The following is a 288,358-nucleotide window of genomic DNA, read 5'->3' on the forward strand; positions in this document are numbered from 1 at the left end:
ACATACATACATTCAGGCAAAACACTAGACACATGTATTTGAATGCTTTGACCCATGGGGAGTGACACTCCAACAAGTGTGGCCTTGTTGGAGGAAGTGTGTCACTGTGGGGGCGGACTTTAAGGTCTCCTATGCTCAAGCTCCATCCAGTGTGGATCCAGTCCCCTTCTGCAGATCAGGATGTATCCTCAGCTCCTTCTCCAGCACCATGACTGCCTGTATGCTGCCATGCCTCCCACCATGACAATGATGGACTATGCTTCTGGGACTGTAAGCCAGCCTCCATTAAAGGTTGTCTTTATGAGAGTTGCCTTGGTCACGATGCCTCTTCATAGCAATAAAACCCTAAGACAGAAGTTGGTTCCAGGGACCGGCATGTTGCTGTAATAGGCCTGACCATGTTTTTGTTTGAAGGAATTGTGTATTTTGGAACTTTGGATTAGGAAAGCAGTGGAATGCTTGCAGTGTGGCCTTACCACTAGGAACATGGAAGACAGTGAAGCTGAGGGTTATTTGAACTGTTGTGGCCTGGCTCAAGAGGTAAAAAAGATTATGTCTGGAGTGTAAGAGATCCTGTAGGGTGTCTCTTAGTGCTACAGAGTGTCCTGTGATTAAACTCAATGGGAAATTATTATAGCCTAATCCAAGCACTTGGGGGACAGAGGCATGAAGATCTCTGAGTTCAAGGCCAGCCTGGTCTACAGAACAAGTTTGAGAACAGTCAAGCTTTGGCAGTTGAGGAAAACATTGAAAACAGAAAGCCGGTGAAGATAGAAATGAACAAGGGGACATGTTCTGGCCCAGCAAGCAGCAGAACTTAACAGCTTCAGCCACAATTCTGTCTTTAAAATCAAGGATGGAATTTCCCTCCGATACTAAGAAACGTTTCTGAGGCCAGGAATGTGCCAGGGGTGTCTCTGCGTGGAGGCCCAGAGAGGCCATCGTGTGAAGCTGTGAAGTTGAAGCCTAGATTACCTGGGAGACCCCAAGATGTTGGAGATGCCAGAGCTGTGGGATACCTGCCAAGGAAGGCTGCTAACCGGGCTGGCACTAGGCTGTGAGAAAGAAGTGTGTTGCAGCCAACGAAGCCGAAAGGAGCTGGAGATCTGAGAGCGCTTCGACATCAGACAGAAATGCAGAGTTGGCGGCTTCAGCCACACGATTCTGTCTTTAGAATGAAGGATGGAATTCCCCTCTGATTATAAGGAAAGTTTCTGAGGCCAGGAATGTGTCAGGGGTGTCTCTGCATGGAGGCCCAGAGAGGCCACTGTGTTAAAGGAGGCACTGGGTCTCCTTCCACATCTAAGGAAAGCCACAGGGGCCAGATATATGGCAGGGAGTTTGCCCAGCTGGTTTTTCGTTGCTTTGGCGCAGTATTTCCTCACCATGCTCCCTTCCCCACATTTCAGAATGTTAATTTACATCCTGTGCCATTGTGTGTTGGAAATATGTGATGTTTTTTTTTATTTTGATTTTATAGGAGATTACAGTTAAGAGATTGCATCAATCTCAGAAGAGACTTTGAACTTTGGATCTTTAAACATTGTTGAGACTGTGATAAACTCTGGGGACTGTTGAAGTTGGACTAGATGCATTTTGCATTATGTTATGGCTACAAGCCTATGGGGGCCAGGGAGTGGACTGAGGTGGTTTGACTAGGTATGGCCCCCATAGACTCATGTATCTGAATGCTTAACCCAGGGAGTGGCATTACTGGGAGGTGAGGCATTGTTGGAGTAGGTGTGACCTTGATGGAAGAAGTGTGTCACTGTGGGGTGGGGGGAGGGTTGAGGTCTGCTATGCTCAAGCTCTACCCAGTGTAGAATCCAGTCACTTTCTGTTGCCTGTGGACCAAGACGTAGAATTATCAGTTCCTTATCCAGCACCGTGTCTGCCCGTACTCTGCCATGTTTCCCACCATGATGATAATGGACTAAGCCTCTGAACCTGTAAGCCAGCCCCAATTAAATGTTGTCCTTCATAAGAGTTGCCTTGGTCATGGTGTCTGTTCTCAGCAGTGAAACCCTAAGACAGAGCTCAAACAGTTCCAAAACATCATTTCCTAAGTAACATTTTCTGTCTCTGCTCTCTGAAGTGTCCCTAAAAGCCTGTCACATAATCAGTGTGTTTTGGGATCCAGATAATTTCTAGGGCTAGGCTTTGGGGAATCACAGGCACTCAAGAAGAAGAACCACCTTTGTGGCAATTTCAGAGCGTCCATGCCTTTGCTGTTTTGGTGGATTGGTTAAAATACTTAGCATGCTTCCCATTTATCTAAGAGTTTAACCTGGGTAGAGACACCAGCTCGGTAAGGACCAGGGAAACTCCAGAACCTACACACTGTTCATGGCAGTTGTTCTAATTCGTTTACTGAGTCATAAAGATGCATGGTTACTATTATTGCTTGCCTCCTAAATGTCCCCCAAAGGCCTGTCTGTGGAAGACTTGGCTCCTAGGACATGCTTCTGTGGGGAGTAGTGGACCCTCGGGAAGGTGAGGTCTGTAGAGGAAGCTAAGTCACTGTGTCAGGCCCTTGGAGGTGATATGGAGCCGCCCCTGCCTGCTCTTCTATCTGCCTTCTGGCCATTCTGAGGTGACTGCTTCCTCTGCTCCGGGCTTCCCATTCACTATGCTCTTCAACTTTATCCCAGGCCCAAAAGTAATCGGCTCGAATGACCAGGGGCTAAGACTGAACTCATGAGGCAAAACCTTTTTTTCTTTTATTGTGTGCATCTCAGATATTGTATCACAGTACCAAAAGGATAACTAATGATCAACATTTAATTATTAAAGTGTGTAACAACACAATAAAATGGCTTGCATTAATTAGTTTTATAAGTAGACATTTTACTGGGCATGGAGATGGTGGTGCATGCCTCTAGAGATAGGACAGAGGATGCTATGGCTTTGAGGCCAGCCTTAGCTACATATGTAGTGAATACCAGGTCAGACTCCGGTACATAGCTACTGACTCAAAGAGTCAAAACATAAAATGTTAAGTAGAAAATTTAGATGCCCATTACCTCAGTGCTAGGCAGGAAGGAACTGAAAGTTCAAATCCAACCTGGGGATGACTGTTAATTTGCACGAACTGGAGTCATCTGGGAAGACTGAACACCAAGCGAGGATTCCCCCATCAGATTGGCCTGTGGGCCAGCCATTTCCTTGATTGATAATTGGCATGAAAGGGCCCAGTCTAGGGTGTGGATGGTGCCATTCCAGGCAAGTGTTCTTGGATTGTATAAGAAAGCAAGCTGAGCAACCTGTGGAGAGCAAGCCGCGAGTAGCCAGCGTTCTTCCATAGTCTCTGCTTCAGTTCCTGACCTGGGTTCCCTCAGTGATGGGTGATGAAGTGTAAGTGGAAAAAAATAACACCAAAACCCTTTCTTCCCCAAATTGCTTTAGGTCATGAATAGAAATGGGTACCAAGATCATGGACTATTCCTGGGACAGCTCTGACCATGAGGTTTTGGGGGAGGATTACAGAAGTATTTGGAACTTTGATCTGCAAAAGCCATTGAGTGTTCAAGACGTAATGGGCTGTTCTGTGGGAGCTTCGAGGATTAGTGAACTGAGAGAACTACAGTCAGCAGAGGCCTGGCTTGTGATGCTTCAGAGGGGAGCAAAAACTCAGGGCTGTTCAGATGATATTCTGAATTAAGAACATGTGGTTTCTGTTTTGCTAGAGTGGATGAATTAGCTGCCATTTACAAGACTCCGGGCCACTGAAGTGAATCTGTTGCCTCCCTGGGACACGTGAGGCTTGTTTGCTGGGGCCTGTGAAGTCAGTTGTGGTTAACAAGAGGCAGCAGCATTGAGGCGAAGTCTTCTGGGAAATACTTCTTCAGGGTGAGTGCGTGTGAGCGCGTACACACATACACACACACACACACAGTACTCCAGACTGACCAATGCTGCCTCACAAGATGATGACCAAACTTGGAACTGTATGTAAGGCACTCACATGGAATTGGTTTCAAACTCACAAAGGAATTGTGGGGAGCAGCTCAAGCTTGGCACCATGTGACAGGGTTGGAGTTCCTGACACCATTCGTAAAGGTGCAGCCTCAGTTGTGGAGTCTGAGGATGGAAGGGGACATGGAGAAAGGCTGAGCTTTGGTTCCGAGGACCAAGAGGTCCCATGACCTTCCAAAACAGTACCACCAGCTATGATCAAGTATTCGAATATGTGAGGCTGCAGATGAACAATTCACACCCAAACTGTAACATGCACACATGTACATATGAATGAATGTATGGTCTTTTAAGAGGGATAAGGACACAGTTTGCATCAGACTGGTACAGGGAGAAAGATACCCCATGGCTCCTGACCACCAGGCTCAGTTGCTTCTCAGAACTATGATCACTATATGGGTTTTCACTAAGGCATTAACTGCAGTTGTTCAGCAATGAAATGGTGAATCTTGGTGAAGTCTTAAAGACCTGGTCATAAGAATGGGTACGATTTAGGATTACAATGTTGGCATTTGCAGGAACTGAATGTCTGGGCGTGGATGACACAGGACTGCCACCACAGGGTGGATGACACAGGATTGTGTCTCTGTGGCCTTCCCCACCCTTCCTGTTTCTTAGAAATACCCTAACCATATCCACCATGGCCGGCCCCTAGAAACTCATCCTTAGCATAATTCATTCTTAGCACAAGTTCTAAGAACTAGCTGGGACTGGTGAGTTGGAGGGGATAGTATTGTGTCAAGAATTCCCAATATCTTGTTTCAATCCTTAAAACAATTTTTTGAAAGGTTCCATGTAGCCCAGGCTGTTTTATGACTTACCATGTAACCAGGCTGGCCTTGAACTTACTATCCTCTTTTCTCATTTCCCACATTCTGGGATGCCAAACATGTGCCTAGCATAGCATCTCTGAGGTACCATAGAATTCTACTCATTTTACACATTTGTACCAATTTTGCATTCTAAACAATATGATTACTATAAAAATTATTGTTTCTCTGTATCTCAATTTTCAAATTAAGTGGACCATAATCTTATTATATGACCATCTTCATTTTATAATATAGAAATCAATCAAACAGCATATATCAGAAGCTATCTAACAAGCCATGGTGGCACAAACCTTTCATTCTAGCTCTCAGAATGCAGAGACAGGCAGATCTTGGTGAGTTGAAGGCCAGCCTGGTCTACATGGTAAGACCTTGTGTCAAAACAACAACAAAAAGTAATCTAACTATATACTGAACACACAGTGGACTATCTAAACTTAGCTCTTCCCCTTGTTCCTAAGTTGAGAATCTAAAGTAAGCTATCTGCCTTCTTAGAACTAGATATGGTGACCACATAGTACTTTGTAACAAGAAAGAGAAGTGGGCTGCCTTCATTGATGAACTGTGACATCTTAAGTATGTGACTCAAAAGAAAACTTGAGAGATGGGACTCCCAGGAACACCTGATGTGCAAGACTTAGCTGTTGGCTTTAGTTTCTTGTTTATCCAATGGCACCTTCCACGCACACTGTGGTTTTATTTATACACGTGACAACCAGGGGCTGTGTTCCATCCCTGAATCTGTCCCAAAGAAACTGGGCAAATGTACCAATTACTCTTTCCTGCCAGTGACCCAATACTTGGCAACTGAATGGGAGAAGAGCTGATTTTTGGGTTTACAGTGTGAGGAAGGCATAGTGACAGAACTGTGGGACATCTGGTGACATAGTACTTGCAGTCAGGACGCAGAGAATGGAGGAAGGGAGCTGACTTCCTCCACTGAGGTCCCATCTCCTAGAAGCTCTACAGTCTTACAAAATAGCGCTCCCAGCTGGTGACCAAGTGTCCAAACACACGAGCCTATGGGGATACTTTACATCTAACCTACATTTAACATCGAGCGAGTTGGTGGATGCACAGTTTTAAAGCAGAAGTGAGGTGAGGGTTGGGGATGAAAGTGGGGGAGGGGCGACAACTGATTATGGCAGTCTGTGTTGAGCAGCCAATGAATGCAAGCAATAGAGAAGGCCGTGAGAGGACCACGTCTTTGGAGCAACTAGGATGAGGTTATAGGGGAGACGAAGGATGAGAAACACCTGGGAGTCCCTTCTAATTCTTGAGTCTCTCAGAGAGACAGATTGTCCCCTTCTTCTTAAAGCCTGCAGGGTGAACTCGGTGTAGCTCAGTGGGTAGAATGCTTGCCTGGCACGCACACAACCTTGAGTTTTATCCCTCGCACTGCATTTTTCAGCACTTGGGAGGCAGAGCCTGCAGAATCAGGAGTTCAGGGCCATCCTTGGCTATTGAATAAGTTTGAAGGTAACCTGGGCATATCAGACCCTATCTCAAAGTCATGAACAGGAGCTGCAGAGATGCTCAGTGATTGAAGGCATGCACTGCTCTCCAAGGGGACGTGAGTTATGTTTCCAGCACCCGCATGGGGTGTTCACAGTTGCCTATAACAGGAGCTCCAGAATATTCCACACCTGCTTCTGGCTTCTGTGGGTATTAGCTTCCATGTACACATATACATGAGTACACACACACACACACACACACACACACACACACACACACACTTTTTTTAATTTAAAAAAAACTTCAGAACGATGCGTTCTCAAGCTCGACCTCATATACTTTGAATGCATTTGAGCATCCCAGACACACATCTATGACATTAAAGGCAGGGAAATTAAAGACGAAAGGACACTCAACACTAAATGAACATCAAACAGGCATTGTGCTGGACACAGGAAAGATGCGGTCATGGCATCTGAATCTTTTGGTGACCTTGGAAAGACCAGAGATTTCCACAGCTGTCAAAGAAAGATGAGGGGCTAGCAAGACACTGGACGTTCATCCTAGTCCGCAAAGAGGTTCTCAGAAAGACATTTTCCCTTTCTTCCTAAAGACTGCAGGACAGAAAGTGGGGTATGGCTCAGTCTGTAGGGTGCTTGGACAGGGTGATGGATCCAGGAGGAAATCTTTCAGGGATGTGTCCCCTGTTGTGCATAGTTGTTCCTTGCTATCCACAGGGACTTGACTTCAGAGCATACACAGATCCCCAAATCCACAGATGCTCGAGTTTCTCATACAAAATGGTTCAGTATTTGCTTATAGCCTGCCCAGATCCTCTCCTAAGCTATTGATAAGAATGGCTAACAGAAAACAATGACTATTTGGTGTGGGCAGTTGTTATGCTGTATTATTTAGGACAATGACAAGAAGTGTGCTCCAGGGAGAGGAGAAAGTCTTTCTATTTTCTCCAAGGATTCTTTGTTCTTCTCTGGCTAAGTCTGCAAATTTGGGGCCTGTGCATCCCAGGCCCAATTCTATGCATAAAACCTCTTGTCTGCTCACCCCTCCCCCAACCCCGGATTGACTTTAGAATATTGACTTGGGGATATGGCATAGCAGTGCTTGTCTAGCATCCCCAAGCTCTGGTTCAGTCCTCGGCCCTATCAAAATATAAAAAACAGAAAGAGGAGAGAAAAGAAAAGAAACAAACTGGGCACAGGAGCACAAACCAGGAATCTAATCTAGTACTCAAAAGGTTGGGGCAAGATCTGAAATTGAGCTTGGCCTTGGCTATACAGCCAGGTTGGGGCTAGCCTGGGCTACACTGAGACTCTGTCTCAAAAGACCAGAAAAATCATTTAAAGGAAAGGATAAAGAGGGCTCTGTACTAAGGGGTTCGACACGATTAAGACTGTTAATTAGCCATGAAAACTCTTTACATACTGCATAATATATCTGAAGCTGAGCGTCTATGAGAAGCTACACAAAAGGGGATAAATTACAACGTAGTAAATGGAAGAACAACGTGAGCTGCCATCAGCGTCAGAAAGGAATGCAATCACAATGAATTAGTCATGAGCCACAGTAAAACGAAGGTCACGGGGCATTTGGATTTATGATTTTGACTGAAATGCACACCAGTAACGGCACTTTGTGGTGAGCCATCATCAAATCCAACCAGTTAGAGCCGAAGATGTCTAAATCCCAAGCAGAAGCGGAACCCAGCTGAGCCCATGATGTAAGATTAAACACGAAGTCACGGCCACCCCAAAGGCCCGAATGGAACAGAGACTGCTTTTCTTTAAGGAAGATATAAAAATTGTGTTGTCGCAGATGCATTTGCAGGACTCTAAAGACAGATTTCACAGAAATGAAGAGGAGGAGAAAAGCTGAGCTCTGCCTTGCATGCGCCCTTGAGGCTGGTCCCTCTAAGCCACACCAGTGAGCCAGAGTCCGAGAGCACAAAGCCCCTGCCTCTGTCACCAGCACCACCGCACCGCACCTCCATGCGGGGTGATTGTTCTTGGGAATAATCCACGTCTCTCAAGTTAGATCTTTCAGTCAGCATCAAGTCGTTTCCTGGCCTCCTTTTCATTTAATATTTTTTTTTCTTTTATGCGTATGCGTATGTTTCTGCCTACAATAAGCCAGAGAGAACATCGGACCCCTTGAAGCTTGAGTTACAGGTGGTTATGAGCGGTGCCCCCTGGATGCCCAGGACTGAACTCATGTCTTCTGGAAGAGCAACAAGTGCTCTTAGCTCTAGGCTCCTCCTTCTAGAGAACAGATCTCCTATCTGTGAGTGTGTGCATGCATGTGTGTGTGTGTGTGTGTGTGTGTGTGTGTGTGTGTGTGTGTGTGTGTGTGTGTGGGCACGTGCATTTGTGTGTCTGTGTATGTGCAGGTGCCCGTGGGGGCAAAAGGAGAGCTTCAAACCCCATGTGAACCTCCTGACGTGGTTATAGGAGTCTCTTGTGCACCTTTTAAGTAGCTTTTGGCTTCTGTGCAGTTTTAACTCTATCTAGACATCAACAAGACATGGAGCCTCCATGTTAGATTTCCCAGGAAAGTATGCATACTTTTTGAAGTTCTTTTTTATATTAGATTTTTTTAAATTTACATTTCAAATGTTATCCCCTTTCCCGTTTTCCCATCTATAAACCGCCTATCCCATCCCCCTCCCCCTGCTTCTATGAGGGGGCTCCCACACCCACCCACCTCCCTGCCTGACATTCCCCTACAGTGGGGCATCGAGCCTTGGCGGGACCAAGGGCTTCTCCTCCCATTGATGCTGAACAAGGCCATCCTCTGCTACATATGCAGCTGGAGCCATGGGTCTGTCCATGGTGGATGGTGGTTTAGTCCCTGGGAGCTCTGATTGGTTGGTATTGTTGTTCTTATGGAGTTGCAAACCCCTTCAGCTCCTTCAATCCTTTCTCTAACTCCTCCATTGGGGACCCCGTTCTCAGTTCAATGGTTGGCTGTGAGCATCTGCCTCTGTATTTGTCATGCTCTGGCAGACCTCTCAGGAGATGGCTATACTCAAGGCACATTACTGTAACCTGCAAATACTGACCAGGGATATAATCTGGAGGTCAGGAACTGAAGCCCTCGGATTTGAGTGACCAAGAAACTTTCCAGATCACAAAGAAGCTAAAGTAGCTTTGATGAGCTACCAAAGATTCAAACACTCACCTGAATTTAACTAAAAGGCTTTTGGGTGAAATGGGAGAAAAAAGAGAGGCAGTGTGAAAAGAAGAAAAAGCACCACGTGAAACAACCTAGAATTATCGGGAAGAAGCCTTCGGGTATGGAATTGTCTGGATAAGACGAGCGTGTGCGGTTGTCTTGATTGTCTTGGTCAAGGGCAGATGCAGCATTAGCCCCTGGTTTGGGGCCCTGCACGGCACGAGAGATAATCAAGTCCTAGAAATGCTTGCATTCGTGTCCCGCTCTTTCCTGACTGTGCCTGTGACTTTGCTCCTTCAGGTTCCTGCCTTGACTTCGTGGGGACAATGGACTGTGACCTGGAAGTAAATGGAATAAATTCTGTTCATTAAAATTGTTTTGTCCCCGGGGCTGGAGAGATGGCTCAGTGGTTAAGAGCACTGGTTGCTCTTCCAGAGGACCCAGGTTCAATTCCCAGCAACCACACGGAAGCTCACAATTGTCTGTAACTCCAGTTCTGGGGATCTGACACCCTCACACCAAAGCACATAAAATTAAATAAATAAAAAATTTTGTTTTGTCTGAATATTTTAATCACAGCAACTGAAGACCCTGTCTCAAAACAAAACACACCCCAAAAGGATGTTTCTTTATCTTCTTTGTCTTTCTACAATTTACTTATGGTGTGCCGAGAGAGAGAGAGAGAGAGAGAGAGAGAGAGAGAGAGAGAGAGAGAGAGAAAGAGAGAGAGAGAGAGTTTTCTGTATGTTCTTTTAGTATTCTATGAGATTTCTAGATCTGTATGGTTTTTTGTTTGTTTGTTTTTGTTTTGTTTTATTTTTTGTTTTTTCCAGACAGGGTTTCTCTGTGTAACCCTGGCTGTCATGGAACTCGCTCTGTAGACCAGGCTGGCCTTGAACCCAGAGCTCCACCTGCCTCTGCCTCCCAAATGCTCTGACTAAAGGCGTGCGCCCCCACAGCCTGGCTGGGTCTGTGGTTTTATAACTGACAACATTAATTTGAGAATTTCTCTGTCATAGTTACTCTGGGTGTTTCCTTTGGTTTATTCTCGGTGTGGCTCTCCTTAACATCTCTGCCAACATATCCAGAAGCCTGGAGGATTACTTCTTCCTCTGTCTGTGTCCTGTGGTCAAATGAGGCCTCGAAGGCAGGCTCCTTGTCCGTGCAGAGTCCTTCATCTCCCGCATGCTCTTCGGGCTTACATTCTCATTCCCCTGCTTGCACTGCTCTCGGGATCCTTCTGGGGTGTTCTGACCCCGATTCTGCTCTCTGGTTTTCTCCCAGTGAGTGCAGACCTCACAAGGTAAGGGCTCGTCCTTCTAGCTCAACTCCACCTCAGATACCAGATCAACTACCATAGAGGGAAGGGGTGCCTCTAACTCGCTCCTCGGCCTCAGTTATCTCCTAGAAGGGCTCACACAGAACCTGGAAGAGTGCTCTTTACTATTGCCTGGTTATTACTATAAGGAAGACAACTCAAAAATAGGCTAGCAGAAGAGATCTGTTTTGGTGGGCCTTGTAGTTGTTTCCTGCAAGCTGGGGTGCTGCGCTGGGTAATTGGGCAGAATGGCTAGAGGCAAAAGGGCTGAGTAATGGTTTGATAAAAACTCAATGATTTTGATTCTAATAAAATCATTTCTTTTAACAGATGTTTTATTTATGTATGTGTGCTCAGATGGGTGCGTCAGTGTCTACAGAGCACCTGAGGTCAGAAGATGATGTCAGATCCTTTGGAGCTGGGGTGACAGATATTTGTGAGTGACCTGTCATGAGTGCCCACAATTCTGGTCCGTGTGACTGGGCAGGAAGTGCTCTTAACCACTGAGCAATCTCTCCAGTCCCAAAGCCGCTTTTCTTAAAGACCGGCCTTGTTAAGAATTTATCCGATGTCTTAAAAATGACTGTTCTCTTCTCTGTCTTCCGGCAACACAGGAAGTGTTCTGAGGTGCCCTATGGGTGCGCCTTGATTTGGAGTCAGATTTGGCGGTTCAGGTTAGGAGGTAGAGACGGGGCATTCAGGAGTTAAAGATCGGCATGAGGTACACAGTGAATTTGAAGCCAGACTGGGATAAATAGGCCCTTGTATTAAGAACGTATCAATAAAGAACTTGGGTGAAGATCCTGCGAGTAAAACTCAATAGCATGGGAGGTGTTAACTCACAGCCAAGGCTCCCTGACCCTGAACCTTGATCACAGCAGATGTTTTCCCACAGCTGTGCTAGTGCCCCCCAGGTAGTCTGCTCTAGCAGCTGTGTTTTTTTGTATCTGTCTGTCCTTCTGGTTTGCCCTCTGACCCCTCTTCCCTAAGAGACCCAAGGAAAACATCTGAATGTTCGCTCTGCCCAGTTTATTCTATTTTCTTCTCTTTCGCTTTTCCTTGAGACAGGATCACATGTAGCCCAGGCTGGCCTTCAAGTCACTATGTAGCCAAGGATAACCTTGAACTTCTGACCTTTCTGCTGCTACCAAGTGCTAGGATTAAAGATGTGTATGCCACCAGTTTATAAGGCCAGGGGCTCGTGCATGCTAGGCAACAGCTTTACTAACAGAGCCCTGGGCCTGCTCCTACTCAGCTTTTTACTTGATGGTCGTTGAGTTTGGTTTTTGTTTGGCCATTGTTGTTTTCTTGATGCTTGGTGTCACATGCCCAGACTGTCATCACCTGTGTAGCCAAGGCTGACCTTGAACTCCTCAACCTCCTACCATTCCTCCCAAGTGCTGGGATGCTTTCCTGGTTTTGGCTTACTTGTTAAGTCTTAAGTCGTGTCTTCAAGCTCCTTACAAGCAGCCACTCTCAGTCCTTTCTTTACCTGTGCTATTGCTGTGAACCAGCATAGGAGCTCCGAGCTGCTTCCCCAGTGCCCAGGATACAGCCTGTGCCCACCAAAGATGGAGTAAATGTGGTGAATGGGTTTCCTTCCTTATCTTCATTCATCTGTGAAGCTAACAAAATAAAATTTCATCCAGTACAACTTAATATTATGTAATATGATATAAGCCTACCTATGTTTGAACTGGTAGTTGAAGACATTTAATAAAGTAAATTCATTTGGCGGAACTAGACTGCCCTGGGCTGGCGCCTTTAATCTTCATGATTTCACAGCACAGATACAAAATAAAATGTGTTCATTCGATAAACGACCAAAGGCTTTCATCTCAAAGACCCAAGACCCAATGTCTGGCCTTACTTGCTTTGCGTGTGCTGCATGTACCAAATACACTTTGATTGAACAGTGATGTTTGGGACCAGTGAGATGGCTCAGTGGGGTAAGGGAGTCTGCCAGAGTTTGATTCCCTGCAATCTACATGGTGGAAGGAAAGCGCTGGCTCCTAAAAGTTGTCCTCTGGCCAACTATGTATGTATGCAGGTACAGAGAAAGGGGGAGGGAGAGAGGGGAGGGGGGGAGAGGGAGATAGAGGGTGTGTGTTTAACCCCCCGAAAGAGACCAGTCCATTAGCCAGATTGATCTGAGTGGTCTTCAAAGACGGCGAAGTGAAGAGCAAGGTGGAGAGGGAGATGGAGAGGGAGGTGGAGAGGGAGGTGGAGAGCGAGGTGGTCAAGACTCCACTGTAGAGAAAAGTTGGAGCCCGGGCATGGCGGCAGAGGCTGTAGTATTAGCTGTTGGGAGGTGGAAGTAGGAAGATCAAAAGTTCAAGGCCAGACTTGGCTTATACAGCAAGTGTGAAGAAGCTAGTCTGGGTTATAAGAAAAGCGAAGGAGAAAAAAAAGAAAAGAAATGGTAAAAAGAAACAAAACAAAACAAAAAACCCCACAACCCACACCATCCTATTGTTATGCAAATTTATCCTCCCCACCCCCAGGGATGTGGTCTTATCTCTCTTGTTAGTTTCCAGTCTAGAATGCTCCATCTGGCGCTGTGTCCCTCCCCCATAACCTATCCACCAGCTCCCAGCAGCCCAGCATCCTGGCCTTCCCAACAGCACTCCTCCCCTGAGGAGTTGTGGGTGCTTGGCCCACTACACTGAATGCTGGAACTGGGCGACTGGGTCCAACCTTCTATTCTGAGGTGAAACACGAGGTAACTCAGACAGATCAAGTCAAGGAGTTGTGATGGCCACAAGACTACCCATGGGCACACCGGGGACACGGGGGTCTTGGTCCTCTGTTCATTTCCACTGCTCAGTTTAAGTTCTCTGCTAGTAACTCTATGGATTATTAAAGCTGACAACGGACTCAGCAAAGAGTCTGAATGATCTGCGGCGATGACCAGATGCTCTGTAATAAAACATCAATATAGCAAAGGCAGATGGCATTTAATAAGAGATCATATAAGTCTGTCTTGGAGCCATAGAAAACATTTTTTTTCCTAGGCTGCCTCATAATACGGAATTATCAGACACATTATAAAAGAGGAAATCAACTCCAAACCATGATGTGGGAAAATGTTTCTGGTTGTTGCAGATATCAGATAATAAAAGATTTTAAGTGTAATTTTGTCACAGATTTTTTTAACTCTAGCATGATTGTTGTTTAGAGCAGTTCACAAGAAATGGAAGAGTCCCTAATAAAAATGAAAAAAGGCTTTCAGATCCCTTTCTTTCTTGAAGTTCCCTGTAAAGCCACACTACAGCTTGCTTCCTACTGTTAGAGTGTACCCAGTGTCTATAATTCATGAAGACTTTTTGGTTGCTTCCTTGGCTAGTCTTTACTGTCTGCTGATTGGCTAATATGAAAACTTTTTGGGTTTGTTTGTTTATTTGGGAAGAGAGTCCTGCTAGAGAGCAGGTTGGCTTTGAACTCTTGATCCTTCTGACTGCCATGATCATAAGCATGTGCTATCATCCTAATTAAAATAATGTACTTTAATGTCAAGATGGGATACAAAAAATCCTTGACTGGACCACATGGGCTGCCTTAGGACTCACGATCAGAGAAGTGCAGAACTGACAAGCTGGACAAGGGCTGCAGCCTGTGGCCCCACCATTCAGAATCCCGAGGGAAGAAGACTGAGAGCTCAGAGCTAGCCTTGGCCATGTAGAGAAGTGGAGTCCAACTCGGGCACCACAGGAAGATTCAGTCTTAAAACTCAAAAAGTCAAACAGAAGCAATAGCCTCTTATAAATGGATGAATCTTTTTTAAAGATTTATTTATTTTATGTATATGAGTACTCTGTCTTCAGATACACCAGCAGAGGGCATCAGATCCCATTACAGATGAGCCACCAAGTGGTTGCTGGGAATTGAACCCAGGACCTCTGGAACAGCAGTCAGTGCTCTTAACTGCTGAGCCATCTCTCTAATCCCTGAATAGATTAAATCTTAATCAGCCAGTAAAAGGCTGAAGATTGACATCTATAGTCAGATGTTTGATTCATCTCCAATCTATCAGGCAGAAGTCTAAACTTCAAGTATGGACTCCAGCCTGGGCTCAAACCCTCCAGTCCCAGCCAGACTCCATCATTGCCTTCCATCAGTGCCTTTTGGTTGTTGCTCTGTTTTGTTCTTTTCAGACAGTGTCTCTACTTTAGTCCGTAAACCCTTAGAACTTGGTAGATAGTTCAGGCTGGCCTTGTGTTTGCATGGAGGTGCCCTTTTGCCTGTGTGTACGGGTATGTGTGGGTCAAAGGTTAACATGCAGTGTCTTCCCCCATCATGCCCCGCTTCATTTATTTGGGAGGATTCTCCTGAGGAACCTGGACCTTACTGCTTTGGCTCGTCTGCCTGCTGGTTTGCCCTACCTGCCTGTCTCCACCTCTAGAGTGCTGGGCTCAGCTAGCTGCTCTTCTGGTTTCTTGTTGGGGATGTGCACTCCAGTCCTTACATGTGCATGCCAAGTACTTTAGCCATGGGGTCATCTCCCCAGGTTTGTTTTTGAGGTAGGGTTTCATGTAGCCCAGGGTAGCCTCTAATTTAATATGGATGGCCTGGACTCTGTGGAACACTTGAGCACATTTATTCACAGGTGTTCCCTTCCGCCTGAAAATTCCAGGGTTGTTTTTCAGCTCTTGCTGCACGCTGACCTTGTAGCCATTGTAGGCGTGTTTGCACTGGGGACCTGGCTTTGTTCAAGTGCCCAGAAAGTCCTCAATGCTATTTTCAAAACTGAATGAAAATCCAGGGTGTGGATATTATAATAAATAGTTACTATTTATCAAGGTACAGTGAGTGCCCAGCAATGGAGCCCAGTGACCTGGGAAGTGAGTGTTATCTCTACAAATGGGGAAACTGAGGCTCATAGGAGTGGAGACAGCAAATACCGGCCAGGATGAGACTGAGACTTGTGCCACTTTGAAAGCCACAACACAGCCTCTCCTCAGCCTCTGGCACTGCCATTTGCTTTTGAAGACATGTAATGCCCCAAATGAACCTGGGAGCCCAGGAACCAGGTAACTTGCTGGGATGCTGGGAGTTGTAGTTCTTGGAAAAATAACAAAGCCTCATGGGAAAGTATGGTAGCCTATAGGTTTGTCCTTATAAGCCCCAATAACCCATGGCTTGAGGCAGCTCTCAGCGGGAAAATGCTTGGAAATGGTCCTGACCAAAGTCCATCATCTCCCGGTCAGTATTTCATATTTAATAAAGCTTGCTTTAAAAGTGGTCCAAGGGGGCTGGAGAGATGGCTCAGTGGTTAAGAGCACTGACTGCTCTTCCAGAGGTCCTGAGTTCAATTCCCAGCAACCACATGGTGGCTCACAACCATCTGTAATGGGATCTGATGCCCTCTTTGGGTGTGTCTGAAGACAGCTACAGTGTACTTACATATAAATAAATAAATCTTTAAAGGCCTGAAGTGCAGGTTTAAAAAAAAAAAAAAAGTGGTCCAAAATGGTGGAGTTGGTTTTCTCTGGTGACTCTCGGAATTAACAAGGCTTTTCTTGTCTCCAGTATGAGGAAGTTGGCCATTGAAGGTGGAGAGCAAAGCCACTTGAAATCGGAAGTTCCTGAGAGCCCACTTCCTACTGGCTGCCTAGATTCCCCAGAAAAACTAGGCTCACTGTGAACTTACAGTTCTTTGAGGAGAAAAAAAGAGAAGCGTGAAGAGTGATAGTAGAAAAAATGCTCCCCCTCTACCAACATCGAAGAAAAACAAAAACCAGACAACAAAAATCCAAGGCGTACAGGTGAAAGGTGTTCAGCTCCCACAAGTGTCACTTCCGCTGTCCACACTAACAGATGTCTGGCTGGTGTGTTTAAAGAGTAATCAGGATGGGTCAGATGCCAAGATAAACTTTTCTTGCCAACCTGCGTTTCCCATTGCAATTAGCCTTTTTAGGGACCCTACCACACGATAACTTTGTACACATTTCCCTGTCCCCCTCCAATTATAGCCCAGCTGGGAAGCTTTATCGGTAATAAATTGCTCTAGATGAAACCACCACACCCTGGCAAACCATAGCCACAGTGTCCTCTACATTCTCAGCTGTCCTTTAACCAGGTAGGCAGATAAGAAAAGATCATTTTGTAGAAAACGGTCTGTTCATACAAACTGAAGAAACATTATTTAACCGAAATCAGGCCATCTGTCTGGGCTGTCCCAGAAGGGCTCTCCCATGAAAACCAAGATGACCGAGGCTTCCTTGCCCTCTAAGGCATTTTGTAGCTGAGTTTCCTGCTGTGTTTTTGTTGGGTTCACAGACTAATAAGTAAATAAATAGTCTTTTTTTTAGGCAGAGACTCACTATGCAGCCCTGGCTGGAAGTCACTGTGTAGCCCAGACTGGCCTCTAATTCTCAGAGACCCGCCTGGCTCTTTCCATCTTCAATGCTAGAATTAAAGGAGTGTGGTGTGCCCGCACCCCATCTTTCCAGCCTTCTTGCAGTTTTTAGGGGCTGTAAGCCTGGTTGCTGGCCTCTGAAAATAATGAATGTGCCAGCCTCATATAAACTCTCGAGAGTACCAACAAGCTCTCCCTTGCTGGTCATTGCGGCTTAGCTAGGGTTCTATTTCTGCCGTGAGACACCATGACCAAAAACAGCAGGTAAGAGAGGAAAGGGTTTATTTATCTTACACTTCCACATTGCTGTTCATCACCAAAGGATTGAACTGAACTTGAAGGCAAGGGCTGATGCAGAGGCCATGGAGGAGTGTTACTGACCAGCTTGCTTGGGTCTTTACAACCTGCTAGAGTCCAACTGCACATAGTACTACTTCCATCAGATAATAGACCGATGACTCTGGCTTGTGTCAGGCCCAGACAAAACCAGCCAGAGCCTTCCTATGTCAGAGCCTTCCTTCACCAGCTCAGTTCCCAAAGAGCCTAGCCTCCCCCAGTCCTCCTCCTGCACCTGGAATCACCTCAGATGAGTCACCAAGCAAATCAGGCACCATCATGCACTGGATTCTTGATGCTTCGGGAGTTTATTTTGTGTCACCATACCATAGCCTACTTTTGCGAGTGGTTACTTTTGTTCGTCTACTATGCTACACACGGCAACCTGCAGTTTCCCACCACGGCCCTTCCATGCCTTCTGATTCTGCTAATCTTCTAGGAAAACTACAAAGCTTCGTGGACCTGGAGGACCAGGGCAACATTTCTCATGCTCACCCTTGCGTCCTCGGTAGCTTGCATACTGCTTGGCCTTAAAAGAGCTCAGGAGATACCACCCCAAAATACCCCTTCTTACCACAATAGTTACTTTTTGGCTAAAGGCAATCAAGTAGCAACAAAGAAACAGCTCTTGGGTTCTGCTTTCCTGACTGATGGAAGGGTAGGGATGCTCCCCGAGTGCTGACTCTTCTCGATTCACAAGCCTGAAGGAATGGCGCACAGGAGCCTGAAAGAAAAGCCCCGGTACTTGGTTTCCCCAAGCATATTTATCTCCCCCAGTTTGCTGTCTCTGAAACCTACCATGGCCTTCCTTAGTTCTTCTTTCTCTACAGATTTATTATTCTTTGTTGAAGACGTTATACCGGAGGCTGAGGAGATGGCTCAGTAGGTGAGAGTGCTTGCTGTTCAAGCCTGAGGTCCTGAGTTTGAATCCCAAGCACACACACAAAAACACACCTGTGGCTCTGTGTGAGAATAAACCCAGCATCAGGGAACAGAGATGAGCAGACCCCAGAAACTTGCTGCTCAGCCAGCCAGACAGCCAAAACATTGAGCTTCCGGCCCAGCGAGAGATTCTGACTCAAAATAACAAGGCAGGGAGTGATAGAGAAAGACACAATATGTCCTTGTCTTAGGGTTTTATTGCTGTGAACAGACACCGTGACCAAGGCAAGTCTTATAAAGGACAATATTTAATTGGGGCTGGATTACAGGTTCAGAGGTTCAGTCCATTATCATCAAGGTGGGAACATGGCAGCATCCAGGCAGGCATGGGGAAGGAGGAGCTGAGAGTTCTACGGCTTCACCTGAAGGCTGCTAGCAGAATATTGGCTCCCAGGCATCTAGGACCAAGAGTATTAAAGCCCACACCCACAAGGCCACACCTACTCCAACAAGGCCACGCCTCCCAACAGTGTCACTCCCTGGGCCAAGCACATACAAACCATCACAGTCTTCTTCTGGCTTCATGTTTCTCTGTGAATATGTGTACCTTCACATTTATGCACATGCATCATATCTATGGTACACACACATTTTTTATATTTAAATTTTATATTTAGTATGCTGCTCCCTAACGTGTGTGTGTGTGTGTGTGTGTGTGTGTGTGTGTGTGTGTGTGTGTTTTACCTCTTGTTAATCTGCTTTTTAATATAGGGATTCTGACTAGGGACTGAGATGGTAGAATGGATCTTTAGTTTCCCCTACAACCCGGGGCACATCCTTACTAAATGCTTGTGAACGCGATGCTGGATATAGACAACTTGAGTGCTGAGCACCATTCCTACTGATACCAACAGGACCGGGGAGTTTGCATAGCTCTGGGTTGCAGTACTCAGAATGTCCTATAAACCCAACATCTGCGGGACGTCTATTGGTTTTGTTATGTTTCTTCAGTGCTGATACTTCTTTGTACACGAACCAGAGACAAAACCAGGAATTTTCGGGACTGGAGAGATGGCTTAGTGGTTAAGAGCACCGACTGCTCTTCCAGAGGTCCTGAGTTCAAATCCCAGCAACCACATGGTGGCTCACAACCATCTGTAATGAGATCTGATGCCCTCTTCTGGTGTGTCTGAAGACAGCTACAGTGTACTCATATACATTGAATAAATAAATAAATAAATAAATAAATAAATAAATAAATAAATCTTAAAAAAAATACAGAAAGAAACATTATGGAAAGTCATTGCGGCTCCCCTAATGGAGAGGCAGAATGCAAGTCTTCTGATTGTACCCCCCAGAATTCATATACTGAAGATTAATTAGCATGTGATAGCATAAGCAAGTTGGGGGAGGCATCGATAGGGCACCATATCTAAGAGTGGTACTTTCTGCCATGTGACAATTCCCTGAGTTGTCACCATCTAAGAACCAGGAAATATTAACAGGCATGGAATCTCCAGTCCCTTGATTGTAGACTACTACTATGACATGAAAACAAACTTCTGTTGTTTATGAGCACACAGTCCATAATATATTGTTTAATCCCTGAGGGGATTAAATATTGGCAAAGCTATATTTCAGACCAGACCGTTAACCACCAGCAACTAAAGTCCTTGGAAGGACCCCGTTTAATGTCATATGGAACTGAAAGACTATGTAGCTGCTTGTCCCAAAGTCCCAGCCTGCAAAACTAAGGAAATGATGTTTCAAGCTATAAAGTTTGGGACTGTCTTGTGATGAAGCCATTGGTAATTGGGGGGGTAGAACAGCAAATACCCAGAGAATAGCAAAGTATTTAACAAGGTCTGTGACTTGAAAGAGTTTATGTGATGAATCTTCTGGGAGGCAAATACTTGTCAACAAAGGAAGCACCCAACAGTGGTGAGAACGTTCCCACGCCGCCCTTCCTAACGGAACACACTGAGGATGCTCTAAGATTCTGTGCAACCTACTCTTGCAGAGGGCCAGAGTTCGACTCCCGGGACCCATGTTCTGTATGCCCCAGCTAATCTCTCTGCCATCACTTCCTACTGTGTGTGTCTCACACCCCTTGGACCCCAAATTGGTTGAGTGTTAGATGGGTTTGTCTTTCACATAAAGTACTTGGAAGCACATCAGGAGATGACAGTACCTAGAAAGTGCCACCAGCCTATCAGCTGGTGTCTCCCTGGGGCAGTTGATGAATAGCCATTGCACAGGGTAGAAAGAATGAAAAATCCGAAGGCACCATTGCTTCAGAAACTCATGGAGTCTCAGTTTCAAGTGGTGACCTAGTTAGCGCACTGAAGCCCTCGGGGTGGGGTCTGCTTGAATGTGCTGCTCTGAGTCTGACTCTGCTCAAAAGGTTAATGCCCCGGGTTACAGGGCAATAAACTCTGGCAACAATCAAGTTGACACTTCTTACTCTACTAGGAGGCTAGAACAGAATTCCCTAGTCTGGGTAAGTTATAAAGAAAGGATTTTATTTCTTGCAGCTCTGGAGGCTGAGAGGTCTGTGGTCATATTGTGTTAGGTAACTCTCTTGCCCAGACATCCCAAGGCAGAAGGTAGAAGAGAAGGGATAGCTGGGGTGGAAGGGTGCCAAGCTCCTTTGATGAGAAGGTTTCCATGATGACCAACCCACTCCCTTGTCAACAATGTCCCCGAGGGCAGAGGCTTCAAGCAATAACCCTCTTATCAGCTCCCCTCTAAGCACTGTGCATGGACTTGGACTCTGGGGAACACATTTCAACTAGAGCATCAGCCAAAAACCCAACAGAATAGATCTCAAAACCTTTAACCAGGCTAAAATACTGACTTTTTTTTTCTTCCCTGCTGGCCTGGGTCTGCTTCTGCTCTCAGGGTATCCAGGCAACTGGGTGGGTAGGTTTATTTAGAGATGGTTTTCAGTGAAGCAGCTCTCCTTTACTGGGGGTAACAAGGGCTATAGAAACTTTAGGGAGTGAGTAGGGGTTTTTGAGATGAGTGTACATCATTGGCTGGGGCTGAGCTGCTGGGAACTCCTCGTTTGCATAAAGAGGTTCCAGGTGCTTGCTGGACAGGCCCTTACAGGGAGAGAGGAAGTTAAACCTGTAATCTGGCCACTAGGCTACCTCAAGGGTAGTGGAGGTGGGGTTTGGAAACCCTACGTGCACTGAGACATACAGGCCCTGGGCAGGAGAGAAAAGCAAACTCCTGCTGGTCTCGGATGAGATTCTAGAGGTTTGGATGAGACTTGATCTCACTCACACGGGCAAAGCACGGGACCAAGGACCAACTCTGGCAATTTCTATTTACTCCCTCATCCAACACCCACCTTCTAAGCCTTCCTCGTGCATATCAAGTACAAGTGAAGAGCTAGCTGAGCAGAACTGGGGCTTCAGGATGAGTATCACAAGGACCAGCTGTGAGGATGATCTTAAGCCCAGGTCAGAAAGCAATGGGCACCAAAACCAGTCCCCATCCCCTTACACGGCTTAAGTTGCTAGAAAAGAAATCTTGAAACGGGATAACTTATGAAGACCACCCCACAATCCTCATCTGCCCCGTTTGAGGAACAAAAAAGACAGTTCATTTCTTTAAAAGAAATATTTTTTATTATATACATGTGTGGGCACGTGTGCACTGGAAGGTGTTGTCAGTTCTTCCATTGTGTGGGTTCTGGGACCCCACTCAGGTGGTCAGACTTGGAGGCAGGCACCTTTGCATGCTGGCCACCTCATTTAATCCAAGCGTAATTTATTAAGTATCTACTATGCGGTAAGTTTCAACTGTGGAGCTGGACACAGTCAACAAAACAGAACAAAAGTTACTTTGCTCTGTGGGATGAAGACTGTGCATTATACATACAGTATAGTGCTGGCTGTTAGAGCAAAATCACAAAGCACAGAAGGAACTACAGAAGGTCCCTGTGGGCCCTAATAGTGTGGAGAGTTAGAAGAGGTCTGAGGTGAAGTGACCTAAGGAGATTCTGTAGCGGCCTGCCAGGCTCCTCCCTACTGGGGCAGCCACCAAATGCTCTACTTTTTGTGAGTGAAATCGCGGGATTGAGGGGGCAGAAGGAAGATTTTCTTTTTCTGCTTATTGCACGGGAAAGAACATCCTATAAAAATTGACTCAGAGGGTGCAACGCTCTGCTTCAATCCCCTCCCTCTTTTTATCAAGTGCCTGTAGATGAGAGGCTTGGTTCTGCCTTCAGAGAGAACTTACCCCTGTGATACTCAACAAGACCCAAGCCTCAAGCAAGTGCAAGGGTTTCCAAGGCCAAGGCAGGGGTTTCCTGGACGAACTGTAAAGCCACCTTACAGCTCACACCCTACTAGTGGCTGAACAGGCTCTGGAGAACGAGGGGTGTGGAGAAGGGAAGGTGGGTGGGATGAGGGATCTGTTGCCAGTAGGCCGTAAAATCATCCCCACCTTCCTCCTCTAGAGCCAGATAGAGAACCAGAGCCTGACCCTGGCGGTTGGCAACCTTCCTGGTGTCCCCGGAAGGAAGACAGGCTGTGTCTGATCAGAAGTAGCCTCTGGTGCTGCCTGGATCTCCTAGACCAGCTCCCTTGACTCTGCTGCCTGCCTCCCTGCCTCCCTGGTTCAGCCCCGCCCCCGGCGCCATCCCTCAGTTTGTGGACCGGCTGAGGCTTCCAGGGGCAGGACGGAGCAAAGGTCCAGGCCCTCCCTCTTCTTCTCTCTGGGTGACCCGGGATCGCGCGCGCGCGCTCGCGGGCGAAAGAGCGGAGCGTTCCGGACGGAGCGGCAGCGCGCGGGTAAGTGGCGGCGGGCGCGAGCTGCGGGCTCAGTTTGTGCTCTTCTCCCTTCCGCCCGCTTGGTGTTCCGGCCTGGGGCAAATTGTTGGTTCCCCTTTGCTCGGGGAGATTCCCTCGCATCTCCCGGAAACTGGCGATTAGGATAGTAACCCCCCTTTTTCTCCCCACCCTCCAGTAGGGGCAGCCGCTCCTTCTTACCCATAGTCCCATTCTCGCCCAGTCTCCATTCCATCCTTGTCCCCTCCTAGCGTGATCGCGGCCACGCCTTTGGTCCTGGGATGTAGCAAGTGCAGCTGGTGCTCTCTGGCACCCATATCTTACCATGTCCCCACCATATCTCATGCATCCATCCTTTGTCTTCTAATCTCTCTCTCTGGTGTCTGGAAGGATGCAGGCGTGTGCATATGCAGGAAGAAAGGTCAGAGACAGACACAGGCTGGTGGGGTGACTGACTGAACCTCCTCACCGAGATCCCTTTTGCCTCAACCTGGAATGGTTTGGGGAGGGTCTCTTCCCACCTGCATCCGTCAGGGAAAGACCACAGGCAGCTCCCAGGTTTTGCGGAGCCTGAACAAAACAGCCAGTCAATCACCCACTCACTGGAAGTCCGAATGGGGCTTGGAGGGAGGAGGCGGGAAGGAGGCTTAAGGGACACCTGAACCCAGGTGACAGTCAAACCCCAGCCGGAGTTAGGAGAGGAATGAAAAGATCTGAGCGGTTGGAAGAACAGCATCTAGATATACAATAAAAATGAATCCTCTTCAACATGCATCACCCACGAGTGCTTCTTACAAAGAAAGGCCGGACTCCTGATTGGATCCGAGAGAGAAAACTAACCCAGACAGCCTGCCCACATCCCTGGACTCCAGGATGGCCCGCTGGGCGAGGAAGCTGTCCATTGACCACAGGGTGTTCTTGTTCTTTTTGAACTCTGGGGACGTTGGAGCAGACTCCTCTTCATGTGTATGAATCTTCTCGGTTATTTTTGAGTCCAGGGAGGCTGGCCTGCCCTTGAACACTGTGATCCTCTGGCTTCTCCCATGGCCGAGGGGTGGGGTTACAGGAATGCTCAGCCAATCCCTATAACTGCGTTTACTTTTGAAAATTAACTAAAACATTTTCAAAAAGGTATTACCTTCCTGTGAGGGCTAGCCCGGTCTTGGATTTGTAATTCTGTTTCAGCCTTTCTAGCCCCAAGTACCCAGCTGTGCCACTGCACCCGTGCCCCTCTGATCCTAACCTCTGTTCCGTTCTCCACTTCTCTCCTAAAAGCCTTGGGTGCCTTCTTCCGTGTGCAGGTTCAGCTCAGGCCTATTCTCTGACCACCCTTTGTTCCTTTGACGCACTATTGGTAGAAAGACACATTTTCTAAGGCAATGGTTTTGTCTCTACTATAACTGAAATCAGCCTTTCCAGACACACTGCCGTTACCAAATGAATCATAGGCAGCCAAATGAAAGAAGAAAACATTGATTAGGGGTCAGCAGTGCAGGGTGGTCTGAAGCACCCGCTCTGGAGTCTAGATGATCTTCTTGGCTCAGTACAAATTCTGTTGGTGGACGTTCAAGGTCCCCAAGCCAAAGCTACGGGGATCTGGACCTGCTGCATTTTATCGCTCCTTGCAGCAAGGGGGACGGGGCCTGTCAGTGATTTCAGGGGAAGGTCTTTGCTCTGGAGTAGAGGCTGACTGTAGGTGGTAAACAATGCTTATTGCAACCCTTCACAGTTCATTGCTATGTGGAAAGCCTGTCAGAGTTAGGCTATAGCTGGGGTTGGTCAAGCAGCCGCAGTCACTGGCCAGGCTGGGAGAAAGGTGGTACTGGCCCCTTCGTGACTTGGAGAACATTAGTGCTTGGTCTCTGGTTGACCATGGTGACAGAATGGTCATGTTTTTGCCATGGTTTGTGACCACAGTGCCCTTAATTCATGGGGATGCCCTGTGTCCCTGCTCATGTTCAGCAGGGGAATTCGAGCCCAGCTCGAAGCAGCACCAGGCTGGCCTCCGATGAGTGTTTCTCAAGATCTTGGGAAAGTACTTAATGCTTTTGAACTTCAGTTTCCACATCTGCGATATGTTGAAAATGTTTGCTTCAGAGAGTTGTTATGGAGGGCAAATGAGGAAACACAAAAGCATCCTGTTCATCGCCCGGCAGAGAGCAGGAGCCCAGCAGGTGTTGGTCCTGTTCTTTAGTTGGTGTGTTTGGTGTTTGGTGGGCTCTCCCCTAGAGTCCAGGGCTGGTTGTGGCAAAGCCAGAGATTTGAAGAAGCTTTGCCTTTGGGAAGCAGAGACAGGAGGTTATGGAGTTCGGGGCTGGCCCCAAACTGTCAATAAAAAAGAAAATGAAGAGGGGGAGGGGGAAGAAGAGGAGGAAGAGGAGGAGGAGGAAGATGAATCTTAAGTAGGATGGGAGAAAAAATAGAGTGCCTCAAAATTCAGAGTCAAATGTGTCAGTGAGTAAATCATGCCCCATCACATGAGCGTGATGGTGGTCTCTCATGCAGCCTTCACTATAGCCGTTCCTTTTAAGATTCCCTGTTCTCAGGAGCCAGAGGCCCCAGGTCATCTCTGCTAAGTCTGGATGCTGCCTTGCGTTCTTCTTTTCCAAGGAGTCTGCCTCTGCCCTTAACCATGTTCACACAGATTGCTTATTCTCTCATCTGCTTTTCTGGGAAGCTGGCCAACCAGGCAGGTGAGTAAAGGTTTGCCAGTGTAACTCTTAGCATGGGTGAGCATGCAGGAGCTGTCCCAACTATGAAGCTCAGCGACTTTTCACATGCATGCTCCTGAGTCTACTGTCACGTGCTTCCAAGCTGGAGCATTATGGAAATTTGAATTTAAAATCTGACTTCTGGTTAGTTGAGACTTACCTGTCTTTCTGTGCATCGGGCAATGTGGGCTCTAGATCCTTGAATCAGGTTCTAGAGTCATGGTTCTCCACCTTCCTAATGCTGTGACCCTTTAATACAGTTCCTCATGTTGTATTGAACTCCAACTATAAAATTATTTAATTGCTACTTCATAACTGTAACTTTGCTACTGTTAGGAATTGTAATGCAAATATCTGATATGCAGAACATCTGCATGCAGCTCTCAAATGGGTTGAAACCCACAGGTTGAGAACCCCTGTTCTAGTGCTTTTGCTCCTGTACAACTGGGCATGCTAGGTCTTTGTCGGTTACCTGGGTGATTGAGAAAACGGTGGCAATGTGGTGCCTCCTAGTGTCAGGCAAACTTGATTGTGTTAAATATCTGTCTGTGTTTTGGCTGATCCCTCTGTTTATAGCGAAAGGTTCCAGGCTAGGCAGATGACACACATCTGTAATTGCAACATTTGGGAGGTCAAGACAGGAGGATGGTGAGTTTGAGGCCGGTCTGAACATATGGAGACCCTATTTCAAAATTGCTAAGAATAAAAATAAAACTTTCATGTCTAGGTGTGGTGGTTCATGCCGATAATGTCAGCCCTGGAGAGGCAGAGGCAAGAGTATTGTTGTGAGTTTGAGGCATGTTCCAAGCTGCCTTGGCTTCGGTGTGAGACCCTGTTTCACAAAACAAGCAGGCTGAAGAGATGGCTCCGTGGTTAAAAATGCTCTTCCAGAAGGGGTTTTCTTCCCAGGCCCACATCAGGTGACACAGTTGCCTGATGCTCCAGCCAGGTGAAGGCCCATGTAGACTCCGAGGACTCCTGTACTCACATGGCGAGATAACTTAGCAGACAAGAGCACTGGGTGTTCTTCCAAAGGCCTCGGGTTCAATTCCCGGTACCCACATAGCTGCTCACAGCCTTCTGTGACTACAGTTTTAGGGTACCCAAAGCCCTCTCCTGGCCTTTCTGGGTACACATGCTGCACAGTCAGACAGGTAGACAAGACACCCAAGACACCATATGGATAAACTAGCAACAACAACAACAACAACAACAACAAAAACCAATAAAAGGAGCTTTTCTTTTAAAAAAGAAGAGAGATGTTTCCTCCCCCCACCCCCGAAGGCTTGTAACAAAGTTACAGATGTTTGCTTTTATTTGTGTTGAGATTGTATCTCTAGTGAGATATTTTTACTGCAATTCAATGTCTCACCTATGAGACTGACAAAGATTGTAAAGTTTGAGGCCTGTCATTGCCAATACAGATAGTGTACATTTTAAGAGATACCTGTAAGGACAGATACATTGTTACTAAGACTGAAGAAGGCAAGAAGCTTTAGAGTAACAAATGTACTTACCCATTGGCCGGGAATCTCTTCTCTAGGGCTCTAGCCTCTAAATTCAGTTGCCCATCTATGAAAGAATATTTAGTGACATTTGTTCAATACAGTTTTTTTTTTTTTATAGTTTAGACTGGCCTGGAACTCACTGTTAGCCCAGGCTAGCCTCAAACTCATGACAATCCTCCAATATTAGCCTTCATAATTCTGGGATTACTGGATTTAACCACATCTGAATGGCAGTATTTTTTAAAATATCAGGAATTGAAAGAATAAATCAAGTGGTGAGCCATATACAACGTTGCCATTAGGCAGAAACACATCCAGGGAAGGAATAGTATGCAACTGTAAATAAGAAAGTACTCACGTGGCATAATCTATGGGTTATATCACTATATAAGAAAAGCAAGTGTGGGGTTGGGTGTACAGACTTTTAACTTGTTTATATAAGAAAACACAAAGATAATTATAGTAGAAGAGGCGTAACAGGCAACTAGAATGAGAGCATGGACAGGGATGGGTTTCATTTTTTGGAGTATAGATGTTGGTGCCATGTGAGTTATTCCCACATATAACAGAAAAGAAAGTTCTGGCCTTAATTTCTTCAGGAGACCACTTCACCTTCTTCTCTTCTTCTTCTTCTTCTTCTTCTTCCTCCTCCTTCCTCCTCCTCCTCTTCCTCCTCCTTCTTCTTTTATTTGATATATTTCTTTACTTACATTTCAAATGTTATTCCCTTTCGGTTTCCTGTCCATAAGCCCCATCCCCTCCCCTCTCCCATACAGGTATTCTCCCATCGATCCCCCTTACTGCGCCCCCCCCAATTCCTCCGTACTGGGGGTCCAACTGTGGCTGGACCAAGGACTTGCCCTTCCATTGGTGCCCCAACAAGGCTATTCTCTGCTACATATGTAGTTGGAGCCCTGGGTCAGTCCATGCATAGTCTTTCGGTAGCGGTTTAGTCCCTGGAAGCTCTGGTTGGTTGGCATTGTTGTTCTTATGAGGTTGCAAGCCCCTTCAGCTCTTTCAATCCTTTCTCTAATTCCCCCAAAGGGGGTCCTGTTCTCAGTTCAGTGGTTTGCTGCTAGCATTGACCTCTGTATTGGATGTGATCTCGATGTGAGGACACCATCTTCTTAAAGTCCTGTGATGGGCTAAGCCTGGGTGTAACAAGGATCCTCAGAGCTGTAGGTGTCCAGTAACTTCCTAAAGCAACTTACTCTATCAAGGGTCCAGGTTTGATGTTAGATGAAACGAAAAAAGGCCCCACTAAAAGTTCATCTGAAGCGCCCCTTCTTAAGCCACTGATCTCCCTGGGAGAGGTGATGGTGTTACCAAGGCTGCGTCTTCACAGCAGCTGGGCTCCCTTTGGTTTTTAACAGCAAGCCTGACAGTCACCTTCTTGGAAACCCTTTGGATGTGAAGACGAGTTTGCAAACTCCCAGTCAGCTTGTTTCAGAAAAGAATCTAGAAACTATAAAGTAGTGATGGCAACATCAAGGGCAAACTGAAGCAGACCATTCTGTCATCCACGTGACTTCCCATGCTGGAGGGGAAACTATTTTGTTCAAAGTTCTTTGTTTTTGACACAACAAATCCTGCACTTTGTCCCTCAGATAGCTGTGGCAGTCACCACCCTAGTCTCCTGAGCCCATCTCTTGGTTCCTGGCTATTTTGTCCCCCCCCACCTGCCTGGACCATCTGCAGGACTTCCTAGTGGGTCTCCCACCGATATCACTCGTCATCTAACCAGCCTTCTAGCGAATCCACAAGGCACGCATCTCCCCTTGAGGATACTTACACTGTCTAGAGCATCATAGGTTCCCATCCATCTGGTCTGTTTCTCTCCTACCCACTCCCTCCTTACATCTCTGTATTTGTTCATGTGCATCTGTGTGCACAGCTATGGAGTCGAGAAGCAAACTAGAAGGTGTCAGCTTCTTCCTTTCTCCGTGTGAGTCTTGGGATCGAACCCAGGTCATGAGACTTGGCAGCAAGCACCTTTACCGGCTGTCACATCCCTTTGCTTTTTAGAAGACCTAAGTGACTGTGCTGATCGCCTTTGCTCTCTGGTCACACCCTTCCATAGATTTAGCTCATCTGACGTTTCCACAGGGGTGCGTGACCTTCAGGCTCTGGTTCAGGAACCTTCTCAGCCTGTTCCTGTCATTTGCTCATCCTGGAACCCTGTATTGTAATGTTCAAGTCAGTCTCAAAGCTCGCTAAGCATCCTAAGTCTGTCAGTGAGGTGTCAGCAGAGCGCCAGCATAGGCACCAGAAGCCTTGCCTGATCTCCCTTACACCCGACCCCTGCTTCTGTAAATGCTTCTCTGCCACAAAAGCCCTAGCTGATTCTTCCCTGGGCTACAAAGTGCAGCCTGGATGCCATGGGCTTCACTAATACATGGGGGTGGGGGTGGGGGTGGGGCTGGCTTCTCTCCAAAGTGATGGATGACACTTTTTGCTATTCGTTCTCCATTATGATCTGCCAGTGGCTACCATAAAACTCTGTGTGTGTGTGTGTGTGTGTGTGTGTGTGTGTGTGTGTGTGTGTGAGAGAGAGAGAGAGAGAGAGAGAGAGAGAGAGAGTCTGATTGAGACAGCCTTACTCTCTAGCTAGCTTACTGTTCTAGAACTCACAACTATCTTCCTGGCTTGAGTCTTTGGATTACAGGCCTGAACCACCAAGCCCAGCATAAACCTATTTTTTAAGTGGTTTTTTAAGTGCTTCAACCCAGAAGCTTGTGTGCATGCAAGAATTCTTAATGAATGACTCAGCTGACAGCTTGGCCAGTGAGTAAGTGAGTGTTCCGCTGAAGGGAAGATCCTTAGTCACAGTGTTGGCAGCCTGACGCTTCCGAGAGGAACTTTGTTTTTCCTCCAATGTTTCTTTTTACTCTGAATATACAAGAACCGGCTGAAGCAGCTACTGCTTTGTAGTAACTGAGGAAAGGGGACTTTGGAGAAATAGGGAAGGCAGAGTGTCTGAAACCCCAGAGAAGATGAGTGGTGAAGTCTGTAAACCAGAGTAAAGTCCAAGACTCCTCCCTGTGCCTGAACTCTGAGAGTGCTGTGCTGCCACGTGATTGGCCAACTTCCAGGGCAAGAATGTCAACACTAGCTCTTGTCCATTCAACATTTTTTACTTGATCATAGATAGTCTTAAAGTGCCATTTCAGCCAGGCGTGGTGGCTCGCAATTATCATCTCAAAACTGTGGAGGCTGAGGCAGGAGGACTCTGAGTTTGAGGCTGGCCTAGACTGTCACGTACATGCTTAAAAATAAAGCCTAAATAAAAGAAGAAACAAAAAATAAGATCTCCACCAAATAAAAGTTTTATTTCAATGTGCCCTCTGGGCCATATTAAGTATGTGACTTGAAATTTGTGTATAGATGTATATATTTGACCATGTTCAATTAATGTGTTGTAAATTATAAGATTTTTGTGTTTATATTCAAGTATTTGATTTGTAAAAGTTTGTTTTTAGTGTTTTTTATGTTATATGTGGGTGTTTAGCCTGCCTTGCTATGCCTGGGCATCAGACATATGCAGTGCTTGCCAAGGCCAGAGGAGGGCGCCCGATCCCCTGGAACCAGAGCTTTGGACAGGTGTAAGCCTCCATGTGGGCGCTAGAAACAAACCAAGTGCTTTTAACCACTGAGCCAGTCTCCTCAGCTTCTAAGTTGTTTTAAAATAATTCTCTTGTTAATAAATATTGCAGATACTTGCTCAGGTTGCCATTTGTCTGTATATATAAATGTCCTTTTATCCTGTGATTTAAAAAAAAAAATATTTCTCTGTGCATTTCCTACCATTTTTATGGTTTTATTTCCTTCAAAGAAATTCTGATTTATTGCTAATTTTCTCCTGTGTTGGTGTGAGGAAAGAATAAGACCATCCCTTGGGGACGTTAGCCCACTCACTAGCCTATACTTTTCCCTCTAAATATTTCTATTTTCTTTTTATGCCTTCATGGGCTTCCTTTTTTCTTTCCAGCTAAAGTGTGACTATACTTTAATTCCTGGGTTAAAAATTCATAGCTAGCTACCACTCATTCCTGAGTAGGAAAGATCACACAATGTAGAGGACGTCTGCCTTTGACCTTTCACAGGCCTGCGGTGGTCCCTGGGTACCACTGAGGGGGTGGATGGTGTGGGAAGTGGAGGGAACCCTGAGCGAGTGGATGAGGTCCTGAGTGAATCTGTATTGTTGGCTTGGCACGAACACGTCAAGGACCCTGTTGTCTCAGCCTTACTGGAGGAGGAGCTGAGGCTCGGAGGGAAATGGCCAAGCCCTCCTCTGCCAAACACAGATGCTGACAGTGTGTGCAAAGGCCATCAACCACAGCTTCCTCCTCCCAGATGACAACAGCCAGAGATTGCTTCCCTACAGAACCCCCTGTCACGATTGGCTAAACCCGTTTTCTGGTTCAGCTGTGTCCCATAAGCCCGCCTCCTTACTCAGATGCACACAATAAAGCAGGCTCCTGGATTCAGATTCACAGGTGTAGAATAAACACTCTGAGTTTCCAAGCTGCCATTGCAGTAGGTGCTGCCACACCGTGATGATTATAGCCCATCTGATCCCAGATCTCCTTACACATGTCTGTGTGTCTGTCCTCCCTCATGCCTTCATGATCCAGGCAGGTTTCCAGGACCAAGCAGTGCTGGTCTTGACAACATGGACCACCTACCTTGGCCAACTCACCTCCTACTAGACGGTGTAACGTTTTCATACGTCCTACACACAGCTTCTGGTGTATTTAAATCACTTGTCCATTGTTCATGCAATTGGCCTTCTGCTTATTACAACATCGTTTTAAGGGGAGTCTGCACACGTTCAGTCCAGGTGCAATTATTTTTAATATCTCCAATCTGCTATCGATTGAATGTTGGAAGTCATTATGTCAGCAAATATCCTAAGGTCTCTGCCTTCCAGGTTCTTAGGAGGTTTGTATTCTTGGTTCTCACGGTTGGTTAAATCAAGGTTTTGACAAGTCCTAAGTAAACATGCCATCGGTACCCCTTGTGCCAGGATGTTTAATTATTAATGTAAGAATTCTCTTTCATGTTGTCTAATGATTGATAATGTTCAAGATGGTGGCCTCCCTTTTGATCTTTGAATGGCCACCATAAATAAAGCTCTCAGCCAGTGCTAGTTGACTTACTCCTGTAACACAAGTATTTGGGATGCAGAGGCAGGAAGATTGTTTAGAGTTTGGGGCCAGCCTGAGCTATGTAACAGTGGGTTCCTAGCCAGCATGGGCTAAGGAATAAGATCCTGTCAAAACAAAACAAATCAAATCAAAACAAAGCAAACTCTTCCAATAGTAAAAAAACAGACCATCCCTGTCTCATTTGTATTGTCATGTAGTGTAAGCAACAAATAATGTTGTTTGGAGACAGGATTCAGTTGGCCTGGAATCCACTATATAGACCAGGCTGGCCTTGGTTAACTCGCTCACCTCTGTTTCCTGGGTTACAGATGTGCACCATCAAGCATGGCTCGACAAATGCACTTTTACAGCCATAAGCCACTGGGATCTCAGGGTTGCTTGTTTCTGAAGTACGACCTAGCTGACCCCGCCTGAAACATGAACTCTTTCAGTGTCTCAGTTCAGTCTTTTCCTATATTCGATCTGATTTCATTGTCATTAAGTGGCCTCACATTCCTTGGTTGCTTAGAGAGGACATAATCTTTCATACCAACTGTAGTGGCCCCAGAAAAATATAATTTTAGGAAAAAAAAAAAAAGACAGAAAGTGACTCTGTATTTGACTCTACAGTAACCTTATTTTTTTTCAGGTAATCTCAACCCGTCAAAATGTTTGCCAAAGCGACTCGGAATTTCCTTAAAGAAGTTGATGCTGGAGGAGACCTGATTTCAGTCTCACACTTGAACGACTCTGACAAGCTGCAACTTCTAAGTCTGGTGACCAAAAAGAAGAGATACTGGTGCTGGCAGAGACCCAAGTACCAGTTCTTATCGGCCACCCTGGGAGATATTCTCACAGAAGGGCACTGTCTCAGTCCAGGTACATTTTCCTGTGAAGCACAGCGACTAATCCCAGGATAGAAAATGGCTCTTCTTAGGTATCTGGAGTGGAGGTGTGCCTTATACTGAATTTTTGTCTTTGGCTCTCTGGTATGAAGGGACATCCTTCCTTAATGAGTACAGTTATACACACCTGAAACGGGATGTCATACCTTAGTGTTTTAAAGTTTGGGTATAAAAGTTCATTGTGCCGATCATAAATGTTAGAGCTACTCGGCAGAAGTGGGATGGGTGGCTCCCTATACACAATTTGGTCTCAAATTGAGACTAAAACTGCTGCGCACTGATCATAGGTCAAGCAGAGTGTTGTTTCGTACCTAATGATGCTTTCTGAGGGGGAGCAGGGCAGTCTCCCAAGTTGGTCCAAAAGTGGCTCTAGAGGGCTTGCTAAAAAGATTGGCTTGGCATTTATGGTAGCAAATTTGTAGTGAGAATTCTGGAATTTTGGTTTCTTTAAAAAACATAGTGATATTATGAAAACATATTTCCATTTTAATCCCAGGTGTGGGAGATATGGGGCTGTTTTTTCAGCAGCTGATTATGGTTCACCTTGTACTCTAGCAGAGGCAAGGTTTTGAGCGCTGGAGGTGGTCTCTGTGATTGTGTGATGTCTGGAATTCTGGGAACTTGACAGAAGACATATAAATGCAGTGGTCTCTCAGGAGGGAAGTTGTAGTTTGTTAGTAGTTGTGTTAAAGGAAGAAACAGAAAGAAATTAGATTCAAGGAGATCTCTCTCTCTCTCTCTCTCTCTCTCTCTCTCCTTTCTCTTCTATTTAGTGATAGGGAGTGAAATGGGGGGGGGGATAAACAGTAAGAAAAAGAACCCACTGGGCTGCTTCTATTTTACTGTCTCTCTGTCTCTTTGTTTCTGTCTCTCTCATTGTGTGTGTGTGTGTGTGTGTGTGTGTGTGTGTGTGTGTGAGAGAGAGAGAGAGAGAGAGAGAGAGAGAGAGAGAGAGAGAGCGCACATGCACAGTAGGACCAGTGGAGGTCAGAGAACAATCTCGGATGTCAGTCTTCACTACCTTGTCTGAGACCTGCTCTCTAGCTGTTGTCCCACTGTGAGTGCCAGTCTCATGTGGTGTATGGTCCAAGAACTTCTGGGGACTCCTTCTCCTGTTCCGTCTCCCTGCAGGCACACCATGTCTAGCTTTATAGGTCCTGTGGATTTGATCTCAGGTCCTCCTGTTTGTGTGGTGAGTGTTTTTACCCACTGAGCCATCTCTTCAGCTCCATCTGGCTTCTAACCAGTTTGTACAGATATACACTAGAGAAATAAGAGGGGCTGATGGTGGGCTCGATGGCTGTCGTTTGTCGTTATCACATGGATTGTCTATGAGATCCTCATCTAGTCTGTGTCATATAATTTTTTGGTCAATGACAGGTCATGTATTTTGGGATTCTTCAAGATTACATTGGCTAGTGATGCCTGAACCATCTTGGTTTGGACAGGAGGACTCTGCGATGTCTCAGCAGTGACGAGGTCACCTAAGGATGCGTTTTTTGGCAATTTGACCCCATTGCTAAATAGCACATGGCTATGTCTAAAAAGCACACAAAGGGATGAAAGAAAAAGTCTTCATAATCAGCAAAAATATACCATCATATGCTAATATTCACTAATACATACATTACTCTTCAGTTTTAACTGCATCTAATGAAAACATTGTACGTGTGTGTGTGTGTGTGTGTGTGTGTGTGCGCGCGCACGCGTGCATGCATGCACATGTGACAGCTAGTCAACATTAGGTGTCTTTTATCATTCTCCACCATACTGTTTTGAGATGGGGGTCTCAGCAAACCTAGGTTATACCACCAGGCCTTTTCTATGTGTGTGCTGGGGATCCAAACTCAAGTCCCCATGCTTGTGCAGCAAGCACATGACCCATCTCCCCAACCCCACAGCTAAATATTTTTTTAAAAAATGGGTGTAGAAACAATCTGTATACGATTTTAATATACTCTGCATTTATTGTTTATTTAATATTATGTACGTTTCCCTCCATAGATTTAGATATTTTAAATTCTATTTCAGCAACACATACTGTGCATAATTTGATTAACTATTTTGATTAACCCTAAATTGATTAACTATTCCAATTTTGTGCTTAATAAGTAAGGCTGCAATGAGCACTTTTGTTTGTGATCCTTAACTTTATTTTTTAAAACAGTTGCATTAGCAGGCTTTCCCAGGCTTCCTGGGCTAGAGGTTGGAAACTTTCTGAAACTTGATACTCCTTGCTATCTTTCTGGAACACGGTGATGTGTGACAGTATCGATAGCTTATGATTATTGGATGAAACTATGTCTAATTCCTCCTTCCATAGTAAACGTCTAGCATTTTGTGATCATAATGTCTACCAAAGGGAAAGGAAGGAGAGTCGCTCACTTGGATCTGTAGTCTCCACACTTGCTTCCGGATGAAACTCCACCCCCTCCACCACATCCCCTATCAACACTGCCGTCAGCCAATCACTGGAGCTGCCACGGAGTCCCTCTGCATTAGCTGCTTTTCTCTTTTCTAGCACAAACTGCCCGACAGGAAGCAACTTAAGAATGAAATGATTTATTTTAGCTCACAGCTGTATGGAACACTAGGCGAGGAAGTCTCGGCTGCAGGAGCTTGAGACATTGCTGGCCACACTGTATCCACAGCCAGGAACCAGAAAGCTGCCGATTTGACTGTTTTTCTCCTTTTATTCAGTCCAGACCCTGTCCCATAAAATGTGCCACCACATTTAGGATGGGCTTTTCCACCTCAGTTGACCTAACTTAGACCACACCTCTTGGGCTGGCTTGAAAGCTAGTCTTCTCGGTGATTCTAGAACTTTCAAGTTGACAATACCCACCTTCACACTCCTATCTAGTAACTGGAATCTCTCTGTGGTGTTAAAATGATAACTTCGTGGTACCCAGATAAATCACACAGAGTTAAGTAGGACTAGCAATGTCACTTGCACCATAGGGATTCCCAAATAAGACCATCATCTGAGGTCAGCTCTCAGGTTGAATCCTGAGTCCTACTGGACTCATGGCTGGGAGGAGCAGATTCAAGAGGCTTCATTGTTGTTGCTCCCTCCAACCCCTGCTTGACTCAATCCCGGTGTGAGTATTGCCAAGGATAAGGGGGAAGGTGGAGATGGGATTATTGTTGGGTCACTGATAGCCCAATGCTCCCCTTTCCGAAGGCAGTGACTTGATTAAGAACCATGTATAACTGAGATTGTTTTTAGCAGGTGTGAGGGGACATTTTATGTATATAATCTTGATTTCTCCCTGTCAGCTGTGTGACCAGTTTTGGAGACTGTTATGTTTTGAATCTAAACATGTTACCCCATAGTCTAATGTTTCGTATGATTGGTCCCCAGTTTATGGTGCTATTCTGAGGGCAAGTGAACCCCTGGGAGAAGAGACTGACTGACAGAAGTAGTCACTAAGCAGGGGCCTCTGACGGTTGCACCTGGCCTCCAGTTCCTGTCACATATTCCCTGTTTCTGGTACTGAGTGAGCAGAAGGAAGTCTGTCAGACCCAGTGGCTTTGAGTCCCTTCTGAAGATTAGTCAGGAGCCTCAGAAGAGACGTGGATGAAGGACATAAGAAAACAGAGTATAACGTGTGATACCCACACAGGTCCCTAATGTATCCTTACCACATAATGGTTGAGGCTATGTTTTTCTAGTTGTATCTTGGCAGACTAAAATGAGGACAGTGGCCTGGGACATATATTTGTGGTAGAATATTTGACTCTATACGAAACCCTAGATTCAGTACTGAGTACCAAAGAGAGAAAAGAGAAAGTGAGGGAAAGACAGACAGAAAGACAAACCACCAGGGCTGGTAGTTCACGTGTGAACTCATCAGGTATTATTCTTAAGGGTTCAGAGCAGAGGGTGGATCCAGAAGGCATCCTGGTTGTCCTCGCCTGCATGTGGTCAGCTGGAGAGCAAGGGGAATAGCTTGATAGTAGAACATTTGACTGTCAGTGAGGAACCAGGCAATTTCCAGATGACTCGACTGACACTGGAATACTAGGTGGTGCTGCTGTGTTCCTTAGAGTCTGGAAATCCAGATGGAAAGTGGGGTGGTGTGTGTGTGCTTTGGGAGGAGACTGAGCGGGATGGGCGTGTTGGCTGACATCTGGCTAGAGGTCAGATATAATTATATTTGCTTGGAGATGTTAAGGAGGACCAGAGAATTGTTCTTCATGACTGGCAGTGGGAAGGAAGGATGCCAAGGACTGTCCAGGAAGATCTGCCATGCTAAGTGTCTCCCCCTGGGTTTTGTAGAAGCGATTGGGCATAGGTGTCTCCATCATCCTCCATAAGACAGACCCCTTCCAGCCCTCACCTCAGATGGCCGCCATCTTGGTTACTTTTGATCCTTGCAGTGATAAAATACCTGCAGGGGGGTTGGTTTGGCTTACACTTTGAGGGTACAGTTCAGGGTAGGAAAGGCCTGAAAGAGGGAGCTGGTCACATCGAGGCCCAGTCAGCTCACTATGTCCTGTTCTGGGACAGTAGCCCACAGAATGGTGCCTCTCTCATATTTAGCGGGTCTTTCCTGCCTCACTTAATCCAATCTAGAAACTCCCCCTCAGGCATGTCCGGAGATCTGTCTCCTGCCTGATTCTAGACCCTTTCAGGTTGACAGTCAATATTAACCATAACAGTGGCTAAAGAGGGGCTAAGCACCCCTAGACTCTGGCCAGTCCAGGACTGCACCCCATCAGTGTATAGGTGTGCAGACTGCATTTTACTACCCCAGCTGTCCACTTTCCAGTTGGATGCTGGTGTGGGTTTCCCAAGAGGCTTCTGGGAAGCTGGGCCACCCACAACAACTGAGGTAGCCTGCCTGCCTTCAGATTCATCTACTATTTTCTTCCCAGTGGTTGTGGAGTCAGACTTCGTGAAATACGAAAGCAAGTGTGAGAACCACAAGAGCGGGACTATCGGGACCGTCATGGGGAAGGTCAAGCTGAATGTTGGAGGCAAAGGCCTGGTGGAAAGTCAGTCTTCGTTTGGAACCCTGAGGAAGCAGGAGGTAGATGTGCAGCAACTCATTCAGGATGCTGTCGGGAGGTAAGGGAAATTCTGTTTTGTATGCTGGGCCTTTACACATCTTATGGCTAAAGATCGTTTGATTGGACCTCTGCCGAAAAGGCTGTCGGATGTAGAGTTTACTAAACAATGTGTATTGAGTGCAGTCGCCTTGAAACTTTGTCGGAGCACATGCTTTCTTTGTTTGTTTTAATTTCCATTAATTTATTTTGTTCACTTTACATTCCGATCACAGTCCCCCCACCATCTCCTTCCGATCTCCACCTCACACAACCCCTTCCCCCATCCCCTATCCTCCCTTCTCCCTTTTCCTCTGAGAAAGGGGAAGCCCTCACCCCCACCCCAGTATCAACCCACTCTGGCATATCAAGTCACTGGAGGACTAGGGGCATCCTCTATCAGTGAGGCCAGACAGGGGAGAGATATCTTCAGGCAGGTAACAGACTCAGGGATAGCCCCCACTCCAGTTGGGGGACCCACATAAAGACCAAGCTGCACGTCTGTTACATGCTGGATTGGGGCAGGTCCAGCCCATGCTTTGGAGTACATTCTTTATTCTAGAATTTACTGATTGTTTTTATCTGAGAGTGGAGACCTGGGAAGCAGCGCATATTTTAAGAAAGTACATGTCCTCTTTGATGGAATGATCTGATCAAATTCCAAGAGTAGAAAGGTTGTGTCCTGGTTGAAAATTTTAGTGTGTGTGTGTGTGTATCATGGCAGACACAGGGGTCAGGGAAAAGCTTGCTGGAGTCAGTTCTCTACCACGTGGTCCTCAGTAGTCTTGTCAGTCAGAGCAGTGATTTTTCCAGATGAGCCGTCTTGCCATCCCCTGATTTGTTTGTAAGGCTTCTGTTCCCTGTTGTTTGTTTTCATTACATTTGTTTGAGTCATTTCTCAAGTGTAGCCCAGGTTGTCCTCCTTCAGTCGCCTGAGTGCTAGGGTTATAGGTTTGTCACCACATCCTGTTCAAAGACTTAGCAATGGTTTCATTTGCTTTCTCTGGTGCTGGGGATTGAACCCACGACCTCACACATGGTGGGCGAGAGTTGACATACCACTAGCTCCATAATCTTTGAGTATTAATATCAGAAGCAGGAAACTCACAAGAAAACTTGTATCTTTGTATTTTTCTCATAAGAAAGCAAGAAAGAGAGGGGCCGTCTGGGAAAGAGCTGGTTTGCAACTTCAACGTCTTGAAGGAAATCCCTTGTTTATTCTTTTATCCCAGGACAACTCATCATTATTTCTGCCTTATGTAAATTCAGCATTCAATAAGTCATTCTACTGACTGAATAATGTTATATTCTCCACACTGAGGACTCTGCAGCCCAATTTCTAGTGAAAGAGATTCCAAATATCGAGTTACCTTAAACTTGCAGTGGATTGATGAGATTGGAGGCATGGGGCGGGGATGGGGCAAAATGCTGCAAAGAGGGATTTGGTTTTCAAGTGAGGCTGAAGAAGGCAATGGAGAAATTTGTCTTAGTAGAAAGACTTGAAGAAGGGAAAAACAACCAGGACCCTGCAGATGTATGTATGTATGTATGTATGTATGTATGTATGTATGTATGTATGTACATGATGCTTTGTACTGTGACCAGAATGGCTACCCCAGGGTGCCCTGGGGAAGTCAAAGGTGAGCCAGGGTACTCAGGACCTAGAGACCATAGAAAGACATGGTCTCTTACTCAGAGTAAGATGGGATATCTCTGAAGGTTCTAAGTAGGAATGTGACATGTTGACTTATTCTTTAGATGGATCCTCTTGACAACTGGGCTTGGTAGAGACTGGATAGGCATGAGCCAGGAGCAGCTAATGCAAGGATCCAAGTGCGATGATAGCTCAGTGTATCCATCCATATGTGTATTTTCATCTGTAATTTTTATCATGCTTTTCCACTGAAGACAGAAAATTCAAATGCAAATGTGTTGAGGGAAAATTCATTCATATTTAGTTATAAGGAGCTTGTGTAATCTAATGTTCTTAGGGCTGAGGATGTGGGTCAGTGGTGGAGCACTTGTCTAGCACAGGTAAGGCCCTGGGTTCAAGCCTGAGCAATGAACAAAGCAATAGTCAAAAGGTAGTAAGTCCTTGTTCTTAGAATCATGTGAACAATATGCTTATGGAACAAAACTGTGGTTTAAATTAGTAAAATAAATAAAATGCCATGAAAAACACGTCAGGATTGGTAGGCTATAAATTTAGATCTGGTTCTTCCTCCTAGTCCCATGCTCCCAGAAATAAGACTCAGACGAAAAATATATTTACAGATATCTTGGCTAGGCTCCTCTCTCACTAGATATAACTTAAAATGTTCCATTTATTCTAGCCTACAGTTTGCCATGTGGCTGGTTACCTATGTCCTTCTCCTCACATTTCCCAGCAAATCTCCTGCCTAGCTCTATCCCAGAATTCTTTCTCCTCCAGGATATCCTACCTCTATCTTCTGCCTAAGTCATAGGCCATGGGCTTTTTAATTGTATGTATCCATGTAATACATAAAATATTCTTTCTACAGTGGGCAGATTTAGTCCAGGCTGGACAACGTTAGACTTCAAAACTACGCCCCTGTAACTGCCCTGCTTAATGGACTTGAAAGAGCATGTATTTGACATTGCTATTGGCCAGAGAACTTGTGGGTCTCCTTGGTGGTGCTGGGGGTTGGGGCACAGACACCCTGTGACTGATCTTAGCTTCCTTCCTCTATTGCTTTTTGCAACAGGGGCACCTTTCTTCTCCCTGCAAGGGACACTGGGGCAGTATGTGTTTATCAGCAATCAGAATGTAACTGGGCAATGTTCATTTTCATTGCTAAATCTGGTGACACTGTTCATAGACGATGGAGGGCAGGAAGACTGGGAAGGTCCTGGGCCTCTTACTTTTTACCTGCCAGAAGCCCTCTTTGCTCTCTTACATTTTATCCATCCCTTTTCAGCTTCAGTGTGCAGTTTTGTCATTTCTATTTCAGGAACCAAGAGTTAGGCAATGCTCTGCAATCACATCTCCTGTGAGAGGATTTTAAAGGAAGTCTTCATGATTCAGGTGTAAAAGCTACTGTGAACAGGAAGCAGGGTGGGGGTGCTGGAGGGGGTAGGGAGAGGGCTACCTGTGAATAGCTGAGGGAGAAAAAGCTGTAAGTGAAACAGAAAGGGAGAAGGGGAGGAACATCAGGCACCTACTATGTGTCAGGCAGTAGGTATTTATTGCCTCATTCTCTCTGCACAGTTGACTGCTCTAGTCTTGAGGCAATCATGTGCAGCCCAGGAAAGTAGAATCATTTCTTCCCAGAGAGCTCAAGCTGGGCGCCGCAGCTGGCATTCAACTGATTTTCTTGGTTCCAAGTGTCCTTTTCTTTCTTCTAAATCTTGTTTGAATCGGTAGAAATAGAAGTGGTTTGGGTGTGATGTGGAGTACCTATGAGGGTGTTGGGTTTCGCATGGGATTGGACCCTGTTTTCAGCAGGTGCTTGAGAAGAAGGGTCAGGCTTGCTGCCTTGGGTATGCCTGGACAGGTTGAGGATCACCAGGGAAGACATTTCAACCATCAACTGCAGGTGTGATGGAGAAGAAATGGTCCTGGGAGTAGTAGCTGAGACATGAGGAACATGCTAAGGAATACATATCAGGATATAGCCAAGGTAGAATACATAATCAGCATGTGTGAGCCCATCTTTCTACCCCCAATACTGCAAAACAGAAAATAACAAGATATAATACCTGGAACCCCAGGAGGTGCCTTATCACAGAGTCCTCCTACTTGCTGTACTTTGCTGAGAGCTAGGAGTGAGCTACATGGGAAGGAAGGAGAGCTACTTTCCCAGCCTCAAGACAGATGCCAATCAAGCTAGCATTCCGTGACTTCATACTAGGGTAATAAATCCTTATCGTGTGATCTGCCTGCTTGTCTTTGGACTCCTGGAACATCATCAGTATTGATAAGGTGCTGTGGATGCAGCTGTGGCCTTGGGCTCAATAAGGAGTGATGCCTCAGTACTGCATTTCTCAAGAGCATATTTGGAGCCACCCATTTTTATTTCAGTTGTATAGATAAGCTATCATCTGTATACAAGTCTTGGAGGCTCTAAAAACCCCCAAGTATTAGAGCTGGTGTGTAGTTTGTGATGTAGTACACTTGCTGAGCTTGCTTAAGGCCCAAGGGTTGATATAGACAGCACCAGAAGAAAGAAAAAAAACTCCAAGTATTAACTATGATGTCTGAAAAATACATCCAGCTCTCAAACTCCATTTTCTTGTTCAAACTATACCCATATGTTTAAAAGATTCATTTGGAATCTAGGGAATCATGCTTATAGGTACTGAGAGCTGATTGCTTTTAAAGAGCCCTGGGTTTAGTTTAAAAATTCTTGATGGATACTATCCTAACCTTTATGACCTTGCCTCCAATTTCTTTAAATGGAGACTAACAAATGTACTGAGAATTTTCATAACAACTCAGATTTGTGTTTTAGTCTTTGTATCTAGTGTTATTCCATAATAACTCTCTATAAAGCTTTTACAATGTCTTCTGTCATTCAGCTGCCACTTGTCACTGTCTCAGTGTAACAGCTTTACCTCACACCACCTCAGCCAGCAAGCTCATTACTGCCTTAAACCTCCCAGAATCTGGAGAACCTTATTCTTATAAATAACTTGGATGGACTTAATAAGTCATGCCAGCCTCTGGCCTCAGTCTTTTGAGGCTCAACAGTCTTCGGGAGCTCCCTCTGAAATGTCTAGATGTGAGTGGACACACTCCAGATCTTTTCCTTTGAGGTTGAGCCTTACTTCTAGCTATGGTAGCATAGACAGTTTTGTTTATTTGTTTTGTCTTTTATTTCTTTGGCTAAGTGAGGTTTGAGTTAATTAAGACACATCCAACTTTTATTATTCATCTTATTTCTAAGCAAATTTTGATACAGCTGATTACAGTTGTCTAGGTGTACATGCAATTACACCTGCTCTTGACAAAGAACTCTCCATTAATTATATAAATTGATACATTGTGGACTGTTATTCAGAATGTTTTGAAATAATAGCAAATTAGCTGAGCTACAGATTTTGTACACATTAAAAACAATGGAACCCTGTTCTGGTGTTTGACCTTCCTAGAGGAGATAAGGGACTCTCAGGAGCACTGGTTCAATGTCCACACTTACTTGGCTTAGGTGTATATCAAAGAGGTCATGTCTTGCTTTACAAAAGGAACGTGTGTACAAAAATGGAAACATCTTTCTTTTCTACTGGGTTCATTTCACTGTGGCTCACAGAGCATGCCATGCATTTGTCCCATGAACTCCTCAGCTCACTCACACTCTTCCTTCATTCTCCTTTTTCTCTGCTTCTCCTTCAGGGGCAGCATGGTGTGATGAACTAGAGAAGGGCAGAGCTAGGGAAGGGCAGAGCTAAGGAGGACTCTGAGGTCTAGAATGAGTGTGGCCAGCAGAGACATCTTATGCTCTTTTTTTAGTGTTAGCAGCTATTTTTAGACCCATGGTTGGGTGATAAATTAGGTTTAATGTATTTCGTGTGTGTGTGTGTGTGTGTGTGTGTGTGTGTGTGTATGAGAGAGAGAGAGAGAGAGAGAGAGAGAGAGAGCACTAAGATTTTACTAGGTAGCCCCGTATGTAGCCCAGCTGCCTGCCTCCTAAGTGCTCAAGTTAAAGATGCGCACCTTCACATCTAGAAGATTTATTCTTTAAAATGAAAAAATAATCATGGAAATTATGGAATAATGGAAATTAAGGAATAAAGGAATATGTAATAAAGATAAGCCACTTATGGGTCTTAAGAGACCAAGTAAATCTTAGGAGCCAGTATTGAGTAACATCTTCTACAGCTTTTGATCAGATATTTTGATTGTCACCTAGACTGTTGTTTACCCTCTACAACCCAGTTGTAAGGCCCATTGCTAAATGCTTGCCTTATTCTATTTAACATGGTGAAGTGACCTAGTTCTCTTACTAATGCCATTGTGCTAGAGGACACTCAACAAAACATCTTTTCTTCCTTTTCCTTCCCATTCCCCTTTCATTTCCTCTCCTAGACAAGGTTTATTTGTGTAGCCCTGTTCTGGAACTTGCTTTGTAGACTAGGATGGGTTCAAACCCAGAGATCTCTTGGGATTAAAAGCATGTGTCCCATGCCCTACCTAAAACATCTTTACTCAGAACCAGTACCTAGGAGCCATCTTCTTCTGCTTCATTACCTTGAACTTCATTAGCAGAATGGACTTTGTGCTTTTGTGAGAATTAGATGAAAACACAAACAGAACCTGTGCAGCTGCTTCTTGCATATGGCAAGTTCCCTTAATCCCTTCACCATGGTGGTGAGTGGATTGTGGATTCACTTCTGAATGACACAATAGAGTCTGGCTACCAAGTCTGGGGAGAGCTAGATGCTGAGATGGGGGCAGGAGCTTAGAAGTCGGGAGAGGTGCTGGCCTCAGAGATGCTGATATGACATTTCTGACTCACCCTCTTGTATTTCTTGTTTCTCTGGGGGGAAGTGCCAGGTGATGAGCTGGTGTCCATAGTTGAATTGTCTTGGGTGGAGTCATGAGCTGGGATTCAGGTGGCAAGTGTGTGCTGCCCCCTCCCCCAGCTCCTGCCTGTGCTCTCCAGCATCTGGTATAGTGATAATACCTGCCTTTGTATTTCCTGTATTTTTCTCCAATCCCTCCACAGAGCTTCATGGTGAGCAGTATTCAGATGCTTTCACTAAAAGCTGAGATGGGGTGTGGTGCAGTTCCCTCCTCACCTTCTCTTTTACACCATTTCTCACCAGTTGCTTCACACTCTTGAGTATCGGTCTTGTGTGTTCTCATCATCCCAGCTTCCTGACCTTTTCTTTTACTCTCTCGTCTACCTATATCTGGTCCTTTCCATCTCTGGATCCACCATGGACAGCCCATCAGATCTTGTAACTAGCCTTACCAACTCATACTCCTGTGTATGCTCCCTCCCCAGGAAGTGGTCTACATTTCCTCTTGGCCAAACAGTTCAACATTTTCTCTGTAGCACCATTGTTCTCCATGTTCCCTTCAACCCTTGGTCCTGTTACCTGACTTCAGTTCCTCAGAGTCAAATACTAGGTGATCTTCCATCTGGTGGTCCTATCTGGTGGTCCTTCACTCTTCCTTCCACCCAGCCTTCTTTTCCTGTCATGCCCAGTCAGTTCCTAACTATTCTTCATATCCTATCCTAGACCCAATGCCCCCCTTACAGGCTACATCCTCACCCCCCTGTTGGGGTGCTGGACATGCTGAGAGCTCATATGCCCTGAGTTCCTCAATCTCCACATGTCCATTCTGGCATGCACCCCTTGCTCATGCGGGCTCTGGCAGCATGGTAAGCATTGCTCAGTTGAAAGAATATTTGGTTTATCTTCATTTTACATATGAAGACTTGTATTCAGAAACTAATTAGTTTGCCTGGACTCAGAATTTAAGGCCAGACCCACAAACCATATGATTTTTCCAGTTCAGCTGCTATGTGTAGAGCTTGAAAAGGAAGAAAACTCCCAAGGGGTGATTCAGGCATTCACCTCTTTGCTCAGCTTCATCCAGCTTCTCATCTCCTTGGCTTGCTGTTCTGCATCACCTGGTGGCAGTTAATTAATTACACAGCCTAAAAGGTTGAGCATCTGTAATTGCTTCGTCATTTTGCCCTTTCAGTCTCTCTGGGTTGTTCTGTGTGACGAAGATAAGATGCCAGAGAAGAATGTGTTAGGAGCAGGCACGGAATGTAAATGGGCGGGGGGCAGTCCAGTCACTTGGGGAATCATGCGCAGTGAGCATCATGCCACAGCTTTAATTCTTCTTGCAATTTACAAACATGGAGCCATCTTCATCTTCACAACTGAGAGAGAGGCAGAAAGACAGAGAGAGACAGAGAGACAGAGAGAGACAGAGACAGAGAGACAAAGAGAGGTTTTTACTATAGCCCTCCTTTTGTTAACTTTAGATGACATGGTCTAAGGTTTCCAATGTATGATAAAACAGCATAGCATCAACCCCCTGTTGACTCTCTTTTTGTCATGCACACATGTGTGCACACACGGACACACATACAGTAAAGCTTGATCTCTAAACCAGGCCTAGTAAAAGGTAAACTAATAGAGCAATATACTGCAACCATATAACAGTCTGTTAATAAGTACAGTAATTAAATGTGAGTCACTGTAAAGTTATGCGAATGGCTCTCTTAAGTGCTGCACCCATCCTTTTCAGGGTGATGTCCTTGATAACAGCCTGTGTCATCAGAGGAAGTGAGATGAACAGCTGAGGACTTATTTACCATGACCATAATTTTGTAGTTTGATACTGACAAGGTTGGCACTGTTTGTCCTTCACCGTTTCCAGGTGGCTTTGCCTTACGGTTGGTCTTAGCACATGCTCTTTGTTTTCCTTACTGAGAACTTCCACTTCCCCAGTGAAGGAAGCATGTGACAGCATCTTTTTGGTAGATCCAAACTGTCATCATAGGTCTCCTTGGGAGATCATTATTAATTAAAATGGAAGTTACTTGAACACAACCACTGGGGCATCAAAGTTGATTTGGTAACTGAGGTTGCCTCTGGGTGACTCTTGAGTAAGTAGCTTATACATGGTGGATACATTGTACAAAGGATGATTCATAGCCCTGCTGTGTCTGCAGAACTTAGTAGTTTTGGATTGTGGCTGACTTCAGGTAACTGAAACCATGGAAAGCAGCAAGGAGATGGCCATATGTTGGAAATGACTCTGTCAGGTCACAGTAGTTGAGGTGTCTAGAATTTTCTGTCCCTTGCTCCAGGTTGTTGTAGCTTGGGTCTAAGTTCCTACATTAAAGGTAGGTTCCCCGACTCTGGTGCTAGTAGGGAATGATGGGAGTTAGGTTTTTGGAAACATGTCCTCAGGGGCACTTCTGGGGACCTCAGTTCTTCCCTTTCTCACCTAGCGTTCTGGCTCCCAGGAGAGGACAGGATTCATCCACCACATATTGGTTCCATGTTTCACTATACCAGTGATGGAGACAAGTACCCATGGAGTGAAATGGTGTAAGTCCTGAGCCAAAACCCTACACTCCAGTCAGAATGTCCCTTTCTTCCCTCCTGCATAGAAGCTAATCTATTGTGTCTGTCACAGCAGACTGGCGGAAGGCTAACTGACACAAGGGCTTCTCCTGGATTCCAATGGGGACTATGATTGTGTCCTCAGTGCCCAGTGGGTGACTGCCTCAGGAGGAGCTGCTGCCAGTGTTCTGGGAGCTCTCACAGGGAGCAGAGCAGAAAGATAATTTGTTAAGGAGCAAATATGTATTAAGCTGTGCATAACCCAGTGGGGCCTCAGAAGGGAGAGGGAAGGTGAGGGCAGAGTTTCAGATTGAGCAACGCTGGGTTATTGAGCTGAGATCTTATTCTATCCCAATGACCTGGGTCCCTTGTGTCCTTGACCTCTGCTTAATTGTCTTGCTCTTCACTGCCCCCAGTGTACAGTCAGTTTTAGAATCTTTACTCCTGTGCCTAGGCAGTAGTAGATGTTGGATTAAGTAGGGTAGGTTCTCAACTTTACCCAAGATTTTGTGTGTATATGTGCTCAAATGTGTGTGTGTGTGTGTGTGTGTGTGTGTGTGTGTGTGTGTGTGTGTGTGTATGTATACTATGGGTATATGTATGTGTGTCCCTGGATGCTAGGAGAGATTGTCAGAACCCCTGAAGCTTGAATTTCAGGAAGCTGTGAGTGCCCAACATGGATGCTTGGAACAAAATTCAAATCCTTCGAAGGGGCAGTATGCTGAGCCAGCTCTCCAGCCCTTGAACCTCTATCTATCCCCACCCCCTTTCCAGCCCTTCGTGACTATGACTCTATTCTATTCTAATGAGGGTGACTTAGATTCACTACAAATGAATGAGAACATGTAGCATTTGTCTTTCTGGCTCAGGCTAATTTTACTTACTGTATTGTCTTCTCGTTAACACCTATGCTGGTGCAAATGACATGGTTTCATTCTTATTACCAAATACTATTCCACATCTTCTATTCATGGATATATCTCAGATGCTTTAAACACTCACCTGTTACAAGTGCTCTGGGCTGGCTTTGCTTTAGGTGTCATAAATACTACTGTCATAAGTGTGGAGGTGCAAGCATCTTTCCCCTTCCTTGGACAATAGCGTCATCTGTCTTGGACACCAGCAGAGCTGGAGGATGCTATAATAGCTTTATTTTTAGTTTCCCATAACGTCTGTAGTAAGTTATATCCCCTCAGCTGTGCATGAGCCCCTTCTCCATCTCAACCTTAGTGGCTATGGTTTGCCCAACAATGCCCACTTCACTAAGGGTAAGGATATCCCATGGTAGCTTTACTTGTGTTTCCCTGGATGAGAGAGACTGAGCATTTGTTCATAGGTTTGTTGACTTTCTCTCTGTTTGGCTCTACAGTCCATTTTTTAAGTTACATTGTTTTTGTGGTGTTCAGTTTTCTGAGTTATGTATTGTGGATGTGGCTCCCATTGGAAGAATAGCTGACAGACACTCTCCACACTCTAGGCTGCTTGTCTCCTTGGCTTTATAGATGCTTCTTCTTAAAATAAAGTTTTATTGGATATTTTGTTTATTTACATTTCAAATATTATCCCCCTTCCCAGCTTTCTCTCTGAAAACCTCCCATCCCATCCCCTTGCCCCTACCTCCAAAAGGGTTCTCCCCCCACCAAACTACTCTTGTCCCACCATCCTAGCATTCCCCTACACTGGGTCATTGAGCTTTCACAGGACCAAGGGCCTCCCCTCCCTTTGATGCCCAACAAGGCCATCCTCTGCTACATATGCAGCTGGAGCCATGGGCCCCTCCATGTGTACTCTTTGGTTGGTGGTTTAGTCCCTGGGAGCTCTGGAGAGGGGTCTGGTTGGTTGATATTGTTGATTTTCCTATGGGGTTGCAAACCCCTTCTGTTCCTTCAGTCCTTTCTCTAATCCTCCACTGGGCATCCCATTCTCAGTTCAATGGTTGAGGCATTTGCCTCTGTTTTTTGTTAGGCTCTGGCAGAGCCATCCAGGAGACAGCTATATCAGGCTCCTGTCAGCATGCACTTCTTGGCATTCACAATAGTGTCTGGGTTTGGTGGCTATATAGTGGAGTGGATCCCCTGGTGAGGCACTTTCTGGATGGCCTTTCCTTCAGTCTCTGCTCCACTCTGTCCCTGTATTTCCTTTAGACAGGAGTAATTAAAATTTTGAGAAGGGTGGGTGACCCCATTCCTCAACTGGGGACCATGCCTAATCTCTGGATATGGTCTCTACAGGTTCTCTCTCCCCTTTGTTGGGGATTCAGCTAATGTCATCCCCGTCGGGTCCTGGAAGCCTTTTGCTTTCCTGGCATCTGGGACTTTCTGGTGGCTAACTGTGTTTCCCATTCCTCATTGCTACACACCTCTGTTCAATTTCCTGACCCTCTGTACATCTCCCCTCTCTCCTCCCACATCTGAGCCTGCCCCTCTTTTTCCTCTCCCCCTCCTCTCTCCACTTAAGCCAGCACCATTTCTTGACTATGCTGTCTTTTTTCCCACTGGATGGTTTTAGCTTTTGTCAAAGATCAAGTAATTGTAGGTGTGGGTTTCATTTCTGAGTTTTCAATTCTATTCTATTGATCTACATTCCTCTTTCTGTACCAATACCATGCAGTTTTTTTTATCATTATTGCTCTGTAATATAGCTTGAGGTCAGGGATGGTGATTCTCCCAGAAGTTCTCTTATTGTTGAGAATAGTTTTCAGTATCCTGGATTTTTGTTGTTTCAAATGAATTTGAGAATTGCTCTTTCTATCTCTGTGAAGAATTGGGTTTGAATTTTAATGGGGATTGCATTGCATTGAATCTGTAGATTGCTTTTGGCAAGATGGACATTTTTACTAATTCTGCTGATTCATGAGCATGGGAGATCTTTCCATCTTCTGAGATCTTTTTCAATATCTTTCTACAGAGACCCGAAGCTCTTGTCATACAGATCTTTTACTTGCTTGGTTAGGTCACATCAAGAAATTTTATATTATTTGTAACTATTATGAAGGGTGTCATTTCCCTAATTTCTTTTTATCCTTTGAATAGAGGAAGAGTACTGATTTGTTTGACTTAATTTTATATCTAGCCACTTTGCTGAAGTTTATCAGCTAAAAGAGTTTTCTGGTGGAATTTTTGGGGTCACTTAAGTATACTATCATATCATCTGCAAATAGTGATATTTTAACTTCATTCTTTCCAATTTATATTCATTTGACCTTTCGTTGTCTGACTGCTTTGGCTAGAACTTCAAGTACTATGTTAAATAGATGGGGAGAGAGTGGGTAGCCTTGTCTAGTCCCTGATTTTAGTGGAATTGCTTCAAATTTCTCTCCATTTAGCTTGATGTTGGCTACCGGTTTGCTGTATACTGCTTTACTATATTTAGGTATGGGCCTTGAATTCCTGTTCTTTCCAAGACTTTTATCATGAAGGGCTGTTGAATTTTGTCAAATGCTTTTTTAGCGTCTAATGAGATAATCATGTGGTTTTCCCCCCTTTGAGTTTGTTTATACAGTGGATTATGTTGATGGATTTCCATATATTGAACCATCTCTGCATCCCTGGAATGAAGCCTACTTGATCATGGTGAATGATTGTTGTTATGTATTCTTGGATTTGGTTTGCGAGAATGTTATTGAGTATTTTTCATCAATATTCATAAGGGAAATTGGTCTGAAGTTCTCTTTCTTTGTTGGGTCTTTGTGTGGTTTTGGTATCAGAGTAACCGTGGCTTCATAGAATGAATTAGGTAGTGTTCCTTCTGTTTATATTTTGTAGAAAAATTTGAAGAGTATTGGAATTGGGTCTTCATTGAAGGTCTGATAGAGTTCTGCACTAAACTCATCTGGTCCTGGGCTTTTTTGGTTGGGAGACTTTTAATGACTGCATCTATTTCTTTAGGACTTCTGGGACCGTTTGGATGGTTTATCTGAACCTGATTTAACTTTGCTACCTGGTATCTGTCTAGAAAATTATATATCCAGATTTTTCAGTTCTGTTGAGTATAGGCTTTTGTAGTAGGATCTGATAATTTTTTTAATTTCTTTGGTTTCTGTTGTTATGTCTCCCTATTCATTTCTGATTTTGTTAATTTGGATACTGTCTCTGTGCCCTCTGGTTAGTCTGACTAAAGCTTTATCTATCTTGTTGATTTTCTCAAAGAACCAGTTTCTGGTTTTGTTGATTCTTTGTATAGTTCTCTTTGTTTCTATTTGGTTGATTTCAGCCCTGAGTTTGATTATTTCCTGCCATCTACTCCTCTTGGTTATATTTGTTTCTTTTTTTTCTAGAGCTTTTGGATGCGTTGTTTAGCTGCTAGTGTATGCTTTCTTCAATTTCTTTTGGAGGCACTCAGAGCTATGAGTTTTCCTCTTAGCACTGCTTTCATTGTGTCCCATAAGTTTGGGAATGTTGTACCTTCATTTTCATTAATATCTAAAATGTCTTTAATTTCTTTCTTTTTTTTCTTCTCTGACCCAATTATCATTGAGTAGAGAGTTGTTCATCTTCCATGTGAATGTGGGCTTTCTGTTGTTTTTGTTACTATTGAAGACTGTTGTGATCTGACAGGATGCATTAGATTATTTCAATCTTCTTGTATCTGTTGAGGCTTTTATTGTAACCAATTATATGGTCAGTTTTGGAGAAGGTACCATGAGGTGCTGAGAAGAAGGTATATTCTTTTGTTTAGGATGAAATGTTCTAAAGATATCTGTTAAATCCATTTAGTTCATAACTTCTGTTAGTTTCACTGTGTCTCTGTTTAGTTTTTCTTTCCATGATCTTTCCTTGGTAAGAATGGGGTGTTAAAATTCTCCCACTATTATTATGTGAAGTTCAATGTGCACTTTGAATTTTACTGAGGTTTCTTTTTTGATATTTTTTGTCAAAAATTGATTTTATTTGATATTAAGATGGCTACACCAGCTTGTTGTTTCTTCGGACCATTTGCTTGAAATATTTTTTCCAGCCTTTTACTCTGAGGTAGTGTCTGTCATTCTCATTGAGGTGTGTTTCCTGTATACAGCAAAATCCTGGGTCTTGTTTATATATCCTGTCTATTAGTCTATGTCTTTTAATTGGGGAATTGAGTCCATTGATGTTAAGAGATATTAAGGACCAGTGCTTGTTGCTTCCTGTGATTTTCATTGTTAGAAGTGGAATTAAGTTTGTGTGGGTCTCTTCTTTTGGGTTTGTTGAAAGAAGATTACTTTCTTGCTTTTTCTTGGGATTAGTTACCCTCCTTGTTTTGGAGTTTTCCATCTATTATCTTTTGTAGGGCTGGATTTGTGGAAAGATATTGTTTAAATTTGGTTTTGTCAAAGAATATCTTGGTTTTTTACCTTTTAAATGCTTCTTAGTCTGATAGAGACCCACATGTCTCCTTTTCCTTTTGTCTGGGCTTTTGGTGTCTTGTCTAAAACTAGCAATTGCCTTTACTGCTCAATATCTTGAGGGCTTCTCTGCCTTCTTGCTGTCATAATTTCAGGCTTATTATCAGGACTTAATCCATTTTCAGTTGACTTTGTAGGGAGAGAAGGGGATCGAATTTCTTTGGCATATATAAAACTAACCTGGCCACCAGCTTATCAATGACACTGTTTTCTCTCTATTTTACATGTTTGGCACCTTAGTTGAAAATCAGGTGGCTGTTTGATCATAGATTAATTTCTGTGCTCTCTGATCTATTCCATGGGCCTTTGTGTTGGGCTTTCAGCAAACACCATGCTGTTAGAATCGCGATGGCTTTACAGTTAGTGAGTTAGCCAGCTAGTTCCTGCATCTGTCCATCCTGGGTCTCATAGGCTAGGCTAGATGAAATGTATTATGTAGCTCAAGTGGGCCTTGAACTCACAGTCCTCCTGCCTCAGCTTCCCAAGTGATGGGTTTGTAGCTGAACACACCCAGCTTTGCAGTGTGTTTTGGATGGAGGTATTTTCTTCAAGATTGCTTTGATTATTCTTCAACTTATACAAACATCAGGTTTTTTCCAAAATTCCTATAAAGAAGGGTTTCACACATGCTGGCTTAGAACTCACTGTGTAACTCAGGCTGACCTTGAATTTGTGGCACTTTTTTCTGTCCTGGCTTCCCATGATTTGGGATTACAGGTGCGAACCATCACCCTTGGCTGGATGGGACAGCTTTCTTAATTTCTGTGACAGAATGCTCATTACTGTGGTATAAAAATGGTGCTAGCTTTTGTGTATTGGGTTTTCTGTCTTGTCACTTTACTGGAATTTGTTTGTAAGTTCTAACAGTTTTTCTTTTTTTTTTTGAAATTGATATTTTAGTTCAGCATACACAGTGATGGGCTTCATCTGGCAGCTGCTTGGCAGTTCGGTTTATCTCCACATAAAATCACACCATCTGCACAAGTGCCTAATTTAACCTGTCTTCACTTCCTCTCACTCAGCTGCTCCTGCTAAGACTTCAATGCTGAGTTAGATAGGAGCATGGCATGGACATCCCTGCCTTGCCCTGATCTCAGAGAAAGTGCAGGGAGCTTCTCCCTAGCTAGTGTGGCATGGCTATGGGCTTTCCGCCTATTGCTTTTACTGTCTTGAGGTGTGCTCTGTCTGTACCGTTTGTAGAAAGATTCTCTTTGCATAAGGGTTGTTGAAGTAGCTTTTGTAGGGACAGCTTTATTTCTTTTTAAGGTGACAAGTTCCATTGGATTGATGTTTTTGCATTGGCTGGAGTGCCTTTGTGATGTTGCTGGTTTTGACTGATGTCAGCATGCCTATGGGGGCTCTAGTAGTAGAGACTATAAGGATCCCGTTGTGTCTCTGTGGAGGACATGAGGTCTCATAAGAACATAAGGACACAAGGTCTTCAGGCTCCACAGAGCCAAGCCCTGATGGCACTTGGGACTCTGATGGCTGCTGCCATCTTGGAGGTATGAGATTGGATTTTCTCCAGAACTCCTAGAGTAAGTGCAGGTGGTTGACACCAATGGTGGTAATACCTGTAGCCATGACCCCTGTAGTTGACATAAGATTCTTAGGATAGACATGGGAAATGCTTCAGTCAGGGGCACTAGCAGTCACATGGTAGTGTGGGAACATCTTCAGCTCTACAGGGTGGGCCCTGGTGCTGCTGTATATATTGTATACATTGGTGAGTCTGCTATACTGGAAACTATGGTTTGAGGTTTGGGAACACAGAGGGGTCCTTCGTAAGGCCCAATGGGGCGACTACAGTTGGTGCTTGTGCTTGTGGCACTGGAAGCTATGTTCATGGAGTTTAGGGTCTAGATGCATTCTCCAGACCCCAGCAGTGGCAATGGGGCATGTAATACATAGTGGTGTAGCCATCAGCACTATTTGCCTCCAGAATTTTCCACCTCCTCCAAGGAGAACTTCGTAGCCATTGAGCAATTAGTTTTTCCTGATTCCTCCAGCCTTCCAGCCTCAGAACTCTAGTCTTCGCTATCATTGGGAATCTGTCTACTCTAGATCATCCCTAAATATGGAATCTTACAGCGTCTGTCCCTTTTGGTGGCTGATTTTTCTTAGAATGAGGGTTAAAGTTTTTTTCATGTTGTAGCATGTGTCAGAGCTGACTTCTCCCATGGTGACCAGACCCATGTTATGGATAAGCCACTATTTATCTCTATTTATATGTGTATCGTGGGTTGGTTAGTACCTTGGCCAGTTAGTTTGTCCACTTCAAGGTTGCTTCCAAGACCCTAGGAACCCAAAGTGTACCTAGGATGGACCACCTGCCCCTTTGTGGCCAGTGAGGGGTGCTGAGGCTGCAGGTGGCTAACCTCAGGTGTCTGAGAAGCACAGGATGAGCCTTTTCTTCCCAAGGTGACTGCAGCATTTCCTGCCCTCCCATAGCTATGGGAGGGTTATGCTATGTTAACTGGGATCTCCCAGGAACATAACTCATCATTGGATTAGACATCAATGTTTAGCTGGAACTGAGGCCTGACCTTGAAATTTTACATGGCTCAGGATGGGACCACAGGTTCCCCATCGTCTTAGCCGGATGGTCTGGGGCAGCCTATGTCAAATGGTTTCTGTCTCTGTGATAGAAACCCCACTGAGAAGTTATACATTCTTCCTGTAGTCTCATCAAGGTTCCACTCTGATCTCCTGCCACAGCCTGCACTTTAACCTGTGCCTCTCGCCTGTGAGAAGCCACTGTGCCTCTCATCAGAATGACCCTGTGCTTCAGAAGAGGGCAGATGTCCGCCATGCTGTCTGTCACCCTTCTACTCAACCCAGTCCCACCCAGAAGACTGGCGTGGGGAGCAGCTGTCCTGTAGCATGTCTTTCCATTGTTCTTCACTGAAACCAGTGTGAATGTTGGGAACTTTGTGATTGAGAGTATAATTCCTTGGCCCTCCTTCCAGTGTGAGCCTGTCCCTCGGCTGGTCTGTGTGGCCTCAGGAGCGCTTGGCAGAAGCCATTCTGGGTAACCTGCCTCTGCTCTCATCACTAGGAAATTAATGAAACCCACTGTTCCCTCTTCTGGCTGCAAGATAATATTCTGGTCCCTGCCCCAGTCTCCCTGGAGGCACAGGGTTATTCATGATGACTTTTCTTTTTCAGAACAGTTAATCTGGACAGCCTGGTGCTCCAGCAGGTGCTAGAGAGCAGGAACGAGGTCCTGTGCGTGCTGACGCAGAAGATCGTGACAACACAGAAGTGTGTGATTTCTGAGCACGTGCAGTCGGAGGAGACGTGCGGAGGCATGGTGGGGATCCAGACCAAGATTGTGCAGGTGCCACACCTCAGCATGGAGGACGTTTCTCACTGGCCCCTTTTCTAGTGTCTTCCTCAGTCAGAACTCTTCCTGTAGAGAGTTAGGGATGGGACGGACTCATGCTGGCTCTAGTAAACAAGACATCCCTGGATCATGTGACTAAGCTCTGAGCCATCTGGCCTCAGTCACTGCGAAGTGTGCTGTTGTGAGCAACCCTCCTTCCTGGAAAGTCAAGGCTTCTTCCTCTAGGAGCTGGTGGCTCCAGGCTTTATTCAGGTTTATTACAATGCACGTAAAGAGCTCTTCTGGTCTGGATCTCATCAGATCATGTCGGTTGTGTCTATTTCTTCGTCTGTGGCGATAGAACTCTCGTGGCCAGCGGGGCCTGGGCTCAGCACTGCCCTTTGTGGATGTAGAGCGCTGCCTTTAAGGACGTTGTTTAGTCAGGCACCAGTCAGGCCAGGAACAAGAAAATTTGTCTGTCTGTTTATGATTTACCGTCTTGTCCAGATTCCAAGCTGATCCAGGGATGTTCTAAAATGAGAGAAATAGGCAGTCATCTGCTTAAACTGCTTCCCCTCAGCTGGCCACAGGGCTTATAATCTTCTTGGTAGTTTCCTCTTGGTAGTTGGCACTGGCTTTTTCTAGAAGACTCAGGAGGGCTGTATTTGGAAGTGGCCTGCGTGAGGCATGGTGTAAGTCTACAGCCATGCCGGGTTGGCTGGTGAGTAGGCTCGACAGAGAGGGGAGAGGGGGCCTGATGGAGGTGGCTTCAGCTTGCCCTGTTGACACTTCTGCCCATGGTCACCCCCTGCTAAAGGTCTGGTCCTGTGAGTTGGAGCCCAGCTGCTACTGTTTCTTGATTCGAATACTTGGATAGGGGCAGATGGCTAAGCTGTGTTGTCTGTCTCCAGTGTTTGGCCAACAAATAGATCTCCAGCTTCCCGTCCCTGAGGTACTACAGGAAGGGCTCTTTCCTGCTTGACACCCCAGCCCTGACCAGCCATCTTCCTTCTGTCTGTTTCCCAGAGCCTTCCCCACGGCCTTATCTGTGCACAGAGCACCATCCATGGGTGTGTGAATGTCTCAATGAGGACTTCCCAGACAACCTTTAATCCTGTTGGGATTTTCCCTGAGATTTCAGAGTTGTTACTTGAACCGGGAGAAGTTTTATCTTATCTGCAGTCATATATCACTTAGCTGTGCTCCGAGTTCCACAGTACTTGGTGATTTTGTTAGTGGTGATGTCATAGTGGAGAGTTAATCACACAGGCCTGGATGTCTGCAGAGTCATGGTGTACCCGAGGGATGCCGAGAACCTGAGATGCATGAGGCTACTGCCAGCCTAACTCAGCACACTTCCTTCCTTCCTTCCTTCCTTCCTTCCTTCCTTCCTTCCTTCCTTCCTTCCTGCCTGCCTGCCTGCCTGCCTGCCTGCCTGCCTGCCTGCCTGCCTTTCCTACCTCCTTCCTGCCTGCCTGCCAGCCAGCCTGCCTTTCCTCCCTCCCTCTGTACCTCCCTCCCTCCTTCCTCTCTTACTTCCTTTAAAAACTGTTCTCTAAAATACTGTAAAATGTAATATTATAGATGTAGTCTAGTGTACATGAGCCCATGGCATAGTCACTTATAACAATCTGGTGTTCCATGCTGACAGTGACTGTAGGTACACAGGGGGCCTGTTTGCAGCATCACCACAGACATGAGTGATGCCTTCTGCAGTGACAGCAGAGTACACGTGATGGCACTAGGAGATAGGAATATTTTGGTTCCGTTAATCACAGTGCTGTGGGTTGTTGCCAAAGCATAGCTCTGGGGTACAGCTTCCTACTTCATGCTCTGGCACCTTAACCATGCCACCAGATCCCAGTGCCAGCTCTCTCCTCCTCCTTCCTTAGCTCTGTGGACATTTCCCAGCATTCTTAGGGGGCTAGACATAGAAGTGGCAGGAAGAAGCCAGAAGTGCCTGAGTATACAAGCAGGAACATGCTCTTGCCCACAGGTATCAGCAATGGAGGACGGGACGATCACCACGGACACCAATGTTATGCTGGAGATCCCTGCTGCCACCACCATTGCCTATGGCATCATGGAGCTGTATGTGAAAAAGGACGGCCAGTTTGGTGAGTCCTCATGAAGTATGCCCTGGTAGGAAGAGAGAGGACAGGGTAGCATAGGAATGTCAGAGTGTCTAGGATCTGATTTTGGGCAGTAGGAGGCACTGGGGAGTTGGGTGAGGGGAGCCAGGGGCTTCATGCACATCCTGCTCCTCAGGTGTCACTGAGCCACGGGAGGAACATGGGCTCTGTGCCATCCAGACCTCCTGTGCAGCTGTTGAGTCTTCCCCAGCTTAAGGCCCCATGGAGTGACTTTTTCTTGCCGTGATAAAGTACCACGACTAGACAACTAATAGAAGAAAGGATTTGTTTGGGCTTACAGACCTAGAGGGCTGGAAGGCCATCTTGTTGGGGAAGCAGCAGACAAGATGGCAGGAACAGGGTACTGAGATCTCACATCCTTGACTGGAAGCATGAAGCAGAGGGAACTGATAGTGGAGTAACTCTCGCAGCCCACTTCCAGTGACATCCCGTGGCAAGGCTACACCCTCTAAACCTCCCCACACAACACCACCAACTGAGGAACAAATGTTGAAGATACGGAGAACATTTTTCATGTAAGGCACCACAGGACACCTGCTCAGAAGTGAGTGAGAGTCCCTGGTGTGTCCTGGTGGGGTTAAGTTAGCTGAGATTAGGAACCACCCTGGACAGTGGAAGTCATCGACCACCCTGAGCTGTTAACATTATCCTCCTCGTGGTGAGCCCACCACCCCCAACATGAAACCCATATTGCAACTGGACCTTGCTCTGGGGATCATAAGTGCCATTGCTATTGGTAGAAGAAAATAAGGGTTGTCCTTTCTTACTTTCTGCTTACTCTAGATCGATGGTTCTCATCCTGTGGGGTAAGACCCCTTTAAGGGTTGAATGACCCTTTCACAGGGGTTGCCTAGGACCATCAGAAAGCACTGATATATACAAAATGATTCATAGCAGTAGCAAAATTACAGTTATGAAGTAGCAATGAAAATAGTTTTACAGTTGGGGGTCACCACAACAGGAGGAACTGTATTAAAGGGTCAGCATTAGGAAGGCTGAGAAGCACTGCTCTAAATGCTCAAGGCCCCTCCCTTCCTGTTCCCAATGAGATTGCTACCTCACTGCTTTGTGGGAGCAAGAATGGGTAAAGGTAGCATCACAAACTGTTGTTAACCTTTCTGGGTAGCATAATGGCTTTGTCCACTAAAAAAAAATAAAAGAAAGACATCTGTCTGTTGGAAGTTTCTTCTGAAGTGTCACAGATGAATAATCTGCTTGTGGTTTGCTTCCAAAATGGCATCAGGGAATGTATGTGGTGTGAGTGGGGAAAAGGAGGAAGGCCTGGGTGACAGTTGCTGAGACTGACAGATGAGCAGCTTGGTCCTTGTAACTGTGCACTCTTGGTAGTGTGACCTTTGCCCTAGAGAATAGGCTACATGTATGTCTGTTTGTCACTCTCTCATTTATCTTTCTTTAAAAAAAGATTTATTTATTATATTATGTATGTGAGTACACTGTTGCTGTCTTCAGACACACCAAAGAGGGCATTGGATCCCATTACAGATGGCTGTGAGCCACCATGTGGTTGCTGGGAATTGAACTCAGGACCTCTGGAAGAGCAGTCAGTGCTCTTAACCGCTGAGCCATCTCTCCAGCCTCCTCCCATCTCTCTTGATGGAGGGGTGAGGTGAGCTGGCCTCCTGTAAAACTGTATTGGCTCTCAGGAAGCCCATGCAACCTACCTCAGTGCTCGGTTGCAAAGGTGGGAACTAAGGCACATCCAAGGGTCTGAACAAGCATGGAACAAAACCCTGAGCCTCCCGCACTAGTTTGTCCATTGGCCAAAGAGAAGCCTGTATTTTGGGGCGTGGACATGATTTACTTAAGGAGACAGTAAGAGAAGATGTCAGTTTTAAGAAACTGATCAAGAATGCCAGGTAAGGGAAACCTGAGCTGCTAAGAGCACATGGGTGGTGACTATATCCTGGTTTGCAGCGTTTGCATTAGAGAGGGAGGGAGGAAGACAGAGAGAAAGAGTGAGAGAGAAGGGAGGGGGAGGGGGAATGGGGAGAGAGAGAGAGAGAGAGAGAGAGAGAGAGAGAGAGAGAGAGAGAGAGAGAGAGTCAGAGTCTTATGTGGCCCAGGATGGCATTGGACTGGCTATATTGATGAGGATGGCCTTGAACTAACCCCTTATCCCCCTACCTCTACCTCCAAATACTGGAGTCTCAGGTTTAGGCTACCACACCCAGAACCCTCTGTTACTTTCTTCTCTGCCTCCTTCTTTTCCTCCCTCCCTCCTTCCTCCTCCTTACCCTCTTCCTCTTCTATTTGCTTCCAAGCACACCTGAAGGGGATCGGATTGTTTCTAGTGCCTGCGTATGATAGGCAGTGTTCATGTCATATGTATAGCTCAGTCCAGCCGGGGCAGATGCTTCAGGGGCCTCTCAGGTAGGGTCGACTGAAGGTCACTCTGTTATTTTCACCTGCTTTCTTGAGGCTCCGTTGGTGAACACCATAAATATCCAAGAGCACAATAGTATGATAGACTACTAACTGTGGTTAACCACCATCAAACTAATTTACCCAGCCAGCACGTCACATAATTGGTGTTGGGGGAGGTGGAGGGGGGTGGCGCCTACATTGCAGTTATATTAGTTTTAGTTGAGAGCTTTATAAATGGTTACCCTTGTTTATTTGTGTTTGTGTGTTATGTGAGTGTGTGTGTATGTGAGTGTGTGTGTTATGTGAGTGTGTGTGTTATGTGAGTGTGTGTGTGTATGTGTGTGCGTGCGTGCACACACATGCATGCCATGGCCTGCTTGTGGAGGTCAGAGAACACCTTGTGAGAATCAGGTTTCACCTTCCACTTTGTGGGTCCTGGGTACCCAATTCACGCTCCTCATTAGTCTTGGTGGCAATCCCTTACTCACTGAGTCACTTTACTGTCCCATGTTTGTTGAGCATTCAATAACCTCACAGGCTAAAGTCCACAAGACCCTGGTAACACAGCCAAGTCTTCTTCCTCCTATCCAGCTGAGACTGTGTGTCCTGCCCCATCCTCACTCCATTTCTCAGCCACAGGGAACAGAATGGCTGCTTTGCATTCCTTCCGGGAGAGCAGCACCCTTCAGGGTTGGCGTGAGCAAGGGAGCTTGGTGTCTGCCTTTCTGTGTCTGACCTGTGCTCCCCACACAGTATCTCCTGGGTTCATCCATGTTGTCCTACGCGATGGGATTTTATTTATTCAGAGGCTGAGTCAGATTCCTTTATGTAAATGGACCATGTTTTCTTGATCTGCTCATCTGTTGTTGAGCATGTAGGTTGATTCTAAGTCAGTTATCACGCAGTATTGCTGCCGCTGCGGGGCTCTCTCAGTTTATTTTGCTGATGTTATTGGGTTTAGATTATTTTATTTTCTGTGTGTGCTTGGCCTGTGTGCATATATATGCACACCTGTGTGCCTGGCATCTCAGGATTGCAGAGGGAGCGTCAGAGTGAGGGATGGTTGAGAACAACCCACGTGGGTACTGGGGAGCCAAACCCAGGTCAGCTGAGCCAGCTCTCCAGTCCTGTCAGCCTGGTCTTGAAGGAGTGAATTCAGTCAAGGGACAGAACATTGGAGCAGATGCTCACTTAACAAAGCAACAGAAGAGCAGAGCAAAGCAACGCCCGCAGGGGTGAGAGTGGGTGTCCCTGGGTGGGGAGCCTGTCCAGGGGTGCTGGGGCGGGGTTAAACAAGTTTTTATGATTATTTATTGAGTGGCTTATTTATGAGGTCCAAAATCACAGTGGACCAGATCTTCCCCTCAAGGTATTTCTTCCCATAATTCCTACAAAAGGGGGAGGGGCTGGCAGGCTGACAAGCCGTAATGTTAGTAGTGATGCTGTGGTGACCTTGAGTCTTGAGGATGCTGAGCCTGATATGGATGGATGTCCTGTTGCCTCCCTTCTGCTAACATAGGAAGGACCTACTGACCTACTTCAGCTTCAACGATGTTTATGAACAAAGGACATTCCAGCTGTGGGGGTGGGGGTGAGGGACATGGCTACTAAGATATGGCCACATTATCCTAGGTGACCTCACGTCTAAGTCCTTGCCTGAGCTGGTCTGGGGTGGTTGGCACTAGGTGATGGCTCGTTAGAAGCTGTCTTTTTCTCAGTGTAGGCTGTTGGGGTTAGACACAGGGTATGGGAAAGGGCCACAGCACCTTTCAGGAGGGATGGGGTTGCTTGGTAGGATTCCTCCAGAGCCTGCTAAGACTTGCTTCCTGGTTTCTCTCAGAGCCCTGTCCTTTCTCTCCCTGGCCAGGCTGTATCTCATGCTCAGCTGCCATCCATTTCCTTCTCATTCCCAGGGCTCCCATCTCCATGGCTTAACCCTAGCATCTATGTTTAACCCACACACTTGTTTCTGTAACAGCATTAGCATTAGTTCCATTGATGATTCTCACAGTTGGGTATATTAGAGGACAGAACTTCCTCATAACTGAAACTTGGGGTCCTTTAGCCAGTGTGTTCCCATTTCCTCTACCTCGTAGGCCTTAACCATCACTGTTTTTCCCCAATTCTGTGAGATTTACTAATCTAGATTCTACAAATGGATGTGAGCACACAGTGTTGTCTTTCTGTTTCTGGGGTTTAATATTCTCTAGATCCACATATGGGTTTCTTTTTTCAAGAATGAGTAATATTCCATTATGTGCATGTAACTGCATTTTAAAATTCAATTCTGTGACTGTGTCATTTCTCAAAGGTCCTTTGCAAATGGGGCCCATGTGAGGATTTGGCTATGAACTCTGGGAGGATCCTTGGCTGGAGGCCAGGAAAAAGCTCTTTTCTGCCTAGCTGCCTACAGCTCATTTGAGGTAGCTGTTTTTCCCAGGGATGTCTTTTGCCTTTTATGCTTTCTGAATTCTGCTGTCTCCCTCAGCCCCCATCCCTGTCTTTGGTTCATTTCCCATGTCCTGGCCTTAGGGGCAGCCTCTGTCCTCTGTGGAGCGTCTACCTTTGCGTGTTGTGGCAGGGCCAATAACCACTAAATGGTTCTGCTTCTCTCCCTTCCTTCCCATCTGTACGTCCTGTCACTCTTCACATGGAACCCACAGGCCCTCCTAAGCTTGCTGTAGGGCAGGGCAATTCTGTCAGCCACTCTATGCCTCATCAGACCTTGTGTAAAAACCCTCAAGTGAGCAGACATGGTGACATGTGTCCGAAATCCCAGCACTTGTGAGGCTGAGGCAGGAGGATCTGGGGTTAGAGATTAGCCTGGGCTACACAGTAAAACTGTTAGATTTTCCTGTTGCTGTGGCAAAACATTGACCAAAGGCAGCTGAAGGAAGAGGTTAATTTGACTTACAGTTCCAGGGAGAGGAGTCCATCATGAAGGGGCAGAGGCATATCAGCAAGTGGCAGGCAAGCCAGCAGGAAGCGGAGATCACATAGGGTGACAGTGTCTCACAGGCTGTAACTCAGAGCCCTCCCCGAGTGACCTTCTTCCTCTAGCAGGACTGCACCTTCCAAACAGTGCCACTAAACTGGGGACCAAACGCTCAAATGCTTTGGGAGTTGTTTCCCATTCAAACCACCCGACTTGGTCTCAAAAACAGATGCAAAGAAGCGAAAGCCTTTTTGGATGTCTTCTACCACAGTCTGATGTAGGTAAAATGAGTCTGAGGTGTGAATGAGCTGTGCTAACCTGTGCCTGGCTTGGGCTTTTCTCCCCACTACAGAATTCTGCCTTCTTCAAGGGAAACATGGTGGCTTCGAGCAGGAGAGGAAAGTAGATTCTGTCTACTTGGACCCCCTGGCCTACAGAGAGTTTGCCTTTCTGGACATGCCAGATGGGGGTCAAGGGATCTCTTCGCAGGATGGGCCACTACGTGTTTTAAAACAAGGTATGGCCTGTGGTTATGGCTAGATAGAGAAGTGGACTCTCTCTCCCAAGTGGTGATCCCCTTGAACCTTCAAGATGCCCTTGGATCTTTGGCTGGGCCCCATCTTGGGTGCTGTGTTTTGGAGAATGGAGTCCCTAGGAGTCAAAGTGGGAAGCCAAAGGATTGCAGCGGTCAGGGGCCTGGCAGTTTTCTTTCCTTGTTTGGAACCTAACTGACTACTGAGAATGGCCAGTAATGTGCAGCGTTAGAGCCCTCAGGATCTGTTATCAGCTTTGATATATTCCAGGCTTCACTACACAGCAGACTGCTCTTTGTCAGCCTGGGAAAAACCATTGAGGTTTCCCACCCACGTGGCAGAGGGCTGCATCTCTGAACTGCCAATGGCAATTTGCCTTGCTCCTCTTAGCGTGTTCCTTTAGAGTTGGTTTGCTGTGCTGGGTGCAGGACAGCAGTGTGCAGTAGGAGCAATTGGGCTAGAAAAGGGGAAGAGTTTAGGAGAAACCAGGGATGCTGTGCCTTGTAAAGCAATTCCTCCCTGGGATTCCTCACTAACCAGAGGATGCTGCTCCTGGCTCAGTACTAGAGGACAGGGTGATGGAGACCCAGGGTTATGGTAGATCCATCCTGGGATAAGAGTTAACTCAACTTGGGGCCATGAAGCTAAGAGTGTGCTGCAGAAATGTGAGGCTACAGTTCTTTTTCTCACTGTGCTGAGCTGGGTCAGCCATCCTCGTTGGCTAGAGTTCCCTGGGCAGCTCAGGATGGTGGCAGGTGTAGCAGGAGGGGTGGGCTGGTCTTTGAGCCCTCAGATTCTAGGCTAACCAAGACAGCTTCTCTCTTCAGGCAAGGGCCGACGAAGACCGAACTGTATTCCCCAGGAGGTTTTGAAGATGTGGCTTGGTTCTGTGTCCAGCCTGTAGGGTGTTCAGCAATTGTTTCCTAGACCTCCATCAGCGAGGCTGTGCACTTAGTGTCAGTGCACAGCCCTTGGCAGGAAAGCACTATCCCAGTCCATCTTCTCTGGCTTAATTTACTAGGAACTTTTGACTGTCTTCAGGAAAAGCGAAGAGGATTATAGGGGACAGGCTCCCAGGGCCCCTTCAGAGGATGCGAGAGGAGGAGCGAAGTGTAAACCTGAGCTCATCTTGAACAGAAGGGAAAGGAGCAGGGAGGGAAGTGGAAGCGATGTTTGCCATGAATGCAGAGTGCTGGCCCTTTGAACATGCATTGGAAACAAGCATGCCAGATGCAGTGCATGTCTGGACAGCGCTGGGAAAGATGTGTTTGCAGAGCAGTGTGGCTCTTGCTTAGTGATTCAGCCTTGAGAATGCACTTTTATAGACAGAACGCCAAAGAAGAGCCCAAGTGGCTTCCAGGTCAAGCCTAGCACTGCACAGGTAGAAAGAAGGGTGAGGTCTGGGATGTCTAAGAGGGCTTCCCTGTCCTCCTTTCCTTTCCTGTAGGTTCCCTGGCTGTTCAGTATCACTTAGGGTGCCAAGGATATCCAAGGTCCATAGCCAGTTCTGAACATGGAGTCCTTTGGGAGGAACTGGTGACTGGGAGGCAGGTTGTGTGCTTGGCCTGACTGTATCTGCTCTGCCTTCACAGCAACCCTGCACCTAGAGAGGAGCTTCCGTCCCTTTGCAGTGTTGCCTGCCCAGCAGCAGATGGCGCTGTTCTGCATCCTGCAGAAAATCCTGTTTGATGAAGAACTCCTTAGGGCCCTGGAGCAAGTGGTAGGTGGGTAGGGGGGCTGTGGATTTGGGTTATTACCTTGTTGCTCTGAAATATGCACAGGCTAGAACCCTCAGATTAGGCTTTGGGATGATTTGGAATGAAGTCTCACCACTTCTCTTTAACTCCAAAACTTGAAGCTGCCGTCAGGCGGGAAGGAGTGTGTGACTTAGGACTATAAAGACGACCACAGGCTTGGTGCTTAAGCATATCAGCAATTAATCTCTTACAGACCTTGAGGGCAGCATCCAGAGTTGCCAGTGGCAGCAGGGATATACGCCTCTGGAAGCTCTGGGGAAGAATCCTTATTGCTTGCGGTTTCTGGTGGCTCCTGGCATTCCGTGACTGGTGGCTTTTCTCTGTAATGTCTTGGCTTGTGCACTGGGGTCTTCTCTAGACACAGAACTCATTAAGGATCACCATGGCTGGATATAGAGTTCCCTTACTTGAGACTCTCATCTTAATTACACCTGCACAGACTCATTCCAAATGAGGCTTCATTCTGAGACTGCAGGTGGGCATGTATTCAGCTCACAGGGAAGGGGCGTCTGGCAGAGCCTGTCAGCCTGTCCCATTCAGAACACAGACGAGGAGGTGTTTATCGCTCTGTTTTGCCAGATTTGAGGGCCATGCCAGCTGCTCACCCTTCATCAGCTCAGATTCTTTTTTTTATACTTAACAAGGCTGAGACTCTGACAATTTCCTTTTCATTGCGACTTTGTTTTTAGTTTCCCTTCTTAGAAAGAAGGTATACTGCTCACACGCTTTAGGTGTTCAGAAAAATATCCATATCATCTTCCCACTTGAAGTGAAATTGTGCTGGAGAGCCTAGCAACCAGAGACAGAAATGCAGTTGTGCAAAAGGTCTAGTTTGACTTCCGGAGGATGCAGGGCTTAACCCTAGGAAGAACACAAATGTTTCAGAACCCCATGACTTTCACTTCCTAAAATAGCTCCTTCCTAGAGGGAAATGTCAGGTTAGTTCCCTATGTAGAGAGTAGCGGCTGCCCTGTCAGATGTTGGCAAAGCGTCTGCCTGCTGGTGGGTGTCAGAGAGGACACAGGGTACCTAGGGTATGGAACTAGTCCAAGGGCTCAGAACTGGCTCATGGGCAGTGCCATCCCACCCCTCAGCACCTTGTCGTGATGGATAGAGCTACCTAGGGAAGGCTGGGGACGTACTATACTAAGCGTGCTTCTTTTAGAGTGTGAGAACCAGGAAGCGATGTTGCTTTTATGACCCCTTTGACAGTCTGATACATAGCCAATTGTTCCTGGTGGCTGGTAAAACTCAATATCCTGGCCTAGTCTGTCAGGTTCTGTGTGCCCAGCACTTCTTGCATGACTCTTCCCCTTTGCATGTGGAAGGACAGTAGTTGGGCATGGCTCATCTGTATCCTCAGGAGGAAATTTAGGCACATAGATAGCATCAACGTTTGGACAAGGGCTCAGTGCTTGCTCTACCCGGAGAGGGTAAAGTGCGTGGAGCGTGTTGGTAAGGTACAGGCTGGGCAGGGGCTCAGTTGGGCTGCACTTCAGTGAGTTCTGGCTTCATCACAGTCTTTCTTCTTCCCTTTCTGCGCTGTAGTGTGATGATATGGCTGGCGGCCTCTGGTCCTCACAGGCTATATTGGCAATGGAGGAGCTGACAGGCAGTCAGAAGCAGGACCTCACAGCCTTCCTGAAACTGGTGGGATACAGGGTACAGGGAGAGCATCCTGGCCCGCAGGATGAGGTCAGCAACCAGAAGCTCTTTGCAACGGCCTACTTCCTGGTCAGTGCACTAGCAGGTATGGAAACCAAAACAAAAAAGAGCAGGACAATGCCTGCCCGGGCTGGGAGATGGTGTTGGCTTCTATCTGCTTCTGGACAGAGAAACAGTGATGACTGAGGAAGGGTTGGGACAGTTCTCTCCTTTTCAGTCCAGAGGGTAAGATGTGGAAGGCCAATAAAGAATCCTGTCACTCTTGAGCCTCCACTTTAAGGGTGTGTCAGACTTATTCCAGGAGGACCACCTTCTGGTCCTCTCGCTGGAGGTCACTTTCAAAACACAGCCAGTGATCCACAGCAGGGTCCAGATGGTGCTGTGTGGCGTTCACTTTCCTTCGGCAGCTGTTTTTCCTGATCCTCTCCTTCCTCCTTGTACACATGTGGCCTACTTCATGGTACTCTCAGCCTTCATGTGCTGTGTGATGCACATGTCCAGGAGGTAGGCTATGGTTGGGCTTCTGCATGGGTCTTGAAACAGCTTCCCAGGGGAATGGATTTCGGTTACCATCAAGAGGACCTCAAGAGGACCTGTCACAGAGGCCTGGTGGTGCCCCATGTGAAGCAGCTGGAGCTACAGCTCATCTCTGGAGATCCAGCTTCCCTCCAACACAAGCTACTAGGCACTGGGTTCCTGATACAGTGGCTTTCTCCTAACTACAGAGATAAGGACCCAGGGAACCTAAAGTATTTAAAATGAATGAAGAATATTTCAGCTTGCTTTTCTGACAGATATGGTTTGTGTCTTGCTCTGAATCACAGCTAAAGGTTTTGAGTGGTTGAATGGAATTGGATACACCACATAGGCTCTGTGAAATTCTACCTAGAGACTGGGACCAGTGTTAACAGTGAGCATGCTTCAGTAAAGACTTGAGTGTCAGGCTGCAGGCCAGACTCCAATAGCGTGTGAGAAGCCTTCTCACATAGTCTATACTACTCAAACATTTCTATGAAGACTAGCCCATGGCTGACACGGACTACACCAGAGTCCCATTCTTCCCGACCTGGACACAGCTCTGCAGCTGAGCAGAGATGGCCCCACAAGAGGCTCTAACACAACACTTATTCCCATATGGAAGCTGGATGCAGAGAAAACTTTAGGTGTAGCCAGTGTCTACATCAGCCATGTGCTTTTCTTCTAAGCTGTGGTCTCATTACAGCAGCTGCAGCAGAAGATAGCTCATTTAAAGCTCTTTTTGGTAGTATCCTGGTGAGATCTGAACTCTTCCTTGGCCAACTCTTCCTAGATAGTGTGGTCTCCTAAGAGCTAGAGAAAGTGATGGAAGAGAAAGTGGTCCTTTTGGGCCTTGACAGTGCTACTTGGCTTTATCCTATTTAGCTGCCTCCAGCCCTGGTGTCTGCTCTCCTGGAGAGCTGCTCTCACCACAGAACCTCACTTGTAATTGAACAGTCTTTTCCTGACTCGCTGGGGAGACCTACGCTGTCTTAGGCAGCAGTGGAGGGCAGAGCATGCCTGGCCCATGACAAGCATCAGGGTGAGCTATCTTTGTCCTATGCTCACAATTCTGGGTAAGCAAGCATCTCTAGGGTTGAGGGATACAGGAGTATTGCATGAGGCAAGAGGCACTCTGGAAGGTGAAGGGGTGGAAATGTGAGTGTGATCGTGCTTGGCTGACGTGACGTGCCCTTCTCAGCACTGTGCTTTCTATTCTCATTTTCCTGTAGTAGGGTGAGGGCCTCCTTCGGAACACAGAAAACTCTGAACTTTGTTAGAGGCAGGTGCATGACCGCATTGGAAGGCTGTGTTGGGGTTCTCTAGTGTGATTACCCACAGGGCTGCCTCTTCCCCCATGTCCTGTTGTTCTCTCTGGGTCACAGCCTCAGTGACATAGCTTCACACTGGGAGATATTTAATAGAGGCTCGCCTGGCACTCACTTCCATTTCTCTGGCAGGGTGGGGAATTGGCAGGACACTTCGGTGTAGCTCCAGCCTCTCATGATGCTGCCCCTGTTTTGTCGTGTCAGTGATGCTCCAAGCACCACCACACACACATTTCCTCCCCTTCACCTTCCAGAGTGCCTCTTGCCTCATGCGATTACTCCTGCTTTCTTTTCCAAAGGGACTGGCAGCATGATGGGCCCCTTCATGTTTGTGCAGTGGCCTGACATGTGCCCCTAAATACTCTGTAGGAGCCCAAATGAACAGAACGAACAGGGTCTAGAGGTACCCCAGAGTATTTTATGTGTTATCATGCATGCCTATAAATCCCAGTACTGGGGAGAAGCAGAATAATGGCATATTCAAGGCTATTCTGGGTTAGCAAGGCTATGTCCCAGAAAACCAGAAACAAAGCATTCCAGCCTGGTTATGTGGAAGGGCTCTAACATCAGAGACTTTTGAGCTAAGCATCCTTTCCCAGAACCCATGCCCTTCTGACTAGCATGTTCAATGGCAGAGAACATCCTCTGGTGACTGGATTCCCAGAGATGTGACCACACCCTTGTATTTTTAGACAGTCTATATAGCTCTGGCTGAATTAGAATGCACAGAGATTGTTTCTGCCCCCCAAGTGCTGGGATTAAGAGGGTGCTACCACACCTGGCCTGACCACACATTTACTTTATCGAACTGGAGGTAGCAAGCTACTGAAACAGCATCACCTAGGTAGGCTGCAGTGCTCTTTCCTTATAACACAAGGGCTCACTGCATCGCTCAGGCTGGTCCTTCTGCCTAACCTCTCAGATGATGAGATTACAAGCATGCATCGCTGTGCCTGGCTTCCACAAACTTGTTTTTAACAGTGAAAATGACCAGAATGTATGTCTTTTACAGAAATGCCAGATAATGCCACAGTCTTCCTGGGGACTTGCTGCAAACTCCATGTTATTCCATCGCTGTGCCATTTGGTAAGGAACCTTTGGATGGGACAGTGGGGTGGAAAGGAATGGGGATGAGGGGTAGACGCTATCCAGCTAGTAAAAGATCTGGTTTCTCAGCTTGAGACAGTGCAAACAGGTGTCATCATTAACATGTGGGTGCTGTGGGAGGATGAGGTCCAAAGCAGTGTTTGCTCAAGAAACTGACTAGCAGAGTGGCTGGGTCTACAGGTTCTAAACCATGTGCTTTCCCCAGTTTGGAGACTTTCGGCCATAGCTAAACATGGCCGGGCCCGGCAATCTGTCGCTGATCACTGTAGTGGGAATGATTTGAAGCTGCTTTGTGTCACATTTGCCAGGAACCCACAGGGCTGCGTTGTCTGGAGGAGGTGTAGCTTCTTCCATTCTCCTAGAATATCAGTAGAGCTTGGCACTCTCTGGGAATGTCACTGCGAGAGTAAAAGTGACCAGTAATGAGTCAAGTTACAGAGAGGGCAGTTAGCAGAGGAACCGGTAACTAACCCACTGCCCAGCTACTGTCACACAAGGCATACCTGGGTCGCTTTATTTTAAGGTCTGGAATGAGACCAGGGTTCACTGCTAGCCCATAGAGCTATGCTAACCCTGCATGGACCACCTAGACAGGACCTACTTATGTTCTGTATGTCCATACAGGTTGTCCTGGATGTTGTTCTGTATGGAGGAGGTATAAGAGGCTAAGACCACTAGGTACTGATCACACAGCTGGCCAGATGCCATCCGCACTGACCATAGGCTGTGTCCTAGGGGACGCTCAATTGTTTGGAGGCATGCTAGCCTATCTGAGAGCAGCTGAGGGTGCTGGCTGCTAGTGCAGTTTGATTATAGAAATGATGTAATTGTCCTAATTTTATGCAGTGATGAGCGAAACAGCTCCGCTCTGTCCAGCAGCAGGGAGTGCTCAGCACTTCCGGTCTGAGTGTTTAGGGAGCAATCAAAGCTGTTCAGGAAGTGTAGGAAGAAGAAACTTGTGCTAAGGGAACGAGGCCTAATGAACTCACACTATAGTCAGCTCTGCTTCTGACCTTGGCTGTTGTTCATGACCAGGCAGGAACCAGACTTGGAGTTCCAAAATGGATGGACAGAGTCCTGCCTTTTCACTGGCTGCCTCCCTCCAGATACACTAGCCTGTCTTTGGAGGTTGCGCAACAAAGATAAATCATGTTTCTTTAAAAGATCTTCCTAGGTACCCTCAGGCAATCCAGGTAATGTCTGCAGACTGCCTGCTGTGCTCTTAAAAGAGCTGGGCTCCTGCAGGCACGATTCGAGTGACTGACTTAAAAGAGGACACCCAATCTACCCGCACTTCTGTTTGAAAGCTCAGGTAACTCTGAAGAGTCGTCCTGATGGGTTTTAGGTGAAGGGTCAGATAAACTAACCATTTAGTGTGAACTGGTAGAAAAATCAGTAGAAAAATCTAGAAAATATTCCAAGTCAGGAATTGCGAAGGCAAAGGTTCTGGAAACACAATTAACAAATGACAGTCCCTACACCCGAATTCCTTCAGATACTCAAGACATTCTAACATTGCTGTTTACATTAATAAGCAACACAACCAGAGGATGGCTGAACGGTGTGTGTGTGTGTGTGTGCCTGCCACAGAGCAGAGGGAAAAACCCTTTATTTTGCAGAACTCTGGAAATCAGGGAAAAAGTGACTGGAACTCTAAACAATGAGGGGAGCACGTGCTGTCTGTACCCTGCCCTTCACCACACCTGACACTGCTTTGGGGGAAAGAACAGAAAATGGCAGCAGACCTCCTCATCTTGAAAGCCTGCAACTGTAACTGTGGAAGCCAGAGTACTCATTCATAGCTTTATGTCTGCTCTAAAGAACTAGCTTGTGTATACAGGACTCTAAAGAGAGTGACAGCTGAGTTGGGCCTCCCATAATCAGCAGGACTCCTACCTTGTCAGAAACCTTGGGTCCTGTGCCCACATTAGGTGGAAGGCAGTGCAGTCAGAATTCTGGGAGCAGATCTCCCTCCTCACCTTACAGCCTTGAGGCTGTGGGGTTGTACCTGCACTCGAAAACCTCAGCCTCGCTTGCACCTGTCTACAATTCTAGGACTCCAGTGATCAATGAGTGACATCTGTACCCAGCCACACTGGGGACTAGGGAACTTTCCCTGTCTACAGTCCCAGCCCCACTAAGGCTTGAAGCTCAGATCATGGCTGCGATCTTCTGTTCCATGGCAAATGATGCCATAAGTCTCGGCCTCCCCACTGCTTACTCTTTGCATGACCTAGGTGTATTTCCACCTCGGCTTTGCAGCCTCAGACCATAGACATCAAAGGACAAGCCCACACACTACTCACATTAACCTAGTAGCACAAAGAGAAACTCTCCTGTGTGCCCTGCCCCTCCAAGCATGGAAACCAGAACTACTGAGATAACCCAAGGCACCTGTCTTCCACAGTCCATAGACTTTGGGTTAGGGCTGTTGGTACTAAGTTTGTGATTATCTTGTGGGTCCCAGGGAAGGTACTGTCTGGATCACATACCTCCACAAAAGTGGTTAAACCGCAGCTCCTTTAATTATTCCCATAGGACCAGGGAAGGGCTCATTCATGTTCCCATTCCTTAAATCTAATGGTTATCAGAAGTGTTTATCGGGCAAGACCTGGGGAGTGGGTCTGGTTCTATTCTGCGGCTCAGGAATTGTGGGTACTGGTGCTACAGACCCAAGCATCTCCTACAACTCTCGGTGTGATTATGCTTACCTGGACAGACCTAGGGACAACTCTTTCTGCACCTCATACCAGAGTCCTTAGCAGCTGAATACACTCTTGGAAGCCTATGCTTGCTGTAAAGCCCCACCTCAAGAAACTACTGTAGACAGGATAATTGATGTTCCCGTAGACCCTCGTGATAGGAACCAAGTGAGGTACCCCAGAGGGATGCTCTTTTGAGCTCATGTGTAACTAAAACTTGAGCATCTATCCAACTGACATTTAAACAAACAAAAATTCCTGTAGAAAATGCCTCAAAATACTGGATGTTATACAGATGTACAGGATCCACAGAACAAGCCAGCTCCAAAGAGAATAGCTGATCTCTAAAAATAATCCCTGAGAGGGAAGTCGGAAGAGTTCATAGTAATGATCCCCAGGAAACATAATGGGATCTAAGAGAACATAAACAAAACATTACAAAGGAGCAAGAAAAAGCTATCCAGGATATAAATGAGAAATTCAGAGTTAGAAATTGTAGTTAAAAATCAAAAACTCAAATTCTGGAGCTTACATATCTAGTCAAGGAAGTCCATTACACAAGGCTCTGACATAGGAGCAGCCCAAGGGCAGCAGAACTTAAGAATAATGTGTCCAGTTACCTCAGGAAGACAAGGGGCTGGTGTGGGGAATAGGGAAAAACTCCAAGTTAGCTGGGACAGAATTCTGTGAAGAAATATTTGTCCTGTGAGAATTCCAGATGGGGAAGGAGAGCATTTAAAGGCTAGTTCATGAAATAATGGCTGAAAACTTCTCAAATCTTCAAAGACCCATGGACATCTACACCAAGAAACTTAAACCTCCAACTAAACTAGTAAGTGGAGTGTGCCCTCACCAGACATAGTCAACTCATCAAAACTACAAATGAAGACTTGGAGAAAAGGGAAAGCAAACCAAGATCCCCAGGAATCCATGGGCAGGATGGATAGATGGCATGGTACACTCTACACACTGAAAGGAGTAACTGTCAACCAGGACACCTCAGCCTTTAAATGGGAAGAGGACAAAGATGGTCTCACACGAGCACTGGAGCAGCCCTTTAAGAATACTACTGGGAGCAGACAGCACACAGAGTATGTGAGCATATAAACCCACTAGCAATACGGAACACAGAGGCAAGGCGTAACACTCAGACCTCAGCCTGACAGGGCATTACCACACCACACCACAAAGTAAGTGATAGGTGAAGAAAAATTGTACAAAACAAGGAAAAAAGAGTGACCTAGTCTGTAAATGCATTAAATCCAACAACCAATAGACTGGCTGAATGAATTTTAAAGAAAAAGAAAACAAAAAAACAGTAAGAGCAAGCTGGCCATGGTAGAGAATACTTGTAATCCTAGAAATTGGTTAGTGGAAGCATCTTCAGCTACACAGAAAGCTTCAAGGGCAGGCTGGGCTGCATGAGACTCTGCCTTAAATAACAACCAATCAACCCACCTACTCAACTATATGCTGCCCACAGACTCAAGATATGCAGTTACTGATGTATGTGTATTAAAAGGACTGGGGGAAGAAAGCATCCAAATGGAAACCAAAAAGCAAGCTGAAAAGTGGACTTTGATGATGATGATGATGGTGGTGGTGGTGGTGGTAACACAGAGAGAATACGGCCACTATACACTCACAAACAGGTCAGTTCAGCAGCAGATGCAGAAGGGAGAGTATATACAGATCCAACATTGCCATTTTAACAGTCAAAACAACTACAGACATGAGAGCAGGGAGTGAAGACAGTTATAGTTAGGGACTTGCCTTTGTCCACTACAAGCAGCAACATTTAGACACAAAATTAAAGAACTGAGTTTCCATGTATCAGTTCCAGGTAGCTTAACCACCAGCAGCAAACTCTGTCTTACTAGAGCATGTGCCGATCACCTAGAGCATCCCAGGCTACAAGTCTCAGTGCTCCCCCCTCCCTTTTAAATCTAATGATTTTAAGAGTTGATTTAGTATAAAAAGGAATCAAGAAAAACTAGTTATCCACGTTCCATCCAAGACACCCTGAATCCTATCACATCAAGAATAAGAGAAGATGTAAGACTACATAGAGGCTGTGAATTAAAGTCACTGAAAGTGCTTGTGGTGCAAAGACACACATACTATCAAGAAAAGAAGACGGAACTGTCAGGCTCCACGGGGCTGCCAGATATGGATGCATAACTAAATAAGCAATTTTGAGGGACAAGTAAAATGTTCTTATTTTGTGGGTGAGCCTTGGGAAAAACTAGAAGGAAGTTTGTAGAAGTCTTTCTATTAATGCCTCACTAGGTCTTCATAACTGTCCCACCCTCTGAGCAAAGGCAGTCTGCTCACGTGCAGCACATCTTTGCACGGGTGGAGGGCAGGCACTCTTCGGGAGCCTCATTATCTGTGCACTAACCACATGCTGCATCACCCATCTATCTGTTCAGTGTTCGATTCCAAGCCTTCATTATTGTTCTGAAGTCTGCATCAGCGACTCTCCACACCCCCGACCTGATTCAAGGGAGAACTTTTCTGCTAGTTTTTCTTTACTTTTTTATGTGATGAGTGTGCTGGATGTCTGTCTGTCTGTCTGTCTGTCTGTCACATACCTGACTTCCTCAGTAGTCAGATCCTTTGGATTAGAAGCCACACGTGTGTAGTGAGAACCAAATCTGGTTATCTTCAACAAAGTCATCTTTCCAGCTCCATGGGCTGATTTCTGAATAAAAGTCTTAAAGTCAAAGACACTAATAACTGGATCTTTTTGAGCGCATATGTCCTGAATAAAACTTTTGTACTTCCACTTTCGCTCTAAATTAAATCAAAGGGCCAAAATACTTAAATTTCTAACTGAGAAAAGAAATCGATGTTCCTACACTGAAAACCTTCTTTTTCTTTTTATAGTTGTTTAGCCTGGAAGAGATTTTTTTTTCTGCCATAAAAACTTGAAAATGATGGAGGTGCTAGTTATTGCCATAATAATCCATGGTTATTACTTTATTGCTTCTATGGAGAGTGTAACTCATGCATAGTTGTTCTTTTAAAAAATACTCACTGGAAATCATCATTACTCCTGGAGACATACACTCTGGTACTTTCTCCTCTTGTAAAGGAATAACCATGCTCAGCTTTACTGCTTTGCTAAACCCACCTATCCACATATGCTCGCCCATCACTTTGCCACTGCAGCTACAGTGCTGCAAAACACATGCATTTAGCTCTGCGGCCCGAGTCAACAGAGACATAAAGTATGAAGGCCAATAATGAGATGGGAACAATAATGGAGATTTCCCATCTAGAGTTAGTCCAGGACTATGGTGGCTTTATACAAACAATGAACCAAGAACTAAGTCCAATGCTGCTTCCACTGTTTAGAAGTTAAAATGGAAGGAACGCCATCAAATGTATTTGTCTCAATACCCAGAGGAGAAACAAAAGATAACAGCAGACTCACATACGGAAATTCTCAATAAAATAGTACCAATTGAACTCAATAACATATCAAAATATAATACACCACACACGTGTGTTCTCAAGTAACCTTCAGACAAGGGCTTCATCTGGAAAATACTATAAACTCAAAAGGCCATACACCATAAAAACAATTTAAAAATGAGCTAAAAATCTGAACGGATACTTCTCAAAAGATAACACAAATGGCAAGCAAGTATGTGAAGAAATTCATCAACATGGAAACACAAATCAAAAGAGCAGTGAAGCAGCATGTCACTAGAAACACTAGAGAGGATGTAGGAAAGGGAGTCTTACACACTACTGGGTCTTACACACTACTAGTGAGCATGTGATGACTACAGCTAGTATAGAAAACAGAATGGAGAGGTCCTCAGGCACTAAAGACTGGTGAAACTGTTAAAAGCTCCTAGGTCTGTCTGGAGGAGAGGAAATGATTACGTCAAGAATGGATGTACACCCCAGTGTTTGCTGAGCCTATCCACAAAGCTAAAATGTGAAAACTACCCAGACGCTACTTAGTGGATGAGAGGCAAAGAGCATGCAAATAAGTGACCAGCACAGACCTGGGAGAAATGAAACCCTGCTATTTATTTGCAGCAACCTTGCTGGAACTGGAGTTCATTATTAAATGAAACGGGCTAGGAACAGGACAAATGCTCTCATGCAACTATGGAAATACTGAGCCAATCTCTTGGAAAAGGAGAGTAGAATTAATGAGCAGTGGAGGGTAGCTGAAGCTCAGAGGTGAGCTTCAAACCAGACAGGAGGGCCCCACCTCTGGGTCTTCTTTAACATAGTAGCTGACAACTAAACCACCCGTATTTCAAAACAACTAAGAGTGTAGAAAGCTCAACACAAAATGGTATGTGAAGACAAAAATTCTTGTTGCCATGATTTATTATTATAGATGCTATACACGCACTGAATTACCATAATGTACCCCCTAGACACGTACACGTTATATAGAGGCACATAAACCCTTACATGTGGTGGAGGAAAGGCGCATGCTGAGCTTTTTAACTCACCGGGCTAATGGATCTAGGTATAAATATGTGGATTCAGGAATACAGGCAAGGAAGAGAAAAATAGGCCTAAAGTCTTGACACGATAGAACAAACATGTATCTTCATATTACATCTAATGGCTTTCCTGTTCTAGAGAATTTCTTTAAAAGGTATGTAACGGGATTTTCTGGGACATTTTGAAATGAATTTGTTTGTCATTTCAGCTCCATGCTCTGTCTGATGACAGTGTGTGTGATTTTCAAGACCCCACCTTGGCTCCTCTGAGAGACACAGAGAGGTTTGGCATTGTGCAGCGTTTGTTTGCCTCCGCCGACATTGCCCTGGAGAGGATGCAGTTTTCTGCGAAAGCCACCATCCTGAAGGACTCCTGCATGTTCCCGCTAATTCTTCATATCACTCTTAGTGGGCTTTACAGTTTAAGCAAAGAGCATGAGGAACATCTTTGTCAGTCAGAAGTACATGCTACCGGCCAAGACTAGGTACTTCTTAGGATTAAGAAAATACTTTGGGATTTGGGGCCCACGCAGGTTAAGTCTGTCAGTGAATTCCAATGCACACCAGGAGTGGTATCTTTCTGTACTGTGGACAAGCACAGTACAGAAATGGGTTATTTTCACCAGAGGCCTACTGTGCCGACACCTGAGTTACTGAGGGAAGAACCACCTTTTACTTTATTTTCCACTCACTTGGGATATACAAAACCAAAAATCTCAGATTTTACATCAGTTCATCATAAGCTGTGAATGCACAGGGAAGCATGTCCTTTGAACATGCTGTACAATGCTGGGTGACTGGGAACTAGAAATGCTACTGGAGTATATAAAACAATTATAGTAAGAACACCTCATTTTACCCACCTCAACATGAGAATTTAAATCTATTCCTCATATTTGGCTTTGTTGTCCTTTGATGAACATACTATGTCTGGGGCAATTCCAGTGCATTCTGGGAATCTGTCACATGTTGCAATTGCTATCGAAGGCAATTCTGAACATGTGTAGTTGGGTGTTAAGTTTTGATGTCCTTCTGCTTCCCCAGACTTGAACAGTCTTCTCAAGTCTCCTGACTGCACTGAGAGCATGTTACTATTGATCAGACCCAATGCCCCTGGGCACAGCAAGCAGTGAGGTGAACGTTAGCTCCCACTTCATCCATGGGCACCTTCAGATTATAAGGAAGAGTTAACAAAGATAAAGTACGTCGTTTCTTTTAAACATGAGACTCAACCTTATGCAGCTCCCTATTACAGGGTTTATAAAGTTGCACACCAGCAACACTGCTCACGAACTAACCATAAATCAGGAAGAAAAATGCAACTTGTGTACTTGTGCTATATTGGTGGTACCTTATCTTGTGTCTATTTCTGACATCAGGCATGAAGAGCAAGCTATGAACAGAACATGTAATATGAATCTACAGGTGGAAAAACATGTGCATGAGGAAACGTGTCAAGATTCAGGAGACCCAGCAGTGACTCTGAATAATTCAGAGACTTTGAGATTGGTACAAAAGGCAAAACATGTTATGTCTCCACTTTTGCATTCTAGTTAGAATTTTGTATTATCCTTCTAATTAAGGAAAAAAGAACCCTGAAGATGGGACATATAAAAACCCGAGTATAAACGGGGCTGGGGAGACTGCTGAGGGGGTCTAAGTCTGTCGTGCAAGCGTGGAAACCTGCAGTGGGTCTCTGTGGAGAATGCCGAGCATCATGATCACCTGCACCACCAGCACGGCAAGGCAGACAGGGCGATGTCTGGGTTTGCTGGTTTACCAGAGCAGCCAACCAGAGAGCTTCAACTGCAGTCAGAAAGCCTGTCTGAGGGGTTGGGAATTTAGCTCAGTGGTAGAGCGCTTGCCTAGCAAGCGCAAGGCCCTGGGTTCGGTCCCAGCTCCAAAAAAAAAAAAAAAAAAAAAAAGCCTGTCTGAAAAAAAAAAAAAAAAAAAAACCCTGGAAAGCACAGAAGATACATGCCTCTAGCCTCTGTGTGCATATGTGGGCGCACACAAATCATAAAAGCAATACATTCTCCTGGATACATCAGAAAGACTCAAGTCTTTCTTTAGTAGCAAGTTCCTGAATGTGAGTTATGGAATGCTAAAACCCAGCACAGGAGGGTCACCAAGGGCTGCTGGAAAAGCTTCCTGTACACAGAGCCATGTTTCACCGAGTTCTCGCCGTCTTCCTGCAGGCCCAGTATAAAATGCAGCCAACAAGTCTGCTTGATGAAACACATGGCTTCTCTTTCCTGGACACGAGGGAAGTGGCTACAGGGTGACTCACGCTGTCTAATCAGTCTCTCTTTCTTGATTCTGTATTTTAATCTGCCCAATTCTGAAAACCTCCACTACAAAAGCCACCAATAATCCTCAGCTGACAGAAACAAAAGCATAGGGAACTCTTGCAGAAAAGTAGAGGCAGGTGAAAATTTATTTAGGTGGAAGAAAATTACATCAGGGACTTAACAAAATCATTTAAACCAATGTTAATGTAATACCCTGCAGTTTTCTCTCTTAGGTCTACCTATAAACAAAACACTTCAAATTTCTCAACAGCAAATATTTCTTTATATACACAAAAGTATTTTAACAGGAATGTGCGATTTCACAAACTAAACATTGCAATAATTTTAAGCTATATCTGGAAATATGTTCCAAGATTTATAGTGAGTTTCTGAAAGGTCAGCCCATAGAGGAGCGCAGGAGTGATTCTTCTCTTTGCAGAAACTCATCACACTGGGACTTTGAAAGTAGGGATGCTTAATCTTTACTTTTAAACCTTTTCATCAGAACGTTACTTAAGCAGCTTGGCCAGCTTTGACTTTTATAAGCATGCTGTCTTCTACTGAAAATTTCTTTCAGTCACTTCAGAGGGTAGAGTTAAAAAAAAAAAAAAAAAAAAGCATGTGTTTCTATCAGGTCCTAACCGGAGGAAAGGTATACATCAGTGATCTGGGTGGACGGGGGTTAAAACTTCCCACAGCAAGTCACTCAAATGCTCCTCGTGGGCTCTGACAATTCAAAGTAACTTGCAGAAATTTTGATCGTGCTGACTAATTTTATGTCAACTTGACATAGACATCTAAGGAGGGAACCCCAGTTAAGAAAATGCCTCTCTAAGATTGGGCAGTAGGCAAGCCTGTAGAACATCATCCTAATCACTGATTGATGGGGGAGGAGCCAGCCCTTATGGGCAGTTATCCCCAGGCTGGTGGTCCTGGTTTTAAAAAGAAAGTAGACTGAGCAAGCCATGTAATAATCTAGAGAGTAAACAGCACTCCTCCATGGCCCCTGCACCAGCTCTTGCCTCCAGGTTCCTGCTCTGTCTGAGTTTTTATCTGGGCTGATGATGAACTGTGGCGTGGAAATGTAAGTCAAATAAACTCCTTCATTACCAAGTTGCTTTGGTCATGGTGTTTCATCCCAGCAATAGCAACTTTAACTATTTGTAACTTTTGTAAGAAATCAGTGTTATGGAAGAAACGGGAACCAGTTCTTTTAGGATGACATACAGTGAAATTTGCATTTCATGTTCAAATGTGTATGAGTTGATGTAAGAGAACCATGAAATAACAACATTAATGTTATAAAGGATTTACTAATAAACTCATTTAGGTATTAAGTTACACAAAGTAGGACTTAGCTAAGGGAGCAATGCTTCCACAGAACTTGAAAATAAGCAGTGTGCTGACCAGGCTTGTCAGGAACAACAGGGAAAAGTCTGTTCCTCAAACACAACTGAAGTTTAAGACCATTAAGCCTTTCCCCATATCAGAATACTTGTCACTAAGGTGGCTCGAGGGTGTGGTACAGGGGACAGCCATCATATCGTCCTGACCTGCCATTAAGTTCCTGTCCTTTCATCAGGCAAAGCATAAGTCTACAAGGTGGGCAAGATGACCCTGGATAACAACCACCCAACAGATCAACACTGTCGTGTCTTTGCTGTATAAATCTCCCAGCTGCCCCTGGCTCTGAGGCCAGGACCTGAAGGAGAGTTAAGGACAGCAGCACAAATGGAATGTATAGGCCTAAGGCCTGTATACACTGGTAAAAATTTGTCTGAGGCTGCTTCCTCTTTGTGCATTAACAAGAACCATGCACATTATTATTAAAGATTTTTCCTCTGTTAATTTTCATGTGCTCAGAGTGATTTCTCCCTGGGAAGTCATGTTCCTTTTAGAACAGGACAGCATCAAACTAGTTCTGCCTGAAAGACTAGGGTATTTCTCACTTGGACTATGCTTACTAGCAGTGTTACCATTAACCAGCACTCTTACATAAGATGTAACCATGTCTTAATTGGTAATGGCTTCTGGCTTAATATAGCTGAGAGGGATTTTGTTTCTGAGGTGCTGGCGTGTGCTAGGGCCATGTGTACTGCAGGCTTACATAGTGCTCTACCTTAGCCCCTTAGGGAACAGTTGTAATGCTCTCTCTCTTGCTAGTTTTAAGTCTCCTCCAAGTTCTCAGGCAACCTTGACAAGTAGAGGAGGTAAGCCAGATTTGAGGTATGGTCTATCACATTTACATGAGTGAGCGCGCGCACGCGCACACACACGCACACGCACACACACCGCCTATTTGTAGTTCGCCTTTGGCTCAATTACAATAAAGACGACTATTTCTGACTTATGAAATGGAAGCTGGGACTACTGCTCAGTAATGGAGCATGCTCAGCATATGCAAAGCCCTGGGCTTTAAGCCCAAGAACATCTTTGCTCTGGTAGTAAGAATATTTATTTCAAGAGACCTAAAAAGCAGTAGTTTTATATATAAGAAATATTCAGCTTCCAAGTTATAAGAGGCATTTACCTTAACTACTGATGTGCTAATTCAGTTTATGTGGGTGATTAAAAAAAAGTATGAAAAAATGGCCATTCTAACCTGTGCCCCAAGGCTGCTTGTTATCCCAGCACAGCGTACTAGCCACAAGCCAGGAAGCAGTCAGAAAGAAGAAAAGGTATTTTCTAGACTTTAGGGTGCACTAATTGGACTTCACTGTATTTTTTTCTGATGACGATACAGGTGTGTATAAAGCCTCACACTATGGGTAAAATCCAGGTTGCAGTGTCAATTTTAGGCACAAGGATAAAAATAAAGGACAGCTTCAGAGTGTTAAGATCAGTGTACTCTGACGTAAGTATGCCAGAGGATTTCAACTGTCTTCCATTAGTGAATGGTGTGATTAGCAAGGGACTTGGAACAGGATTCTAATGGGACTCCTAGATTAGAACCACTGAAAAGCAGAGCAGACTGTCTGCCGACTGCAGCTACATCACAGAGCTCTCTTAAACCTGGGGATGGATTCCTGAACAGTTTACCATCTGCTATTTCCCCTCCCAATGAGGCGACTTTACAGGGACTGAAGCAGAAGCAACATCGGCTAAGAGAACACATTTAATAAGCAATCTCAGTCTTATTACCACAGCACAGCCAGTTTCTCCTTAGAGTTGACGCTGAAGACAAGCATTACCTTAGCCCTACTTAACATGTAGAAGGTAAAGGGAGATTAAATATTATCAAAATCATAGTCGGAAGTAGGCTCTTAGTCACCAGAAGCAGTACAAGTATTTTTACTTTTATCACACAGGACTATTTTTAAGACATTCTTGTAGTGTTTTGCCTAAGTGTTACAAGCCAATTGTGCTTATCTTAAAAAAGAGAGCATCATTCTCTCTTTTTTTCCCTCCAAAGACTAGGTTTCTCTGTATAACACCTCTGGTTATCCCAGAACTCAATCTGTAGACCAGGCTGGTCTTGAACTCAAAGAGATCCACCTGCCTCTGCTTCCCAAGTGCTGGGATTAAAGGCATGTGCCGACAACACCCAGCCATTCTTTCATTTTTTTAGTCCCCCAAGGATGTGTGACTTTTTGTGTTTTTCAACAGCCATTCCAGGATTCAAAGTAACAAGATGGAAATATGATAAATACTTTTAAAAGAATATAACTTTAAAAGCTAAAACAAAAACACAAGTTAAAATAACCTACCTTAAAAAACTAGAGAATGATCATCTTCCTCAGGTGTATCACGTACACTTACAAAAAGACCAATATGATGCTGAATTTTTCATCAAATGTATTCTTTAAAAAAATCTGTGTATATTCAGTTATATACAATAATTTCATTATTTAAAATACTAAATTTCTCCCAAGAATTCCAAATACATTATAGATGTAGTAAGAATTCTCACAGCAAATTCCTTGGAACAAGAGGAGGGCAGGCACTAGAGTCTTTTAGTCTAAGTCAGCACAATTTCACTGGAGCTTAAGTAAATATTTCTTGAAGCCTCCATGCAAAAGTCTGTTGTTGTTGGCTTTTTTTTTTTATAAAGAAAATAAATTCTAATAATAAATGACAATTTTCTGAACTTAGTTTTTCTAATAAATGAAATATTCAGAAATATTGTACGTCAGCTCCAAGATGGAGCCAAAGCTCCATTTAAGAGAACATATGGCCAGAATATCTACGAATTTGAAAGTAACTAAAGATCTTAGAACACTAACTCTAACATGTGGGTGAATATATCTAGCCTTATTATTCATCAATTTTGGAAGAATGTATTATACACATAGCTTTGTGTGTGTGTGTATGTGGATATATACATATACACGTTTTTACAAAGTAAATTATGTACAGAAAACTTCAGAACTGCCTTTTCCTTATTTAGTATAAAGATTAGTTACTATAGAGGTAGGACCCTCAACCCTGTAATTCTGTATAGTGGAGGACTGTTTCAAGCTTTTTACATTTCTAGTTTAACCATTTAAAATAATTATAACTAATTCTGTGGCCTTGACAATCAACCTCAATCACTGATCATGACACTTGATATATATAAAAATAAGTACTGTTCTGAAGTTTGGATCATTTCTTGTGTTGCTGGGATCTCACCGGTGTTAGGCGCACACTCCCCCAATTAGAGCCCTGGGCCCTTGTTTGTGAGACGGGGTCTTGTTACCCAGGCTGGACTCCAACTTGCACTCCTCCTATCAGCCTCCTGGGTGCTGGGATTACTAGGTCTGGCATAATCATCATTTTGGCCAGATTAGTGCCTGGCCATAATCAATGCCCTGCTACTGGTCTTTACTGCTATCTTGAGCTATTTTCTAAATAACTTTGAATAATCAGTTTGTCATTTTAAAGGAAGTGTTTTACAACTTATTATAAATTACTCTAGAATCTAAGGTTTAGTCCTATTTCAGGAAGCTATGGTTTGCAATTGTATCAAGTCAGACAAAACAAACACTTTTGCTGTATTTGACCCTGGATATTAACTAAAAACAGAAATGGAGACTGTGCAGTAAAAGCACTGTAATACTGAAGGTGAAAATTCTACTGTAGGGCATTAAATTCACTCCATTAACTATGGTTAAATGACTTGTTCAGAGACATCATTTCTATAGCAACTTGCACATTTGAAAATGAAATTATACATGTAACCATTAGTTATAAAGAAATAACAACACCCTGAATGCTGAATGTGGACACTAATCTTTTAGTATACTTAGGGATACACAACTTCCCAAAGCACACTCACGTGTGTGTATATTTTTTTAACCTATTTCCAATTATTGAACACCACTGTATGCCCTTTCATATCCAGTAAAGCTATTATAAATAAGTCTGTTATGTTAGGCCCTTCCAATGAGAGAAGTATACATTTCCTTGTTAACATTACCTAGGAAGACTCTTTGTGTGAGGCCTGATGACTTCTATGGACTCAGATGGGAATGTGAGTTTCAAATTTAGTGATTTTTCACTGAGAAACGTTTGTATTTTCATAATATTGGCATCTATATTATAGTGAACAAAACTATCCTATCTCCATTAGGAGAAATCTAATGTGGTTATGCTGATGAATCATGAGTACCATTTATAACAGAAACAATGTTAAGTTCAGAGATATGCATTATGCAATTTTATATTTAACATGAGAAAGGTTATGTATGTGTGTGTGTGTGTGTGTGTTTTGTGTGTGTGTGTGAATATATATTTTGGCTATGAAATTCTAGAATTAAAATTTAAAAGCCTGAAGATTACAAATTATTAATATGGTAACTTATGTTTTATTATGAAAGTAATTTAAAACAATGTATAATATTGCTTCTTACCATATATAAGTACCTTTGTATGCATATCTGTGTTTAGCAATATCAATCTTCATACAAATGGATACATAACTCTGATGAGGGGAAAGCCAAAATCAGAAGTCAGATGTCTAGAGCTTGTCACCAAAAACATCATCAGTATTTAGGCACCAAACCCTTTAAAGCATGAGTCTTCTGACTGAAAAGCTGGCAGCAATATACACTAAGGTTAACTAAGCTCAGTGATGCTCTGTCTCAGTATGTGTCAATGTTCATGGAAGAACATGTACCATTCAGGAATCCTAGAGGAGGGCATCAACCCAGGTGACCGTGGAAATCAGTATACAGTGTCAATGCAGCTAAAGGACTTGGTTCCTAATCTTAAAACAAAAAAGTGTACTTTTAACAGAAATCTAAAGAGTATAGGCCATTACTTAGTATCTATTACATAATGATGCTAGGTGTGTGTATGTATCAATAACTGGCAATTATTTCCAAATCTTGTAAACCGTTCGTTCAATGGATTTGGTTTTTGACAAAACAGAGACTACCCTAACAAATCACTTCCTGTTTCAGAAATCACATTTGATGATTGACAAACAGCTTGCAGCTTAGAGACATCTTTAAATATCACAAACATTTGCACAGGCATATTTTTGCTGACTATTCTTAATAAACCAAACTGAAGTAATAGGTTTGAAATTTTATATTTGAAAATAAGTAAATGTTCTCTAAGTTGAGTAAAGTTTTGCAGGATAAGGCACTCTCTGTGTGCATGACCAGGCTTCCACCTGAGCCTCCATAACTAATATTCGACATCAGTCGGCATCAGCACATCACTGTGACAAATGGAAAGAATAATCCCATAGAGAGTGCAAGCTATCGCTCTTCGCTGTGTTCACTGGGGGGTGAGGGGAGCTGATTTATCTGTACAGATGAGATGAACAGCCGCACTCTGGAGCAGAGGGGGCACTGAGCAGATCAGGATAGTGTGGACTAGCTAGAACACTGGGATTTAAATTCTGCTTCTGTAACGAGGTTCATGAAAAAGGTCAATAGCTACTGGTTTTTTCCCCTAATAAGAGAATAATTGACCCTTCACTAACCACTTATGAGAATGATAGCATTACAAAACTATTTCAAGTATTCATTATCACAGTGAAAATATGAGCTGTTGGAGAGAATGATCTGAAAATTCCTTTGATGAAAAGGTAAGGGTACTAAATCAAAACTTACAAATGCTTCAACGCATTTCTTTATGTGGTATATGAATAGAAAGGTTTTATCCATAAAAAGTTAGAAAAATTAAGAGAAATTATATATTAGTACACCTTCCCAACCACAATTATATAAAAATTCCGCCTAGTGCACTGTTACTTCAATCTACACAATAAAAATGCCCGGGTGCGGCCGGCAGGCGCCTGTCCCTCTGCGTGTGCTCTCCAGCAGAAGGTTTACTTGTTGAGTCACTGTTTTAAAGTTTTATTTAACTGTTAACCTCACTGAATCATCAGTACACCCAGCTAATGGGGACCCACTGTGGCTCCGTCCTCAGTTTCTCAATGGCAGTTTGTAGGTTCTCAAAGGCTTTGTCTAGATTGTCATTTACGATGATCAAATCAAAGTAGTGGTTGTATGCTCTCTGAATCCGGGCACTTTCATCCACTGTTTTCTTCAAGTCAGAGTCCTGTGAAGGTTTAAAAAAAAGAAGTTTGCATGGTAATAAATACTGATTTGTTCAGATCTAAAGTGAGTTAAGAAATAAGGAGGTTGGATATTTGTTGGAATTCAGATGCCAGTTCTTAGAATCTATCCTATGCCATGCTGAAGGAGGTATTACCAGACATCGGTCCCTGTTGCAATCTTTCCATCTACTTCCGTGGCTTATGAATATTCTGTGCATTCTGTTTTGCTGGCAATAGAGTGAAATGCCTAACACTACCAAGGCGAGACAGGTAGTTGATTTCCAGCTAACTTCTCTGTAATCCTTTTCATCAAAAGGGTGTTATTTGGCCCATATAAATCCTGGATCCCCACTTGTATTGGCTGTTCCACGTAAAGCCAATTTGCCCCCTGTCACTTACAAGGACAAAGAATCATAATAGTGTGATTTGAAGACTCTAAGCTGTGCCAATATCCACACCCATAGACTTCAGCCTTATTTCTATGAAATTGTTGTTTGTATCAAATCAGGTACTACTAAATGGTCTGGAACCACACAGGGAGTGGAGTGCCTAAGTGATGGATTTGCATGAGCCAGTAAGGCTTTCCATATATTCCCACGACACCTTCACATGTAATTCTACAAGTGTGAACTGGGATCCTACTAATGCTTGCCAAGTTTCTGAATCAGTAGATAGCAATAAAACAGAAAGGGCTCCTGCTTTTTGGTAGAAAAGACAGGAAGAACAAATATAATATTTACAATTTGTAGGTACTTTAGAATAGAACATACTTAGGTACAAACACTTTTAAAAGATTTACTTTAGACAGCGTGATTAAAAGACTCTGAGTAAATGACAGTTACATTTAGAAAGAAGGAAGCCAAGGCAGTCCCAGAATACACAGGATGTAGATGGGAAGACTACAATGCACACATTTCAGCACCGAATCTTTTCATTTTATAAAAGAAAATCGGCTCTGTTTTAAATTAAGGGACAATATTGTTTAAAATCCTAAACTTACATCTAGTAAGTCAATGTTCATTCTGTAGTACTTGTGCATACAGCAGTGACTTCCTAAGTATGATTAGATGGGAGTATGCGTACTCAAAAGAAAAGGGAAAACAAGAGGTGTTACCATGGAAAGAGCCCCTACCGTCAAAAGCTTGGTGGTGATTCCTGCGTCCACCACAGCCTTGTGCATGGCACGCAAAGTCTCTAGCTCTGGAGCAGCAATAAACACCACGTAAGGCATGAACTCGGAGGTCCGCAGCACCTTCAGTGCCTGTGCAAGAGTCAGTACAAAGCATTTACAGTGTCAGAACGCGGAGTATGCTGGTCACCAGTCTCATTAACTGAAGTCTGTGTGTCTCTTCACAAGGTTCAGTACATAATTTCCTGCCTGTGCTCCCTGTCCTAACTTCTCTAAAACACCAACCCATTTATTTTGTTGTAAAATCAAGTGTTGTTGCTCTTTTCTCCTTCTTAAGGAAGGTATGAAATTTAGTGATCCAGACACGCAATCTTGGTTGATTGTAGAATTCTTAGTGCTGCATAATCATCATACTACTAAATCCTACACCTACAAATAAAAAACAACTCCACAGAAAAGATGAAAAGATCTTAAGAAACATTAGTGAAATAGCTAAATTGACACACTGTAAATTGCCTTTTGAATACTTATGTTTATACCAATAGAAAAATGCTACTCTTGGCCTTAATCAGAGAAGTGTCTTTTCTGGTGAACAGTGGTGAATACGGATGGACTCATGGCTGTGCCAGGATTGAGAGTAAGTGACGGATGAACGGATAAATGCACAGCCTTAACCAGAAGATTTATATACCATCCCCTCTGAGACTTAGGGGACACTGCAGAAGAAAGGAACAGTTGTAAGGACCAGAGGACAGGAGGGCTACTTGATCTAGTAAATACTGCACTTCTGCAGGTTCAATCACATGGTTTTACCCAAGCCTTGGTTGTCTGATTGACATTTATTTATGTATCTAGCTATGGACTCATAATGAGCTGAAAAACAGCCACATTTCTACCTTGATAAAGCACACGTCTCACAGCCTACATACACAGACAAAAGCTCCTCAGGAAACTAAAAAGTAACAACTGCTGTGGAATCCATGCAACTTACTTGTGGATTGACGTCCAAAATGCAAGTCCGTCCGGTTTGGACAACCTCAAGAATGGAGCCGATCTTAGTTCCATATAGGTTTCCTTCATATTCCCCATGCTCCAGATACTTCCCAGCTTTAATATCTGCTTCCATCTCTGATCGGGACACAAATTTATATGCCTGCCCATCCTTTTCGTCTTCTCTTGGCTTCCGTGAAGTAACTGGAATGAAATAAGGTTGAAAACTCGCACAAGGCAATATGAAGTTGTAAAATGTAGACTGAATATACACAGGGACAGCTTGGCGCATTTCACTCAGCTCATGGTCTGTCTCCTGGTTTTGGAAATGAAGCTAAAGGTCACAGCCAAGTATGTTTGTTTATCCACTGTCCAAGTTTTCTTTTCCATCAAAACAGTAGTTATGGTACAAAACTTATAGCCCTTGCACCGGATGCTTGTTGATTTCTAATTTAGAGGATTGTTTTAACGGATGGTTCACAATATAAACTTCATATAAAAACTGTGGTTTTTAATTCATCTTGAGACTTTAAGCATGCTCATCTGAGGGCTCCATGCTGTCTTTTCCTTATGAATGGCAGTCTCCTTGAAGATTCTATTACAGCACTCCTCTCTGGCTAAACATCTCTTTTCTTTTGGCACTTTGAGATAGGGTTTCTCTGTGTAGCCGTGGCTTTCTTGGAACTCACTCTAGAGAACAGGCTGCCTCAAACTTAGAGATCCACTTGTCTGTCTCCTGAGCACTTGTATTAAAGGCTGGTGCCACCACTGTCTGGCCAACTAAATATTTTGTCATTGCTTACCCAGAGGTAAGCAAAGCTCACCCTTCTTAGTTGGACAGTAACTGTTTTCAGAAGTGCGATTCTACACACATAAGGACACCTAGTCTTTACTTTTCCTCAAGACCTAAACTTCCTTTTGGTTTCCTGCTTTCTGATAGTCCCAAATGTGAAATATTTGATTTTGTAAGCTCATTATGGTATATTAGCCTCTCTACTCTGACCTATGGTTTCTAAATCAGAGTGAATACTCAAATTCCCAATCCAGTGGTAAGTAACCCTTTTATGTGGTATTTAATCTATGAGTGCTTCCAGGCATTGTCATGCTGACAATGGTCTACCTGGGAAGGAAACACTCCCACCTTCACAACTTTGTAAAGGTGGAGTCTTCCAAAGTTAACAGTAGCTTTGAGGAGGAAAAGTCATTTTTGTAGTATTTCAAGGTAGCCTGGATCTAAGCTGACTGAACTCTACTTTAGTTAAACAAATAGACAGTATCTGAGCAAATCACCAAGCATGTCAAATTAAAATAAGTGATATACATTTAAAAAATTAACTTTTAAATTACGGGTAGCAAGCATAAGACACCAAGACAACTTTTGGAATAATAAAAAAAAAAAAAAAGAACTTTAAACTCAAGGTTAAAGTAAAGGTATAATGTATAATGAGACCATTATGTACAACATCATGTCCTCTGCTAATTTAATTTCAAGAATCCTCAAGATAGTTTGATGGATGCTATACTAAAAAAAAAAAAAAAAAAAAAAAACCAAAAAAACTCTGCCTGTTTGTGGAATTTCAAAGGTCATATGACAAAGCATCCAAGAGACTTGGTTCACTATTTGTAACTTAATTTAAAAGTCACATCTTCTGGTGAAGCCCTGCTTTGAAACCATCAATGTGATACTGGAATATTTAAATGCACATGTGCACACATCACATCCCAGTACATTCATAGAATCCCAGTCAATACAAGATGTATACAAGTGATTTTAACTATAACTCCACTCTCTACTGGACACACCGAAAAGGAGGGAGATAGAAAGTGAGAGAAGGAGGGAGACAGAGAGACACACAGATGGAGGGAGGGAGGGGGAGGGAGGGAGGGAGGAGGAGGGAGGGGAGAGGGGAGGGAAACCTGAAAGCCACTGCCACATAAGCTGCTTTTCATTTCAGAAGAGAGCAGACTGAGAACAACCACACTTATTCCTTATCACCAAACAAGTGAGATTTTCAGGCTGGTGAGATGATAGGTTTCAGTAGTAAAGAGTCAACAAGCACACAGTTCACATTTTAACAGAGCCCAAGGTCTGGACACTAAAAGCAAAGCAAAGCAGGGTACAGTTTACCATTTCCTGAGACACTTTTTTTCTGTAAAATACTTTAAAATGATAACAAATTACCACAATGCATCAACCTCCCGACAATGTGTACTACAAAAGTGTACAGAAACAATTATGCAATCCCACTCTTTCATCAAGAGGCCCTGTGACTGCCAAGTTCACTGCAGCCTTACTCAAAATACCCAAGGTAAGGACGCGTGTTCCACCAGCAATGAGCAGCAGATCTTAAAGAATATGGTACTTTAATAAATTTATATTCTTACATAAATAGAAGCTATTGCTCACATTAAAATTTTCATTATGGTAAAATATTCATAAAAGTTACTGTCTAGACATTTTAAAGTATACCTGCCACTCAATAGCATAATGTTTATCCAAATTGTTGTGCGACCAGTAAATCAGCATACTATCTATTTCCAGAGTTTTTCATCATCCCAGGCTTCAGCCCTTAAATAGCTCTTCCTCCCATTATAGTAATTCCCTCCTGATGCCATCGGAACAATTATGAAGTGGTACACTGTGGTTTTTAGGTTTCCCCCGGTGATTAATGATGTTAAGCATGTTTTCATGGACTTCCTTGTAATCTGAATGTCTACTCAAGTCCTCTGTCCACTTTTGAATTGGGCTTTTTGTCTACTTATAAGCTTATACAGAAACTTTGGTGACCTGGTGGGAAAGGCCATGATGGCGATTCGTTTATCATCAGATATTTATAGGCATCCTGTTACTGCAGAAACCTGTTTTAGGTAGTAGGTCAAAGAAGAACAAAATACACACAAGATGTTTTCTTGTAACATATACTCTAACAAGCAGACAGTAAGAATGGAAGAATCTTACTCCAAATGAAAAACAGAATTCAGGTGCTGTACTAACAACCACCAGGTAAGTGAAGACGCTATATTAAGTTGAATGGTTAGGTGGGGTTTCTGAGGTTTCCTTGAATGGACATTACCCTCAAACGTGTGAAAATACAAGAGGAGAGTATTTCAGGCAGGCAGCCAGCCAAGCACTGAAGGCATGAGTAATGACCTAGAGGGAAGACTAGGGTATCAAGCAGGGAGTGTAGGCAGAGTTGACCTTAACAAGGCAACTGTGGTTCTTAAGCATAAAATCAGCACTAGAAACTTTTAAATGCTTTCCTTGAGTGTGTAAACAGAACACTTAATGGAATTTTAACTGTACCCTCAGTGTTCTCTTGAATCCTAAACAGATGCTAGCATATTAAAGATGCAGTCTACCTTTTGCAGTTTACCAGAAGACAGTCCTGGTCCTGGGTCATCTACTAAACATGACTATCTTATGTATATCTAAAGAGCCAATGTTGTGAAACATAGGTTTAGGGAGGAATGTACTGTTTTCCTTTCCCACATAGTAAATTTATTTTCCCAGAAGAATGCTTAAATGAAGTGGCAACTTCTAATTCTTCGGAAATGATTGTTTGCTGGGGCACACAGGTGAAAGGATGTCTTGCTAAAACAAACCCAAGAAAGACTTTTCCTGAAGCAGACACAGGTGAAAGGATGTGGATAGAGCAGACACATGAAAGGACACCTGATGAAGGAGTGTGAATATGACCCCACAGACAGTGGAAGACAAGCACTGAGCCTTGGTTTGGTTTGCTCTGTCTCGCTATTCTTTGCTGTATGACACGCATGTGTTGGTTCGCCTTGCATCGCATTGTTGGGCTCAATTATGATAACTCCATCGAGACTCGCCAAAGAACTCCTCATCAGGTTCCTGTGGCAGCTTGCTGCTTCTGTGGCCTCATCTCAGTCTGGTTGGCAAGCCTGGCAGTTTCTTCAGGATTGAACTACATCTTCCTGGTGTCTGCTTGCCGAGAGGACTAGACCAAAGCTGTTGGTTTGTGCCTGGTGCATGTCTAGACAACTGGACTGCAGCTGCAGAGTCATATTTGGTGTTTGCTAGGGACTGAACTGCTGCCCAAGAAGATCATGGTCAGCTGCAAAGAACTATTGTTAAACAGGTCCACTTTCCCCACATACTCGTAACTTTTCTCTTCCACTACCTACGCTGGGTGGTAGGCTAGAGGTGAGGTTGAATCCTTACTAAAAGTGGTTGCAAAAAATGTATGCCTACACTTAAGGCCTATGGTAACATGCCATAGCAGTGGTTTGTGCTCCCACTGCTGGTAAAATAAACAATACTTTTCCTCTAGGTTAATGCATGCATGTAGACCCATGTTCAAAAGCAAGCCTGCCTCCCTGAACAGTTCTGAAGGTGCTCTGCACAGAAAGACAGTAAGAAAGAGATACATACATATCTGCCCCTCTGCATCTATGAATTCTGTATCTCTTGTCAGCTAACCATGGATGGGGAAATTCAGGAAAAACAAAATATCTGTACTGACTCTGAACAGATTTTTATCCCTTGACATTGCTCCTTAAGCAATATAGCCTAACAGCTATTTATAAACCACTCAACAGTAGATACAGGTATCATAAATAATTCAGGTGACTTAAACATCCACAGAAGGTTTTGCATGGGTTATATGCAAAATTCTATGGAATGTGAACTATTCCTGGATTTTAGTATTTTGGGGAGAGATGGGTATGAGTGTGGTTTCCTGGAACCAGTTGAGAAGTGATTATAGAAGTGATGGTATAAAAGCTTGGGCACAGTTCCAAGAGAATAATTAGAAACTCTAATGCCCTTCGCTAGGAAAATTTGTAATACGGAAATCTCCAATGATCATAAGCAAAGCAAAGAAAAGCAAAACAAGGCATTGACATTTGGACATTCAAGACGAACAACTCCAGCAAGCAAGATCTTACACAACACTACTCTTCTCTTTCCTCTTGGCATTCACTTCTTAGCCCAGCTCCTAAGAACCTTAGCAGCAGAGAAAGGACATAAGCCAAGTAATAAAAGAAGCCATACCCCACCTGTCCTAATGCAGCTACCGTGCTGTAGATCAAGGGGAGGGAGCTATGAGGAAGGGGAAACTGTGAACTACAATCAAGGCTTTAGTTTTGACAGGGACTAGCCTATCTTTGTTTGTAATGCCTAAAAATGAGATTTGTTTAACAAAATGACAAATTATGAAAACAAAAGTAACTATAAAGTTATCGACTCTTCTAGATGCCTGAAAAGCAAGGAAGGGAACGGGAACACAGAGCACCAGTGGCTTCATAAAAACCTAGTTCTTCCCCTCCTGAGCTCAATCATTCAGTAAAGCAGTTTTTACTAGCTGGCAGAAATAACACTAGGAAATAAATCTTATCTGTGTACTCAAACAAGGTGAGAGTAGACAGATATTCCTCCAAACTTAGGCAAAGCTTTTACATTGTTCAGTTAATGACAGAAGCTTAAATTACTAGACTGAAGCTTGCTGCAAACAGCGGCCATGTTTGAAAGTATCTCTCAACAGGTTGCTCATGTGCAAACTACAGATTTGCAGGGGGAAAACACTACCAAATGCTGTAGTCAATGACCAACATTAGTATCAATAATAGGACACAAAGAGAAGATGCAACTCTCCTGATGCATATTTGAAGGATATGAAACTGATTTACATATTTACAACAATGCAGACCTGAACTTAAAGAACAGTCAGGTAAATTCAAAGGAAGAGAATGGCAAAATAGATTGGAAAGACTGATTAACTATATGCTGTTTATGAAAGAAATCTTACACTTAAAGACATTGTATGCTGAAAGTAAAGGATGGAAGACATACATGTATGTAAGCAGTGAGTGAGAGACAGCTGACTCACATCAGACCAGACAAACGGAGACAAAAGTTATTGCTAGAAATGACAACAAAGGGTCAATTCATCCAGAGGATGCTTACAAACATATAAGCACCTAATAGCAGCAGAATCTCCTAATATATGAAACGAAACAGAAATGAAGTGTGTGTGTGTGTGTGTGTGTGTGTGTGAGACAGAGAGAGAGAGAGAGAGAGAGAGAGAGAGAGAGAGAGAGAGAGAGACAGAGAGAGAGAGAAAGAGAGAGAGAGAGAGACAGAGAGAGAGACAGAGACAGATAGGTGTGCGTCAAGGCTTCTGGTGATGGAGAAAACATGAGATTACAGAGGAAATGAAGTCCTGAGCAGCTACACAGAAGTCATCAATGCAGCAGCCCAGTCAACAAGAGGAGAATACATTTCCCCAAGTGTACAAAAACAAGGAACACGCTCCAAGACAGGTGATATCTGAGGCTATAAAAAAATTCCTAAGGAGTTAATGGGGTATATGTTCTCTGGACACAGTGAATGGAATTGTCATCATTAACAGGAAAATTTGGAAAAATAAAATGTGTGAAATCAAATAATATACTCCAAAATGGATCAGGTAAAAAAAAAAATCAAAAGTAAGATTAGCAAACACTCTGAGGTGAAGTGGAGCTGCTTCAGAGTGACCATTACTGACGGAGCTGCCAAGAGTCCTCCTGGAGTCTGGGGCCTGGGGTCTGGGTAGCATAGTCCTTGTCACTACTTTGATAGAGCACAGTTCAGCATCATACTTGTGGAGAACTCTGAAGCCTTAGAAAAGGACTATCAGCACTGTGGTAAGCTTCAAGAAGAAACACTGGATAGCTAACAGAAGCCTACTGATAACTTACATGGAAAGACTTAATAAAAGGCACAGGAGTATGTGGCAGAGAGAAGGCTTTGGACCAAAAAGATTGGTTTCTAGCTCATCCCAGTGACTATTTTCATATATGACTAGGAAGGAAGAAAGCTGCAAGCAGGCAGCGTGTAAGAAGCTGGCTTCAGCTTCAGCTAATTGATTCATGCTGCACAACTAACTGTCTTACTCTCAGATTACATGTTAAGCCTCTGTGGCCTCAGTGTGAAGAGAAAGAGTGTTTCATTACATTTTTCTATTTCTATTAAAAATGACTCTAAGATGAATGTAAACAAAAACATAGACCACAACAAAATTACAAGATATAAAAAGCATTATCTACTGAGAAATTTCTAACATAAATGTATCTGTCTGTTAAAAGGAAATCTCTAGTGGATAACCTAACTTTCTACCTAGGACAACTGGAGAAAAGATCACCGTAATCCCAAGGAGCAAGCAAACAGACAAACAAAAAGAAAATAAAATTAAATTTAAATTAATAAACTGTATAATAGTTTTTTCCAAAAAATTAATAAAATTATAAAAAATTCTGAAAAGAGCAAAATTGACAAGTATTTAGGAAGACTAAGAAAAAAATTACTGGGGTTGGGGATTTCGCTCAGTGGTAGAGCGCTTGCCTAGGAAGCGCAAGGCCCTGGGTTCGGTCCCCAGCTCCGAAAAAAAGAACCAAAAAAAGAAAAAATTACTAAATTCAGGAATGACAGAGGGGACTGTTACCAAGGAGCTGGTAGAACTCCTGCAACAACAGAAACACTTGCACACTATGTGAACTAAAACCAATTCAGAGTAACCAAACTGGGCGAAGAAAACGCCGCGTGGATTTCATCTGAGTGAAGATGTTAAGGAAAAGGTAAGTGTAAGTTTAGAAGGCGATAATTAAGGAAAAAGAGACAGATATGGAGTAGATGGATAAAGGGGTGGTGACTACTCTGGAGAGCTGTACAAATGGAAGCACATTAATGCCACCTGTTTTCTGAGAATAAATACTGTTACTGTTGAACCAGCTTCGTTAATATGACATAATTAACTTTTGAAAGGATTAAATAGTTCAAAGGTGAAAAAATCTATTAAAACCAAAATGAAAAAAAGAACTGGAAGTGCTAAACAGCGGGAAGACTGCTCCTGGACAAGTGAGGCAGCACTGTAAAATGGTTACAAACCGGAAGTAATACACAGAGTCAGTGTAACCCCACACAAATCCCAATGACACAATTCACAGAGAGACAGAAAAGACTCGAGATGGCCAAAATCATTCTAAGCAGAAAGAACCCAGCTGGAGGGAGCACAGAGTACTCAACTCTAAACTACAGTAGAGAGCTGATGTCACAAAGTCATTACGGTACTGGCATAACAGGCCAAATGACTATATACCACTGTCCCAGAAATAAACCCCCACAGCTGTGAACACCTAACTTTTGATAAAGGTGTTGAAACACACTCTGGAAAAAAGACAGTAGATGGTGCTTGTAAAAGAGTACCTCGCTGCAGAAGAATGAAAAATAATTCAAAGTAGACCAAGACCTTAACTTAAAACAAGAGATGGTGAAATTGCTAAGGAAAACAAAATGAACACACTCTGAGATATAGGCGTATTCTAGACTGTTCAGAAGGAAAAATCCTATAGTATAGTAAATAGATCTAGAAATCTAAAAATGGTTTAAATAATCTTTAAAAAAAAAAAAACCTTCATAACAAAGGAAACTGTCAGAAGAAAATGGGATAAAATCTTTGCCAGACATACTTCAGATTGTACATATAAAGGACTGAGAAATTAAATACCAAAAAATCCAACCCAAACTGCCAACCAATAAATGTAACAACAAGGTAGACAGTTCTCAAAAGAAGAAATACAAGTGATCAATACATATGAATACAAGTGTTCAATATTCTCAGTCATCAGAATAATGCAAATAGAACTATTTTGAGATTCTATGTCACCTAAGTCTGAGTGGCTCCCTCAAGAGCAGTGACAGCAAATGCTGGTGAGGATCTGGAGGAGAGGAAACCTCATTCACCGTTGGCGGTATGCAAACTGGTGCAATCACATGGCCATCCATGTGGCGGCCCTACAAGAAACTTCAAATGGGACAGGGAGATGCTTCAGCTGACAAGGTGCTTGTCAGACGAATTTGGATTCTCAGCACCCACAAAAGCTGGGCACAGGGCATGAGAGATGGCTCTGTGATTAAAGGACCTGGGTTCAATTCCCAGCACCATATCATATCATGGCTGAAAATCATCCAGGTGTGACTCTAGTTCTTGGAAATCTGATACCCTCTTCTCTTCTGGCTTCTGTACATAGTCATAGATGAAGGTAAATACCCATAAACAAACAAACAAACAAACAAACAGGTGGGACTTGTCTGGGAGGTGTGGTGGGGGACGGTGTGTTAACCAGCTAGATCCTTAGGGCTCCCTGGCCTTCAGATTATTTAAAACCATGAGCTCCAGGTGCAGTGAAAGACTGTCTCAAAACACAAGGGAAAAGCGCAATGGAGGAAGAGACGCACCGTGAACCTCTGGCCTCTGCATGTACATACACCTCAGGAGGACATATACCCAGCCACACCACCCTAAAACAGACCTAGCATGTGACCCAGTATACCATTCACAGGTGTGCACCCAAAGGGCTGTCTATCATCCATGCTTATTGCTGTAATATTCAAAATTACCAGGGAATGAAATCAAACTAGATGTCTAGCAACTGGTGAATGGGTAATGAAAAACGTATACACACATGCTAGATTATTATTTGGTTCTAAAGAAAAATGAAATTTCCAAGAAAATGGACAAGCTGGAAAGCTGGAAAAAGATAATAAATGGGGTAGCTCAAGCAATAAAGATAAGTACTGCATGTTCCTCATTTGCAGACCATGGTGGTGGTGGTGTGTGAGTATGCGTGTGCGCATGCTGTGTGTGTGTGTGTGTGTGTGTGCTGTGTGTGTGCGGTGTATGTGTGTGTGTGTGTGTGTGTGCTGTGTGTGTGTGTGAGTGTGCGTGTGCGCATGCTGTGTGTGTGTGTGTGTGTGTGTGCGCTTTCATGTTATCTGTGGGAATATGTGAGGACAGAGGTCATGAAACTAGAAAAGGAACATTGTTAAAAAAGCGACATGGAGAGGGAAGTGGGAGGGAAATGGACCACATACAGTAAGAGTATGGGAACAGAATGCTGGGGCAGAAGGAATGAGCACAGAGGAGGGACAGGGAAATGGAACAGTGGCAACCCAAACCAGACAGACATGAAAACACCGAAAGGAAGCCTGCTACTGAGTAAAAATAAAATATATTTAAAACTAAAATGAAGCTGGGGCCTGGAAATGGCTCGGCAGAGAACATCTTCCACAGGATCAGGGTTCGGTTCCCAGCACTTATATAAGGCAGCTCGCAACTAAGTTCACCTGGGGGTCCTAGGGGGTGTCCTATGCCTCTGGTCTCTGTGGCACCTACACTCACATGCACATACACAAAACATACACAACTATACCTAATTAAAAATAATAGAAAAAATCTCTTAAAAAACAGCCAAAATAAAACTAATATAAATAAAAACAAATACTAAGACCTTACACAGCACATTAAAATTAGCTTTGGGCCATGTGATTTTGTAGGCCTAAAGAGTCCAGAATCGTAAGGTGTATGGTTTGAAAATGAACTGCCCAACAGGTGGGGCTATACTGAAGGCTGGGGGAGTTTTAGGAACTGGCCCTTAAGAGAAAGTTGATGACTGAGGGAATGCTTAGCAAATTTATTCCTTATTCTGGACCCCTTATTCTCTGCTTCCTGTCTGCCATGAAGTGCAGAGCCTCCTGTTCCACCTGCTCCTGCTACCATATTGTTCCATCTTACCATGAGTTCAAATGCAAATAAATAAATAAATAAGAGTTACGAAGAAAATACCAAAGAGCCAAGCAAACACATGAATGAAAATAAATCCTTCTCTTCTCTGAAGAGAGAGGCCTATGAGGCCATTTCCTCAGGCTTCTCCAAGAGGTCAAATGTGCAGCAGGCATTGTAACATCATCAATTACCTGAACACTCTGCCTACTCCATTTTTGACACCACTAAGTGTTCTATATGAACATGCAAAAGCTAGAGGAAAATGACGATTACAAAGTGAAAAGTCAGAGCTGGAGCCTCCACAGGTCTCCTTCTCACCAGCATCATTTTATACATAGTCTCGGGTAAGTCTGACAAATGCTGTCTCCTGAAGAACCTGCTTTCAGAGTATCCGGCTTAGGATCCTGCAGGGCTGAGGGCTGTAATTTAAACCAGACCACCAAAATTCACAAAGCTGCTGTTGTACTGAGTGTTTGAGCATCTAGTAGGCTTTCTTCTTTTAAATATACTACACTGGCTGAAAAATACAAATAAATGGATAATAGTTACATAAAAACAAAACAAATGACTGTAATTTGCCACAACTCTTAAATGTATGCATTTGCTTTTAGCAGTTTGAAATGTAGAGTTTACAGACGAAACTACCACTAAGTATCAAGCAAGCAGCAACAACCCTTCGGACTCTCAGATCAGCTACTCTTCCATACGCATTAGCACAACCAAATCTTATCTGGAATTAGTGTTAACTAATAATAATCCTTTCTCCATATACCCATCCTCTTTCTGAGCAGCAAATAAAAACAGGAGACTTACATGGCACTGTTGTTCCAAATCTAGCAGGATTCAGTACTATGAACCTGTTTTTCAAACTCCTTCTGCCCACACCTTGAGCTCCGATCAACACTAATGTTTTCCGCTGGAAGGGTGGCATTTTTGCTACTTCCTCATAGATCTGAATTTCATGCCGATCAAACTCTAAATGTGAAAGTAACAGGACATTATATTCAATTATACTTTGTATACACAAAAACATTCCATGGCACTCTGTACGCTAATGGTCTTCTTGGCCTGATAGTTAACTACCACTGGAATTGTGCACGTCTGACATAGGCTTATTTTTACAAATTTGGTAGGGTACAGAAATTACTTTCTATCTTGATTTTAAATGCTTGCTCCCACCCGTTTGCCCTCAGATACTCATTTACCATGCTACAAAATCCCAGACATTAAAGCAGTGGTACTCAACTTTCCTAATGCTGTGAACCCGTTAATGTAGTTCCTCATATCACAGTGACTCTCAACCAGAAAGGTATTTTCATTGCTATTTCATAACTGTATTTTTGCTACTGATATGAATTATAATGTAAATCTCTGTTTTCCAATGTTCTTAGGTAACCTTTTTTACTGGCTGGTTTTGTGTGTCTACTTGACACAAGCTGGAGTTATCACAGAGAAAGGAGCCTCCCTTGAGGAAATGCCTCCAGGAGATCCAGCTGTAAGGCATTTTCTCATTTAGTGATCAAGGGTGGGAGGGCCCATTGTGGGTGGTGCCATCCCTGGGCTGGTAGACCTGAGTTCTATAAGAGAGCAAGCTGAGCAAGCCAGGGGAAGCAAGCCAGTAAGTAACATCCCTCCATGGCCTCTGCATCAGCTCCTGCTTCCTGACCTGCTTGAGTTCCAGTCCTGACTTCCTTTGGTGATGAACAGCAATGTGAATGTGTAAGCAGAATAAACCCTTTTCTCCCCAACTTGCTTCTTGGTCATGATGTTGGTGCAGGAACACAAACCCTGAGTAAGACACTTTTTAAAAGAGTCAATCGACCCACAAGTGGTCACAACCACACAGGTTGAAAATCATTGCATTAAAGGCTTCTTATTAGCAACTTATCAGTAGAAATAATGACCTTACAGTTTACATCAATCAAATCACAGTTTATGTGATTTACATGGAAAGGTGTATGTGAAGTACAGGGCACAGGCCACCTGCTGGGCTGCTGGACTGAACGGGCAGAGTGTGCCACCTCTAGCAACAGCACACTCACATCTACGAACCAAGATGCTGAAATGTATACATGATAGAAAACGCTGGCATTTTCAGTAGACTATAGTCTCAAAACTAGAAACCAAATCAAGTGAAAAGTTATAAAGCTTGCTAAAAATTTTAAGGATATATAATATATATATTAAATATATATATTAAAAACAGTGATTCTGAAACACACCACCTATCCTCAGTGCCTGACTCTATCTGCAGTAAGAACACTTCATCCTTACAGTATTATTTCAACAATTTCTTCTTAGTACAATTTCTTCATACCAAATTAAACCAGTATTGGAGAGTAAAAACACCATTTCTCCCTCCTGTATGATTTTTCTTTATACTGTGTTATTACTAGCATAGAGGTAGCTTGAAGTCAAGAAAAATAACCTGATAGTTTCTACATTTAGCTTCCTTCTTAAATGTTTTTATTATTCCAGGTCACATAAGGCCACTGTCCTGCAGACACACAATGTACTTTGAACACACCTTTCTGTGCCCAGCTACCCTTTCCCTCCACCCTTGCCTTCTTCTTTCTTCCTTCATGATTTCCCTTCTCCTTTAATTTCAACTTATACAACTGTATATGCTTTTGTTTATCTATACAAAGTCTAGGGTCCACAAGTGGGCAAAAACATGTTTGTGTTTTTAAGATGGGTTTAGTTTGTTAAACATAATGATCTCCAGTTGTATTTCTTTTTCTGCAAAAGAAATAAGTTCATTCTGTGGTGCATATATATATCCTATTTTATTTCTCCTAATGATGGTCACTTAGATTAATTACAGAATTCCTGAACTGTGGTGCAGTGACACTGACATGCAGCATTCCTGTGGTGTGCTCCTGGAGTCGGGAGAGTGGTGCAATGTGGGTAATCCTATTCTACTCTTAGGCTAATTTCTATGATGGCTGGACTAGTTTATTTCCTACTGTCAGGGCAAAAGCATTTCTTTTCATCCTGACAGAATATTATTTTTAATGGCGGTCATTCTGTTTGGGGTAAGATAGAATATCAAAGTAATTTTAATCTACATTTCTTTCATGGCTACTGAGGTTAAAGGTTTTTGATTTTTTTTTTTTGTTTTGTTTAAATTTGTAATGTACTCAATTAGTATGGCAGTGTTTTAATTTTTTTTTCCTTTCTAGTTCTGGGGATTGAACCCAGCACCTTATACATACTAGGCAATGGCTACACTGCCAGGCCTTTGACTTGATTTTTTAAAAACTTTTTTCAGCTTTTGAAGCATAAATGATAAAGAACTGTATGTTGACAATTTGATGTGTTTTTAACTGTAAAACGATCTTCTAATGAAGGTAATAAACACATCTATGACTTCTCATGATTGCCATTATGTTTTCTTTAAAAGACATTCCTTCCTTTAAGATGAAGATTTAGGGAGCGGCAGAAGGATTTAGAGTTTGACCCACTGGGTTAGATGCGTTACCTGGCCCAGTGCCATCTTCTCCAAGTGACCCTGACCTTATGGCAACCTTGTTCTCCTTCATCCTAACGCTAACATCTCCATGAAGGCACTCTGCCCTTCAGAAACATGGTTCTACGCCAGAGTCCTCCACATAAGGACTGTCTATAGCATTCTCCTCATTAGGACAAGCACAACTCCTAACAACTTCTTCTTGCTGCAAATTATATTCACAAACTGCAACTTAGATTTTCTCATGTATGCACATGCCAGACCCAGTAATTGGCACTAATATAAATTAAGTTCATTTTAAGTGACACATTCAGAGGTTAAAACACGTTAACTAATGATAAAGCTGTTTACTTAGATCTTCCAAAGGGATTGCAAATGTACCTGCATTCCTGGTTGTGAGGTACATCATCTTTTTCTTTTTCTTGTTGCTTATAGTTCCACAAAAGGGTCCTGGAGGATGACAAGGCTTAACTTAGATGATACAATGAGACATGACCTTAAACTGCCCAGTTACATTTTATGAGGAGGTAAAGAGAATTTACCCTTCCTAGGAAGGGATGAATTTGTCATTGAAATTTGATACACTACCAGTAGGTGGCAGAAAAGAATAAAAAATTACTTTAGAAAGGAAAAAGATGATGAGCAGGAAAAATTAATTCTCCATGTATTTCAAATAAATTCATTTGTGATTTCAGATAAAAAGAGGAAAAGAAGGTGAGCCCAGCCCCTCCCTGCCTGTTATTTGTGAGAAGCTCTTCACCTGAATTGTCCCAATCTCTGCGAACAAATGCCTTTCTTTTCTCTTCCAGGAACTGGCTTGGAATCAGACCAGCACTTCCTCCCTCTTTCACATGGCTAGCCTAGAATCAAATTAATGTATCAGTGACCAAAACTGGAGACAATATTTTAGTAAGTACAAATGCTGGTCAGTTAAAGTTAGTGTCCTATGGAAAACACTCTTTCAATCCATGGGAACAGTGTTAAAGCATTTAAACAAAGGAAGCCATTTATCTAAGACTCAGGTATGTCAACTGGTAATGACATGTTGAAACTCTCATTAACAATGTGCAGGCTCCTCAAATACTACAATGTTTTATTTAGAGAGAGAGAGGTGGGAGGGGTGAGTTCAGGAGCATCTTACCCGTTATCCTTTCTAAGCCATTTCTACTGACCTTCATCCTAGAGCGTTATTTCCTGAGTCTACATCAATAGAAAGAATTCCCAATACTGGGAATACAACGCATACATTTTAATTCATGCTAACAAGAATCTGAATATCCCAAGGTAATAAATAAATTTAAAATAGGTAAAACTTATATCTAGTACAAACACAGAAACCTTACAATCAAAGTAAGTAGTTAAAAAATACTTTATTCAGGTGTTTTTGGGTCTGTGTGTGCATACGAGGGGCTGGAGTTCAGGAGACTGAGCAGCCCAACATGAGTGCTGGCTATGTGGGTTCTGCACAAGAGCAGCAAGGGCTCTTAATAAGCTGAGCCATCTCTCTAGCGCCAGAACAAATGATATTTTTCAATGATAACGATTCATATCACAGTGTCTTTCTTCTTAGAACTGGAATAAAAAACCTGTTTATCAGTTTTTAATAATCCTGAAAACTGGAATTAAATGAGATTATCAAATTGAAGAAAGAGACTCAAATGACAGGAAAAGGATTAGAAAACTAAGAGAGAGCATTTACAGAAAGTAAAACAGAAAACCTGGAAGGTCCGTGATCAGCCATAGGAAGTTATCAGATATTTCGAAAGCCTCTAAGTGTTTCATCAGTGAAGACCTTGAGATCATGAGCTGTGTCACTCCTAGTCATCTCACCGTGAGGTACTAAATGATAAAAATGTCTTCATTTACACACTGTGCACACTGTGAAGAGGCCCTTATCCTTTAGATCACCTCTCTGTAGAAGTCGTTTAATCCATCACAGTTAACACCAGTTACCACTAACAGCTAGGTGTATGTTTGGCATTGGGTCTGGGACATTCTTCTTTTACCCTGTTCTCTAATGTGGCCAGAATCAGCTCTGAAAGTTGAAGAGATTCTAGTTTCCTTGTCATTCTTCAACTTTGAATACTGTATCAGCTCATGTAAAAGTCAAGAAACATTGATAAACACTGATCCCAAAGTTCTTCTTGCCCTACAACATACTTGAAGGCAGCTAACCACGGGAAAGAACTGCTCCACTAATCCTTAGAAAGGTGACAGTGCCACAGGCGGGTTATGCCTGCTTTTATTTACACTCACAAATTCTCTTTCAGTTTGGTCTTCTGTCCACAAAGCTGGCAGACATAAAGCAGGAACTGTTCATGCAAGAAAAATCACAGAATAAATGCTTCCCACACGTTTAGATGCTGGGCAGATCAAAGACTGAAAACAGAAAAGCATATGAGGAATTCTTTGAGAATCATACTAACCTGCCACCAATTTGGGTCTTCTCTATTTACAATCTGAAGAATTTCTCCTTTGGAAAACTTCAGTCCTGCTTCTTTGCAGGGTATCAGGTTATCATTGAATGGATTATAATCAAAATGACACTTGACAAACACCTAAAAACATAGCACAGTGAAAAAGACTATGTACATCACTAAGTACTGGATGTTGAAACCGAACCACTGTGTTTAATTGTAAATGACACTAAGTATTTCAGATAAGAAATTTATTCTTCTAAATAAAAAAATCAATTTATTAGAATATTAATATAATGATTTTTATATAGCAGAAAAATAAACATTTTGCTACATTAAAATTCTGTTCATTTTTAAAACTCCTGTTTCTTTTGTGATGTGAGGGTTTGAAACCCAGGGCTTTGCATGTGAGTAGGTGTGTGCTCTACCACTGAGTTATATTATCCACTCCCTTTAACAACTAATCTTAAGTCAGCAAGTGTATAATAATCACTGCATTCTACCCTTCTCCCCTCTCCAATCTTTTCACCTGATTTCCCAACAAACACTGTATAACTTTTAATTTAAATAAATGCCATTTTGCAGTTGAAATCCTGAGATAATGTATGCAGTTAGTTTGAGGCATATATTTCCAATGTATCAGGACTGACACTGTTCAGACACCTCGAAAGCAAATTAAACAATGGTTATCTTGAAGACCTAAAATATATCTGGCAACCTTAAAACATTAAAAACTCAACTTAACCTCTAGTAGTATATTTTAATCAGACAGTTACACTGGCTAAAACAAATAAGGATCTTGATCATCTTACTGTGATTTATATGTTTAAATTTAAATTAGCATTACATTACATATGAGACAAACACTAGAAATGTCTTAACTGTTTTCTAATTTAAATTCAAATATACACATTTCTCTTAAATTTGCTTTCCTAATAAAAGTATGCCAGTTAGACTGTTAAAGATCTCCAGTGCTTGCAACATATTGCTTATTTATTTTAATTTGAATTCTAATTAATCACTTTTAATATTTGATGGCAAGTTTAGATCAACTGTTTTCTTAAAATAGACATACTTCATACATATTTATAGAAATTCAAATTTTATCTTCTACAGAAAAGCCTTAGTATTAATCAGCAGATAAATTTTAATAAGCAGAAAAGCATTCAATTAGTCAAATTAACAATGTTATTTTTCTATGTCTATCATACTTCAACTAGAAACAAAACTTTCAAATAGTACAAGTACATATACTATATTATTAGCATGCTTAAAAAAACCACCCAGTGTGAAAGATGCATAGGAAGGTATTTTTAAACATTGGTTGCATGTGATCTTGATAGAAAGCCACAGACCATTTGCAACAACTTTGCAAAGTCTGAGAGTCAATGCTAAACAAACCAGGAAGCCACTTTTTCCCTGACACATAAATTTAGAAGCATCTAAAAAGCAAGCATGCACACAATATTAAGACTACTAAACTGTGACACGTGGCTAACTTGAGTTCAGCATGCAGCTCAAGGCTCGGGCAATGTACAACTCAAGATGATAAAGTTTAATCAAGGTAAATTTAGTTGGCTGCTAAGACAGAACAATGGGAATACCAGAGAATGTTTTCACATGATATCATACCTGACGGACGTGGGCTGGATGCCTCTCCATATTGACGTAACTCTAAAAATATATTTTTCAATTGCATAAATAAAGCCAGACTTTTACCTTATAACTTAAAACATAAGCTAGCTACTGGCTCATTTTATTACTTCATTCGTTAGTAAAGCAACTTTCTCCCTAACTAACTGTTCACAGGTTATAACACCTGTAAGTTAGAAATAACACAAGCAAAATGTCACAGGCGTTTGGCCTGAGACAGAGCAGAGATTGTGTGAGTAGTTATAAAACTAGCAGTATATTCCTTACTTCTGGAGAGAGGCCACCTACACAAGCGTGTTCGTCATTCTCGACTGTGGAAGAAAAATCTGTAAAACTACAAGTGAACTCCAAATTACCCTGTTTGGAGATACCAACATCCAACTCAAATATAAAAGGATTACGAAGAGGACTAGTTCTTTGGCTTATTAAACTAGTTTTGAAACATTACCCTCGTGCTCAAAAACTCAGATTAAACTTTGCTAAAATTGGTCTGAAAAATCAATTAGTGTAGTCTTTGACCTAGGAATTTTATAAAAATTTTAAAAGCATATGAGTTGACTTGCTGTATTTTATGAACTACACTACAAAATAGTTTATGAATGTCAACTGCTCAGTCTTAAGTTACTAAGCAGAATTTCTGTATTCTCACCATTAGAGAGAAACTGAATGGCCAATGATTTAAAATAGACAGTAGACAAAGGAAGTACAAATAGCTTTAAACATAGGTGTCCAAACTACTGAGTAGAAATGAAAATTAAAACACTACTAGAAAAACACCTTCTTCATACTAACTAACTAACTAACTAACTAACTAACTAACTAACTAACTAACTGACTGACTGACTGAAACCCAAATTTTTGACATTCTGCAGACAGGATACTGGCTAACAGTCCTAACCTAACAGGTTTGTGGAAGAAGGCTCTAAGCTCCTGGGAGGATAAGTTGGCAATAATTACCAAGATCACAAAGACACAAATCAAAAAACTGACTCTAGGATTCATATATAAATGAGAACATTGGAACCTCTGTCATTCTGGGTCTGAGTTAACTCAGTGAGGAGCCATATACTAAATGAACACAGTATCAAAATGGCTAATAAAGTCAAATATCTATCCCCATGGATTAATAGAGAAGTTTCTTTGTGCAGTGCACAGTGGTTAAAGGAGAAACACATAATAGGTCAAAATGTAAAGATTAAGTGTTTATAGAGTGTTCAGCAACAGATAGGACATCAGTGTTAAATCCCTTCCCTGCACGGCTCAGGGACCACCAAGGATGAGGGAGGCAGAAAGACTTTAGGAGATAGAGGTTAGGGAGCAGAGAACCTAACAGTGTTTTCTGGAAGCGGCAGGACTGCTGTACTCACAGCAGCTGTGTTAGCCTGTACAAGGCCTGCACAAGATCAAGGCAGTCAGCATTCCAGCATGGAGGGAGAGCCTCAGGAACCTTTATCTGAGCCTTTCACAGCTGAAGCTTGCTGCAAGAGGCAGAGTCCAGGCCCAACACTGAGTAAATGGGCAGCAAAAATGTACTCAGAGGACACAAAGTCAGGAGAGAGGGAGAGGCAGATCTGGGAGGAGTTAGGAGGATGAGTAGTAGGTGAACATAATGAAAAATACACTATATGCATATATGAAATCCTCAAAGAATAAAAACATATTAAAATCTGAAATCTAAGTAAGTATAATTCTGCTTATATGAAAATATGGGAACATAGACTAACAGTAACAGACCGAGAAGGGAAGTTGCCTGGTGAGGGAGAAAACACAAGAAACAAGAGGGAGAAGCACAAATAGTCTCACAGAACTCAGGAGTGGTGGCTTAGTTTATCTTGATTGTGTTAATGATATCACAGGTCCACTATGAATACCCATGTTTACAAAACTGCATACTTAAAAAATTACAACTTGTAATTCAATTTAAATCACACTTGAGTTACTCACATATATATGTGTGTGTGTGTGTATACATATATATATATATATATATATGCTGTATTTATTTAGTAAATTACGTAAAAAAGAACCATAGGCTTGCCACCCACAACATAAGCTCAAAACCTGGTCCTCCTGCTCTCACTTCATCCCAATCCATTATCCTGGCTTCCCCAACAAGATAACCTTTACTCTAGATCTTGTATTCAACTCCCTGCTTTGCCTTCTGGATATAGATTTAATTCTATTATATAAATTAAAACTATGTAGCCATTTAAAAAAAAAAAGTACCATACGATGCACACTAACATCTCAGGATTTACATGCTTGTTAGCGACTTTCCGACTATATGTGTAAGAATTTCTCTAGGAAACTACTGAGTTTTAGAACACACAAAGATCCAAGTCTAAGAGACATTAGTAAACGTCCCTCCCGCCAATGTGCTATGCCCACGCTACTTTTATCATCAATAAAGACGGCACATTGTAGATCTGTGTATGAATTTTGCTAACTGAATTGTTTAAGAGAGTATCGCACACTGATTTTTAGTGTTTTCAGATGTTTACTGACTGTTTTTCTTGATTTTGTATGGAATATGAAACACTGACACAATTTTAGGTATTTATGAATATTCAATTTTCTTCCATCCTGTTATAAGCTGATATAATATACATGCTTAGATCTCTTTCTGAGTTCTCTCTTCCACTTATCATGCTATCCATTCCTATGCAGATACTGTAATATGAAACCTGCACATTAATAATTGGGATGTTATGAGAGAATAAATAAAAGTTAAAAAAATAATAATTGTGATCCCAACCTTCAATTCAACGAGAACTAGAATCACCTAGGAGATAGGCCCCCTTGGTCTTGCAATTAGGGGATTATCTTGATTAGCTTAACTGAGGTGTGAAGACCCACCTACTGTGGATGGCACCATCTTCTGGGCTGAAGTCCTAGACTGTGAAAACAGAAGGAAGCTGGGGATAAGGAGTTACTGCTCTCTGCTTCCTGACTGAATTCAAGGTGCCCAGCTGCTCAGACAGCTGTTCCTTTTAACCCTCTGTTCTACGGTGGACTGGACCCTTGAACTGGGAACCAGAGTAACACTTTCCCACTTAAAGCTGCATAGCAACAGGGGGAGGAACAAAGATGCCACTACTCCTGCTTTTCTTCCTTGAGTGGCCTGGCCCTTCTTCTCATCAAGATGAAGAAAAACCTTGCAGTAATTTTCATTGACAAACCCCTGAGTCTGTAAGTCAATGTGAAGAAAATGGACATTTCCATAATATTATATTTACATAGAACATCTTCATAATTCTTTTGCGTGAAGGACTTGAAATAGTTTGTTAGATTTATTCCCAGGCATTAAGGCAACTCTATTGTAAATAATGTCTTATTTATGTTTTTAGTTGCTTGATATGAAAAAAACTCAATCTGATTAAGTACTCTATTATTTCTAGATTTGTAGCTCCCTGGGGTGGGTTCCATGATAGAAATCATGTTAATTATAAATTTATAGTTTCACTTCTTCCTCTGCAGCAATTCTATCTCTGTATTTTTGCTACACTGCGGCCACACTGCACTTACTGAAACCTCAAGGAAACCCTGGCAAGAGGTAATGCTAGTCAACACCTTTCTCTCCCTCAGTGTGTTTCTAACGTCACCAAGGCAGAGCTTTATTTACCTTTATTTATTATTATTATTATTATTATTATTATTATTATTATTTATTTATTTATTTCTCTCCCTCAGTGTGTTTCTAACTTCAGCAAGGCAGAGCTTTATTTGCCTTTATTTTAGACTTTACTTCTTGGCTTCTTTCGATTAACCAATAGCAAACAAATAACTGAACACAGGCAATCATTAACTGAACGCTTCAGTCCAAGAATCTTGACACTTACAGTATTAAGAATTTGTTTCATCCTATCCCAAATGAAAGTTTTCAAAGCAAACAAATCATTGCTATTTTGTTCCTGAAGTTGAGTCAGTTCAGTCTGCTTTATTGTTTGCAGTTCATCAAAATTCTGACGGAGCTCACCGTCTTCCTCCAGCAACACGCTGCGCTTTTCCACTGCATCTGCCAGGGCCCTGTAGTTGGTCACTGCCAAGCTGGGTCAAGATCCTGGGTGGCATTTCGGTCAGCTGCTGTCCCACTGTGGCTGGGAGTGCTGAAGTGTGTGTGTTGCCAGAAATGTCTGAATGTTAGTAGATTTCTATTCAGCAGTTTGCAAACATAAACTTTAGCACTAGACACTGCATACTCCTAATGTCTTATGGAAGTATTTGCTACAACAGAGCCAGCGGAAGGCGTTTCTCACCAGTGCACGACTGTGTATGAGTTTCTTTGGTTTATCATGGGCTTTTACTTCGGTGGAAATGAGACCCCGTAAGGGATTAGAGTTGGTTGTGATGAGGTGTTAGGTAGAATATAGCTCGAGTCCAGCTTCTGATATTGAAGTTGGCAGGTCCAAAAGAAACTCAGGACAAATGTCTATCCAGCCCTGGTGCCTACCGCATACCAAACCCATGCTGGACTCCAGGAGCACTCAGCAGCTGGAGCTCCTCTTGGCTCTGCTCACCCTGCTTCCCTACCCTATACTTCTCCAGCTCTTGGACTTCCTTCCCCAGCTTTTCATTTCCATGCAGCCCTGCCGACTCAGCCACACGCTCTCTCAGCCCCTGCTCTCTCGGCCCTCATGATGGCCCTGCACCCTGGTCCATTCTACTGGGCATGCTCTGTCTACTACTTTCTCTCCCTCTCTGGACTCTTCCAGATGCCTGTGGCTGTACGATCCCTCATCTCCACAACAAAAACCTTCGTCCTAACCATACTTCAGAGCAGCCATGCCCATGCTTTATACAGCAGTCAGACTTCCAACTCCTTTTCCCACTTTACTAGAACTTTAAAAAGATGGGGGGTGAGGGAGAAGAAAAACTATCAACTGTCTTCCAAAAGGTCCTCCCATTTCATGTTTCTGCAAGCAAGGATCTGTCTGTTTCTGTTGCTCTGCATCCTCACTTGGTTTTTCTGTTGGTTTTGGCCACTGAGGAGAGTGAAGCACTGCATCTTTTCAGTCTCCCTAGTGTACGTCACCTGGAGCATCTCTCCATTCACTTGTTTGCCAGGTTTGCTTTCCTTAGTCAGTGCCCACCCATCTCTCTTGGCCACATTTTAAGTCAAATCCATTCTTACCCTACAGCTGAGTTAAACTAGCCACATTTAGCGTCAGTCATTGTTCAGACGTGATTGTTCTGTAGAGATTTCCTTGAAGTATGGAGCTTTTCTCAGTCCCTTAGCACTGCCTTTCACAAGTAGGAACTTTTATTCATAATGGTATCAGTTATAGCTTGCATGGATTATGTCTTTGGTTTGTATTTAAAAGCAATACCATGCCTAAAATTATCTAGCTGTTGTTTGTTTTTTATTTTTTTATTTTTGTAAATCCCTAATCTCTACACTTTGATAAAACCTACTACAATGCCATCCTTTATTTTATTTAAGATATTATATAGTGTACATGTGTCCACTTTCACACAACTAAGAATACATTACAATAAATGGATGTTTCTTTAAGACAAATTCAAGTGAAGTCCCCACTCTTGGGAGAAGTTATTTGTAGTGGTTTGAGCAAGAATAACCCCCACAGGCTCATCTACTTATTCCATGCGGAGTTCCCCAGCTGACCTGTTTGGAAGGGGGTCTGGCCTTGTTGAAGGAGGCAGGTCACTGAGGGTAGCCTTTGAACCTTCAAAAGCCCATGCCAGTGTCCATCCACCCGACCACCTACCTATGTCTATCTCTGCCTATCTGTATTTCTATCTTCTCTTTTTCTCTCCCTCATTACCTCCCCCTCCGTCTCTGTCTGCTTGCCTCTGCCTGCCTGGAGATCAGGAATACAAAGGCTCAGCTCGGCTACCCCTCAGTACTGTCTGTGGAGCTGTGCCGTCTTTCATGATAATGAACAAACCCTCTGCAACTGTGAGCAAGCCCTCAATTAAATGCTTTGTTAAAAAGCAAAGACACGTGAATCTGCGCAAATTTAATCATACCTCTGTTATGGTTATTCAGCTACATATACGGATTTTCTTGGAAGAGACTAGCATACTTTCAATAAGTTCGCCTTGGGCAAACTTCATCAACTTGCATTTTTTTTTTTTTTTTTTTTACAGAAAATTAACTTTGATTTGCTATTATGTTGTTGGAACAAATAGTTAATACTTATTTTTCCTATAGTATTCTTGTGTCCAGGGCACACTGGCTTTAAAGATGAAGTGAAAGAGGACTGCTATCAGTCTGTCTGTATTATGATTTATAGTCCCCTTACTAAGGTGTGTTGAATTCATGGCCCACAGATGATGGATCCAATCATTGAGGCAGGTCCATAGAGAGGCACTAGCTTCATTAAGGGGTCAAATCCACTGAGGAATGTATACTGAACAGGCGATAGGAAGTAAGGTTTGCTTAGAAGTAACAGGTCACTGGGAAACATGTCTGCAGGATACACGTTGCCCTAGTCCTTTTCTAGTTCTGTTTTCAGCCCTACTATGGTGAACAACTTTGCCCTGCCCTGCTTTTCCAGTCATACTTTGCCACAACAGCCCAAAAATGTGGCTAAGTATCCCTAGACTGAAATTTCTAAAACCAAAAAATGGTTCCCTAAACCATTTTTCATAGGGACAAAAACTAGCATAGGCTTTATAAATAGAATTATTCATACCTTTCTGAAACCTAAATCATACATGACTTCCAAAGTAGCTAGAATTTCTAGCTTACCCAGTTTTTAAACTGTAAAATGCACATCACATGCCTCAAAGAAGAGCTGGGACTGCAAGCCAGTACCCCAAGTGTTTCTGGCAAAGAGGATCTACTGTCATGCTTTGAAAACCCACGACCCTGGCAGGAGAGCTTCTCCCTCTACTCTCACAGAGAGGTACAGAACTAAATAGGCTCCATGCACAGGAATCCATGGAAGACATATTCCAAGATAGACGAGGGTGTCTAAACTTAAGCAGGTACTCAGCTTTAACTATTGTACTTATCACACACTATGGTCATAATTTACTGCTTCAGGTCATTCAGTCAACTAGCATATTTCTTTTCCTTTATAATTTTGTGGAGAAAAGATCTGTTGTTACCACAGATCTCAGCAACTTCAGTATAGTAGTCTTTCTTTTCTTGCTAGATTGAGAGCTGTTACCATTACACCTATAGAAGTACCCATGGCTTCTGCATTGGTATATCTGAATTGCCAAGGCTTATGTTTTATGGCTGTGATGCACCCCAGGAGTTACCTGAATACAAGCTGATAGACCAGGATAGGTGTTCTGCTAACCGAGAAAGCTACCAGGGAATGGGCACCACATACAATACTCTGAACGAGGGGGTGATTCAGTTCTGGGTGGAACTAAAGCATGAAGAACAAGTTTCTCACCATGCACAGAATAATGCACACTTAGTATGAGTCATCGCAGTTCTCTTAGTATTTTTAGACTTTCCTTGACCATGGGTAACTGAGAATACAGAAGCAACCCAGTAGCTGGGGCTGAGATGGGGGTGGGCGCTAGTGCATTAGATGATGGAGCTCCGAGGTGAGAAAGTCAGTTCTAAGGGCAAATGCCCTTCCTTATTCACAGCATCTCTTAGATGCCCAAGATTTGTCCAGAACAGTCTTGGTTTATGCTTACCATTTCAACATAATCATTTTCTGTTCATTAAAAAAAAAATCCCAATTTGAGTACAGCTAGAGGCTTCCCACAATGGTGTCACTACTTTTTCACAGTCGGATGTACCAGAGACCATTGTGCAGGCCCAAATGACTACTTCTTTCCACTCCACACTCGAATCCTCTTCCCGAGTAAAGGCTAGATAAACCCCAAACCCCACTGCGGAATGGAGAATTTATGCCTGAACCAAAGCTAAATATCCATATAATGAAATAAACTATTCACACACACTCACACACCCTGCACATAGTATGATCATCATCGACTAGACAGGATTATAAATCACCATGGAAACACACCTCGGGGAGTATCTAGGAGGATGTTTTAAAAAGGTTTAATTGAGTAGAGCAGACCTACAGTAAACGTGAATGGCATTATCCCATGGGCTGGGGTCCTGGACTGAATCAAAAAGGGAAAGTGACCCGAGAACCAGCCTTCCCTCTAACTGCTTCCTGACTGGATACACTGTGACTAGCTGCCTATGCTCCTGCTGCCATGATCCTCTCAGCACCAGAACTGTCCTGACAAACTGTGAGCCAAAAGAACCCCTCTCTTCCCTCAGCTGCTTTCACCAGGCACTTTGTTACAGAACGAGAAAGTAACAAATACACACTGGTAACTTAATTACAAGACTTCTGCATGGGATCACAGAGGAAAACAACTCCCATTTATAATTAATAGCTAATAAAATTACAAATATTCTTCCAACATAATCAGGTTCAAACAGGTCTCATTTTGTCACAAATGGCAATACACAAATGCAGAGATGGCAGCAGGAGAAGAGGAGGGATAGTTTAAATGCTAATGTCTTTTCTTTTATCAATGATTGCTTTCTTTGGAAAGTTAGGTAATATGGTTAGTTTTAGTTGTCATAGCCACAGAGATGAAACCGAAACAGGTATCTGCCTTTACTTCATAGATGTACTCTATCTGAAGAGGAGAATCATGATTAAGTAGTGTGTCCTATCCTCTAAGGAACAGCTCAAAACCAGAATGCTCCCATCTCCATCTCTTCTTTTGGTGGGGAGGGGGGTCTCAGTATGTATCCCAGGCTAAAGTCCAAACTTGGGGTCCTTCTGTTTCAATCTCCCAAGAACTAGGATTATGTCAGGATCATTACATGAGACCAAAAGATCTGTATCATTAGCACATTTTTCTGTTCATTTATTCATTTTACCTAAAATATATGTGAAACATGCAAAAACTAAGTATCCAAGATCATCTTTAATCTAACATATATGACACTGTCTTAACATATCACAAAGCATTAATTAACCTGGAGGTAATCTAGACTACACCATCTCAAAGGTCCTAGCATAATGTTTGAAAAACAAGGGATGTCAAAAATGTTTTCAATAACAGTAAGTGTTTCAAAAGGCTTTATGATTATTTTGACACCTGCCTGTAGACTGCCCAAATACCAGGGTTCATAATGTTCAAAAACAAATGTCTTATTATTTCCTTTATAGTACTAAGATAGCATTATATAAAAATTCAAAATTTTCCAAGACAAACTCTCTTTAGCAAAATAGTAACAGTTAAGCACCTGTCGAGTAGAGTGACTAAACGATATTGTTACACCATCCAGGAAATCATCACTCACCTGCTGAGGAGCAATAGTATCTCTGTAACTTGGTAAGATTTTTAGGGTGACGCTTCCACTAATATTTTTCAATAATTCTTGTAATTCCTTTGGGTTGTTTCCAACCTCATGACCATTGACTTCCTTAATGATATCTCCCACATGAAGCAGACCTTGTCGATCTATCATTCCTCCATGAAGGATTCGGGCAATTACCAGATCATTATTTTCAACCCTGAAAGTTACACCCTATAGAAAATTGGGGGAAAAAATCCATAAAGATCAATGAATACAAACAATATTATTCTGAAACCAAGCTGGTGAATTCCGTCTCATGTTTTCCTGTCCAATCCTAGTAAAGTGCAATTGTGATATCAGAGACCAGCCATGCAGTCGGGTTCACCTCCAAATCTAGTTGTATTCCACAGACAGAGACAGCAGCACAGATTGCTGACTTGCCCCGCTTGCCTCATCACTCTTTTTAGGAACCGTAAATAAAAAGTTAACTTCACTACTTATACTTTGTACTTTTTAATACTTCAGTATAATTTACTTAAGTATATACTTTAAATTTTATAATTTAAATATATTTAAGTTCATTAAATTTATATACCTTAAACTTTAATAACATTTTTCTTGCTTTGGTGTAATCATTAGTAAGTGAACAGACAACTTCTAAAGAAATGAAACCGTTTTCCTGTTGCCCACTGGCCTATTTTTAGCTTCTAAGTCAGTTGAAGGTTTCCTTTTGATTATGTTTCCTAGGCTATGACTGACAGATCGTCTGCTGTGCACTTCTAGGAAGGCCAAGGAGACTGATAAAATGAGCACGGGTAGCTCCCCCAGTTCATCAGGAGCAGCCTAGGCAGCACTACAGTTCGGATCTAAGATAGCCATGATGTCTACTCACCAATGGCTCTCCAGCTCTTTTGTGAATACCGAGAATACGGATGGCGTCCACTGGCAATAACTGATTATTGAGAGAAGGAATATTCATTTCTGGGCTTGAAGGAGGCGATTCATAACACTTTGATGCCACAATATCATGGGCCTCCAGGAGTGACTGTAAGGAGTCAAAACAGCCTGTGGTTATTAGCTACTGATGGAACAAGTTGCTAAAAATAATTTATTAGTTCATTATCACTGTACAGCGCTAAAAGTTTCTAAGGACACAATATTAAATTCTCAACATGAACTAAGTTAAATACATACACAATATCATATTCAGGTTTTCAGATTTGAAGAGACTGGTAGAATTTAGTCACATATTTTTATTTTAAAGTGCCATGTTCACTGGAAACCAAACCCAGGTTTCCAAACCAAGTAGAGGGAGGTGACAAACTTCCTATCAGCAGGGGCAGCCATCTTCTTCAGTCTTTAACTAATCCCTATCTATAAGGTACAAAAAAATAGTGGAGCGATAAAGACTCTAATTTTTATTATGCTGATATATTAGTAATATACTTTGGACATGTATAAAAGAAATGCTAAAAATACCTAAGAGAAAATAAATATCAGCAACTTCTATCACTAGTAGGAATATTACCAGTTAAGGTTTTAGTCTATAAAAGATAAACTGAAGTAAGGAGAAAAGAACCAGAAATGGTTCCAGCTAGAACGTCCATTTTGCTTTCTATGTTTACTGTGTGTATGCTATTATAGATGACTCTGAGGTACTTGTCTAGGGATTTCATTTTTTTATAGTAAATGTTTTAGAAATTCTCTATCCTAAAGGAGTTCAGTTTTAACTCAATGCTTGCAATAACACTAAATTAAAAAGTCTCTGAGTAGCAGAACACAAGTTCACAGACGACAAATCAAAACAGAAGAGGATAGCAAGCATCGACACATTCAAGAAACAGATGATCTGGGTCCTAGCTTAATTGGCAATTTCTAATAATTTCATAAAATCATTTACAAGATACTGAAAAATCAATGTAGAAACAGCGTTAGGAAGATGGCAGAGAAGTGAAGTGCTTGACGCCAGCCTAAGTACTGTGTGAGACTCAGCACATCAAACGCTGGGTAGAGTGGTGCACGTCTGTAGTCCCAGCTCTGAGGAGTGGACACAAGAGGGTATCTCTGGCCCTTTGCTGGCAAACTGGTGATAAGCTGGTGGGAGGGAGGGAGGGAAGTAACTGAGGAAAACATGCATCAGGCGTTTTGACCATTAGACTTTGCATATATGCACACAGGTGAAACACACATGCAAGCATAAGTACGCATATAAAACAACTCAAAAAAGAAAAGAACTCAGAAATCTCTAGGAGAGGTTTTCCTTAAAATGCTGGAAGCTATTTAAAGCTCTAACCTGGGCTTCTATTTTGAGGCAGGGTTTTTTGCTCCTGTGACTACATGAAACACTATAAATATAATTTTATCTCTCTGGTCAAGAATTTTCAGGAGCTACAGATTTGTATACAAAAAGACTGCTCACCCCTGGCTAAAGTTAGCATAATTTAAATGCCAAAAGGAATAACTATTATAGAGAATTGAATCTCCACATTTAGAGAAAAATACACCAACCAATCAACCAACTAACCAGCCCCGGTGCATAAAGCTATTTAGTGAAAAAAAGGACTAAAAAGTTTGTTACCAACTGAAGATGATGTCTTGAACAACTCTTACTTTACAAACTGGTAAAGAGTAGTACTCATCATTTTGCTACCTTGTCCAGTAGGACATGTCACAGGGCAGAAGGACAGCTGAGGATAAACTCTGGGTTCAGAGGACATTGCCAGCTCACATATATGAAATGAGACAATTTGGAAAATGTTATTTTGCAATCTCTAATGGAAATATTGATTTAGGCACGAATTATTAATTAGATAGAGCAGTAGTTCTCAAGTTTCCTAATGCTGTGACCCTTTAATACAGCTCCTCATGTCGAGGTGAACCTCAATCATAAAATTATTTTTGTTGGTATTTCATAACTGTAATTTTGCTAGTGTTATGAATCATAATATAAATACTTTTTTTTCCTGGTGGTCCTAGAAGAACCCTGAAAGAGTCATTAAACCTCTAAAGGGATCAAGACCCAAAGGTTGAGAACCATTGGTCTAGCAGTAACCAGTTTTAAGAAAGTTAACACTAGTATAATGTTAGCCTGCTGTGGTGACACATGCTTATAATGCTCACACTCTGGAGGCTGAGGTAGGAGAGAAGAACAGTAAAAGAAGCCAGCTTGTAGTCAGACCTATGCCAACAAAGAAACAAGTAACACCTTCCCTCCATGCCCGGAAGAAAGCATCTGTATAACATTAAAATAACAATACACTAGGTTACCTCCTAGCAGACAGGATTTCAGAAAAAGGATAAGACTGTCACAGCCTGTAATCAAAGCACCAATTTCAGTACCAACCCTGGTAGGGAACCAGGCATTCTACATCCTCTGACACTCATTTTGCATCATCACTTAAGATGCATTCAAGTTCAAGGTAATGTGCTTGAGAAGAGTCGTTAATCCTTTAATTAGAACTTCTAAAGTAAATAACACATCAGAAAATCAACCAGATAAAACCAGGAAGTGGGACACTGAGCTTAGTCTCTTCAACAAAGCACCACATTCAGGATGGCGATGGGAATCCTACATGAACTGTTAATTTGCGTGTATAGTATCCAGACCCCAAGGTTTCCCAGCGCCCTCAAGATAAACGACAAATACTTCACACTGCTTTACATAAACTCAATTACTTAGCCTCTCATAAAGTGGTTTAAAAAAGCAAAGGAGTGTTACTATCTAATTTTGAGAACAAAGATTGCAGGAAAAACAGTGACACTTTTTCTGCTAACATGCATGGCAGGATGTATTTCTGGGGTTTCTATTCACTTGCTATTTTCCTATTATTTTCTCTACTACCACACACTCTTATTACAGATTTAAAGTAAAAATTCCCCATTGTTTCTGTTCAAAGTAAACTTTTTTACAGGCCAGTTGTTTTTTGAATCTATGAGTGAAGTATGCTATGTAACAGTTCCTTTCCCTAGACAAACCTTTCCTGTCATCTTTTCATCATGGCGAACATTGAATTTACCCTGATCCTGAGACAATTCTGACAATGTTCCATACTAGGCCAAGGGAGGAATGAGAGACAGTGACATCAATGAAGAAAAAGGGCCATCAAGATGGCTCAGAGGGTTAAAGGCTCCTGCCACAAACCCTGATGACCTGAGTTCAATCTCAGGGATCCAAAAGATAATAGGAGAGAACGAACTCCCACAGGTGTCTATGACCTCCATATATCTGCCATGGTGTATGCCCCTCACCCAATAATAAAGAAAAAAGACCAAACAAACAAACCAAGGCAGTGGCAGTGACACTATCAGAGTGAGGAGAATGTTTCCCAGGATGTGGTGTGATGGTAAGTCAGGGTTAACTGATGACAAAAAGGAAAAGCCAAGGTTATTTCTTTCTGTGGCAAATACTGTATATTTCTATGCTGTATATAGCCATGTATATGTGTTTACATTCCTTTGACCTCAGGATATTAGAACACTTAAGAACTTACAGACCTCTAAGACAGGCCCTAAACAGCACTGAATGACTTCCATGTGGAAGTTAGCTTCTCAAGAAGGCTGTGGAAGAGGGCATGGACAGGTTACCTGGAAGTGAGGCTCCTTGAGTATACCAACCAGTTCTGCCACATTTTCATCCACACTTATGAGAGGAGTGATATCTTCAAGAATTTCATTCACTAATTCCAAGTTATTGTCACTGACAGCTTCTAATTTTGAATCTTCAAGTCTCTCGTGAGCCTGAAAAGAGGGGATTAAATTAATATTGCCACTGTGTTTTGTTCTAGCCAATATTATACTGCTTTATAATTTCTTAGTTTTAAAGATATTATTTAGAGGGTAGGCAAGGTAATTCAGGTAAAAGTATTGGCTGCCAAGCCTGACAACCTTAAGTTTTATCACTGGGACCGACACAGCAGAAGAGAACTGATTCCTAAAAAGGTGTTCTCTGACCTCCACAAAAGCACTAGGACATGTCCACATGTACAAATATAAAAAAAAATTAGAGGTTTAATTTAATAAAGCCATTTTTAATATTTTAATTATAAGCAACAGACAAATTTTGTAAATATACCATAAAGTATGATGACTTTGGTCTCTAACACTGTGAAATACTCATCTTTATAATTATTGTTTTAAAAAATGAGTAGGACAGATGTTATGTAAAGATCATGTGATATCCTCTACTCACCAACTGGGTGTCTAATAGAGGCTGAACTCTGTATACTGTCATGTTTTAGTAAAGCAAATGATAAAGTAAGAAAAAGAATAAAAATATAATCATTATGCATGTTAATATTTTTAAATGATTTAAAAGAGGAAGTAAATCAGGTATATGTCTTTTAATCCCAGGCCTAAGAAACCTGGGAGGGCAGGTTGGACATTTGAAGCCAGAACCTGAGCTATAAAGAGGTTCCATCTTGAAAACAAGATTTAGACATACTGATGGACACACATACACACACACACACACACACACACACACACACACCCCAAACCAAAACAAAAGGAAATTGGAAATTATAGAAACTGTTTGAGAATCTAGGCTAGGGATACAGCACAGTGGTAATATCCTTTCTTAATGCATATTGGGTTTAATACCTAGCAATGAAAAATTAAATAAAACCTCAGTTCAGATGAGGCAGTTCTTGAGAAGGTCTGAGATTTCATACTTTGATTAGGAGGACAGCTCCGTCAATGTATGCACCTTAACAAAGCAAAACAAAGAAAAACCCAAAGCTGCTATTCTGTCTCAGACATTTTAGAATGCTGGCTGAGGAGTAGAGCAGAATTCTAATTCAAGCTCAGGAGTGTCACACAGCCTCCACCCTTGACATTTTCTTTCGGCAAATTGCTCACCAATTCTAATGACAGGGAAAGGGTGAAACCACATAGGACACAGATTACACTGATGTTTTGTAATTCATTTCTGTAAGTGCCAAACAGAAACCCCTATGTCCAGTGTCATACTGCTGTGATGTTTTTTATGCTGTATGTATCACCAAGCAGTGTTGATCCCTGAGAATCCAAATATAACATTTGTAACTTGTAAATCATCATTTTTTTTATATTTTTTTTCAAAGTGATTTACCAGAGTGATTTTTTTTTCCCCAAGAGAGGCAAGTAAATTCCCTTTCCCCTTTCTATGTTGCCCAGACTAACCTTGAACCTTGCCTCTGGCTCCTGAGTAGGCTTTGCTGGGTGTGATGGATCACACAAGTGTCCCCACTACTCAGGATCCAGAGGCAGAAAGACTTCAGAAGAAAACATTTTGAAAGCTATCAAATACTGATAAAGCAGCAAATTTGATTAAACATACAGGGGAAAGTCAAAAGACCTAGTGTGATTTAAATAGACAATGTTATTATAAAGACTAGAACACGTAACAATGTGCGACTGGGGATGGTTTCGGTTTTCTGAAGCTTCGGAGCCTCTGCTGACTGTTGCGTGAAGAAGCACTTTCTAGCTGCACAGCCGGGCCGTGTGTGCAGTACATGGCTTCCCAGGTGTCTGGTGCTGCGTGGCTTCAGAACTCCGCCTCAGCCCTCTGACTTGCATGGTTTTGTTCCTGGAAGAGCTGTAAAGATCCCCCAGGACACGGACGCCTGTTTTTACCACATTCAGGCACCAAGTCAACAGGTTCTAAGTGTTTGCCTGTGTATGTCACATGATTAACATATCTAAGGCTGTGTGTGTAGACTGCTTCAATTCAGGCCTTCAGTACTTGAATATTTATAATGTATCTCCCTTCCTCTTCCGCTTTACTACAAGTTAGGTGATGCTAAGTGAGAACAGGATAAATGTAACAGCAGACGGGGAGTGTCCCAGGAGCTGGAGGAACTGGAAGATAACCCAAAAGTCCCCTCATCTCAAAGACTAGATTTGTGGAGATAAAGAGTCTAGTATAAAGTACAGAAATTCTCGAGGTTTTAGTGAAATTATGGCTAGTCACTCTAATATGGTAAAGCAATTTCTAAAATATATTCAAGATCAATTTCACAGCCAGGGAAGGTGGCCTTTCTGTAATAGAAACACTTGAGAGGGGGAAGCAAGAGGACCAGGAGTCCAAGCCATTCTTAGCTAAACAGTGTTGAGTCTGACTTGAGCTGGAGACATGAGATTCCTCAAAAATCTTTAAAATATCAATTTTATTTCTCCTAGAACAGCAATACAGGCCCATTGTTATAACAGGGTTGTTAAGGTTCTGAGGCACTGTAAAAACTTGAGACCTCTAAATTACTTTAGCCTCAAAACTTATTCAGCAATTTTAAGAAGCTAAGTGCCAACTTGAACTTAATTCCTCAAACTCGCAGGGTCTCAGGAAACATTAAAAGCCAGTGAAGAGCAGGTGGTAGTGAAGCACACCCTGATGGATCTCTGAGTTTGAGGCCAGCCTGGTCTACACTGCAAACTCCAGGTAAGCAACAAGGGCCACAATAGCATATTGTGAATATGCTATTCTTTATTAAAAAAAGAAAAAGAAAAAAGAAAAATTAAGGGGGCAAATGAGTCACTTGTTTCATCAAATGAGTCTTTTCCTTTCAAAAAGGCAGTACTGAAAGGCAGGATAACTTAATAAAAATGAATCTCACCTGTCACAAGCAGGGAAGCACATGCTATGGCCAATGCTGGGCTGACAGCTGTGGCCTAGCATTCTTAACATGGCTAGCCATGATGTCACTAAACGCCTTCCTTGAGGATTTCTATTTTATATAAGAGTCATTATCTCCATACACCCAGTCTGTGATATGAAGGAATTCTGGGTGTGTTTGGGTCGTTCTATGGCTCCTTGTCACCATGTGCACCTCAGAAAAGTGAGCTGAGATTTTCTTCTACAACTTCAGACTAGTTTACTCAGGTACTGTCCTTGCATGCTTGCAGACTGGATTTTTCTAAATAATAGTTACTACTAAGAATAGCATTCTTAAGGTACCAGTGTTAGTCTCTGGGACCTTGCCTTTGCCATTAAAAAGCAATCTCATACATAAACTTTGATTTTATTTTCTTGAACAGGGCTAAGAATGTAGCCATTCCTTATTAAATATTTTGTAGAAAAGATACATAAATGGGAAATGAATTTAGCTGGGGTAAAAATTGTTTTTCTTTTATCTAAGGACCTAAACTCCCGAATAGCAGACAACTCTACGGAGACCCCGGCATAAGAACTTGAATGAGAGGAAACAGGCATGTAGAGCGTCCCACTCCTGTCCTCCTTTGCATGTATGACAACAAGTAAGAGCCCGGGGCCAAGCAAAACAGGAGCACAACAGCTAGAATGGAAATCCCAAAGAAGAAAAGCCTTTCAGAAATCACCTCACTCTCCAAATGGAGCTCAAATTTTATTAGGTAATTTACACCACAGAGCATCCCAGCACCACTGCTAAGGGAGTTCCAGAATTAGGGCCACAGAGATGCCCATCACCACAAAAAAAGTATTTGCCATTTTTGCAAGGTTGCTTTTTTGGTATTAGGGGTTGGGAAGTGGTAGAGCCTAGGAGGTGGGTCCTGAGTTGGGTCCCCAGCCCAAAAAAAAAAAAAAAAAAAAAAACTCAATGGTTTTAAAAAAAAAAAAAAACGTTGGTATTGAGGGGGAAACACATAAGTATCTTATATTAGAATTGGAAATTACTTTCGACATATGACACAAAATCAAGGAGCTTCAAGTCTCATGCAAAAATGTCTAATTTTATGTAACTAAACATTAAAGCACTTCTCATTAAGAATCAGCAATGTCAAGACACAAAATCTAGAGTCAAGACATAAGTCTTCTACTAGTAAAAGGTCAATTTTTCTTTATATAAAGACCTTTTACAAACTAACTGACCAACTAATTAAGAATATGAACAAAAAAATTCACAGGACGGGAAATTAAAACTTCTAAAGAAATGAAAAGATACAAAATTACAAGCATAAACTAAAACATGTACAAACTAAAACTATACAAAAATGTTCCTTTTCTTCTTAACACTCCTGGTAGCAGACCAAGCCAGTGAGCACAGAGAGAAAAGGCTTCTCACACGTGTATTTTCTAGTCACAACACACATGTGAACAAGTTGTAGGATTTCATCAACTCCTACAAAATTAAAGGATTTTTCTAAAAATTTGACCTAAAGATATATGAACATGTATGAAACACAGGGCTATACATAATAGCATAATTTAATAACACAAAGGCCATATAAAAAGTCTACCAGAAACCTGACCTAGAAAAACCCTATGGTATATTCACACAGAGGAACACAACACTAACTTTACCCAGAATGTAGGAGTTTTCAGGTTGTGATACAGAGTTATACACAACACAGACCCACAATTCTGTTGTATTTGTTGGTGAGACTAGATGCTGCCCACTGAGATCCAGCAAAGCGGTAGCACTCTTCCGCCCAGGGTACTGTACTGGGGTGCGCTAGCCAGTGCAGTAAGTCAAGGAATACAAGATATTCAGAATGGAGGAGGAATAAAAAAGAGCCAATGTCACATGTCATGGTCTGGCCTTGTCGGATGACATGTATCACTGTGTGTGAACTTTAAGATTTCAAAAGTTAATGCCATTCCCAGTTAGTGTTCTCCCTCTCCCTCCCTCCCCCCTCTCTCTCTGTCTCTGTCTTTCTCTCCCTCCCTCCCTCCTTCCCCCTCCCTACCCTCCTCTCCTCTCTCTGCCTCCTGTTTGTGGATCAGATGTAAGCTCTCAGGCTGCTCCAGTACCACATCTGCCTGCCTGCGACCATGTTCTCCGCCATGATGGCCATGGACTCACCCTCTGGAACTGTAAATACTGTAAATACAATACTCTCTCTTCTGTAAAGTTGCCTTGATCACGGTGTCTTCAAGGCAACAGGAAAGTAACTAAGAGACATGGGTAAGTCCCTTCTTCCCTTTCTTATCCCTTCCCCAAACCTACCACTATCAGGCATCCCACAAGCCCAGATCCAGGCTACTGCCCAGGAACCGTCACTGTTCCTGAGACACCTCTGCTGGGGAAGTCACGTCCTCCCTTTCTCATCTCCTGAACTTTCCTACCCCACCTGTAGCCATCTCTACATGAAGTCTTACTTCTAGGTCTGTGGCCTTTAAACCTGCTTTGAGACCTACCTCTGATTGAAGAGTTGCTCCTTTCCTCCCCAAGCCTTCCTTTGCCTGCTGCCATGTCTGCAGTCACAGGCCTAGCTCCAGTCCTGTGCTTTGGGAGTCATCTTTCCCTGGTCCAATTAAACAGCTATCCAAAGCTTAACTTGGCCAGGTTCAGGTCAGGCGTCTCCAGCACTGACCCAATTTAAGGACAGTGAGATTATCACACCAAACACACAACCAGAGAAACAAGTCCATATTCCCAGGTCAAATAAGAAATAAAAACAAACAAACAAACAACAACATGGTGACCACAATTAACACATTTCAAAAGTAACTTTACATATTATCTACCTGAAACTTAGTTTTAAAAACAAGGAACCACCTTAATGTGAACAGACAGAAAAAGAAATTATTCCAAGCAAATGGTAATCAAGTAGCAAGCAAGCATTGTCATCCTAATATCTGACAAAATAAGATTTCAAACTAAAACTAAGCAGGAGAAAAAAAGGGTACTGAATTCTAATCAAGCAATCATTACTTAAGAAAATATTACAGTGCCCAAATACATACAACAAACTGGCAATACTGGGTTTCAGAAAAGGCACACTAATGGAATTAGAGACGAGATTAACACAGGCCCAATAACTTTAGGTCATTTCAACACCACACTTTGTCCAGGAGATAGGCCTTTGAATAAAACATAAAGGGGAACCTTAAAATTAAATACCTTACATCAAATGAACCCAACAGCTATACAGGATGTTCCACCTAAAAGAATATACAATCTACTCAGGAGCACATGGAATCAATGAAATAGACAAACCTTAACACAGACAAGTGAAAATAATTCCACAGAACTTATCCAACCATTATGGAATAAAACTTGAGATTGACAGCAAACACAACTCCAGTCAGTAATACATAACCTGGCAGAGATGAAGTAACTCCTTACTGAGTGATGAATGGGTCATAGAGGAGAGCAAGAGAAAAATTCAAGCCAAGCCCAAACTTAGCATATTCTAAGAAATGATAAAAACTAAAGCAGAAATTTATGAAATAGAAATAAAGAAAAAGAATTCAAGAGCTGATTCCTAACTAACCAAAACAAAGGAAAAAATTATCTAAATTAAAAATTAGCAATTAATAGGGACTCATTACAACATTCAACCAAGACATAGATAATATTATAGAGGAATACTCATAAAAACCTGTACTTCATCAAGTTGAAAAATCTATTTTTAAAAACTGGAATTTCTTGATTTACCTAAAATACCAGGGTTAAACCAGAGAGGCCAAAAGACCTAGAACAGAACCTGTAACAAAGGATCGTCTCAATAGAATCAGAAAAGGTCTTTGAAAAAGTCCAAGAAGCTTTAATGATACAAAAGTCCTAGAGAGTAGGACTGGAGGAAACATGCCTCAACGTAATAAAATCTATGTATGACAAACCTTCAGCAAACGTTATTCCCACTCCTTTTCAATATATAGTGCCTGGGCAAAAAGGTAAGAGAAGAAAATTAAAGCATTACAAATATGAAAATAAGAAGCCAAATTATCCTATTTGCATATGAATCACTATACTTAACAAATCCAAAAAGTCTATCAGAAAACTTCTGGAAACAATTAACAATTTCAGCAATATGGCAGGGTAAAAGTAAACTTATTAAAACCAGTAGCTTTTCTACACCAAAACAAACATACTGAAGAGGAGATCATAAACGTACTCTATAGATACACTCCCACTTACAATCTCAGCAAAACCAATAAAATACCTAGGAATAAAGCCAATCAGGAAGGTTAAATGGCCTCTATAATGTGAACTTCAAATTGTTGTTGAAGAAAGACACTAGAAAATGGAAAGAGAACCCATGCTCATGGAATGGTAGAAATAATGTTGTGAAAATAACCATTCCACCAAAAGCCACTTACAGATTCCACGCCATACCAAACACTCCAAACGGTCTTCATGGAAGAAAAACAAACCAAAACAAAAAAACTTAACTAAAACTTGCATGAAATCAGAAAATACCCCATTCAGCCAAAGTAATCCTGAGCAACATGAATGCTGGAGGGATTGCTATTCCAGACTTTAAGATACAGTATAGAGTTACAGCCATAAAACTACATGGAACTGGCACATAAAGCCATGGGATAAAATAGAAAACCAACATGAGCTCTCATCACTACAGCCATCTGATATTTGACAATAGGGGCAAAAACCATGCAACAGAAAACAGTCTCTTCACAGAATGCTCCTGGGGAGCCAAGTGTCCACATGTAAAAGAAAGAAAGAAGAAACCCTATCTATCACCTCACAAAAAATTAGATCCAAGACCTCAATTTGACAGCAGCAGCAGCAGCAGCAGCAGCAGCAGCAGCAGCAGCAGCACAGCAGCAGCAGCAGCAAAGAATCAAGGAAACAAATAGCCCAATATAAATGGGCTAGGAATCTAAACAAAGTTCTCAATAAAAAAAATAAAAATGCCTAAGAAATATTTGTATTCATCATCCTTAGCAATTAGGGAAATGCAAAATAAAACAACTTTGAGATTTCATCTCTCTATAGTCAGAATGGCGAGGAACAACAAAAGAACTGACAAATCCTGAGAAGATTGTAGGAGTAACCCACACTCACTTCTGGTAGAATTGCCAATTGTTGCAGCCACTCTAAAAATCGGTATGGAGAAACCTCAAAAGACTACAAAGGAATCTACCATATTGGCCACCTCTAATAGCTTGGCATCTGCCCAAAGGACCCATCATCCTACTCCTGATCCTTGCCTGGTCATGTTGATTGCTGCCCTATTCATAACACCTTAATGTCCTTCAACAGAGGAACAGATAATGAAAATTTGGTACATACATATAATGGAATACTATTCAACACAAAGAAAAATAAAATCATAAAATTTGCTAAAAAGATCACACTGAGTGAAGTAACCTGTTGGGGGTTGGTCTTGTGAACCACATATTCAATAGTTGCTGACTTTGGTGCCCAGAGACCTGGTTACAGTCTGGACACTACTACTGTCTTGATTATTGAACCATCTTCTCTATCAGTGTTGTATAAAGAATGCACCGCGATTACCTCTGATTAGTTAATAAAGAGCTGATCTGCCTATGACTGGGCAGAGAAGACAGAACTTCTGATCCCAGGGCCAGGGTCCCAAGCAAAGAAAAATAGAAGGACCAAAAGAAAAGAGGTAGAGAGCCCACATGGGGAGAGACCATGAGGCAGAGGGTCCAGGAAGATCGTGATGAGCAGGTGACCATAAGATTGTGATGAAGCAAACATGGAGGCACATGGAGCGGAGCAAGCCAGGGAAAGACTCACTTGAAGGTTAGGACCTATTACACATACCTGTGATGCTGAGGGACGCTGGGAGATCCTGGCAGCCAGAATCCACTTTGCTGTGTAAACAGGCACCTCTGTAACCAGTTTGTCCTGCATTTCTTTAGACTTAGCCTTCATCTATTTTCACTACTTTCTCCCTGTCCTTGTCTGGGAGGAAAAGCACACACATATGAGAGCTGTGTGCATCTCACATCTCTGCTCTATATTTTGATTTGGCTTTCTATGAGTTTCATCTGGGATTTTTCTGTTCATTTATTTTCAAATTTGCCAATTCTCTCCTTCTGTATCTAGTCTTCTAATACTTATTTCCATCAAATGACATAATTTCAAATATTGTAGTTGAGAGTTAAAATGTCAATTAGATTTGCTTTTCTTTTCAATTTCTTACTTGTTACAAAGTACCAGATTGCTGTAACTTACCTACTTAGAAGTTCCCTTCTCACCTGGCAATTTCTTTTACCACTACTTTTGTATTTATTAAAAGTCTGCTAGAATGTTGGATATTATTGATTCTGGTTTTTCTCTTTTATGTACCTATACTGTGTGTAAAAGAGAGAAAAAGATGAGAGAGGGAGAGAGGGGGAGAAGGGGGGGGAAGACAGACAGACAGACTGACTCTGACCTACTATTTCATAAAGCAAGTGTAGAAACTACCTAAGGTATCAGTCCTGGCCTTTCACCTTATTTGAAACAGAGTCTCTCTGTTTTTTTTGCTGCTTCTTATGCCAGGACTGTAGGCCAACAGATTTTGAGAATTCAGGTCTTTATTGCCTATCTCTCTGGCACTGGGAACAAACACACACATGTGCCTCACATACTACACACACAGATACACATGCTACACACAGACATACATCCACCACACAGACACACTATAGACACATACATACCACATACCGCTCAGACACAGAAACAGACATACACGCACACACACACAGAGGCATATGCTCCCCACACAGACATATACCCACATAGAAATACACACAACCACACACATAGATAAACCACACACACATAGACACATACACACGCAGCACACAGATACAAACACACACACACACACACACACAGAGGGTGGGGGGCAGAGACATCAGGTTTCAGGTGGGTTCTGGGGATTTGAAGTCAGGTTCTCACACTAGCACAGCACTTTACCCTCTTGAGTTATCTGCCCAGTCTTTATTTTTAATCAAAGAGAGTACAGTTGCTCCTTATGTGTTCCAACGTAAACTAACCATTTCAACTGCTAAGAGTAGTGATCTGGTGATCCTCTGAAAGCCCATCATAGACCACACAAACCAACCCATTTTTCACTCACAGAAGTTGTTTAAATACACAAAAATATGATTACCCTACGTTAACATAAAGAGAGCAAGGAAGTTAAAAAACAAGGTTAGAATACTTGTACATCTGTCATAAACTAGCACATGCCAAAGACCTTTGGAAACTACAAGCATGCTGTAAAAGGTCTTAGATGTTATTAAAATGTCTAAATCTACCTAAAAGCCTTAAACATGAGATCAGGGGCAATAAAAAGTAGCAATCAGCAGTGTAAGATCAAGGAAAGAGTAAAAGGACTGCTGTTCCAACAGGAGTCCAAGGCACACCCTTTGTAGACAGGGCTTAAATAGCCCCTACTTACTTCAACAGGCCCTAACACAGGCTGTATCTCAACACAGTAAGGCATGGGGGAAGCTGGAATGTCGAAGGACATGCTCTCCTATGTCCATCAGAAGCCTTAAAACACAAAAAGAGTGAAAAAGGAAGCAAAAACAAACCAACCCACATAAAGTGAGACCAGCATTCTAGTAGAACAAAGGAAACAGGAGGAGGTGGTGGATCCATATAGGAGAGCGGCTGGGAACCATCAGAATGGCTCCCTGGAAGAAAAAAAAAAAAAAAAAAAAAAAAAAAAAAAAAAAACCACCTAAAGCAACTCTAAGCATGGGCCAGCAGGGGTGAAACAGGCTAAAAGACACTGAGCTTCCTCTATGTTCTAAGCAAATATCAAGAAATTGTAAGTGAAATAAAACAAAACCACAAATATATTGTAAAAAGGAGTTATTAAGTTTGCTCCAGAATTAAGAAAATAAGAAAATACATCTAAAATATCAGGGTTATGCAATATATATATATATATATATATTGGGACAAAAAGGCTAAGAGTCATTTGTCTCCACAGATAGAATAAAAAGGCAGTAAACCTTACCTTTGCATAATATGTGACAAGTGTCATTTGCTAACTATGCAGAAAGGTGTATCAACTAAATTCCAAAATGGTGACCACTAAAAAGATTTCCATAACAGCAGTTTTCAAAGTCCTTCGCCAATCTTATGAATAAACTAATATACCTTAGCAAGTGATTTCACAATGGGATTCTCCATAATCCCCTTGAGGAAAATTAGGTCTATTTCTTCTGCTCCTGTAGATGAGGGCAGCTCCGTAAGGTTTTCCAAAACTTGCTGCATTTCTGATGAGACAAAAACCAGATAAGAAACTAGTAAATACATAAATAAAGAAAAACTCAAATAGAAATCAGGCAATTACATTGCAATTAAAATATGCTAATAAATAGCTACTTCATGATGAGAATTTCCAGAGTGACTATACATTAGAGCAGTAGAGAAAAATCAATACTTTCCCTAAATAGTAGTAACAGCCACTTAAATGTAAAATAAGATGTTCAGATATGGGGAAATCATAAAATTATACTATATATTAAGGACAAATTTTGTAATGAGAATCACTAATATAAAAAAAGATGACAATAATTTTCAAGTTATTAAGAAGGGAATAAAACATAGAGATTCCAATAGGATTTAAGTTATAAAATTTACTAAAATAGAAAATGTAGAAAAAGAAAAGGTACTTTTTTTCCTCTCTTGCTCCTTGTTCTTTCCCTTTTCCCCTCTTCCCCCTTTGTCCCTTCTCTCCCCATTCCTCCTTCCCTCCACCTGCTCATGGACGACCTTTCCCCTCTCTCCTCTTCTCTCATTAAACCTTTCCACATGGGAAAAAAAAAAGTACATTTTAAAATATATGGGGTTTCCTGAGCTGTCAACCACAAAACACTAGAAAGTACATAGCACTATTACATAAAATATAAACATAAAAATATTTAAACTAAGTTCCTAAATGAAATTCAATACACAAAAAGATGACAGAACACAGTAGAGTGATTGCTTAACTTTACTCTGTGCTTATTCCTTTTAAGATCCTATTAGATACCAGCAAAGTATATGAGTTAAAAAGGAAGGGGAAGAGGAAGAGGAGGAGGAGCAAACAAATGGCTAGGGAAGCATGAGACTACATTAACACATATACACTTGGAAGTGGTAGAGGCAGAAACTTAGACAAAAGAATGAGCCAATTCCACCCTTCAATATTTCAGTAATCTATCCATTCTTTCCCTTCTACCTGCCAGAAAGTCCTAGCTATGGTCCTATCTTGACCACTGCAGCCTATCTCTAACTGTTAGACTCCTCTTAGAGTCACCAATCCCTGAGACAAGCCACTTAAGAGAGAAAATGGTTATTTGGCTCACGGTTTTGAAGTTTTCGTATCAGACTGATTGACCCATTGCTTTGGACCAGTAAAGGCTCACCATGGCAGAAGCCCATGGCAGGGAAGAGCTCTTTACTTCATAGCCAGGACAAGAGAGAAAGAGACCAAGGTACCAGAACTTTTGGGAACACACCCTCCTATAAATCTCCTACAAGGCCCTACTTCTTAAAGATTTTGCCACCTCCCAACAGCATCATGTGTTGGGAACTTAGGGGAGGGGCATTCCAGACCCAAACTATGCCAATGACCCCTAAAGAAGTAATCTAAATGTAAATTTTAAGGCTTGTAAGCCTCTTAATAATTGCTGGATTCACTCTACACCAACCTTTGTAGCTTTAACCACCCCCTTCCTTAACCTTGAGACAAATCCTCTCCTCTTTACCATCATTTATGTAAGACCACCTTGATCACCTTTGCACAGCAAATTCACACTCATCTTTCAGAAGCAGTCTCAACCTCACTGACTGCTCCAATTAGAATTAGTGTCTGTCTCTCTCTCTGATCAGTGTGTGTGTGTGTGTGTGTGTGTGTGTGTGTGTGTGTGTGTGTGTGTGTGTGTGTGTGTGTATGTACACAGTGCTTTATAATTTGGCCAAACACATATAATTCTGTGATTTTATTCAAAACAGTTTCCTGTCAAATTCTGAGAAATGCAGAAATCATACCTGTCTTTCTCCTAGCTGAATCCCAAAGAATTAGGATGCAGTTTGGTATAACAAAGAGTCTCAATAATGTATTTTCAGTCAAAAAATATAGCATTTCACTGTATCCTAACAACCATAGTTTTCAAACTATATATTTATTCCCATGAATTATTTTACAAGGTTATGACAGAAGTGGTGTGTTTACCTGTTTAAACTACTGAAGTAGAATAGTTTTTACAGTAATATTTTCTACTGATATACTTCTAAGTGTTCTAGAACACCATGTAAAACAACTTTAATAAAGTAAATGGCACTTAAACACCTATATTCTTTTCGAAGTATCATAGCAGAATGGTCTTACAGAACTGTTTCTACTCAGTTTTAGAACTATACATAATCAAGTAAACTATTCTAAGTATTCAATTAGGACTAGATTCCAACTTAATAGTTAAATTTCTTTTGTTTCCAATTTGATGCTATGTTCATAGCCATTTAATTTAACAAACTGAATTTCCCAAATGAAAATATGATACCTATGTATTAAATCAAGATGTTAAAATTATTTATTTATATTTTTAAGCATTAAATAACCACATACTTGATACTTGTTGACTAATTTATAAAGCCCATGAAATGCCATATAAAAATCTCAGTACTTATTTGGAAGTCATTTAGATAGTGCTTGTAATAGAGCAGCAAAATTCTTTTATGAAATACAATTCCAAAAATAACAAAAAGAACCCAATTGGGACATTTCCTTAGGATCAAATTTTGAAAAATTGTTGATCATTATCAGGGGTTAGGTAGGCCCAAAGGTCCTGCATGTGTAATAAAAGAATGCTGTGCTCTTGTCCCCTGCCAGGGTCATGCTTGGCAAGGCTAGCAATGATCTACCACCAGGGCTCCTGCGGGCCTAAGGTCAGGACCTTGGGCTTGACAGTTTCCAGGTTTGTGGTCAAAAGTTCCAGATGCTGAGGTGTGAAGTAAGTGCTTTGCTTACTACAGGGAATCCTGAGCTTCTTTAGACTCTCTCTGATGCTCTTTCCTGGCTCCCCTGTCTGAGGAATACATAAAGAGCTAACATACTAATAAACTTACTGCCTTGAATCATCAACTCTTGTAGCCCTCATGACCCCAGCCTTTGACTGCTTTTTTTTTTTTTCAATCCCCTGTCCTCCTACTCTTGAGTCCCAACATAAAACCAGAAACTGCTGGTCTAGCTCAGATCTTAAGAGCTATAGTCACAAAATATTGGTTAAGTCAATGAAAAGACAAACAACATTTTATAAAATGACAATATATTGTCAAGATCCTAGTTCTCGTGAGATTCTCATTTGATTATATTGAACCAAAGGAAAAAGGTAGACGTGTAAATATGCACAGTATATTGTCACCATCTACTTAAACCTTTGTAGAAGCCTATCATATGGTTAGATTAAAAACACAGCCATTCAACTTAGTAAGAAGCATGTGTGTGACATGCAGGAATTTAAGTGCACAGCATTCTGGAACAGCTCCAAGTCTCTTCTACTCAGCACTTTCACTTCTGAAAACCTGGGCACAGGACTCAGCCTTCCAAGCCTGTTTCTATCTGGTAAATATGGAGTGCCAGAAGGTTGCCACTGCTAAATGACATATGAGAGCAGTACCTTATGGTACTTGTAATCCCAATGCTAAGGAAGCAGAGGCAGGAGGCTCTCTGGGGCTGGCTAGCTAATCAGCCCAAGCTATTACACAAACTGCTACTGAGTCCACTAAAGATTCCATCACAGAAACACGAGGACGGGTCCTCGAAAGAGACTCCTGAACTCTGACATCTAAATATGCACACACACATGTTCCACACCCACAGGAAAAAAAAAATCAAAAGAAAAAAAAAACTAATCTGAAGCAAAGCAATTTATTTCCAAAGTTTCTGCAGCTTTAAAGACTATACTTTCTTAAAAAATTTAGCAGTGGGGTGAAAAAAAAATTGGTGATGCTGATGAAAAATTTGGAAAAAGCCCACTCCATTTTTTAGGAGACCTATCCAATAATCCCACTACAGACCAACCACCTTTTAATCCCACTAGAGACCAACCTTTTCACAGAGACTAGTAGTATAACTTCCTGGCACTTCTTTTTAAAGACGAAGTTTCATGGAGTCTAGAATGACCTTGAATTTTCTGATCTTTCTGCCTTCCCCTCAAGTTCTGGGATTACATACAAATGCCACCACCCCAACTTCAATCTTGTTCTTCGATACATTTCCAGGATATACTATGTATTCAGAAAGCTGTCCTCTCAAACAGAAACAAACAGATTTCATAAAATAAAATTTTAAATTAATATATTCCAACTAGACACAATGACACTTGTCAGTAATTTTAGCACTTGGAGGGCTAAAGAAATTAAGATCAAACTTCTGAGGTCAGCCTAGGCTACACAGACAATTCCAGGACTGCACTGGTTCAGAAACATCATTACCGACCCCCATCCCCCACCCCTGCCTACAACAAACAGCAGCATAATAAACGACGATGGAAGGTTCTGTTTTCAATGATTAGAAACATTAACATGTAACATCAAAAGCCCAAAATATAAAGACTGAATTTAAATTCAATTTAAATACCTTTCAGACCTTCTGTTATCTATAAGTATTTTGTTATTAAAGAAAACTGAATTTTTCCCTAAAGAGAGACAAAGACAAGGCAGCACACACAATCTTCCCCAATATAGATCTCATGGCAGCCACTGTGTTGCCTGGTCCTACTGAGCCCTTAAGCTGTTATGTTTAATCTCTCACTAATTTAGTTGTTTTGTGTAAAGGTCTTGAGATATTTTCATAGACTTCTTCCTGACTGTTATGTGCTTTGTGTTACTATGAAAAAGATTTCTTAAACTTAAGTTTTGACTAATTTTGGGTGCAACAATCTTAATTCTTCTACTGACATTTTGACTTAAGATTCAGCTGGATCATCTATGTGCACCAGAACATAATGGTTATCTTCTACCAGTGACGCCAATACGTACCTTTATGGAACAATTTTCAAGATTGACTTTCTTCTTAGGACACATGAATCATTTTCTTCCTTCTAACAGCTTAATAACTTTGTGTCCATTTAGGGAATTTTAAAAATTATATTAGCAAAAATTATTTTTCTTCTATAAATAAAATCTTGCATATCAACTGAGTTTGGAAACCTTTAGATATCGCCATCTCTAATTTTCATCATTTAACTATTTTAGTCAGATTTACCAACATGTTTAATTCAGTAATAGTTTTTTCTTATAGATATGGTTAATCATTAATTAATCTTTATATAAGAAAACATGGTAGTACATTAAATTAACTAGCAAAAAATAAGAATATTCACAATTAAGTGGATAAAGATTATTAAAAAACAAAAACAAACAAAAAATCCTCATGTCAGTTCAAGTAAGTTTTGCCAGCAGCAAGCAATAAGGCAGCTGTGGCCATGTGAGATTGCGGACGGACACTCCCTTTCAGGCACCTCTCTCTAAGAACACAAAGTCAATCTACTACCACAGCATCTATGCTTCTCTGTGTGCACCATATGTGCTTGAGGTACAGCATCACTGTATACTTCCCACAGGTCTTAAGTAGAACACATATACTTCATTTTTTAAAGATTTATGTGTTGTGTATGTATAAATGTCTTCCCATGTGGATAATTGTGCACCACGTAGGTGCCTGGTGCCTGCTGAGGTCAGAAGGCAGCATTGGATCCTTGGAATTGAGAGTTATGGATAATTCTAAGCCGCCATGTAGGTGCTGGGAACTCGTTCCTCTGCAAGAGCAACTGGTTCCCTGATACAACAGACACCTCATCAGCCCCATACTTCCTTTTTATAGAGCTGCTGCTGATTCCTGCGTGCATGAGGAAATACTTTAATATGAAGACTGTCTAACATACTATTTAACCAATTTCTATGAAACATTTACATTGTTTCCAACTATTTCTGCTGTTATGATTGTTATATGGTTTTATGAATATTCTATAAGTAAAATTTCTGGACATGGGATTTCTATATCAGAGACTATTTTTATCAGTATGGTTATAAACTAGTACTTTCAAAAAATAATACCAACTTACAATAAGCTTTTGCAGTCATTTATCTTGTAAAGTTCTCTAAATTTTAGGTGTACTACATATACAAAGTATATACTTTGATAGACTATAAGATTATTAAGAGGGTGAAAATATTCATCTTTTAGATAGAACAGGATGACCCCTTGATAACGCTTCCTGCCCGACCCCTTACATCTCTTTCCCCAGTGTACATAAGCTTCCACTGCTCTGCACTATTTACAAGTTTGCTTACTTTAAAATTCTGATATATTCCAGCACTCAACAATGAATAGTCACTAACTATAAGGAGTCAAAAGCCACCATATATCTAATAAGATCTATCTAGTGATTAAGTTTAGATCTTCTAGCCCCTCTCTGCCTAGCTGATCTACCTTGTATCCCACATGGTTTATTAAAGGGTTTATTCACTTGCTATTACTGTACATTTGATGTCATTTCCTTGTCTCTCCTGTAATTGTTTTATATGTCACTTGGTACACAGGTAGTATGTTACCTGGCATAAAAAGATGTCCCTTTTCATTTTCTCCTTCTTTGGGTGGGGAATGGGTTTGGGGAGGTGTCTTTGTTTTAAACAGCTGTAACCTGAAAATTGCTATCTACCCAAGGATGGTCTTCAACACTTGGTTCCTCAGTGTCTGTCTGAGTGCGGGGATCACAGCATGTGCACCACACCCAGCACCTCCTCTTTCATGCCTGATGCTTAGGAACGCCATGTTTTACTTTGCCAAGCATCAGTGTCTTATCCCTGCCCTTTGCCTCCACTTGCCTGTTTCCTTTGGTAGCTCTTTATCTTTAACTGTCCCAGGTAATTGTTTTAGATAAGCTCTGTTACATACAACATAATTTATGTAGTAACATTTTTGTTCTTATTTGATAGATTGAAAATATTTCTTTTAAAAAATTACTAATCCCATCCAGGTCTATAATTATTGTTGTTGTGTATTGTGATATTTATTATAATTCCTTCTGAGATCTATTTCTGCTTGTTTGTTAAAGCGGTTGTATTAAGGAGTTTCTACACATGCCCTTACTTTTCCTTCTTTAAACTATTTACTGTGTTTGTTACCAGGACCTTTAAATAACAACCATTAACACCTGTCTATACAACAAGCTCTTATTTTTCCCTGACTCTTCTCTCATTTTTGTAACTTTTCATGTTTGTTTTATACTTCTGCTGTGAATGTAAACTGTATGTCTGCCAAGTAAATAATGAAAGTAACACTGCTAAGCTTAGCATCATAGACATTACTAAGTTCTTCAAAATGTTCATAATACCATTCAGATCTAGACTACAAATCTGCTACCCACTGGCCAGTACAGGACTTGAGTAGTGACCCACCAGTATTTCAGTGCGCTGCATCTTATAAAGTATGTGTGTGATCGACTTTAAAGGATTCCTTCCAGATTTCCCTTTCTAAACCTCAAGCAAATAGGTAGAGCTTTATTCATTCCGCTGTGACATATATTTCCTACAACCAGACTAATGTTCAAGCAGTGATTGTTCAAGCAGTGAGACAGTCCTCTTGGGGAGTTTCTCCAAATGAGGATGAAAGATCCTTCTTTCCTGTGAAGTTTAAGCTTTAGGAATTGTACAGTCATGTCAACACCATTGCCAAGGGTTTCCTGAGGACTGGAGAACAAGCCATCACCAAAAGGTGGTGGAGCAGAGGGGGGTGAGAATGTGAAAAAGTGGGGGAGGAAAGAAAGATGGGAGGGATAGAAGCAGGGAAAGAAGGATACATGGAGAGAGCCTTGCACTGCTACTGAGGATTAGAATAAAAGCCATTTAGTTGCTTTGCAAAGCTATGACCAAAATCTCTGGGGAAAATAGTTTAAAGGGAAGGGTTAAGTTTATTCATAGTCTGAGTGCCCTTGGTTGCATGTGGCAGAAGAGCTATCTATCTCCTGTCTTCATGATGGACAGAAAATAAGAGACTGAAGGACTCAAGACCAGGTACCACCTTCAAAAGCAGGCCCCAGTGACCTACTTCCTCTAACTAAGTCCAACCTCCTAAAATTTATACTAAATTTTTATATACCACTACCCTTAGAGGAGCAAGCTTTCAAAAACATGAGCCTGAGGAAGACACTTCATATTCAAGTCACAGCACTGTATTCTTGGCTTTTCATCTCATAATGCAAAATGCATTTAGTTCATCACCAAGAGTCCCTCAACGTCTTGACAATTCAAACAATGTTAAGATGCTTGTGCAATGTCTCTTGATTAAGACAAACTCTGAACTGTGAGCTCCCATTACAAAAATGGAGACTGGGAATGATCAGACCCAAGACTAAAGTCAGCAGGCAGACACTCCCTGGGATCTATGTCCAGCATCACATATGAGTTCTAAGTGATGTGAGAGGCCTAGCCTCTATGGCTTTACTAGCTTATGGTCCACACTGCCTCTCTTCTGGTTGGTGCCACTTGTCATCCAAGGCTTTGCCAGAAGTTCCATGTTTCACATCTAAAACCTCTTGAGAACTCCACTGCAGCTTAAACATATCTCCACAACTTCACATAGCCCTCTCTGGGCTTCCTATAGGATTCCACTTTACCACAGTGTCCTACCCCCCAGGTCTTCCTTTAAGTCTGGATGGAAGCATCCAATAACGCTTTCTGTCTACACGACGTTAAACCAGCACCACATGAACAATGCCAAGGTCTGCTGCAGCCTGCACAGTAGCTGGGTGCCTCTGGACAGGTTTGCAATGCCTGGGCAGCCAAACGCACAAAAGCCTTCCATCAACTTTTTAAATGAGTTTGAAACCTTCACACCCTAATTGTCCAAGGGATAGGATCTGGCCAATTCCTGAGAGGTCACAAGGCTTTTTTTTTTTTTTTTTCACACATTGTTCAATTGTTTAACTTCCTTTTAAGCTAGTTGCTTAAGAAATGATGACTTCCTCAGACGAAACTTTACAATGGCTTTTCTGCCAAACCTGAAAGTTTTTCTGATCTTTGAACTGTGTTTCCTGCTTCAATTCTCACTGTTAAGGTCAACCAAAGAAGTCAGAAATCAACACACAACAGACCAGACTACTACTACTTTGTCCTGAAATTTCCTCCAAATTTTAATTAGTCTATCACTTTTAAATCCTACTTCAATCAAAGTCTTAGAACATGGATGAAATACAAAGTATTTGTTTCAGCAAGTAATATGAATGGGTTCTAGCCCAATTCTTGGTAGTGTTCCCATTACTGTAATCTTGTGAGGCAGCCTTTCTTATCTGTATTTTTATCTGCACTCTGCTTCTGAGCTCTACCCAGAATTGCCCACTATGTTCAGATTATGGCATTATAGGCTGCCTCTAAATTCTGACTTTCTCCCATAAAACAGCTCTAAAGGAATAAGACACTACACAGTGACACCGACAACTTCCCTGGTACTAGTTTCCTGTTAAAGTGACCTTGGGAAATTTAGCTGTGACTAAATAAATAAGGGACAGAACAGTCCTGAAAGGAATTACTGATTTGGTGTTACACAGTTTCAGAGGGTTCTGTTAGTTTGTTGGCTTCATTACTTTGGCCTTAAAGTAAGCGTGTATGTCTCATGGCAGAGAGAATAAGGAGACACTCAAAAGATTGAAGAACAGGCACAACCTTCAAAGACATGTCCTCCAATGACCTATATCCTCCAACCACACCCTACCTCCTAAGAAACCCAGCACCTCCCAGAACAGTGCCACCCGAGGAAGACCACTGCTTCAACACAGGGCCCTGTGAGGGACAGTTCTGATTAAAACCCTATCAATCACTGTTTTTCCAGTCAGAGCTTAAGCATTTTCTTCAGGCATTCCAATGTTGATTACCTGGCTTTGTCTTGAGCTGTTCTGAGTTCAGGGGAAGAAATATTAACCCCATCTCCACACAAAAGTGAACAGCTCAAGCCAGCACTGATTTAGTGCCTATCCTTCCTAGCTATCTGTCAGTCTGAGAGCAGCTGTGCCATGGATTCTGTCCTGGTTTTATAGGCTGCTCACTATGGGAAAGACAGGGTCCACTGTGCTCTGTTTATTTTACAGGAACCTTCCGTGAGTTCCTTAACCAAAACACTAGTGCTCCACCTCCTCAAATACTCTTTCTGGCCCTTTTTCCATCATTGGAATTTCTATCCCATGTCAAACTGGAATGTTAACACACTGCACCACAGGCTTCTGAAGCTCTCCCTCTTAGCCGTTTTTTCCTCTCTACAGGGATAAGGGCATTTTATTGATCCTCCTACTTATTCTGTCTCCTCACACTGACTATGAACCTAGTCAATGCACCTGCCATTTCACATACAGTACTTTTCCAATCTAAACTTCTCATCTGGTTCTCCTAGCCTCTCTTTGTTGAGTCTTTCAGTGTATTAAAACAGCCAGTTTAGTGCTCCTGTCAGACCTAACGGCATGTCTAGTTAATTTCTATTGGCTGTTTTATGGATATAACTTAGATTATTCTAGGTTATTGTCTGTTTGCACTAACCATGGCAGTTCTGCAAGAGCACCAAACCCTTAATATATTGCAGCAGCTGGGATTTAGTGTATCTGTCCAGTAATCTTGTCTTCCCCTGCAAAATCTAAACCTTTCAATTGGAAGGAGACTGGCAGGACATGTCTCAGTCTAGTTTAGGCTCCCTTGGGACTATGCAGAGGTCTCTGCAACTTAATGATCAGCTAATGATGTGGACAAAGGTTATACTCTCACACCTTGAGACTGCCTCTGTGTCTGTAGCTTTGGAAATCCATGTCCCTTAGCTTTCACTTCTGCCAAACCCTCTTGGGTCTCCCTGTGCAAAAAGCATACCTCAACTCTCTAGGATTTATCAGTTAAATTTCTGTTCACAAAATAAATATCTCTAACCAACCTTAAGCTAACAAAGCAATAGGTTTTCTTTGTATTTTCCAGCAATTCTGTGTTCCTCATAACCCCTTCCTAGCATGCATTAAGCCACCCCAACTTACAGGGAGCTGTATATCACATAACTCAAAAAACCTACAATAAGTGTTTCCCCAGCTTAAACTGCTATAACAAAGTACAGGAGCTCCTTCTCCATGGAGTGTACATTATAAGATGCCTAGCATATGCTCAAAACCAGACAGTACTAAGATCTGTAAGTTCTACAAATATACATCTATGATGAAGTGTAAACATTAGGCACAGGAACAGATTGAGAGTGATTAATAACACAACAACCATAACAATAAAATGTCACCTGTCATCCAACTATGCTATTATTTTTAGATGGCAGTTGATACCAAGTAACTGAAACCACAGAATATACAACTGCTAATAACACCATAGCCTTTTGTTTCCTACAGTTAGGGGGTAGAATGATGATGACACAAGGGTTCCAGAGTGGTTTAGTGGAGGCATTTTTTGAAGTCTGCTGACTTCTCACTGCTTTCATAGTATACAATGAGGCGGAGGGCTCTCTTGGGTCACCTTTACAAAGGCATTAATCCTATTCATGAAGCTCCATACCCACAGGGCTGATTTCCTCAAAATACCATGTTTGGGTCAGGACTTCAACATTTGAGTTGCAGAGTCATGATTACTAAATGAAACCACGATCCAAACTGAATCCAAATACTGAAATAGATTTCCTATTTCCCCAACTGTTTCAAATAAAAATACCTGAACAGACAAAAAGAATGGTTTTCCTTCCCTTGGTACAGCACTCCTCTTTAGTCATGGTTTTAGTTTGCTATAATCAACCATGCTGAAGATACCAAATGGAAAATCCTCAGGGAAAAAACTGCCTTCAAAGTAAAATTGACAATGTTTGCCTTGAGTACTGAATTCTTGCACCATTCTGTTCAGTTCTATCAGAGACTCAAAGTATTTGTTCACTGTACCCAACTATATATACTTCTCAGATGAATACAGGACACACACGCATGCGCACACGTGCACGCACGCACACGCGCACACACACACACACACACACACACACACACACACACACACACATTGTCAGGCTAAATATGTATGTGTTCAATCCTTCTTTAATGTAATAATGGTCCCAAATGGCAGGAAAAATGATAGAAGTACTAAAGAGAAGCTATGAAGTATTTCACATGAGAAAGTGATCATTTTCCAAAAGCAAAGCATTCGGTGACAAGGTGGTAAGATCTATGGTGAGAACAAAGAGCCACAAAGGGGGGGGACGGGGGGGAGAAGGAATATGTAATAGTTTTCTGAAAGTAATTACAAAAGTAACAATTACAATGCATGATAATGCAAAGGCATTAAATTTGTACATATAGACTTTAAAAGAAAAAAAAAAAAACAAAACGGTACACAAAGCGTTCTAGAACTTGAGGTCTGGGCACCTGCGAGGGGCTCAACATGAAACCAGATGGATAAGGGGCACTACTGTATCAGTTTCCTGAAGATTCTGTTTCCCTCCTTCCCGTTACATCTCCCAAAGGACAAGAGTTCACACTCTTACAGGTAATCATAAAGTATCTTATATAGCACAGATGATCAACCAGTTATTAGTGAATAGATGCATGATGCCATGAAAGATTATTAGTACTTACTATGCATTATTTCTCTTTTTTATTACTAGCTAGAAGTTCTACTTGAAAACACATTATTGGATAACCAACACATCAAAGCTAGAATACATTGTCTCTTTGGGATTAATCTGAATTCACAATAGTATCAGCATTTGCAAGAAGCTAGAGGGAACTCTTCAAAGATTCCTTTACCCAGAGTATAATAAGAGTTTTCCAGTAGGAACGCCTCAATTTTTTTGTGCTTGAATTGGACAAATTGTATCTAATTTTGTCCTAGCTTAAAATTCAGTAAAATTCATGCACTGCACTAGGTAGAAAAGCACAGTGATAGACAAATAGAAACCTGGGGACCTGACTCATGGGCATCTAAAGAAGATGGAGTTCTAGAGAGAAAGAGAAAACTCAAAATGGGTAGAGGAAACATGGGAGCTTGGGCATTTTCTAGAACTGAGAACTGTGAAGTTGCTGAAAAAACTGTAACGCTGAGCAGCATCTAGTAAAACAGACTCAAACTAATATACTTGGGAGATTCCTGGGCACTGGGACGAAACAGAGAGGGAGAAGAGGAGTACATGCCAAGCGACCACATCCACAGACAGGAGATGAAGAATGATCCCTTTAAAAATTTACAGCTGAAAAGTCTTGCCTTATCAAGTGTAAGGCAGTTATATAATTTTATGACTTGCTGATATAAAGTTTCACAAATTCAACCTACCCTAAGTGTTTCCTGAGATTAAAAAAGCCATACTGGCACTCTGAGCATGAAACAAAGAACAAGAGAAAGATACGTAATCCAGGCCCTAAAAGCTCAGCCCGGAAAGTAAGGGTAATAAATAATAAAGTCCAAGAAGGGACAACCAGGCCAGAGGACTTAAGTATGTACTGGCCAAGTAATAGGCTCAGGAGGGACATCTTTAAGAAAATAAAGTTGGCATGTTTAAATAAGTACCTTAAAAGTTGATGGAGAAAATTAGCAAGGATTTCAATGTTGAACAGTAGTTAAGTAGTGTATTTGGAAAACTAAACAAGTAATTATTAATGCCAAGAAAATGAAAACACAGGAAAGGAAAATGCTAACTATAGTTTATGAATACAGTTTATCAATATATATACTAATATGTATGTATGTATGTATGTATGTATGTATGTATATTTTAGTGTGTGACATATGCCAATAACTATCAATCTGAGCGAAAGTCCCAATGTAGTGATGCTACTAGGGTGGAAGTGTATATTGGGTATAAAAAATGATGAAGGGCAGAATGGAAAAGGGCAAAGCTGTCATCTGGCATAATGATTATAGAGTTTTTAAAGAGCCAGGCATCAGTAATGTAAAACACTCCATTTACCTGATATAGAAATAAAACCCAAAAGACTCTGCTTTAAAAAGAAAAGTTCAAACTCAGCAAAAATAAAGTAAATCATGTAATACACGATTTACATGTGTATTAACAGTTTTAAGTTAAACGCTAAAAACAACAACGATAACAAACCAAGTGCAGCTGTCTAATGTGTAAACAACAACCAGTTTACAATCCACTTCTGGAACTAAGACGTTGATCTCATGGTGGAGCCTAGAGGCAGAGGCTTATTTAGCAGGCCTGGGGGCCTTGGTTACATCCCAACACTGAAACAATAATGACGACAAAAAGCAACTTTTCTTTTTTTTAAAGAAAACCAAAAGACAAAGTTATCTTTATTTCCTATTTCATTAAATTAGTCTTTAGGTTTACAGCATAAAGTATATTTTGGTAAACATTCAACTAAAATGTAACATACAAAATATTTTTATAGCCCATGCCATAAAGAATATTTCCAACTTTTAAAAGATACAACATTCTCAAATTTGTAAACATAAAATGTAACACAAGTAGAAAATTTTCACTCCACTTTTTTCACTTAAGCCCTCATAAAACTATTTGTGCTTACAGCCACATTTATCTAGTGTCAATCTAAATCATTTACTTTAACTGACACACTAGCAATATCATCAAATAAGGAACTGTATCTCAGAAATCACTGGCCCACAGTCAAATGCAATTCAGAGTTGGGTATGATATTATGCTATACTAAAATGACAGATTTTATAAGATAGCAGAATCAGCCCATAAACTTAAGAACATCTTACTCTGGCCTCAATGTTCAGACTGTTGCTTACTTTTGCTTATACCACTCCCTAAAAACAGCATTGCAAAAGAGTAAACTATGAAGTACTCTATTAAACACCAGGAAACAAAGGATTTTCCCCAAAGTTCCCATGCTACTTAACCACCTCTGCTGAGCACAAATGCTCAGTAAGAACTATGGCCAGAATGCAGAGAATCCTTACATGAACATCACAACAGCGAAATATTAAAACAAACAAACATTTATTCTTGTCTCCAGGTCAAATCTCATATATAATAGCTTCATTAAATATTTAACAAGGTTTGGAAATGTAAGGAGTCAGAGTTCTTATGTTGGCAAAAACTCAGATTATATGAGATTCAAAATAGACAGATTCTTTTAAATTTTAATATCACATTTACCTGAAAGAGTCTTTAGTTCTAAGAACTTAAGCAATTTATAATCTGTTCAAAGCATCAAGAGAGCGCACTAACAACTCAACTGTAGAATATTTCCTTTCCTGTTGCACATTTCCCTATGCAGTCAACTGCATGTCCTTGCTGACCCTCATTTCTAGAAGTAACGAACTGTATGGGGGGTCATCCTTTCAAAAATACTTAGGACAACATAAAGTAAAAATATAATTTGTGACTTTCATAAATTTTAAAAACTTATAGTTTTTCAAATACTGCAGATGCTTCACAAGTTTTATTCTAAAGCGGGCATTCTGTTTTAACAAAGCTTCCTCCACAAACATGGGCTTATAAGACAGCGGCTTACGCTGAGTAGGTGACATGCCGATAGCCTGCATGCACACATCCAGTATCATGACCAAATCATGAGGCAATAGTCTTGCTCCCCTCTTCTTCCAGCAGCCTTCCCTCCCTTTAACTGTCTCCCTTGCTATTCCTATGCACAAGTGTTTCCATATTTTCAATCTACCCTGTAGATTGTAACTGTTGCTGCTCAATTTCACATTCCTGTTGTAAAAGATTTAAAGTGTGAAAAGAAAAAGGTGAAGGGAAAGAGGCTAACTCCGTTTCCCTGACATTTATCTCCACCTATGGAGTGTAGTGCTTCAGTACTCTTATCTATTTTCCTCAAATACAAGAAAGTACGCCCTTCTCACTTCACAAGGCTGCTTTCTGTGCAGTGATCATACCCACCGGCCCACTATGGGATTGCTTACTTCTCAGGTATAACTCCAGTATTTCCTCTTTGTTTTATACTTACTTCTACACGCATAAAAACTAGCATCTTCCTCAGCTACAAATAATTACTTTTTAAATTTTCTAATTTGAATCTCATTTCCTTTTAAATATTCTTCACCACCTTGCTCCAGCTTGCTGCAGCCTCTAGAGATGAATGAGCCTGCACTGGGCTCATCAGTTGTCTCTTCAGTTCTCCACTCTGCTACTCCTCTCTTCAAATTTCTTCAACGACACCAGGAACAACCTAATCAAACACTCTATTGAAAGCACAGGCTATCACTGCCTGTGCTGTGCTTGTCAACTTGACACGCCCTAGACATATTTGGCAAGAGGGAAACTTGACTGAGAAAATGCGTCTGTAAGATCAGCCTCTTGACAAGCCTGTGGGGCATTTTTGTGACTGGTAATTGATATAGTAGTGCCATTTGTGTGCAGTGCCATTCCTGGGCAGGTGGGCCTGAGCACACAGGATGAACAGGCTAGGATGAACAAAACAATCAAAAGCCTCAGAAGCACTGGCTTCCCCTGATCATAGATTGTAACCTATATGCCAGAAAAACCCTTCCCTCCCCAAGTTACTTGTGGTCATGATATTTTATCACAGTAGTAGAAACCTAATGAAGACACTGCTGCCAGTATCCCTAACAATTTCGTTCTTCTCAAGAAACCTTATTTACTTCTGGGGCTTCAAGTAGCATCAATCTGATGACTTCCAAGCCCCAGTTACAGGCAGCTCTCCGACTGCCTCTTAATGTATTCCACCTGGGAGTCACAAAGACTGTTTTTAATTTATCATTTTTAAAACTACTTACCCACCTTATCAAGCTGAGTCCTCCTACTTGGAGCCAACATTTCATGTATATTATGGTGTTACTATCTGTCCATTCTCTTTATAACTTGACTCTTGGGCTGGAGAGATGGCTCAGCGGTTATGATGATCTGCTCTTCTAGAGGACCCTGGCTCAATTCTCAGCACTCACCTGGCTGGTCACAACTGTCTCTAACTCCAGTCCCAGAGGATCTGACATGGCCTCCATGGGCACAGATATTCATGCAAGCAAAACATCCATGCACACAGGGAAAATAAATAGATCATAACACTCATTTTTCCTCTTTCTAAATGCCTCTACTGGTCTACTAGGCTATGATCCTTCCTCCATGTTGCCCATGTCCACTCTACGTTCAGAAGTATCTTTTTACGCTGACCCATGTGAAATACAGTTCTCGGAAAGAAAGTTAAACAAAGCTACATTAAAGCAAAACAAACAAAACAGAGCTCGACCAACCATCGTTGTTCCTAATGCAGTCAATCTCCTTTGATAAAGATTTGATCTGAGTTCTAACTAAGAAAACATCAAAACTTAGAATAAGAAAATATAAAGTATTACTATTAAATCAATCCTGTCTGAAAGTATTTTTATAAATCTAATGAGCAATAAAAAATTAAACATGGCTGCAGGATCAATGTCACACTTTATTAAATCTAAACATTTGAATCACTTAAAATGTGTATCTCATGACTCATGAGTCTTATCTGTAGACTGTTTCCAAACAGCATACAGTTTACATTTACTTAGAAAAATAAGTCGACTTCATGGAGATCCTGTGACAACTTTGTTTTGCAGTAATGAAGAGCAAACTCACAGCCTGGCATATACTAGCCAAGTGCTTCACCCAAGTTACATTATCCAGTTCAATTCAGTCAAAATAACAATGACTGCCGTCCCACTCGTCCACTTCTGTGGCACTGACTTTAGAGCCACTACCAACCAACTGTGCTGCAGTGATCACCTGACAAAGATCCCAATTTCAATTTAGTTATCAACAATGTTCTCTACAGCGTAGCTAGAACTGTCATTCCTGCTACTCTTTACTAAAACTGCCCACCTACAGACACGCCACACTCTGGCCCACACACAGCCTGCACAGCACCTGCTTGAACCTCTCTCTAAGTTCATTTCCTATAGCTCCTGGCCCCTTGTCCACTAACCTCCTCTCCTATAAATGTGCCCCATCCATTTTGTGTCTTTCACTTACTTACCATCTTTCCCACTTCCTACTATCCCATTTGAAATAACCTCCTAGAGTCCCCCTTTTTCCTTCCTTCCTTCCTTCCTTTCCCTTTTCTTTCTGTCTTTCTTAACACAGGGGTTCTTTGTGCAGCATTGACTGTCTTGCGATTTGCTCTGCAGACCAAACTGGCCTCGAATTCATAAAGACCCCCCTGGCTCTGCCTCGAACCCGAGAATTAATGGTGCACACCACCACCTACTGCCTAGCAATCCCATAAATCTTTATTTTCTTCAGTTACTTAGTGTACTTGTCACCTCCTCAGGAAATAAACCCAAATGCTCCCTCTACCCTAAGAGTACCCAACCCGTCCTTCTCATCACCACACTCACCCAGACCTACCTTTGCTCATGTCTATGTCAGCTCAGAGTCTCTCACTCATGGCCCTGTTCCCTCTGGCACTCAAGACACTGCCTTGATTCACAACTGGCCCTCAGGTACTTCTCAGTGTCTAATGTCTCTGAAAGCTGTATCTTCCAGGCTTTGCACTTGGTATTTCCCATCAAAGGTACCAAGGGCACTAAGTTTGCAAACCTCACCATGGTAGCACCTAAACCCGCTCTGTGCCACCTCTCTCCCCGTATTCCCTCTTACTTAATGCTAGCAAGTGGAACTAGTCAGACTCTCTTATGCTCTCCACCACAAAGATCTTCGAAATTCAGAATTCTGCATATTTCTCAATCACACCCCATTTCAATATTTCATATAAACTACTTTAGTTTATAACTTATTACCTCTCATATCAAAATCAAAAGCCAATTTACTTCGCCTATCCTGCGTCTTATTATTTTTGTGTTGCTGTGATACATACCCTGACAAAGCAACTCACAGGAGGTTAGCTCTGGCTCAGAGTTCAAGGGCACAGTCTACCAAGGCGGGAGGCCAAGGAGGAAGAAACAATGAATGCACACGGAGCTTCGGGGTTACTAAGCTCCCTTCCCTGCTTACAGAGTGTAAGATTCCAGTCAGGGAATGGTGCCACTCAGTGAGCAGGCCCTCCCACTTCAACTAATGAAAACAAAATACCCACAAGCATGCATCCTCAGAGGTCTCTCAGGTGACTCTAGGTCCTGTCAAGTGATAATTAACAGTAACTACCACATCTTGCTATGGGATGAGTATGGTTTCTCTCACCTGAAACTCATATTGGTGCTTAATCTCTATTGAGAGATAAGAGGAGAAAATGTAACCTGATAGGCTAGGGCTTTGGGGTGTATTAGGATGAAAATCTTAGAAAAAGTCGGGGGAAAAAAAGGATAGACATGTTTCCTGACCCCTACCAACATGAAGGCCACCCGCAGACGTGGCCATTAAAGCTTCCAAAACTATGAGCCAAATAACCTCTTTTCCTTAATTTATCCAGTCTGCAATACTGTGTTATTACTAACCTTAAAATGAGTAAGACAGTCTCTGCTATCACCCTTCAAAGGAGCTCTCCTGAACACAAATACACTCATCTCCTGCGAAGGCCTCTGATCACCATCGAGTACAAAATCCAATTTCTTTCTGTGGTTCAGCCCTATTCTTCCTTGTAGGGATTTACTCACGGTCTCCACTAAAGGATTCAAAGTTCACACATACCCACCTGGTTCAGAAACTGAGCAGAACAGTTACAGTAAAAGCCTTAGTAAACATCTGGAGGGATGTGCCCCTAATTAGGCTGCACGGAATTACCTTGAATAAAAACCCAGCCAAGCAAGAGCACACAGTTCAAAATGCATAAACACTCAAGGAAAAAGAGGAGTAGCTGAAACACAATAGAGAGGAAGGCCGCTGAGGATGAAAGCAGGCAACACTGAGCAATCTTGCACTGCAGACCTCAGCGGTGCACACAAGCTTGTCCCAAGATCTTCTCTGGGCCTCCCTTGAGAATGTGTAAATAAACTGGTTTTTCTCTATAGGACAGTCAGTCAATAGCTGCTGTGTAAAGTTGAAAACATGCATGCTTTCTAAGGTATACGGTTTATTTTTAAACGTAACAGTGCCACTCCTCTACTGAGAGGGCACTTGGAAATGTGCTGAAGCATTATGTCGTACCAAGGACCAATGTAGCATTAAGGGTGATGCTGCACCAAGGATCTGGCCAAAACTGTTAGTCTAGTCACTGACTGCTGGGAAACATCCGAGTGTACCAATTCTGAAACTGTAACAATGATTATGCAAAAAGACTAGGGAGAGAAACTTTATTTTATTTTTATGTAGCTCCTGCTGGCTTCAATGTCCATCTGCCTCTGCCTCTGGAATACTGGGATTAAAACTGTCATTTTGTTTAGCATGTGTCTTAGTTAACTGCTCTATTACTTTAAAGAGACACCATGACCAAGGCAACTTACAGAAAAAACATTTAATTGGGGGCATGCTTACAGTTCAGAGGATTGATCCATAACCATCATGGTGGGACCTTGTGGAAGGCAGACTTATAACTGGAGAAATAGCTGAGCTGAGCTAAGCTTTGCACCCTAATCTTTGCACCCTGCAGGAAGCAGGCAGGGAAAGACAGACTGGGTATCCAGCATGGGCTTCTGAAACCTCAAAGCCCACCTCCAGAAATGGATCCCTCACCTCCCCCAACGAGGTCATATCTACTCTAATAAGGCCATATCCTAATCCTTCTCAAACAGTCCCTTTCCATGGTCATTAAGCCATCCAAATATATAAACCTATGGGACCATTCTCATTCAAACCCACCACTTAATGTAACAATTTCTTTCAAATTTTCATTTAAAGTAAATGTTTTGTAAATAAGTAATGTGTTTGGGTTTGGTACCTTTTATCTCTGCGCTCAGGAGGCAGAGGCAGGCAAGTCTCTGTGAATTCAAGGCCAGTCTTATCTCCATGGTGAGTTCCCAGCAAGCCAGAACCACAAAGTAAGAATCTGTCTCAAAAATCCAAATAAATAAATAAGTAATGAGTCTAGGACTAGTTAAATCCCTTCCTCAAAATATGTTGGGTTGTTCAAAGCACCAGGGTCAGTGCAACACAATAGATCATCCTGAAAATTATTGGGCTCCTAAGAGCAGTGTCTTCAAATATTTTAGCTAAAATATCTCAAGCATTAAAACAGGTTTACAAGTGCTCAGGTGTACTTGTGTGGTAAAGTAGAGATGCTGCCCTTTTGAAGCAGCAGCTGTCACTTCAATGTTCCTCGCAGCTTAAGAAAGCCCTCCGGAAGTGTTAGGAGTCAAACAATAACCACCAGAGTTTGCAGTACAGAGTGCTGAACGGTCTGAGGAATAGCACTGAATAAATTAACAAAGGTCTCAGTTACTGACAGGCTTAGCAAGGAATCACATGGAATAGATTTGAGAGAAGGCCAAACTTGCCTGGATGAAAATGGAAGATAAAGATATAATCAATGCATATAAGAAGCAGACAGGAAATGGCTATTGAAAGAAAACACTCACTTAACTTGAGTACGAATGTATCTGAACAACAAATTCTGCATACACACTTGCAAGGACCAGCCTTGGGAGGCTTGGAAAGTGGTTCTGAAGGAGTGTTTGGGAACAAATGACTTTAGGTCAAATCTTGAGTCTAAGCCGGTGACCTACATTCTGCTGGAGACAGCTCTCCATCTCTGTTCTGCTTTCTCTGGAGATCACCAAGCTGCTCTCTCTCTAGACAGCTTTCTCATGCTATTCTCTGCCCGAACAATTCTCCAAGCAGTTCTTGCTATTCTAAATAAGTCTCTGTATAACTCAGCTCTTGCTGATCATAAGTCCAGTCTTTTATTTTACATATCAATCCAGTCATTTACTTCAGGTTTCCTTTTGATAATCCTATGAATCAGGATCCCATGACCTCAGACTCTTAATTCTTAGAAAACAGCAAGCACACATTTTCTTTTAACACTGCAAAAGAATTCAGAGATCTGCCTGTCTCTGTTAAGCACAGAGGTTCATAAACTAGCTGGATGGGACCCCCATTCTGAAATTACAATTTTTCTACCACACCTGGACCCAACCTTGCACTGTCCCAGGCTGACCCAGAACTCAGGAATCTATCTGTCTGTATGCCTTTGTAAGCATAAACAAAAAAACTTAGCTGGGTGGGATCTCCTGTGATCACCACTGCTTAAATCTCTGTATCTCCTTAGTATCTTTCTGACAAATTGGCTCACAGTAGAGCTGCTTTTGTTCCTTTAGATTTGTGAAGTCCCTCATAATTGCATCCTTATATTTTACATAGTTGAGAAATTATATATTTTGACCCCATGTTTTTAGAGTTCTTTCCCACAGCCTTAAGGGCTGTTCTGAAGGACCCAGCATTTACCATTTTGCCACAACTTCACCTCTTGGACTCGTGCTGTCTCTGATTATCATGGAGTCATTAACATTAAAAGTGAGGGCTTTCCTTGAAAGAGGAAAGTAAAATATGTGCATTATTACATAAACAAGCCTTATGTCCACACGCCTGCTGGGCCAGTCCCAGGGGCAGGAATGCAAACACACACTGAGCTAACAGGCATTAAAATACATTTGCTGTTCTTCTACACAATCAAGAAAAAGATGTCAGAGAGGAAGACTGCTGATTATTGTTAAAAACCCACTAATATCAAATACTGAAATACACGTCATTTCTATGGCTTTTAAATCTTGTTTTTAATATTCTGTGATCAATATTATCATATCATTACTACCATTAATATTTTATTTTGGTGGCATTCGGGGGAAAGACAAAGAGACTGAAATAGAGCCTCTTTCTGTAGCACAGGCTACCCTGGAATTCTCTATCTAGGCCAGGACAGCTTAAAACCTGCAATCCTCCTGCTTCTCCTTCTTAAGAGCGAGGATTATAATCCAACAAGATCAGCTTGGTACATTAATTTTCTAATTTTTGTAGATCTTCTATACCTTACACGACAGCTCACATATCACAATTCTGTCCTTTCACTGAGATTAGCAGTGTGTCATGCAGAGATAAATGAAATCTTACACACAACCTAAAGTAACTTTAAAAACAAGACCAGGGCTTATCTGAAGAGATAGACAAGTTCTTGGGGAGATCCCAAACCTGAAAACTCAAAGACAGACAGACAGACGGCATAGGAATCCTTGAAAAGTTCAAAAGTGTACCCTAAGCCATTTGGTTGTTATGGTGGGTTCACAACACTCCTAAATTTATTCCTTCCCTCGACTCTGACACCACTGCCTTTAGCCTCTTCAGTTCACCTTTAACTTGCAACTAGAAGCTTCCTTCTGACTGCAGCAAGGCTATCACACAATTCACTTGGAAATAGTTTAATGGTCTGCTACTGGAGAAAACCTCTGTGCTTCTGTCTTTGGGAATGTTTACATTTCTCTTCTGATAACCTAGCCTTTCCTCTATGCAACCCAATTCCTTCTTTAACATACAGAGCTGTTCTAATCTCCCTGATCTTTTCATCCTATCTGCACAACTGCACACCTCATTTCTAAATTCACTCATATTACCCAGGCCATGCAAGGCCTTTCCCCTCAGTTGTCAATTTCTAACCAATTTATGACCACCTCCTAATTGGGTGCAATCAGTTTTATAGTCTTCAAATTTAGCTCAAAATTAATGCAACCAAAAAGAGAGCAAGTTTCTACCCATAGGTAAATTTTCTTTTTTAAACCTTATTTTTAAATAATTAAAATTTAATTTACTAGGGCTGGATACATGGACGGACATCAGAGGACAACTTATCAGAATCAGTTCTTTCCTTCCACCTTGTGGGTCGGTCCCAGGGATCGTCCGGCTTAGAGGAAGGTGTTTTTACGAGCTGGCTGTTCTAGATTGACTTTCTGCTGCAGTGATAAAAAAACTGGCCAAAATTAATTTGAGGAAGAAGGATTTATTTCATTTTATAACTTCCAGGTCATAAGCTATCACCAAGGGAAGTTGAGGAAGAACTAACAGCAGGAAATGAAGCAGAGGCTGTGGAGGAATGATGATAGCCTGCTTGCTCTCCATGGCTTGCTCAGGTTACCCCTCCTACAATCCACACAGATCTATGTGCCCAGGAGCAGCACCTCTTCCCGCTCCTGTGGGCTGGGCCCTCCCACATCGATCACTAATCAAGAAAATGCCTCACGGACTTGACTACAGGTCAACTGATAGAAGCAGCCTTGCAAGTTAGGTTCCCTCTTCCTAGAGGATTCTAACTTCTGTCAAATTGACAGAAAAACAACCATACTGTCCCTGAATCATCTTACAACTTACTGTATCATTCCTGGTAACAATGCTACTTATTTGCTAAATTTCCCTAATATATATATTTTAGAAATTATAAGCAAACATTGTTCATGGAACAATGCTTGGCTGAACAAAATTTCGTCAAACTATATAATGGAATCTTGTATCATATATATTTGAAGTTTCCAGAATATTCATATTCAGATTTATTTTCAGTGAAAATTTCTACTGAAAAGTAACAGTATAAATCGACTCTTTTAGAAACATGTAAGAAAGGGAGGTGCAGATTTAGATAAAAGAAACAAAAACAGAGTGGGAATAGAAAACACTGGAGTGCACATCTTAGGAGATAACAGAAGCAAAGGTGACAGCAGACAGATGAGAAGGAAGGAAGGAAGGAGAGCTGAGCAAGAGGTTTGCTGCTGTCTTCTTACTGACACGGGCATGGGGCTGTGCGTGCGTGGAGCACAGCATGAACAACAGAAAAGGTTGTTATGAGCTCCCCCCCCAAAACATTCCAGTTGTTCTATCTGCAAGACAGTAGGCTGAGTCAGTAACTTTTAAGAGAAAATAAGAAAATTTCCACATAACTCAAAAGTTTCTCTCAAGTAAGCAGTAGCTAAGTGCTTAAACAATTAATTGTATATTATCTTGACTTTCCAAATTAAGTAGCATAAACTGTTGAAAATATGTTCTATTAATACTCTCATTGAGAGACCATTAAAATGTCCTAAGGACTTTCATGAGCTCATTCACAACTTCAGTCTCAACCTTGTTTACCCTACAAAGTCAAATCCCATCATTAAAAAAAAAAAAAAAAGAATCTGCTTTGAAATTTTCAAGAACTCAAAGCTGACGATCTGTGAAGGTATGCTAAAACTAGGCTGCCCCAAAAAGTTTAACCATCTTAAATGGTTTAATTTTTTTTCTTTTGTTCTCATTCCAAAAAAAGTACTGGTTTTAAAAAGAAAATAAAAACTACTTAAATATATTAGTATAAAAGTAAGGATGATTATTTACTTCCGAAACAGTATTCGATGCTTTAAATTTTACTCAATTACCCTAAGATCCTTAGACCAAAATGCCAGCTAAAATATTAAAAGATGAACAACTTTCCTTTTAAAAAAAAAGTTGAGGGGTTGGGGATTTAGCTCAGTGGTAGAGCGCTTGCCTAGCAAACGAAAGGCCTTGAGTTCGGTGCCCAGCTCTGAAAAAAAGAAAAAAAGAAAAAAGAAAAAAAAAAGTTGAAATGTCCACAAAATAATATGTGGACATTATAATAAATACATTTGAAGATGTATTTATTACATAATAAATTTATTTGAAGATGACCACGATCCTTTGAAATGGTACCTATTGTATGATAATGAACTACTAAGGATCTATTAGAAGTGTGTGTGTGTGTGTGTGTGTGTGTGTGTGTTTATCTTTATTCAAAACAAGATGCCACCTCATTAAATACTGCTTGTACTCTACAGACTTTTAGCAGAAAAATACAAGGGAAAAAGGAGACTGTGTCAGTGTTACAAAACCTTCAGGTTGGAAGGAACTCATCTCACCTATTCCACTTTCTCAGTCAATATTTGACTGATCTTTGTAAATACACTTAAGAGTCAGGTGAAAATAGACAGTAACTAGTCAACAGATCATAATTTAAAATAAAAATTACTTTCAAAGTATTTACTTAAATCTATATGGTAGGAAGAAAAAAAACTATGAATCAAGCAAAGGGAACTTAACTAAAATCTATCAGGTATCAGATTCTGTGCATACTGTACTATACAGTAAGAAAGAAGTCCCTGAATTATATTTACTGAACACCTAAAATGTTATAGTTTACTTATATTGACCAATTAAAATCATAGCCAGAATGGTAGTGCATACCTATAATCAAAGTGCTGAGGAAGGACGATCACAAAGTCAACACCAGTGTGGGGTTACAGAGGAAGATCCTTTCTCCAAACAAGCCTTTGAAAGGTCCTCACAGCAAACTCACTGATTAGAGCTTCGTAATGTGAACACTGTAAAAGAGCAGAAAAGCTGAGGCTGCTGCCCAGACAAACTCCCTTATCATGTTGAGAAAGAATATGGGAAAAAAAAGAAGGAAAAATAATATTTTAAATAATATTTTTATTAATTTTAAATTTAAAAGTTAAAAATTTTAGAGTCAGTTGTCAACTTGACACAAACTTAAAGTCACCTATGTAGAAGGCACCACAACTGAAGAATAGATTAGATTGCACTGTGGCCCTGGCTGTATGTCTTTTCTTAATAATTAATTGATGTAGGAAGGCCTGGCCCACCCATCTCTAGGCAGGGAGGTCCAGCCTAAGAACACAGTTGAGCAAGCCAAAGGGAACATGCTGTGTCAGCAGCTCTCCTCTGGTCTCTGCTTCCGGCTCCTGTGGGACTATGTTTGAAGATGGAATATAAACTATAAGCCTAAAACGAACCCTTTCCTTCCCAAATTGCTTTTGATCATATTGTTTATTATAGCCATACAAAGTCAACTAAGACAAGATTAAACCAAATTTCCTGAAACATCCAAGAATTTTCTAAAGTATGGTATCGGTCATAGTTGTCTCACTTGGTCAGAAGCTGTGAAAATAGGTGGTATCTGAAAACCAGATCTCAGACACACTACTTTATGTATATCCTATTGTATTTGATACAGACTGTGGTACCACAGGTAACAACAGTTCAATGGCTTGGAAAGACCCAAAGACACTAAAGGACCAAACAAAACAAGAGTAACTACTACAATCAAGGGTGGGCAAGTCAGGCAGATAGCTGTAGAGTCACCACCTCAGGATCACCTCCACTACCAAGCCAACTTCTCAGTGATAAAGTACCACAGGACTGAGGAGCCAGAACTCCTGGCAAAGACACATTCCTAAAATCAGTGCATTCACAAATCTGTTTTAAGTACTAACAGTTACTTATTTGTTAAGTTACTGGTGAATCAACGAAAATACACACACACACACACACACACACACACACACACACACACACACACACACACATGCACTCACCCCACTAAATAGCTGTGGCTAGACTAATTGTTTTATATAGCTTAGAAGCCTCAAACCTGTCATTCTCCTGCCTCTGCATCCTCAGTACTGAAATCCAGGTATTATGTGTCACCACATCCAATAGGTAGATGCCCTAAGACTAGAGTTTATCAACCCCAGTGCTGCTGACATTCTGAGTGACTGCTTCTTTCCAGGGCTGTCCAGGGTACTCTTTCTCTTAGAATCCAGTCACCAATAGCAACGCCTCTCACCTGTGACAATGAAATACTCCTGAGGATAGAGTGTCAGCAAAAGTATCCCTTGTTAAGAAAAACTACTTTACAGAATGAGAATGGGGTAGAAAGACATTTCTTAGCCATTCTCCTTTTTCTAACCCAAACTAAATACTCTTCTGAGAAGCTGAACAAAGGTCTCCCAAAGGAATCTGTCCTAACCTCTGGAAACTGAACACCACCTTACCAAGAAAAAATTTAAAGACTGTGAGCATGTTAAATAAGGATCTTTTGAGGGAAGATGAAAGTGGGGGACAGAAAAGGTACAGAAATGGGGAAGACAGTGCTGAGAGCTTTCAAAGGTGGCCTCCAGTGAGAGTCATGCAGCACACGCTAAGGAATGCACATGAGAAGCTGTGGAAGAAGCAACTAAACAACTCTTTAGATCCCCAACAGGCAGCCTGGGAATGTCCTGATCTGGGCCCAATACCATTGATTTCAGGCCTCTGGCTTTCAGAACTGCGAGAAATTTACTGATTTTTGTTTAAGTCAGTAAGTGTGGCAATCTGTTGCAACAGCAAGAAACACTAAGAGACTCTGGAAGGATTTTATTTAGATTTTTAAATGTAAATTAGTAAACAAAATCATGTACAGTGGACATTAGCATAGTTCCTGAACCCACCCTACTAAGCAAGTGTGGGAAGAAGATTCAAGGTTCCTAAGAATGAAAACACATAAACCATCAATCCTATAGTGAACGTTCCACAAGTTATGTGTTGCAATTTGTCTTGAATAAAAAGAAAAATAGTGGATGAGGTCAACCAATGACAGTTTCGGGAGGAAAGCAAGCCCAAACCCTTATTATTAGAGATTGAGAATCATGAACAAAGCAAGGGGGCAGTCAGACGCCTGTTGCAGTGTGGACCTGCCTAATGTGAGAAGGGCAGAGCAAGTGCCAATGTTAAGTAATCTAACCAACACAGAACCTCCAAAACCTCTCAATGATTCTGCAGTTAACAGAATATTCCGCAGGATGTATTAATTTATACTCAAGCTGTGAGTCTTAGGGGCTTTTATCAGTAAAAGCATGCCAGAGTTCAAATCCTTTACCATAGGGTAACGACAAAGGACAGGCACTTACAAGATCACACTGTACCAGTCACTCTACAGCAAAAGTACCTACCAAACCTGGCCAAGCAAGCACTCTTTAAACATTTAACTAAATGCACTTACATTGCCCAAAGCCAACACTCTTCCCAACATGAAGGCCCTCTGAAGTCTCCGGGGTCTGTAAGCCTGCCCTCCTCCCTTCTTTTCCTAAGCATACAGCCCATAACGAGTCACTCCTCTATGTTCTCAAGCTTCCTAAACAGTTTCTGCATCTCCAGCTGTCGCCCACCTTTAAGTAACATCTCTCCTACTCGGCTAAGATCTCTGTTGCCACAGAACAAGCAAGCACAGAAACCACGATTCACGCACAATGCAGTGAACATAAACTATTGTCTTCAAACTGTTCTGTGGTTCACTTTGTTTCTTGTTGGTGCCTTTGGTTTTATTTTGGTTTTGGTTTTTGAGATAGGGTTTCTCTGTTGCTGTCCTGGAACTCACTCTGTAGGCCAGGATGGCCTCAAACTCAGGGATCTGCCCGCCTCTGCCTCATTAAAGGTGTGTACCATCACCACCTAAGACGTCTTCAGTACATTTTCAAGTGACACAAAGTTTGTAAAAAATTTCTTCCAAAGGCACAAAATTACTTACTGGGTTTTTTGTTTGTTTGTTTGTTTTGTTTTTTTAATAAAGGTATTAAGTTTAGTTCCTTCACTCAGTCTTCCAGGCATCAGGATAAAAGATGATGATCTGACCAAGGGAGAAGGTACTTACTCATGACCCCCCTTTTTTTGAAGAACAGAACAGAAGGCCAGTTTCTGTAGCTTCGCGAGTGAAGCCAGAAAGCAGCGTGACAAGTCAGTGTTCAGATAAGTAAGTTGCACGTCTGCTCTTTAGCCTCGGTGTTGATTTGTGCATGTTCTAGCCTTTCCTTAATTCAATTTCCAGCAGTCACCTTAACAGTTTTTAGAATTTCAACTGCATCTACTTTTAGTATTTTTGTACTTTCATAACATGTGAGAAAACTTGATAAGCTCTGTCTTCTCTGTCTGTGAATCTAAGAGATGAAAATGGTGCATAATAAGATGGTTCGGCTTGGTCAGTTTTAAAGCAGGGTCTCACTGTACAGCTTTGGTCGCCTTAGCTTCCTGACAGGTGCACAGACGTGTGTTGCCACACCCAATACTCAGTTTTAATTTAAGTTTGTGTGAGTTTCAAAGTCTTAACATATGCATAAAATAATTTGGATTTCCTGTTCTCAGATTCTATCTATGACCTTTGCCTACACGGCGTTAATCTTTTGTTTGTTGGTTCGTACATATCCTTTACTATTAAGGAAACCTTTTGTCTTCAATAGAAATCCCCTTCATTATCATCATTTTTATTATTTCATGATATACTGATTCTTGCACACATATATCATTCTTAAACAAACTGTAAATTCTCTCATTAAGTGTAATTCTTTTGTATATTCCTAGTGGAATGCTTTTCAAATATTTAGAACTGAGTATCAAATTAATAGGTAAAGATAAAACTGCTTTGGAATGACTGAGCACAGATCCTATCACAGGGTGTCTGCTGGGACTGTACATGGTCACAGTAAGTACAACCAAGTTCTGGTGACGTAAGCTAGTCTGCTGGACAGGAGACAAAGGACATCAGTATTGACTGCTGTCTCTAGTGTCTGAGCAGGTACTGTAAACACACACAGGCACACACACAGGCACCCACACAGACACACACATACACACGCACAGGCACACACACAGGCACCCACACAGACACACACACACACACACACGCGCGCGCGCGCACACACACTGCTGGTGGGCACCTCCACTAGGGGGAACAGAAAGTGCTGCTCCACAGGCAGAGGAGAGCAACAAGAGGAGCCGCAGGAGGGATGCTGAGGAAACTGTCAAGGGCAGGGAGGTCTAAAAGAAAAGGCAGAGTATGACACGGTGAGTGAGAGTCAGGTCACAAGCAGAAGATAGCCAATAGTGGGGAAAACCTGAAAATAAGCTAAAAAGTAAAACAAAACAAAACCACAAAACAAACAACAGCCTACTCACTGCATTGTCCTCTATTTCAATTTTCATTCTGCCTTAAGCCTGGGATAACTTCACAGGGTAGGCCTTTTCAAATTACCATCCCCAAGTATTTAAAACAGTCCTCGAGTGTCAGGGAAAGCTAGCTACAAATGAACACTCTCCAGAATGTCTCTTCTGGTATGCTACTTAAGGTGGGGGTGGGGGAGTTGAGCAGTTAAAGCGCTTACTTCTCTTCTAGGACTGGAGTGCAGTTCTCAGCACCGATGCGGGGCACCTCACAACCACCTGTAAATACTTTCAATAGATCCAATGGCTTCTAACCTCTATGGGCAACACCTGTATGTGTTATACAGGCACACACTCAGACACATCCACACGAATACAAAATGAATAAATATTTTCTTAAAGGAAAGGAAAAATGAATTTCAGAACAAAAGCAAAAGGTCTTAAAGGAAAAAAAAGAAGCAATTCAGAAGATGGGAACTACTCCAAATTGTTAGTCATTATGTGAATGAATGTACCATGAAAAAGACTGGATAAAGGTCTCTGAGTTATTCTATCATAATTAAGGAAGGTTATAAAAGTTAACTTCTCTCTGACCTATTAAAAATGCATTTTACTTTGTTTAACTGCGTTCACTTTCTGAAATGGCCATAACGAGGTTAAATATTGTCAGAAAAGATAATGTATAAATCTGACTTTATTATACTAGATAAGAATAATCGTAACTTAATGGTCAAAGGGTATATATAGATTTTAAACAGAAAACCACCTTTTCTCTGCAGGAAAATGAATGCAGATTTAACTACAAGGGATGCTTGATATCTCTTCCTCTAAAAGCCTTTAAAAAGTTTGAACTAGTATACTTCATACAAGAGTGATGTTCTCCCCAGACCCTTCAACACAACTAATATCTGCGGACATTAAGCAAGTAATTAAAACTGCATTGCTTCTAAAATTAATGCCAGTAAAGTTGGGTCTCTGAAAACTATAAAGCACTCATGAATCTAAGGTTTGTTTCATGGTTAGTTAGCCCATGTAACTAACAGTAGTCCAAAAAGTACACTGTTAATAAGTCTGTGAGGGGAGGTACTCTGTGAGTGGAGTGGAGTGTGAGTTAAAGGAGAAGTCATCACACACACTGAGATCAAGACTCAGTTCTCAGTGCATCCTCCTTAGCTCACTCCAGCAGTTTGGCAAAGTGCCCAGGATGCTTAGCAGCCAGAACACGCAGAGCAGGGTCCTGTTGAGATGAACTGCAAAGGCTCCCCCAAGTGGTCACAAACAAATAACAGTCAAGTTTGGGATAATCACTGCCGCTCCAACCAAAAACACTCTGTAAAGTGACACCTATGATTAGAGAAAAATGTAATCAAATATTAGTGCGACACACGGAAGTAGAGAGATCTTCATGATTTAAGATTCCATGTTTATGAACATAGAACTATTTTGGAAGGGAAAAACTAACAGTAAAGCAAAACTACAGTAATATTTCTCTATAGATTTTTATGACGGTTACCTCAAATGAGTATTTTTCAAATCTGTTTGACCATCCCTAAATATCAGCATATCCTTTGTCAGTAACCTCATTTACTTGAAGGTAAGTTCTGATACCAGTTTAGTTACATATCAGAAGAAATACATTGAAAACGAGAAATATCAGGGATACTACCTACCCAACTTACAATTTACAAACGTTCCCTTTCAGTCATAGTAATCTGCACTGACTGTAAATGACATAAACTATACAAATAGGTTTTAGTGTCTTAATTGTCTGAGTCTTGGACTAGCTTGAACCTTATATTGTTTGCAACTCTCTCAGCAATGATTTGCTGATGTTACCCACTTTTGATAACGCTCAAATATCCAAAATGTGCAAAACATTTCATTAAAGAATCTGTTGTCTTCTGACAATCATCCATTACTCAGTGGTAAAGCCTACATAGGTATAGTAAATTATTCAAACAAGTAACACAATTTTGAAACATTATAAAACGCTACCCAGGGTCTCATGACTTTCTCTCTCTCTCTCTTTTTTTTTTTTTTTTTTTGTTTTTTTTTTTTTAATTTTATGTTTAAAGGAAAGGAGAGAGAAGCAGCCTGAGCAGCCTTCTGACACTATTTCAGGGGAAAAAAGCAAATTGCTCCATCAAATATTTAAAAATATATATATAAAACTCCAACAGTTTCCCTGAAGAGAAGGATTCTCTAATATATAGCTATCAAACTTAACTCGAACAGTTTAATATTTTTACCTCAAAACTCTGTGTGTGTGTGTATTTCAATATTCCAAGGTGCAAATGAGATTCACTGGAATAATTCAGAAGACACACACACACACACACACACACACACACACACACACACACACACACACACACACACACACCCCGGCTCCTTCCTACCTAGCCTGTAGTCTGTCTCCATAGGACAAGCTAGAGCAACTCAAAGTGTTACCATTTGTACATTATGTAACACTAATTTGGAATAAAAGAAACACAAGCCTTATAGAGCAAAGTATGTATTTAAATAATAATTTAATAATTTAAACATGTGAAAGCTTTAAGAAACAAATGACCTCAAAATGAAACAACCCCCAAAGTTATTTGTTTACAGAGCAATAAGGCCTCTAACCACAAAACTATAATCAGGCCTAGTAGTTTATCATAACTACACAGCCAATGTCTAGTGCCTTGTTTGACCAGTGTACCAAAACTATCTCAGTCTTGGTAAGGGTGAATTACCTCACCTAACACATGAGACGTAGGTAAGTTTCCAAAAAGGAAATAATGATCTGAAACACTACATGGGAAGAAATGGCTGCTAAATCATCTTCCAAGTGAAGACCAATTTAACGCACGCCGAATGCTGTCAGCTATATCACAAGGAACCCCATTCCGGAGGGCAAAAGTAAAATTCCAAGAATTCCCAGAGGCGTAGGGAAAGAGTAAACGCATGGCTAGCCTGCCCTTAACCGGCTGCTTTTTGAGTAATGCGGAGAATTTTCTGAGCCTTGCCTACAGCCTTGGAGTCTTCCTCACCCTCCTCCTCCCCATCTACACAAATACTCACCCCAGAAAAGGGGAGTTTAATGAATGTTATCTCGAGCAGCGATCCCAGGAACTGGTACCTTGAGAATAAACTGCCAATAAAGTGTTTAAAAAAAAAAAAAAGAGTCCCCCCGCAAGAAAAAATAACCAAATACACCCCAACCAATCCACAAGCTGTCACCGCGCTGTCTGATCTTCCATCTACTCCTCTCCGGCCTGCCGTCCGACCAAAATAGAAGGGAAAAGAAGGCAGGCACCTTTCTGCTTTCAGACAAATGTGTCCTGGCTCCGAGAGCACGCGCTGAGCGGCGACCGCCCCCGCAGAGGAGTGTGCTCGCCCACGGCCACTTTAGCCAAACAACTGGAACCTCGTGGCTCGGAAGTGGCAGCAGGAGTTGCAGCAAGCCGCCTCCCCGGAATCTCAGAGCCCCTAAAGGTGTCTGTCCCAGGCGCCAGCCGGCTCGCTCCTTCGCCCGCTCGCCCGCTCCGGTCCACGCCGAGGCGTCCGCAACGCAGAGGGAGGCGGCCGGCCCCGCCCGGAAGGGGCGGCCCGCGGGGGACGCGTGGGGCGAGGGGCGCGCGAGGGACACGCCGCGGCTCCCGCGCCCAGGTGGCAGGGGCGGGGCCCGCGTGGCGCCGCCAGGCTGGGTCGCCCGGGCCGGCCGTTACCGCACCGCGTGGGGCCGCCACTCACCGGCTCGCACCTCGGCCGCCTCCCGCCGCCGCTCCTCTCTTCAGCCGCGGGCGCCGCGCAGCCCCATCTACCGACTCAGGGGCTCGCGGTCGGGCGGGGCGCTCCGGCCGTCCCCGCCAGCCTCGCCTTCCGCCCGTCTCCGGGCGCCGCCGCTGCCCGCCGGCCCGCGCGGCCAGCCTCTCTCAGCCGCTCCGCTCCCGCCGCCGCCGCCGGGGCGCGCTCCTCCCGGCCTCGCGCGTGCGCCGGACGCGGTAGAGCGCGCGGACTCGTGCGCGCGGAGGTTCCCCCTCCCGCCCCCGCCCAGCCCGGCCCCGCCCCTCCGTTGTGGCTTGGCCGCCAGGTGCTGCCACCAGAGGGCCCCGCGGGCGGGTCCCTTAGGGTCGCCCTGGCTCAGCGCGTGTCCTCAGCGTTCTGTGGGAGAGGAGCGGGAACCGGCCGAGATCGGCTTATAGCACAAAGGAGACGCGAGACTCCAGGAGCCCGCGACCGCTGCTCTTACGCCCCTGACTCGGAGGTGGACTTGAAGGGGGACTGAATTTTCTCCCAAAGGCCCAACAGAAGGCTATGGTTCACACCCGACAAATGAAAGGACACTAGCTTCTTTCATAGTGCCAGGCTGGGGCGGGATCCTGAAGCGGGCTTAGCCAGACCCTCCCAAACATCTGGCCTTTCCAGACCTGGAAGGAGGTGGAGTACCGGTGCCTCCAGCCGCGACCCTACGTGGAGTGGGATGATTGCTGATGGGTGCCCTCTCAAAAAATGTCCTTTTGACAGGCGTGTAGCTTTAATTTTTTTTCAGTTAAAAGGAACCGAGCAGTGCAACTGAGCTGGCAGAACTACAGCAAGGCAGTGCGAGGGCTTCCAATCCCCTCCAAGATCTCTCTGCAAGCTATGGGCTCTCGAAGATGCTGTCATATTCTCCCTAAAATTGAAGCAAGTACGTGTTCTTTCAATGGAACAACGTGTCTCCTCAGTAGATGTAGAAAGTGCAAGTAAAACTTCTCTTGTGACCATCATCTGGTGGCTTTCTCTGTGTAGTCTCTCCTAGCTTCTGAGCATCTTACCCAGCTCCTCCACAGACTAGCGACAAGATTCAGAGATGGACTTCTGAGGTGTAATGCACTGCCTCCTCTGTGGATGTAGCAGGCATGGAAGGAGGAGGGGAACGCTGCTTCTATGTCTTAAGAGGGCCCCAGTGAGTTTTGTCTTTAGCGTCAACCAAGCATCAAAGATTAATTTGCTCTGCCGTGAGGATCATTAATTTTGCAAACCAACATGTAGGGGGACTTTGTAGAGTGTTAATTTAGAACCCTCTTTCCCGGAACAGCAAACCTGAGAAACGGAAATTGGAAGCAATTAAGAAAAGTGGAATGTGCAAAGGAGCACGGAGTAACTTTGGGTAGGTATTGTGGCCCCCTGTAGCCAAGCCTGCCTGGTGAAATGAGACCTAGTAGGTTCAGAGGCCAGTGGTGAAGTAAGGCATAGACAGAAGGGTAACATGGTTTGACCTCTCGTGGTAGTGTGGACTCTTCCGGGTGTTTGTTTGTTTGTTTTTCCTTTTCTAGATACTCGGTGGCTCCTTCCCACAGCACTCTACTGTAAACCTTTAGACAGTCGCCCTTCCAGTTCCCAATTCGCCACAGACTTTTCAAGCCAGTATTATAGCTGCTCTGTAGAGGGGCAGGGTGTGAATGCCGTTTCTGGATCTGTTGCTCCCTACATTGTACCTTTATTTTCGCCAAGGTCTAGTGGAAACCGTACTAGCCTACCACACTCTACTCGGTCCCTAGGAACAGGATGAAATCAGCTGAGGGAGTTTTGAGGAGGAAGTAGAGTCTCTACCTGTCAAGTCACAACACGTAGACCTCTAGGACCAGCCCTAGCCAACACTCTTGTCCCCTGTGTGTCTGCACCAGCATGTAAGAGCAGGAATAAGTATATTTCATGTACAGTTCCAAATCATTTCTCTAAACACTGACAGCAGTTATAGATGGAGGCTGATCACTGTGGTAGCTCATCTCAGGATCAGAGAAATGATTCTGCTTCAATAACTGTCTTCAGTCTCTTCTTTCCCGGGAGCTCTTGCCAGTGAAGTTTTCTGTCAGCGTCTATGTTTTATCAAACACTCCTGTACCAGTTATACTATGAACCAATACCTCTTGTTATAAATAATAACCCACCTTGTGACGTTCTGCCCTTCTTCTAAACTTTCAAAGTAGGACATGCCAGAGTCAATTGAAAATGATCTGACTTGAACATTGCTTGCCAGCTCACCTTTCTGAGAGACTGTCGTTCCTGAAACACCACTCATCCATTTCCCACACCTATGACAAAGCTTCATTCTAGAGGAGACAGTTATGACTGAAAATGACATTGAATCTTTCTCTTCAGTGTTCTCAATGGCCTGACTTTCCTCTTCCTTCAAGGTTAATCTCAACTTTAAAGTCTGAACGGATCATAATTTCACTAAAACCTAGCTATAACTCAACCAAAAAAATCAAAATTTTTTAAAATCCCAACATCTATGGTTAGCTTTTATTTTTCTCCCTCAAATATAAACATGTTGAGATTGGAAAGATAGCAGAGTGATTAAGAGCAATTCTTGCAATTTCATAGGATTGGATTCCCCAGCACCCACATGGCAGCTCACAATCATCTGTAACTCCGATTCCAGGGGATCTGGGACACTTTTCTGGTCACCAAGAGCACCAGGAATGCATATGATGTTCATACATAAAATGTAGGCATAATACCCATAAAATGCATAAAAATAAAAAGTTTTAAGCGTGTTAGTAAAGCTTTATATAATGATGTTGTCTCCTTTGACCAAATGTGCTATTACAGAAACCCAGAATTTTGCTAACAGCAAGAGCCCCCAAATGTTAGCAAAAAAAGAAGAAAAAAGTCACATCCTATTTGCTCATTTTCCAAGTGATCCATCACAAGAACTACAGCGTTCTTAGAGGATAGCTTTGTGAAAAATTGCAGCTGACAAGCATCACCCAGCCCAAGCAAGGCTCCCTCCAGAACAGTTTACTTCGATGCTTTTATCTCTGCACACAAAGCTAGGTCGGACACCCCACTTCCAGCCTTCTTGCTAACCTTTCTAATTCTGGCCTGTCCAATACCCACTTACAGTTTGCCCTACTCTCTGAGAAATTTATGCTGCATGCCATTTTGACTATCAGAATCACCCTAAGAACTTAGCAACAATGGGAAGACCAAACACGAAATACCACTGGTGCCTGGGTCCCTTCATAGACGTAGTGACCTAGGGTACAACCTGGGTAACGGTGTTTCAGGGTTCTCCAGGTAGTTAAACTGTGCAGCAGAGGAAGGAACTGTGGAAATGAGTCATCTTCCTGGGAATATTTACAGTCTTTCACGATACTGGGGTAGCTCCAAATTATCTCAAGTAATCAAATTAAAACACCTAATCCTGTGCTGTAAGACTCTTTGCCAACTGACTAGAATAGTCTCCTTTCAAAACAGCTTAAATTTATCTCCTTTCTAAAGCTTCCCCAGATTAGTCTCACCTGGCTGCCTGGAGATCTCCAGGTTCCCAAATCTCTGAGCATTCCAACAGCATTGGTTTACAAAGCCCTGGACCACAGTTGACTGTGAATAATATTGTTTTAACCTTGCTTTCTTAGATAGCTGTCAGGGACATTTCTTGTAATTTTAATCTCTCTGAAGTCTCACTGGCCAACAGACAATCCAAAATAAACAAATTTTGTTCTTAGCAGAATCTTCTCCCTAACTAGCTATCTAAAGAACACAATAGCCTTTAAAAAAAATAATAATAGCCATTACAATTAAAGTCATCAGCTTTAAGAACTAAAATGCTTGTTATTTTTCTTTCATACAAAAGAATGTATTATATATGCATGTATGTATTTATTCATATATGTGTGTCATTCGTATATTTTAGACACTGGAATTTGATTTCTCCGCCCACCTCTGTACTGAAACTACTCTTTGCCTCCTCACCATTGACAATTTCATCCATATACTTGTTTATTTACTCACACATTTATTGGTGGAAAGTGCTGGGAATAAAATATTAGCATCAGCAGCTCCTACCTGATGATGCAGAACCCTGTGCTATTAAAATCCCACATAACCGGTCTGTCAGACATCTTAACAGAAGACAGCGGTATTCTACGGGCACCAGGAGGGCTTTGCTTAGGTAGCATTCGTCCAGCTGACCTCTCTGCAGAGTTTAAGGGGTTGCTCCTACCCTGACTTTCTGAGCCTCTCTTTTCCTTCCTTCCCCGTCACTGATTCTGTATAACCAGTCAATCCTATGTTTCTGGCTGTCGTGTCTCTGAGAGCTTCAGGTATTATCTTCTCCCACTCCTTAAACGCACGCGTTCTACCGAGAGCAGAGAGGATTTCCGAGGGAAACAGTAGAATGGAAAGATTGGAAGACTGTGACGCTAGGGGCTGCTGCTTGTTTCCACTCCATATTGAGATTTGAGTATCTCCATCTGGATAAACCAATCACGGTTCCAATTAACACGACTAAAATAAATTTGCTACTTCTTACCACCCTCATTTATCCCCTTTCGGAGTGCCCTGCCCTGCATTTCCTTCGTAGCCTCCTACAGGCTCCCCTATCAGGCACACATTTAGGCTGCACCAGTCCTCCTAAAGCCCACATGCAAGCTATAGGAAAGGAGTCTTTTGTCCATCTCCTCTGGCTCCTAATTCTTCCCTGCCCCAAGGGCTGCTTTCCCTAAATTACCTATACACTCACCAAGGAGGTCAGTCATTTTATCCCTGTCCGTTTACTCCCTACGGGACCTCACACCTAAAGCCAGTTGTGATGGTCAAGGCTCCCCATCTGCATGTTTGTCACTCCAGCCGTGTAGCTCTGTATTTCCGGCCCGTGCATTCTGTAGGCATGCCTTCCTCTACCTCGGCTGGCCCAAATCCAGACTTTTACATCCGCCTCCCCCTCCTCTTCTTTGAAATCTTTTTGCATCACCATAAAGAGGGGAGGTAAGTGCCCTCCTTTGAGTTTCTGCAAAAACATGGTTGCCTCTGCTAGTCCCCCTTCTAGTCTGTTTTATAAAAGCATCAAATTATGTTTAAATATTTACCTTCACTTCCCCCCCTCTATTACCCAGACTCCAACCCTATCTTGCTTAAAGATAAGAGTCCAGGATGCTGTGCATGAGAAGGCCCTGCAGCGTTTGCCACAATGCTGATATGGTAGGTAAACATCTATTGGAACTAAGTTGTTAGGTGGTGGACAACAGATGAAGACTATTAAATGAACAGAGAAGTTGCTAGTTGCACTTGATACTTATTCCTGAATATGCAAGGCACCGTAGTAGAGCTCTTCCGAGGACAATCAGACTTAAGGTAGGGAGCCTAAGAAGGCTGCTTGAGTTTACCCTGCAACAGCATGGACATCTAGTTAACCCTTCCGGGTTCTCTTTTCAAGTGGGCTTTTATGTCCCACTACTCCCATTTATAACTGTATAAGGGGAACATAACTATCCTCAGGTATAAAGGAGATTTTTTAACTGACATGAAAATGGGAATTAAAAACCCCTATAAGCATCAACAGGCATGTGTATAGTGTTCTGACCTCATTGGAGAAACCTAGAGACCTGGAGCCCTGTAGGGCAGAGGAGGTCCTGAAGAGAAGTTGGACGTGGTAGACAAAAGAGTCTTAATAGTGACAAAGAGGCTAAGTTCAAGGTCACACCATGAAGGAAGCTGATGTGCTGCTCTTCCAGAGGCTCTGTGGGGCACTAAGGGTCTTGGAGAAGCACAGTAGATATTTAAAGCATTTGTCAAATAACTGACTGATGGTCGTCAGGATTAAATGATAGAAACAAAGGTGGAAGAGTGTGTGTGTGTGTGTGTGTGTGTGTGTGCGCGCGCGCGCGCACTCACGTGCACACGCACCCATGCAGTAGTGTTAGTAGGATATGGCCAGGACAAACTGTTTTGGCTGTTCAAAAGCCTGAAAGTTAATGGCCCACTATAAAGAGATGCGGCTACTATGGTAAGAAGCACAGGGTGATTAGTTCCTCTTTAAAATATCAAGGCTGTTTACAAATGAATCTGCCAGAGACTTCACACTCAGGCACAGTCTTCTGCTTCTCAGAGCTTCCTTCTGATTGGGGGTCACATGCCTGAATTACAAGCACTTAGGAAGCAGAGACAGGAAGACCTTTTAGGTTTTTCATCCAGCCTCAACTACCCAGGCACACTTGGATTACATGGTGAGAGCTCACCTCAGCAAAACAAAAAACAAAGCAACAGGTGGAATGCTGTGTTGACAGCTAGGTGTACTTCCTGTTTTACAGTGAGGAGGTGAAGAAATAGAAGTTAGGTTCACCTGCTGGGTTCTAGCCCCAGGCAGTGTGGAAGGTGGGGGGGGGACTTCCGCTCCATTTCACATTGCTTATGCAGAGTGCTCTGTAAATCTCAGGCCAACTCAACTGGGATGAATTATAGTACAAGTCACACGATGACAGGCTCTCTGTAACATGTTATTTAATTCAGCTTCATCATCATGATCTGCACACTTATCCTGTGCGTGTATTTTAAGGATGTAGAATCTGGGTAGAGTCACTTGGCTTTTGATGCTGCAACAGAAGTACATGATACCAAAGTGCAAATTTTTCTAAACTGTTCTTTTCAAAAATAAAAAAGAAAAGAAATGAATAATTTTAAATAACAATAAAAATAATTTTTGGGTTTTTTAAAATTGTAGTGTTGGGGACTGAGGCCAGGATCGTGAGTATATTGGGCTTTACCTCCCTGTGTGCTGTGTACCCTTCACCCTCAAATGTGTGCTTGCAGGCATATGCAAGGCAAGTGGTGGAGGCAGAGGAGAGCTTTGTGGAGTTGGTTCTCTCCCTCTACCTTCATGGAACTCAGACCGACTTCACAGCAAGCACTTTTGACTGCTGGACCATCTTGCTGCTCCCCTGAACCATAATTTTTCCAAGTTTCTGTTACTCAGTAGAATGTGGCCAGTGTTTACGGGACAGCCCATTCCCACACTAACATAGCAACCACCCAGTAACAGCCGAGACTGCCCTTCGGGCTTCTTTATCGTTGACAGTTCCTTCTGCCCACATCTGTCCACTCCTGGCTCCTCCCCCCTCCCCCCGGTGTCCATTCAAGGCCACTAACTAATATACACAGCAGACTGTCTTAGAATCCGTTGCCCAGAGAACCTGGCAGGTAGTGAGAAAAGCACCCCTTTTATTTCAACCTTCTCTCTGTCTTAGGGAGGAAACATAATTAAACATCATAGTACAATTGTCCTAGGGAGGCTTGTGGCTAGCTAGAGCTACTTAATCATTTGTTATATAATCTCTGTGTCTTTGTTTATGCATTATTCGAATGTCTCCTATATGAATAGATGTTCACTTGACTGGTCACTGAGGGATTCGATGAGGAACAAAAATTGCTGACTCAGAACAGGAAGCCTGTGTTAGCCCCTTGGCGCAGCCCTATCTAAGCGATTTTAGGTTAAGTCATTTATAAGCAGCTATTTCTTTTCTCACATTTCTGGAAGCTGGAAAGTTCAAGATAAGTCCGTCTACTCTTTGGATTGCTGTCTAGAAATGACTCTTCATAGATGACACCTTGTGATGTGTTTATAAAAAGATAAAGAGAGGAGGGGATATGTTTTGGTGGAGGTGTGGTCAGGTACAAGGGAAGGGGATGCCTCGGCAGGCCCATGCTGAGGCATCGCTTCCCCCTGAGGGACCAGCCACATGATGGTATAGTGTAGAATAGAGTTTATCCAGGGCATGGTGAGGGGAGTTGAGAGGGAAATAGAGGCAGAGAAAGGCAGAGAGAAATAATCAGAGAAATAGAGGAGTAAAGACTGGCCATGAGCACGTGGCGGGGGGGGGGGGGAGGTGAGGGGACAGTGCAGGAGCAAGAAGGCAAGGGCAAGAACAAGAAAGAGGAGTGGGCAAGCAGCCCCTTTTATAGTCAGGGATACCTGGCTGTTGCCAGGTAACTGTGGGGTGGAGCTTAGACAAAATGCTAACACCTCGTCACCTTGTCCTCATACAGAAGACCAAGGACTTCCAAGGTGACTAATCCCACTCACATGGACTCCATTCTCAGCTCCTAGTCACTCTTTGTTATGGACACACCTCCAAGCCACTTGTGAATAGGTATCCACAGGAACTTTGCAGGAACACAAACATTCAAATAGTCAAGAGCTTGAGGCACATAACAAAGAGCTGCGCTTCTTTTATTTAGCAGACATTAAGTTCTTTATTTTGAGACAGTTGTAGCCTGTCTCATCCTTTGGAGAAATATTTCTCATCGCTTGTTGCATAAGAGTCTGCCTGGGATGTTAATAAAAATATCCCTTTCCTTAAATTATCGGAGTGACCATTTGACCCATGTCTGGCCAACCAGAACACTGGATCCAGTCACAGAGATGTCAGTATGTTACCTAATCAAGAATGTTTTAGGTCTTTATGTCTGATAGAGAAAAGAGAAAGAGAGAAGAGAGAGGAAGGGGAGGGTGGTGAGGAGTGGTCTCTTATGAGTATGTTGCTCTTTTCTTGAACACTTGGAGAAATTCACAAACGTGCGCGTGCGCGCGCGCGCGCCCACACACACACACACACACACACACACACACACACACTCTCACACACTCAAGTCTTCTTTGGTGATTTTTCTGGTTTTATATAAAGTCACAGAATCCTTTTAAAATTAAACGAATTTGAGCTGAAGATTCAAGTCATTTCTCAGCAACCCCGACTAACCTAAGAGCTGTTGATTTGTTTGTGAGATGTTGCAATACAGCCAATATATAACCGCATGATATAGTTAGGTAAACAACCACAGGCACTGACATTTTAAAGATTAATATTTGTTTGATTCACTCCAATTTTTTAAATTAGGAAATAATGATTATAATTCATCTTACTCTAAGTCAATATACAACCCTAACATTGAATAGTTACTCAAGGAGTATTAAAATGTATAACTGTAATCATACACCAACTGTCTAATCAAATACATGCATTTATGACTACCATCATCAAACCATCGTAGCCTTTATAGGCAGTATAGCAGGGGAAGAAAAGAAGAGTTCAGAATCAGCAAGTTCTAGGTTCCACTCTGGAAACACTACTTGTAGCCTGCGAATGTTTTTCAATGGGAAAGATCTTTCCTTTCCTCATACTACCTTACATGATATTTTAAGGGTTACAGATTGATTCTGTAAGATATCTAGTACCACTGTTTTCTATAAGAAGTGGTTAGCTATTGACTGTGACTTTAATGTCTTCAAACACGTATTTTTAATGCTGGTTGTTAAATGCTTTAGCCTCTCTTGTAGTCCACCACCCACCAGAGGTACTGGAAAAGAAAGGATCCAGGGTGGGGAGAGTGGACCTGTTTAGGAAGGTTCTTTGGAGTAACTCTCATCTTTGTTATCTGGAAATTGGCAGTTCAGTTCACAGGTCAGCAGTGACAGCTGGATCTACTGGTACACATCAGCACATCAGCAATCCAGTTTGGTAGAATTGGTTTAGCAACAATGGTGAGATGCCCTAGCAGAGACAGTCAGGCTTCAGCCTCTGCATAAGTCAGTAGGGGGAACCAGGAGGAATGGCAGGAGAAGTTCTTGGCTGTGCCTCTCTCAGGGAAGAGAAGATTAGTGAAGATGAGAGACCCACAGTGTTGCACAGCAAGCTCTATAAGCAAGCCTAGCTCAGCCTACACTACTGTCCCTGGAATTCTATTTATACTCTCCAAATATCACGTGTCCTCCACAGGTCTTGCCTCAGCACATGTATCTGTCTCAGCTGACATCACTCTGCCAATCAGCCCAAGTTGATGAAGCAGCAAGAAACTATAGTACACCACCAGAAGCTTTTTGGTGTGTTGCTCCCAATGGAGTCCCAACAAATGCAGCCCAACTACGCAATGTAAGGCAGACCAATACATTCGTGTCTTAGCAAAGAGTCTTTCATCACATGTCCTTTCACGTGCTTGCTTTAGGAGAACATCCTCTTTCCTGTGTCTGCTTCAGCTAAACGTTCCTTCACAAGATGCCCTTATCCTTTCATCTCTGTCCACACTGCTTTGTGCGTTTGCCCCAGCAAAACACCATCCAACACAATGGACTTTCCGAAGAACCCTTAAGTTTCCACTTCAGTTGACTATCACTGTTTTCACAATAGCTATAGAAAAGCAAATGCTCATTCATTAGTTATCCTTAATTATGCTCTCAGTAAAGTTATCTTTCCTTCCAAAGAAGATCGAGTTTCATTTTATATGCTATTTTAAGCTCTGACCTAGAAATGCTCACCAGTGCAATAAGACAAGAAAGACATTCATAAGAGAAAGGCATTAGCTTTGATGGGAGAGAAGGCGTTTATTAGTAATCAGATTGTCGGACTGGAGAGATGGCTCAGCCATTAAAGGTTAGGCTCACAACCAAAAATATAAGAGTAATCAAATTGTCTCTCTGGATGAGTCAAGATGATCACCCCAAAAAGCTATTAGAACTAGAAGGGAAGACTCGAAAGCTAATTTTACATCTGATTGAAGTCCATACAATACAGTTTGGTTTCCATATATGTAATCCACATGAGTCTGTGTTGTAAAAAGTATGCCATTCACAATTAAAAGAATGTCCTCTATTAAACTGAAATGTAAAGCTAACATGAGCTGATAATACAGCATTAATGGAAGTATAGCCAGCTTATTTAAAAATCAAAAAACAAAAAGCTAGTGGACTGGAAAGATGGTTCAGCTAGTAAGGAACTTGTTGTGCAGGCAGGAGGACCCATGTCCAGACACCCAGCATCCAAGTAAAAAGCCTTGCATTACAATATGTACCTGTAATATGAGTACTTGGGAAACAGATACCGGAGTGTTTCTGGAGCATGCTGGCCCAGTTATTCGTGGGGGTAGTGGGGGGACCCATACCTGTGGGAGAACGGGCGAGAAAGAGGAGCGAGACCAAGCAGTGTCCTTGTCAAGATCTGTTTATTGAGAGGAATGTACAGCATTTAAAGCTCTGAAGCAGGAATTGAAGCAGGAACTGAAGCTTAGGGCGGGGGAGTACTGGGAAGTGCCCAAGGGCATAAGGTGAAGCTCTAAACTGCAAGATATTCTCCTTAGACAATGAGGCAACAGTCTTCCGGGAACCTGTTCTTTCCTTGAAAAGGTCAAGCCCTTCTTAGGAATCTGCTCAGGGCAGGGCTCTAGCTTTGCCTAGTGTGGCAGTCTGGCCCGGTCCCCAACACCCTGACTCAAAGAATATGTCGAACAATGATTGAGGAAGACACCTCTATTTTTTCAGGAGTATTCACACACACACATGCACATACAAATATGTATACATAGACATACAAAATAGCTAAGAAGTAGACTGTACATATGAAGGTTTGAGAATGCATGAATAGAGACAACTTGGTGTACTTGGTGAATGGTATCACAATGATTGGCAAAGCATTTTCAAATTGCAATCCCAAACATAAACTGGACATAGCATACGATCTCAACAGAAAATAAGCCCATGTTAGAAATTACAAATAATCCTGCATTGCACCAAGATGGAGGCTGGATATTATTGTAGTTGAGGTATGGAGACCTAGAATGGCAAATACTACAGATTCTTTCTCATATGCAGAGCTAGCATTTGATTTTTAATTATGTGCATTTATGGGTATGAGTGTGGGCATCGGCCATGAAACGAGAAAGGGGATCATAAGAGGGAGGAGGGAGACTCGAAGGACATGGGGGACAGAGAATAGCATACGCATGGCATGAAAGTGGAGTGGGGATTACTTGGGATGTAAGGGTCAAGAAGAGGTGCAAGATCTGGAGAAACCAGAATTATGTGTGTGAGTATGGATAAGAAGCTGTGAGAAAACCTATTTCTCTGTTTGCTAATAAGGCAAACAAATTGTTTTGAAGTCTAAAACTTGTGACTCCATGAAGTCTTTGGTATAAACAAAGATACCATAGGCAATTAGAAAATCAAACCACAAATTATAAGTAAAATGGAAATCTGTGACAGTGTTGAGTTATGTATCATGAGTATGTGGAAATCAGAATAAATAACTAAATATAGTTAATTTTTAAAGGGACAAATGTAAGCTTGCGGAGTCAATCATTGTTCAGTCAGGATTCACCCTTCGTACTTAACGGCTTACAGTGATTAGTGTCAACAATCAGGAAAGGATGCTTGAATTTAAATTTGAAACTTAAAACCGTCAGAAATCCTTTTATTTTTAAAAAGAGTTTATTTGAATGAAGTGATTTCCAAACTGTGGGAATTGTCCTGGTTTTAATTAAACTCCCTTGCACGGCACCTAGCAGGGCACTGCACACAGATGGGTGTCTAACGGTAATGGTGCACCCTACAGAACTGCTCGCACGGCATGTGAAATAGTTTATGATCATGGATTTCTTTATGACAGCAAACATGACTGATTAGATCAATATCATTTGCATATCATTACGAGTCTGATGTTTTCTATTCTCTTCTTACATCTTAATCACATCTTAGTATGCTAAGAGGATATTACTGAAATTATTGAAACTTTCTGGAGTTCCCTCTTTCGTGGGCTTCTACAGATGGACGAAGTAGTACGCTCTTGTGAGATGTTATGTGGCTAATTTGATGATACATTGCTTATGAAATATATGATTCTTTAATTCCAAGAATAAAATAGGCTGCTTGTTGATACAAGTCTTTTTTTTTTCTTTTTTCCATCTTTATTAACTTGAGTATTTCTTATTTACATTTCGATTGTTATTTCCCTTCCCGGTTTCCAGGCCAACATCCTCCTAACCCCTCCTCCTCCCCTTCTATATGGGTGTTCCCCTCCCCATCCTCCCTCTATTACTGCCCTCCCCCTGATACAAGTCTTTATTTCTGGTCTTTCCTGGTATGGCCAGCTATACCAGGTGGGGACTTACTAAACTCACCAACCAGTTCAACTAATGTTTCTTTAAAGTAACTAATACACATGTCAGATCGTACGCTGGGAACTAGAGTAATTAAGATAGATATGATTTTGATCTCAAGGAATTTGTAGTCTAGATGTGGAGTCAATGAAGCTAGCATGTTAGATTCAGACAGGCATTGCTCAAAGACAGTTCAGCAGCTGTCAGAGCAGATCAAGGAAGTAACAGGTTCATCCCAGCCCCAGGCAAGTATTTCCAACCCCTAATAAACCACTCGAATTTTATTTTTAGAATTGACTCTGCTCCAAGTACCAAGGTAGACACTTTGTAGATCTTGAGAAATACATAATTATCTCATTTATGAGTGAGGAAGCTGCCAGGGTGTTTAATGATAACTAAGTGTTGCATAATGGTTAAGACATGGACTTAAGGTCAGACAGCCTAGTGAATCTTGGCTGTACTGTGAATTTACTGGGTGAACAATTTCCTTTATACCCTCTGTTAGGGTTTAAATCTCGGCCTGTGCCCAGACAGAACACACCAAGGCAATATGGTTCCACGTGGAGAGGTTTAATGAGAGAAGAAGAGGAGAGGAGAGGAAAGGAGGCGGGCCATGGGCAAGTGGTCGGGAGGAGGGAGGGGGCAAGAACAGAGAAGAGCAAAGAGTAAGAGGGGTTAAGAGAGAGAGGGGTGGAGCAAGCCCCTTATATACTCAGGCATAGCTGGCTGTTGCTAGGCAACTGTGGGCGGAGCATACCTGGCTGTTCCCAGGTAGCTGTGGGGGTGGAGCTTAAACAGAATACCAACACCCTCAAGCATTAGGGTTTTCTACCTATAAAAACCGATATAAAAGCAGGCAAGTTGCTGCATGCATTTGCAACAGAAAAGGAGGTAAGTTCAATTATGTAAATCACTCAGAGGAAACTGCTTAGTGTCACAATGCCTAAGGCAGGACTTAGGAGAGTAGAAAAAGGTGTTGTTTGTTAGACAAGATTGGGGAATGGGAAGAAGGTCTGAGGAAGTCAGGAAGTCAGGAAGACTTGATACAGCGTGGTACAGAATGCAGGAATCAGCCTTACCAAGTGACTGTGTCCTGTGACCAGTGGAAAAGTGTAACCTTTTTAAAAATCAGATTTCTGATGTAGGAAGACTACTGTGGTAGTCAAGTAGATGTTTGTCTAGAGACCAGGCAACTTGTTAGGAGACATTTGTTAAAACAAAACAAAACAACTACCTGTTAGAGATATTTGTCAAAGCAAAACAAAAGAAAAAAAAAACAAACAAACAATCCTACAACAACAAAAACCACACCTGTTCGGACACATTTGGGAAGCAACCGATGTTTGTGGAGACAGGATGTGGAAGACTTCTATTGCCCGAGTCTGAGACAGAAAGGTCTCCTGCTTTAAGGAGAACTTAGGCTTGGAAATGCCAAGTTATTGATTCCAAGTTTGGTTAGCTAAGCAACAAATGGACGCCACGCACAGTCTGATACCAAGGCAAATGTGCCTTTCTCTCCACAGCATGCTGCATTTCTAGGAGACAAGCCAGTGCATTTCTCTCCACAACATGCTGCAGTTCTAGGAGACAAGCCAGTGCATTTCTCTCCACAACATGCTGCAGTTCTAGGAGACAAGCCAGGGGTGCTGGGATTGAGGCAACATCAATGATGATCAAAAGCCCAAAATAACATGTTCTCCTACGTTTGATGTCTGAGTGGAGAAGGGGTTCGGATGGCTCTGACAGAGAACAGTAGGGACGATCATAGAGGGACTTATGTGGAGTGGAACAAGGGACTTCAAAATGCCCTGGGGAAGAAAAGTGGTCTCCGGGCAGACAGGGCAGGCAGTGTGTCTTTGGAGCACTTCGCACTTAGTCAAAGATGAGGGGCTTAGGTGTCAGCTGCTCTCCTTCCTTGTTTGTAAAACAAATACAGGCCTTAGAAGTGAGATCCCGTTTGATACTTTAATAAAAACTGCTTCCTGGCTCAGGGCGGGAGTTTGCAATGTGTCTAACTATAGATTATCTGGAGTATGAATAACAAAGCTGGGAAGATTGGGTCCTCACTCAGCACTCAACCAGGCCCACAGCTGGCCACTGGCTTCAGGAGCAGCTCAGGTCCTGGAGACCTGGGTGACAGACGAGTAGTGCCTCAACAATGATGGCCTAGCTTTGGTGAGCTTGGAGTGCTCACAGCTAAGAAGGGGCAGGTATACCAGAGAATATCTGCAGGCTGTTTAGGCTTTCAAAACCCTATCAGGGCACACACACACACACACACACACACACACACACACACACACACACACACCTTTAATCTTAGCACTCCTAAGGCAGAAACGGATGACTGAGTTCCAGGCTAGCCTGGTTTCAGAGCAAGTTCAAGGACAGCCAGGGCCACACAGAGAAACCATAAAAACAAGCATAGCAAAAACTTGCGTCAAATTAGAGAAAGCCACTAAGTCAGAAAAAGATAAACTTCAGTTGACTGTCACATTAAAGACCTCCGGCATTGTCATCCACTGTGAAAATGAGCTGGAGCCTTGAACCTCACCTTGAAACTTGTTAGAAGGAAAAATTCTTGGGCTCTACCAGTGACAACTGGTTAGTAACCTGTTCCCGCCTGAGAAGGAAAATCTGGTAATAGCTATAAATCAAATTGCTTTCTACCCCCAGTCTCTGCTTCTCTGTCTTTGTCTGCCCTGCCCCATCTCTGCATACCACCCTGACCATCACAATCCCTTCTGAAAACTGCAGGGACACATTGCTTCTCTCAAACCTAGAGACTCTCAGAATGTGTCTGACAAGTTTTGTGACGTGTGCCTTCAGAGTTAGAATCAAAAGTCAGGAACTAATGGTAGAGGACTTTCAAAGCTCCAAACCAGAACAGGAATTATAAAATGAAATTATCGATAAATGTGGCTGGAGAAAATACAACCCTCAAGAAAAAAATAAAGTAACAAGTTACAGGATATGAAAAATCGCTGACTCAGACATGGCAGATAAAAAGTCACTCTTTGGGTTATCCTTTAACCTGTTCAAATAGGGAGGAGGAAAGATAAGCACAGGAATAGAAAAGTGGCCAAGGTACAGACACAAAAAGGCAACACAAGAAATGAACTCCAGACTCCAGTGAGTGGCTCCCCTCACAAGAGACTGCAAAGGCGTATTAAAACAAGAAATCAATTTGCACGTACAAATTGGCTTAAAATATCTAACAATAGGTGCCTGGTGCCGTTGGGTTATGGAAAAATAAACATCATATGCATCTGAAAATATTAGCTGGTATAAACACTTCTGGGGATGCAATTCAACAATGCTTCAAAAGTCTTATAATATGCATGCCCTGTGACCCAAAAAGATGAATATATGGATTTCAAAGTATTTCATCTGGAAGCAGTAACTAGAGATAGGCATAAGAATCTGCCTGTAAAAATATTCATCTTAGAACCCTCATAAGAATGAAAAATTAAAGCAACCTAAATCCCCAGGTTTATTAGATAACATACGTCACATCTCTCAAATAAATTATGATTCAGGTTTTAACATTTATGATGGAGATAAAATATAATAAAAATGTTTATAACATCCTATGACCATAAAAGTAACCTAATTAAAACTAGGTACTCTGATATCAAAGTCTTATGAAAATGTACATGTGTAATATGTGTGTGTGCGCATTGTATGTGTGTGTGTGTGTGTGTGTGTGTGTGTGTGTGTGTGTGCAAGAGTGAAAACCTGGAATGTCTTTGTAGGCAAAGATTTTTGCTATCTAGTTCATGGGTTAGCCCCAAAGTTTCCACACATGTGGCAGGATAATATTTGTATATATGATTGACAAGTTTTATGAAATTATTTTTTTCTTTATGTTTCTCTAGTTAAAAAAAGTCCTACCTAAGTTTGAATTCTACCTTTTTAGTCAGAGTAAGAGATTAATTCTGAATTTGAAAAAATGCTAATGAACAAAATTAACCGCTACAGATAGAACCTAAGGGTGAATTGTCAATATGGGGCTCATGAAATTGCAATACCAATTCAATCAAAGGAGTAGAAGCAGCACTTCAGGAAGTTAAGCAAGTTCACACATTATTCCAAAAACCCCGGCCTCACCTCCACAGCTATTTTGTGTCATCCTATGTGACAGCACAATGGTTTTAAAGGTTTTTCTACCTAAAAGAGAGCTCTCAAGGTGTCATTTCAAGTGCGAAATTTCTTTCAGGTTTATCCTTTAATATCTGTTGGAACGTTGCCTCTGCGTTTCACAATAAGACTTTAATTTCATATGAAATCCCTTGAGTTTGTTTACTCTTGAGTTACACTGAGTCTTTGGAAAGTGTTCCATTGTGTGGGCTCACTGTCACTCATCGAGGGCCTTTTGGAGCACGCTTAGTCACAGAGGAGACCAAGCAGGGAGAGTGCAGCCTGGGAAGAGTGAGTCCAATGGAGAATTAGCTCCAGTGAGTTCCGGAAGGGGAACGGGCTAATTGTCATCAATCTGACATCTGCTTGGCAGGTAGAGTCCTGAAATGAGAAAAGATCTTCTGGGGCAAGGGTTAGATTAGATACAATGTGTTGAGCATTGCCCCGTGTGCAGGATGCTCTCAATAAATGTTAGCTGGGATTGTCCACTGCATACCCAGTGTTCACACTCATTGCCACTATCACTTATATTATCAGGCAATGACTGTCACTCTGATTCAATGTAAATCAAGCCATATTCACACGTGACTTGACTTGTGCTCCTTCACTTTTACGAGAAAAAATTTTCTTAGGGACTGGCCACCTCTTTGTGAGCTGCATAATCAAATTTCATTACTTAAGAGATGGTGGTGATTTTCATCAAAATAATGTGTCCCACTGTCTCTAAAGGAGAAGATTTTAAGTTGCTTGGTTATACCTCACCGTAAAAATGAACTCACAGTTGGGGTCAGAGCACACATTAGAACTCCAAGAGGCGATACTTACCCTTCCTGTATTTATTATCCAGCACCACAAAAGGTAAACGTTACCAACGTGGGATCCACAAGTGGAAGCTGCTTGGGCTCCTCCCATGCCTCGGTTTCCTTTCTCTCTGTTTATTTTACTGAGCCACCTGACTGGCACTGGCCCAGGCTTTATACTCGGTGTTCTCCACCTGTGCCATCATGCTTCAAGTCGTGAACGCCAGTGCACGTCACCCTGAGTTGACTTTTAAAGCGGGGTTGTCAGCTATTCATCTTTCCGGGAGTTCTGAAGAAAAACGTAATATATGTTTCTCTAGCATAAATCCTCCAAGTGCTTGCCAAGTCCTGACCTCAGAGATATCCAGAAACACACAGTGAACGAGGGACTCTTGCTCAATGAAATATCTCGTTTATCCAGCGAATGTTTGTGTGTCAGGCACTGCTCTCTAGGCCGCCAACTCCAACTCACCCACACCTTGACCATAGCTGACATCTTCGTCTGAACAGGACCGACCTTCTGTGTGCATTCTGAGTAGGACTTGTATTTAGTACTCAGGATGTGTGTGAGCCAATATGGGAAGGGCTGATAAATGCCTTCTTGTCAATCAGATGAATATCCTGATATGATTTTGTTTTCAGGTTTGATTTTTTTTTTGTAAACAAGAAAAAATAATTTTTGGACTCATATCGTTCTGGGTTAGTTAGGGTTAGGGCCGGGTTATAGTTAGGCCTTGGGTTGAAGTAGGGTAACACTTTCTTCTGCTTCTCTATTGCCTCATGAGAAAATCATTTCTTTGTGACCCCATAATAAAAATTAGGTAAAGAACGAATAGAATAAAGTATCGTGGGATTTTAAACGTGTATGATGCAGCCAGCATCTCCTTATGATGCGGCACGCACCTCAGTGGGTGGTGAGCTGTGCTCTAACGATTTCACTCACTGGATTTTACTCTGGTCAGTCATATGTGAGGATGAGACACAGTGGCACTTAGCACAGCACATCGCAGGTGAGCGCAGCGTAGGACAGTGTCATGCCAAGTGCTTCTGTTCCTTACGACGTGGATTTTAAAAACACTCGACGTGTTTCTTTCCATTTTATCAGTGAAGGAAACCGAGGCACAGTAAAACACAGCCAAACTCACCGCATTTAATTTGCAGAGTTAAGTCTGAACCCTCTAGTTAGAAGAATGCTCAAAGCTCTGACTCTATGGTTAGGTGGTGTAGGATACATTGAGGGTTAAAATTCCCCACATGTAAAACCCAAACTCCGGTGTAACCTGTGTCAGTATGCTTCCTCCCAGAACCAAAGACTCTAGAAGTCGCAAAAATCTTTCACCTTCTACCAATTTAGAATCATTTGGGAAACCCTGGGGCATTAAATAGTTGGAAGAGGAAACTGCCCTTTATTATAATTTGTGAATTATCTGCTTGTCCTTCCCAGCCCCATGTTGCATTGCTCTGCCGTGGTCAATGAGAAACATGAGATAACGTACTGAGGTTAGGACCAAGCCAGTCGGGACGCCGTCCTAGCGTTCAGTCACTGCTTGGCTCACAGAGCTGCCTGCTCGGATGTAACAGCTTCCTAGGCAGTTCTGTGGATTCCAGCAAGGCTCTTAGGTTAGTACATGCCTAACCACCGTACATCTGTTTGCTGTGGATAGTAATGAGTGCCTTTCCAGCTGTGCAGTTTTCTACCTTCCGTCTTTGTTTCCCTGGGGCCTGAGCATTAACTTCCCCGATTTTTTTTTCTAAGCTGTTAAACCGAATCCAGAAATATAATTGTAGCATTTCAGGGGATCTGGCCTTCTTCATTTTCAGATTTTACGTTAAGCCCTGAAAATATATATGCATTTGAAAATACGTATGATTGCACATATACTCATATACCTCTCTCTCTCTCTCTCTCTCTCTCTCTCTCTCTCTCTCTCTCTCTCTCTCTCTCGGAATTTAATACCTGGGAAACTAGCTAAGATTATTTCCATCGGATGCACACACACTTTTTTTTCTTTTTATTGCTTTCATGTTTTTGTGTCCATAAAACACACACTTGCTTGCACACTTGAACCTACACAGCAACCTAGATTCAGAGAGACCTTGCTTTCCAGCTCATTCTCTTCCCTCTGCTCCCTCCTGCTCCGAGATGTAGTGAGTTGAATGTTTTCTAAATGTTTTTTAAAAGCACAGCACACACTCAGTGAAGCAGCGATCTCATGAGCATGCTGCATGGTGATTTCTCACATGCTAAGCATACCCATGGGCCCACCTGCAGGTGCACAGGTGGAAGCCCACCAGCGTTCAGGAGACTGATCCTGGGCCCTTCCGGTCTCTGCCACCCCAGAGGCCGCTGCTCTCCTGCGAACTGGCTTTGCCAGATGTTGGACCAGGAGTGGGCTAGCACAGCATGTCGTGCTTCTTATTCAACAATATTTTGACAAGCTCCCTCCAGGCTGTGTGCAGTAGGATATTGCTGCTCCTCCATCTGCTAGAGTATTGGATCAGACTGCCTATATACGGTACCACAATGTCACCGTTTTGTTGGTGGTGGATATTGGTGTCTAGTTCAGAGTTTCAATCCATCTAGTTTTTTTTCTTTAATATATTAAGTTAGCGTCTATTTAAAAAAATATTTTTTAAGTTAACACACAAAGAGATGGTATTTACAAATGTGTCATTGTACTTTGTTCTAACCATTCCCCACCCCCACTATGCTCTGTCCCCTCCATGTCACGCCATGCTGGTTCCATTGTCATACTTCCTTCTGCTTTTATGCTACCTGTATTCCATTGCTCCTTCTTTCCCCCATGTGCCCCTCCTTCAATCTGTCTTCATCTCTCATGATTACTCTCTTACTTTCATCACAGACACATATGTGCACGAGGACACACATACACACACACACACACACACATACACACATGTGCAGGAAGACACACATAATGCACAAGCATGCACAGATGTGCATGAGCACATACATACATGTACACACATATATTCCACATAAAGAGTAAACATGCAGTATTTGTCTTAGTGAGTTTGGCTTTTTCCACTTAACATCTCTTGTAAGACTATGATTATGTTTTATGAGAAGAGAAATAATTTGACGTCTTTCTTATTTGTATCTCTTTGATTTATTTTTATGTCTTTTTTTTTCTTTTTCTTTTTTTCGGAGCTGGGGACCGAACCCAGGGCCTTGCGCTTGCTAGGCAAGCACTCTACCACTGAGCTAAATCCCCAACCCCTATTTTTATTTCTTACTAAGATTTGAGCACTCCATTGAATAAGAATGGAGAAGGTGGGTGCCCTAGTCTTATTCCTGATTTTAGAGGAAGTGAGTTCAGTTTTCCCTGGTTTTATTGAATCATTACATGATCTGTATGATGTTTATGGACTTGTCATATGCGGCCTTCATTTTGTTGAAGAGTTGCTCCTTCTCTTCCTAGTTCCTTCTGAGTTTGTACGAGGAAGGGAAGCTGAGCTTTTCAAAGCCTTCTCTATGTCAGTTGCACTGCTCATGGAATTCTGTTGTTGGGTCTATTCATGTTGTGCTCTTTGACACGAGTGTCTAGTGGCTATATTGTGTAGACTAGGACTGCTGCGTCTAAAGGGTTTCAGACAGTGCCATTTCAGGAAGTAGTGGCTGGGATTAATGCCATCAGCAGTGGGAAGTGTTCTGTTCGCTCCTTTTATTTACAAACCCTTGATAATTCTATCCTTTTACTCCATTCTTATTTTGAGTATCTCCTTACATTTGTCTTGCTTTTCTCTTGTTTGTATCAGTCTTGGCCTAACATTTTCACTATTTATTCAAGCGAAATAAATATACCCATGGATACTCCTCTATCACGTAAAAGACAACCCTTTGTATACAGTTCTCTGCCTTGCACATCTGTTTGCTTGTTTGTTTGTTTAAATTTCAGCAACATATCCAAAGGCCTCTGGATAATTGGCATATCTTATTTCTTTTCATAGCTACCTAGTATCTACTACATGGATGTACTTTGCTTTTTCCATCATTTTCCCATCAATGGGCAACTTATATTATTTCCCAGCACTTTCTATTATAAATATGCTGTAATCAATAGAATTACGTGCAAATCCTTTCATATCTTTGTTACTGTGTCTTTGTATTCTTAGAACTGGTATTGGTAGGACCAAAATGAATGCATCTTTTAGTTGTACATTGATAAATTTCACTTTTCTTTCAATGAGATTATTTATTTTATATTCCTACAAATGATTTGTGATGCATGTGCTTATGTACTCTGTGCAATAAAAAGATATTTTAGAATATTACATAGCCAGGTGAGTAAGGCATTCTTTTTAAATGAAACATTAAATATTTTATTTTCTTTAATATAGCTTAATATATTACTTTAATATTCCTTATACATATATAAGCTTCATATATATATTCAAATATAACATGTATCTTTAAAAGTTTTAGTTGAGGGAGGTTAAGGAAAAAATAAATTATTCATAGGTTCATGTAACTGGGAAACCAAAGGTAAAGAGTGGTTTGCTAGCTTCAGGTGCAATAGGATCCAGGCTTGGTCTTCTGCCTCCCCCCTCCCTCCTCCCTCCTCCTCCCTCCCTCCTTCCTTGGGGGACTGGCTCAGTGTTCCACCTGTGGTAGGCAAATACTCTACCACTGGCTGCACCCAACCTCGGTATGATTCTATGCTCTTAGGCTTGCTGCCTGGATTTCATTGCCTTTACAAGCTGTAGTAGCAGGAGGCAGGGGGCTGTCCTTGGTTGTGGATATGTAGCTATCCCCACAGACACAGGACTCTTGCCCTGACTAAGGTGCTCAGAGAGAAAGCTTTGGATCATATATGTATATATATGTATATATATATATATGTATATATATGTATATCTATATATATATATTTTTTTTAACAGAAAACAGTCTTGTTTCAGGCACTGGAACCAGTGCTTCTCACTAGTCTCCAACTGCACACGTAGAGTATTTCCAGGTTTTATTGCATACTAACAGAATTATTAATATTATTATTTTACCGTTACACATCATTTATATTCTACATTTTAATGTATTTACTCTATGCTTATATATGCAAGATTACTAGGTGAAAGAGTATGAATGTTTTTATAGATGGAGTAAAACTCTTCCCAGTGTATTTTGTATTTCCCAGCAGTCATTGTCAACCCTGCTATTCTACCATACCATGAGGAATATTCTGAATTTTAATTTGATAAAGGTTATCTCACTGTTTCATGATTACTTTACATCTGTTCTGTGTATAATAAATATTCAACATATAGCTCGGCACTTGATGAGCATTTCATATTTTCCTATATCCTTTTTCTAAATATTTATACTGTCTCCTGTTTTACAAAGAAAAATTTTACAATAAATGAAGAATGCTAAGGGCAAAGATGTCTTCGGAATGTTTTCCCTCTCATACTCAGGCCTTACCCAGTACCCTGAGCAGTTAGGAGGAGGTTTGCAGTGTGGGAGAGAGCTGTCAGGTTTTTAGCTCTTCTATTCCTTAGGTCAACCGGCAAGGCAGGTCCCCATGTATTTCTTCCAACCAGAGTTTCTGGAAATGCCCCTGCTTTATCCACACAGTGACCCTCAGGGTCTTAGTTCAGGACCACCTGAGATCTAGTTGGAAATTCAAGTTCTCAGACCCAGGCTGGGATCTACCGCATCAGCATCTCTGGGTAGCAGATCTGGCAGTCTGCGGGTGTGTCTGTTTCATTGTAGCAGAGCATAAAAGTAAACCATAAAAGTTACCACCACAAATGCTTGCAAGTCTGTAATTCGCCTTAGGAAGCCTACCAAATGTATCTATGCTGTAACCTGTATCAGTACCGCCTTCCTTTCAAGGACCCAGTCAAATTCCCATATCTAGGTATTCCATTTTTACTTTATTCAGCCATCCCATTAATGTTGTGTGCTGGACTGCCTCCCCTAACAGTTTGCATTTCCCCAAACCTATCAGGTGATTCACATGAATGTTTAAGTTTCAGAATTTCTGGGTACAAGGGGTGAAGTATGGTGACTGGTTCTCATCTGGGAAGATCCAGCACTGTTGGTTAAGAATGATTTGAACAGTACTTGGCACATCAAGCTAACCCGAATGCTTCACAAGATGGGAGGAAGTAGAACACCTGCTTCCAGGGATCCCACACGGATGCAGGGTGGGGTACCACAATGCCAGATCAGAGGTAGGTAGTCATGTCTGAAATAAAAACTGTTCAAATAAGCAAGAATGCTGATAAAGTGCCTTTTTGCTGTGATGCTAGGCTAATCTGATCTTCAAAACTGGACTTGCATTAAAACCTTCTAAGTCAAAAGATGAAGAGGATAAAAGAGAAAGCAGAGGCAGCAAAGGGCAGATACCTTAAAATAACGTCAAGCTAAACAGAGCAGCCTGCATGATGCTCACCACAGACTCAGTGAGCTGGCCCTGGAGCTGACAGGTAGAGCTATTTTGAATGAGCTGGATTCTCTTTCAGTTACCAGGGGACATTTGAGGTTACATAAACTGCCATAACAAGGCACTCAAGTCTCATGGAACGGAGCGTTAACTGACAGCCTGAGGTGTCAGCCTCTGAGGACCTGAGGTGATGTGCAGCTTTGTGAAGGGGGCTTTGAGTTGGGGAGATTCAGTTTTCCCAAAGATCCCAAGCCATAGCATTCTGCTGGAGGCAAAAGGCAATGGTGACAGGCGATGATATGATAGGACTAGATATAAGGTTATTAATTCTTGCTAAAGAAATGAATGCACATATTTGACTTTAATGCATTTTATTTGGAAAGAGCAAATCACACAAATGATGGTATCTTGAGGCCTGATATGGGTATGTATTTAGAGACAGTAAATCTGAGCGAATAAATGTCATAGAAAATGAGTCACTTTCAATGCTATTTCTTTAGTACTTATCCTATGCAGGCCAAAGGAAAAGTACATAACAATGTCTCTATCAAAGGCCTGCCCTGTTGTATGCGAAGGAGATTATAAAAGATGATAATGGAAGTATTCTAATCTTAACGACAGCATAGCAGTAACCATATCCTAGCACAGCATATGACGCCTACTGGTCTGTGGTGATGCTGCAAGGGCCAAGCCCACTGTGCTGCCAGTTGCATTCGTATATAGGACACAGACTCACCTGCGGCATGCAATGCTTGGTAAGGATCACAAACGGTTATGCTACTGATTTTTAGTTATCCTATAATCTCCTTTAAAAAGTCATTACTCTAAGTGTGCTCTTCTGCTTGTGAGAGCGGCTTACTGTGAAACAGTGTGTTGGCTCCTGTCTGCTGCAGCCCCACACTACTGGTCCTTACTGCTTCTCTTCCTTGAAGCGTCTGCTTTAGTGTTTCAGTTAAGCGCTGTTCGGTCCACCGTGGCGCCAGGAGCAAGAAGTAGGCTGTGTCGCAGCATCTAAGCGTGGAGTAGCCAGTGCTATCCAGGTATGTGTAAGTATGCTTTGCCATGTTCACACCGTGAAATGCCCTAACACAATGTGTTCCGGTAGTTACATGACCCCAGGCTAGAAATGGGTCATCATCCTCTGCAGGGAGTGAATAAACAAATGAACAACGTTGTTGCCCTTTGTGTAGCATCTCTGGCGTAGCATCTCTAGTGTAGCATCTCTAGTGTAGCATCTCTAGTTCTCATACTAGGTTAGTACATGACCTAGATCAACTTATTTAGCCTCACCAGTTCTCAGTTTACCAATGTCGACAGCAGGGTGGATGTGAGACTCTGTTTTAGTAAGGGTTTTACTGCTGTGAACAGACACCATGACCAAGGCAACCCTTTTTTTTCCTCCATCTTTGTTAAATTGGGTATTTCTTATTAGCATTTCAATTGCTATTCCCTTTCCCGGTTTCCAGGTCAACATCCTCCTAACCCCTTTCCCTCCCCTTTGATATGGGTGTTCCCCTCCCCATCCTTTCCCCATTACCACCTTTCCCCCCCCAACAATCACGTTCACTGGGGGTTCAGTCTTAGCAGGACCAAGGCTTCCCCCTTCCACTGGTGCTCTTACTAGGCTATTCATTGCTACCCTATGCAGTTGGAGCCAGGGTCAGTCCATGTATAGTCTTTGGGTAGTGGCTTAGTCCCTGGAAGCTCTGGTTGGTTGGCATTGTTGTTCATATGGGGTCTCAAGCCCCCTACCAAGGCAACTCTTATAAGGACAACATTTAATTGGGGCTGGCTTACAGGTTCAGAGGGTCAGTCCATTATCAACATGGCAGCGTCCAGGCAGGCACGGAGCAAGAGGAGCTGAGAGTTCTACATCTCCATCTGAAGGCTGCTGGCAGAATAGTAGCATCCAGGCAGCTAGGACAAGAGTATTATAAGCCCACAGTGACACACCTACTCCAACAGGGCTACACCTCCTAGAAAGTGCCACTCCCTGTGCCAAGCATATACAAACCATCACAGACTTGAAGATAAACAACCCTTCAGTTTTCTGATTCTGTTTCTTATGTTTTATCAGGGGTGGGGGGAGAGACTCTCATCCATTCATTCAGCAGTATTTGAGAGAGCATGTGAAGCATTGGGCTACATACAATTTTCCCATAACTTATTGACCTCTTTCCTTTATCGTCGCTATAAAACAGCTCTGCTGAATGTCAAGAACAACAAAAATCTTCGTACCCGGATCACTATAAAACTCATCCCAAATGGCAAGCACTCTGCTTCCCCGCACAGCTCCCACCAGGAGTTAGCATCTCTCCTGCCTTCCTGGAACTTCCAAGGCCCAAGAGCTGGCAACCTAACATCTGTTCCGGCTGCTGCCCCATCTTGCTGCCCTCACGGTCTCCTGGCCTCTGTCTGCTTCACAGAGATCTCAAGGCCACAGATCAGCACTACCACGCAACAGTTTGGCTTTAAGAACGCAGTAGCGGAGGCATTTGGTTATTTAAAACTTTGAGTCGTCACAAACACATCCGTCCCACGTGACAGAGACTAGCAGATGTTGCCTGGCTTTCTGTTTTACCTTGGGATTTCATGGTGTCTGTTTTTTAAATTTCTAACTAAGTTTTAACTGCTTGTAGAATTCAAGCTTGTTTAATTAAGCTTTAAAATGTATTTAAACTTCAGATCAGCCTAGATAATTCAAAAATAGGCACAACCAGAGCAGACCTGCCAGGTCAGGTTTGAACTGGAATGGACTCCGTCCTGAGTGATCTGAGTGACCGTAAGTACAGGTCTGATGGTCTCTAAGTAAGCAATTTCAAATTCTTGACTTTTTCAGGGCTGTATTTATACAAGTAAGGCTATTACATTCTATTTCTGCCTCCCATCATTTTAAAATTAGCCCATTTCCTGGGTCTGAGGTCGGGAAGGAAAGAGGGCTTAAAAACTACAGATGGATGCCGACTCAGAGGCCACATACCTGGCCGAATTTTGATTACAGCAGCAGAATTACCCTGACACCCACAGTAAACTTACACCGAAAATTCGCCTTTAAGTACCTTGCTCGAGCATCCCACTACCTTCTGGGTTTAGGGGTTATTGTTCCACCACCTGAATATTATTGAACCCAGCACTTCTGACTCAGCCCCGTGGGTAAAATCAACCATGTGTTGTTTGTGACACCAAGTGATGTCTGCACACTACAGCATTAGGAGAGTAGATGGAAATGTGGCTACACGACTGTCTCCATCACTGGTCCTCCGAGGAGGTAATGGGGATGCTACTTATGAGAGCAGCCGATTGCCTGTGCACAGCAGCAATTCCTCTTTACGGAACATGTGTTCCGACAACGTCTCTTTTAATTTTTTTAATGTGGGAAGTAATTTTATCTTCTATACAATAAAGGTAACTGTATCAGACATTCAGGAATGCGTTCTGGAGCTGTGCTCCTTCCCTCTAGAGCCCAATTTGATGCATTCTTTCTGCCTTTCTTACCTCTTAAAGAAAGGCAGGCTCTGAAAGTCAGGGTCTAGTCCGTATCTGATTCTTTTTCTTTATTGTGGGTGCAGAGTCCTGCTGTCCTCTGATAGCTGAACAATCACCCCGACTTTCTGAAAACATGGCTGATTCCTCTCTATTGCTTCCACTCCTTTGTGCCTTCTCCACTGCTCATACTTTAGTCTACTAGTGACTCCCCTGCCTCAGGACTGTCCAGGTCTGATCCATGCTCCACACCCCAGCTTTCTCAGACCTGTAAAGTCTGACCAAACTACAAGTCTACCTGAAATCCAGAGTGGTTCCTGTCCTCATTAGGACACATCTTAAGGACCTTTCCCTCCTCTTCTTCCACCACCACCACCACCACCACTACCACCACTGCCACCACCACCTCCTCCTCCTCCTCCTCTTCCTCTTCATCATTGTCATCATCATCACCATCATCACCATCCATCACCATCATCACCACCACCACCACCACCACCATCACCACCACCACCATCACTTGACCTCTGCTTCCCACCTAATTTCATTTGCTCCTCTTCTCTCCTTTGGTTTTCCTGGAACCACAGTTCTGTCTTTCCTGGAGCACAATTCTCCGTAGAGAGAATCTCTTGCACTGTGTGGAAGAATCATCTGTCAACAAAAGTGCTGTTGCCCTATAACTTAGGTAGGAAATAGGGAGGTGAAAGTTTTGGTATAGAGAGGGATTATCAGGAAGAGACAAACTGGCACAGGGGGTGGGGAGGGGAAGAGGGGATTCCACCCCAGACACAGAGGAAGATGGTCACATGTCACTGAGGACCAGGTAACTAGCCATGTGGCAGAACAACAGGATGGTTAAGTTATGAGCTAGTCGGGGAATTTGGCCAAGAATTTGACTAAATGACATATTTAAGTCCCAGAGTCTTTATTTTAGGAGCTTGGGGCTAAGAGGAAAACCACAAGCTTACAGAAAACTCTACGCCTCTCCAGCTTCTTCACTTGATTGACGCAAACAAATCCTTCCCTTCTGATGGGGGGAGGCACCACTGATGTCATGGCCGACCAGGTATCTACTCCCAGTGACCTGTGCTGGAAAACACAATCTTCGATGTGCAATGGTCTCTCAATAAAGCTGGTGTGACAGAATGACTCCTCTCGTTCACTCATTCCCACTCTGACCAACGTTATTTGCATTGATGCTTGCTACCAGGTGACTGTTTATGTTAGCACTTTAGGCATCTTTCTCCATAATCTGAAAAAAATATATATGTATATATCATATTATATATATATGATGAGAATAGATCTGGATCCTGACATACACTTAGCTTTTGTATGGAGGCTCTCGTTTTCTGCTTTTCTCTGGATTATCAGGCAAACAAAGAGCCATATGAACTCGGTTTAACTCACACTGTGCTGTGTAATGGCTACATCAGGGCCGGCAATGGCTCAGGGGCAAAGGCACTTGCCACGGGAGTCTGGACACCTGAGTTTGTTTGATCTCCAGAATCTAGAAAGTGGATGGAGAAAACCAACTCCATAAACTTGTCCTCTGACCTCTACAGATGCACTGTGGCATAAGTCTCTAAACAATAAACAAATTTTAAAAACATTTCCATCAAATATTTGTTTATGCATTTACAGAAAGTATTTTTTCTTCCTCAGCAAATTTTACTATACTGTATTCACATGAGGAGGTTCATGGTTATGAATTGGTGTGCAAAGTGGAAAAGTCACTAGACCCAGGATTGTCAACGTCAGCTTTGAATTTGGAGCCTGTGCATTTGGAAAATAGATCTGCTAGTGTGCAAATCAGCTATGGCCAAGGGTTTTGTTTTTGAATTTCTCACTGGCTACACAGTGACCCACAGCTCAGCTAGAGCATTTTGTAACATGTGGCCATGCCTACAGGCATATTTGGTTGCTATTGGGAGGAAGTTGTATGTGACCACAGCATTTAACAGCTCATAAGAATTGGCCACAGATGCTGTTACCTCTCCTACAGTGCACACAGGTCAGCCTCCACCACAATGATCTGGCCCCAGGGTGTAACCTGAAATAAGAAGGGAGAATTTGCAATGCCCATGGGCAGTGGAAACTTAAGGGTTCTTTGGAGAGTCCACTGTGTTGGATGGTGTTTTGCCTGGGGAAACACGTGAAGGAACATTTCACTGAAGCAGACATAGGAGAGAGGATGTTCTGCTAAAGCAAGCACATGAAAGGACATGTGATGAAGGATTCTTTGCTAACAGCACACATGTATTGGTCTGCCTTACATCGAATTGTTGAGCTCAATTTGTCGGGATGTCCTAGAGAGAAACCCACCAAAAACTTCTGATGCTGCGCTGTGGTTTCTAGCTGCTTCCAAGGACTCGGGCTGATTGGATGCTCGTGCTGAGGTGAGATCCATGCTGAGGTAAAGCATGTGAAGGACACGTGATGTTTGGAGGGTATAAATAGGACTCCACGGAACGATGGAGAGAGCTTATTTCATTGATACAGGTAGCTGTGCAATGCTTGTGGGTCTATGTTTTCCTGAGAGAGGCACAGCCAGGAGCTTTTCCTGGTGTTTCTCCTGGTCCCTCCTGCTGACTCGAGCTGAAGCTGAATCCTGGCTATCTCTGCTAGCTTATGCCACCTCTAATGCTAACCCGACTCTACCAAACTGGACTGCTGTTGTATCCATGAAGTGTTTGCAAGTGGATCGAGCCGCGGCTGCCTGCTCACCTGTGAACTGCGCTGCCCATTTCCAGACAACACAGACAGGAGTTGCTCCAAAGTTGCTCCTTTCTAAACAGGTCTACTTCCCCTGTATCCTTTTTTTTCTACTACCTCTGCTGGGTGGCGGGTTACAAGGAAGGTTAAAGCATTTAGGAACCATCATTAAAAATAAAGTTTGAAAGAATTAAGGTTACACCCATGCTTACATTTTCTTCTTTGTCATATTTTTTCCTTTAGAGACTACTCCAGGCATTGTATGTAACCCTCAGAGGAAGGTCCTTCACTTTCTCAAGCCCACCAGATTCTTGCTTGCTCTGCTCTGCTACGGCTGAGTCTCACACAATATAATGTAGTCATGGGAAAGATGTCCACCATCTTTGCTGTATTGCGCAATTGCAGCATCAGAGTCCACCTGCACTCAGGTCTTCTTCAGAATGTGGACACCAGGAAGCAGGAATTACAAGGCCTACCCTCTAGCGTTAGTCCGCACACTGTATGGTTGTCTTGCTGCTAGGTATGGTGTTTCGTGCTGGGTCCAGCTGGTTAATCTAAGGCATGGTCATCCCTGTGGGAGAGACTGGGCAGCAGATGGAGTAGCCATTCTTTCTGATGGTCATTTACAGTCTTCATTGTGGTGATGGAAACATGCAGAGATGCTGAGCTAGCTCCGGCTTTCCAGTTCTTCTTTGGTTTTGTGTCCAGTTCTTTGCCTCAACTGCAGATCCATAGCTGTCCCTGGCCTTTCCCAGAAGCTGACTGAAGACTTGCACAGGCAGTAACTGCAAAGGCAAGAGTTGCTCACCTCCCTCCAGTCACGTCTTTCTGTGGCCAGCCATCTTGTTTTCTCAGATGAATCACTTAATCCCAATAGCATCTGTATACTTTCATTTCCTCTGATGTCGGTGTAAGGTCATTTTCCTCAAGGAAAATTTACTCCATCCTTAACTCTCAGGGGATTGTGGGTCCCTGACCCCAACCAATATAGATAACATTCCCCATGGGAATCAGAAGATTCACACAAATCCTGCCTGTGTGTTCTAGGTACAGACCAGTGAAAACCAGTTTTACAGAGAACTCACCAGAATGTGACACCTGAGTTTTGTTTACTGCTGTATTGGTTAGAAATCGTGGTTACACCCCATAAACATTATTTTCATAATTAATGAATTATATGTTTTGTTTTGGTACTATTATATGCATAGATGCTTGTCCTTGTACATTTTTGCATGTACATATGTGCCTTATATTTTATTCTAAATATAACATTCATGTGATTTTCCCCTTATTTTTAGCATTTAAATAACTTTGCTATCTACTGACAGAGCCGAATGCTTCCCTTCTCAGACTATCCTTTAGGGAAAGCAGAGTGTTAACTAATGGACTACTCCTGCCAGAGAAGTCCCTTTGTTTGTACTGGCATCCCTCTGATGAAAGTGATTTCTGACTTTGTACATCTCTCAGTCCCTGTGGTGCGAGCATCTGTCTTGGCTCTTTGTTCTCAGCTCTCCTCACATCAGATGTTCAGTATTTCCATCTCTAATGGACAATAAACCACTGGACCTATTATGCCTCAACACTTTTAAAATTTTTCATATAAATATACATTCCTTAAATCAGTTGATTTGTTAGAAGTTTAAAGGAATCAGGTCCTGTCCAAATTTAGTATTACCTTGGCTCCTTATACAGATTTTTCAAGTAACTAAGGGGTATCATGCCATGGAGACTCCAGGCACTAAAAGCGACAATGAGCCTCTTGCTGTGGTCTACCCTGCCTTTCCCAAAGGATGTTCTGAAGAGAAAATATTGTCCAGGGGTAAGGTCAACACCAAAGGTATTTTAAATACTAACAAGAGTAGCCAGGAAGAGAGCCTAACATTTGTGTTCAAATAAACGCATAGACTTTATAGAGACGAAAGGAATAAAGGAAGAACTAATGGGGCTTGATAATAGAGTGCTCAACCAGCTCATACCAGCCTCTGAGTTCCATCGCCAGCCCTACAAAAATCAATGCAACAAATAGAAAAAAATCCATCAGTGATAAAAGTGCATTTCTAGATCTTTACTGATATACATCCTGTGTAATAAGGAAACATTAGCATGGAATCCAAGGAGACAGAACATGTACAGGGCCTTCTTATAATGCGTATTCCATCTGGGGATGAAATTCCCTTTTGTCATTAATATTTTGTCCTAAAACAATAAAGTAAAAAGCAGACAAAGATGTATTTCTCCAAACTTTGCTACTGAGTTGTTACCTCTGACCAGCACAAGTCCGTGTTGGAAGGAGTAATCCCGGTCACGCTTTATCATTAGTACAACAGGATCTTGAGTGATAACAAGAAAGACCACTTTGCAAAGGGAGCTGTAACTCCTAGCACTCACTGCCCCTGCAAGATCAGAACAGAGCACGCAGGAGTACCTAGGTCCAAGGGAACCAGGGAAGGACTTACAGCTTCTCCTCTCCCACCCACCAGAACACAGAGGAAGTTGTAGAAACCAGGGGCCCATACACATAGCACCACACGGAGCCTGCTGGAACCAGGGCTATCCGAGAGTTCCACCTTTCAACTCAGCATAGCAGTGCCAGCAATTTGCCCCACAAATACCCTTTTACTTCTTATTCTCTAATCTCCAGTCCTGCATTTATGTCTTACAGTGGTCTTTCTTTTGTTTGTGTGTTTCTCAGGCAGACTTTAGGAGTGTGGCTAATGTGTCCATACCCAATTTACTATGAAGCATTCGTTACCACACTTTCCTTGCATATCACATATACCCTCCCTCTTACTCTTCTGTCTCCATTCTCTCATTCTTTCCACTTTTTAATTGTAACCTGCCATATTATACTACTTTTTATACAATATGTCAAGTTTTACTATAATTTTTTAAGGTTGAGATATAATTATATACTTTCCCCCTTTCTTTTCGTCTTTCAGACTCTGCCATGTACTCCCTACTTGCTCTCTCTCAAATTCATTGCCAACTTTTCTTTCCTTGTTGATATATATTAGTTGGGACTGGGCCCCACAACTCTGCATCCTGATTGGTTGTTGTTTTCTGCCATGATACCCAGCTGTTGCAAAGAGGAGTTTTCTTAATGAGGGGTGAAAAACTACGCTTATCTGTGTGTATACAATTAGATATTTAGAAGGTAGTTAGGGAGCATGCTGCTTTAGCAGAGTGGTTCTAGGTTCTCTATTCTAGATCTCAAGCTATATTACAGAGCTACAGTAATAAAAATAACACAGTACTGGCACAAACCATGACAGACATATAGGTCAATGGAACAAAACCGAAGATTTAAACATGAATGCATGCAACTTTAGCTACTTAATATTTGACAAAGGTGCAAAAACACAACGTGCAGAACGGGGACATTAGGCCATGTCTATCACCTTGCACGGTTTCTAAAGTCTGTGACCCTAACTATTCTAACTTCCCTTTCCGTCCACTTTACCCACCTCAGCAGTTTTCCTTTTTAAAGTTTTGATCTAATACTTAATCTTTATATTTATCCCCTAACTTCCCCTCCACTCCTAACCTTATTGTCTAAAATCTGCGTGTACTCCATACTGCCCTTGGTTGTTTATCCTTCAAAGGTTATTGAAACGAATGGGGCCACTGTTATTAATTTGCTAGTATGAAATTTCATAAAGGTAAACTTAGTAGCTGTGGTTATTTTCCTAGTTAATATTTAACTTAGGAAATAATACAAAGCCCATACCAGGCACCCTAAGATGTGGGAGGAATTACTTTTTGGACTACACACTCAACTCTGCCATATTCAAGTCTCACTTCAACATTAAAATACTTCAGCTGAAAGACTGTAGTGGCTTAAAAATAAAATAAAATAAAACAAGCAACACAATAATGTCAGATGTATAAATTCCAGGGCAGTGACCCAGGGAACACGAAAAACCAAGCAACACCATACCTCCTCTCCCGGGGTCTCAAATTATGAAACCTATAGCAATAGTGTCTTCTAAATGTGAGTGCTATGGTTACGTTTTTGTTTGTTTGGTGTGTGTGTGTGTGTGTGTGTGTGTGTGTGTGTGTGTGTGTGTGTGTAAATTTGGCTCAAGCTACTATAAAGTATTTACTATAAAGCATTCATTACCCCACTTTGCATGGCACATATACCCTTCCTCTTACTCTTATGTCTCCATTCTCTCATTCTCTCCACTCTTTTTAATTGTAACCTGCCATATTATACTACTTTTTATACAATATTTGAGAAGAGGGAACCTCAAAGGAGAAAATAGGCAAGCCTGTGGGACACTTTCTTACTTAGTGATTGATGTGGGAGGGTTTAGTCCACTGTGGGTGGTGCCATTCCTTAGCAGGTGGTCCTGGGGTATATAAGGAAGCAGGCAGAACAAGCAGCACTCATAAGCCAGTAAACAGCGCTCTTCCATGGTCTCTGTATTAGTTTCTGCTCCTAGGTTCCTAACTTGAGTTCCTGCCCTGATTTCTTTGGATGATGGACTACAAGCTATAAAATGACATGAACCCAAGCTGTGTTTAGTCATGGTGTTTTATCACAGTCAAACCATAAGTATTACAGTGAGTTAGAGGAAATCCCAGACAGAGAACACAAATTAGTAATAGGTATATTCAAAGGCACAAACAAAAGCTGAAATGCATAAGGAAAGTGATGGATGATATGACAAAGGAATTTAATAAAGAGATAAGTATACTGTAGGAAAACTGATCTGAAATGCTAGAAACAGGAAGCAGAGTAAGAAAAATAAAAGCCCCACCCAAACCAGAGGAACCCTCTGTGGAAAGTTGTGGCTATTGAATGGACTAAGGATAGGACAGACCACATGGGCATGAAGACGGGTTGGGGAAATTGGAAAACAAAACAAAACCAAGAAAAATTAATAAGAAAATTCCAGTGAAAATCTCAAGACATGTGCAACATTCCTAAAAGACCAAATCTATAGGTTATAGGCATAGAAGAGGGAGAAAAAGATTGTTTTAAAAACATAGACAACTTTCTCAAAGAATCATAATAGAAAACTCAGAATTCAGGGAAGAGATGCCATTCTAGATACAAGAAGCATTTAGAACACTAAATGCTTGACCAGAAATAAACAAAACAAAACTCTCATCATATTATAATTAACACACTAAATACATAGAACAAAGGTGATATATTGAAAATGGTAAGAGAGAAACAGCAAATTGAATGACAGAAGATTATTCAAGTGAAACTTAATAAAAAAGCCAGAAGGACTTAGAATGGCGTATTTAAAGTTCTCCATAAGCACTGCCAACCCATACATTTATACTCAACAAAATCATTCTGTCATAATTGAAAAGCATTAAAACTTCCCTTGATACAAAAAGACTAAAAGAATTTATGACTACCAAGCCAGCTATACAGATGATATTTAAAGGAATCCTTCAGTCTTCAAAGAAAAACATATCCATCTACAAGACCACAAGAAAGAATAAACCACATTATAATAAAAGTTCAGCAAAAAAGAATGGGGGAGACTCCAACCTCTACAAAACCATCAAAATGATGGGAACCAACACATATATTTCAATAATAACAGTGGTGTCAATTCACCAACCAAAAGACATGGACTAGAAAGTACAGGGGATACAAAGTAGGAAATATGTATCTGTTGACGCAAGAAGTACACCTCACCACAAGACAGATACTCTTTAGAAAAGCAAAGAAAATATTTCCAACAAAGAAAACAAGTAGATGTCACTGACAAATTAGAACTTGAGCCAAAACTAGTGAGAAAAGATCAAGGTCACTTAAGAGAACCACTATCAAGGGGACATTATAAATTTCATTATAAGACAAAGTCTTACAGAAGCTTTGTAGCTAATACGATTTTAAAAAGTTGGAACAAAGGCTCCTTAATGAGATGGGTCATTAAATAAAAGTATCAGTGCAGGCATGGGATACCTCGGTACAGTCTTATTGTTTTTTTTAATCAATGAGGCACCAAAGCACCACAAACATCAAAAATGGTTGCCATTGCACTTTAATGGCTACCACAATCACAGGGTAAAACACTATTACTGAAGACGCCAAACACCTTGGCTACAGGACATAGAGAAATCAATCTGGAACTGACCTAGAAACTCCACCCTGCTGGCGAGCTTTCACAGTGGTGAAAGGTGCTGTGGGAGAAAAGCGTCAGTGGCCTTACCTTACCCAGCACTGAACCATGCATGCTGCAATATCAGCATTGTGAGTTTCTCCCATAGTCACCTGGAGACTTGGAGAACTTAGCAAAAGGAGCATGTAGCTACACCTAGGAGCCAGTGAACACTACTAAAAGAAATGGGAGGAAAACCTGGTAAGTATTGCGTTAGAGCATGTTCACAAACGACCTGCAGAAAGTGTTCTAAAACGTTCCCTGGTGATATCTGCCCTGCACTGTTAATGTAAACAAAATAAAACAAACCAGAAAACCTGTGGTTGGAATGCTTTAAATAGATGAATTTGCTAGGGTGTGAATTATACGTCAATAAAACTGTTACTTTATATAAAGATATGTGTAGTTTGCTTACATAAAATATGACTACGCTTTACAGTAAAAAAATAACAGTAAGTACATTTAAAATGTTCCCCAAACATTTCTAGTGTGTCTGCTGTGTAAGTACATAGGTAAAAGGAGCAAAGGTCCCACCCTTTCCAGTCCCTGAGAGTTTGGAGTTGAACGGGTAGATTTATCCCTTCCTGTGGAGCCATGGAAATTCATAACCGACAGATAGATCAGTGCCTGGCTTCCCAAGAGACCTCAGTTAAAGGCAAATCAGCTCCAGAGTGCATGCCGAAGTGTCCTACTTCCTGCCTTCTTTATTCTCCACATATTGAAATAACTTTTAAAAAAAGACTACAAGGCAATGCTGAACTCTCAGGCTCCTCACTCAGCACGTATAAAAAGGAACACTTTTTTTTTTTTTTTTTTTAAAAAGAGAAGTGTTTTGTTTTGGCTTGCTTTCTTCACAGCCAAAGGCCCTTAGTTCTTTCAGGCTATCTTGACTTTAGGCCTTAAGGGAAGGTCAGTAGAAAACCTTGTGTTTGTTCACTCTTTAACTACAGATTATGAAATGCATGTTGCACCCAAAGTCGGGCACTCTCTGCTTGCAATGATATCCTGCGCCATTTATTGGTGCAATGTTGTATGTTCCATGCTGTGTTTGAGACATAGGTACATTGGTGGCAGGTTGGGTGCTGGTCCCCGTCTTTAGAGAACACTGAGAGAGGGACACAAGACAATCACAGAGGGGAAATTCCATGCCAGCAGTAATGTGTGGAAACTAAACGTGTGGGGTGAGCTTTCTTCTGAAGCATGAGCTTGAGCCCTCAGCCAGGTTTGGGTGTGGAAGGGCAAGGGTAGGAACTCAGGAGGCAGTGGATGGGGAAGGTGGGATAGGGCTGGGGATGAGCCCTGGGTGTGAGGGCTGAGGATAAGAGACCGGGAGTTAGGCACATGCAGGACAGGCAAGAGTTAAAGGCTGTGGTGTGAGGTCCGGACTTTGTTGAGGGTCAGTGGGAAAGCTCTGAGGGCTTTGAGCATGGAGAACTGTGATCAGAGTATTAAAGAGGCCCCTGAGGATGCCGGGCGAAAACCTTCAAATCTGCATATTGTGAGAGGGAAAACAATGCTCAGAAGAAATTAAATAACATGTCTTAAAATTTTCCCATGGTTTTAAAATCCAAGCTGAAACTTAAGGTTTCTTTATATGAGACAAATTGTAAAATGCCATACCCCACTATCCCATCTAACCTCTTGGTTATTCAGGGACAAAGTATAGACAGTTTACTTTTTCAACAATGTGTTTCTTCTCTCCAGACATTTGAATTTTGAATCCAATAAAAACACGAACAAAGATGCCTTTTAACTTCAAGAACAAATGCCGCAAAAATAAATACATGAAGAACCGAGGCAATGATGAGAAGCGGTTTGTGGGGTGGACAGTGGGTGGCAATTTGTGGGTGTTGGTATGCTGAAAATGCAAGCGTTCTCTTGACTTTGGTGAAACATGAGTAGGCCCTCAATCCAAGTCCTAGAGAGGCGGGAGCCTATCTTCAAGAATCACAAATTCTAGGAAAAGTTATATTATCATTAGTGAAAGAGAAAAGGGAGATCAACTTCTCCGGGGCTTAAAGAGACCGTTCTTCATTTTTAGTCTCAAGAGCACTTCCTGACATCTGTTTTGTGTATGGAATGGTACTAGATTGTTAGAGATGGGCAGATAAATGAGCAGAAATGGCCATTCATAGACAGTACACTTTTTTTTCCTACAAGTTCCATTTTTAATTACAGAATATTCCCATGATTTGCTTAGAGAATGTACTAGAATAGATCCAACCTCATTCCTTTGGACAAAGCAATATTCCTCACATGTTATTAGAATCAGTCTGGCCCTCCTGTGGCCATGCTTTCAAAAGTTGGAAGATGCAACATCGACATGAGAAGTATATTAATAAAATAATAGAACAAGACAAAAAAAATCAAAGTGGCTCATGGAAATCTTAGGCTGCTACGTCATTTATGCCTATACTGTAGTACCAGACCTCTGTCATTAGCACTCCAAAAGGACTATATTGTGATTCCAGAAAGGCTGAGGTGACTATGAGACCACAAGGGTTTGATCCACACAGCACCTGTCAGTCTTCTGAAAGCTTCTGACCATATATAGCAATGGCGCACACACCGTATGTAGCAATGGGCCACTTTTCACTCTATCACGATTTATACCATTGTCCAGGCTTCATTGACTTGTCTTTGGAGAAGGTTGGCTCCATCCTCATTCGCTGTCAATCGAACTTTCTTCCCTTTGCCCCTCTTTCATGTCTGAACTACAGTAGAGGCATCAGACAAGAATAAAATGACCTTTGGCCGACATTATGATCATGTACTTCTTTTTAAAAAAATAACACCTATAATTAGAACTGACAAATGCCAATAAAATCTTGACATTTGAATATTTTTTCATACAAAGAAAATCTAGAAGTTAGTTGAAACCAAATATGATTCTTGAGGCTGAGTGCAGAATAATTTCTTCAAGTAGTGACGAAGACTCGAGTTTTTAGCTCATTTCGAAGCATCTGTTTATATTTTCTGTATTTTAATAATCCAAGCCCATTCTTACTTTTATTGATGCTAATTCTGGTTTTCTTGGAGGTTAGACTTTCAGGCTCGAAAGGACAATTTTTCTTCTGTGGCTCATTAGACACATTTAGTTCAGTGATTTTCAACTTTCCTACCGTAATGCTGCGACCCTTTAATAAGTGGTGCCCCTGATCATAAAATTATTTTTGTAATAAATCACAAATCACCAGTCATCTTAGGTGATCCTTGTGAAAGGGTCGTCTGACCCCCAAAGTTTCCCCACAGGTTGAAAACTGGTGATATAGCAGATGTGTATTAGCTATAAAGTGTGGTGTTGGGGTCGGAAGTACAAAAACATTAAATCAGAATTTCCTATGTGGACACACACACAGACACACACACACACACACACACACACCCTGCATGTGATAACAGGTGATGAGATCTAAGCATGAATATGGAAGGTAGTGAGACTGAAACTCGAAGCGTACCGCTTACACGACAAGGTTGCTTTGTGAGATGAGGAGGGGTGAGACAGGGAGCAGGATCTGACAGGTCCATGAAAGACTCCAGTTTTTCCAAATATGAACTTAAGGGGCACACAAATATTGAAATGGTAGCAGATAACACGATGAGGACATCGGAGCAGTCCACATTTTCTTGAAAACTGCCACTCAAGATTTGTGAAAGAAAAGATGTGTTGAGTCACTTTGTATTGTATTGAAAACCAGAAACAACTAAATGTCTAACAGTCGGAACAGGTGAAATCTCTGTGGTGCAGTAAGATATTTTAAGACTTGTAGAAACTGGATATGTTATTATTTCTTTGATTTTGTGGTGTGTTAGAGTGTGAATGTGTGTTTCTATAAGTGTGTGTGTGTGTGTGTGTGAATGCCTTGAATTGAACTTCTCTCTTAGACTCTTAAGAGAAAAGAGAATCTAGTTGAGAGACACCCAGGGAGAGATTCTTATACAAGCTTGGGAGAGGGCCATTTTTGTTATAATTTCCAGGCTTGCCCCTTTGTTTTCAAAGTGACATCACAGCCTGCTAGACTTGCACCTCTCACTCTTCTCAGAACCTGGGCCTTGGTGTCACTGCCAGAAAGACACCTCCCAGCACTGTGCAGTTGTATGAGTCCGAAACATCTCACCCAAAGGCAGAGCGAATGCTCATATTTCTGAAACATCTAAGTTGCATAACGTGGTCAAATTCTTTAATTTGACGGAACACATGCTTTGTGTTAATTTGTGTGTGTGTGTGTGTGTGTGTGTGTGTGTGTGTGTGTGTGTGTGTGTCTAGGCACATACCATAAAATTTACTACTGCAACCATTTTTAAAGTATGTCTTCGACCCATGCAATCCATTCACCGTGTTGCATGTTGCACCATATCACCACCATCTATGGCAAGGGATTGTCCTTGGCTGTGATGTTGACGTAAGATGGATGGCTGGTCATGGGAGAGGAGTTTTAGGGAATCTGCAATTCTTTGTTTCTAAGATAGATTTTCCGTTTCCCTTTTAAATCAGTTGCATCTTTCAGGAAACACCCACCCCCTAACTGCAGCTGCTCTGCACCAGAAACCCAAGTTAATTAGACAAAATCATTCTAAAAGAAACTGTGAAAATATCTGGTCCAAATGTAAAGCATTAAGATAATACATCCACCAAATATTGAATTCAACCCAGCGATATGTCGCACACACTCATACTTTGTTTTCTTCTGTCCTGATAGGCTGTCATTTTGATTCTTTATTGAACATTTGTACTTGAAAGCAAACAGCTAAGGCCAGCTGTAGAAGTCCTATCTGGAAAAGGACCTGCCGCCTCCCGCAGCCTCACTAGCCAAGGCCGGAAATCGGGTGATTCCTTCACTCAGCCTACCGCAGTCATCGACTCAGTACTTACTTAGTAAGTGTCCTATGGTTGTCCACATGCTGCTCAAGACATTTGATCGAGGATTGCACACAGGACTCTCCCTCCCCCTCCCTTGCCCTCCCCCTCCCTCGCCCCATGCCCAATTATTTCACCCTTTGACAATTAAGGATCAGTGTAATCACTGTGTCCACCCAAAACTCAAATGCATTCTCTACTGCGTTCTACTACAGTCACTCCAAGTTCAGATGGAACCGAAGCCTCCCTGTCTTCATTCACTTATTCAGGGCACAAAGGTCAGGTGACCTGATGAATGGGTTGTGCTGGAGGGTGGGGTACTGAAGATGGAGAAAGGTGTGAAAAACTCTGTCTTGTAGGAAAGGCTGCTGCAGAAGGGTAACAAGAGGAATGGTTCAGACTCAATAGGAACCCCCGTGTGTGTGTGTGTGTGTGTGTGTGTGTGTGTGTGTGTGTGTGTGTGTGTGTGTGTGTGTGTGTGTGCATATGTGCCCTCATGCCCAGGAGGAGAGAGAACTTTTCCGAAGGGTGGCAAAGGATCACATTTCTAAGAAGGTGTTGGTTAGGTTTAAATGGTGGTTAAAGGCATAAATAGTCAGGGGTCATATGTTCCGGAGTTACCAAGAATGAGAGCGTGGTGCCTTGGAGGAAATGAAAAATATCAGGAGTAGCATAGAGCAAGGAAATAAAGGCATTGTTAAAACCGGGTTTTTTCTTAGGACCAGACTGAGCAAAGATCTGTGAACCACTGTGCTGTAATGAAAAGAGCGCACCAAAGCAAGACGCCGCCAAAGCATCACCTAAGCCGGGGAGCGTCACCAAAGCCGGGGAGCAGCCTGGGCCGAATGCAGTTTTTTTTTTTTTTGGTTCTTTTTTTCGGAGCTGGGGACCGAACCCAGGGCCTGTGCTTCCTAGGCAAGCGCTCTACCACTGAGCTAAATCCCCAACCGCGAATGTAGTTTTAATCGACTCATGAGAACAGACCCAGACTTTCCCTGCCTACGAGTGTCCAGGGAATGCCGAAATGACAGACATATAACACAGGAAAGCTGAGGTCAGGTGCAGTGGGTACTGGGCTGGAGGAACTTCAGTACCCTGGGATCTCAGAGTACTTATTACAATATAGTTCAACAGAGAGGTGGGCGTATAATATTCACCTGAACAAGGGGGCAGGGTTAGCTAATCTCAGCAGGAGCAGTGTCAGTAGGGGAGCAGTCTTCAGACTGTAAACATCCAGAGGAGGAGAGGAGATATGATGGCTGGTTTCTGCACACATTCTCCACATCCCCACACAGACCAGAAGGGACTAGCTTTCCGTTTCCCTCTGAGCCTAGCCCTGGGGAGAAGGCTCTGCCATTCCTCCATGGCTCCTGAGACCAGAGGGTCCCTGGCATGGCCTTGCTTGTGTCAACAATACACATCCATACAGGACTTCACTAAGGGCTTCCACTGCCTACCTTCCATGGTCTATCCCCCATTCCCCCATTTCCTTACGGAACTGGCTCGCAGCTCTCTCAGTGAACCTTCCCCTTTTTGTGCGTCTTCCTCTCAGAGAGCCTGGCTTCCACCTGTGCCACAGGTCTCGGCTGCGTGATAATCCCCTCTCTCATCTCAAGACAGACTTGAGGCTTCTCCTCAGTGTTCCCACAGCATCCTGTCTTTACTCTTTCAGCCCTCACATCGTCTTTCCTGGTGTCCTAGAATCTCCTTGAGATCAAGGATTCGTCTGCGTCTGAGTCACAGCATAGAACACAAGGTTTGAATGTTACTGAGTGAGCGGGTGGCGAGTGAAGAACGGAGCACATTAAAGACCTAGTCTAATAGTCAAGCAACAGTGTGAGCTTCACCAGCGCTCTTGACAATGTGCAAGAATCCCAAGGTCAAAACAAACTCAGTGTAGAACAGACAAGTTTCCAGGCAATTAGATTATAATATAACCTGTAACTCTAATATTGATCTTCACAGTGATTTAGGATATTCTGTATAAAGTGTCCAACATCAGATCAAATGGACATTTTCTTTTCTGATGGGTCTGATGATTGCAGACCGGTTTGGAGCTGTGTAGCCCAGGCTGGCTTTCAATTTGTGGTCTTACTGCCTCTGCCTTCAGAATGCTGGCAAACGAATGCTTGGAAAGGTTAAAAGTTTTGGTTTTATAATAGAGTTTTAGATGTTGTAATAAAGCACTGAAGTTGTGCGGTGATTGAGCGTGTCCCCTTGCTGATAAAACCTTTCTGTTAATATGGAATTGAAACAAAACATGATGCACACGTGGGTCATGGGACCAAGAAACGACATGGTCTACTGCAGCTTTGCTAAACAGTCACACGTGTCTCAAAAGTTTAATTTTACAATTTGTGGTTTTATATTTCATTGGAAATGACACTTGGTTCCTTTTATGCAAAATGCCAGTGTATTGGATCGATGCCTTTTAGACAGACGTTGGCTAATATTTTCTCCATTCCCTGGCAGATCCCTCCCACTTCACTGAGTTGCCATAGCAAGGGAACTGCCTGGTGCCAGAATACAGCCGAGGGCAACACCCACTCACTTAGGTCAATGGCCTTTTAGTTTTGTTATGGCAAACTTACACTACGTATCCTAGGTGGGCCTCAGACTCTCCAACTCCTTCTGCTTCCGCCTCCTCTTTTTTGATCCTCAGCCCGCCCTCATCAATCAAGAGTCCTGATGGCCCCAACCTCAGGGCATATGCAGAAGACTCTAGACACTTCTTTTCTATTTTGCCATTATCACCATCATCTAAGTCTCCACAATCTCTCTTGGGTATGGACACTTGCTGTTCTTGCCACTTACCTGTTAGAGTAGATCTTTGGCGCTGCACTCAAAATGCTTTAAAACAAGACAAACCACGATACCTGTTGCTATAAACTCCCAATTATTTGTATGAGTCAAGGTTCTCTAGAGGAACAGAACTGATGGGATCTATCTATCTTTTCTATCTGTCTGTCTATCTCTCTCTCTCTGTCTCTGTCTCTCTCTCTCTCTCTCTCTCACACACACACACACACTCATACACACACACATCTATCTATCCATCCATCAGAATCTATCAAGCCATCTCTAAGCAGTGACAGCAGCAGTCGCCCCTGAGTGATGAGAGCCCAGTAGTTATGCAGTCCTCGAGGGTTGCTACTTCAGAAGTCCAAGTCGCCCCACAGTAGTTGCCTCTCACTAGGGGAGGGGTGCAATAACAACCCCTATTTGCTCAACCCACAGGCCTGGGGCCCTCAGTGGTTCTAATTTGGCATGGGAAGCTCAGAGGTTTCTGGAGAACTGTTGGTCTGTGGTTTATGGTCATAGCTTGGATCCACTTGTTCTGATATCGGTGGAAGGTAAACGAACTTCAGTGTCAGAAGGTAGGCCAGCTGAGCGAAAGGCAGGGATAACTGTCCTTCTGCCACACCTTTAAAGAAAATCTAGACTGTAACTGCAATGTGCTGCCTAAAGTGAAGGCAGGTCTTTCCACCCCAATCAAAGCAATGAAGACCATTCTTCAGGGATGACGCCCTTCTCAGGTGCTTCTAATTTGTGGCAAGTTTGCATTAAAATCAACCATAATATCATTCCAATTAGAGAAAAAGCTGACACCCTCACGATTGCATGGGATATAGTAGCTGGTGCCAACATGACTTCCAGAAACCCTCCCTTAGTGTGGTTTATAACTGTAGAAATGTTTTCATGCAGAGTCAGGACTCGGTGTGTGATTTCCAAAGTTATGTCACGAAAGGCATTCCTGGGTCTGCCTCAGTTTCTTGGATTTGCTTTCCCTGCAGATGCCAGTCACAATCCTTAAAGTCTCTGGGGAGAGAGCCCCTGAAGAGGAGCTGAGTTTCCCTTACGAGTTGCCAGCTGTATGACAGACTTCCTCCAGGGCTGCTCAGTCCTCCAATGCCTATGGCTCCGTTTCAGCTAACATTGGACTGAACCTCACAGCAGGAACTCCAAGCCAGCACTGCCCAGCTGTCACTCCCAAACCCTCACACACAAAAGCTGCCACCGAGTTTGGATCGGTCGGCTCTGCAGTAAAGGATGCTAACACAAGTAGTTATGGCGTTCCTGACTATAATCCCACAACCCAAGAGGCTGAGGTAGGAGGTTGTCAGTTTAAGGCCAGCCTGGGTTACACAGCAAAGCCTTTTCTCAGTTTTGTCTTCCCAGGTTTGCTCCTGCTCCAAAGTTGGTTTCAGCTACGTGGGGATGTCTGCTTCCTTGGGCTGCTTCTCCTTTCCCAGATCTGTCTTCCCCCTCACATGCTCTAGCAGCTCTTCCCCAAACGTCCTCTAAGGCCCTTTCTGAATGGCCCAGGGCTCTGAGGGCTTCAACTTTGCCCCTTTGCACTGCTCATTTCCCCCCGGCATCTACCGGGAACACGTGCTTGCTTGTTTATGTGTGTCAGGCGTCTTCTAGGGGACAGGAGCCCTTTCTGTCTGACTCAGGTGCTGATTCCCTAGAGCCCGTGGTGTCCAATATTTTAAGACTCTCAATAAATATCTACTGAAAATACTGAATGAGACAAGAAATGGGGGAACTGTCACCACCACAGACGGGCATTAGAGGGCAGGTCAATGGCTAGCACGGAGGGAGGCTGTGTGAAGATTGTCCTATGTGTGTTTCCCAGGGATAACTTTAAATAACCACTCCCACTCTGCTTTTATATACCGTGTCCTCTAGGGAATTCTTATGGATAACAAAAATGTTTAACTTCACCTGAATCCTGACTGTATGATTTAGATAAACTTAGGCCGGGGGCCTAGATTTTTCAAGTTAAACAAACAAACAAACAAACAAACAAACAAAAAAAAAGGACAGCTTGTTAGCAGAGTTGTAACAATATTCTTAAAATTATTTCAAAATATGGTTCGCATAAAAAGTTCTGTGGCTAAGTAAGCTTTAGAAACACTTCATTTCTCTTCCTCTAGAGCATTCTTAGAATGCCTGGCATATATAAAAGAAAGAAAGAAATCCTTATTTCTCATGTTTACTTACCTAAAGGGTGTTTTCTTCCTTGCTGGAATGCCGGTATCCAGTGAGGTCTCCACATGGCGGCCTTAGTAGCTGTCATGTCTCACCAAGACCTGGAATAACTAGTAACCATCCCCCCACTTCAAAAGCAAGGAAGCTGCGATGCCAAGAGAGAGTAAATAAACTGCCTGAGGTTACCTGATAAGTTAAGCAACGATGGCGGGATGTGTGCCCAGTCAACCCAACCAGCTCTGTGAAGGAGAAGCCGCGGTTCCTTTGCCTTTGAACGTTCACTGTTTTTATTAGCACGGATAGTACTTGTGTACTTTACTTTCGGGAAACACATCTCCGTATGTTTACTCTGTAAGGAGGCATTTGAACCACTCCCAGGAATAATTACTTTTCTATTGCTGTGGTAAAATACCATGACTAATGTAACTTATAGGAGGAGGGGTTTATTTGGGCTTACAGTTCCCGGGGTTAAAGTCCCTGATGGTGGGGGCGGCAGACATGGTGGCTGGAAGCTCACAGCTTGAACTGCAAACAGAATCTGAGAAAGTAGACAGGGGATGGCAATTGACTTTAAAACCTCAAAGCCCACCACCCAGTGTCATACTTCCTCAACAAGGTCTCTCCTTCTAAACTACACACGCATCTGAGTCTGTGGGGGACATTCTTACTCAAGCCATTGCCCTCCCCCTTCAGACTGGTTCTCAAATGCTTTGGTTACTGACAAGAGCTTAAACTATTGTATTTCTAAATGTGTCTGTGTTTTGTGTCTGTATACATCCATGTTCACATGTGTATTCATATATATTTGACTACATATGCACATGTGTGCATTTGTGTGGAGAGAGTAGCTTGCCAATAGACCTTCCTTAGTTGTTCTTAGTCTTAGATATTTAGACAGCGCCTCTTCCTGAATCTAGAGCTTGCTGATCGGCTGGATTTGCTGTCCAGTGAGCACCAGGGGTCCTCACATGTCTACCTCTGATACACTGGAATTGCCGGTGTATACTACCCTGTCTGGGGGTTTTCAGTCAAGCACGAGCTTGTGTGGCAAACCTTTTATTCACTGAGCATCTTCCTGATCCTTGTCTGTGGTTTAACAAGAAGAAAGTCTATGTTTGGAAGAACTTTATCCAGTGGTAGAAAATCATCCAATGGCAGAATATAGGTGATCCTAGGCTTTGGGATTAGATTTCATATATAGTACTGGTTTGCAGTGTAGTCTCTGATCCCTGTTTACCTACCCACCCACCAACCACCACCACCACCACTGGTATAATCACCAAGGTATTTGGCAAACAGAGACTCTTGGTCTTAATCCCTGGCCTGTAGAATCAGAAACCCCATGTTTGTGTTCTAGCAATACTGGATTAGCAAAGATTGTGGGCAATTCTGGTGGACCCTTGGGTCTGAAGTGCTTCTTTAGTGCACCTGTGTGCAATTTCTCCCTGTTCTTAGGAGTCTGCCAAAGAGAAGGTCAGCATGATCTCATCAAGTTCTCGGTGTGTCAGAATATACTAATTGGTGAATTCAATTCTACGGTGTCTTTAAAGCATATTTTAGTTGTCTATCAAGTCGACTTTCCTTAAATAATTCGCTCAGGCAGCAAAGCAGAAAGCTTTGAAATGTCCTTGGCTTTTAAACAGAGCTGATTTAAGAACACAAGGGGCCTTCTTTAGGCTGTAGCAGGAATGCATTTAATTCACAGCCTCATTTTATTATGGTTAATAAGCTAGTTATGCTTCCCTTGTCTGGCAAGTGATAATTGCCTTTTAATATTTTGCTTTCTCGTGTTGTGAAACACGCAGAAGAATGCTCACAGTATAATCTGCAGTACTGGAGCTGATATGCTTGGTAGCCTGAGCTGACGGTGCACAACGACCAGCTCCCTGTCCATGGTGCTACCTTAAATCACACATTTCTACCAGGGGGGTTTATACCGTGGAAATTGGCAACACGTTAAAAATGGGAGCTACTTGTTTTACTTCAGAGACTCAACTACTGCGTGTTTACAGACACAAACTAAAACTGTGCAGAAGGATGCCCACAGAAGAACTTACAGGAGAGATTACTGGTGATTATCTCTAGGGGAAGGCTGAGTGCCACAGAAAACTGCAGCTCTGTGGCCCTAGATGGATGGAATCAAGTATATCGCCAAAGGAGATGACTTTTCAGTGAGAAAAATTCCAGAATAATAAGTATGATTCTATTTTTGTAAAACTTACTACGTAAAACACTCTCTCTCTCTCTCTCTCTCTCATATATATATGGCTAAAATGTATATGCCATGCATGACAAGATATCTCATATTCTGTTAATGGTTAAGAGCTTACTGTGAGGGTACAGCAAAGCAGAAAAGCAAGGGTCTCTCTCTCTCTCTCTCTCTCTCTCTCTCTCTTTCTCTCCCTCCCTCCCTCCCTCTCTCTCTGTATATACACATAAACATTTGGTTTTAAAGAAACATTTATTTATTTATTTATTTATTTATTTATTTATTTACTGTGGAAACACGCATGTGCATTCATGTGGAGGTCATGGGATAACTTGTGAGAACTGGTTCTCTCTTTTTACCACTTTGGACCTAGAGATCACACTCAGGTTATCAGGCTAGGTAGCTAGCATCTTTGCCCAGGAGTGATTTTGCCAGCCCTAGCATCTGGATTTTTAAATGCATGCAGTGTGATTAGAACTTATATTTGTGTGCTTGGTTTTTAGATTCCTCCCTTTCTAGTGGAGTCACTGCTGTTTGTAGATACTTTTATTCTGTTCTCTTACTGAACGGCACATTGCTTAAGGACAGGATTTTAGTTTCATTTCTTCCTGCTTCTCATAGCAGGTGAATATACTGAAGGAATCCCATAGATGCAAACACTCAATGGAAAAACAAACAGATCTTCCACGGCTGCAATAGCTGTTTGGTTGTCCCTGACACAGCAGAAGGAATAGCCAGGGTCTGTGAAGCTCAGAAACGGCTGGGATATGATTCAGAAGGATGCTTCCCTCTGAAGAGGGAAATTATGCAGGGACACCATCAGGGAGGTCCTAGCACACCATGGATTTGCTATGCTAGGCAAAAGAGGACCGTGGAATGCTCCTGAGTAACACAGGGGATTATCTCTCTTCTGAATCTCCTCTGAATAACAGAGGAGATTGCTAAATTGTGACATGCCAAGGGTTGGGGATCTGGAGGTCAGAGGATGGGCTGAGGCGTAGCACTTACAGCGATACTGATGAGAGGGGTGGACATGTAATATAGACCAAGAACGCTTGTTAGCTTCCTTCCACCGGGCTTGTGTAGAGGCAAAAAGGTAAAAATTTGTGAATTTTTTGGAGAGAAAAAAGGCCATAAAGACTAAGGAAAGAAGGAAAAAGAAGAGAAAAAGGACAATGGCAAGGAAGGAGGAGGAGGAAGAAGAGGAGAAAGAAAGGAGGAGGAAGAGGAGGAAGAGGAGGAAAAAGAAAGGAAGAAAAGAAGAAAGGAAGAAAGACAGACAGACAGCGGTTGAAATGGGAAGCCATCTCGGAAGCTAACACAAAAACGATGCTCAGAGACAATGAGCTGGAGATAAGTTATGGCTTACAGGGGGACCAATACTGGAGAACACTGAAAGTCAAGGTTGCAGTCTAGGTTGGGGATGGCATGGGTGTGAATTTCTAAGCTAACAACGGATATAATTCTCCAAGGAGGGAGTGAAACTACGTTGGGAGGAAGACTGAGGAGAACGGAAAGCAGGCCTGCCAAGAGGGTTGGCCAAGAACAGTGGGGGGCCTGGGAAACATCTCTGGAAGCAACAGAGTCACAGAAAATCCAATTTCAAAGAATGGGTGGACTGTTATGTGAGATTCTGCAGAAGGATGGAGGAGAACAAGCACTTCAGAAAGAGGTCAGTTCCAACTGCTTTGAGAATCTTTTTGTGTAGCCATGTTAGTGACGGGGTGGAGTGGAAGGCTTAAAGCATGTCAGTTATCCATGGATAAACACAGGGATGGATAGACTGAGTGTGGGAGGCAGTTAGAACAGGGAACTAGAAAGTTTCAGGAGATCCCAAGATACACTGTGAGCTCTCACACACGAGCAGAGTGGAGAGTATCTAAAAATATAGAGGAAAGGTATAGTATCTAAAGGTATAGAGGAAAGGACCAAGTGAATGAGAATTAGAACTGGTGGGCACATAGGGGATAGTTGCAGGTCGCAGAATAGGAAGGAGCAGTCTAGACGATGGTTCACTTCCTCTGGCGACATAGAGGAGTTAGGAGGGATGCTGAGACGCACCATGGTGAAGATGTGAACACACATGGAGGTCTCAACACAGGACTGTAGGTCTTTCTGTGGTGTTGGAGGCCATGATCTCTCAATTCTAATGTCAGAAAGACAATAGATAGGGTGTAGGCATGAGGAAGCATCTGGAAAACAGTTGCTCTGATAAAAAGTCAATCACATATGCATTAGGACTATAGAACCCTCAACCAGGACCGAGTGCAACCTGGACGACAGACTGCATCACGGGCTAAGGACTGTGATTTTTGCACAGTGCAGTGAGAAGAATGCAGGCTCACAAAGAGGTCAACTATGTACCAAAGACTCCCTAGAAGCACAGACCTGGTCAGGTGTTTTAATTCTGTGGGTCACACTTTCATCTTTCATGATGTACAGATCAGGCGTCATTTCTTAAGGTGATTATGGGGCGTAAATTAGAAGCTTATCTGATTCTGAGGATTATAATGGATAAGTATTAGTGATTTGTCCTACTCAGTGGCAAGGAATGCATGCAATCGGTGTAGTCTTGGATGGATGACCTTTGGACGGACATGGCAGAACAAGGGTCAGGGTTCAAGGACAAGGAAATGTCAGGTAGTAGTTGTTTATAGTCTAGAGTTCAGAGGGTAAAAATAAATCAGTTGTGGACCTTGGGAATTTTAAAGTTTGGAGAGACAAAGGGAAAATGGGTAGGATGTATGGGCTAGAGAAACTGTATTTCACAGGGTGACATAGCCTAAAGATAAGATTTAAGGACCGATATTTTACCCTGATAGCCTAGAAATTCGATTTCATTAAAGATCTCAGAGCCCACCAGATCCTGAGGAGGTTATGGTTATGTCAAGAGTTAGAGGACATTGGTTATCGTTACCATTAACAATCCAATTCAGAATTGTTTGAAAAGGCAATTTGTAGCGAAAAGGTTCTGGCTGACAGAAAGAATTATTTAGCCTGCCTGGTATCCTTTCTAGTCCTCTTCAGCATGTAGCTGCCCTGTAGATGGAGAGCGTGGGCAGGCTTCAAGGGTACATTCTCATAGTTAAACCAACCATGCACCCTTCTCTGCTACCCTTCATAGGGTGGTTCAGGGCTAGGCAGACTCCTATCAGTCTGATTGATTGCCCTAGTGGAAAGATTCGGCATTGCCTTTCAGAGACAGAACCAGTGAAATCCAGTCTCTCTGCTAGATCTGAAAGAGAAAGTGGGTAGCTCTGATAGTAGTGTTAAACAGCCTGTTTGCTTCTTTATTATGTTCTTTCCCTTACCACCTTTCTCCACACTCAGCTCTACATAGGATAGAAAGAAGTTTAGAGGGGGAAGGAGACGCTATGTCATTGGACTACTGCCTATTGATTAGGGGTGTCAAGTTCCTTGGGGCAAGTCTGATCTTGTCATCAGAGTATCTCCAATCAGCAACCACCAGCAGCAGCAGCAGCAGCAGGAGGAGGAGGAGGAGGAAGAGGAGGAGGAAAAGGAAGAAGAGGAGGAAGAGGAGCAGCAGCAGCTGCAGCATCGACAACAACAGTAACAACAGCAGCTACCACCTCTCTCAGGGCTCTGGCACTTATACACCCTCTGAAGAGTCCCCAGAATTCCAAGCATAAGCTGTCTTCAGCTGGCAAAAGCACACCCCTGCCAGAGCATGAGACAAATCATAGTTAACTGCTGTGGATGATCTGAAATAGGCCACAGCTGGGATTAAAACAAAACCTATTCACCTAACATTTCTGTGTTTATAAAGAAAACTGGATTCTCACCACAAGCCAGCAAATAGGAGGGCCTCAGTTTGGGATGAGGCACTGTGGGCAGTGATACAGAAAAGGACAGAACTCCCCTCCTGGTGAGGTTACTGAACTCAGGCCAGGCTCAGCTGGCCCTGGAGTCTCTTCTTCCACTGGAGCTGGTGCTCCCTGAGGCATATGTTTCGGAGATTAAGGCAGTAGACCTTTTGTTGCTTGGTACTAAACCTATCTTGATCAGCTGGGACAGTTCAGACTGCTTTGATTCAAGCTCTTGTTCACGTCCTCTTGGATGGTTTTGGCTCTACTCCTCCAGTGTGTCTCTTGCTCTCAGAGTAACTTATCTGATGATAGCTATACTAGTCAGAGTTCTGCATGGGGAGAGAACAGATTGGGATGGGGCATTGAGATTGAAAGTTTCCATCTACACAATCTTAGGAGATTCCTGGAGGTGCAGCTGTTGCAACCCTGCATAGAGGCAGCCTGCAGGAAACGTGGTGTCTTTTAGGCACCCTCCCTTTCTCTCCATATGCAGAGTAATTTGCATTACTCTAACTCTTCCAACTCAAAACGTATGTAGACATTTAAAAACCCCCCACGGCAACATCTCTACCTGAGCATGATATAGTCTAGTCAGACTAATGCACAGAATTAACCATCCATCTGGTAACAAACTGGCTTCCTTTAGACCCAGGAGCAACATGCTTCCTTCTTCATTGTCAGGAGTGGGAATCGCCCCAGCTTTCGTGTTCTAAGTGCTATTATGCTCGACTCAAATTAGGGAGGATAGAGCCTGGTGAGGTATGATGATAATTAACTTAAGGCAGGCAGAACCCAGCTGAAGCTGAAAGTGGGACCAGTCACCCAAATGCACACAGGATTTACGGTCAGGGGAGAGGTAAGAGACCAGAAAAGTGTACTGATGGGAAGCAGAGGAGAAGGATGCTGGGTAAACAACCACAAGTGTCAGAGAGCAGTGTGACAATCACAATGACAACTATATAACTTATAGGAGAAACAGAAGTGCCAATTAGAGTTGGACTATTGTCAGGCAGAACAGGTATGCTCCTAGACAAAAAAATTTAAGGGCTGGAGAAATAGACGGCTTCGTGGGAAAAGAGCTTGCCATGCAAACCTGAGTGTCTGGGCACAGATCTCCACACAAAGTCACACAGGGCAGCATGCATCTGTGGTCCAGGAACTGGGAGGTGGAGAAAGAATTCCAGGGTTTCTCTGGTCAGAAAGCTTCTCTGAATGGACAAGGAAGGTCCCGTTTCAGTGAGAGACTCAGGAGGTATGGGTGGGGGGAGGCAGAGGAACGTCTTAGATGTCTGTCTGTTGCTATGATAAGCACCATGACCAAAGAGTTTATTACATCTTACAGGACACAGTCCCTGGATGGAGGAAGTCAGGCAGGAGCTAAAGCAAGGGACTGAGGCACGGACCATGGAGGCTTGTTCACTGGCTATCTCAGCTTGCTTTGTAATGTAGCCTACTATCCACATTCCCTCATTAATCATTGATAAAAATAATGTCCCCGGAGACATGCCACAGTTCAATCTGTGGGAGGCAATTTCTCAACTGAGTTTCCCTCTTCCCAGATATGTTGGTTGAGGTTGGTGACAAATTGACAAAAACTACCAAGCATGAGGAAGACATGTGATGTTGACCTTTGGGTTGCACAATGTGTCTGTGGGTGTTTGCACCTGCACAGACTTACACACACACACACACACACACACACACACACACACACACACACACACACACACACACACACGAGCAGCAAAAACAAAACTCACAAGAAGCTCCTTTATCATCAGAAAGTTGTTTGGTGAGCATGGAATCAAATTTAAACCAATTCACTGCAAACAAATGTTTACTCAAAGTTCACCAAGTGCGCTCAAGTGCTGGCTTCAAATTATAGCGGACAAACTCGACTACAGTCTGTACCAAGACTGTCGGGAGTGAGGACTCACAGCTAAATGTTCTTTCTTGCTCTTCCCACTGTTTAGCTCCAGGCCGACATGCTCTTATAATGCGGTTTTGCTTCAGACTCACTGTAACAAGATTGAACCGATTTCAACGTCTGTGTTTTGCAATCACCTTTTAAAGCGGTGCTTTGCGAGATGCGATCTTACTCTGAAATACGGCTTCGGGTGGTCTTCATCTCAATACGCTGCCCAAGCTGGCCTTAAATTCTTGTTCTTCCTGCTTCTGTTTACCAGATGACAAGATCTTGAGGTCCCAGCATCCCTCGCACATTTCAAAACTTTAATATCTAAGTGCTGGGGTAACTTGTTACTGCAAAGAAGTTCTTCTCTGACTATCACAGCCATCCAGCTCCCGACCCATCCCATGCACAACATGCAGAGGGGCTGTTCATCCCCTACCCCCCAAAACTCTTATAAAACTATCAGGTAATTGTTACCTTAAAAAAGAATCCCACAAGAATCAAGCTTGGCTCTTGAGCCCCTGCCACAATCAAAGCAATGAAACAGTTCCACCTCCCAAAGCTTCCCGTTGCTTTTCTCCCCCACAAACTGTCGTACGGGGTGAACGTTCGCATGAGGTCTCCCCTCTGCACATGTTTCAAAGTGTTGCTTACAGCATAGTGAAGTGAGGTACAGAGGCTCCATGTCACAAAGCCACTTCTCAGCTTCTACCGCCCCTCTCCCCGGCCCCGATCTTCCAACCTCCGCTTCTATATTTGAATTTCTTAACTATCTCATTCGGGAGCCCCATGTGGTATTTGGTTCATTACACTTAGCACAGTGGCCTCCAGGTTAATATATGGCATTAAATATAGTAGATTCTCCATTTTGATTCATTTTTAAAAGCTTTTCTTGTTTTTGAGATAAAGACTGTGTAGCTCAGGCTGGCTTAGAGCTTGCTCTGTAGAGCAGGCTGGCCTCAATCTCATTACCTTCTTGCCTCAGCTCACCAAGTTTGGCCGGCTCTCCTGGTTTGTAAGAATCAGTAATATCCTGTTAGGTGTTTGTGTCACATTTTAGTACTGTCCACCCATGCACAGGCGTTTGGGCTGCTTCTGCTTTGGAGCTGCTGTGACTAATGCTTCAGTGGACCTGAGCGTGTCAGCGTTTCTTGTTTCTTCACTGTATTGAGCCCAGTTCCTACGGATATACACCCTGAAGTGAGATTGCCGGAACACATGGTTGTTCTCTTGTCTTGTTCTGAAGACCCCATCACTGTCCCAAAGCTGCTGTACCACCTCACTCTCTCACCAACAGCGCACCGGTCCCCGTTCCCTGCCTCTCACCGCCTCTTGTCAGTGGCCTTCACACTAACCTCCCTGACAAGCATGAGGGGCATCGCTGAACTTAGGCTTTGCATTATGGCCAGAGGGAGGCTTTATAAACAAGATTTGATTTCACTGCAGTTTTGCCTAAAGCTGTTTAGTGGCTCCTGAGATCCTTGTTACACTACTGTCTCGAATATATGGCTCACATGTGGCCAGGAAGCCCTTCCTCTCCTGTACCCCGTCCCACACCTGAGTTCTGGCCTCAGATGCAAGTTACTTTCTTGTCTCTTGGACTTAGGATTGCTACATAGTTCCTGAACTAGACCATGCCTTCCTCAGCTCTACCTCATCTGCTAGATTTCCAGTGTGTCTCTGCCTCCAGGAATCCTCTGCTCGAGAATGCCCCAGGTCTGTCCCCCTTGCTCCCTGGCCTACACATCTTCCTGACACATCCTTTGTTCCTTTTAGACTATAGGTTTTCCGAGCTAGAACCATGCCTCTCTTGCTCACCTCACGCATCTATTGCCCATCTTGACATCTCCAGAAAGATATTGAAGCTGGGTGTGGTGAGTCATACCTATGATCCCAGCACTCGGGAAGCTAAGGCAGGATGACCAAGAGTTTGAGGTCAGCCTGAATGACATAGAGAAGTTTGAGGTCAGCCTGAATGACATAAAGAAGTTTGGTCTCAAAACAAACAAGCAGACACCCCTTAAAAACCAGTAAATAGAGACCATAATAGAGAGTGTGAATGTAGGGACAATGACTCTCATTACTGCTAAACATATTAAGCACCTGGTTGGGGAGGGTGTTGTGCTTGGTTACCAGGAATCAAAAGTATTGGATTCGCTTGGTTTAGATGACTGAGTTAGCAAAGCAGGGTGTCAAGCACAGTAGGTCAGCAGTGTACAACACTATATGCACTATATGCACTACATCAGAATCTCTCAGTCACAGGGCTGTCTAGTGCCTCTGGCAAGGGGCAGCCAGTGAACTGCATTGACACTCAACAGCATCCCTGTCCTCTCCCTTCTAGATGTCATTAGCACCACTCCACCTTCAGCTGTGACTAGATGTCTCCGGACATTCCCAGTGCACTCCCACGACCCCTTGTGCACTGGCAGCAGACTTGTCCCTGGTTGGGAAGCACTGATGTATACATGGATAGAGTCTGGAGTGAGAATGGAGATTCCAGAGTTAGGGCAGGGATTTGAGATTTATCCAGGGCATGGCTGGCCCGTGCCTTGCTAAGAATTTAAAGCAAGCAAGTAAAGGCTGAAGAGATAGCTCAGTTAGTGAAGTGCTTGCTTTGCAAGCCTGAGGACTTGAGTTTGATATCTGTATCCCCTGTACAACAAGCCAGGCATGCTAGCATGTGCTTGTAATTCCAGCACTTGGAGGAGACAGGTGGACACAAGGGCCCTGCTGGACCATTGATCTAGCTGAATCTTCCAGTCTCAGGCCTCAGGGAGTCCCAGTAGTCTTCTGAGGGTCACAGAAACCAGGACGGAAGAAGCTGTGCAGGTTCTTCTTGTTGCTAGTCCTTGGTTTCTGGGGGTGGGGGTTAGCTAGGATCTCAGGCCTCACGAAGGCTCCAAAGCCATCAGCACACACATCGCCTCCCAGAAGGCAGCACTGTAAATGTTTGCTGAATTGAATTGAATTGCCTTAATGAACTTCAAACAAGGTTTCAGGTGACTTTGAATTAAACAGAGCCTGTTCCCTCAACCTCTTGTGGCCCATCACCAATGGAAGAGAACACATTTCACATCTGCTCGAAAACAAAAGGCCTGCTGGCTCAGAGGCAAGTCCCGTTTCGTGCCTCAGGAACAAGTTAAAAACCCATCTCTCAACAGTCCCGTGATTCACGCCTGGCTGTGTTCGGCAGAGATTTGCTGTTGTGGTGGGTATTGCTGTCTGTGTTGTTTCAAGGTAGAACAAAGCATGTTGTCAGATGACTAACTACAAGAAGAAACCTAAAGTTAAAACAATAAATATCAAATAAAACTCCAGCAACGGTGAGCCAAATTTTGGGATGGGTCTTAAAGGAAAGTCAACGCCTGAGTAAGATGGCCCTAAGCCCCCCACCCCCCACCCCCGCTCAGACTTTCTTCACAGCATTTTCTGAATTAATTGGAGATCTTCGATGAGTCAGCAAGTTTCTATTATGGGCTTCATAAACATGTAATACACCCATGCAAACAATGGGGCTTTAAAAACTTTTCTTTCTTTTTATTATGAAAAGTAAACAGTCACGCTTGATTGACTGCTAACTGCCTTATACAGGTTGGAGAATTTCCTGTCTGCGGAATTCCCCAAGGTCTTTCATCCATACAGCTATTATTTTCCAGCTGAAAAAGACATCATATACTTCTTTAAATGAGAGAGAAAGAGAGAGGGGGAGGGGGAGATAGAGGGAGGAAGAGAGACCCTGACCTCAAGGCCTTTAGAGGCATTTGAAACAGTCATGATAGAACTACTGTATGTAATAGGTGATGTTTTCCCTTGGTTTTCTACCTTGATTCTGACTTTCTTGTAGCCAAAAGCAAATCTAGAGAGTAAATGGTTATTTTTTAAAAAAAAAACCTTTGTCTTGAAGTAAAAGTTCTCTCTCCATCTTTAAGTAAAATAATAATAATAATAAAAAAAACCCAACAAAAACCAAAAAACAGCTACAGAATTTTCTGTTTGAAAGTTACAATTGTGAGGTTGAAAGACTTTGAGAATCTAAGAGTGGGATTCTTTTTTCTTTCTTTCTTTCTTTCTTTCTTTCTTTTCTTTTTTTTTTTTTTTTTTTTGGTCTCCAGTAGCTGAGCCTGGCCTTGATCTCCTGATCTTCCTGTCTCTATCTGTCACGTGCTGGAATTTCTGTGCTGACCCATCGGACTTTAGCATAATTCCTGTAAGGAGTTGACCTCCCACTAGGTGTGATCATCAACCTGACCGGATCTAGAATCACTGAAGAGACTCTGCACCTTCAGGCATGTCCATGAAAAAATTTCTAGGTTAGGTTAATGAGGCAGGAAGACCCACCCTAATCGTGAGTGGTGCCATTCCATTGGCTGGACTCCTCTGAATCAAAAGGAGAGAGCAAGCAAAGCCCAAGTCCTCCCCTCTCTGCTTCCTGACTGCAGATGCAATGTGACCAGCGGCCTCAGGCTGCTGACGACATGCTTTCCCCACCATGATGGACTGTACTCTTGAACTGTGAGCAGATAAACACCCTCCCCCTTAGCTTGGTTCTTCAGTACTTTGTCACAACAGCAAGGACAGTAGCACACTAGGGATGCTGACTCCTGTGTTCTGTGACCATCCACGGACATTTGCTCTGTCCAGCTCTCAACAGTAACAGAAGAGATGGGGGATTTTAGGCACATGCAGGACAAACAGTCAGGGCAGGTGATAAATATGCAGGTGATTTGCCACTGAGATCTGTACATGATTAAGCTCTAATCTACGAGGAAAGGCTAGCAACTCCATGCTTTGGGTAAGATGTAAGGCCCGAGTCTTCTTCTGTGTCCTAGACGTGGAAGCCTCTCATTAGAACATGGCAGGCAACCTTGATGTGTTTAGTAAAATGATGTCATTTAACGTCATGAAAGAACACACACAGACGCACTTGGTATTTGTTGAGCAAATGAACGAGTGAGTGAGTAGATTATTGTCTTGCGGTTTCCATTGCTGTAAAGAGACACCATGACCAAGACCACTCTTGTAAAGAACAACATTTATTTGGGACTGGCTTATACTTTCAGAGGTTCAGTCTATTATCATCATGGTGGGAAGCAAAGCAGCATCCAGGTTGACATGATGCTGGAGGAGCTGAGCATTCTACATCTTGTTCTGACTGCAATCTGGAGAGACTGTCTCCAAGGTGACTAGGAGGAGCGTCTCAAAGCCTACTGCTGCAGTGACACACTTCATCCAACAAGGCCACGCCCACGCCAACAAGGCCACACCCACTCCAACAAGGCCACGCCTACTCCAACAAGGCCACGCCTACTCCAACAAGGCCACGCCTACTCCAACAAGGCCATGCCTTTTAATAGTACCACTCCCTGGGCCAAGCATATTCAAACCACCATAATGAGTGAGTACTGAACTAGGCTCTGGCAAAATTCATCCAATTTGACTGCTTTTTAACTGCAGTATCAAGACCCTGTGTTGAGATGAGTTATGAAATGCAGAACTAGGTCATAATTGTAAAAATATCAGGATTCAGAATTTTGTCTTTTCCTTTCCCTTTAAAGAAACACGGGACAGATTCCAGACAGGTCTATGTTGCTTCCCCCACTTTGCGTTCTGCTGTGATTTATTGTGATTTATTTTGATGGTTACTGATGTGCTGTAATAGTTGTGATTGCAGATGACTGTGCAACTTATGATGATAGCTGTTTCCGTTTATTTTTTAATTTTACCCATGAATAAATTTTTAACAAGCTAGAAGGCAAGGGCAGATGAAGGGTGTATGTAAAACACATCAATGTGGTATTTCAAGAGAGCAAGAATGAAGCTATACACATGTCTGTCAGTAAGAACACCAGAGACAGGACGCCCCAGCCACTGCACAGTGGCCATGCCAGTAGAATTTATAACATATGTATGCATTTTAAAGGCGTTATGATTTTATTTTTAAAAGTAGAACACAATGGCTCTTTGTGTTTTATTGCTATTAGCTGACTTTATTAATATTAACTTTGAGTAGAAGTCTAGAAAAAAATTGAGTATTAAAATGTTCAATTAAATACTCGCATTAGTCATATGCACCGTGAGAAGGATTTAAACAATGGATTTTATTGCACTTACGAAGGGACTTTAATTGATTACATGCTGCAAAAATAATTTTGTGACACTACTTGCTTTATTTTTCCGTTAAATCAGAAGGAAGTGTCAGAATCGAGGACCTGTGCTTTTATAAACATGCTTTTACAGATCGCCACATCACATTTGTCAAAGTAAAACACCACCAGCACCACCACCACCACCACCACCACCACCAACAAAGCCATGATTAAAGGTCCCTGAGAGGAAGGGAATTCCAGCCGTTAACAGCCAAGATTTAGGTTTTATTGACAGACTGAATGGATTTAAATTCTGCCTTTGTCCCTTGCTGACTCCTTGACCTCAGGGACACGTCCACCTCTCTGTCCCTTAGTTTCTGATTCTTTTAAATGTGACCATATATAAATTAACACAGTATGCCCAGAACAGATGCATGCAGCTGGTAGCAGGCAGCCAGTAAATGCCAATCATTGCTCAGACCTCTGTCTGTCTGATATTCACCCACTCATCTTCATTATAATCTCTTTGTTGTCCTCATCCTCCTTCCTCTGAAGCCTTTACTAAAACATGAAGTAAAAAAAAAAAGTTTGTATTTCAAGGGTTGGCAGTGAGATGGCTCAGCAGTGGGTAAATGCTTTGTGCCGAATCCCTGCTGGGAGAAGAGAATCCCATCGGTTGTCCTCTGTATGCTCACCCATGTGCCCCAAGACCCCAAATAAATAAATGAATATAAAAATTAATAATTATAATAACATTCCTAACGTAGATACTATTGTGCAGAACTCTTGCTGTTGTGTGGGACACCCGTGTCTGTACAGTTTCACAAGTGTCTTCTCTCTTGCTGACACAGCATGGTTTGGGGGTTGTGAAGAACCACTGGAATACCTCACTCCATGAGTCTTTTCTGCTTTAGTCTGAATCAGAATTTAAAAAAGGAACAAGCAACATTCAGAGTCAACACTTTCCCCTTAAAGCCTTTCCCAATGTCTCCCTTTCATCCCTGCAGGAGCATCAAATTCCTGACAAATTAAGAAAAAAAAAAAAAAGAATTATGTTCATGGCTCTTTATTATCTAGCCAAATCGGTTTTAATTTTCAGTTGGCGAGAGCAGTGATCGCAGGAGCCTTCAAAATTTGCTGAGCTTGAACCAAATCCAGAAGGGGGGGGGCTTCATTTTCATCATGAAGTTTTAGCACAAGGGAGATCACTCTGAGAGCACAAACAAGTCATTTGTCTTGGCACTCACACAGTGTTCGGTGCTGGGGGAAAACTACCACTGGAGAAAACCACTAAAGCCGAATGGAGTGGAGTGCAGCTCACACAAATAAACCTACTGCCCACAGGTGTCAGTCCCGCTGAGGTGTTCCCTGCCAGGCTGAGCAGCTGGCCCTCAGAGCAACAAGACCAGGGTGCAGAAACATCTCGCTCGTCCTAAGCGGCCACATTCTGCTTGAGCCTGTTTCGATGGCCATTTGCAGACTAAAACATCTTACCCAGAAGGAGATTTTTATGCAGCTTGCTTCTTTAGTTACCAGGGTTGCATGGGATAACTACCAAAAAAAAAAAAAATAATAATAATAAAAAAATCGATCTTCCCTAAGTTGAGCCTTGTAAAAGCTAAAGGCGTGAAGGATGCTGCCAACACCTCCTTCCTGGGGCTGGTGTCAGAGCTGGGCTCTAAGCAGTCACTCCTCAGCTCCACATCGGCATTCTGTGTTATCTCTCCCGGTGGCATCCTGAGAAGACGTGTTCTGCACACCGGATGCCGCTGGCTTGCACAGGTAGGCACCTCCGTGGTGTGGGCTGCTCAGTGACTACTCAGGAGTGGGGCTGCTCCTTCCAAGAAGGGCGCCTGTAACTGTTGGCTGGAACTGGGCAGAAATGCAAAGAGAGACTTCATTTTGAAGTGTATCTGATGGTCCTTTGTCAGTGCTGTCACCAGAGGGTCCATTTTCGAGCTCATTCTTTGAAAGGTACAGCAGAGTCACAGCTTCAGCCTTTGTACCAGTCCTACCCCTTGAGATTGAAGAAAAAACGGTCTGGAACTTGTCACACGATTTCCCCAGCTCACAGCCCGGGTGGGCTGTGAACAGAATTGCTTCCTCTTCCCTGGCTAATTTACAAACATCTTGTGATTCTCTGCCTGTGGTCTTGTTTTTATTGGAACTTTCAGAAACCTACATTGTTAGCATCCGAGGCTACAGGCTCCTGTATAGTAAGAATGTCTTCATTTTTCCCTCTGACTATGAAACCTTGTGAATCTATTTCCAAAGCAGAATAAGACCCGAAGCTGTTTCAGAACATAGTTATTTAATTTTCGAGCTTTGAAATAGAAAAGCAGGCAGGAACTTGACCCCAGAATGTCCCTGGGTAGAGAGAAGCTCTCAGCTGGGAAGCCGGGCTGCCTGCTGGGTAGAAAAGCAAAGGCTCCCCAGGCTTTAAAATGCTGCTCTCTTTCAGCACAATATTTAGTTTATCTGCCAACATATCTTGGCAACTATTAAGAAGGTAGTTTCAATCAGTACATCCCAAAATCATTAAAATTTTCTCCTCTGGAAAAATGCATGTGCTTTAGGGGCTTGGCATCACGGCTGAGACCTGCCACCCATTGCCAAATTGCAAAGAAATTGTGTACTTTCGGCTTGGCCGGCAGGTAACTTTGCTAGATATTTCGCATATGCTGGGTCTACAGTAAGTTCCACAGAGGACTTCACAGGAAATAACTGTGGCACAGTTTCCAAGGAAGAAACACTGGCTCTGGTTCTGTATGCACATCCCCCTAATGTCATACAGAGAGTTACAGGTATAAGTCGATTTGCCACGAGATGGAACAAGTCCCCAAGATGTTATGACTGAGGGCAGAAGAAGCCAAAATCTTGCTTGCCCATCAATGTCCTTTTGAATGATGCACCAGGCTAGACCAACCTCAGACCCATTTCCCAAGTCTAAGCAATGTCTTCTGAGCTGCCCAGTCAGTGCATTCAGTGGACATGAGAACCTCAGGTTTGAGCTTTTTTCTTTCTTTCTTTCTTTCTTTTTTTTTTTTTAAAGACAGCATGTTTTAAAGAGCAGATGGTTTCACTGAAAGTTGTTTTGAATCTTGGCTGGACTGGAGAAGCAGCCTCAGGACTCAGACATCAGACATCCAATCTTTTAACAGAAAAACAACCTTCAAAAGGTGAGCTGTTTGTGTCACTTAAAGCTTGTAGGAGACCTAGAGGTTGAGGGACAAATATATGCTAGCCAGCATGTTTGTAGGGCAAGTGGACCATGTCACTAGATAGAAGAACTTGTAAGGTTGAGCTAGCCCAAACCCTGGGGAATCTTGGAATCTAGAACTGTGGGCATGGGGCCAGCTCTCTACCAAGTTCCACTTGATCTGGAACACGTAACCATGATATGCTACTGAAAGGATCATGACATGTAGCACAAAAAGCTGGAGTTCTCCATGCTAATGAGGTGCCTAGATAGGCCTTCCTGCAAAGGGTATTTAATCCCTGGTTCATATTAGCCATCAAATAAAGCAGTGTGGACGAGCAAGGACTATCTCAGTCATCAAGGATCACTGTGGGAGGTGGGGGAGGTTGGGGGTGATGGGGGTAGGCCTTTGAAATCTTCCAGGAGAAGGCCTTCTCCCTTCCAGCCCATTTGTATTCTCTGCACTCAGTCGGAACCAAACTGAATTCCACCCTTTATCCTGGGCTCAACCATCCCCTTTCTGTCTGGCTCCTAGGGAAAGCTTGGACCCACAGACTCCCATTCCCAACTCCCTGAGGTCCCCAGTGGCCTCTGGGTACACAGGAGGTCAGGAACCATACCATCCCTCCCAGATCCCATGGTTTCTCTCCTGGGAAAACATGAGTTGGGACCCCTATCATGGACTGTGTTCTGCCTCTCCTGAGCGGCTTGCCAGTAGGGCACCCCAGCGGCAAGGCAGCCATGCAGCCCGACAGGCGTTATTATCTTTCTCCTTTTCCTTCTTTTTCTTTTCCCTCTGTGTCTCTCTGCGGCCTTGAACAACACAGAGGCATACACAAAGAGGCAGGAGGCTGAGAGAGAGCCACTTACCTTTGTTCTCTTGCCTCAGGTGCTGTCTGAAAGAACTTTCTAGAGTCAGCCTTCTGATGTCAAGGTGGGCTCCAAACAAGGCCATCTGTCTTGGGTCATAGAAGTCACCCACTGGAAAGGAACACATGCTCTCCTTCTAACAACATTGCCCTGAGCTGCAACCCCAGGGGCCTTCTAGGATCTTGAGAGGAAGGACTGTGTTGAGAACAAAGTTCACCAGAAAGAGGCTACAAACCAGTGAGGCCCCAGACTCAGAGTCCTTTGTTGTGATTCTGGCTCTGACAATAACTTCTAGGTAGATGTATTCTCTCACCTCTCCTACAGAGAGGCAAAGGCTAAGTTGAAGCAGAAGGTCCGTCAAGTAGTGTGGGAGTACAGCTGTGTGGTGCTGCATTGTGTGGTGGGCTCTGCACCGAAACCATCCTGTGTCCATCCAGGCTTAATGTGAAGGTAGGAGACTCAAGGCAATACTTGAGAAGACCGTTTATGTGGGAAGCAAACACTGTTCATCGAGGAGGGGGGCTGCCAGATGCACATAGGCCATCCAAGTGAGTCGGAATTTCATAGGACAGTGTTTTTTAAGGTGCCCCAAATATTTCACGGGATATACTTATTCCAGGGAAGTCCTGTTTGTTTATCTGGAATTCAAATCTTACTGGCACCTTTATATTTTCATTTGCTACATCTGTCGAGCTTGCTGTGGAACAGTGGTTTTTCAGAGGAGAAGGGGGGATCTTAGTACTTGGGGGGCTGAGGTGGGGCACTGGAACCAGAGAACTGTTCCAGTCAAGGAGTCCTAAGTTGGAGATAAATTCCTGGAATATTTAGGCCAGTTTAGGTCTTCCACTCTCCGACCCCGCCATATACCTTCTAACCCTGCTCACGAGACAGCTGAAGTGGTTTTTCCTTCTCAGGGGAATGGATTATTATTTCAGTCCTCATCCTAAAACTATTCCATGTGCAGCCACTGTGCACTGAATGGAATCCAGATTCTGCAGAGCAGGAAGGGGTGGGCAGAGCCTCTGCCTCCGTGGGACACCCACTCAGGGAGTAAAAAGCATCTGACACGAGAGCTGTCACTCTGTCTCCTGGATTCAAAAGCACAATCTGCCTCCCTTGCCCCTGCAAGTCTCCTTGTAGTTTGGTACCCGGGAGGCACAACTTAGTTTCTAACCGGTACAAGAGAAATAAGAAAGTAGAACATGACAGGAGGCTGTGATAGAGACACAGGGCCCTTCTGTCACCAGCGGTAACTCAGGGCAAGATCTGTCAGAAATAGGAAAAGGCACGGCGTAGAGGAGGTGGTCCTCGTGGAAGAGCCATTATGTGAGTTTGGTGTTCAGAGGGGCACTTTCTTCATGGGTCCAAGATGGGTTTGAGGCACGCAGAGACAGCCTTCCAGCACTCTGGACTTAAATCATATAATCACATTCTCCCATAAATGGAAGCAGTGTTCTCAGACGTCTGTATGTCCTACAAAGGGTATCCTACAGTGCCCTTTGCCGAGTGTCACTTGGCTTTACTTGAATTCTTCTCAAATCTTCCAAAGAACTCTGCTCTGTTGTCCTAAAGGGAGCAGCTGGCAGCCACAGTTTTAGAAGCTAAGCCTATGCCCACTACATGTCTCTCCTGCTCCTCGCATTGGTTCTGGGCCTGCTGCTTGCCCTAATTCGTCCTTCAACCAAACACGGTATGAAGATACTGAGTAGAGGCTTGTTAGTTAATCTCCGAATGGAAGTCCACAGGATCAAAAGTGAATAAATACCATTGTGATATAATACATCCAAAGGTCACCAGCAGGGAGGATACAACGATACACCTAAAGGGCTGCGTTTGGACTGTAGAAGAGCGGGGCTCAGGAGGCATTGCTGTGGAAGCAGCTCAGGAGTTTAAATTGATCCTTAACTTTCTATGAAGGCACAGGGTGGGTGATGTGATTGCTGAAGCTGCTACTAACTGTGGCCGTGCAGCTAGCCCAGTGCCTCAATTTCACAAGTAGTTGGTGCAGACGGCCTACCTCGGTTGGATTACATTGACATACTATGTTCAACTCAAATGCTCTATGTTTCCTTGTTAAGTAGGCCGGGCTGGCCTTAGACTCATGACCCTCCTGCCTCTGCCTTCCAAGTGCTTGGAATATCACTCCTCCTGCACCTGGTAAGAGGGATGTGTTAGTTGTATTTCTCTCTACTGGGACAGAAAAGCAGCTCAAGGGAGCCACAGTTTATTTCGGCTGGGAAACCATGGTGGTGGCAGGGATAAATTCAGGGTGGGTGTGAGCTAAGCTGGACTTGCATGGTGGGTGATAGCTTGGATTTCCCCTCCTACACATAGCTTGTATGGACAACAGGATCTTATAATACGTCTAGTTTAGAGGGAGAAAAGTCACTGAGTGAGGGGGACTTCAAACACAGAGCTTAATCATCTACATCTCCTTCTCTATCTCTCCTTTCTAGTTTAACAAGGACTATGCAAAGCGCCTAGCTTTCAGAGGCTCCCTCACAGAGTGATGGTGGAGACTGAGCCACATCACAGTCTGACAGGGCCAGCCTGAGGCCTGTTCTTCTCAAGGCCGGCATATATGCACTTAAGTCTGTAAGCAGCGCCCCACACTCCCATGCAAGCGTCCTTTCACTAAACTATGTTTTCTTACATCACAGTCTGTTTGGAATAATGAAAGCTTAAGAACCTTGAAATCATAAGAACTAGTGACTCCTCGGAGATGGGCGTGGATGGTTGTTTTCAAAATGGCTGAAGAAAAGACAGATGTGAAAGGTTAGTAGTGTGTTTTATAATGAAACCGAGGGCTTGAGACTCTAAGGAAATAAAATAAATAAAAAGTCTCCAAAAGGGTGAAAGTTCTGAGGAGATAAAACTACACACCCGCCCATGCCCAAACTTAAATAAGAAGGAGAGGAAACCCACTGTAGAAACCACGGTGCGTATCCATAGCAAGGAAGTCCTTATTTTTAAAAGATGTGGGAGGGAAAAAAAAATGGAACAAGGGGTTTAGAATAACCCTGGCGCTGTTTTTTGAATAGGATTTCAAAGCTTAGCTCAGGGTCAGGGTGAGACTTCTGAAGCCTGCAGATATTTGTAGTTATTGATGGAAAGTAAGGAGAGAAAGAATATTAGAGGGAGATAATTAGCATTAAATGCTTCATTTCAGGTTCTGTACTAGGCGCTTTGCATAGTTCTTGTTAAACTGAAAAGGAGAGATAGGGAAGGAGATGCAGACGATTAAGCTCCTCGTTTGAAGTCCCCCTCACTCAGTGACTTTTCTCCCTCTAAACTAGACTCATTGTAAGGTCCTATCTGTTGTCCATACAAGCTATGTGTAGGAGGGGAAATCCAAGCCACCACCCACCATGCAAGTCCAGCTTAGCTCACACCCACCCTGAATTTATCCCTGCCCCCACCATGGTTTCCCAGCCGAAATAAACTGTGGCTCCCTCGAGCTGCTTTTCTGTCCCAGTAGAGAGAAACACAACTAACACATCCTTCTTACCAGGGTGGGTCTTTTAGAAAGAGGCAGGCAGCCAGGAGGAGTGATATTCCCAGCACCTGGAATCACACTCTTGATTGGCTATGTGATCAAGAGGAGTGAAGACCTGTGATTGGTGGCCCTAGTAGAACTAATTGGGTACGGTCAGGCCAGGTCTCTAAGAAAGGAAGTGGCAAGAAGAAAAACCCACACACATCCATCACATCTTTTCTGGCAACTTCTGAGGTTACTGCGGAGGTCTCCCTCATTTCCATGTTGTCAATCTGTTCAGACTGAAGCCTCAGAAAACGCAAGTCTTTCAAGACAGCCTGCTATCTTTTTAAAAACACCTCTGCCTGCTTAAATATTCCTTGAGGAAAGGAATAGGGAAAAAAGACCGTAGTAAAACAGCCTTGCCACAGGGCGGGGCTGGGAAACCTTGTGGGTTGGATTCAGGGTCTGTTATTTGGAGGGTCTCTATGCAGACAGGAAGGACTGTCAAAAAAAAAAATAAAATAAAAAATAAAAAAAAAAGAAAAAAAAGAAAAAGGGGTTGGGGATTTAGCTCAGTGGTAGAGTGCTTGCCTAGCAAGCGAAAGGCCCTGGGTTCGGTCCCCAGCTAAAAAAAAAAAAAAAAAAAAAAGAAAGAAAAGAAAAGAAAAAAAAAAAAGACTGTCCAATGCTTAACTGGAAAGACAATGGATCTCGGATTCTCAAAACGAAACAAGAGCTCAGCATACATCTGGAAGGCTGCTAAGACTAGTCAATCACTTAAGTGGACTGCCAAGAGCAAATATTAAATACCTTCTGCACGGCAGACACTATATCAAGTCTAAGACCAGCGTCACCAACTTAGGTAAGTCCAGGAGCAGCTTTGAGGAAGCAGACCATCTATCAGGTATAATGAACAAATATGTAATTTCAACAGGGATCTCAAGGTAAAGTCCCTTGAGGCCCCTCCCGTTTCAGATGTCACATGTATTAATAGATTGTCTTCAGAGTCCTGGCTCTGCTCTGCTCTTGTCATTGGACTTTGTCCCTGTCTTATACAACCTTCCCACCCGCCCCCAGTCCAGGGACCCTGCCTAGCACTGCAGTCCAGTGCTTTGACTGGTCTGCACCAGGATTTTCTTTTGTTTTCAGACAGATTCTCACTGTGTAGTCCAGGCTGACCTCAAACTCATAATCCACCTGCCTCAGCTTTGGAGTGTTGAGGTTATGGGTATGTGACCCCCGTGCTCTACTAGGCCTTTGTGGTTCTTAGTCTCTTACAGTTCTGACGCTGGCAGCAGAGTATCTTACAGAGATTTTTGGCTACCGAGGAACAACTGGTGGTAATAAAGTTATTCCATTAAAATATATTAGGACCGTGCAGACAATCCTACAGACCTTTTTAGAAAGGACCCATTGTTTTTGATACTTCTCAGTATTCCTTAGTCAACCAACACCTTCCATTTCACTCAATTAACTACTGTGGTACAAAGCTATGTGCATTAAAAAAAAAAAAAAAAAACCAAAAAACTCCTTCTAGTCAAAGTACTAAAAATGACCATTTCGGTTGGACTATTTAACTTCATTAGGGTCCTGGAACAGATGACCTGAATTAGAAGTAATTCAAAGTCCGTTTTCCATTTGCTCTGCTACCAAATCTCTCTCAATGCATAGCTGTTCATCAGTTTTAAACACTTATTCTGAACACTGAGCACTCCTCATATTTGCAGAGAGCACTGACATGCTTTTTAGCTCCAATGCTTAACCTGCATTATTTTTCCTTTTAATTACATTGTATAAAATTTCCTCTTCATGAGTCTTAAAAGGTGTATTTTATAATACTTTGCCGATTCCAATTACATAAAGCACCCTTTCCTTGGCCATAATATGCTATCTTTTTAGCAGAATACTTGATGTTTTGAAAAGGTATTTAAGCATTTGTGCATAAAAGCTTATTTATCAGCCTTGCAAAAAGATTTTCCATCTTAAAGCTCATGTATCATCTCCAGATTAAGAGGTTAAAGTTAAACCAGCAAGTTTAAATGCAATCTTCAACTTCCTGTCTCCCCAAATCTACTATTTCTTAGGAGTCTTGATGAGGATTCTTGGCAGTGAGGTGGGAGAAGAATCAGCTGTCACATTGGCTGGGCCCCTGCAAGTCCATGTCAACCTCTGCCAGTCTCTGGGAGAAGGAGTTAGGGCGGCCCTCTGTTCGGTCATCACCATAGCGATAAGGCTGAGGCAGTACAGATGTGCAGCCTGTGGCTTGGGTACTCAGCAGAGCACTAGAGTACAGAATCCAGGCCACTCTGGAGGCCACTGTCCCTCTGTGACTCAGATGCTCTTCTTCCAGTGTCTGCACTCCCCGGGTACCGACTCTATCTCGGTTTATTGATCTCGTTCGTGATCCCAAGACTCCTCACTTACATAACATCTCCCTTTTTATCATGTCCGTTCTCCCAATCTCTTTGCTGAGCTGGACTTATTCTTTTAAGAGTTTTAATTTTTAATTAGGAAAATAAACACTATGTAAATTCACCATCCCATTTAAAAATACATAGCTTAGTAAGGTTAAGGGCTTCTGCTGTGTTATACAACCAATCCTCAAGAGCTTTGATTTCTTTCATGTTTTTTTATCTTACAAAACCGAATCCCCTCCCCCAAACACACACACACACACACACACACACACACACACACACACACACACACACTTCCTTTCTGCTCCCGGCAGTCACCATTCTCTCTTCTGTTTGTCAGGTTTAGCATTCTGAGTTGTCATATAAATGGAGTCAGTGCTTGGTGCCCACTGTTGAGTTACCTCACTAGCCTAGCACCCTCAGGGGTCACGTGTATCCCATGATAGCATGTGTCAGAGTCTGTTGTCAGGGCCGGAAGAACCTACCCCATACACATTCTGTTTTGTCCACCCCTTCGACGGGTGACGAGCGTGTGTCGCCTCCATCTTTAGCTTCCTGTGAAAGACATCGCCACGAACATGGGTGTAACCAGACTCATTCTTCCTGATGACACACATCTACCTATTTTTAAAACAGCTTTTGTCATGGAAAAATTTTCCAACATGAAGAAGAAGAAAGAACATCTAATGAACTCCAGAACACCCGTCAGTCAGCTTCACCGGCTTTCATCGTGTCGCCTGTAGTCACAGCTCACCTCTGTCTCCACTGATAATTCTGGTCTGGATTATTCTGAAGCAAATCCCGCACATCACACAGTTTTCCCTACTGATGTCTTAAAACGTATCTTTTAAAAAATAAGATTGTTTTGAAAGGTAAAGTATGAAAGTACTTTCACATTAAATAATATAAATTACCCATTGTCATCAGTATCCCCTTGGTAGTCACAGTATCCTAAGTAGCTTAAATTTTAATTTAGATTTATCTTAGTAGATACCTTAAATTTAAATATATATATATATATGTATATATATATATATCACTCAAATATATATAATAAATCAAGTTGAATTTATGTATCTCTAAAAATACTTATCATTTAAGATTGGAAACATTCAAACTCCTTGTAGCTTTATATGGTACATACTGTTATCCATAGCTACATTACCAAGATGAGGACCCAGCACCAACATTTAGAACATCTCCATCGAATGTGTGAGGCCCTGAGTTCCATCCCCAGAACCAGAGAAACAAAACCCAGACCATGCATTCTTAGAGTTGCCCTACTGTGTAAACAGCACAGGATGGCTTCTTCCTTCCACCAACAGTAACTCTACCTACGGATACTTTTCCCACCCCTCACCATTCCACTCTCCCAGCCTCCTATGGTCACCATCCTGCTTTCAGTTTCCAGGAGATCAGTCCCTTTATAGTCTACATATGAGTACCATTGTTTGACACTCAATCTTTTCTTAATTCATTTGAATTAAATGCAGACACTTTTATTTTTTTGTAGCCTGTAGTCATATCTCACTCACCTCTAACCTCTACTGATAACTTTAATCTAGATTATTCTGAATCAAATCCCACAGAACATGCAATTTTTATCTGCTAAAACCTCATAATGCATCTTTTAAAACACAAGAATTCTTTTTAAGAAGTAAAATATAAAAGCACTTTCACATTGAAAAAACAAACAAACAAACAAACAAAACCCCCCAAAACCCTACTGATCATCAATGCCCACTGTGTGCCTCTAATGTGACTAGTGTTCGTTCGTTTGGTAATTTTTTCATCTAACTTCCTTCTTGTTACCTTCAATAAAAATTCTTTTCTAATTCTGTGGATTTTCCCAAATGTTGAGTTTTGCTTCTGCTTCCCCATAGTACATTTAACATTGGCCTCTTCCTGAATTTTTTATAAACTGTTAATTGGGTTTAGGTGTTTGGTCAGATTTAGATTCTTTCTCTTTCCAAGATGAACATAAAAACAGAATTGTGTTTTTATACTAAGGGGCACAGAAGAGCACGCTTTCTCCCTCTCCTCAGCTCTCCCTCTCCTTGTCTCTCCCTCTCCTTTTCTCTCTCTTCTTCCCTCTGGTATCCCCTCCCCTCATCATTTCTACAGACTAGGCCATCTGACATTGCAAGGCACAGCTAGCGAATTCTTCTGTTCCCTTTGTTTATTAACTGAAATCCTTCCCAAACAGCTCTGCTCTGACAGCACACTCCAGGCTCATCTCTTGCCTTTCTAGTTCAGGCTTTTCCTGAGCAGTGCCTGTGTGAAACAGCATGGGTGAGTGTGTGATTAGTGATTACCCCCTCTCCTCAGGAGTCCTCAAGGCAGTGTGTTGGCTTCCCGACATCTTTTTAAGGTAGCCAATAAGATTTTTCTTATAGTCAAATTTGAACTCGGTGATTTGGGTTCTTAAGAGTTTACTTTTAATTGTTTAAATTTATGTGACTGTGAGTGCATGCCGGGTATGCACAGCTGTCTGAGGAGGCCAGAAGAGGGTGTTGATTTCCTGGAACAGGAGTTTCAGGTGGCTATGAGCTGCCCAGTGTGAGTGCTGGGAACAGAACTTGGGTCCTCAGGAAGAGTGCAGTCCTTGTAACCACTAAGCTCTCATTTTGCACTGATTTTTCCTTATTAAAGTTGGCTCCTTATGAGATGAGATTGAGTGCCATTGAAAGACACCCAGCTCTCTGCTCTGACAGACTACCCCAGGCTCATCTCTTGCTTTTCCAGGCTTACAGCCAGCCGTTTCTTAGGGCCCTTTGGCTCCTGTATCGGAAGCCTGTCTTTAGCACCCACTCACCGATTCCTGAGGCCTTGATGCCACTCATTTTTGGTTGCGTCTAAGCCTTTTCAGTGGACAAACACAGGCGAGGCAGTTTTCATTTTAAAGATTAAATGTTCATGTCTGTCTATCCGTGCTTGCATTTTGGTTTCAGAATGACAAATCTTTTATATCTGTGTCTGTTTTCATTTAATGACAACAATGGTTGCTTTACAATATACAAATTTTAAACACATATTCCTTCTCCTTGATTTTCCCTTCGTTTTGCAGTACTGACCTTCGAACTTAGGGTTTTACGCATGGCACCCAAGTACCCTCCCATTGAATTATATCTCTAGGCCATTTAGTTTTCATATTGGGACATTGCTGGCTTGGAACTCCTTTAGTAGGACCTGGAATTTGTGATTCTCCTGCCTCAGCTTCCTCAGTAGCTGGGATTACAGACGTGAGCCACCAGCAGGTCAGCATTCCTCGTTTTAGTATGTGTATAATACACTCTCTATACGATTACCTCAGAATGCACCCCCCACAACTGGTCATAAAACTGGAAGCAGCCTCTAGGATATTTTTCCTGATAGTTTTTGACTGCTTATGTTACACTAGGGACACATGCCATGAGACTACAGTGTTTAATACTGTTTGGAGAATTTCATCTGTATGTGTTTTATGTACGGAGATTATTTTCAAAATGGTTTTGTAACTACATAAGATGTTTATTTGGTCTTAAGAACCAAACCAATAAGAATGATATTGTTAAAAGCCCACCTTTCTCCTTAAGTATCCTATACATGTTCTTTTATAATAACTTAGTTAAAAATCTAACCTTTATTAGTTTATTGATTGAACACATTCTATTTCTACCAAGAAAACGTCAAGCAAAACTGTTCCCAAATGTTGGATATTTGGTATTTGAGTCTCTGGCCCTAGGAAGTCCTAGGATCTGATTCGAGCAGTATCTGTGAAAGAGAGAAAGGTGCCTGTGGAGTCAAGGAGTGAGCGAGGAGGGTGGTTTGAGCTGAGTCTAATGGGGCGAGACTTCATGAGAGATCTCAGCTGTCACCCATTAAACTTGATTATTACATTACTGGGAGCCCATACTTATGAAGATAGAAAACTCTGGCTACAGACTGGAGCTGCTCAGATCCAAGTAAAGATGAAATTGACTTTATTCCACACTCACTGACAGCAAGTCAGGCCTACCGGATTACCTCTGGGTAACTGAGAGCTGGCGAGGAGAACGACTCATGGAATAAACAAGGGTAACTGTCATAACCACACCACGCCTATGGGTGAAGATGACATGTGGACTGAGTCACTCCTGGAACCACAGCAGTCTTACTGAACAACGAGAGTGGTCACTCATCATCAGAGGTGCCTCATCAGAATCCATGTCCACCGACTGATGAATTCTTGCTGCTACATGGAGGCAGGTGTGGATGGAGACCATGATACCTACTCCCTGCATTCTGCCATCTCCTAGGATGAGATTGGAGATAGGCAATGCACAGATCTTTTTTTTTTCCCATTTAATCACTTAGAGATTAGTAACAAAGCTTAATTGAGGCCTATGAACAACAGATTCTTATCAACTTGTACTGGAATCGCTCAGTTCACTCCAACACGTTCCAAACATTTGCTAGAAGTCAGAAACTATTCTGGACTCATGTCGTAAAGGTGCTCAGAACACAGGCTCTGTTCTTAAGGAGTGACTAATGAATGGAGGCCGGCGCAAAGAATCCTTGCTGAGCGATGTGATGAGTTCTAGAGTGAGATGGTCATTCGTTGTGAGGTGTTGAGTCCTGGATTCCAGCATGACATCTGGAAGTAGGTGACATCCAAACTGCTGGAGCTGGGGGGAGTAAGAAGTAGTCTGGACAGGGACAGAGCCACAGGAGTGGGAAGCCCCTACACAGGAAGGCTAGACCAGCCTGTAAGTCAGTGGCTTTCAATATGTGGGTCGTGACCCTTCTGAAGATGAATGACCTTTCATAGGGGCTGCCTAAGACCATTGGAAAACACAAATATTTACATTATGATTCATAACAATAGCAAAAGTACAGTTATGAAATAGCAACAAACATAACTTTATGGTTGGGGATTCACCAGAACATGAGGAACTGTATTAAAGGGTCAAGAGAAGCCCTCTCTAGAGAGGCTTTTCCCCCTTTATTAAAAATGGATATTTTCTCGTATATCTGGATTATGGTTTCCCCTCCCTCTACTCCTCCTAGTTCTCCCTTATCTTCCCTCCCATTCCCTTTTGCGTCTCATTAGAAAACAAACATGCTTCTAGGGGATTAAAATAAAATTAAATATAATAAGATAAAACACACAACACACTTGGATAGGACAAAACAAACAGAAGGGAAAGAGTTCAAGAAAAAGACACAAGAAGGAGATACAGACCAGAGATCCACTTCGTTCACACACCCAGGAATCCCATAAAAACACAAAACATATGCAAAGAAACTTTAGGTTTAAAAAGGGAAGGGATATATTTGTTGAAGATGCTTTTAGTTTTTTAAATGTGTATTCTGGCTTCTTTATTAAAAAAAAAATCGGGTGTCTATAGGTGCATGGATTTATGTCTGATTCTTTGACTTGATGTTGTTGATGATCAATGTGTCTGTTTTGTACCAATATCATGCTACTTTTATTACTATTTGAGGCTGGGGATGGTGAGACTTCCATAGTTCTTTTACTGTTCAGATTGTTTTAGATATCCTGGGTGTTTCCTATTTCCACAATTGTCCTTTCAAGATCAGTGAAGAACTGTGTTGGACTTTTGATGGTTATTGCACTGAATTTGTAGATTGCTTTGGTAGTGTCCTAGTTAAGGTTTTATTCCTGTGAAGAAACACCATGACCAAGGCAACCCTTATAAGGGACAAAATTTAGTTGGTGCTGGCTTGCAGTTTCAGAGGTTCAGTCCATTATCATCATGGCAGGGAGCATGGTGGTGTTCAGGTAGATGGGAGACTGGTGGAGCTAGCTGAAAGTTCTACATCTTCATTCAAAGGCAGCCAGGAGAAGACTGTCTTCCAGGCAGCTAGGAGGAGGACCTCAAAGCCCACCCCTACAGTGACGCACTTCCTCCAACAAGGCCACAACTCCAAATATTGCCACTCCCTAGGCTAAGCACATTCAAACTACCATAGGTAGGATGGCCATTTTTACTATATTAATGCTAATGATCCATGACCACGTGAGGTCTTTCTCTCTTCTACTGTGCTGTTCAATTTCTTTTTTCGGTGCCTTAAAGGTTTATTTAATCATACAAAAATTTCACTTACTTGTTTAGAGCTACCCCAAGATAGTTTATATTACTCGAGGTTACTGTGAAAGGTGCTGTTTCCGTTTTTTTTCAGTCCTTGTCATTTGTATATAGGAGGGTTACTGATTTTTGAGTTAATTTTGTATAGAACTTCTTTGCTGAAAGTGTTTATCAGCTTCGGGGGCTCCCCAGTGGAATTTTAAGGGTCAGTTATGTATACTTCCATATCATCTGCAAATAAAGATACTTTGACTTCTTTCAAATTTGTCTCCCCTTCATCTCCTTCACTTGTCTTATTGCTCTGGTTAAGGCTTCAAGTACTGTATTGAATAGGTATGGAGAGAGTGAACAGCCTTATTGTCCCTAACTGTAGTGATGTTTCCACTTGAGTTGATGTTGGCCTTGGACTTGCGGTAAGCTGATCTCAATATGTTGATGTGTGTATCCTTATCTCTCATACCCTTAATCTCCCCAAGCCTGCTATCGTGACGAGCGTATTGGATTTTGTTAAAGGCCTTTTCAGTATCCAATGGCATGAGATGACCATGCAGTTTTTGGCTTTCCATTTGAGTCGTGGTGAACTTGGACTTTGTGTGGGGGAAGTCACCCTGTGTTTAAGGGCTGCTTGGACAGGCAATTTAGGGCTGTAAAGTGCTCAGTAGATATGAGAAATCATTGTTATAACTTGACAGAACAAACTGACAGAACAAAGTATTTTTCTTATAGAGTGAAACAGTGACTGAAACTGATATAAGAAGTGAAGTTTCCTCTCCTAAGTCATTATTGGTTATTGTTCCTCTAATTTGTTTCATTATGAAAAATGGTTTATTAATGTGGGGAGGGGGAGAAAATCAGAAAATACCTAATTACAAGGTGTTTATCATTTTTCAATGTATTTGTGGCACCTACTCATTTATCTGTGGACATTCTTTATTTTTAAGAACAATATTCCATGCTGTACTGCACAAAAGAAATGTTTTTATTTAATCATTTACCTATTAATAAGTACATTTTACAAGATTTATTATTGGTGTGAAGGTGTCTGTACCTGCATGAGTTTATGGATATTATGCATTGCTACTGCAGAGGTGAGAAGGGGTGCTGGATTCCATGAGCTTGGAGTTACAAGAGTTGTGAGCAGCCTAATGTGGGGTGCTGGGAACTGAACCTGTGTCTTCTGGAAGAGCCACACGGCCTCTTAACCCATACATCTTTTCTCCAGCACCTCTATTAATAGATATTTTGAACTTCCCAAATTTTCTTTATTTTTAATCTTTAAAAACAGTGTGTGTGCATAACACATATACTGTAAAGTCCAAAAATCCCTTGTGGACACACTGGGAAGACCTGGCGCCGTTCTTCCACTCCTGATCTCTCTCCCTCTCTCCTCTTAGCTCAATCCTTTAGTTCTCTCTCTCTCTCTCTCTCCCTCCCTCCCCCCTCCCTTCCTCCTCTCTCCCTCTTTCTGTATGTTCTTTTGTGTGTGAATAGTTGTATGTGGATGGTGAGGTCCTGAATTTAACTTTAGGCTTCATTCTTCAGAGAACGTTAACCTTTGATTTTGAAGTATGGTCTGTCATTGATTTAGAACTTGCCAAGTAAGCCCAGCTAGGTTGACTGGGCAGTGAACCCCAGAGATCCATCTTCTCCCTAGCACGGAGATTACAGGCATGTGCTGCCACGCCTGGCCTTTTCACGTGGCTTCTGGGAATGGCTCGGCCCCTCATGTTTGTGTGCAAAGTATCCTTTCTAATCATCTCCCAAGCCCTTTCTTTAGGTGCTTTCTCCTTTAGATGCTATTTATTCCTAATCTTAATATCAGAAATGGGAATTCCCTTCTCACAGAGATCCCATTTTCTTACAGACTCATGTGTGTGTGTCTATGTGCGTATGTGTGTATACACACACGTGTACACACACACGTGTACACACACACACACACACACAATTTCCTTTAGTTCAATTTCCCAGTATAGTTATATCTATATTTTAAATTAATTCCATGCAAAACTCGATACTGATGACATTAAAGTTATGGAAATGTTAGGCCGAGCCGTGTAGGTGTGTGACTCTATTTCCATAGGATATATTTATATATATGCCTATGCAGCAGCAACCCCTTTACAGACTGTGTAAACATCGCTCCCATCAGTACGCTCAACACACTGTCTGTTCTAGAAGCTCTTTCCTTTTGGCAACACTCCCCAAGAGCCTTCCGTCATCTTGCTTGCCTTGGATGGGTTCCGGCCTGGGCTGGTTGAGCAGTTGTTACCTTGAACTTCCTTCCTGTCATCCTGGGAATCCCCTTTGCACTCTTCTTATTCTGGGGCTCCCATAACCCAGTTACCTTGACTTCCTTTCTTTGGTTTAGTCCCTTGCTTTGGTGTAGCACATTCCATGTCTTTCCATGGCATGGGCGCTGGACCCCTGACTAGTGGTGGTGAGGAAATGAAGAAATGGCCAACACTGAAGAATCAGTGGACATAGGAACACGCAATCTGAGAAGAGGGAGGCAGTCTGGCTTCTTGAGTGGAGAAAGGATAACCCCTCCCACCCATAACCCCAGAAGAGCAGCCTGCTTATTATATACAGTTGAACAGAGATGGGGTTGTTGCAAACTGCCAAACAGGTAGGCTGGTTTATAGTATACAGCTAAACAAGAGGCAGATTTGCTAATCTGAGTAGGAGTCATCTCTGTAGGGGAGCAGGCTTAGTCTATACACATCCTGGAGGAGAAAGCTGTGGTGGATAAACTTTTGAGAGAATTGCCAACATTTGCACTTGGACCTAAGGGAGTTTTTTTTTTTCCATCCCTCTGAGTCTGCCCCACAGAAGGTTTTGCCACCCCCATGAGGATGAGATATTGGTCCTTAACACGGGTGTCCGTGTCAATAACACACATTCACTCGGGACTTGAGTGGCTCCCTTCAAGCCCAGTCATCAGTGGTTTCTGAGAAAACCTTACGGCCAGCATTCAATCCTTAGGTCATACATTTCACACTCAGAGCGCTGTTGGACATAGCAATTACTTTTCCGGTGCTGTAGCAAGACCGAAAGTAACTTGGGTTTATTTTGGTTCCAGAAGGATACGGTTCTTTATGGAAGACAAGACATGGCAACTGGAGGAGAAGGGACGGCTGCAGCAGGGACAGAAAACCAGACGGTAACTTGCTCCTCTGCACACTTGAAGCAGAGAGGGAACAGTAGGTGAGTGAGGTTATTCACCCCCAAAGCCCACCCCATGACATTTCCTCCAGCAAGGCTTCCACCTCCTAAACACGCCCACCAAGTACCATCAACTGGGGTCAATTGTTCAAACACCCGGGCCCACGAAAGATACTTCTCACTCAACCACCACATTGGACATCGAGTGACGGAAGAATTCAATTCGAGTAGGGCTGAGGATGGGGTTGGGATAACAAGATGTGTTGGGACAGTAGCGAGTGGATATCCATCCGCATTCCAGGAGAGATCGCACAAGAGAAAACCCAGATGTATGTGGTCCTAGATGAGAACAAAGGAGACAAAGGAGAAAACCGTGGGAAGAAGAGAATAATAAGCAAAGAACAAAGTCTGGTGTTCATACATGTCTTCAAGGTAAGCCAGGAAAATGGTGCCATGGTGAAGACTGAGAAGAAGCCACCAGAGAGGTGGGATAACCAGGAGAAATTAGAAGCCGTGGGCAAGAGACAGATATCATTGAAATGTCTAATTTACAAGAGCAGTTTAAGCAATGGGTGCGTTAAACTCATGGCCATATGGGAAAGAAGGGTAAAGGCATGAACATGTTCACTGTAACCTCCGTGACAGCAAAAGTAGAAACAAGCTTCCTTCCCCGTCCCCCAGGGACCTTAAACGGTGACAGACAAAGTTGTCAGGATGCATCCCTGTCACTCACCCAGGCCGATGCTTACTGACATTTATGTGTATTGTTCAGGAAAAGCAAGTTACTTTAAAAATGAGTATTACGTGATCTAATTTATGTAAATCTCTATGCACACGGCCAGCCATCTGCTTGAGCGTGTATGCAGAGATGCTCAGAAGAATGTTCACCAGTGTGGATAGGGATTCTCTCTGGAGGAGGAGAGTCAGGTTCCACTTGCTTCTTTGCATTTTAAGTATTGTTTCAAGTTTCATTTTTATAATAATAACTGCATAATCAAAGACCTATAGTTTACAGGCTACAATGTTGATATTAAGTATTGCAGAGTCTGGGTTGGTAAGGACTGAGCAGTGAGAGGAGGCGGGAGCACAGGCGTGGGAGAGCAGAGGGTATGAAGAGAATGAAACGCAGGATGAGAGAGGCGAGAGATGACAGTCAGTGAGGTTGGGGCAGAGACAAAGTGCTATGTTGGAGATTAGAGAGGTTAACTCTTCTTTATCCACCTCTAACCAGTCCTGTCCTCAGTTCATTTCAAACACTGCTTCCGGGGAAAATCCCCAAACATCACTTTTCACATCGCCACTCTCAAGTTAGACTTCAGCGGCTGTCATCCAAGGAAGCTGACATCGTCCATTCGCCTGTCTGAAGCAACTACCACTGGCCACTTTTAGAGGATGTTTCAATGTGTATTTACTGAGCATGTGCATAGGTGGGGACTCAAAATCAGTGTGCACGTGTGAGAGCTACAGTCTCATCATGACTGCAAAACGATGAGTGTACAGACACAAATAGTTAATAAGGACTCGAGAAAGGGGATGCGGCTGATGATGTGACATTTGTTAGGCACCCATGCAGGTCCGGGGGTGGACTGCACTGGTATCTGTCATTGTCTCTATACTATGTCTCCTCTCTTCTCATTCTCTACAAACCCTTCAGCCTCCTAACCTCTCAGATCATAGGTCAGGTTCAGCTGTGGCATCTTCCTTTTTGTGACTGGCATGGCACTCTGACTTTTCAACGGTTCTTTTATGTTTTTAATAGCACGATACCTACCATTGCTAGTCAAATGCTGCTGAGTGCGAGCCGTCTTTGCTCTGTAACCGTGGGCTTTGAAATCGGTCTTGACGCCCAGCACAGAATTCAAACGTGTAGCAAGGGTACAATAAAGAGCCGCTGGAACTTAGCAGGAAACTTTCCAGCAAAATTGTTTCGCAGCTTAAAAGTAAATTCAATTTAAGGCAGCACCCTTGAGAACATCACAATACAGTATGGAGGTGACAGTGATTCTGAGGGGGTGCAGGCTTGGAGCGATGGGATCAAAGTGTTCGATGAACATTCAGAAAGGTTGAATTTAAATCAACGGGTGGGGGAAATCAGAGTCACCCCCCCTTCCAATATAAAATAGTTAGAATCCAACCAGGATTGCATTTGTAGCAAATTAATCCCAAACTGAATTGTTATGCAGAGCAGGAAATAAGAGCTTGATTGCTATGCATGGCTATAGCGGCACAAGTGTGTTCTAAGTATGAGGTGGCAGTTTTGAGCCTCTGGCAAGGAGATCATTGGAATGGTGGCTATGTAAACAGAAGTGTGGGCTCCCAAAGGATAGGAGGTCACCTTGGTACAGTATGCCATGCAAGATCCTACTGGGGACTCACAGCTGTCTTTTATTTGAATGGCTAAAAGGGAATATGAAAATATCTTGGAGCCCTGTTTCCCCGATGTCTTCCCATTGATATTAGGGTGTCAGGATACTGAGGGGTGCTCTGTTGTTAAAGTGAGCTAATGGAACTGGGGAGCACTGTTTAACAATCCTGCCTTGTCTGATTAGAAGGCACACAGGCCATCCGAGCAGAGCTTAGAAGAGGTGCTTTTCCCTGAGTGTGGCAAAGCCAAGGGCTGCGTCAGTGTGGTGAGCGGCAGGAGGGTTACTAAAGCAGGGTGCATCCTCGACCGCTTTATCTCCATAAAGTCAGAAATCGACACGTTGAAGCAACAGAGTGATGGGTTAGGAATGGACTCCTTGGCGAGGTGTGAAGGAAATACTAAATCATTATTGTGAGAGAACATATCATCTTCAACACTGGACAGATGATAGGAAAGATGGAAAGCTGTTTACGAATGATTTATATACTTGGCTCTTTGAGCTGCCAGGCAGGTGACCCTTAGGATTTCTCACTAGGATCCCACAAGTCCAGTACTCTGGACCCAGGTTGTGGGCTGTGACTGTTGGAAGTTTCGGTTCCAGCTCTGTCATTGGTGGGTCACATGGTGACCATCATGATTTCTTATCCGGTCTTTCAAGGCTTCCCTGAGGATTCACAACGCTATGCTAGCAAGGTGCTTAGAAAGTATGAGGAAGACACTGAATATATATATTAATGGGCTGGATGATGTGAAATTGCTGACATTTGATCATTTTTGACCTATAAGAATGGCAATTATGTATGACCTAACTTAACAAAATCCATCATTCATTGCACCTGCTAGGTGGCAGGCACGGCTGCTTCTGGGGCCTTGGACAGATTCACACATTATCCTAGCCCTCAGGGAGCTCCCAGCTCCGTGATGGAAACAAGCACGTCCATAAAACATTACAGCACAGTTGGACAATTGCTGTCGTGAAGCTATTTCAAGATGCTACGGATAAAAGAGAAAGAGCTAGTGGATCTGCTGGGCGGGGAAGGAAGGACTGAGGAGAGGCAAACAAAGAATAGTTTTGTGGAGGGCAGGACATCGATTTAGGATGGATTTTGAAGGAAGACTGATTCACCAGGTGGGAAGGACCACAGCAGACAGAGGGAACAGCTATGCAGAAACAAAAGAGACAGGAGAGCCTATGGGGGGGGTGTTCATTTTAAATACGAAACAATAACAACAGGAAGAGACATAAATCAAAGCTGGTGTGAATCGCTCCTGTTACAATGCCTCCCGTTTACTCTTGCCTAGGTTCTAGTTATCATATTTTGCTCCTGTTTGATTGGACTTGCACAGGCTTTTCAGGATGGCTTAAGCCACTGATTTTATGATGGGATGGAAAGGCAGCCTGTCCAGTGAGGAGGTCAGATAATAGGGCGCCTCATTCCCCAACAGGGACCCACATTCTGTAGGTGTTGGGTGGCACCAGAGAATTTTAGGCAGAGTGTTGATATGTTCGTGTTTGTCTTTTGGAAAAGAACACTGTGGTGGTCTTAGAAAGAAAAGATGGCCGACCCGTGCTAGTGGAGACAAAGGCTGCATCCGGGGAAGCAGCAAGCAAGCAGAAAAGAGTGGATCTGGAGCAGCAGCCTACAAGGGAGGTGGGAGCAGTGCAAACGGGGGCTCCCAGTGCCCAGGGAGAACTGGCTCCCAGTGAAATAACTTCAGAGAATAAACATGGAAGCTATTCCCGTGGGTATCCAAGTTGGTCACAGGTGATCTTAGCCAGTGTAGTTTCAGTGAAACAAGCCGAGGTCAGGTGTCCATGCATCGACATGAGTAACAGGCAAGGAGCTGTTAGCAATGGGCACGCATCGCATCTCATTAAAGATGGTTCACTGGAAAGGGAAGAAGATGGACAATTCCAGGCTGCCGAAGCACTGAAGGAAGCCCTGGGGACGGCTATGTGTGAAGTTGAGGAACCGAAGCCAGGGCAACCGGAGAGCCGAGGCTGTAAGAGAGATGATGGGAAAGTGGGAAAGACACAGCAGCTCGTAATGCCAAACAAGTGAAGGTCCCTTCTTCCTTCCTGACCAGGGGAAACAGGAGAGGGTAGATGCAGACACAGAGAAGTTTGATGGCGAGGCTTGGAAGATAAAGGACTGGTATCTCTCAGCTTCCTTCTTTGAGGTGGTGTGGGAGGCCAGGTTAGCTTGGGGGAACAGGGAGAAGAGGCTTGGGATCTAGGATGGAATAGGGGAGGTTGCTGCTGGCTGGTGACCAAAGCAAGGAACCCTTGCTCTTCTGGCTTGCTTAGAGGAACTAAGCTGCTTAGAGAATTATGCTGTTGGGGTTGGGGATTTAGCTCAGTGGTAGAGCGCTTGCCTAGCAAATGCAAGGCCCTGGGTTCGGGTCCCCAGCTCTGAAAAAAAAAAAAAAAAAAAAAAAAAAGGAGAATTATGCTGTTGCTGAGATAAACACCATGACCAGCATCGTCTCTGGGAGGAGAGGATCCATCTTGTGTGCTACTTCCAGGTTCATCACTGAGGGAAGTCAGGGAAGGAAGTCACTGGCTTGCTTCCTCTGGCTTAAGCTCGGTTATCTTTCTTATATAACGCAGGACCACTTGCTCAGGGGCGGCTCCACCCACAACGGATTACAAAAAGCAATTAGCAATTGAGAAAACATCTCAAAGGCATGCCATAGGCCAGTCTGATAGAGGCAATTCCTCCTCCCAGGTGACTCTGTGTTAATCTGACAAAAAAAAAAAAAAAAAAAAGATGGACTGGTTGGTTCCCTTACCCAGCGGCCCTAAGAGCCCAGCGGAAGTTGGAGACCACTGGGGCACATGTGACTTTGAGATTTGCGTTGTCACACAATCCCACTGTGGACACAGAGTTGCTGACGCAGAGATGGATGGGTGAAGGGCGGACATTAGCAGACAGGGGCAAGAGCTGGAGACTTTGCAAACAGTTTCCTGACTGAGAGCAGGAGGGTCGGAGCAGGTAGCAGGGGCTGCGAATCAAGTGCCAAGTTGTTCTTCCCAGTCTCTAGGAGGAAAGTGTCTGACAGTGGGTTTGATGTGCTGTAGCCTCCTCCTGAAAAATGTGATTCCCTTTTGTCCCTTACTGGAGGATCAGTGGTGACTCCTGTCCCCTGATGATGGGACTCTGGCTTGTTTTCCCTTTTTTATCCAAGCTTCCTCCTGATTTCCTTACCATTTGCTGCCTTCCTAGGCTGCGGCATGGCTCATTAACAACCGCCTTCTGTTCTTGCCAATCTTGTTTACCTGCTTGCAAGGCTGATTCCCATAGTTTTGAGACCTCAGACATTTATTCTCATATGTGAGTGACATTTCTCCTTTCCCAGCATCCTTCACCTCCCTGAGCTCCACACAACAGATGAGAATTATTTGTTTGTCAACCCACTCTGCTTCACTCAAAAAAAAATAAATAAAAAATCAACGCGTTCAATACTAACCGTTTGCCATTGATTTGCTAGCTATGTGATGTGAACGCCTCATTTCCACAGAGGAATAGCTCTGCTCTCCGTCTTTGCTTCATCGGCAGTGATCTCCCAGCCTTGAGCCTCCTGAGTTTCCCTGTGCACAAGTGCCAAACATCGCCGCTTTAACTCCACTGTCTGTCACAGCCCTGCCCACGACCCAAACCACAAAGCTGCATCAAGTTCAAAGTTCAGGGGACTTCAGCAAAGCACAGCCTCACTGCCTTTGCTGCCAAGAACAGGGCCTCTTCAGAAGCGTTTCTGGGCTTCTCAATGTTCCTGCACAAGTGAGCCAGGACATCTCTGTGTCTGCTGACTCCCTAAGGTTTTTGAAGCATCAAGGGGGCCATAGTTTGTCCAAAGTCACCCTGCAGGATTGTGGCGGGCTACAATCAGATCCAGAACTTGTTTCTACTAGGCAAGACCCTTGAACCTACTGAAGCAGTTATATTGGTACAGGCCCCATGCTTCTATCTTTAAACAGTCAGCTGGCATCCAGGGTTTGAAGTCCCTTTGTGGGAATGAGTTCAGGCCCTTGTGTGAAGTTCACACTGCTGTTTGAAGAGATTCTGACCGTGTCTGCCAAACAGAACACTTAGAGCTCGGAGTGGGAAAAGTGATTCAATAGGCAGACCTACTTCATCCCTTTGCTTTCAGCTGACAGACTCTTCAGGTCCCCTTCTGGAAAATTCTAAGTCAAAAGTCTTTTATGGTTTTCCTTGAAACAATTAGATTGCATTTCTCACTGTGAGTTTATTTGTAAGCGCTGTTAGGATTTGTCTGCAGAAACTCCCTCTGTGCCCAGACACAGGGCCAGGGGAGAAGGGTGGATCACATTAATAACAGTCTAAATTTATCGTGCATTCTCTTGGCCTCTTTGCCTTGAACATAATTTTGAAAAGACAGGAATCCAATACAGCGGATGTGTTTTTGTGTTGTATACAGCTTGCCATCTTGCTACATGTAAAATATTGTAGCCCTCATTCAGTAATAATTGATCATAAAGTCATCAATAGTACCCATTGAGAGCAAACACAGAGAAGTATCTTAGCATTTCAAAAGTTTAGGAAAGAGACTTTGGACATAATTGGAACCAACCACCTTCTTGCCTCCCCTTACTGAGAGATCTACCTCAGCAGCCCTTGGCAATTGCTGCATATGAGAAGCATTCTGAGAAGCTGTAGAGCCCCCAGGGTCTGGGCTCCGCTGTAAATCAATTAAGAATTTCTGGGAGTGAGACCGAGATGTTGGCATTGCCTACAGCCTCCCAGGGCTTGCAGTGTGCAGTCAGGTTCTGACCAGTGATCTGTCTTTTGTGTAGCTGGGCCCTGGGGTAGAGTCTGTTTTTAGGGACTGGAGATAGGTTTGGCTGTTCATAGTGGATAGCTAGCTCTTCCTGTCAGATGAAAGCCTCAGGAAAACACCAAAGGGCACTTTCACTGGGCAACCCTTCGGGCATTTGGAGAGAGTATATAATTTACAACACGCTAGGTTATCAGATGTACAGTCTGGTCAGTGAAAACGGAACTCCATCTGTAGCTTTGGCCCCACCCGTTGGCTATGACTCTTACTAGTTCCAATGTTTTGGTTCTTGGATGAAACAATTAGGAATACTATAAATTTTAATCTTTTAATACTTGCATATTAGGTTAATGTGCGTGTGTGGGGGTGTGTGCACATGCATGTATATACATGTATAGGCCAGAGGACGACCATGACTGTTATTTCTCAACTATCATTCATTATTTTTTGAGATGGCGTCTTTCATTGGCATAGGACTTTCTAAGTAGACTAGCTGACTGGACATTGAGCCTCAGGGGTCTTCTTGTCATTGTCTCCCCAATGGGTAATCCCAAACTGGGATTACAAGCATGTGCCACCATGTCCAGTTAATTTTTTTTATGTGAATTCTAGGGATTAAACAGATCTTCCTGCTTCTTCGAAAGGAAGCACTTTATCAACCGAGCCATCTTCTCAGGCCAGCCAACAGGTTTCTAAGAAGCTTGCATGGCCTGTGAGGTAGGCTCTTCTCTTTTCTACTGGCTGTCTGCTTCTGGCATTCAGTGTCCCCAAGAGGTGGCTTCTCTGATGAGCTCTTGACACTGTTCTTCACCCATGTTTACATTCAAACCTGGGGACAGCCAGATTACAGAAGAGCAGCTAAAGGAAGAGGGTAAAAGCAGAGGAGGGGGTTGTCCTCAGTACACCCTAATATAAAGACCTTCCTGCTGAGTTCCTGGAGACCTGAGCAGCACCATTTACTAACAAGCCAGATTCTGGGGTTATGTCTCTTAGATTTGGATCTTGGCTCATTTGTGCTTCAAGGGGGCAATTTTGGGCAAGAGTCTTCACTTATTTCAGCCCCAGTTAACTGTCAGCCAGAAGTGACACTTGTAGCCAATCTCTATGAAATTACAAAAGGACTTTGTGCGATGTATCTGGTAAGCTGTGTGAGGTGTATCTAGTGCATAACACATCTCAGCTATTGTTGCATAATCATAATCTCAGCCCCGCCTTCCCCTGCCACCACTGACTACCGAACTGACCTTGACCACAGACTACCAGACTGTCCTTGATCTACAGGCCAGTTGTCCTCCCTCCTCTCCTAATTTAAGTTCCAGTGTGGTCTGAATACAGACAGCACCATTGACAAGGTTCCTGACAGACTCTTCTTCCCGTTTCCAGTGCTTAGCTTGGACTTTGCAGGTCGAGCTTCTTGCAGTTCAGCATCCCCCTTCAGGTCACATCACCTCCCAAAGGCACTGAAGGAGGAGCGAGACACTACGTCTTCTTGTCCCCGCTGCTGCACGTGGGTTGGAAGGAAGAACCTGCCAGACGATCTTGCTCCTGAAGAGAATACTTTTCAGTCTCATCTTCTCAAAAGTCCACATGAAATTGAACGTGGAGCTATGATTTGCCTTTCCTTTAATGTATGCCAGGGAAATCATTAGGTTTTTAACAGACACTGGAGGATAGACTCTTACTTCCTTTCCCATTCAACAAACAACATTTCTGACCAGGGTTTCTTGAATGCCAGCACTAGCAATATGGCTGTATTGTTCAGTCTCCTTCGTTGGATTCTATCCATCCCACGACATGCAACTCTAGGGATGTGATCTGCTCGACATTATCCTCGCCAGCCAGCTTAATAAAGGGTATGACAGACAGAAGGCTTTTGAACAGTGGTTCCAGTATGTGTCAGTGGGCAAGTAAATGCTTCCTTGTGGGAGTCTTTGCTCCCTCTGTTGGGTAACTGGACAGCTTTCCAGGGACACTGCAGAGAAGAATGATTAAAAAGAATGGCTGAAGGCGGCTATAATACAGAGTCTTTAACCCACTATACATTTCTTGCTGTTTAAAAATAAGTTTAAATTGAGTCCTTTTATTATCCAGCCAGATCCCCTGAAGGCTGTGAGGAAGCCATTCCCTAATGAAGGAAAAGATGGAGTAGTTCGTTGAGTGTTGCAAACGCTTCTCATACACTCAACACTGTCAGAATAGGCCTCCATGGGTGGTGTCATAATTACATCCACTACTTGACTCTCATTGTGGGATTAAGGTGGCTCCAAAAGATGCTGGGTTGGGTGGAGAGAGAAAGAAATAAAATTAAAGAGCCACCGGCAGATGAGAAAACAATGTTTGGCTCCAAGAACTCAAAATCAGAATAAATAAAACAAATGCCAATATCATTCTCACCCCAAATTATAGGTCCTAGAGGTTTTAGTAAAACTTTTTTTTAAATTTTTTTATTACTTTTTTTTATTAACTTAAGTATTTCTTATTTACATTTCGAGTGTTTCCGGGCCAACATCCCCCTAGCCCCTCCCCCTCCCCTTCCATATGGGTGTTCCCCTCCCCATCCTCCCCCCATTACCGCCCTCCCCCACAATCACGTTCACTGGGGATTCAGTCTTAGCAGGACCCAGGGCTTCCCCTTCCACTGGTGCTCTTACTAGGCTATTCATTGCTACCTATGAGGTTGGAGCCCAGGGTCAGTCCATGTATAGTCTTTAGGTAGTGGCTTAGTCCCTGGAAGCTCTGGTTGCTTGGCATTGTTGTTCATATGGTGTCTCGAGCCCCTTCAAGCTCTTCCAGTTCTTTCTCTGATTCCTTCAACGGGGGTCCTATTCTCAGTTCATTGGTAAAACTTTTATCTGATTGACTCTGTAGGAAGATGGTTCTTAGTCACAGAGTGGGCTTTCATTCCTTTGTACTGAGACCTGATTTTGCCTTACTCAGCAAACCATGTAGACACACATTTTCATGTTTCCTTGCAGACAGAACTACAGAAAGCAACATGGCTTTCTGTGGCGTTAGTTTGTATGGAGTATGTGAATTCCATATCTCCTTTCTTCTTTCCTACAGTGGTGATAGGTGCACCATTAATGCATTGCTAGGTAGGAAATACTCAGTGAGTGGTACCTGCATTTGAAATGGTTTTGTGATACTAAATTTATTGCCCTATTTAGAAACCAACTGAGCTGACTGCTTTATGATAATTAACACACACACACACACTTTAATGATGCCCTGGAATAGACATGATGTCATTCCCTCTCACTTGAGTCTTTTATTCATTTGTTCACAGACCACGTGTTAACTCATTCATTACTAAGACAGACTCGAGAGTGTGAGTAGCACATTTACTGTTTCTAAAATTCATGTGCGGAGTCTCCCTTGTCCTTGAGTTATATGGATACCAGGGTAGAACAAAATCAATATTTGTCCTATTCATCCTGCATAAATATTTTCTCAGACAAGTAGCTATTTACCATATTGAGTCAACACAGACTGCAAAAATATAAGAAGGTTGTCTGGAAGGTTCTCTTTCCCCGAGGGTCTGGTAACACAGCCAAAAGGAGGGTAGCAGACATTGATTGTTTGCCCATCATGCGTCACAATGCCAACATTTACAGAATTACAGATGCCATCCTTATAAACACCCCAGCGGAGTGGCTCTTGTTCACCTTACCTTACAGATGAAAGTACTGGGATCGTGAAAGGCCCAACAATTCTCACTTTTAAGTGTTCTGTTTTCCCATGTCAATGGACAAAGCATTTCCATCTCCATGACTTCTCAGCATCTTTGATTCTCCTTCCCTCCTTGTCCCTTTTTTTTAATCCGAAGCAGAGTGTTGGATACTCTCTCCTCCATTCCTGATGATTCCATTTAGGGTGATGGCTTTCAATATTGCCCTTTACCTATGACTCTCCCACGTATACATACAATCAATCTTCCCCCATCTCACCAACTGTGTCTAGCTATCTAGTTGAAATTCACTCTTTGATGATGGGTGAGTACTTACATTGAAAGAATAATTATGCTTTGCCCAAATGTGAATCAAAGCAAAGAGAAACCATATCTCTCCATCTACGTTTTTGATGTAGACATTACACATACACTTAGTATGTCCACGTTGGTGGTCTTCATAATGCTTTTCTCCTCCTGACATTTCTCCTTGAGTTTGAAGCACTTAATGTACTCACTGTTCACCTGAGTGCTCAAACAAAAAACATATCATTTTTAAGCGTGTAAATTCATAACAAAACACAATCGACACAGTCTGAGATACCCAAAGTAACACATGGTGTTGTACTTGTCCTTGGTTGCCAACTGAGAATGGCAAGAAACTGTTGTTAAAGATGCCTTTCACTTTGGATGAAGGATATAAGGAAATCACTCTAAAACTGACCATGTAACCCTTTCTCTGCTGGCTGGATTCTAGAGAGCCAGAAGGTGCTGTGTAGGCTGCTAGGAGAAGACAGCAATAGTCTTACCCTGAGCTAGACCCTGCATATTATAAAACTGACTTGATGGCAAGATGCACTCACTGGTGCAAGAGTGTCATGGTAGTTACTGGGCAACCAGGAACTTTCTATTTGAATATAAGTCCTGCTTCTCAGGAGGGATTTCACAGTGTAAACCAATGACAGGGAGGACGACTACTGTTATGCTAATTGAGCATGTACTCAACTGGCACCATTGCTTTTAGATCTGAGATTAGGCAGCAGCATCCAGGAGGAAGGACACAGCAAAGACGCTCTGGCTCATTTCAAGTCAGCCATGGAGCAGCAAAAGCCAAGAAGGGGTCAGGAATGAGAGGCACCCTTCAAAGCCTTAACTCCAGTGACCTATTTCTTTCAACTAGGCTCCATTGCCTAATGGCCCATCCATTGATGAATATGAATTCATCAATATATCAACTGAATAGGCATCCTTGCTATTCATTTGCCTCTCAATAGCACAACTGATTGGGACCCAACTAATTATTCAACACATTAGCCTTTGGGGGAATTTTATACCCAAACTGTAACATGTACTATGAATCTTTCTGGGTATACACACATAAAAGTCGTGCCAGTTAGGGAAAAGCACACACTGTTTAGATACACCGATAAACAGAACAAATGCCCTTGCCTCTGTGAAAGAAAGCACAGTCACCATAACATTTAAGCAAATTATATACTGTGTTGGAATATAGATGCTATGTACTTATGGGTAGGGGATATGGCAGGGTAAGGTTGACTATATGCGAGGAATGCCATTTTAAGTAGCATGGTCAGAATGACCTCAATGAGAAGGTGACATCTGAGGAAGGATGTGGAGAACCTGGATGATAATGGACACAGTATAAAGACGTTACGTTCTAGGTACATTTTGAACAGAAGAATCAAGAGGACTTACTGATGGTTTGGCTGTAGAATATGGGACTAGAAGGAATCAAACATGATTTCCAGGTCTTCGTTTCCATAACTGACAGGATGGAGTTGCTGTTAGTTTTCTTGAGAAAGGCTGAATGCAAAGCAGATTTCTGTTCTGAGACAGACACCTGTGTTTTCGATGATTTGGAGACATCTGTCACACACCTGAGAGGAGACGATGTGGAGGAAGCAGTTGAACATGCAGGTGAAGAGTTCAGTCAGCAGATCTGCACTGTCATGGTTTAACGATGGTGCTGAAAGCCGTGAGATGATGGGAGATGGCAAGGGGGCTAATGTGGGTAAGGTAGCAAGAGCAGCCAGGCAGGCCCCAGAACTTACACATTGCATCATCAAGAAGTCAGAGAGAAGAACTCAGAGCTGGCAAAGATGGGGCAAGCTGGAAGCCAGGTAAGGACTCAGTGCTGAGGAAGAGAGGGGCCCTCGTGACGGATTTTCAAGTTAGACAAGGACCAAAATGAACCATGGGAGTTAATAACACTGAGGCCATTGACAGCGAGCTTCCCTTAGCCTTTTGGGGAGTAAACCCTTTAAGGTGGATTCAGGGAGGTTAGAAGGACACTAATGGAGAATTGGTGTGAGAAATTTATTGCAAAAGTGAGAAAAATTAGAGTGCATCTTGGGAATTTTTTTTAAAGGTGAGAAAATAAGAACATGTTTATGTAATGATGGGGATAATCAAGTAGAAATGTGAAAGTGGAGAGTGTGGGAGAAATGGAACAAAATTGCTAGAGTGATGCCCTTGAGCACAAGTAGAAGGTTTGCTAAATAGTGCGAATCTTGAAATACGTCTACAAATACTTCAGCGTTCCTCTGTCCCAAAAGTTATATTTAATTTTCTTCCTTCTGTGAATGGGCTAGACTTTCAGAACTGCTTTTTATCAAATATGAAAGGGAGGACTTTTGATGGCTCCCTTTTCCCTTGGATCATTCCCCTCTGCCATGTTTGAGGCCCTTCATGCAACCCTCCAGCTGAGCCCACATGATAAGGACCTGAGGCCTAAGCAGCATAGCCACATGCATGCCCCATCTTAGAAGCTGGTACTCCATACCCACTGCAGCCTTCAAATAACTAAAGCCCACACTGACACCCTTCACTGTGACCTTCTGAGACTTGGACTAATACCCATGCCACTGTTTAATTCCAGACACACAGGAAATAAGATAACAAAGTTATCTTATTAAACTTATTCCTATAAGTTAGGAAATGTGGGATAATTTGTTATGTAGCAAAAAGCTGACTCATATTGAGGGAAGCCTAAGAGTGCATGTGTAGCGATATGTGAGAAGAGACATTATACGTTGCTTCCATTTTCTTTAGTGAAATGGGAAGAAAACAAACTAATGAGAACCTGGACAAAATTCCAGCAACAATCCCAAGGGTTGTAAGACCCCTGGACACCATGCTTAGCATGCCTGTGTTTTAAAAATGTCTCTAAATTGTCGCATGATAGTCACCTCCTTGACAGAGCTGTCAGGATTAATGGGTTCACATAGGCAAGTTAAAATAGTACCTGGAATGTAATAAAGCCTCCTACATTGATCTAAAAAGTGCCTTCTAGTCACTCTCTACCTGATGGGTTCTCAAAACCCAACCCCTGGACTATCAATCTCTCTCTCTCTCTCTCTCTCTCTCTCTCTCTCTCTCTCTCTCTCTCCTTCCCCCAGCTTATCTCATCTTATTACTTCCCTAATTTTACTATCACAGGTGGAAATTTCCATGTTTGTTTACATGATTGATGCCTCTGTGGTCTACTAGAGAGAAGCACTCCAGGAGTGCAGACTGGGTGATCTTGTTCACTTCTGCATCCCCAACTGTTAGCAAGCAAGCTAGCAGAAAATAGAAACAGATAGACAGATGAACTGAATGACCTCGGACAATACTATTTATTTATAGACAGGGTCTCGTGTTTCCCAGAGTGGCTTTGAACTCATATTCACCTCCTAGGATGACAGAGTTTCTGGTATCCCTGTCTTTACTTCCCTAGTGCAGAAATGGCAGGCATGTGCCACACTCCTGGTTTTACCTTAGTAAAGACTGAGCCCAGGGCTTTGTGGGTGGTAGGCAGGTACTCTACCAACAGAGCTGTGTTTCCAACCCCAGTGTCATGTATTTGTTGGATAGCAGAACTGATGGATGTTGGCTCTGTGAGGGTACATGCACTGGCACACTGGGAATTCACGGCAGTCTGATCTGTAGTCTTTACTCAACAGCCACAAACTCCTCACAAAGCACCGTGAGAAGCCTGGATTCCAAATTGCACTGTATTGCCAGTCATTATACCTCTCTCCTGTAATCCCAGTACTTAGGGAGTCATTACAGGAGGATTGCATGAGCTTGTGTTGTGAGTTCCAAGACGATCTGAGCTACAGAGTAAGACTCTGTCTCAATAAACAAGCAGATGAACATTGATTTGACTTATTAGCAATTATATTTTGTTACCAGGAGTCTTGTTACCAGGCTTGCGAGTCAGAGCTCAGCTATAGACCCGACTTCAACTTCCCAGGATTTCAAAATTCTTTTCAAGACCAGAGAGATAATTCAGAGAGGAAGCAAGAAAGAAGTTGGGAGGAAGTTTTATTGTGGAGCATAAGTACACACTCAGCAGAGTTGTACAGCCCTCCCACACCCCCAGGTCTTCAGCTAAGCATCAGATGGGCAAATGTTAGTAGAGAAAAGTCTACTGATGGCTTACGGTGGTGGCCGGAGCCTGACTTTAGGAGTGGGTCTGGATTTTTCCAGAGTAGACTTTACTCCCTCTTTCAAGCCTTGCATAGATTTTTTTGGGGGGCGGGGATGTCATGATGGTGATTCATGATGTCTTTCTTCTTAGGTATGTCTAGCTTGCCTCAACTTATGATGTAATCTACAGCAGAGCCAGGTGCTTGGCTCTAATGGCCACCTGCTCCTCCTTTTGCTCTGTTGACTGCATCGTTACTCTGCTCGGAATTGTCAGTGGACCGTTTGCCCGCTGTCAACAGTGCTATGCTCTGTGGTTGGGGAGGAACCATCATTCTCTCAGAGGCCCTTCCCATTTGCATTTGGGGAAATCCTGTCTTTACGTCAGAGTTCAGAATACGGAACATCCGGTGCTCTGGACCCAGATTCTTCCCATGACCTTGGCCTCTCTTGACTTCCTCTCAGCCCCTCCAAACCCTACCTTCTCCAGTTCCTCACGGCTGCAGCCTTAGCAGCCCTTGGGCCTGTCAGTTCTCCACTTCACAGCAGTATGTCTCTTTCAAACCTATTTAGTATCTCAGAGGACCCTCCATGCCACGTGACCTCGTGCACACTAGGCAAGCACTCTGTAGATTGAGTCATATTCCCAGCCCTTAAATAATTTTCAAAGTCCAAATTATCTCCCACCTCTCCACTTTTTTACAGGCCTCTTTCTACAGAGCATGACACAAGCGAATTGGACCCTTGATAGTGATCTAAATATCTTGATCTTTATACCTTGCTTCACATCCTAGAGTTATGGACTGAATCACGTCCCCTTCTCCCCACCACTTACTTGTGTGTTGAAACCTAAAATTCCTTGTGGTAGAATTTGGACATGGAGTCTTTGTGGGGGTGATAAAGCCATAAGGGTGCAGCCTTTGCTAATGGGACTACTTTTCCTATACGAAGGCCCTCACTCGTTACCATGTGATGTCATACCTGTGAGCCTTGGAAGAGATCCCTCACCAGCAACCAAATCAACAGGCACCTTGCTTTCAGAACTGTCAGAAAAAAGAGTTCTGTTGTTCAGTGGCCCCGTCATAACCCGTAGAACTTTTTGATGGCAGCCCAAGTGGCCAAAGCACTGCCCAACTTTCCTAATGACTCCACCAGTTGTTAAAAGTTCCTTTCAACTATTCTGTTTCCTTAATAGGTAGAAATGAACATGCTCTTAAGTCCATCAGTGTTGGTCCGGAATTGCCACAGTAACGGTTCCAAATTGGGATAATAGACGGGACGCTCTCACTATTTGGTCAATGATGTGAGGACTGCAGATGGCATTGGCTCTGCCCTGCGTGCTTATATTGGCCTCTGTATCCTGAGATGCAGGCTGGAGGGGCAGCTGCAGCTGGGATGGGCTCTTTATGGACGGTAGAAAGGAGTGAATAAGAAGCCTCCGTGAAACAGGCAGCTGCACTAAAACTCCAGCTCACCTGTGGTGTGCCGCAGCAAGCCCTGACGCCGAGCCCTTCATGTGGGATTTGGGGAGGACTTGGGAAACAGGAAGTTTGTAGCACTCCCCGACTCGTGGGGTTTCATTACTGCTGGAACCCTTTCTTTACTACCTTTTCTTTTAATGCTACCGAGGGGGGATGCAGGATGCATTACTGTTTGAGGCTGTAATCAAAGATGGAGACTGCAGGATGACGCCTGCGTTTGTTGGAGAAGATGTGCTCCCTGTCTGTTACACTTTGATCGGGGATTGAACAGCTGGTGGAGCCGCCATTTTTTTTTTTTAACACAATAGCAATGCTACTTGAGTTCTCTGTTGTCGGTGTAGAATCCCTCTTCCGGAGAAGGGAGAGCCTATAATGTTCAGATTAACTGGTTACTGTGATCTTAAATCTTTTTCAAGTCTTAAACAAACACTAATGGTTTTATAGTTGGCTATTTTCTGAGGCTATCATTAAAGAAAACTAATTGAGTTGTAAAATACAGAAGCCCACGTAATCTCAAAATCGAAGCAGGGGTGAACAGATAGATGAGGACAGACAATTTAAAAAATTTAGTGACTCTTCTATGCTCTGAAATTGCAAACTGTCCATCAGGTACTTAAAGTAGATTATAGCTCATTGTCAGCTTCTTGAAAGTTCACAAATCACAAAATATTAAATAATCTCGTCAGAGACAATGCTTTATTTATTCTCAGGGGATGAAAATTGTTTATCGAATATTTACTTTGTGCTTGTCAGCGGTCTGTGTGCTTTTATGAATATTGTCATCTAGTGGATATTTTCATTAACATAATGAGCAGGATTTAATGGTTGAACAGGAAGGACTTGGAAAATGTCTACCAGTTAGGTGAGGTGCTACGACTTCCCCTTGGAATAAAAATAAATCAAAACACATTTTAATGTATAGATGAGGAGACTCACTTCAGAGAAGGCAAATTCTGTAAGTTGTGCATCTTATGCATCTAACTAGTAGCAAAGAGAGATGCTCTGAGGCTGCCCCTTAGCTGCTCGGCTGTGTTTTCTCCAGTCCTCACCTTATCCTCTTCCTTTCTTTTCTTTTTTTTTAAAAAAAATACTTTATTTCTTTAATGTATATGAGTACACCATAGCTAGTTGTCTTCAGATACAGCGAAATCTGTTACAGATGGTGTGAGCCATCATGCGGCTGCCAGGATTTGAACTCAGGACCTCTAGGAAAAGCAGTGAGTGCTCTTAACCACTGAGCCACCTCTCCAGCCCCTCCTCTCCTTTTCTTAATCCTGTGGTCCACACACAGCTTTCCGATTCTGCTCTGTGGCATCACACACTGCTCAGCTCTCAGGCTCTGGCGGGCCAGCATCATTTGTGTGGCATAATTATAACGGAGGTTATAACTAGACCCTTGGATCCCCTTTTACCATAAGCAAACCTCCTAATGGGGTTGCCTGGGTCTGGGGAGGGAGGGAGCTCATGCACCTCACCTAACCGGCAGGCATTTTTCAAGTCCTGTTCAACCATTAAATCCTGTTCATTACGTTAATGAAAAACAAATCTGTGATGCCTCTAACAAATCCGCTAATAAACGCATTCCAACAGTGATAAATCTGGGGAAATGTGTTTGTCGGTTCTCGAGTAAGTAGCTGCAAATCGCCAGAAATAGTCTTGCGTGCTAGGAAATTCTCGTGCTGCAGAGAGTGCAGCCCGATCTCCAGAGATCTTTCTGAGAGACATTTAAAGGAGAGCGTTGAATGGATTGTGCCAGGTGCGATGGGCGGCTGGCCATATCACCCATGCACTTGAATGACTCCTGGGTTTATGGTCTGCCTGAACTTAGGGGTGAGCCAGCATGAGGACCTTTAGCTAGAGAGCCAGCTTCACCCATACCTTTCATCTCTGAGTGCTCGCTGGACACATTTAGCATTTACATTTATTTGCAAAGAGCCTTGGCTCTTAAATGTCACTATGGATGCAGGGTGCACTCTGATTGCTACTTCAAAGATGGAGAGATGGATGGGGATGTAGGCAGTGGGGGGTTTAATCTGTGTGCTGGCATTTCTTGAAGCTGTCACAGTGGTCGGTCCTCTGACATTACAGTTCTCATATGTTTCTTCTGTTTGTTCCCTCCACCTTTTGCTCCATTTCTCACCTTTTCTGCTTTCCAATTATACTCTACAAACACAACTGGAATTACAGGAGGTAGCACACAGCTTTGTACTTAAGAGAAGGGGACTGTGGCCTCAGACAGGCTTCAGCCAGCAAAAATGACCTTGGGAAATTCACTCAGCTCCCTTGAATTCATCTGTAAAGTGAGGTTAATGTGATGCCACTTACAGAATTGCCACAAATATTTTAATTTAGTTAGAGCATGTTTGCCATACCTACACAGAGAACACTTGTACTCTGTGGCTAACATCAGAAACAACATTCAAGGGGCTGAAAAGGATACCGAGATTTTGATAAGCAGATTGGAAAGGGAGAAAGGTGCTTTTGCATGTCTGAAAATTCTTTGTCACACGCTCCATAAAGATAGAGTCTGATCTCTGCTCTGAATGTGAATTGTGGTGGGTGCAGATAATGACTAGAATATAGTAGGAATAAACCTGGGCGATTTCTGATACTAGATTATAAAATGAGGCATATCGCCTACTTGTCACTTGGTCCATCTATCTATCCACTATCCACCATCACCCATAGTCTACCTACATACATATTTGTTGGAAAATGATCCAAGTGTGGAACTGTACAAGGGGGATTCTGAGGGCTTGTGAGAATACTTCAAGAAAAGAAGACAAGAACCTTTTGACCTCTGTTTTTTCAAAATCACAGAATTGCTCTTGGAATGTGCGTTCATGCCCCTCCCAGGTGCAGTGGACACGTAGGTGTTTGTTTTAGTGTATTCTTTACAACTGGCTGTTGTTGATTGTTTATATGGCTTTATGGAAAAACATTCTTTTTGCCATGTGTTTGGCTTGTTCGCCATGTATGACTTATCTTTGTAACTAGACACTTTATTCGTGTGACACTTCTTAACTCTCAGAATATAAATTGTCCAATGCTCCCAATAAAGCTGGCTGTTCGTGAGACTTTAGTTTGCCTCATTCTTAAGATTCACTCTACCAGGTTCACACCAACTAGAGCAGCAAACACCTGTCTACTTACACATCTGTAGCTGAGTGACTGACAGCTTTATCTAGCTACCTAGAGCTTCCTTCCTCTCTTCCCCTTCCTTTGTTCTTTCTGTTTCCTATACCAGTTAGGATTCTCTAAAGGAACAACACAGTGTGTGTGTGTGTGTGTGTGTGTGTGTGTGTGTGTGTGTGTGTGTGTGCATGTATTTTAATTTTTAAGGGGGAATTTATTAGATTGGCTCACAGACTGTGGTCTGGCTAGCCCAGCAGTGTCTGTTTCTCGATGGATTCCCATTTGTTCAATTCAGAGGCTGGATGTCTCAGCAGTTTTGATCAGGTGCTGGAGTTCCAGAAGATTCTTAGAGAGGTACTGGTCTTTAGTCTGTTGGAATCCTGAAGAAATAGGATCTAATACCAGCTAAGGAATATCTTGGCAACAGAAGAGATGAACTTGTCAGCAAGAGTGAGGGCAAGCAGTCAAAGAACTGAAGCTCTTTCTTTCTCGTCCTTTTACATAGACTGGCACCAGAAGGAGTGATCCAGATTTAGAGTGAGTCTTCCCATGTCAAATGATCCAATCTAAAAAAAAAAAAATCCCTCACAGATGTGCCCAGCTGTTTACATTTTAGTCGATTCCAGGTGTGATTAGACTGACAGCCAAGATGTCTCATTACACCTCTCTACTTTGTGTAAGATCAGGTTACTGTCTAAAACCACCCTGGGATCATGTGGGGAGACTGTACATAGATTTGGAGAAACACACCTAGACAGCCACAGCTGCTCCAGTCGAAGCTCTTTTATCTTCCCAGTTTTCATCGGACACCTGAGACACTTCCTGAGAGCTCCAGCCCCCGCCCCCAGAGTCTAGCAACTGTGTGAGAGCTGCCTTATTGAATTAAGTCACCCACAAGAACTCTGAGATGTGGCAGGTAAACTGTTGTTAGGCCACGAAATTTGGGGGTGATTCTTTACGCAGCCACGGTGAATGGAACAATCACCAAAGGGATGCTAGCATTTCTAAACCAAAGCAAATCTACAGATGCAAAAATAAAACCACCACCAGTAGCATTCAGTTGACACAGGTGAGGACATTTTAATAAGTGATGCTCTTTAGGATTCCAGCTGACGCAGACATCAATGTGATGTTACAGGGCTTGCCTTTGGAAATTGACATTCACATGCTGTGTGCCAACATACTTCTCTGGCAATTCTGATTCTAGTCCAGCTAGCAGGAGACCTGTCCTGTGTGGGTACAGAGATATCTGGCTGACATGAAGCACATAGAGCCACAGTGCCATGGCATTCTGTCCTTTTCCTATCAACTATAGCCATGGGAGCTGTTCTCATTGGCTGTAGGATCCCAACACCGAGGTCAGTTGTCACTTCCAGTTGTCAGGGGCCAGCCGAAGAGCCCTGAGTTAAGAATAAATATATTCCTCTCCATTTATGCTACCTTGAAAATGAAAACGAAACCTCTAAAATATGGGATTACCAAGCACCAGAAAGCTCACAGTGCTTGGTGGCCTGGAAGGGGTGGCACCTCCAGGCCCGTGTAAGGGAAAGTTGAGATGAGAGCTAGAGTTGAGTTGTGCCACAACACATGGCCCTGAAGGCCACCGTCTTGAGTCTGAACTCATAAGTTGTTATTGATTCTTGGGTGTCGGGGTGGTGGTGACAGGAGGGAATCCATCTCATGGGCATGTGCATAATAAATTTTACAGAGGGGACGCTGCAGTCAGGGAGACTGAGCCAATGGTCTCTCCTACCAACACCGGCACTTTGTAACGAGACCAGTGTTTGAAAGGTCACACTTTGCTCTGTAAACATGTGCAATCACCATGCTAATTAAAATGAAAGGAAAATTAAAAGAAAAGAGTCAATGCTCATGGAGTTCTCATGGAACATGCGAGTCTACGGTGAGCTTTTTGAAAACTACAGCGTAGATAGCTCGATGGGCTCAGGACTCAGAGATTTACGGAGCTCTTCCCTCTACTTCCGCTTGTCATTGACAAATGATGCAGCCTTGGCCAAACCATTCATGTCCCAGCACCTCGGAGCCTTCATTTATCAGGCAAGGAATAATGATATATACATCCCACCCATGTTATAAATATTAAATATATATGTCCTAAATCTTCGAGAAGCTTCAAGCCTTCACAAAGTAGAATGAGTTTATATCCTTTAGAGGACACTTCAGTGTTAGATCCTACTTATCAGGAAACATCAAACTGTTGCCAGAGGAGATGATTTTTTTTTTATTGCTGGAAGTATATTGTAACAGCATTGATACAAATTTCAAGAATGAAAATAAAGTCCTCGGATTTCTGTGGGCACCAAATGTCAGTGTTTTATTCTTCACAGTTCTTGCTAGTGTGTGTGTATGTGTGTGTGTGTGTGTGTGTGTGTGTGTGTGTGTGTACATTCACAATGCCTAGTGAACATGTACTGTTGTATTTTTAATGTAAACATTAGGACATTCATGTCATCCTATGCTGCTCATAATGGCAATCTTATAACCATCCACTAAACGCTGACCAAAATTGATTATCTAATTTCTATACTAATGCACATCTACGCATAACATCTCCCTCTCTCTTCTTTCGCCCCTCCCTCCTTTTATTCTTGGGAAAGGAGAGGCAGTTTATGAAGCACCAAGGATGGCGTTATCGAGTCAAAGGAAATGAATATTTTAAAGAAGCCATTTATTGAAGTCCCTGTCAAACTTGGAAGGCATGGCTGTGTTTTAGAAAAGGAAGACTCTGGGCTATATTGAAAACTCAACATCAATGGGATTAATTAATAGATCCTCCACTTATAATATTTAATTTTTCAGCCCCGGGAGCTCCTTTCCTCAGTAAGATGGAAGAAGGCAGATGTGACTTTTGCGTCCACTCTGAAGAAGCTGGTGAGACTAATTCCTTGTGATTGCCAGGAGGCTGCTGAGGCCATGCGAGCTGGCTGAATGGGTTAAACCAGCAGTGATGGACGCAGCCCTGACAGACGTGCACTTTGGCGCTAAGTACAGACTTAACCCAACAATGATGTCAGTCAGAAAATCTGCACCTCAGTCAAATGAGGTAAAGCTCCCAGATTAATCCGCAGGTTAGCTGTTGTATTCGGGAATGAGCAGAGCTCTGTCTCCTGCATGCATCAGTTACTGGGGACAGCTGCTGGCCACACAACAGTTACACAGGGCATCAGTCCTTCCAATAGCCAGGCAAGAAGGTCACCAGCTGCCCAGAAACACGGTCAGCTGGGGGAATATTATCCCGTCCCTCCACAGGTCACATCGTTGGAGATTAATGTACTGTGATCTGGACCTTGGAGTCAGAAAGCTGATAGTCCCAAATACTTAAATCGGGGCGTCCAGATGGGAGGCTACACCCGGGAACAGAGACAAGACTATGATACAGCAAGTTTCCCCACGCGGCACCATGCCAGCCTTACTTAACCATGCTGTATGTAGTGTAAATCTGAATGCCATTGTGTGCCAAGCCTTGGCTAGGGAATTCTGAACTGGCGGTGATGGCAGCCACTGAAAGCGCATTCAGTCACGTGAATGATTAGAAGGTTCCAGCTTTGTTCTTTGCCTTTGATGAACATTTGGAAAAACCTGCTTCTGGGGGTAACGGATAGGCACCTCAGCTCTCTAACACATCATCACTCACAACCCTGACATTACAGACAGCCAGGTTCTGTCCATATCTACTATGTCGAAAGTTTCCATGGTACATGGACAGACTCGGGAGGAGGGACTTCTGGAATGTTCCATTTTGGATCCCAGTTGAGGAGCACTGGTTTTGTTCTATTGCAAACGTCTTTGGATCCTTGAGTCACAAGTAACAACTGCTGGCTATCACCTCTGAGTGCATGTTCCTCTGTGCTCAGCACAAGGAGTATGATGATCACCCAGCCCCGCCTCTCCCCCTCAGGACTCATCCTTATCTGAAATGCTCAGTGCTTATTTCTCTTCAAAAACCACAATGTAAATTTAGTCAGGCACCACCTCCAATGTCTTCTAAAGCAGGAGCCGCAGTGTCATTAAATAACTATGAGAGTTCTGACTCCTCTTGGATAGAAGGAAAGGTATACTCTGCCAAAGGTGGAGGCAAAGCGTGGAGCTAACTCAGCTCAAAGAGGCTGGAGGGACTCCAAGAGAAGCCGGCAGAAAGACATAGAAAAGCAAAGCTGGATGTGCCAGCCAACAGCCACAGACTTAAACCGTGAGGAGTCGTAATAAACCTTCCATCTTTTAAAAGGTGATCGTCCAAGGTATTTTGTTACAGTGATGGAAAGCCGACTAGCATATAGTATAATGTTCAAGGTACGTTTTGAGCACAAAGATGGAATCAAGTCCATTCTTTGAGGAAGGGATAGACAGAGAAGATGACTGAGGATTCTGATAAGTCAAGCCTGGGAAAAGCATGAAAATTTGTCAGAGAGGAAAGAAGGACAGGTTACTGTGAGAAAAAAATAGTTGGAGCACACAGGGGCTTGAGGGGAGCATTGAGACAGTCTGTACATTAGATACATATATTAGAATATGAGCAGGAGGCAGGAGCTATGCAGCCTCTTGGAGAGCTTATAGAGTGTGCAAAGTCTTTGGTGCATTGGGAAGGCCTTGAAGAGTCTTAATTCCATAAGAGAAGTGATCAGATTTATTCTTCGGGCTGGCCTGAAGAACACCCTGAGTTATTCTCAGCTATTTCCACTACCTCCCACGATCTCACACATGAGAGTCTCCCAAGAGTTGTTATGGCCACTAACTGGACTGTTTTGTTCCATGTACTCAAGGAAGCATGTTGGGAAGCAGAAGACTTTAGACCACAGAGGGGATGTATGAAGACACGGCCACCATGCTCCACACACCTATTCTCCACTAAGCTTCCTTGTTGCTCTGCCTTCAAGTTGTAAACTTATTTCTCCCCTTTGAATACAGTCTTACTCTATATCTTATTTTGATTATTAGAATCCAGAGGTAGGGGGCAATGACAGCATATCTGCCCCAGACTTTGAGGGTAGCACACACTTCTGCTCTCTCTCTTTTCTTTTCTGGATTCCTGATTCTCCCATTTGAGCAAGCATGCTCACTTTCTCTAGGATAAGGGCTTGCTCAAACCGGAGTGCTGTTCAGAGAGAACTCTGGGCATGAGAGAAAGAACTGAGTCACCCCATATGAATACAGCAGAGCCCAGCCCAAGTTTCCAGTCCACTGTGATCTAAAGAAATGGAGGGTGTTTTATAACGCTGATTGATTATCCTAACTAGTAGTTGGGATAATTTAGTTGGAAAACTAACTAGTCTTTGGGATAAAGATGAGGTAACTCTGTTTAATCAGTCACCAAGCCAATCACTCACAGCTGTTGACTGTTTCACACTAAGAAGTAGCAAGTTCCTTGGAACACATTGGGCTGTTGCAGTGTGATAAAGAGCGAATCTCAGAGCTGTCCTTCAAAGACCTTGGGGAAATTGGAGAAGCACAGGTATCATCCCATGCTCCTCCAAATATGACTGAAAACTCTGCATTTTATAGGTAAAACAAATACAACTTGGAAGTGCAAAGAGAATACACAGTAGCTATGGAGCCTGGGCTCAGAGAACAAGCTACTAAACAGTGACACCCTCCTCTAGTCAAAAGTCACGGGCAGCACTGTGGTCCCTGCTCCAGCCACTATTCCCAAAGGCAGTTTGAGAGTCTGGACTTCCGTTCTGGAGCAGGGTGATGAGGGAAATGGAGGTGAGTCAATGTTCCCATGAGGCTGAGACGAGGAAACAGGTCAGAGAGGACTGGGAGTAGGAGGGGACTTTCCTTCCTGCCAGCTGGTCATAAGCTGTTCCCTACCCATTCTGTGGCAGTGGGGACCATCTGGGAGGTAGACTTCCATCCTGTCCCCTGCAGCAGCATGGAGTCCTTCTCCCTCCCTTGGGAATGATGTCATAGGAGGCCAAGTGGAAAGGCAGGACCATCACCGCTGCCAGGAGTAAAGAGGCCACCCCACTAGGGCTGGCAGCAAAATCTACATGAAGAGCCAGGGCTCCCTTCTGTCTGGCAGCAATGGCAGAGTCCTCTTTGGCAAACAGTGGCTGGATGGAGAATGTGGCCTCCACCCTCACCTGGCAGGAATGATGCAGCATCTTTCATCCCTTTCTGCAGGGGGTGGGGTGGGCGCCACAACAGAAGGTTAAATAAGGCCCAACATCTTGTGACATCTTATGAATATGACTAAGTGTCAATAGCAAATCACTCATCGCAGCAACAGTTGGCAAGCTCAATGCACTGACTAAAAAGACCCGAGGTAGACAGAAACAACTGAATCATGTCAAAAAGATTTCTGACCAGCCATGGGAGGAGCACTCCCATCAGCAATTATGAATGACTATAGCTGGCACAAGTGGGAAGGCAGAAAGCCTCAGCAAGAGTTGAGAGTAGAAAGAAGAGTTGAGCTAGGTGTGGCACCTTATACCTGTGATCCTAACCCTTGAAAGGACAAGCAAGAGGATGGCCATAGGTTCAAGACCAGCCTGGCTGCAGAATAAAATTCTTTCTCAAAAAACCAAACCAAATCAACAACAATGATGACGACAACAAAGAGAAAGGAACTTTTAGAATTGAGCATTATAATCACAAAATAATCTTAGTGAACAATGGGGATAGAGAGAAAGAGTATTCAACTGTTAAATGGAGTAATAAAAAGGACTACCTAAATAGCAAAAGGGGAAACTTGATGATAGCAAAGGACAGGACCCTAGGGACCAGGGGACTGTAGGAAAGGTAGAATACTGGATTATAAGAGTGTCTGACAACAAAAGGAGATCAAGGGGATACAGATTGGAAAAGAAGAAGCCAAAATATCACTATTTGCAGATGATATGATAGTATATTTAAGTGATCCCAAAAGCTCCACTGGAGAACTACTAAAGCTGATAAACAACTTCAGCAAAGAGGCTGGGTATAAAATTAACTCAAATAAATCAGTAGCCTTCCTCTACACAAAAGAGAAACAAGCCGAGAAAGAAATTAGGGAAACGACACCCTTCATAATAGTCCCAAATAATATAAAGTACCTCGGTGTGACTTTAACCAAGCAAGTAAAAGATCTGTACAATAAGAACTTCAAGCCTCTGAAGAAAGAAATTGAAGAAGACCTCAGAAGATGGAAAGATCTCCCATGCTCATGGATTGGCAGGATTAATATAGTAAAAATGGCCATTTTACCAAAAGCGATCTACAGATTCAATGCAATCCCCATCAAAATACCAATCCATTTCTTCAAAGAGTTAGACAGAACAATTTGCAAATTCATCTGGAATAACAAAAAACCCAGGATAGCTAAAACTATCCTCAACAATAAAAGGACTTCTGGGGGAATCACTATCCCTGAACTCAAGCAGTATTACAGAACAATAGTGATAAAAACTGCATGGTATTGGTACAGAGACAGACAGATGGACCAATGGAATAGAATTGAAGACCCAGAAATGAACCCACACCTCTATGGTCACTTGATTTTTGACAAAGGAGCCAAAACCATCCAATGGAAAAAAGATAGCATGTTCAGCAAATGGTGCTGGTTCAACTGGAGGTCAACATGTAGAAGAATGCAGATCGATCCATGCTTATCACCCTGTACAAAGTTTAAGTCCAAGTGGATCAAGGACCTCCACATCAAACCAGATACACTCGAACTAATAGAAGAAAAAGTGGGGAAGCAACTCGAACACATGGGCACTGGAGAAAATTTCCTGAACAAAACACTAATGGCTTATGCTCTAAGATCAAGAATCAACAAATGGGATCTCATAAAACTGCAAAGCTTCTGTAAGGCAAAGGACACTGTGGTTAGGACAAAACGGCAACCAACAGATTGGTAAAAGATCTTTACCAATCCTACAACAGATAGAGGGCTTATATCCAAAATATACAAAGAACTCAAGAAGTTAGACCGCAGGGAGTCAAATAACCCTATTTAAAAATGGAGTTCAGAGCTAAACAAAGAATTCACAGCTGAGGAATGTCGAATGGCTGAGAAACACCTAAAGAAATGTTCAACATCTTTAGTCATAAGGGAAATGCAAATCAAAACAACCCTGAGATTCCACCTCACACCAGTCAGAATGGCGAAAATCAAAAACTCTGGCGACAGCAGATGCTGGCGAGGATGCGGAGAAAGAGGAACACTCCTCCATTGTTGGTGGGATTGCAGACTGGTACAACCATTCTGGAAATCAGTCTGGAGGTCCCTCAGAAAATTGGACATTGAACTACCTGAGGACTCAGCTATACCTCTCTTAGGCATATACCCAAAAGATGCCCCAACATATAAAAAAGACACATGCTCCACTATGTTCATAGCAGCCTTATTTATAATAGCCAGAAGCTAGAAAGAACCCAGATGCCCTTCAACGGAGGAATGGATACAGAAAATGTGGTACATCTACACAATGGAATATTACTCAGCTATCAAAAACAATGACTTTATGAAATTCATAGGCAAATGGATGGATCTGGAAAATATCATCCTGAGTGAGGTAACCCAATCACAGAAGAACACACATGGTATGCACTCATTGATAAGTGGCTATTAGCCCAAATGCTTGAATTGCCCTAGATGCACAGAACACATGAAACTCAAGACGGATGATCAAAATGTGAATGCTTCACTCCTTCTTTAAAAGGGGAAGAAGAATACCCTTGGCAGGGAATAGGGAGGCAAAGATTAAAACAGAGGCAGAAGGAACACCCATTCAGGACCTGTCCCACATGTGGCCCATACATATACAACCACCCAATTAGACAAGATGGATGAAGCAAAGAAGTGCAGGCGGACAGGAACCGGATGTAGATCTCTCCTGAGAGGCACAGCAAGAATACAGCAAATACATAGGCAAATGCTAGCAGCAAACCACTGAACTGAGAATGGGACCCCCGTTGAAGGAATCAGAGAAAGGACTGAAAGAGCTTGAAGGGGTTCGAGACCCCATATGAATAACAATGCCAACCAACCAGAGCTTCCAGGGACTAAACCACTACCCAAAGACTATACATGGACTGACCCTGGGCTCCAACCTCATAGGTAGCAATGAATGGCCTAGTAAGAGCACCAGTGGAAGGGGAAGCCCTGGGTCCTGCCAAGACTGAACCCCCAGTGAACGTGATTGTTGGGGGGAGGGCAATGGGGGAAGATGGGGAAGGGAACACCCATATAGAAGGGGAGGGGGAGGGGCTAGGGGGATGTTGGCACGGAAACCGGGAAAGGGAATAACATTCAAAATGTAAATAAGAAATACTCAAGTTAATAAAAAAAAAAAAAAAAAAAGAGTGTCTGAAGCAGAGGAGCTACTTAGATTGCAAGCTTGATGCTTGCTCTGGGGATATGGTCCTGGCCTGGAGCCCAAGAGAGAGGCATAGCTGTCCTCCAGCCAGCTAGGATGATGGCTTTGGGCAGCTCAGTTAGGCCAGAGGTCTATACCACTGTGGCCAACTTTATGGACTAGGTCAGTGACTGGCTATACTCCCTTCTGAGGTCACCCAGAGGCATCTGGTCGGTTCCTTGCCTTGCCTGCAATAAAGATGTTTCCAGGTAGTTAGGGTGACGAATGGCATAGGTGAAAAGTACTCAGAAATAATGGCAGAAACTTTCTAACTGGGCAAGAAGCATAAACCAATGTTGAGTAAGCCCTAAAGGATAACTGCCCCCCAAATTCACAAAATTCATAACATTTAAGTTATTAGAAACTAAAATGGTTGTCTCTTTATTCTCTATATGGCACAAATAATTTGGATATCAGGGGCCATGATGTCCAGAAAGGTGGCTCTCTGTTTACCAGATGCTGAAAGAGAACTGTCATTCAGTCTTAAATCTAGGAACACTATGACTGGTACATTAGATGTTATCAGAATTAAAGACTTCTGTTCTATGAAAGATTATTAAGTATATTAAATAAAAGGAAACATATGCCTCAACTCTCTGAGAAAGAATCCGTTTGCGAACCTCTACATTCTATAACCCAAAATTGATAACTAACTCTTAAATTCAAGTTAAGCAACAGCTAATAATCCAGTTAGAACATGAGCAAAAGACACAAAGAAACATCAAACTGATGAAAGCAAACAGATGTTTAACATCAGCCGTTGGCAAGTGGAAATTCAAACTGGAGTGAAATACTATACACATGCCAATCACTCTCTAACATAAAAGACAGGGCCAGCTCTCATGCTTAGGAAGCTGTGGAGAGGCTGGATCACTCATGAATGGCTGTGGTCTTTAAAGTGGTACAGCCCCTTTGGAATAAAATGTCTTCCAGAGAGGGTTGAGGGAAGGATTGTGGGCATAGCTGTGAACAAGCATGGGGACTCTTGTGATGGAGTGTTGTGTGTCCCTACTGTATCTGTGCTTCTGTCCTGGCTGTGTGGCTGTGTGCTGATCTTATAGTGTTACCACAGTGAACTGAAGACATTGCTGTGTTTCCTTCTCTTCCTGCTCCATTCCTCCTCCTCCTCCTCCTCCTCCTCCTCCTCCTCTTCCTCCTCCTCCTCCTCTTCTTCCTCCTCCTCCTCTTCCTCCTCCTCCTCCTCCTTCTTCCTTCTTCACTGCCTTCCCTTCTCCCCTCTTTCTCTCATTTCTGGGACAGAATCTTTCTGTGTATCCTGAGCTGATCTTGAATTCACCATTCTCCTGCTTCACCCTCCAGAATACTGGGATCCCAACTATGCACAACCCAGCCTGTCTCTGTTTCTCTGTGCAATCTTTTTATTTTCAACCACATATGAATTATATAATTACTCCTGTAATAAAATTGAATTTAAAGACAGTTTATCTTTGAAGTGACTATACTGTGTAGTTAATGGTTCTCTATGAAAAACATTTCTATGATTAACCATGTTTGGCAAGAAGAGGATGGCCAGCTTTCTTTGGGATTGGGTTCCTCAGAGGCTGCATCTGCATGCTCTGCTGTAAGTCCTGTGATCTTCTGCGGAGGGCTTCCCATAAGGCTGCTGTAAGAATGAAAGGTGATGATTCTTGGCAGGCTCTTCACTTCCTGATGCAGACAGGAAAGGTCTCTTCACCGTTACCTCATTCTCTATTTACAATGGTCCTGTCACTAGGTCCCGGCCATATTAAGTTGGAAATTATAAAGCTGAGACTTAGAGAAGTTTTACGATTTGAAAGGGCATAGCTGGTCAAAATCAGAGCCAGGGTTTGGTCTCAGATCAGTTTCCTGATATCTACTGTGAATTTTGATCCAATACTTTCCCAAAAGTTTGATTAAAAAATACCCTCAAAATTGCAAATTAAAAGGTAAGGCACAAAGCAGGAGAATATTACAGCCATATCATTTACAAGTTTATTACTATATAAATAGCCTTTGTAAACCAATATTCAAACTTGCCAATACAGTAACAGATGTAATACCAACACGTTCATGAAAACAGACAAAGAGTCTCTAAAAATGTTTAAATTCAAAACACACACACACACACACACACACACACACACACGGCTACCAAGTATTAATGTTTTATCAACTTGGGGAAAAAATAGAGATAGCATTTGTGTATTTGATTTGATATCATATATACATATATAGGCATACATACATATATGTGTGCATAAATTTGTTGTAGATTCTATCTTTTCCCAGTGTTCATTTTTAGCTTCTTTTTTTTGGTCAAAAACCAGATAGAATATTTGTGTGGACCAATATCTAGGTCTTCTATGCATATATGTATGTAGACAAATGGTATTTCTCTCCCTTCTCCCCCAGATTGATAAAGCTCTAATAGTTGGTGGCTTGAGAGAAGCACATACAAGTGGTTTCCATCATTACCAACACAACTTTGATGGTGAGTGATTTGACTTCAAATTCTTTGGCCTAGTTACTTGATTTCTAAGAATTAATGTGATTAATTGAACATCTGAAAACAAAGGCAGACATCCTACTAAAGGCAATGTACAGATTTAGTGCAACACAAACCGGATTCCAGGGCTGTTCTTCACAGACCCAGAAACAAACATGGCAGAGTTTATACAGAAGCACAGACTACCAAGGAGAGCCAAAGAAATCTTGAACAAAAAGAGAACTGCAGGAAGAGCCACTCTGCCTGATTTCAAATTACACCACAGTGCTTTCTATAGTATTCAAAGCAGCATGACACTATCGTGAGAGCATCTACACTGATCAATGGGATAGAATAGAGGACCCGGATATTGGTCCACACAAATAAACTATGGGGAGGGGGGGAAGACACACACACACACACACACACACACACACACACACAGAGAGAGAGAGAGAGAGAGAGAGAGAGAGAGAGAGAGAGAGAGAGAGAGAGAGAGAGAGGAGCTAAAAATGAGAAAAGACAGGATCTACAACAGTTGGTGCTGAGAAACAAGGATTTCAATTTGCTGAAAAGTGAAAGTGGACTCTTACCTCTCGGTCTCTATGACACTCCAACTGTAAATGGATTGAAGACTTCAGCAGACGATCTCATATTCTAAAAGTGCTCCAGGATACAGTAGGGAGATGCTTCAACTTGCTGGTATAGACAAGGACTTTCTGGATAGGACTCTATAGTGCAGGAAGGAAGACTGATAGTCAACAAATGGAATCTCATGAAGTTAAAGAGCCTATGCTCACAAAGGAAACCACCAAAAGAGCGAACTGGGAGCTCTTGGACTGGGAACAAAGCTTTATCTGTCACAGACCTGACACGATGCAAATGTCCGAAATAGCTCAAGAACTTTAAAATTTCAACATCAAGAAAGCATCAGCCTCATTAATAATGGGCCATGACAGCTATTAAAACATTAGCCACAAATGGCGACTGAGGTAGTTTGAATGAGGCATGTCCCCTATGGGCTCATGAATTTGAACATGTGACCTCCAATTAGTGGCACCATTTAGAAAGACAGTGGAACTTTTAGGAGGTTTAGTCTTGCTGAAAGAAATATGTCACTGAGGGTGGGCACTGAGGGTGGTCTTTGAATAAGTATGGTGTGGCTGCACTTCCTGTTTGACCTCTCTGCTTCCTGCGTGTGGATGAAATGGGATCTGCTTTCTGCAGCCATGCCTTCACTACCGTGATGGACTCCATCACCTTGGACGGAAACTAAAACCAGTCCTTTCTCCCCTAGCTTGTTCTTGCTCACATGCTTCATTAAAGCAACAGTAGCCAGCAGAGCCAGAAACACTTCCAAAGGTGCTCGACACCTTCAGTGATCAGGAAAATGCAGGCGAAAACTACCTTAAGATTCCATCCTGCCCTAGTCAGAAAGGCCAAGACCAGGAATACAAGTGACAACAAACGCTGGTATGGACGAGGGGAAAATGGAACCCTTACGTATTTGATAGGAATATGAACTAGTGTAGACTCTGCGAGCCAGCACATGACACATGTATACCACTCCCAGTCATATACTCAAAGACGTTCTATCCTAACTACAGAGATAATTACACGTCATGATCATATGGTTCACGTCACAAAGGGTAGGAAATGGAGTCCACCAAGATGTTCGTCACCTGATGAGTGGATAAGGAGAGTGTGGTGTGTATATTCAACAGAGTGGAATATGACTTGGCCAAAAAGAAAAAATGAAATTCTCAGGTAAATGGACAGAACGAGAAAATATTATGCAGAGAAGCCCAGTTTCATGCCTGTGTCCCCAAACCTGAGTGCCACGCATGGGATTTTGGTTAAGAGACGGGTCTAGGGGTTGGGGATTTGGTTCAGTGGTAGAGTGCTTGCCTAGCAAGCGCAAGGCCCTCGGTTCGGTCCCCAGCTCCGAAAAAAAAAAAAAAAAGAGAGACGGGTCTAACAAGCAGTCAGAGCTGAGCACCTCATTCCCATTGACTAGAGCAGTGTGTGCCAATCTTGGAGGGGTCTACAGCATCTCTGCTGAGGGGAAGAGATGTCCAGGAGTCCCTGGAAAGGAGGCAGAGTCGGATGCATTCTACACCACCACTAATGGCTTCATTTGATATTATCAGAAGATAACTTTTGGAATTGCACTAGAATTTATTTTGTTATTCATGAAGGGAAGTTTTAATCTTCCATCTCATGCAAAGACTGAAACTCAGTGCAATGGCTTGAGGCCAACATGGGGCACTAATTATTTTGTTAGAAGCAATATTGCTTAGTAACTGGGAAAGCAGGCTCTAGAGCCCAACAGACCTGGGTTAAGGTCCCCGCTTGGCCACTTCTTCAATCTGTCAACGAGAAATGAGATTAATAGCAGCAGCTATCTATCTGATGAGGTCTTTGAAAAGATTAAGGAGGCTTCTGTATGTAAAGCAGATCGCCTGGTAACTTGCTCAATTAATAAAGCACCCAGTTAGCACCCCTCCAACGTCAGCCGTGCTATTTTTCTTAGCCGAAACCTTTCTTTAAAGATCACAGCTCTCTCTCTCTCTCTTTTTTTTTATGTTCACACTACCCTTTAGGTTATTTTCTATAAACTTTCAGAACATTCTTTTGTGATAATTGGAGTTCCTTTGGTCACAAAGAACAGCAACCAACTCTGGCTCATTAAGGGGCAGAAAAGGTAAATTACTAGGAAAGCTGCATCACACACAGGAACGGCAGAGCTGTGTTAAAGTCACTCACACTGGTTCTGAACAGGAGAAAAAGATGTAATTGGACGTGAGGTGTTCCAGCCTTGTGTCTCTTCCAGATTTTATGTATCTGCTGTCATCTGATTGTTTGAAGAGGAGCTGCAGGAAGTCACCAACGTGAGGCATTTGTAATTCCATCACCACGTGACAAATTAAGTTAGCTATTTTCCCTACTTCTGCGATAAGTGCCTAACCCCAAAGCAACTTAAGGGAAGTGGGTTTGTTTGGGGATGGAGATTTCGAGTACAGTCCATCATGGTGGGGGAAGGCATGGAGGTAGGCACTGGAGGCAGCTGGTCACATCACACCCACAGTCACAAAGCAGAGGGAGGGACACTGGGGCTTAGCTCACTTTCCATTTCCCATCCAGTCTGGGATTGCAGCCTGCAGGGTCTTCCCACCTCAACTCACGTGATCTAGAAAGCCCCTCACAGAAATGCCCAGAGGTTTGTTTTAATGGTAGTTCTAAACACCGTCGATTGACAGTAAGGTTAGCTGCCACATACATCATTACAAACTCAGCAGCATTTTTATGATAAATTCACACCATATATAGGAACCTGGGTATGGCTACCTAAGTCCCACACGCAGTCCCACATCTGGCTGGGTTCTTATTTGGAGACTTTGAAAATAAAAAAAAAAAAATCCATTTTCCAGCTCATCCAGGTTGTTGGGAGCATGCAGTTCCTTGTGGTTCTAAGAATAAGTTTCTGTTTTGGGCTTAGCTGGGGTCATTCTCAGCTCCCCAAGTTTACCCTCAGGTCCCAGCCATGTGGACCTCTCAAACAGTCATCAGGTGGTGGTCTCTTCAGCCTGCTGTGGCCTAATGGGAACATAGAGCGACATCCCACCTGCCCTCCATGTTGTGCTTTGCATTAGGGCATGGGCGCTAGAAGGGGAGGATCTTGGGACACTCTACTGGATTGAATTGTGTTGTCTCTAATGCCATGTCTTTGCAGAGGCGGTGAATGTGGCCCTATATGGAAGCTGGCTCTTTGCTAATGTGACAGAGCTAAGATGAAGTCATACTAGATCGAAGGTGGGGTCGAAGCTGGAGGCCTTTACTTAGAGAGAGGGAAACTCAAGATGTGGGGGATGAAGGCTTAAAGATCCTGGAGAAGCTGAAGGTGGGCTGCCGTGGACCAAGGATGGGGCTACTGTCAGAGGGGTTAAGGAGGGGCTCTTCCTGACACTGGAGAGATCTTGTCTTTGTTGGGACTCTGATGTCACACATCTAGCCTTTAATACTATGAGAAAACATTGGTGCTGTTTTTAAACCCCCAGTTTGCATCAGTTCTCTATGGAAATACTAAGAAACGAATCCATCACCTGTTTAGAATTCTTCCCACACCTATGAGAATGGGTGGCCGCTGTAAAAGAGGCACTCAGAACAGCACTCACCTGTTGAGTGTAACGGGGTATGGAGTAGATTCCTTCCACCTTCCAAAATATTTTTACGTATTTCTTTATTTAAGGAAAAATCATATTTCCCCAACAACGACAGGAGGACTGCCATGAGCCCTGACCTGATTTGTGGAGACACATCTATGTTTGTCCATTTGATTTTTGCATAGTTTTCAGTCTGAAACCATGGATGGGATAAAGCACGGAGTGAAAAATGTATGACTGTAGTTAAAGCATTCACCATCCCTGGCTTTGTGATTTGATAAATGTTATTTTTAAATCCCTTGAGCTTCTGTTTAATCACGTGCAAAATAAGACTAGCGCTGCCCTTTCCTGGAGCAAGTTGGCATCAGATAAGGAAGCAGTGGAGAGCCTTCACGCACAGGGCTTTTCAATGCTTCATGTGGGTTCTTGGGATTTTGACAGTGAAACTTTCATTGGCTCCTTTTGCTTTATTAGGACTCTCTCTCTCTCTCTCTCTCTCTCTCTCTCTCTCTCTCTCTCCCTCTCTCTCTCTCTCTCTCTGGATTCTTTATCTCCATGTCAAGTATCTTTAGGTTGCAGCTGTCTCTGAAGATGAAGGGGGTGGGTTTCACATTGAGAGTCTGTGCTAGCCTTTGTGCTCCTACTTCCTCACACAGTACCTCCAGTCTCTTGACATGCTGGCCCTGGAAGATGTCTTTCATGAGTCTTATGACCACATGACAATTCTGGCCCTCACCATATGAACAGCCATGCTCTCCGATATGGCCCTTGTACCCTCTCCTTGAACATTGTCCTACAGCACTGGACTTGTCACCATTCTGGAGTGTTCCAATGACCACATGCAAAGTCACTCAGGTCTGAAAATTGGGGGGGGGGGTGTCAAAACCCCAAGTTCCTGTCCTAAAGCTTAACCGTGTGTGCCTAGCACTTGGTCTGCTACTGAAAGTCTCATGTCTTAGCTTTCTTCTCCCGAGACTCAGACAAGGTCTGGAGATGTGGCTGTGGGGTGGGGTGAATCAATCTGTAGTTATTTCCTTGTATTAGCAGTCCTGTATCATTCCGGTGGCTACCTAAAGGCTGGAATATACAAACTCTTTCCTTTTTTCTATTTTCCCAATATGTTAATTTTTTATCTTTATTAACTTGAGTATTTCTTATTTACATTTCGATTGTTATTCCCCTTCCTGGTTTCCAGGCCAATATCCCCCTAACCCATCCTCCTCCCCTTCTACATGGGTGTTCCCGTCCCCATCCTCCCCCCCCCATTACCACCCTCCCCCCAACAATCACGTTCACTAGGTGTTCAGTCTTGGCAGGACCAAGGGCTTCCCCTTCCACTGGTGATCTTACTAGGCTATTCATTGCTACCTATGAGGTCGGAGCCCAGGGTCAGTCCATGTATAGTCTTAGGGGAGTGGCTTAGTCCCTAGAAGCTCTGGTTGGTTGGCATTGTTGTTCATATGGGGTCTCAAGCACCTTCAAGCTCTTTCAGTCCTTTCTCTGATTCTTTCAACGGGGGTCCCGTTCTCAGTTCAGTGGTTTGCTGCTGGCATTCGCCTCTGTATTTGCTGTATTCTGGCTGTGTCTCTCAGGAGAGATCTACATCCGGTTCCTGTCGGCCTGCACTTCTTTGCTTCATCCATCTTATCTAGTTTGGTGGCTGTATATGTATGGGCCACATGTGGGGCAATATGTTAATTTTTAATTAAAATTCAAAGCAAATGGAAAATGCCTGATACAAAAGGAGATATGCTATGTAACTGCACTTATAAGAAATTCTAGATGAGCCGTAGTGATCACATGTGTGATCACACGTGTATGAGGACGGGCAAGACTGGGAAAGACTGAAGAGAACTTACTAAGTATCTCTAAACAAATGGGCTCTGTAACCTACTTCTCCTCCTGGGTTCCCATATGCTCTCTCCTGTCCTGCAGAAGTACCCGGATGTTTCTGAGTGCAGCAATGACCAGACCTGGGGCTCTTCCAGGAGGTTCCTTAGTAACCATGACAACAGTAAGCCTACCTGTCCCCTTGGGGCCAAACCCTACAGTGAGCAGAGACTTAAGTCAAAATCAACAATAAAGCATCATTTACTTCCCTTCCTGCTCTTCACTGATCATTTGTCCTTCCTTTATCTCCCGCATCTCCATCAGGAGATGGGCGCGAAGGGCGCGTCGTCCTGAATGGCCTTTTCACGAAGGAAGAAATCCAGAAACGCGAAGCGGGGAAACCGACCGAGTAATGTGTTCACTTCAGTTGAATCTATCAACTTGGCACTAATAAGAAATATTATGCTTGAATAGGAACAAATGGAGAAACACAGTTTTCCTCCCCATAGTTTACCATTCGCAGCATGAAATGCCCCACGTGGGATACATTCAGGCCTAAATCTCCACCAGCAATGTAATACCGTACTTAGGAAGAATAACCATGTGTCAGGCACTCCTGCTGGAGGAAGTCATGTCCACATAAAACAGCCATTTCAACTACACTGACTCTGGAAGACTCCGGTTCCCCGCTCTTTGTTGGTGGCTTTCTCTGGGGTAACCTTAAGGTTCTAAGACTTAAGAGGCACATAATTAGAGTCAGTTTTTCCATCTTTTTTTCCCAAGCTTCTAAAAATATCTTTTTTTAAAAAAGTGGTTTAAGTTGACATCCGAAAGAAAAATTCATCATTTTAATTCACTGGTGAAGTATTCTGCGCCAGTTGCATGATAATCTAAAAGCAAGGTTCTTTCTTCAGTGAGGGACTCTTAAATTATTCACATGGAGGAAAGCTAATTAACTCGTACTATTCAAACACAGGATTTTACCGCATATTGTAGTATATTATTAAGTGTAGATTTATCCTTAATTCCACCTCTAGTCTGTAAACCGAGGTCGAATCTAGTTACTCTTCGGCAAAGAACCTTGTGTGGCAGTTGTTATTTAAATCCCACCTAAAATCTGCCAAGAAAAAAAGCATATGGGGTCTGACAGCATGAAGAGCATGTGTGTGCTCAGTGCGCATGCTCCCAGGAAGGTCCGTGGGAGCCTGCTGAAAGCCGGGGAAAGAGGAGAAACAATGATTAACTGACACAGGCTGCGAATCAATTATCTGCTTTCAACAGATCCAGTATCAAAGCGAGCCGATCTCACTCTGTCAGAACTACAGCCCAGAAACAGATGACGGCCCCGTGACCAGCTTCCTCTCCCAGGTTTCCACTTGTAGGCAGGGAAGCGATTGAAAGATGTTCCAGGACTCAGGTGCTGGCACCCAGCTCCGGGCGCTCCCTCTTCCTGGGCCCACAGACACTAATGATTTCAAATGCTCCTTGGCAATATGATGCCCAACAAGCAAATATAATCTGAAGTTGTGTCCCTCCGTCCCAGCCACACAGAAATGCTCAAATGTGGCTTTTTAATTATCTAGCAACATGTTGTTTAGTAGCAGATGAAAACCCAGAAATCTTTGGAAGGAGAGATGTTTACAGGACTACGAGGCTAAATTGGAAAAATGCAAATTGGTTGTGATTGAGTAAGTAGCACTGCCAGGGCTTTTGTTTTTCCAAAGCAACCTCCTCTTTCCTCTGTGAGGGAGAAAGACATAAAGATATAAACATCCCTCTTTATCTAAGTAGCTCGTCTTTTTAAGCAGGAAACAGGCTATACATCATTTCTCTGTAAAGTACCTGCTTTGCGTCTGCCAGGTACACTGTGGCCAGCTTACTGTGTTGGTACGAAGTCTCTAGAGTCCGATCTTGTGATCTGTGCTTTGGCCTAACTGGGAGGAAAAGGATGATTGATTGTAAGGCAAGCTGTGAGGTTCAAAGATTCCATCTACAGGGGGGCACTTGGGTGTGTGTGTGTGCATGTGTGTGTGTGTGCATGTATGTGTGTGTGTGTGTGTGCATGTATGTGTGCGTGTGTGTGTGTGTGTGTGTGTGTGTGTGTTACATGAAGGAGGAGAGAGGAGGCAGCTCTGGGACACGTCATCTTGAGTGACCCTTAGTGTCTGGTCCACTAATTTGAAGATGCTAGGCATTGAATAAATATTTGGGTTAGTTTCTGTTTGTTTGTCCCTGCCCCAGCTTCTAGAGAACCTAAAGAACTTCTCTCAACGAATCTTCGAGAAGCAATGAGGCAGCTTATGACTGTTAGGCTGGGAGAGTGTCTCATAAGGAAGAAGTCGGGGCTACCAAGTTTAGAGGTTGGATTTGTCAGTATTTACTCTGGAGTGCTATACCCGCCCGTCATTAAAACGTTGGAGGCTCTCGGGTTGCAGAGCTGGGTCAGTGGCAGGGAGTGCTTGCCGCTCTTGGAGAAGCCCCAGGTTTGGTTCTCAGCACCCACGTGGCAGTGCATAGCAACTTGGAACTTTACTTCCAAGAGCTCTGACAGCCTCTTCTGGTTTCCACCAGACATACATGTGATAAACACACACATGAGCAAACATTCATGTACGTAAAAAGAAAAACAAATGAATCTCAAATAAAAACAAACCAAAACACCTCAGAGACAAGGCAGCAGCAGGAGACGCAGATGGTGCGCAGGTGCGCCTAGTCAGGCAGTTCTTTGAGTTCTTAGGCTGTCTGTGCAGCAGGAAGTGACCCAGGGAGGTCAGTATATTTCCATTGAGTACTCTTGTTATCCTCTGGGCTGTCACTTTTTTATATGCCATACTTTCCAAACAGCTAAACATAGAGAAGAGCATGTTTTGAATATTCAATTCTAGAAGGTATGCATCACTTTCTGCGTCAAAGTTGTCCCATTAAGAACTGGTCACGTGTCTCCAGAAGACCCGAGAGGACTAGGAAATGCAGAACATTTCATCGAGAGAGATAAAAAAGTTCAGTATTTAGCCAAGTTTTATCATGATAGAAACCTGATCAAATATAAGAAGGAGAATAAGCAGACAGTTGACCGGAACAGCTTGGGCCACAGTGCTATGTGTTAGTGGTCATAAGAAAAAACCCAGAAAGAAGGGTCAAGGCCAGTGCAGCCAGGCTGACCTGTAGTAGATGGGCAGAAGCTAAGGCTAGCTAGGTGTTGGAAAATGAAGGCCAGGGCCAGATAACGTCTGAGTCTTCAGGGAACATTTAAGGTATTGTTGGGAAAAGGAAGTTACTAAGGAGGGTGGGGTTTGGGACAGCATCCTGAAGAAGGCCAGATACATAGATTACTTTCATAGTTAGCCATTTAGTAGCTATGAACTCAGAATTCAGACGAATGGGATTTGTTAGTCATGAATAACATAAGCTTAAAGCCACATGTGTACATAAACTCGCTAATATCTTTCTTTGATCAAACACCAAACATTTGCCAGGTACTATACACATAAGCACACACACACACATACACACACACACACACACACACACACACACACAAACATACACATACACATAAGCATGAATACACACACAAGCATACACACAAATATATACACACACATAAGCATGAATACCCACACAAGCATACACATACAAGCATACACACACACACATATACACACATAAGCATGCATCCCTACACAAGCATACACCACACAAGCATACACACACATACACACACACAAGCATACACACACACACACAAGCATACACACACATACACACACACACACAAACATACACATACACATAAGCATGAATACCCACACAAGCATACACACACATATACACACATAAGTATGCATCCCTACACAAGCATACACACACACAAGCATACACACACACAAGCATACACACACACAAGCATACACACACACACACACACACACACACACACACACCTCTTATCCTTCTACTCTTTCTTTGGTCTATTAGTTATCCTTACTT

General features: G+C 42.9%; 3 protein-coding genes across 7 annotated transcripts; 2 read left to right on the forward strand and 1 right to left on the reverse strand.

The window, feature by feature from the left end:
• The first annotated feature begins 22,555 nt into the window (after window positions 1–22,555).
• On the forward strand, window positions 22,556–79,614 carry Gsdme (gasdermin E). Its single transcript, XM_032906538.1, has 11 exons — window positions 22,556–23,148; window positions 33,161–33,390; window positions 38,298–38,490; window positions 56,071–56,242; window positions 58,224–58,344; window positions 64,053–64,217; window positions 65,826–65,953; window positions 67,539–67,740; window positions 70,512–70,585; window positions 77,996–78,271; window positions 79,166–79,614. Exons 2-10 carry the CDS (start codon window positions 33,180–33,182, stop codon window positions 78,269–78,271), a joined length of 1,542 nt encoding a protein of 513 aa, XP_032762429.1. The 5' UTR covers window positions 22,556–23,148; window positions 33,161–33,179; the 3' UTR covers window positions 79,166–79,614.
• Window positions 79,615–83,174: 3,560 nt separating this feature from the next.
• Window positions 83,175–167,153, reverse strand: Mpp6 (membrane palmitoylated protein 6). Of its 5 annotated transcripts, XM_032906540.1 has the most exons (13): window positions 158,713–158,851; window positions 132,831–132,949; window positions 121,642–121,794; window positions 117,950–118,102; window positions 117,061–117,288; window positions 107,775–107,816; window positions 106,152–106,283; window positions 104,486–104,585; window positions 104,107–104,175; window positions 101,070–101,231; window positions 89,690–89,892; window positions 88,702–88,830; window positions 83,175–87,571 (listed from the first exon to the last, which is right to left on the reverse strand). In XM_032906540.1, exons 2-13 carry the CDS (start codon window positions 132,945–132,947, stop codon window positions 87,395–87,397), a joined length of 1,665 nt encoding a protein of 554 aa, XP_032762431.1. In that variant the 5' UTR covers window positions 132,948–132,949; window positions 158,713–158,851; the 3' UTR covers window positions 83,175–87,394. The 5 variants fall into 5 exon arrangements, 1 of the variants encoding a protein (XP_032762431.1); XR_004388301.1 differs by lacking the exon at window positions 158,713–158,851 and adding an exon at window positions 166,978–167,153 and having other exon boundaries at window positions 88,702–89,892; XR_004388302.1 differs by lacking the exon at window positions 158,713–158,851 and adding an exon at window positions 166,541–166,770 and having other exon boundaries at window positions 88,702–89,892.
• On the forward strand, window positions 166,189–167,232 carry LOC116904378 (collagen alpha-1(I) chain-like). Its single transcript, XM_032907250.1, has 2 exons — window positions 166,189–166,359; window positions 166,555–167,232. Exons 1-2 carry the CDS (start codon window positions 166,189–166,191, stop codon window positions 167,230–167,232), a joined length of 849 nt encoding a protein of 282 aa, XP_032763141.1.
• The last annotated feature ends 121,126 nt before the right edge of the window (window positions 167,233–288,358 follow it).

The sequence above is a fragment of the Rattus rattus genome, chromosome 6 (assembly GCF_011064425.1).
Source record: "Rattus rattus isolate New Zealand chromosome 6, Rrattus_CSIRO_v1, whole genome shotgun sequence".
Taxonomy (NCBI): Eukaryota; Metazoa; Chordata; class Mammalia; order Rodentia; family Muridae; genus Rattus; species Rattus rattus.

What these genes read in the sequence shown, in the direction of transcription:
- Gsdme (XM_032906538.1), top strand. Translation starts at nt 33,180, where the DNA reads ATGTTTGCCAAAGCGACTCGGAATTTCCTTAAAGAAGTTGATGCTGGA. An exon ending in ATTCAGGATGCTGTCGGGAG is followed by an intron (nt 38,491 to 56,070) that starts GTAAGGGAAATT and finishes TTTCTTTTTCAG; the next exon opens with AACAGTTAATCTGGACAGCC. An exon ending in TTCCATCGCTGTGCCATTTG is followed by an intron (nt 70,586 to 77,995) that starts GTAAGGAACCTT and finishes TTGTCATTTCAG; the next exon opens with CTCCATGCTCTGTCTGATGA.
- Mpp6 (XM_032906540.1), bottom strand. Translation starts at nt 132,947, where the DNA reads ATGCAGCAAGTTTTGGAAAACCTTACGGAGCTGCCCTCATCTACAGGA. An exon ending in AAGACCCAAATTGGTGGCAG is followed by an intron (nt 104,586 to 106,151) that starts GTTAGTATGATT and finishes ATTTGATTCTAG; the next exon opens with GCTAGCCATGTGAAAGAGGG. An exon ending in ATTTGGAACAACAGTGCCAT is followed by an intron (nt 89,893 to 101,069) that starts GTAAGTCTCCTG and finishes ATTTCATTCCAG; the next exon opens with TTACTTCACGGAAGCCAAGA.
- LOC116904378 (XM_032907250.1), top strand. Translation starts at nt 166,189, where the DNA reads ATGGCTAGCCTGCCCTTAACCGGCTGCTTTTTGAGTAATGCGGAGAAT. An exon ending in AGCAGCGATCCCAGGAACTG is followed by an intron (nt 166,360 to 166,554) that starts GTACCTTGAGAA and finishes TTCTGCTTTCAG; the next exon opens with ACAAATGTGTCCTGGCTCCG.